Source organism: Mus musculus, chromosome 4 (genome assembly GCF_000001635.26).
Source record: "Mus musculus strain C57BL/6J chromosome 4, GRCm38.p6 C57BL/6J".
Lineage (NCBI taxonomy): Eukaryota > Metazoa > Chordata > Mammalia > Rodentia > Muridae > Mus > Mus musculus.
The window spans coordinates 146,049,976-146,293,475 of NC_000070.6; the positions used below are offsets into that span (position 1 = coordinate 146,049,976).

General features: G+C 40.3%; 2 protein-coding genes, 1 long non-coding RNA gene and 7 pseudogenes across 10 annotated transcripts; 7 read left to right on the forward strand and 3 right to left on the reverse strand.

The window, feature by feature from the left end:
* On the forward strand, positions 8,799–9,742 carry Gm13036 (predicted gene 13036; annotated as a pseudogene).
* A 7,806-nt stretch (positions 9,743–17,548) lies between these two features.
* Gm13034 (predicted gene 13034) lies at positions 17,549–18,743 on the forward strand (annotated as a pseudogene). Its single transcript, NR_030771.1, has one exon. The product of NR_030771.1 is annotated as a predicted gene 13034 (transcript).
* On the reverse strand, positions 23,219–23,623 carry Gm13035 (predicted gene 13035; annotated as a pseudogene).
* On the forward strand, positions 47,337–76,649 carry Zfp987 (zinc finger protein 987). Its single transcript, NM_001037926.2, has 4 exons — positions 47,337–47,471; positions 67,831–67,934; positions 71,909–72,035; positions 74,182–76,649. The coding sequence occupies exons 2-4, from the start codon at positions 67,905–67,907 to the stop codon at positions 75,924–75,926; spliced, it is 1,902 nt and encodes a 633-aa protein (NP_001033015.1). The 5' UTR covers positions 47,337–47,471; positions 67,831–67,904; the 3' UTR covers positions 75,927–76,649.
* Positions 74,712–214,851, forward strand: Vmn2r-ps17 (vomeronasal 2, receptor, pseudogene 17; annotated as a pseudogene).
* Zfp600 (zinc finger protein 600) lies at positions 106,852–148,781 on the forward strand. Of its 2 annotated transcripts, none has more exons than NM_001177546.2 (5): positions 106,852–107,002; positions 108,383–108,476; positions 140,237–140,321; positions 143,332–143,458; positions 144,991–148,781. In NM_001177546.2, exons 3-5 carry the CDS (start codon positions 140,247–140,249, stop codon positions 147,000–147,002), a joined length of 2,214 nt encoding a protein of 737 aa, NP_001171017.1. In that variant the 5' UTR covers positions 106,852–107,002; positions 108,383–108,476; positions 140,237–140,246; the 3' UTR covers positions 147,003–148,781. The 2 variants fall into 2 exon arrangements, with proteins under 2 accessions (NP_001171017.1, NP_001171016.1); NM_001177545.2 differs by lacking the exon at positions 106,852–107,002 and adding an exon at positions 107,715–107,772.
* Gm13165 lies at positions 117,558–190,028 on the reverse strand. Of its 6 annotated transcripts, none has more exons than XR_003955308.1 (3): positions 189,424–190,028; positions 155,692–155,757; positions 117,558–117,718 (listed from the first exon to the last, which is right to left on the reverse strand). It is a non-coding gene; the product is annotated as a predicted gene 13165 (long non-coding RNA). The 6 variants fall into 6 exon arrangements; XR_003955306.1 differs by having other exon boundaries at positions 155,673–155,757; XR_003955305.1 differs by lacking the exon at positions 117,558–117,718 and adding an exon at positions 151,548–152,901.
* Positions 128,151–128,777, forward strand: Gm13170 (predicted gene 13170; annotated as a pseudogene).
* Positions 173,915–174,832, reverse strand: Gm13167 (annotated as a pseudogene).
* Gm13169 (predicted gene 13169) lies at positions 189,779–191,855 on the forward strand (annotated as a pseudogene).

Below are 243,500 nucleotides of genomic sequence, written 5' to 3' on the forward strand. Positions count from 1 at the left end.
GAATTCATCAGAGAATTCATACAGTAGAGAAAGAAACCTTACAAATAGTATGTGACAAATACAATACAATGAAGGCTGAGAAATCATCAGTTATTTCATACAGTAGAGGATCTTTATAAAGTGAATGAAGAAACTTTTCAAATATATTGAAGGTATGAATCCTTTACTCTTGGCCTATTTCCTAGAATGTAACAGTTAATACTTACAGGCTAGAAACTTAAAGCATGCATTATATGAAGAAATATTCTTGACTTCATTTCAGGTCAGAGAAAACATCTAGGAACTTTTTAAGGGAAAGTATTTCTGTTGGGAAAAATGTGGCATATGTTTTATTCACAGTGTCCTGGCAACACTTGAGGCTCCACACTAGAGAATTAGTGTGATTATGAAAATCTTGTGAAAACTTTCATGTAATGTTCAAATCTTAGATAATGTCAACTATTTATGCTGTGAGAAACTCTGAACATGTGGAAATGTAGAAAGCTTTTCATGACACCTTTTTACTTGTTCATCCTCAAATGTTACAAGATGAAGACAAGTTGGGAAGTCAGAAGATAGTATTGTGTAACACTTTCATTGAGACAGAAGTAATCCATTTCAAAAGGGAACTATTTAAGGTCTTTAATAAAACCCTCAAAATATCTAATAAAACTGGTAACACTCTGTATATTTAATTCAAATGAGCCAATTCAGAAAAATTATACTTAAAAGAGTATCTGGCTAACTGAGCCACCCAGTCAGCATATTCTTTATCCTATAAGTATGCTTACAGATGTGAAGTATGCTTCGAGTATCCATTAATCATAATTCTTCTCAAATGCTTGTTTCACATTATAGGATAACAAGTGACTCTGAGTCTCTTGTGATCTGGTCAACAAGTCCTTTCCTATTGTCCTGTAACTAACTCCAATAAAGCTGAAATTTCTACATGTTTGCTTTGGTTGTTTTCAACTTGCACTTGGGATACTCAGATGAATATATGTTGCATATTCCCAGGAAATGCCTCACAGAAAACATACGTTGAAGTCAGGAATATTTTTGCAAGGCTGTATCATAAAGTTAATAGTAGTTATTTTTCAACTGATTGATAACAATCCCTTTGGGGTGTAAAGACCCTTTCACAGTGGTTGCTTAAAAGCGTAGGAAAGCACATATTTCCTATTGTTTTAGAACTGAGAAATCATTCATTGAACTGTTGGGTAGTCTGCCCACCAAAGAATAATTTGAATTCTATGTCAGTGTTTAGCATTAAAAAATTAGAAACACTGTATTAGATATGGTGATTTGTGTTAACTAAAATAGGGAAGATTCAGTTCAGTGTTCCAGGCTAGTATTACTAGGTTAAGATAAAAAGGCTCAAAAAAGGAAATATGTAGATGCCTTCAGAGCCTCAGAAATAACTCTTGAATTCAAGGAAGTATGAGAGAAAAATATAGAAAAATACATGAAAGTATGGCTTCATAGATTTCAGGGATAGCTATCTAGACTTTGCTGTGTCTCTGCATGGTTCTGAAGTCATTAATACCCATGTATTGAACAAAAGTCCTATAAGTCTCAGAAAAATGCTGCCCATTGACACATATTACAATACATTGTGGTGACTGGTCCTGTTGTGCCTTAATACTACACTCTACCGTAAGGAATGAATTGGATTTCCATTCTTTTCTTCACTTAATCTTAGCCAAAATGCTGAGGAGCAGAATTTAGGAATTTATCTTAAATTCAGGAAGTTTCAGTAAATTAGGATCTAAGAAAAAAAATTGAATGGTACAATGAACAAATCCATATCACTCCATATATTTTCCTTGAGTTTCAAAAAAAAAAACAAGGAAATTGTTCAACTTGTGTGAAATTAATGAATGATAACATTTCACTGGTCTCAATATTGGAATTTGATGAAACAGGACCTCCTCATTGGTAGAATCTAAGTAGGAGTGGAAGCAATAGTGGCCCTTGATTTCAAATGATCATAGGTATTTTCTGCCGATTGCTTCAACAGGGATGTTGAAATTCACACATCAGGCAAATGAGAATTAGGTGGCTTGAGTAGCTCTTACCAGTCTGGAAATTGCAATCAGCTGGACAGTTTCTTGATTCTAATTGCACATGATCAGTGGATTTAGACCTCAGTGCTTAATGACTTAGAGGTCATTACCCAGATCTGAAGTGACTTCCAGGTTCATGGAAAAATTTCTAGAAGTTCACAATGAAGAAACATCTTACCTTGTACCCCTCACACAATGATTGTCTTCATTCTATAACTATTTATACACACACTTCTTGTCTATGGTACAACAAGCATATGGTGATGGTTGACAAAATATGTCTAGGTAAAGTCACTGTTTGAGTTATGTGGAAGACAGCATGTGTATATTGATAAAGATGCAAGTCCTTGGCTCAGGATAATTAACCATACCATGTTTGAAGAACATGGAGACTGAAGCTCACTGGATTTGGAACATTAACTATTTGTGGAAGAGCATCGTAAGATAAATAATAACAGCCACACTATAGGAGCCTGATGGGCATTTCTAGAAGAACTTCAAGTGGCTAGATTTTAAGGAACCCACTAGGTCTATGTCAGTACCTTTCAGGGAAAGGACACTTCTCAGGTGCAGGGCAACTGATGGGACAGCATGGGGATTGGATACACATGGAGTAGGTGGAAAGTGTTATTCCTTGGTTGTAATTGGTTTTGTTACAGGAGAACTCTGAAGAGGGACTGAGGGCCTGAAGGAAGAGAGTGGGATCAACAGCCCATCCTTGCCAGTAGGAGTCTGGAGCTGCATGGTGTGGAACTAGGACTAGAGAACACTGCCTGGGGACTCACAGTATTGTCCCCAAGTTAAGCCTTGTGGAAATTTTCAGTCACCAGAGCAGTGGCAGGAACTGCAAACAAGAAGACTTGGAAACTCCAAGGTCACAGTAACTACGATGCTAGTGGATGGACAGACAATGGACCATGATTGAAACTCCTTACTCTGCTGCTCATAAGAACACTGATCTTCAGATTCTACTGTGCATTTCATAACTGTGTAATTAAATTGCTGACTATGTAAATGTGACTTATCCTGATTTTTTTATTCATCTTATTGTTGCCAGAATACTTACATAATAATTTCTGAGAGAATGGGATTGTTTGTTGGAAACATGGTTATATTTCTCTGGTGGCAGGTTCAAAGCTCATACAATTCACATTCATCCATGTTTTTTAACGCTGCTATTTAATCACTGTGCTAGTCAAGATCTTTGCCGTTGGAGATTATGCATCCACTGGGAGGTTTAAAAATTAGTCCCATAAGGATCACTGGAGTTTTCATTGACTTTTAAGCAATATTTATCAATTAAAAAAAATTAGCTGTCTTTAGATTTATCATTATATAAACATTTATTTTTAATTTTTTTATTTTTCCAATTTTTTATTAGGTATGTTCTTCATTTACATTTCAAATGCTATCCCAAAAGTTCCATATACCCTCCCCCCTTGCTCCCCTACCCACACACTCCCACTTCTTGGCCCTGGAGTTCCCCTGTACTGGGGCATAGAGACATGAGTTCTGGGGGTACTGGTTAGTTCAAATTTTTGTTCCACCTATACGGTTGCAGACCCCTTCAGCTCCTTGGGTACTTTCTCTAGCTCCTCCATTGGGAGCCCTGTGTTCCATCCAATAGCTGACTGTGAGCATCCACTTCTGTGCTTGCCAGGCACAAATTATTGCTGGTGTATGCAATAGTGTCTGAGTTTGGTGGCTGATTATGTGATGGATCCCCAGGAGCAGCAGTCTCTGGATGGTCCATCCTTTCGTCTCACCTCCAAACTTTGTCTCTGTAATTCCTTCCATGATTGTTTTGTTCCAAATTCTAAGAAGGGGCGAAGTGTCTACACTTTGGTCTTCATTCTTCTTGAGTATCATATGTTTTGCAAGTTGTATCTTGGGTATTCTAAGTTTCTGTGCTAATATCCATTTATCAGTGAGTACATATTATGTGAGCTCTTTTGTGATTGATTGGGTTACCTCACTTAAGATGATGCCCTCCAGATCCATCCATTTGCCTAAGAATTTCATAAATTCATTGTTTTTAACTGCTGAGTAGTACTCCATTGTGCAAATGTTCCAAATTTTCTGTATCCATTCCTCTGTTGAGGGACATCTGGGTTTTTTCCAGCTTCTGGCTATTATAAATAAGGCTGCTATGAACATAGTGGACCATGTGTTCTTATTACCAGTTAGAACATCTTCTGGATATATGCCCAGGAGAGGTATTGCTGGATCCTCCGGTAGTACTATGTCCAATTTTCTGAGAAACCGCCAGACTGATTTCCAGAGTGTTTGTATAAGCTTGCAATCCTACCAACAATGGAACAGTGTTCCTCTTTCTCCACATCCTCTCCAGCATCTGCTGTCACCTGAACTTTTGATCTTAGCCATTCTGAGTGGTGTGAGTGGAATCTCAGGGTTGTTTTGATTTGCATTTCCCCAATGATTAAGGATGTTGAACATTTTTCTAGGTGCTTCTCAGCCATTCCATATTCCTCTGTTGAGAATTCTTTGTTTAGTTCTGAGCCCCATTTTTAAATTTTTTTTTAAAATTTTCTGGAGTCCATTTTCTTGAGTTCTTTATATATATTGGATAATCCTCCCCTATCTGATTTAGGATTGGTAAAGATTTTTTCCCAGTTTGTTGGTGGCCTTTTTGTCTTATTGGCAGTGTCAAGGCTGCCCACTTTCTCCCAACCTATTCAATATAGTACTTGAAGTCCTAGCCAGAGCAATTTGACAACAAAAGGAGATCAAGGGAATACAAATTGGAAAGGAAGAAGTCAACATATCACTATTTACAAATGATATGATAGTATATATAAGTGACCCTAAACATTCCACCAGAGAACCCCTACACCTGATAAACAGCTTCAGTGAAGTAGCTGGAAATAAAATTAACTCAAACAAATCAATGGCTTTTCTCTACACAAAGAATAAACAGGCTGAGAAAGAAATTAGGGAAACAACACCCTTCACAATAGTCACAAATAATATAAAGTACCTTGGTGTGACTCTAACTAAGGTAGTGAAAGATCTGTATGATAAGAATTTCAAGTCTTTGAAGAAAGAAATCAAAGAAGAAATCAGAAGATGGAAAGATCTCCCATCCTTATGGATTGGCAGGGTCAATATAGTAAAAATGGCTATTTTGCTGAAAGCAATCAGATTCAATGTAATCCCCATCAAAATTCCAACTCAATTCTGCAAAGAATTAGAAAGGACAATCTGCAAATTCATCTTGAATAACAAAAACCTAGGATAGGAAAAACTCTTCTCAATGATAAAAGAATCTCTGGTGGAATCACCATGCCTGACCTAAAGCGGTACTACAGAGCAATTGTGATTTAAAACTGCATGGTACTGGTATAGCGACAGATAGGTAGACCAAAGGAATAGAATTGAAGACCCAGAAATGAACCCACACACCTATGGTCACTTGATCTTTGACAAGGGAGCTAACACCATCTTTTAAATAGAAAACTTGTTCAATGCCTGACCCCCATGGTGCCTGTCAACCACCCTAAATGTCAGTTTGGGACATCTGATGCCTTTTTCTGAGTCCAGTTAGCAACAGCACAGAGCATATTACACATATGCTCTGTAAAGAGGTAAAACTCTGCTAAAATTAAAAAAAAAAGAAATCATTGAAAATGTATGGAAAAATATGGTATGAATTTTCTTCTTCATATTCTGTCTGTATAATCAATTTTGTATGAAACTATTTTAAATATTATTTTCCTATTTCAAGATTTATCTTCAAGATTTTCCTAATGACCATGTAATTGACTTTCTATATAAGAATAAATATTAGGGATTTTATAATTTATTGAACTGTGCATATGAATGATGAGATCACCACTCTATTCATACCTCTGTGTATGTTAATAAACATAGAAATGATAATTGTAATGCATTGTAAAATTAGGACAATTCAAATTTCTATACTTTTTTGGTCTGAAATATTTGGAGAATTCTTTAGACAATCATCATTTCACCTTGCAAGCAGTACATGCATATTCACATGTCATGCTTCTATTTTCTATTTTCCATGTAAATGAAGGTCTTCCTATTCTTCATGTGTATCTTTTAGATTGAAGTTATTTGCTCACACTAGATCACAATATCAGCCCTTCCTCTTCTCCCTATAACCCCTCACACAAGTCTCCCCTCATTCTACTTAGAAGCAGGAATCCTTGACGATTGTATGTAGAACAAGTGAAGATATTTGCCTAATCTATAGGTATCCTGATCATGCTGTCTTTTGACTTACAGAAGGGTTTCACATTTATGATGTTCCATTTATTAATTCTTGACCTTAGTATCAGGGCTATGGGTGTTCTATTAAGGAAGTTGTTTTCTATTCCAATGAGTTCAAGGCTATTCCCCACTTTTTGTTCTATTAATTTAGATGTGTATAGATTCATAATGAGGTCTTTGATTCATTTGGACTTGAGTGATATGCAGGGTGATAAATATGGATCTATATGCATTTTACTGCATGAAGACATCCAGTTAGACCACATCATTCATAGAAGATGCTCTCCACTTTCAATGTATGGTTTTAGCTTCTTTGCCAATAATTGTGTCCGTAGGTGAGTGGGTTTATTATTGTGTGTTCTATTGAATTCCAATGATCCACCTATCTAGTTCTATACCAGTACCGTGCAAAATTTTATTACTAATTTTTGTGCTGTAAAGCTTAAAATTACAGATATTGATGCCTCCAGAAGTTCTTTTTGTTGTTGTTCAGAAATATTTTATCTATCCTGTGTTTTTTTGCTTTTCCATATGAAGTTGCGATTTTTTCTTTCAAAATCTGTGAAGAATTGTGCTGGAATTTTGAAGGGAATTGCACTGAATCTCTAAGTTTCTTTTTGGTAAGATGGACATATTCATTATGTTTATCCTATTGATATATGAGCAAGGGAGGTATTTCCAACTTCTGATATTTTCCTGTTTCTTTCTTCAGATACTTGAATTTCTTGCCATGTAGCTTTTCACTTGCTTACTTAGAGAAATGTGAATGCATTTTATTTATTTATTTATTTATTTATTTATTTATTCATTTATTCATTTATTTATTTATTTCTGTATGGCTAATGTGAAGTGTTCTGTTTCCCTAACTTCTTTTTCAGGCTGTTTATCAGCCTGTTTATTTGTGTGGAGCAGAACTAATGATTTCTTCAAGTCAATTGTGTATGCAGACACTTTGCTACATTTATCAATGTAACATTTTGGTAGAATTTTTTTGGATCACATATATATACTATCATATCATCTGAAAATAGAAAAATCACTATTTTTTTCTTTCCAAATGGTATTCCCTTAGATTCTCTTAGTTGCCTTATTGCTTGAGCTAGAACTTCTAATATTATATCAAAGAGACATGGGGACAACTGACAGACTTTTCTTGTGATAGAGAATTCTTTCTTTAAACCTTTGCTATTAACATGGAATTTTTTAATGTAATTCCAAAGCCTTTAGTACACTTCCTATCAATTAACGGTCAATTTCATTATTACTCTGTGCCAGAGAGCCTGGCAAATCTGTATGGGATCTTATATGTGTTATATGTAGTCATTTACTCTTATTTGTTGTAGTTGAATAAATAGTGAAGTCAATTCAGAATCATCCTAAATAAGATCAACAGTCTCTATGTGTAAAACAAACGTTTCTGTATATTGAGAGTCAGTTACTATGTTAAGACACTTGAAAATCTGAGAACACCATGAGTATTGCACGTAATTAAGATTTGGAACTGATTTCCTGGGACTCTCAGCCACCTTACTCAAATCTTCTGCCTTTCCTGACTTATTAGCCTCAGTGTAAAATGCAGCGGCTCCAGATATTGGAATTCCCTTTAGTGTATGAGGGAAAATCCAAGTAGTCCATTTTATGAACTGAAGCCACTTGTTTTTAGGGTATCTGTTGTTAATAACTCCAAGAAATTACTGCATGCTTTTTACCAACGTTCATGTTGTGTCCATAGTGAGGCAATCTCTGCATTAATAAATAGTACCACGATTTCAGCTGGATCCTTTCCAACTAATTTTTGAAGTCTCTCCTTTTTTTTTAATAACAATTCAGAGACCATCTCCATGTAAGCGTTTAATTTCTTACCCTGTTTATGTGCTAAAAATATCCATTCTAATATATAATCTTCCATCTGCATGAGCATTCCTGTATGGGAATGAGTACAAGGTAAGATAACTAAGATGCAGGCCATTTTGGAACAATATGAACTAGTTGTGTATCCTGCATTTACCTTTCTTCCAGAGCTAAGTCCTTCTCAGTCTTGGCTGGTAATTTCCTCGGGCTATTTATATCTTTTATCACCTTGTAAGGTTTGAAATAAATTGCTCAGCACTTGATTGGCCAAGCCAATTGTAGGCCACAGCCAGGTAGTATCTCCCAATAATTTCTGAAAATCATTGAGAGTCCTCAAATGGTCTTTCCTGATTTGCACCTTTTGTGACCTATCCTGTTGCAGACTTATTTTAGGTAATAAACAATCAATAGAAGCCACTCGTTATAGTTTTTTCAGGGGTGATTTGCAATCTTCAGCAAGGCAAATAGTTTTGTTGTTGTTGTTGTTGTTGTTGTTTTTTGGTTTTTGTTTTTTTGTTTTTTTTTAATCAAACATTCTTTCCATGATATTTAAATCTGAATTAGCAAATAGAATGTCATCTATATAATGACAGATAATGGATTGGGGAAATTGTGAATCATCTCTAATGTTGTTGTACTAAATATTGACCATGGCTGAGACCGAGGATCGGAGCCTGGACAACTTCTTCGCCAAGAGGGACAAGAAGAAGAAGGAACAGAGCAGTCGGGCAGCCAATGCGGTGAGCAGCATGGATGGGAGCAGCACGTCGGCGGGCTCCAAGCCAGGCAATGGCGGGAGCTCGGGCTCTGGTGCTAGGTTAGGAGACAGTAGGAGAATGGGCCCTGCCGGCAAGGCTATGAAAAAAGATGAAAATGAGTGAAAAGAATTTGAGCAAAGAGAGGTTAATTACAGCGGATTAAGAGTTCAGGCAATGCAAATAAGTGAAAAGGAAGAAGATGATAATGAGAAGAGAGAAGATCCAGGAGATAATTGGGAAGAAGTTGGAGGTGGCAATGGAGCAGAAAAATCTTCAGGTCCCTGGAATAAAACCCTTCCAGTACAGGAGCTTTCTTGCTCCAGTAACAGTTACAGAAATCCCGGAGCCAGCAATGCCCAGTGGTGTATTTAGGCCTCCTGGGGCAAGGCTAACCACAACAAGGAAAGCACAACAAGGACCACCGGAAATATACAGTGACACACAGTTCCCATCCCTGCAGTCCACGGCCAACCATGTAGAGAGCCGGAAGGATAAAGAAATGGAGAAGAGCTTTGAAGTAGTAAGACACAAAAATAGAGATAGGGAGGACATTTCAAAAAACCTGGCCCTTAAACTTCAGCTAGACAACCAGTATGCTGTGCTTGAAAATCAGAAGTACAGCCACACACAGTACAGATAAGGAATGTTCTTTGCTAAGCCTTCCAAGGTAACTAGACCACAGCTAACCACCAAGAACAGCCATTCATCGTTTTGATTTGTGGATCTACAGTGACTGACTGAACACCTCAAGTCCAGTGACTGTCCCTGTTGCACTATGGAAGTTCAAGAGTCACGACTGATCTTGATGTGTGTTGGATTTAGGGGTGTTTCATTGTCTTAAGTATTTGTGAATTAGATTCAACAGTGTTTCCATAGTTGCTCTGCGTATAAAGCCAAACCTGCAGCCAGTGGTCATTCAAACATCTTTACGTTCAGATACTGAGCCTTCACAAGGTTGACAACCTCAGACTTGCTGTCCTTAGTTGTGAATTTCACGTGGATCACATCTTCTATATAAGGTTACAGCTACTAGTGTCTGTGTGAACCTTGAAACCAACTCTACAGGATTCCTGTCAGAAAGCCTTCAGATGTCAGCCATCTGGGTTCTGATCCGCTGTAAAAGATGAAGAGGTAAGTGAACTTAATTAACCTGTTCTGTGCCCCATCCTAAGGCATACTCTGTAGGGTGTGGCTATGTTAGACTCCCTGGATCAAGCTGCTGTCTGAAATGATGTGTTTGTGTGCAGAGCCGTGCAGCGAGCAATCGAGTGCGTGCTGTGAGCAATCGCCATTATAAGATGGCGCTGGCTTCCACTGAGCCTAACTAGTAAATAAGCCTTATGCACAAGTGCTAGAGTAAACTCACGCCTAGTCACTGCCCATCTCGTGGCATAGCAATGGGATGATGGGCGAGCAATGAATCAGGAGCTTTCAAGCCACATCAGGTGCTGAAACATCACGCTGCAGGCTATATAAGCAGCGCCATTTTCCCGGTTCGGGGTCTTCCCTCCTGATAAGTAAGCAATAAAAGCTTTGCCTCAGAAGATTCCGGTTGTCCTGAGTGTGTTCTTGCCGGCAGGGACAAAAGCTCGAAATGAGTGGCGCCGAGAAACCCAGGAACTACCATCACACCTGCGTAAGGGAGATCCCTCGTTCGTGAGGCGGAACCAGAACTGCGGGACAAATTACAGCTTTACGAGGTATGTCTGGCCTTGAACTTTCTCCAGTGTTAGAAGCCTTTTTGTTCCTTTTCACATGTCAACAAGTGGTTAAGGCAGGGCAGAGAATTCTGGACGAAATTCAAGACAGTCTATCAGAGGTAAAGCGGGGAGAGAGAGTAGGAGCAAAGAGGAAACATGGTGCACCAATTAAGCATACAGGCCTTTCCACAGGTCTTGAACCCGAGGAAAAGTTAATGTCAGGAAAGAATACCTAGGGAGAGATTGGAAGGAAGGAGAAGGAAAAAGAAAAGAAAAAAGATCAATCAGCGGAGGTTTCTAGGAGAAGGAATTTATACCCGCCACTAGATGAGTTCAAGCAGCTAGCTCTTAGTAGCTCAGAATCAGATGAAGGACTTAGCTCCTCTGAAGAAACGGACTTGGAGGAGGAAGCAGTCCGTTATAAGGGAGAAAGGTACCAGCAAGATAAAAAGCGAGCTACTCAGTCCAGAAAAAGGCAAAAAGCAGCTGGTGAAAGCCAGCTTGCTGCTCGGCCTCCATACTGTCGGCTTCAGGGTCCTAGTGCACCTCAGCCCTATGTGCAGAGGTACCATTCAGAATCTTATGTGCACAGGTACCATTCAGAGCCTTATGTGCAGAGATATCATTCAGATTCATTCATTCCAAAAGAGGAACAGAGAAAAGTGCAGCAAGTGTTCCCAGTTTTTGAAGGAGCTGAGGGAGGGCGTGTTCACGCTCCAGTAGAGTATATACAGATTCAGGAGCTCGCAGAAGCAGTTCGCAATTATCGAGTCAGCGCTAATTTAACTATAGCACAAGTCGAAAGGCTTGCGAATCACGCTATGACTCCTGGTGATTGGCAGACTGTAGTAAAAGCTGCAGCCCCCAGTATGGGAATGTATCTTGAGTGGAAAGCCTTGTGGCAGGACTCCTGCCAGGCGCAGGCAAGGGCCAATGCCACCATGGAAGGGGACCAAAGAACGTGGATGTTTGAATTGCTTACAGGTCAGGGACAGCATGCTGCTAACCAAACAGATTATCATTGGGGAGCGTACGCCCAGATCTCAGCTGCCGCTGTTAAGGCATGGAAGGCACTCTCTAAGAAGGGAGAGACAAGTGGGCATTTGACCAAGATTACTCAAGGTGTACAGGAGTCCTTCTCAGACTTTGTTGCCAGAATGACGGAGGCAGCAGGGAGGATATTTGGTGATCCAGAAGCAGCTATGCCTGTAATTGAACAATTGATTTATGAATAAGCTACGCAGGAATGCAGATCAGCAATTACACCTAGAAAGAGCAAGGGGTTACAGGACTGGTTAAAGGTTTGCCGTGTCTTACACGCGTTCGCAACTGGCCAGGAAAGACGCAACAAACCGGAATCTTCTGCGGCAAAAGCTTTATTGCTTACATCTTCAGGAGCCAGAGAGCAAGAGTGCAAGAAAGGATGGCGAAACCCCGTCCCTTTTAAGGAGAATTATCCTCTGCCTAGGACCTGTCACTCCCTGATTGGCTGCAGCCCATCGGCCGAGTTGTCGTCACGGGGAAGGCAGAGCACATGGAGTGGAGAACTACCCTTGGCACATGCGCAGATTATTTGTTTACCACTTAGAACACAGGATGTCAGCGCCATCTTGCAACGGCGAATGTGAGGGTGGCTTCCTACAGCCGTGAGCTTGGAGGGCCGCTTACTAATGCTGGATTGGCAGCAGCCATTCTGCAGGGGAAGAGGCGCTCGGATTCAACTGAGCTCAAACTTAGCTTTAATTGTGGCAAACCAGGACATTTAAAAAAGGACTGCAGAGCCCCTATAAAAAGGCAAGCACCAGGACTGTGTACTAAATGTGGAAAAGGATATCATTGGGCTAAGGACTGTCATTCAATTAGAGATATACAAGGCAGGCTCTTGCAGCCTACAAGGTTTTATTGTCCACCCTGGAGTTATAGATCAGGATTATAAAGGGGAACTTCAGGTTCTCTGTTCTTGTCCTCAAGGTGTCTTTTCTATATCACAAGGGGACAGAATAGCTCAACTAATAATTTTGCCAAGCCTACATGGCTGTTTTCCTTGCTCTGGTATTCCTCGAGCTGCCAGAGGGATTGGTTCTACTGGAAATGATTCTGCTTACTTAATAATGCCTTTAGATTCCAGGCCATCCTTGGAGTTAGTTATAGAAGGGAAACAATTTAAGGGAATTTTAGATACAGGAGCAGACAAAAGTATTATTTCTTCTCACTAGTGGCCCAAAACCTGGCCCGTAACTCAGTCAGCACACTCTTTACAAGAGCTAGGTTATCAGTCCTGCTCCACTATTAGATCCCGTTCTTGAGCTGGCAAATGGATGTCACGCATATTTCCTCCTTTGGGAAAAATCAATATTTACATGTTTGCTAATCTGTCTAGGCAGATTTCTATGTATCTTGCAGGAAATTGGTCTGAAAGATTCGATGAGACCCTTGAGGCCCTGAGAGTGGCTGTTCTCAGGATCAACTCAACAGGAGTGGACCTGTCATTGACAGAGGGTCTCTCCTCCTGGATTTCATCTGCTTTTTCTTATTTTAAGGAATGGGTGGGGGTGGTTTTATTTGCTGCTGCCATCTGCTGTGGACTTGTGCTTATGCTCTGGTTGGTTTGTAAGCTCAGAACACAACAAAACCGTGACAAGGTCGTTATCGCTCAAACACTTGCAGCCATTGAACAAGGGGCCCCCCCTGAAATTTGGCTGTCCATGCTTCAGACCTAAATGGCATCTGAATTCTCTGCTATTGCATCCCACGGATTTGTGGATACATTGCACTGGGATGTAAGAGACTCAACGCTCATTGATCAGCACTTACACCTCGCTGAGGTTTACTAATTTGTTTTTTGGCTGGCCTCTTTTATAGAGTTCGCCCTAGGTAATTTAGCAGTTACTGTCACACAGTACTGCAGTATCTAGAGACGGGCAACTTTCCTCATGCACAGACCAACCTAAGACACGGGACCCAGTGGTGATAGGGTTACCCTATGACAGGAAAGGCTGTGACATTGGAGGAATGACCTAAGACAGGAGCCACAGCAGATGGACATGACTGCAGAGGCCTAGACCAGCCTCAAATTTTAATAAAATAAAAAGGGGGAGATGTGGAGAGCCATGCTGCAAGCAATCAAGTGCGTGCCGTGAGCAATCGCCATTATAAGATGGCGCTGGCTTCCACTGAGCCTAACTAGTAAATAAGCCTTATGCGCAAGTGCAAGAGTAAACTCACGCCTAGTCACTGCCCATCTCGCGGCATAGTAATGGGATGATGGGCGAGCAATGAATCAGGAGCTGTCAAGCCACATCAGGTGCTGAAACATCACGCTGCAGGCTATATAAGCAGCGCCATTTTCCCGGTTCGGGGTCTTCCCTCCTGATAAGTAAGCAATAAAAGCTTTGCCTCAGAAGATTCCGGTTGTCCTGAGTGTGTTCTTGCCAGCGGGGACAAAAGTTCGGGATATGTTTGAATCATCTGTGTGGGGATTATGATTTATAATTTAAGTTTTTAGTTGTATGAGGTAACTGTGGATTTAATTCAGCCAAACTCGGTTCCACCAAATGGGGGATAGTCTTATTTCATTGAATAATTTTTCATTCAGATAGTGCTTGTTTGATTCCACTTTAAGGCCTTGCTTTGACTTGGAGTAAGTTCTTTAAGGGCATATTGTGTAGAGAAATAGTCTGAAAGAAGCATTGGAATGAATGCCCTATGAATTTGCCAATCCTTAGGTGGAACCAGATAGCTTTTGATACATATAAAGGACAGCAAATCTGCTGCACTCCAGTTGCTGCTCAAGCCTCCTAATCAGGTCTAATTGAACTGCTGTGGAGAGAGTATGGTGTCTGCTCACTGCTGTGGACTGAGTGTGGCCACTGCTCACTGCTGTGGACAGAGTGTTGCATCTGCTCAGGAGGAGAGGGTTTCACTGACCTGGCTTTTAACAGTTCAAAGCAACAGGAGCAAAACACCCAAGTTGCGCATGAATATGGCATGGTGTCTGATAAATCCTGTGTGTGCCCCAAATGTGAAGGTTATGGGGTATTCTGTAGGTTCATTCATTGTTTAGCCAGCTCTTGACATTCACCTTTGGAATATTTTTGGTAATAACTTGGAGACGCAGGGGAATAGCCAGTAGTGTAGCATTTCTGTTGTTTGTAATTTCAATGTAACTATCTAGTAGTACTTGGCTCTTAGAAGATGTTACTGCTAAATTTCTTTCTACCTAATGAACGAGCCTGTCGGTTACCTACTCTGTCACTACATATAGTTCAGTACACATACCCTATGTTGGCATATGACTATGTGATACGATAGTAGTGCCTGGGTTTCTCTATGTAAACGAATCCCTTTGCCAAACACAGTTCAGACTTGCTCACTACTGACAGGAGTGGAACAGGAAATGAATGTTTTCCCAGCTTGGGAGCCTGCTTATTGGATTTAGGGCAGCAGTGTGGGAAGCAGGAGGTGGAGGCCAGTATCTCCTACCAGACTGTATGTCACTTCTGGGCAATAATGTTGGCATGATCTGAACTAGCCAGGAGGAGGTGGGGTGACTAGAGACTTGAGATTCTTAGTTAAACTGAAGACTTCGTTTGGGCACCAGAAACCTTAACAAATAATCTCACACCTTGAGCCACAAACGTCCCTTAAAGTATGCTTTACCCAAGCATGACACACAAACACACATTCTGTTTGGGGTTATGGTTTAAGATGTGAACAGAAACATGATGAGGTTTGTTTAATGGCATACTGTACTGGAACACTGAAGACCTGCAGCAGATGTAAATTCCAAGTCTTGTTTTTTTTTTTTTTTTTTTTTTTTCGGTTTTTCGAGACAGGGTTTCTCTGTTTAGCCCCGGCTGTCCTGGAACTCACTTTGTAGACCAGGCTGGCCTCGAACTCAGAAATCCCCTTGCCTCTGCCTCCCGAGTGCTAGGATTAAAGGAGTGCACCACAACACCCAGCTTTTGTTATTTTTTAAGATTGTGAAATTATAAAAATGCAAATGAATCAAGTTTTAATACACTGGGTGGATGAGGCTGCCATTGCACAATTTCTATCTTTGGGTTCTCAGGCATGGTTCCGACAGTGTAAGAACTCTGTAACATTTAACTTTAAATAAACAGTAAACCTATGAAAAAAAGAAATGAAATAAAAAGGAAAGGATATGGCTTCTCCTAAATATGGTGAAGTAGAATGTTTCTTATCATCAAAAGAAAGAGAATAGCCGGACACAGGAACAGTCTACAATGGACAGAACCATGAGCTTCATGAGGAGAGGGAGCAGGAAAGCAAGACCATGAGGCCAGGAGGGTAAATGATCAGTAAAAAAGACCAGGTAGCCAAATGGATGCATTCCATGAAGAAGAGCAGCTGGGAGGACATTTGCCCAACCTCTGTGCTAGGGGTCTGGAAAGGACGGCATTGCACTGTAGCAGGTAGGGATAGAGGACTGTTTGGAGAACCTGGAACCAAGGACTGATTTGATTTGTTAAATAGGCACGTTGGCCTTTTGTTCCAGGGTTTAATATTCAACATTAGGGAGGACTGAAGAGATTGAAATGATTTAATTGTAATCTCAAAAGTTATTTTAAAAAAATGAACTAGTTCTTTTATTTCTTCTCTGCTTAAGTTATCAATGGAGGTAGAGGGAGGGAGGGACTTAGGTGAGAGAAGTGAGAGGGAGGGAAAAAGGGGAGCAGGATGAGTTATGGGTGGGAGACAAAGAGAGAGCCCAGAGGGCCAGAATTATGAATGGAAATATGGAGCAGTAGAATTTGGAGATTGGAGAGAAACCTCTAGAAAGTCTTATAGACCTGGGGTGTGAGAGGCTTCCTAGATCCTGCCATGTCCCCATATTGATGATAATGGACTGAACCTCTGAACTTGTTAGCCATCCCCATTGAAATGTTCTTTTGTCCTTATAAGAGTTGCCTTGGTTACCTTTCTGTTCACAACAGTAAAACCTATGACAGCAATTCTTAAATATAGAGCTTGATGAAAGGCTGAGCTACAGGAGATGTTGCTCTAAACAGACACATGTATGAAAGTAGCTGATCAAAGGAATGAAATTTCTCATGACTGGGAAACATTAGGGATAGAAACAATTAAGAGGTCAGATCAGAGATGGATAAAGGTAACAAAATTGAAAGATCAATACCAAGACAATATAATTGAAAAATCCCCAAGGTACAACAACTTTGTTTTGGTAGGACCTTTTCCCTCAAGAATTTGAGAAGTTGCTGTTTCATGCGAAAACTTGCCATCATTTATCTGCCTTCATCTGCTGCCATTCTAACAGGGCAGCGCGTCTTCTGCCTTAACTTGAACTTGACAAACGCTGAACTCTCTAAACGAAGCCGACTGAAGGAGCGAACACGCAGACTTTTTAATTCTGAGGTGATTTTTCCTCTCAGAAATCCAAAGTCACTTAATGTCAAGCCCGTGAGCTAAGGTGGCAGGACGATGAAGGCCAACCCAGGCCTTTGCTCCTTGCCTAACAGTCGCGAGAGGGAGCCCTAGCCCGGCGGGAGACAGCGAGCCCAGCCATTAAGGGAGCGCTGAAGACTCAGCTTGCTTTACTCGGAGGAGAGGAGGCACAAAGCACCGCTGACATGCTTCTTCGAGGCCCTGCCCACTCAGCTCCACAGCCCGCTAGAGGCCTGGAGGAGGCGGGGCCAAGGAGGAGCATGCGCACGCGCCCTCGCGAGCCGGCCTTCTAAGGGGGAACGAGCGATCTCGCGAGGGTTGAGAGCGGGTGGCGTAGGTATCTGTCCTGGTTGGCTGGAGAAGAGAATCCACTCCCGGAGAGGAGAAGGCCCCGGAAGGCCTCTGAGAACCTTCCCTTTTCCTTTCCCTTTCCCTAGGCCCTCCGCCTCCTCAGAGTCAGCCCGCCTTCCCTGACCTCCGTGACCCCACTGGCCCCGCCCACTCCCGTCGACGTGATTCCCGCCGTGAGGTAAACGCCAGTGGAGCAGAGTCCCGCGGAAGAGGACGGCGAGGCGAGCGGCGCGGCTGGGCCGGCTCGGGTCGGTGGCGGAGCCCTCGCGCGTGAGAGCTTCCGGGCGCGTCTCGCTCCTCCAGCGGCCCGGACGCCAGTGTCGCGCAGGCCCAAGCCGCTTCCCTCGGCGCCGCGCCTGCCCTTGGCCGCGGCGGGTGACGCAGCCGGAACATGTCGTCCGCGGTGGAGCCTCCGCCGCTCCCGCCTCCCGAAAGCGCGCCTTCCAAGCCCTCGGCGGTGGGCGCCGGCTGGAGCAGCAGCGGCAACAAAGGCGGCCCCGAGGGCTGCGCGGCGTCCGCGGCTCCGTGTGCTGCGGGTTCGGGCCCCGGCCCCGCGGACACCGCGATGGAGGAAGTATTTGATGATGGATCACCTGGAAAGAAAAAAAAGATCCAAGAACCAGATCCTACATATGAAGAAAAAATGCAAACTGACCGAGCAAATAGATTTTTTATTTATTAAAAATAATATTTATTAAAGCCGACAGAGCTGTTCGCACATTTCATTCAGCCTGCTGCTCAGAAGACTCCAACCTCACCCTTGAAGATGAAACCAGGGCGCCCACGGGTAAAAAAGGATGAAAAACAGAATTTGCTTTCAGTTGGAGATTACCGACACTGTAGAACAGAGCAAGAGGAGGATGAAGAGCTATTAACAGAACGTTCCAAAGCAACTAATGTTTGTACTCGATTTGAAGATTCTCCATCATATGTAAAATGGGGTAAACTGAGAGATTATCAGGTGCGAGGATTGAATTGGCTCATCTCTCTGTATGAGAATGGCATCAATGGGATCCTTGCAGATGAAATGGGTTTGGGAAAGACACTTCAAACAATTTCTCTTCTTGGATACATGAAACACTATAGAAATATTCCTGGTCCTCATATGGTTTTGGTTCCCAAGTATACATTGCACAACTGGATTAGTGAATTCAAGAGATGGATACCAACACTTAGGTCTGTTTGCTTGATAGGAGATGAAGAGCAAAGAGCTGTATTTGTCAGGGATGTTTTATTACCAGGAGAGTGGGATGTGTGTGTCACATCTTATGAAATGCTTATTAAAGAGAAAGTCTGTGTTCAAAAAAATTCAGCTGGAGATACTTAGTTATAGATGAAGCTCACAGGATAAAAAAATGAAAAAATCTAAGTTGTCAGAAATAGTGAGAGAATTCAAGACTACAAATCGGCTGTTGCTAACAGGGACGCCTCTTCAGAACAACCTGCATGAGCTCTGGTCACTTCTAAACTTTTTGTTACCAGATGTGTTTAATTCAGCTGATGACTTTGATTCCTGGTTTGATACAAATAATTGCCTTGGGGATCAAAAGCTAGTTGAGAGGCTTCATATGGTTTTGTGTCCATTCCTCCTTCGTCGAATTAAAGCTGATGTTGAAAAGAGTTTGCCTCCAAAAAAAGAAGTAAAAATCTATGTGGGTCTTAGCAAAATGCAAAGAGAATGGTATACTCGGATATTAATAAAGATATAGACATGTTAAACTCAGCAGGGAAGATGGACAAAATGAGGCTATTGAACATTTTGATGCAGTTGAGGAAATGCTGCAATCATCCGTATCTCTTCGATGGAGCTGAACCTGGTCCACTGTACACAACAGATATGCATCTAGTTACCAACAGTGGCAAGATGGTGGTGTTAGACAAGCTACTCCCTAAACTGAAAGAACAAGGTTCAAGAGTACTAATCTTTAGTCAGATGACAAGAGTATTAGACATTTTGGAAGATTATTGCATGTGGAGAAATTATGAGTACTGCAGGTTGGATGAACAGAAACCCCATGATGAGAGACAAGACTCCATCAATGCATACAATGAACCAAATAGCACAAAGTTTGTATTTATGCTAAGCACACGTGCTGGTGGTCTGGGCATCAATCTTGCAACTGCTGATGTAGTAATTTTATATGATTCAGATTGGAATCCTGAAGTTGATCTTCAGCCTATGGATCATGCCCATAGAATTGGACAAAGGAAGACTGTCCGAGTGTTTCGCTTTATAACTGATAACACTGTGGAAGAAAGAATAGTGGAATGTGCTGAGATGAAACTTAGACTGGATTCGATAGTAATTCAACAAGGGAGGCTTGTAGATCAGAACCTGAACAAAATTGGGAAAGATGAAATGCTTCAAATGATTCGACGTGGTGCCACACATGTGTTTGCTTCAAAAGAAAGTGAAATCACTGATGAGGATATTGATGGTATTTTAGAAAGAGGTGCAAAGAAGACTGCAGAAATGAATGAAAAGCTCTCCAAGATGGGTGAAAGTTCACTTAGAAACTTTACGATGGATACAGAGTCCAGTGTTTATAACTTTGAAGGAGAAGACTATAGAGAAAAACAAAAGAGTGCATTCACAGAGTGGATTGAACCACCAAAAAGAGAAAGAAAAGCCAACTATGCTGTTGATGCATATTTCAGGGAAGCTCTCCGTGTTAGTGAGCCTAAAGCACCCAAGGCACCTCGACCTCCAAAACAACTAAATGTTCAGGATTTCCAGTTCTTTCCTCCAGGTTTATGTGAATTACTGGAAAAAGAAATTCTGTATTACAGGAAAACTATTGGGTATAAGGTACCTTGGAGTCCTGATCTACCTAATGCAGCACAGGCATAGAAAGAACAGCTAAAAATTGATGAAGCAGAGCCCCTCAATGACGAGGAGTTAGAGGAAAAAGAGAAGCTTCTGACACAGGGGTTTACAAATTGGAATAAGAGAGATTTTAACCAGTTTATCAAGGCTAATGAGAAGTGGGGTTGTGATGATATTGAAAATATAGCCAGAGAATTAGAAGGAAAAACTCCAGAAGAAGTCATTGAATACTCAGCTGTGTTCTGGGAAAGATGCAATGAGCTTCAGGACATAGAGAAGATTATGGCTCAGATTGAAAGGGGAGAGGCAAGAATTCAAAGAAGAATAAGTATCAAGAGAGCACTAGATACAAAGATTGGATGGTACAAAGCACCCTTTCATCAGCTAAGAATATCATATGGTACTAACAAATGAAAAAACTATAGTGAAGAAGAGGATCGTTTTCTCATTTGTATGCTGCCCAAGCTTGGCTTCGACAAGGAAAATGTGTATGATGAATTATGACAATGCATCCGAAACTCCCCTCAGTTTAGATTTGATTGGTTTCTCAAGTCCAGAACTGCGATGGAGCTCCAGAGGAGGTGTAATACCTTAATTACTTTGATTGAAAGAGAAAGTATGGAACTAGAAGAAAAGGAGAAGGCAGAGAAAAAGAAAAGAGGACCAAAACCTTCCACACAGAAACGTAAGATGGACGGTGCCCTTGATGGCCGTGGAAGAAAAAAGAAGCTGAAACTATGAATGCATTTTTGTCTTATAATCACTAACTAGTAGTTCTTTAATTTACAGGTCTTCATAAGATGTGCTGGACAGTGCTCAACTGTTATGTCATTCAGACATCAGGTCCATCTGCTTACTGAGATAGAAACATAGTATGTAGTTTCACTTTTTTTAAAAGCAACAGCTGTGCTGAAATTTTTTTATCATTAACAATTGAAGTAATAAAACAGGCTTCATTTATTAAAAAAAAGAATTTGAGAAGTTTAATCATGAGAAAAAGCAATGTCATTGTAACAGGGGGCACAGACTGGGATCAAGGTGACCTGAGCCACCACAGCTTATCTCAGAAACATTATTGTAAATATTTCTTTTTGTAAAAAGACTGCAGATAAAGCTGATGGAAATAATATACATTGTTAGAGTGAAATCACTCCATACACAAGCAGAAGATGAATTAAGAAAAGTTGCTTTAGTGACTGTGTGCATTCATGACAGGCTAATTATCAGACTAATCAGCCTAGCATAAATCTGAATTCAACATATGCTGTCAGTCTTAAGTTTCTTTTAGGTTGAGTTCCCAGAATATGCTTTGAACCAGTTAAATATGGACTGGATACTGCATATCTAGGCTCTTAGGTAGATGGAAGGTTTACATAGTACAGATATTGTAAGACTCATTTCTTACATAGCCATTTTCCTAAAAAAAAAAATCCACAAAGATAGCAGTATATAATTTTCATTTGTACCTAAGATTTATTATTCAAATTGTTTTGTTTTCCTCCATGTTGGGATGACCATATGTTTGTAAAAAAAGACTATATTTTGATGTAATTCCTAACCATTTTTGAACATCTGTTAGAAGACTCAGAGTGAAATGTCTATAGGGTGCAAATCGAACAACCTGACCTTGATCACTATATAAAAAAATGTCCATATTTCCTCCCTTGAATATTTTGTTCCCCAATCTAGGTAGGACTAAAGCATCCACACTTTGATCTTCCTTACTCTTGAGCTTCATGTGTACTGTAAATTATATCTTAGTTACTCTGAGCTGTGGAGCAGAGAATGACAGAAAAGCCATCCAGACACTGACCCACCTGGGAATCCATCCCATATACAGACATCAAACCCAGATACTAATGTGGATGCCAAGAAGTGCTTGCTGAGAGGAGCCTGATATATCTCTCTCCTGAGAGGCTCTGCCAAAGCCTGACAAATACAGAGGTGGATGCTTGAAGCCACCCATTAGACTGAGCATGGGTTCCTGATGGAGAAGCTAGAGACAAGACTCAAGAAGCTGAAGGAGTTTGCAACCCATAGGAAGAACAACAATATCAACCAACCAGACCCCCCAGAGCTTACAGGGGCTAAACCACCATCCAAAGAGTACACATGGAAGGATCCAAGGCTCCATCTGCCTATGTAGCAGAGGATGGCCTTATCAGGCATCAATGAGAGGAGAGGCCCTTGGTCCTGTGAAGGCTCCATACCCCAGTGTAGGGGAATGTCAGGGTGGGGAGGCAGGAGTAGGTGTGTGTGGGAGCACCTGTACAGAAGCACAGGGAGGGAGGATGGGATGGGGGCTTCCAGAAGGGAAAACCAGGAAAGGGGATTACATGAAATATAAATAAATAAAATATCAGCATCAACCAACATTAGCCACTGTGAAAATTCTCTGGCAATCATTTGCTGTTCTGAGAATGAAACATCTATTTAGAATTAAGTATGAACTAATACACTTGAAAAAATATATTTGAAACATAAAAGTATAATTGAAGCATAAAAAATGTCCAAAGTAGATTCCACAAACTTGTGTTCCAATTTGCACATATCTCTCCTGGCCTAAATCCTTGTAAAAATACACACACACACACACACACACACACACACACACACACACACACACACACACACACACACTTACTCATGAATGCATTCATTTCTGTTAAGGTTTCTTAAAGCCTATCTGCAGAATTTCTCTTCAGCATGAACTTGTTCAAGTAACAGATACCAAGCAACAAGGCTTCAAGTCAGAAAAGTCAATCCTTCCTCAAGTGTGGCATCATAATATTTGAATAGATTGTTTACCCTTATCAGACTCCTTTCTTCAGAATCAATAATCTTGTGTGACTGGATATAAGTGTGTTACCTAAGAATATGAGCAAATTCTTTATAGACATATATTCCCCTCAGTATGCATATTTTCAGATGCTCAAAACTACAGTAATATGCAAAATATCTAAGAGGTTCATTATGCACTAAAGTTTGTACTCTTGTGTAAAGGTATCAGGAGGTACAATTCAGGTACAGGTTCAGCTCTTTATTGGACAAGTTAACAAAAGCAGTGTAGTCAAAAAGACCAAAGCCCCTGTCATCTTCGGATTCCTCGGGCTCTTCCTTCTTTGCTTCCACTTTCTTCTCCTCAGCTGGGGCGGCAGCAGTGGATGGAGCAGGACCACCAGAAGGTGCAGCTCCAGCAGGTGGAGTGGGCCCAGCAGCCCCAACATTGCAGATGAGGCTACCAGTGTTGACATTGGCCAGAGCCTTTGCAAACGAGCCAGGCCAGAAAGGTTCAATGCTGACACCAGCTGCTTTAATGAGGGCATTGATCTTAACTTCCGTGACCATCACCTCTTTGTCTTGCAGGATGAGGGCAGAGTAGATGCAGGTGAGCTTGGAGACAGACACCATGTTGTGGACTGCTGACATGGTGCTAGTCGTTGGATGAAGTGAGGGCCTCACCCCAACGTGGCATTAGCAAACTGACCACATTAACAGGGTTTGTCTGTAGACATCCCAATGGCTATCTTAGGAAGCTGACAGTGACCTATGGGAACCTGTGCTGCCCCATGCCTATGTATGCTTCACCTGTGCAGTGCCTTCCTGGCTGTGTTAAATCACCAGTGCTGTGGACTGGACTCAGCCCCTCAACTCGCAGGGGCCCCTTAAGTGTCGGGAGACTCAGGGTCCTGGTACACAGGCGTGAAGGAGTCAGTGGGGTGACAAACAGATGCAAACATAAAAGAGTGTTGATCTGAATGTAATTTCTCAAAGGAAGCATCAGACTTATGATACAGAAGAAAATAAGGAAGTTAGGTGACACATCACCCAAGGTACATTGAGGTTACCCGATGCTTAATGACTCTTTACACAAAACAGAAGAATGCATACATAAAGACTGACAGGAACTAAGTAACATAACAACTGAGACACAGTCATCTCTATCTAAGGTCAGCTATATTCCTAAAAGCCAGATGTGAGGTCATTATGCTCCCAGGGCAAGTCCTTTCTTGCCCAAGCCATAGTTCTAATTCTGATTTATTGTTTAGCCCACCACCAGCCAGCTCTTAGTAAATATCTAACTATGCTATGCTTCTGGGCTAGTGAAAGTATGTGCTAGGGAGTTCTGCTCTAGGTAACCTTCTCATGAATAATGCAATACTCTAGCTCCTCCTTAAACCACATCCCTACCTACTTCCTAAACTATTGTAAATTCTTGTATATGTAAGTGACTGGGCTATTATTCTAAGTGATTTTGTCGGGGACTTTCTTCTATTAAGTAATGTAGTCTGCCATATATAACTATAATAAGAACTCTAATCTTACTTTGCTAAGCTTGCCCTGAGATTTCTAACTCTATTTAGTAGATGATAATGCCTGCTTTCTTTCACTATCTCTTTTTCAATACTGGAGGCAATCTGTCTTAATCTGTAGCATTCTTATGAAATCCCAAGTCCAGGGCTGGCTCAAGTGCTGTCTAGGACATTGGTGAAGGCCAGGAAGCAAAGTTCAACCTAATTTAGGTATTTGACAAATCATTCCTTGGAGGCACTGATAATAAAACAATACTGAAAGAAAGCACACAGACCCATTCACCTATTAACCAAGTTTATAGGAACATTATGGTATGGGATGCCAAGGCTCCAGGAGACTAAGTTTCCATGAAAGTTTTTGACTCAGGACTTTTCCCAAGCTTTTGGGCTTGCTTCACAGATTTCACTGAAGTGGCTATGATGCACCAGCACCTGGATATGTAAGGTTCTGCAAAGAAGGGCTTTCCACGTTCAGTCTTCTGCCTCACCAGTCTTGATTTCTGAACTTATAAATTTGACCATAAGCTACTTGTGAAGTAAAAGATGTTTAATGGAACAGAAGAATGAGGGCTGGTGATGACTTAAAAGTTAATAGCAGGGGTGGGTGTGGGGGGTGGGTGTGCAAGGGACATATCTCAGCGGTTAAGAGTGCTGACTGCTCTTCCAAAAATCCTGAGTTCAATCCCAGCAACCACATGGTGGCTCACCACCATCTGTAATGGGATCCAATGCCCTCTTCAGGTGTGTCTGAAGAGAGCTACAGTGTAGTCAAATACATAAATACAAAATAAAAAAAAGTTAAGAGCACTGGCCTGCTCTTGCAGAAGACTCAAAATTGATTCCAAGCATCAACATGGTGGCTCCCAAACATCTGCAGGGACCTGATTCTCTCTCCTAACTTCTGAGTGTACCAGACACTAAGTGGTGTACATATATGCAGGTTGGCAAAATGTTCATACTTGACAATAGACCAGAGAAATAAATTTGAAAATGGCCAGAAACATAATAAAAACAATAATATAATAAATCTTGAAAAATAATAAAGGCTGAGAGGGGAGTCATCCCTTCAGGCTCATTTATGAAGGGGGATACCTGCAGCAGATACCCTCAACAAACTCCCTGGCACATTTTCTTACATCACACCAAGAAAACAATCCAGACTTGGCCATGTGTCCCCTAAGAGTTTGACATTGGGCATCAGGGACAGAATGCTCAATACCACGAATGTGTCTGCTTCAGAGCTCTGTGAAGTGAGCTCAGTCAGTGCTTACCTACACACACACCCCATGAGGGATGGGAACACAAAGCAGACTGTTCTCAACTTTGAAATGTCATGTCTTGGAGAGCTGCAGCCGGAGAGCCTGGTTCAAAGGGAACATACTTAGTAAAGCTTGTGGTCTTAGACAAACTCATCTGTCCTTCCACATACATGTATGGAGTACTGGTGTGTCCCAAGCACTGAACTAGCCAGGGCACTTGGGAGAGAAATGGACAAGATCACCATTCCTGATGACATGCAGCTGACATGCTCTCTGAAATATTTTCCCCACCAGGGATGGTATGGTGAGACCAGAAGCCAAGGACAGGTGGCTATTAGGAGCCCAGGAGCAGTTGGGGCACTGTCAGTTCACTGAGAGTGAGCTACTGCCACCTCACAAGACATCTCCAATCTTGTCATCACAGCAGACTCAGTACCATTGCAAAAACAACCTCAGCATAAGTCTCCAGAATTAGCCTTGCTCAATCCCAAAATAATCTGAAGTGTGAGGGAATTGAATAACAACTTATGTAAGTAGACACATATTTCCCACAGAATATTAAACTTAAGAACATACATTAACATTTTTAAAAATTACATTTATTGTTGGGTATAGTGGCTCATGTTTTTAATGCCAGCATGCAAGAGGCAGAGGCAGGTGGATTTCTGAGTTCCAGGCCAGCCTGGTCCATAGAGTTCTAGGACAGCCAGAGCTAAGTAATAAGATCCTGTCTTGAAAAAAAATAATCAAAACAAAACAAAACAAAAATAACTGAATTTTTAAAAATCTATTTGTGGAGGGGGAACACAGCTTACAGGAGGCCATTCTTTCCTTCCTCCTGGGATCAGGGATCCAGCTGGGGAGTAGGTGCCTTTACCCAGCGAACCATCTTGCTGGGTCAGGAAAACATATTTTTAAACATGCTACATATGATTCCACAGTTTACATGGAAACAGCAGACATTCCATACAAGACTCTGAGTCAAGCACTGGTTTAATCCTTTGGATGATGTTTTTATTTTGTTTTTATTTTAATTATCATACTGAGGGTGGGGCTTGGGGTGTAGCTTGCAACCCACAGCCTTATGCATGGTAGACAGGTGCTCTACCACTGAGCAACATCCCCAGTCTTCAAGAGTGAATTTAAGCTCTTCAACTCATATAGACAAACAAATATGCCCAAGCCTTAGGAAGGGCATTGGAATTCTTCTGTTTACAGATGATGAAACTGAGGGGTAAAGCTGACCTTGGTGGTGCACGTCTTTAATCCCAGTGCTCAGGTGGAGGGTGCATCTTTGAGTTCAAGGCCAGCCTGGTATACAGGGTGAATTTCTGGACAGTCAGGACTACACAGAGAAATCATGTCTCAAAAAACAAAACAAAAATACTTCGTTTTTATTTATGTGTGATGTTTCTTTGCATATAAGTCAGTGTACCATATGCGTGCCTGGGACTCACAGAGGCTGAAAGAGAGCATCAGTTCCCTAGGAACTGCAGTAATAGTTGGTGGTCATGAGCCACTATGTGGGTACCTGAGAACAACCTTTGGTTCCCTGAAGAGCAGCCAGTGCTCTTAACCACCAAGCTGCCATCTATCCAGATCCTAGTTCTTCTCTTTAAAATGTGGCTGGCAAAAAGCATCCTTGCTTCAAGTGGTGGAGAATTAAATACAACTTTTTATTTCTAAAGCATTTGGAAAAGTGCCTGGCCTTTCTTCTTGATGCCAAGGAGCAAAAGCATTATTAGCTGTGAGGTGGGTTCTGATCACTGCATACTGTACACAGCTGGTGGTTTGTAAATCAAAGCTGGGGGCAGTGACCCCAGAATCCTGGACCACAGTCATTCTTTGCCTCCTTTGTGTTTCAAGAGAGGGTCTCATGTAGCTCAGGCTGGTCTTCCTCAAACTGACTATGTCACAGAGGATGTGCCTGACTCTTTAATCCTTCGGCTTCCACCTCACAAATTCTGAGGGGACTAAAAGCGTGTACCATCTCAACATGTGACATGGGTCTGAGCTCTGAATGCAAGGTTTGTGGTACCAGGCTAGCACATTCCCAGCCTGAGTTACTACTTTCCTTTTAAACATTTTTCTTATTTTATTGAAAACATATTATTTTTTGGTATAAGGGTGTTTTCGCCTACATGTGTATCTGTGCCCCATCACATACATGCCTGGTGCCCACAGAGGTCAGAAGAGGACATTGTACTTCCTGGAATTGGAGTTTCAGTTCTGATCCACCATGTGAGTCCTGGGAATTCAACCCTGCTCCACAAGTGCAGCAGAGTGCTTTTAATTACTGAGCTGCCTCCCCAAGCCTCTAAATCACTTCTTAATATGCAGGAATGTATATAAACTGACAACATATCCTTGGCAACCTCACTAAAACTGTGATATAGCTCTAAATGTCACACAGGATGAGCAATGATAAATACTTACAAAGTTTAAAAAAAAAAAAAAAGAAAAAGACTGGAGCTGGACACTTAGAGCTAGCTTCAAAGCACAAGGCCCTCTCCTGTCCTCTGCAGCTACCTGCACTTGTGTGTGTGTGTGGCCTGCGTACTGTCCGTAGGTGTGTGGGTCTATTTTTGGGTCTCCTATTGAATTCCATTAATCCACCTACTTATTTCTTTCTATACCAGTACCATACAAATTTTTATTACTATTTCTCTGCCATACATCTTTAAGTTACAGAAATTGATAGCTCCAGATTTTTTTTTTGTTGTTCAAGAATATTTTATCTATCCTGTGGTTTTTGTTTTGTTTACTGTTCCATACAACGTTGAGAATATTTCTTTCAAGATCTGTGAAGATTTGTGCTAAATTTTTGATAAGAATTGTACTGAGTGTCTAGATTGCTTTTTGGTAAGATGGACATATTCATTATGTTAATCCTATTGATACATGAACAAGGGAGATCTTTTCATGTTCTGATATCTTCCTGTTTCTTTCTTAAGATACTTTAAGTTCTTCTCCTACAGGTTTTCACTTGCTTGTTTAGAGGTAACTGAAGGTATTTTATTTTGTTTGTGGCTAAAGTGGAGGGTTCTGTTTCCATAACTTCTTTTTCAACCCTTTTAATCAATTGTGTGTAGCAGGGCTAAGGCTTTCTTTAAGTCAATTGTGTATGCAGACACTTTGCTAAAATGTTTATCAACTGTAATTTTTTGGTAGAATTTTTTGTCTCACTTATATACATTATCATAATATCTGAATTTCTTCTTTTCCAAATTGTATTCCCTTGATCTCTTAAGCTGCTTTATTGCTTGAGCTAATACTTCCAGTACTATATCAAAGAGATGAGGGGATAGTGGACAGCTTTTTCTTGTTCCTGATTTTAATGGAAATGCTTAAAATTTCTCTCTATTTAATTTGATTTTGGGTGATAGATTGCTGAACATTGCCTATATTTTGTTTAGGTATACCCCTTGCATTCTGTCCCTCCAAACGTATCCTAAAGGGGGGTTGAATTTTCCAAATACCTTTTTGGCATTTGGTGAGATATTTATGTGGGCTTATCTTTCACTTTTTTTTCCTATGGTGCATTATTGTGATTGCTTATCCTGGTTGTCAACTTGACTAAACCTGGAATGCTCTACCATCCATAAATACAGGAAATACCTGTGATCAAGATCTGCGGCTTTAAGAAACAGGCCTTACATTGTGACATAGGATGAGAACACTTTTATTCAGATCTTGAGGCCATAGAGGCCATGAGATGGTTAGGCCTAGTTAAGGTTGTATATGGCTTTAATTTCAGGAGACTAAGGCAAGCAGAACTCTGAGATCAAGGCCAGCCTGGCACAGATCAAATTCCAAAGCAAGTCATGGTTGTATACACCATTAATGTAGAGCATCCCTTCTGCTGGAGGCCTGCATAAAGCTGATGAAAGAAGGACGTCTCACTCTTCTTCACCTGCTTGCACTTACTTGCCAGCACATCTGTTGGAACTTACTTCTTCAGGAATCCTGGTTATTCAGAAGACCAGGCAAGACATGTAGCATCATGGGACTGTACTAGATTCTTGGACTTCTTGTTCACTGATTTCCATTGTAGGGCTTGTTGGACTGTAGACTGCAAGTTATTAGTATAAAGTCTCTTAATATAGAGAGATATACCATAACTTCTGTGACTCCAGAAAACCATGAGTAATACAATTATGTTGGTATATTTTTTAAAAAGATTAACTTATTTATTGTGTATGGTTTTCTGCCTGCATATATGCCTGAGTACCACAAGAGGGTGCCAGATCACATTATAGATGGCTCTGAGCCACCATGTGTTTCCTGGGAATTGAACTAATGATCTCTAGAAGAGCAGTCAGTTCTCTTACCTCTCTGAGCCATCTCTTGAGCCGTGTGGATTGTTATATATTGAATCACCCCTGCATTCCTGGAAATATTGGCATTAGTTCTTCTTTGACAGTCGATTAGAATTGTGCACTAAAATCATCTAGCCCAGGACATTTCTCTTTTGGTTCAGAGAGACTTTTTTTTTTTTTTGAGACAAGGTTTCTCTTTATAGCCCTGGCTGCCCTGGAACTCACTTTGTAGACCAGGCTGGCCTCAAACTCAGAAGTCCGCCTTCCTCTACCTCCTGAGTGCTGAGATTAAAGGTGTGTGCCACCACGCCCGGCTGGTTCAGAGACTATTAATGACTACTATTCTGTTAGGGGTTATAAGATAATTCAGATATTTTACCTTTTCTTGATTAAGCTTTGGTAATTGTTATATGTCTAGAAAGTCATCCATTTCCTTCCCAATTTTGTGCAGTATGGGTTTTTCAAGAAAGACATAATTATTTTTTAAACATCCTCACTGTCCTTAGTTATGACTCTTTTGCAATTTCCAATATCCTTAAATTGGATACTGTCTCTCTGACTTTTAGTTAGTTTGGCTAAGGGTTTGTGTAAGTTGTTGATTTTTTTTCCCAAAGAATCAGCTCATGGTTTTCTTGATTCTTTCTGTTTTTTGTTGTTTCTTTCTCACTACTTTTTTTTTTGCCTTCATTCATTTTATCAATTACTTCATGTATTTACATTCCAAATATTGGCCGCTCTTCTTAGTCCCATGAATTCTTCACTACATAAGCCCTAGCCTTTGCATCTGAGAGTGCTCACCCACCAATCCACCCACTCCTACCTCATACTACTTGCATGATACATCACTGGGGCATCAAGTATGGGACCCTCTTTTTTATTTCTTAATGTCATTTGTCTTATACATTCTGCTTTATTTTCATTCCTCCTGACATCTTCACATTAGGACTGACCATTCAGGAGATGGTACTAAGGACTTGTTTCAGTAAAACTCCAACACCAATAGCTAAGCAAAGAACACGCCACTCAGTTACAATATATATAAGCTGCATGTCTTGGGCAGATATTCCACTACACTATTCTATTCTCCAGCTTTTAGAACCCTTGCTATCTGTGGCTTTTCAGGCAATGTGTTCTTCTCCATCTTTCCTCCACCTTTTCTTCCTCTAACTTCCTCTGCCTCCTTCATCTCCTCGTCTCCCTCTTCTTTTTCTGTCTTTGCCCTCTCTAAAATCTCCAGCCCCACCTTTCCCTTCTATTGCCCAATCACAAGCTCTGGCCTTTATTCGACCAGTTAAAATGGAGAGAAGGTTCACATGAAATTACATGAGTATATAGTCCACTGTTCATTGGGGCAGCCCCTCTTGAGGAAGCAGAATAAGCATTAAAGTACAAACAGCACCAGGGAAATCCACATTTTGTTCAATCCCTTTTGTTCAACTAAAAGGATCTTTTCTCTCACATATAAATTGAGCACAACACTTGGATTATGAAATTTTAAAAGTAAAAGTACCCTAAACACCCAGGCCACCCATCATCTCCATTTAGATAAAGCACTACCATCTATCCTAACTTAAAAGGCTTACAATTCTATACCTGAATTATCTCCTGGTTTTAACTTGTATCTGAAAACCATCCTCTCAAATATATATCATGTCAGTCAATGCTAAACATCTTGAGTTAGCTATGAGAGTACAACAAGACTTCAGCAGCTGTAAGATAGAAATCCAAGCATGTCCTAAATGTTACCTGAAAATATAGGAAGCATAAAACATAGCTTCCAAAACCCAACCAAACTGTAGACACAGTTGACAACCTGGACAGTCCCTCATTCCTTCAAAATGGTGGAGCATCAGTCTTCAGCCTTCTGGCCAGGATCATCTATCAGAACTTTGTAAAGCAGAATTTTGAAGGAGTGCTTAGCCTGTCTTGGCAGATCTATTAGTTGCTCTTCCACATAGTATGTCCTTTTCCTGGACAGGACTTTTGTCTGTAGATGAAGTGAGGCAATTCTTCTCTGGTGGCTATTTCGCCACAACTGGAGCAACTCCACTGATGCGCACTTCATGTTTATACAAAGAATGGATGCTGTCAGGAGCAGATATGTCTCTAGTCGAGTGATCTTTAATAATGAAATTGCCTTAACTGTAGTATTCTGTGGACTTCTGTCTATCTATGCAAAGTATATCTGAACTGTTAAGCCTTGACTACTCTCAACCATTTCTGATTGAAATATCTCAAAAACAAAAACTTTATAATTAACTCAGGACTATGATTCTGTTATCTGACTTGTATTTTCAATCATCTAAAAATATTTAGTAATAGCAGACATAGAGGGACCCAGTCTAAGCTTTGTATTTGTAAATGTGTTGACTGGGTACAAATCCTATCTAATAACAATAATATTACTCCAAATTTTTACATCAATCTATGAATTTCATACCATTGAAAACCTTAACTCTATTGAAATAAATTCTGTAGAAATGTAAGAAATTATAAGTTCAATGCTACATAAATTATAAAGATTTCTATCACTGTAAGATATGGCCATGTAATGTTTTAAGAGTAAAGTTGACAACCTATTCTTATTTGTCTAATATTCTAATTTCTATATTACTATATCCCATCTTTATCTTCCCTGTGACTTTTATTTACCTAAGAAGGAAGGATAGAGAAGAGGAAAGGAAAGGTAGAGGTCCCTGAGTCTAAGCTCTCTAGCTCCCTCCCTGTCTAAATCTACAATATTTGTAAAATATTCCTTAAAATGATAACATATCTATGATTCATAAAATAACCAGAACCATCCACCACAACATAAGATACTGATACGATGATCTTCTTTTGTCTGCTTATAGCTGAATTGAGGTGAAAAAATCCCTTCTGTGGGCTGAAGGGAAAAAACAGGAAAATTGGTTTGGTCAAAGGAGGACTAGTTAGTGTCATTTGCCTTCCAGGCATTATGTGCTGAGAAAGTTCATCAATTAGATGAAATCTTGACTATGGCAGTCTGAAAGGCTGAATAGGTGATCTAGATATTCTTGAAAAGTTTTGGAAACAACTATTTAGAAGAAACAGCTTCAATGTACTTGAGGTAGAATCAAACAAGGAGACAGAAGGGAAGGTCGCATAATCTCAACATCCTGGAGTGTGGATCTTATCAGTGCTGTCTTTCTCTTCTTTCATCCTGCACTATACAAAACTTACAAGCAACATATAATTCTGGAAAGACATTCATATGGAGCATGCAGGGTGCACAGACTGGTTAGTTAAGATCAATAAAGGAAGACAACTGCCTTTCTTCAGAGATTAGTTTGATCACATAGTCAAACTACAATATACATTACCATTCATGCCATCTTAAAGGATGGTATGTAAAAAGTCATGAGAATTTTGTACCCAGTAGGGGTTATTGGGTGTGTATAGACATTTTAGTCAAAGCCAGTTCCAGAGCTGTCTCTATATACAGAGACATAAACATCACCACGTATATAGCACCTAGCTTGTTGATTGTTAGTCTCCCTTTCCTTCTCCATAGCCAAGGTATTCAGGAGGTCTTCCTTTGACATGTCTCATTTTTATCAACTTGAAAGGAACCCATAGCTTTTCTTTTCCTGTGGAAATATAAGGATAACCCCTCCACTTGTATAACACATTTGTTATTTTCCATTCTGATTTCATAATATCCTTAATATAAACAGGCTGGTTTAGTTTAGTAGTTCTTTCCACAATCGAATGACTTTTAGCATCTGCAATGTTTTCTTCATTAGCATTTAAAAACTTAGGTTAATAAAGCATTATATAATCAATTTTGGAGACTTTTGTTGTCCCCTTTTGCTTGTCAAGTATCCCCTTTAGAGTGTTCTTAGACATCTCCACAATCAATTGTCATGTAGGGTTATATGATATTCCTTTAGTGTATTTTATGTAATAACATTTTAAAAAGATGCTTCATCATACTAGAGACGTATGCTGGACCATTGTGTGTTTTGATTTGTATGGGTATTCCCAGAATGGCCATAACCTCTAACAAATGGGTAGTTACAGATTCAGCCTTTTCTGATGCTGAGGACGAGGACGTTTCCCATTGAAATCCTTAATAAGTGTCGATAGTATGATGCACACATTTCAGTTTACCAAACTTTGTAAAATGGAATACATCCATTTGCCAAATGACATTTCTTTTTGTACCCTTATGCTTAGTTCCTGAAGGTAATGGAATTTGATTGTATAATGAGCAAGTATGACATTGCCTCACATTTCCCTTGGCTCTTTCTTTAAGACTTGCTGTTAACATGATTTGTTTATGGAATTCTAAAGTCTCTTTTATTCTTTCTATCAGTAGCTGGTCAATTTCATTATCACCTTGTGCCAGAGGGCCTGGCAAACCTGTATGCGATCTTATGAGTGATTTATATAGTGAATGACTCCTATTTCTTATCAATTGTGGTAGCTGAAAAAATAGTGAAGTCAATTCAGATTCATCCTGAATAAGATCAACAGTCTGTATTGGAAAAACAACCCTTTCTGCATATTGAGAGTCAGTTACTATATTAAGAGGCTCTAGAGAATCTGACAACACTGTGAGTATTGCACATAATTCAGATATTTGAGCTGATTTATAAGGACATTCAGTGACCTACATCTTCTGATTTATATCCTGCCTTTCCTGATTTATTAGTCTCAGCATAACATGTAGGGGCTCCAGATAATGGAGTTTCCTTTATTTTATGAGGGAGAATCCAAGTAGTTCTTTTTATGAAATGAAATCATTTGCTTTTATGGTATCTGTCGCTAATCTCTCCAAGAAGTTACTGCATGTTCTTTACCAAGATTCACCTTGTACCCCTAAGGAGGCAATCTCTGCATTAGTAAAAGGTACCACTATTTCAGGTGGGTCCATTCCAACTAATTGTCAAAGTCTCATTTTTTTCTTTTTAGTATAAATTCAAAGACCTTTTCCATGTAGGGATTTCTTACTCTGTTTACGTGCTAAAATCATCCATTCTTTTTTTTTTAAATTCATATATTTGTTTGTTTGTTTGTTTTGTTTTGTTTTGTTTTGTTTTTGAGCCTGTTTCCCTGTATAGTTAGTGCTGGCTTTCCAGGAACTCACTGTGTAGATCAGGCTGGCCTCTAACTCAGAAATCTGCCTGTTTCTGTGTCCCAAGTGCTGGGATCAAAGGCATGTGCCACCACTGCCCAGCAAATATTCATTCTAATTTATCTTCCCTCTGCATGGGAATTCCTTGAGGGAAATGAGTAGAAGTTAAGATAACTAAGATGCAGGTCATCTTTGGATAAATACTGGTTAGTTGTGTAGATCCCTTGCTTCTTGTGTCTTCTCTAGGCCACGTGGTTTTGCTCCATCTTCCTTCCACCTCCTTTTCTTCCATCTTCCACTATCTCCTTTGTTTACTTGTCTGCCTCTCCTCCTTCCCCTCTTCTTCCTTTCTAAAACCTCCAGTCCCACGTTTTCCTTCCACTGCCCAATCACAGGCTTCAGTCTTTATTTGACCAATTTGAGCAATTTAAATGGGGAGAAGTTTCACATTAAATCACCAGAGTATGTGATCCACTCCTCCTTGGGGCAGCTCCATTTGAGGAAGCAGAATTAGCATCAAAATACAAACAACACCAGGGCAATCCACAACAAGGACTACCCTACACACCACCCATGATATTCGTCCATTGGGCCAACCATGTGGACACAGAGCCATGGCCTAACTACCATGGAAGTCCCTCACTAAGCACAAAACAACTGAGTCCAACATCCACTTTCCTCCTTCCACAATTTTTCCCTTTCTTATGAATTTACACCTGTGTCTCATCTGGCCATTGGTAGACTTCCTTCCCACTTAAGGGAACCCCAAATTAAATCCCTTAGGTTCTTCCTTTTCATCAGTGGCATGAATGTAAGTTTCTCTGTTCTGGAAACATGGACTGAGGCAGGAGGTCTATCCCCATGAATTTTGCTCTGAGAACATTTGAGACCCTGATACGTCAAGCCAAGAAATTCATGGTGAATTCGGGTGACACATACTGAACTCAGGCGGTCCCTCAACCCGTGGGAGAATCAAGATTTCAGTATTCAGGTGGGCAAGGAGTCAGTGTCGAGTGTCAATCAGACAAGAACACAAGGGAGTGTGTATCTGAATGTAAGTTCTCAAAGTGAGCATCAGCCTTATAATACAGAAGAAAAAAAGGAAGTGAGGTGACACATCACTCAAGGTACATTGAGGTTACTCGATTCTTAATGACTCTTTACACAAAACAGAAGAATGTATACATAAAGACTGGCGGGATCTAGGCAATGAAACAACTGAGACAAAGTCAGCTCTATCTAAGGTCAGCTATATTCTTAGAAGCCAGGTGTGAAGTCGTTACGCTCCTGGGACAAGGGCTTTCATGTGCAAGCCATAGTTCTATTTCTGATTTATTGTTTATCTCACCACCACCCAGCTCTTAGTAAATACCTAGCTATGTTATTCCTCTGGGCTAGTGAAAGTATGTGCTAGGGAATTCTGGTCTAGCTAATGTTCTCATGAATAATGCAATGCTCTAGTTCCTCCTTAAACCACAGTAGGATCTTCTTCCTAAACCATTGTAAATTCCTGAATATGGGAGTGACTTGGCTGTTATTCTAAGTGATTTTATGGCGGACTTTCTTCTATTAAGTAATGAAATCTGCCATACATAACTATAATAAGAATTCTAAACTTACTTTGTTAAGCTTGCTCTGAAATTTCTAACTCTGTATATCGTAAATAGTAATGCTTTATTTCTTTCAATATCTCTCTTTCAATACTGGAGTCAATTCGTCTGTATAGGTCATAGTTACTAAATTCCAAGCCCAGTGTAGGCTCAAGGACTGCCTAGGACATTGATGAAGGCCAGGAAGCAAAGTTCAACCTAATTAAGTATTTGAGAAATCATTCTTTGGAGGCACCTATAATAAAACAAAAGCACACAGAACCATTCACCAACTATTACAAGGACAAATCTGAAACAAATTTGTTTATGGGACGCCAGAATCGTTCCAGGAGACAAGTTTCCTTGAAATAATATGTGTCAGGACTGAGGCCAAGGTTTTGGGCCTGTCATGCAATTTTTACTGTAGTGGGTGTGGCATTATTGTATAGTTCCCCACCACCTCTTTAGTTCTGATTCTTTTTGACATCATTACTAATTTAAATTTTTTCCAAAGAGGAAGTTGTTGCTACTCACAATACATATTGTTAGAAATAGGCAAGTGTATATGTGTCCATAACTGCCTCTTCTCCAGCCATCTTAGCCTTGGCAGACTCATTGGATGGTGATGAGAAGGAGTGAAATCATTTGAAGGCATTTGAATGCTTGGTGTTAACTGCAAGCCTCCCACCTCCACCGGATGCATGGCATGAACTTTGTGCCAGGGATAATTCTGCCTTCCCACACTTAAGAATCCTTCATCAAATTCGCAGCCTACTCTGGTTGGACTCCAACAATCTCCTGCCTTGCAGCTGCCTCTTTAGGCCCACAGGACCTGACTTGAGGCTCAAAAAGGGGAACACCCACAATTGTACGGACTGCTGTCTATGCAGGGCCTCATTCCCCTGAGTCCAAATGTGATCCTTATCTTACCCAGGTAGAGGCTTTGTTTCACCTAAACTTCCTCAGCTTTGATGACCAGGGACTAAACCCTGTCTATAAACATTGGGCTTTCCTACCCAGGAAAACCCACTTCCATTAGTATAGTGGAGTGGTGCCCTAACATCATAACGTCAGTCACCTGCTCCCTTGCTGACACAGGGCTGAGGATATGTTTGTGTTTTTCCCCAGGAATCCACAACACCAGGATGAATGGCAGTATGGGACACCCAACCATCCAGGGAAAAGTAGAAAAGGGACAAACCCTGCTCCTCCTCAGAACTTTTTCGTGAGGAGTCTGCACTTGTAGGAGATAAGTCTCTACTTGTCTGTGATCCCTGTATTCATACCATTTGCTTTATATGCTATTAAGTACAAAATATTTCCCAGGCCTATGAACAAACTGTCCCATTTCAGCAAGGAAACTTGAGCTAACATAGTCTTAAATGATTCAGTACTCTCAGAAAAAGTATATCCTTGCTCAATGAGAGCAGGGTGTCCATTCTTGCTTTTGATATGGGGTTTATTGGAAAAGTTTGGGACAACTTAAAAAGGTCTTTTGACACATCCTGGATAGTATCTTATGCTATAATTGTAATAATAATAATAATAATAATAATAATAATAAGTATTGCTTAATTGTCTTGTACAACACATCTCTTGGCAATGCTCTATTTGCATAGGTATGCTTCAACTACTGATGGTTCTTGAGCATCTAGAATAAGGCCTACCCAGAATAATAGAATAAGGCTATTATAGCTTAGCTCATAGAAATTCCCCAGGGTTCTGTTTAGGTTCCCTCCTTACACCCTGATATGCCCTCCGGGATGGCTGTCCTTTCAGGGCTGGTAGTCAATGAAGGGTAAGAAACTGTTTGGCAGCTCAACATAAGACACACATAGTCAACCATATGGAAGGACATCTGAGATGGGGCCAAAAAACTCTGACTCCTACTGTGCTATCAAAAATTAAAATAAGCCAGGCAATGGTGACACATGCCTTTAATCTCAGCACTTGGGAGGCAGAGGCAGTGGATTTCTGAGTTTGGGGACAGCCTGTTCCACAGAGTGAGTTCTAGGACAGCCAGTGCTATACAGAGAAACAATCTTATTTTCAAATAAGATTTATTATTCAAATTGTTCTTTTAGTACATCTTGAAATGATAATATCTTTAAAAGAAGAAAGAAGACAATATTTATTGTTTTAAAGACTAAGCTTTTTTTGAGCATCTGTGAGAAGGCTCAGTGTAAAATGTCTGTAGGATGGAAAGGTAGAAACCTGACCTTAATCAATATATAAAAAATGTGCAGGGGCTAGAATTATGGCTCTGTGGGTAAGAACACTGAATACTCTTCCTGAGGTTATGAGTTCAATTTCCAGCCACCACATGGTGGTTCACAACCATCTGTAATGGGATTTGGTGCCCTGTTCTGGTGTGTCTAAAGAGAGCTATAGTGTTCTCATATACATAAAATAAATAAATCTTTAACGAAATGTTCAATGTAGACTGTACAAAGTTGTCTTCCAATCTGCATATATCAGTTATGCCGAAAATCACTGTAAAAATATGAGTGTGTGTCTCTCTCTCTCTCCCTTATATTACTAATGGCCAAAATCACTGTATTAATACCATACAAACGCGCATGCACACACACATACCATAAAAGTTTCTATTTAATTTTTGCTGTTACAGTATCTACCATTTCTAGATAATTCCCTTAGAAGTCACTATTTAAAGATGCAGTTCCAAAACACAACTAATGGGAACATGAAGAAACATGAAGTATCAAATAATATTCACATAGCCATAGCAAGTGAGATATATTGTGAGATATGCAGTTGATTGCTGATTATTCTACTTGGTTCCATCTCTGATTGATGAGCTATTTAATGTTTTTGATATTCTCTTCTATTAAACATCTGAACATGAAAATTGTTAAATATGTTGACAAAACGGTAAATGTTAGGGTTACATCTTCTACCATTGGACATGTACTCAGGAGGCTGACACATAAAAATAAAGAGTTCAAATGTAGCCTTGCCTAATGATTGACATCCAAATCAGGCTGGATAGCAAGCATCATCTCTAGGGATTTTGTGAAAATCTGAAAAACAAAACCAGGAACCACCACACAACACTCTTCACAAGCACCTTACTTGGAAAGTATGAGTATACACAGTCTGATATTTAAATAAACAGTGGATGACAGAGATGATCAGCATGCATGCTATACATTGGGGGCGGGTATCACCAAGTGAAAATGCAAAAGAAGATGACCAGGATCCACAGAAGGAATATGACAATGGCCTAATAAAGTTTTGTGAATGGATTTGCCTCACATACATTAAAATTTAAAATCGGCTTCAAATAATTCAAAATACAAGCTCCCACAACTATTAATGATCACGAGAGACAACTATGATGTTTAGTCTTCATCAAAAGGTCACATGAATAGTGTGTTTCTCTTGTGTGAGTTCTTTCCTACATTTACTTGTGAATGCATTCATTCCTGTCAAGGCATCTAGAAGCTTACTTACAGAAATTTTCTTTATCGTGAATTTGTTTATGTAACAGAAACAATACTGCATGAGTCACAAGGGTAACAGAAATCATTTCTTCATATTTGTTAGAAGAGGCAGGCAAAATCCTGGACATATCACACCAAGCTTCAGGTGCCATGTGAGAGGATTTATTGGCAGAAGCAGCCCCTGAGAATGGTGAGAGGTCAGAAGAAGAGAAGGGTCTGTGGGAAGAGGGAACACTCTTTTATTCAGTGCACAAGAATGGGAAGCATGTGAAAGGGAAGTGGTGCCATGTTGGGTGCCATGGCAACAGATGCAGCGGAAGTGCTGTTGCCTACAGATGAGGAGTGTCCTCACAGGGTCCAGAAGATGGCTGTAAAGACACTTCTCGCTGTCCACAGATGCACCTGATGCACATTGCTTGTATTTGTAGGATTTCTCTTCAATATAAATTCTTTTATGACATTTTTGTGATAGTGACATGAAAAGGCTTTACTGGATTGATTACTTTTATAGGGTTGGGCTTCAGTGTGAATTCTTTTTTTTTTGTAGACTCTAGAGACCAGGTTTTTTTCCATATTGTGTCGCAGTCTAATCTTGTAGGACATTTGTCTGGGGGAAATGCAAAGGCAGATACAGATTAACACATTCTCTTTTCCTTGGGAATGTCGGCATAAAGGAAGCACAAATGTTTTATGTAAACTTCCATTAATATGCAGCATTGATAAAATGAGTTTCAACAACAACAACAATAAACAGATTCCTTAACAGAGGTGGAATGCTCCTCATGTGCAAAATTTAATATTTGTAACCCTTGTGACTCACGCAGTAGTGTTGCAAAATTATGTTTTGCACATTAGTAACACTCACGACCCTAGTTTGGGAGGCTGAAGTATGCTCATGTCATTGTGGACACTTTCAGAACAATTACCCTTATGTACATTGATGCAAAATACTCAATAAAATACTCAAATACTGAATCCAGAAAACATCACTAAGAATCTATCCAAAATGATGAAGATTGTTTTCTCATCCAATATATCTTGAAGAGTTTCCATTCCCTCTACTCTTCTCAGTTCCTGTCCACTTTTCATTTGTTCTGGATCAAACCCCTTTTATGTCTCTCAATAGGAAAACAAACAAACAAACAAACAATGAAACAAAAAAAATCCATAGACTCACTAATTGACAAATCTGCCCCCAAAAAGCCAAGGTAAAAGTTATAATATATTTCAAAAGAACTGGTGCAGGCATTAGTATTTGTACATTAGAAATTCTAGTCTCAAATTTCTGGTATATATTTGGACAATTTTGTGTGAAGCATTTTGCTGCGTGTTGATAAAGTATATGATAAAGTATATTTTCTATGGGTCGTTATAAGTTAAGATATCAAAAAGCTAAAATTTCAAAGGGGTAAGAAATTTTTTGGCTCAGCTCTGAGTTCATTAGTCAGAATGAAAGACTATGATTGATGTTTACTGGTTAGGTGACATAAATGTGGGTGTCTCTGCAAACACTAGTTCTGGTAGAGTAACAATCCATGAGACAAAAAAGAAATCTAGTTCTATACCGCTCTGTAATTATTTCCGCACTGGTTGTGGGTGTGTTGTGGGTTATAGCCAATGAAATTCCTACAGCACTCAGAGAAAATCTTTCCCAGTGCCTGCGTTAACATCTGAAGTAAAAAGTCTCCTGGTAGTCAGAAGTCAAGATAAATGACAAAGCCCCATGGGACAATTAACCACACACAAGATAATGACTGGGAAGAACACTGGAGGGAGCCTGCCTCTGCTCAGATGAGAAGCAGAAGAGAAATGAGTGGAAGGCAGGCTTTGTATAGGGTTTAGTTGTAGGGGATGGATTTTCAGGATTGGAAATATCTGCGGTTGGAGATTGCTGGTATTTTATGTTCTGAGCTTGAGCAAACTCAGGGATTTGTGAGTTTTTAAAACCAGTAAGTATGCTATCCATTCTCCCTGTAGACAATGTTGAGTGTAACTTTAGATTCTGACCCCAGGGTGGCTAATTTTAGGAATAATTAAGCACAGTATAATTTTGGAGAGAAATTTCTTGGTAATAATTGTCTCAATCCTCTGTGCACAGTGAAGATGAAAGTGTGACTACCTCAAAAGTCTTTTGCAAAGTACATGCGAGTCTTTCTTAAAGTTGGATTCTAAAACTAAAGGGCCTAGAGGAGGATCAAGCATACGGTGTAGAGGACACCAAGCTACAAGATACATGTCACATCTCTTGCAAGGCTGGTTTGTATTGCCTGAGAAACAATGATCAAGGGAAGATTGACTGGGACAATGTCATAGTTTGGGACCTTCAGGTGTTTTGTGGCACCACATCTAGCACAGCTCACCATGCCACTTACTCCATCCATTCCCTCACTTCTGGTCAGAAAAAAGTGTACTTCTTTTCCACTGAAGAGAGAGAACTCTGTGGTTTTATATTCCTGGCTACCTTAGAGCTTATTTTTGACCACAAGTTCCTTTTGCTCTCTACAGAAAAAAATATGTTTTATGGATGTTTATAGTTTTAGGATGTTAATGTTGTGTTAGTGTAAATAGAAAAACAGTCAAATATTTTTTTTAAGATTTATTTATTTATTATATGTAAGTACACTGTAGCTGTCTTCAGACACTCCAGAAGAGAGCGTCAGATCTTGTTACAGATGGTTGTGAGCCACCATGTGGTTGCTGGGATTTGAACTCTGGACCTTCGAAAGAACAGTCAGGTGCTCTTACCCACTGAGCCATCTCACCAGCCCAGTCAAATATTTTTAAAGAATATAAATTATGTTGTTCTGACCCATCCAGCAGGTCCAGTTATTCGAGGGTCTCCAGGGAACCTTCTCCTAAGAATCAAATGGGGGGAGAGAAAAGAAGGACACCCAGTGCGAGGAACCCTTCTGAATAACATCAAGGTGTCACTGTATTAGCAAGGTTCAAGGCTTAAATGCACAAGCAAAAAGTGGAAGCACTTCTCAGCAGGAGGAATGGGGCAGCAGAAATTTTTCTTTTGGCGACTAAACGGGGGAAGCAGGAACTTGGTGATATCAGGGTACATCTTGAGGTCAGGACATCCTGCACTGACTTGAGGCTGGAACAATCTGTGGTTGTTCTCTGAGCGGTGCGTTGGTGGCCCGCTTTTGACCCCCTTTTCTTCTGGGGGAAGAGGCCCAATTCAGAGATCAGGACAATTGTGTTGTCTTAATAGCTCCCAACATTGTTCAGATATACAAGGTGTGATTACATTGCTTGACTCTATAGACATCAAACATGCAAGTGCTGCTGGCATAATCCCAGCAATCAGAACACTGGGGCAGATGTATTATTCTTCATTTGGGGTCAGACTATTCTAAATCAAAGTGACTTTCCATCCTGTGGTCTCCAATTTCCTCTTTTGGCCTTTCTGAACTCTCTACATGGGTTGAAGTTAATTTTCTAAACTTTTATGTAGGTGTGTCTGTGTATTTTTAAATGTTTACTGTTATATTGGTAGAGAACTAAGCAGGATCTTGATATTGTCATTTCTATGGCCCATTACCAGGCTTACGTTTGTAAATACTTGTCTCCACACCTGCTGAGATATTTGAATGGCAGGCAGCTTTCTATGCCCATTGGTAATCCACAGAATTCTGGAGATGTCTCACACCTGATCGCTTGTAAGAAAAAACGCTAACATCCAATTCCTGGGACAAGAATTGGAGGGTAGAATTTCTTGATGGAAAAAGTGATGTAGGGAATAGAAAGCAGGTGGAAGTGATTTATGAGAGACAGAGAAGAGAACAGATAAATGGGAGCAGGGGCAGAGAGGTAAAGAGCAAGTTACACATAAAGTCATAGGCTTGAATAGTCTGAAATTTGAATGATCATTGGTAGACTGCTCCAATGAAAGGCCTATGCTTTAAATTATATAGAAACCTCCTTCTCATAATTTATAACACTGGTGTATCCACCAGTACTCACACTACACTCATGTACATATGCAATGTGCATATATATATATATGTATATATATATACATATGTATATATATGTGTGTGTATATGTATATATATAAATGCATATGTATACATATATATATAAAACTTTTCACAAGGGTGCTTTGGGTATTTAAGTCAAATTAGATATTGATTGGTTATTCACAATAAATTCATGACATCATTGACCTAGCATATTTTGGAGGAAGGACAAATTTTAGATCAATGTCTTTTTGGTTGGTTCTATACATACATTTCACTTTTTGTAGATAGCAAAGCCCTTCCCATAACCAGTACTCTGGAACATAAAAGCCAATGTGCTTGGAGGCACATGCTTGACCTCTTCACACATAGTGAGTTGTGTAAGTCTGCTCCTTAGCAATGAAGACTTATTGTCAGTTTGTAAAAAGCAACACCTTTGTTGTCAATGCCATGCAGTGTTTGCTTATTTTTATGAAACCACTTTGTAGAACAACTCAGTTGATAAAACCCAATGGAAAAGACAAGATCAACTGGAACTCCATCTCTGTCAGAATTCAGAGACTTCATTAGAATCACTTTCATACACTTATAAGCTGGTTCTCTAAAAAAAAAAATTCCAAATATCGTACTAAGAATACAGCCAGTCGAAGTCCATGGAGTCTTGTACCATGGTGCTTTTACGCATTGGCAGGACCACAAGTGTGGCAATGCAGTGTACAAAAGTTCTTACCTTCTAATAGATGGTGATTTTTCTTGGACCTTACAACCATAGTTAGTGCAACTTGAAGAAATTTAAGATTTAAAACTGCAGTTCTACTGTGTATTCAACTTTATGGTTTAGCTTTTTTTTTCAAAGAACAATGTAAAAATAAACATTATTTTCCTTGTATTTCAATCAACTTTTATAACCTAATGTGATGCCTTGGTGCAATGATAATTTATTGATACAATGGTAATTTATGTACTTTTTCCAGGCATGTCCAGAAACTGCCTGAGTGTCATTTGCTGAAAGCATGAAATGCAGAGGCTTAGCATAACTTTCCAAAATGAATATACCATTATGTGTACTGATTGATAAACGGTAATGTCTATAATCACTTGGATCCAGTTACCTCATCCTTTTTAAAACTCTGTTAAAGATTTCTGTATACTATACCATTCCTTCTCCATGTAATGGGGTTTTCTTGATGTTCCTGAAAATATTGCAAAGGTCTTTCTTAAGACCGGCAATGGTGATACAAAAGCCAACAGACATACATACAGAGTACACAGATAGACAGAAACATGGAGACAGAAGGCAGACACACAGGAAGAAAGAGATACACAAGGCAGTATTCAGCAAGTTACAGATTTAAATTAACTGAATAGACACACAGGTTGGAAGGCTCAGATAAGAGAAAGTAGCGAATTCAACTTTGGACTCACAGTTAGTTAAATTACCTCTGAGGGAAAGACTATTGATTCTTTCCTTAACTCAGATGCATTATTAATCACCAGTGTGTTTAATGTATTCACATATGCAGAATCAATTAACTTTTGAGGTAATTTTTTTTTTGCATAAGCACAATATGAGAAAATATAAAACTCACCACAATGTGTAACAAGTAGCCCTGCATTGTGAAAGGTGTCCATGGGCTCAGAACCCTGTTCTCTAAAGAAAGACCATCAGGTCTGGGCTTGTGCTTCTGAGCTCTCACTTCCATGCTGGCCTAGAATCCATTTTAACCTCTCACAGTCATTACTACAGGTTTTGAACCTCAGAGGTCACAAGAGAATCCTAGAACTCATTACTTTTGTGAAAAGAGTTGACTTCCAGCCATATTCTCTAAGGCGACTTGGGTAATTCTCGAGTCTCCTTTCCCCAGCCTATGAAGATATGTATGGGTGTACATAGAGTATTATAGAGCACAATCAGGGAATCTTCTATGAACAAATGGCTAAACAGTGCAGTATGTATTGTAGGACTCTTTCTATTTTTTCCTTCCTTTCTTCCTTTCTTCCTTCCTTCCTTCCTCCCTCCCTTCCTTCCTTCCTTCCTTCTTTCCTTTCCTTATTCTTTCTTTCTTTTGCCAAAAATCTAGACACTTATTTAAAGGAATTTTTCTTTATTGCCTCACCCTTCAAGCAGTAAATAATATTGTGCCTAAACCTAACATCATTTTAATTCATCATTTTCTTTGACTAAGGTATCCAGCTCCTCTACCTTTTGTCCAAGTCTAATAATCTGTCTCTAACACGTTCTCTATGAGTTATTATTATTTGCCTTACTGCATTTTCTTTTAGGTTCTTTTCCTTGTTTATTTCTAAGCACATATTGAACAAAATTTTCATATCCTATGTTGTCCTCCTTTCATTCAGGCATTTGCTATTATTCTCTTGCCCACAAATCATTTTGTTCCTGTCCTCTTTCAGTTGATATATGTGGCTTACACACTTTGATCTCTTTGATCATGACCCTGGGTTTTCAATTCTTTACCTAGGATATCATGTAAATTGCTCTCTTTACAAGATACATACACAGTTGATAGTTTGAGCCAAAGACATTTTATGTTAGTTTTACTTTGTTTTGGGTATTGAGCATCAGAATTCAGAGGGTCTGCTTAATTGTGTGCATTTTTAGCCCAGGAGTCTAGACTCCCAATGTGAGAAGTTAAGCAGGATCTATTGTATCTGAAGGATTCAGAACCCAGGTGCAGTGTCCTACTACATTCAGTTCTGGTCTAGTCTGGCAGCAACCTTGTGGAAAGCTGAGCAGAGTAGGTCCTGAGAAGTTGTGTTTCCACAACAGAGTTGGAGGAGTGGTTCCTGATGGGGAGGGTGGGCCTCCTGCATGATTAGATAAGTTTAAGAAAAAGACAAAATAAAAACAAAGAATCAACCAATCAATAAATCAATCAATGAATTGAGTAAGTAAGTAAGCAAGCAAGCAAGCAAAAATCCAAACCAACAAAATTGCCCTGAAGAACTGGGAAGCTAATTAATTAAAAAGTCCTGAAGGAGATATGCTTAGAAGAATGGCAGGAAGCTACTGAGTATTGGGCGTGTCCAGAAGGAGTGGCTCTGAGGAACCAGGAGGAAGTGACAGGAAGTTCCACCATTCCAGCATTCTCGATGTATCTCGGCTGCCTCATGGTCAGGAAGTCATGGAGGGAGACTAGTGCCTAGTGTTTGCAGAACCTGAAAACTTCCTTAAACTAGAGTTGCTGTGCTGGCCTCCTAGGATATTCAGCAGCTGGTCCTGTCACCTTCCAGGTCAGAAAAGCTGTTGGGCTGGGAAACGGGTAGGAGTGGGACAGGCGTGTGAAGCAGGGGTGCATTTTCTTCTTTTTTTTTTTTTTTTTTTTTTTTAAGATTTATTTTATTTATTTATTTATTTATTATATGTAAGTACACTGTAGCTGTCTTCAGACACACCAGAAGAGGGCATCAGATCTCATTACGGGTGGTTGTGAGCCACCATGTGGTTGCTGGGATTTGAACTTCAGACCTTCGGAAGAGCAGTCGGGTGCTCTTACCCACTGAGCCATCTCACCAGCCCAGGGGTGCATTTTCTGTTGCCACTCTTAGAATTCTGTTGTGGATATCTTACCATTATCAGGAAGTTTGAGTTCTTGTGAATTGAGTTTTGGTGATGTTTTAATTGATTTTATGGTTGCCAGAATATTTTTCTAAAGCAACCCTGTAGATCCTTGGCCCTCTCTGGACTTTGTATACCAGGAGGGTTGTCTTTGCAAAGGCCTTAATAAAGCTCCTCGAATTCAAATTCATTCATGCTTTCTTTTTTTTTTTTCTTTTTCTTTTTCTTTTTTAGATCAGATTTATTTATTATATATAAGTCCACTGTAGCTGTCTTCAGACACACCAAAAGAGGGCATCAGATCTCATTATGGGTGGTTGTGAGCCACCATGTGGTTGCTGGGATTTGAACTTCACACCTTCTGCTGAGCAATCAGGTGCTCTTACCCACTGAGGATCTCACCAGCCCTCATTCATGCTTTCTTAACTCCCCTGTTCCTCCATTTGCCATTTAATTTCCCTTTCTCCAGGGAACTGAATAGGCATCCTGAGAGAACTTTGTAGGTTTTTGTCATATAGGGACCAGTGCAGATTTGATCGAATTAGAAAATATTCCTTATAAAGCACCATCATATGGCTGTAAATATTAACATTAACAAGCAAAGTTATAGTCTCCGTTAGCTAAATACAGAGGTATATGCATACTTTGATGTAAATACATCATTGAGAAATGTGTCTATATATGCTTTGTTATTAATGTCACACCTTAGGTTTGAATAAAACATGAAGACAGGATTGCAGCAAGTTACTTGTGAGGAGAAATTTCCTTAAGGAAATGAGGACAACATAGGACATGAAAATTGAATTCAATAGGTGGTTATAAATACAAAAAAAGAAAAAAGAAAGAAAGAAAGAAGACCCTGAAAAGAAAATGCAGTCAGGTGAATAATAATCATTCATAGAGAATGTGTGTGAGACAGATTATCAGACTTGAAGATATATAGTAGGCTCTGTTAACCCTGAGTGTCGCCAGAGAAAAACCAATTTCTCTATGTGGGCCAGCTTTATCAAATAATACATCCTGACCAAGAGATAGACTTTGGTCACATGCTACAGGCATTTTATAGGCCATTATAGTTTCCTATGAGGCTTTATCATTTTCCTAAGACATGCAACCCGCAGCACTTCAAGAAGATACCTGGTTCTTGTGCTGGTGGTGAGGTTAATTTTTGGCATTTTAGTCTGAGGGAGAAAGCATTCAGAGATAACTGGTTGGGTCCAGACTGAGGCAGGCAGGTGGGGGAGGGGAATTGAGGATGTGTTGGAGGATAGAGGGGCAGGTCAAGAGATAACCAGCAGCCAAGAAAGCAACTATCCAACTATGACTTCATTGATATGTTAACAGATACCCCAGGTAGCCATTCTTCCTGACTTTCTTTGAATTTTTCCAAGGTTCAGCCCAGCATGCTGTGTGGTGATGATTTCAGGAGTAGATATTTTAATAAGTGGAAAATTGAGTATGGATTTTTTGTTTTGTTTTGTTTTTGGTTTTTTCGGTACAGGGTTTTTCTGTGTAGCTCTGGCTGTCCTGGAACTCACTTTGTAGACCAGGCTGGCCTCGAACTCAGAAATCCATCTGCCTCTGCCTTCCAAATGCTGGGATTAAAGGCGTGTGCCACCACCGCCCTGCTTTTACTTTGGATTAAGACAAAATTAGTCAGCATCTTTTGAATAATTTTCATTGCTTACTTACTGGATTACTGTCTGGATTCTGGATCAGAATAATTTTCTTAGTCTTCCTCCTCCTCTTCTGTGTTGCTTGGAAAAAAACTCTGTATGTGTGTTAACTGTGTGGCTGACTCTCACATCTTTAGGGTAAACTGAAATACTCGGAGAAAAATAGGCATTCTCATGATATCTTCTCTTTACTACATGTTTATCCTTTTCTCGGGTATTGACATCTTTCATTTTTGTTCCATGAACAGTTCCATGTTCATTCTAAACAATATTTTCCCATTTTCGGGTCTCCATATGCTCAGTCAAATCTCCATAACTGTAAATCAACACTAAGAACTCTGGATGGTTAAAGTCAAGGAGACTCTCACAAAGGATCCAGGTATGTTAGAGGTATTTAACAATGGGTGGAGTTGGGCTCACCTGTTAGTAGAAAGAGAACATATATTTGATTTTGGCAGATTCTATTTCCTTAATGATTCTGGAAAAGAATAATATTAGATGTGATGATATGGATTTACCATGGAAGGCAGTGCTGTCAGCTGTCACTTGATGTCAGTATTTAATTAATTTTGATCCTGGGAAATTGCTGTTGCCCATTGAAATAAAAGTTTCTTTTATCCGGATTGAAAGCAGCATTAGGCTATGGGTGTGACAAGGGCAATTTATACATAAAGCAAATGTCCCCAGTAGATTCCCTCCTAGGGCCTGTGTCCTTGCTTACTGGATTTTTAGGCAGGTTTTCACTGTAATCTATGGATTTTTTTTTTCCCGTGGAGTTGAAATAGAAAACCTGTTACCCACAGTCTTGCTAGTATCATAAAAATATCCATGCCTTGTCTGACTGATTCAGATTGCAGCAAGTAGGTTGAAACCTGAGTATAGACACTGATGACTCTGATTTCTGCCCCAATTTCCCTAGCAGTTTTTGTCACTATGGAAGTTACCGCCAGGGTGACCAAGATGTCTGCTGAGAGTGAATGGTCTGATATGAGGTGGTTTTCTCCAGAAGGTCTACTTGCTTTCTGAATCACCTATTCTGTCCACTCTAAATGTTTTCCTGTCCTTGACCTGTGTTCTTATTGATGTTCTGTGTTGCATTACTCCCCATTAGAGTGGAATAATTATTTTTGACCTTCTGTGTACTGGTTGGTTTAGTTTTGAGTCTGTTTGCCTTATTTCTGAGGTATGTTTCTTCTCTTCTATCCTTGAGAGCTTTTATACTGAGCAGTGTCTACTTTTAACCACAGGGCTGTATAAGTAAGTTTCATTCTCCTATTGTCAATGTATTTTGGAAGGATTCCTGCCTACATCTATTAACCTAGGCCTAGTCATAAAATCTTCTACTCTCCATACAACATTATGTAGGCCTAGTGTGTTTTCAGCCCCTGAAATTTGCTGCTTTTTGAGACAGGATTTCTCAGTGTAGCCCTGACTGTCCTGGAACTCACTCTGTAGACCAGGCTGGCCTCGAACTCAGAAATCCATCTGCCTCTGCCTCCCAAGTGCTGGGATTAAAGGCATGTGACACCATGCCTGGCAAGCTCCCCCTTTCTTATTCCTTCTCAATGCTTAACTAGCTGATTCGATTTGGTTTTTCCAGCTCAAACTCCTCTCCAAGCTGAGTTCTTCTCTCAGACACTGAATTGTTCCACTTGGCCTTAAATTAACTGTAGAAATCTTTTCTCATCTTCTGGCTCCTTCTCTTTCTCCTGCTCATTCTGTCTTTACCTGTTCCTAGCATGTTCTCTCTTCAGTCTGATTCTGTAAAACTCTCAGAACCCAGGTGCAGTGTCCTAGTACATCCAGCTCTGGTCTAGTCTGGCAGCAACATTGTGGGGAAGCTGTGCAGAGTAGGTCCAGAGAAGTTGTGTGAAAGGCAGCCTGCGACAGAGTTGGAGGAGTGGTTCCTGCTGGGGAGGGTGGGCTTCATGCATGATTAGATAAGTTTAAGAAAAAGACAAAATAAAAACAAAGAATCAACCAACCAATCAATGAATTAAGTAAGCAAGCAATTAAAAATCCAAAACAATAAAAATTGCTGTGAAGAACTGGGAAGCTAATTAATTAAAAGGTCCTGAAGTAGGTGGGCTTAGAAGAATTGCAGGAAGCTGCTGAATATTGGGCGGGTTCAGAAGGAGGGGCTTTGAGGAGCCAGGTAGAAGTGACAGGAAGTTCTGCCTTTTCAGCATTCTCCCTGTATCTTGGCTGCCTCGTGGTCAGGAAGTCCTGGAGGGAGACTAGTGCCTAGTATTTGCAGAACCTGAAAACTTCCTTAAGCTGCAGTTGCTTTGCTGGCCTCCTAGGACATTCAGCAGCTGGTCCTGTCGCCTTCCAGGTCAGAGGAGCTGTTGGGCTGGGAAATGGGCAGGAGCAGGGCAGGCTTGTGGAGCAGGGGTGCATTTTCTGTTGCCACTCTTAAAATTCTGTTGTGGATATCTTAACATTGTCAGGAAGTTTGAGATCCTGTGAATTGGGTTCATGGTGATGTTTTAATCAATTTTCTGGTTGCCAGAATATTTTTCTAAAGTATCCTCATAGAACCTTGGCTGCATCTGGAGTTTGCATACCAAGAGGTTTGTCTTTGCAAAAGCATTTATAAAGCTCCTGTAATTCAAATTCCTTCATGCTTTCTTAACTCCCCTGTTCCTCCATTTGCCATTTCATTTCCCTTTCTCCAGGGAACTGAGTAGGCATCCTGAGAGAGCTTTGTAGATATTTGTCATATGGGGAATTGGTGAAGATTTGATTGAATTAGAAAATTATGTTATAAAGCACTATCATATGGCTGTAAATATTAACATTAAGCTAACAACGTTATAGTCTCCGTTAGTTTCACACTGAGGTATATGTAGTCTTTGATGTAAATACAGCATTCAGAGATGCGTCTTCATAGTCTTAGTTATTAATGTTACACCTTAGCTTTCATTGAAGCATGAAGACAGGATTGCAGCAATGTACAACTGAGGAGAAGATATATAGTAGGTTCTGTTAACCCTGAGTGTCGTCAGAGAAAAAGCAATTCTATGATGTTGGAAAGCTTTTTAAAATATTACATCTTGACCAAGAGATGGACTTTGGTCACTTCCTACTGCCAGTTTTATATGCCCTGTTTTCTGTGAGGCTTTATTATTTTCCTAAGACATGCAACCTGCAGAGCTGCAAGAAGATACCTGGTTCTTGGGCTGGTGGTGAGGTTAATTTTTGGCATTTCAGCATTAGGGAGAAAACATTCAGAGTTATCTCTTTGGGTCCAGACTGAACCAGTTCATCTGGTGGGGGGAAGGGAATTGAAAATGAGAAGAAGAATAGAGGTCAGGCCAAGAGTTAACCAGGAGCCTAGAAAGTACCATCCCAATCCCTATCTTCATTGATATGTTAATAGTTACCCCAGTTAGCCTTTCCTCCTGAATTCTTTGAATACTTCCAAGGTTCAGCCCTGCATGCTGTGAGAGGAAGAATCTAGGCCAAGCTATTTTTATAAATAGAAAACTTACTATGGATTAGGACATAAATAGACAGTACCTTTGAAATAATTATGATTGCTCACTTTCTTAAGAAAAATGACTCCTTGTTTCATGAAAAGCACTTTGCCCATACACATTCATGGTTTGTTGAGTGCGGCACTCTGGACTTCTTGCAGGTGTGGTAATGCTTAGACCCTGCGTTCACGGCTTTTTTTTCAGCGATCTCTTGTTGAAGAAGTTCAATGGTTTGGATCCTGCGTGTCACAATAGTTTTCTTACATTCTTCCTTCCTCAGTGTTTCTGGGAAAAGGACTCTGTGTAAAATGTGTGACTGACTCTAGGGTAAACTGAAATCCTCAGGGAAAAAGAGACATTCTCATGATATCTTCTCTTTCCTTCATGTTTATCCTTTTGCCTGGTGTTGGTGTCTTTCATTTTTGTCACATGAAAAGTTCCAGGTTCTGTTTGAATGATATTTTCCCATTTTCGGGTCTCCATTTTCTCAGCCAAATCTGCATAAATATAAATCAAATCTAAGAGCCCTAATATGGTAAAGGCCAAAGAGACTCTATTGAAGCATCCAAGTGTGTTAGAGGCTTTGAACGAGGGGTGGGGTGGGGCTCACCTGCCAGTACAAAGAGGACATGAATTGGTTTTGCCAGCTTCTATTTCATTAATGATTCTGAAAGATTTCACTAAGAATATTAGACATGATGATATGGATTTCCCATGTTAGGCAGTGCTGTCAGCTGTCACTTCATGTCAATATTTAATTAATTTTGATGCTGGGAAATTGCTGTTGCCCATTGAAATCAAAGTTTCTTTTACCCAGACTGAAATCAGCATCAGTTAATGTGTTTGAAAAGGGACATTTACACATGAAGCAGATGTCAGTCCTGGATTCCCTCCCAGGGCCTGTGACCTTCCTTATTGGATTTTAGCCAGATTCTCTGTTTAGTCTATGTATGTTTCTCCTGAGGACCTGGCTTCAGCTTGAACAGGAAAGCCTTTTGTTACCCACAGATAGCCTTGCCACTATGATACTGGCGGCCATGCCTTGCCTGGCAGATTGAGATTGTAGCACACAGGATACAAATCTGGGTATGGCCATTGATAACTCTGCCTCCTGCTCCAGTCTGCATAGCAGTTTCTGGACACTGAATGCTACCACCAGAGAGTCCATCCACAATATTTGTTGACAGAGTGGATGGTCTGATCTGAGTTGTTCTTCTCCAGAAGATGCACTTGCTCTCTGAATCACATCTTCGGTCCAGTCTACACGAGTTTAAGTCCTTGAATTGTGTTCACACTGATGCAGTTGGTTGAATTTGGCCTTATTTTATTGTGGATACCAACAAGAGCTTGCTGACAGGAGGCTGATATAGCTGTCTCCTGAGAGGCTCTATTAGTGCCTGACAAATACAGAAGTGGGTGCGCACAGTCATCCATTGGACAGTGCACATATTCCCCAATGAAATCGCTAGAGAAATTACCCAAAGAGCTGAAGGGGATTACAGCCCCATAGTAGGAACAAAAATATGAACTAACCAGTATACCTAGAGCTCCTTGAGACTAAACCACCAACCAAAGAAAACATGTGGTGCGACTCGTGGCTGTAGCTACATATGTAGCTGATGATGGCCTACTCAGTTATCAATGGGAGGAGAGGTCCTTGGTCCTGTGAAAATTCTATGCCAGAGTAAAGGGGAACACCAGGGCTAGGAAGCCATAGAGGGTAGGTTGGTTGGGGGGGGGGGCAATTGCGTAGGGGATTTTTGGACAGGAAATTAGGAAAGTGGTTAACATTTGAAATACAAATGAAGAAAATATCAAATAAAAAATGAAAAAAAAAGGATGGAATAATCACTTTTCTGGACTGTTTGGTTTAGTTTCAAGTCTCTTTCCATTTGTTTTCTGAGGTGTGTTTCTTCTCTTCTTACATTCTAGAAAGCTTTTATAGTGAGTGGTATTAGATTTTCCACAGGATAGTAAAACTAACCTTTATTCTCCTATTATAATTATTGTCTGGGAGGCTTACTGCCTCTGCTAATTACCATGGCCTAGTCCTGAAAGCCTCTAGCCTCTAAATAATGTTATGTAGTCCTAGAGTGTTTTCAGCCTCTGAGATTTCCTGCTGATTAAGTTCCCCCTTTCTTGTTTGTCCCTTTCAACTCCTTTTTAAAAAAATTTTTTATTTTTTTGGTTTTTCTGACAGGGTTTCTCTGTGTAGAGTCCTGGCTGCCCTGGAACTCACTCTGCAGACCAGGTTGGCCTCGAACTCAGAAAAGTGCTGGGATTAAAGGCATGCACCACCACTGCCCAGCCTCATTTCAACTCTTAACTGGATGGTTCAACTCAGCTGTTCAGGCTCAAACTACTCTCCCAGCTGACTCATTCAGCCTGGTTCTCACACTGAATTGCTCTGCTTGGCCTTAAATTAACTGTAACAATCTTTTTTAAATCTTCTGGCTCCTGCTCATTCTGTCTTTTCCTGTGCCTAGCATGTTCCCTCTTCAATCTGACTCTGTAAAACTCTCCCAGTAAAACTGTTTCCTTCTCCCTCTCTGTGGCTCTACTCTCTCAAGTGTACTGTACTGCTGCCCATGCACTCTACTGTATTCCTTTACCATTCTCTTCTTCCTGTACTGTCTTTCTCTCCCTTAAGTAACTTCCCCTTCCTCTCTCATCTCAGGAGTGTTGGGCATATCCTGTTCTCTAAGATCTTTCTCTGATATTTCACATTTTCTGCCATTCAATTAGACAACAGTTTCAAACATGTGCACCTCCTTCTACTTAGTAAATGTACTTTCGTTGTTTGGGATTAGAGCAAATCCTAAAGGCTTGCTTGTATTCCAACCACAGTGAGGAAAGCTGTGTGCCTTGTGCTGAACCACACCCTAAGTCAGAACAGGCTTGAATATCCCTACACAATAGTTTAGTTTGGCAGAATTCCTTCCTGAACTGAAAACCAAGATTCACAAATAATAGTCTTCATTATGTAGATAGCTGTGCTATCTATTCTGACTTCTACCAAGAGTTTCATTGTGAACTTCTTTGATGATTGGTCAATGAAAATCTTTTTTTGCGAGACTGTATTCCTTAGACTTTGCAATCTAGAAGGTTTGCGGGCATTATGAGTGGCAGAAATATGGTTCCTATTGTCTCCATTCCTTGTATGGGAAAGAGCTTTACTATGTAGTACATGAGGAATATTTCCTAGTTTTCTTATATTCATTCATTCTTCACAAAAAAATGTCTTATTTCCAAAGTTCTCATGAAAATTTTATGTCTTATTATTTTTGTGCGTATTTTCATTAGACTATTTTCTATGTAGGTTTTTGAGTAAAAAGGTGTCTAAACTTATATCACACACTATGTTCAAATATATGTTTTAAACTGTCAATACTTGTAGCCACTTTTCTGAATTTAACATTACAGTTGCTAGTTATTTTCTCTCAGGGCTTGAAAAATATGATTCCATGCTCTCCTGATTTTAAGCTATGGATAAATATTTAGTACTACTGTATGCTAATATAATATCACCTCTTTTGATGGTAAGGGCTAGGACAAGACAGCTGGAAAGAGATAAACATTGTTACAGCACTTAGATGTGACAATAGACAGATACAGATGGGAGTTCAGGAATCCAATATCTGAGAGACTTTCCTCGGGAATGTGAGGCTAGAATGCTATGGTCTTCTAGTACTCAAGAGTGCCAATGTTTGAACACTGCATGTTGCTATTTGAGTTTATCTGCTTTAAAACAGATGTGATGAAACAAGTGATAGTAAACTTTGACTGGAAGGCTCAAGCCTGTGGAATTGTGTCTATTCAGAATCAGGTGTGTATTTGAGGAAATGTCAGTTGCAAGATTTAAAGTCGAAGCCCTAGTGTTCATATTGACTTCATGGTGGAAGTAGGTAAACCCATGGGTTATTCTTCCCATTCTAGAATGAGCTCTTGTTCAGTCTCCATGAAATGGAAGATGTGCTTTTCCTGTTATACAATTAGACAAAACAATTGCAGGACACACATTTATTTTATGTATTTCTTACTTTTGAATTTAAAGTACAACATCTGTCACTTGAGCAGGAATTTATGGTCTGTTGCTGGTAGAAATGACAACAATATTCAGCCTGCATGTTTCCGGTAAGAATCATAAAGTGACATACTTTGAAAAATGTCCTCATTATTCCCTAAAAATTTATGTATTCCTATGCCCATTTTTTATTACACACTTGATGCTGTCTAAAAATGCCCAGGGCATCAAGTTTTACATAGTGTAAATTTATGACAGTAATGTATTTTTCCCTGCATCTCTAATTTCTGTTTTATAGAAATTCCTGTTGTCAGTAAATTTTCCATCACATGAATTAGGGATTATATTCATTTCATGCATATTACTATTGTTAGAATATTCACAGAGAAACATTCTGGTAGAGAATTTGCATTATCTGATTTCTTTGGTATTGAGACTGCTGGCATATTGATGGGGCCACCCTCCTCCTCAGCTGCTTCTGGCTTTTCCCCAATTCAACCACAGGGGTCCTTGGCTTCCATCCCTTGGTTGCGTGCTAGAATCTGCATCTGACTCAGTTACTTGCTAGACTTCTTAGAGGGCAGCCATGCCAGGCTCCTGTCATACCACAGTATCAGTATCAGTGTCATGGCCCTGTGCCTCCCCTTCCTTGATCTGAATCCTAATTTGGGCCTGTCCATGGACCTCCTTTCTCTCATGTTCTTCTCAAGTTTTGTCCCTGCAGTTCCTTCAAATAGGAACAATTCTGGATCAAAGATTATGCGTATAGGACAGCAACTCCACTTGATACCTGTCCTTCCACTGGAGGTGGACTCTACAAGTTCCACCTCACCACTGTAGAGCACTTTATCCAAGGTCTCTCCCTCTGAGTCCTGGGAGTCTCTCACCTCCTAGGTCTTTGGAACCTGTGAGATGAAACTCTATATAGCCTACCTCCTGAGGCTGTCTATTTCCATTTTTTCTACTGGTCCTCAGGGTCTCCCCTGAGGTCCTCCCCCCAATCCCTCACAATACCTGATCATGTTTCCCCTTCCCCTATCTGTCCCTGCTCCCACTCAGGTCCCTCCTTCCTTTTTTCCCAATGACTGCTTTCTTCTCTCTCCCAAGTGGGATTGAGACATCTTTACTTGGAACCTTGAGCTTTTTAACCTTCTTTAGTCATTTAGGTTGTATTATATACTTTTTTTTTGGCTGATATCTATTTATTAGTGAGTACACATTATGCATGTCCTTTCGGGTCTGAGTTACCTCACTCAGGATGCAATTTGCTAGTTCAATCCATTTGCCTGCAAAGCTCATGATGTCATTGTTCTCAATAGATGAATAATATTCCATTGTGAAAATGAACCATATTTCTGTATCAGTTCGCCCATTGTGGGGTATCTGGTTTGTTTCTAGCTTGTGGCTATCACAAACAAGGCCACTCTGAACATAGTAGAACACAAGATGCCTCTGTGTCATGGTGGGGCATCTTTTGTGTATATGCCCAAGAGTGGTATAGCTGGGTTTTCAGGTATATCTATTTCCAATTTTCTGAGGAAGTTCCAGATTGATTTCCAGAATGGTTTTACCAGTTTCCAATTCCACAAGCAATGGAGGAGTGGTCCTCTTTCTCCACATTTTGGCCAGCATGTGCTGTCACCTGAGTTTTTATCTTAGCCATTCTGATTGGCGTAAGGTGGAATCTCAGTGTTGTTTTGATTTATATTTCCTGATCTCTAAGGACTTTGAACATTTCTTTTGAAGTTTCTCAGCCTTCCACATTTGCTCCATTGTGAATTCTCTGTTTAGGTATCTACCCCAGTTTTTGATTGGGTTGTTTGGTTTCTTGGTGGTTACCTTCTTGTATCTTTTATATATAGTGGATATTAGCCCTCTATCAAGTGTGGGGATAGAGAAGATTTTTTTGCCAATCTGTAGGTTGCCACTTTGTCCTATTTACTATGTCCTTTGCCTTACAAAAGTTTTCTAGTTTCATGAGGTCCCATTTGTCAATTCCTGACCTTAGAGCCTGAGCCATTGGAGTTTTTTTAGGAAATTCCCCCTGTGACAGTAAGTTTGAGGCTCTTTCCCACTTTATCTTCTATTTCCTGGATTGTGTCTTGTTTTATGTTGATGTCCTTGATCCACTTGAACTTGAGCTTTGTGCAAGGTGACAAATATGGATCTATTTTCATTTTCCTACATGCAGACTGCCAGTTAGACCAGCACTGGTTATTGAAGATGTTTTCTTTTTTCCTATTTTCGAGTGACTCATTTTCATGCTTGTAAGCCCTCATGTACATAATTATGTGAAAATGTCTTTCACAACCAGTGTCCTACTTCCAAATTTCTCAAAATATCTTTCTCACCTCACTTATCTTTCCTGACAGTGCTGGCACTTACCCTGGCACTCTAAGAAGGTAGCCTTTATGCTCCATGAATCCTGTCCCAATATTTATTGATTTATGTCTCCACAGCAGCTAATTGAGAATCAAAGATGTGGCTCTCCAGTTAAGGGCACGTCTTCTTGCACTATGCAGGTTCAGGTTCCTGTAACTGCCTGGGGACTTTTCTTCCTTCCAGAATATCTTTTACCATTGTCTGGGTGCTATAGTTTCTGCATTTCTGAAGTCTACAGAGCTACATGCAGTCAAAGATCATTGTGATGGTTTGTATATCCTTGGACCAGGGAGTGGCACCATCTGAAGGTGTGGCCTTGTTGGAATAGGTGTGACCTGGTTGGAATGGGTGTGTCACTGTAGGTGTGAGTATAAGATCCTCACCCTAGTTGCCTGGAAGTCAGTCTTCCACTAGCAGCCTTTGGATGAAGACATAGAACTCTCAGCTCCTCCTGCGCCATGCCTGCCTAGATGCTGCCATGTTCCCACCTTGATGATAATGGACTGAACCTCTGAACCTGTAAGCCAGCCCCAATTGAATGTTTTTTATAGGACTTGCCTTGGTCATGGTGTCTGTTCACAGCAGTAAAACCCTAACTAAGACAACCATGTTCCCTAAAAAATTGAAATAAATAAACTTTATTTAAAAATTAAAAATCATCTGGAAGTGTTGCATAGGACACAAGAAACAGTACAGGAAAGAGAGTGAGAGGAATGTGAAGCCTGGATATGTTAAAGGACAGCTGACCCTTCATATCAATATTTTAACAATTAGGAATGATCCCTATGTATGATAAAAATATTTTGTATCCATGGAGCCCAGAGCTGGAGACTATTATGTGTTCATTGTAATGTGAGAAAAGAAGATTTATCCTATCAATGAAGTATCTAGATATAACTTTTATGAGGAGGCACCCTAATTGTGAAGGAATTTATAATACATGAAAATGCTGTTGTCCAGCATCCCATCAACCAAGAAATCTGCCCCAGAAGGAAAATGAATTGTATCAGATTCCACCATTTTCTTAATGTAAGGAATAAGCATGAGACTCAGATCTTAATCCTCACCACTGATTAGTCATGTTCCCGCACTATAGAATAGTTCATGGTTATTAAACAAGAATCAATCATGACTAACATAAATTGGGTTATATGTTACATGTTTAGAGATGGATGAAATTTGAAGAGAAGTTGTTGCTCCTGCAAAGGAACAGGATTAGACTGTTAGCACCACATCACATTCCATAACCACCTAGACTTCCAGTTTGTGGGAATCTGACCTCCTCTTCTGATGTCCACTGAGAGAAAGCATGCAAGCGTGGCACACTCATACACATACAGGACGAACATTCATAAATAAGGCTAAACAAAATAAAATAAAATGAACAATTTAATATTAAAATTGTCTAAAAGCAGTCTAGAAGAATAGTATGACATGCTTCTGCATGTGTATGGGAAGGTCTTTCCACAAGGCATAGGGAATTGAAGAATTGTTTAGCCTAATCAGTTAAGAGTCCATGTGTTAGCTCATAATGGATCTGCTTGTTGGAAGCTTGTAGAGAAAGCAGGAAGCAGATCTAAGAGAGGATATAGTCACAGGGACAAGCTTAAAAGCATGTTCTTTGGTGCTATAAGGTCCTGAACACTAATTTCTCTCTGGCACTCAGTAGCTGGATTGACCTATATGTCCAACAATGATTTAGCATTCACATGAAGTTTTAAGCAGATTTTTATGAGATAAATTGTAACATTCTACCTTTTAAATAGCCCAGGTAAGTTTCAATTGATAAATCACCTCACACCAAGTTTTGCATGCAAGTAAAGCAGAAACAAGTCCATCTTGAAGGAGGAGTAAGTTAGAAAGCTACACTTTTCTTCTCAACAGTGTGCATTAGACACTGATATGAATGGTTATAAGTAAATATGATGACAAGTTTATCATATTGAAGAAATCCATGATATTTGCCATTTAGATTGACTCATTGCATGATGTGGTTTTCTGTAGAAAAGTACAACACACTTAATAAATACATGTACTGTTTCTGCAGGTCAAATGAAATAAGGTGAATTCTAAGCATGTTCTGAGTTATAAATGCTCCCAGCAATTTTCAGATAGGCTTTAAGCATTCTGATTGCTATGTCTATGTTGCATCATGTGGTTTATATCAGTAAGAATTTTCTATAGATGTTGATGGGATACTGTGCTGAAGACTCCTATTCAAAAGCATAAAGGAATATCCCATTTAATGACTTTGCTCTTTTATTTGGAGTTATAAGGCTCTCCTACTCCATGTTTTTCCCCTTCCTGTAGCTATGGTTCATGTAGGTTGAGATTCTGAAGAGCAATCATGGTGGACAGATGCAGAGAACCTACCTTAGGTGGGAAAGGGTCCTAAGGAGCTAATGGGAGTGGTGAGAGAATGACTTGTTATTAATGATGGATGCAAGCTGACAGCTCTGTACTCTGTGGAGACAATTCTCTAAATAGCTCTTTGCAGATGAAACCTACTTTGCATGAGCTACTTCCTTAGGAATTACGAATGATTACAAACATTTACTCCAGGTTCTCTCTTGATTATTATGAGTCAGCATTTTAAAACCTTAGAACCTTTACTCCTAGTTAAAAAAGAAAACAAAACAAAATGAAAAAAAAAAAAACAGAAGTACATTTGTTTTGTTTGTTTGCTTTGTTTTGTTCTTAAGTGTAGCAGCTCCTATGTATGTTGCTTGCATGCACTTTCTGGACATAGAGATTATTTTATTATTACTCTTTTCTTTTCTCTTTCTTCCTTTCTTCCTTCCTTCCTTCCCTCCTTTCATTTTTTCCACACTCTAGATTTATTGCCCTCCCTGTCCATCCTCTAACTATTCCACATCCCACACTTCCTGCCCACCTCTCTGTCTCCATATCCCTTCCTCCTCCCCACCTTCTAAACACCCTGGAACCTCCAATCTCTCCAGGGGTGAGATGCATGCTCCCTGATTGAACCCAGATCCAGCATTCTTCCACTGCATATGTGATAGGGGCCTCTTATTAGCAGGTGCATGCTTCCTGGTTGATGATCGAGTGTCTGAGAGGTCTTGGGGGTTCAGGTTATTTGAGACTGCTGGTCCTCCTACAGGGGGCTCTTCTTCCTCAGCTTCTTCCAGCTTCCCCCTATCTCAACCATAGGGGTCAGGAGCTTCTGTCCATTTGTTGGGTGCAAACATCTGTATCCAACTGCTCTTGGGTGTTTCAGAAAACAGTCATGATAGTCTTTGTGATTGCTCCATAGCCTCAGGTATAATGTTAGGCCTAGGGTCCTCACCTTGAAAGGTGACAGGGTTGGGGGGAATCATAATCTGATATTGGGTGGGGGAAGAGGACTGAAGCCCTAAGGCCCACAGAAAGAATGGAAACAGGCAACTTTGGGCCTCTTTAGCAACTTTGGGATCCTACTTTGGGCCTGTTATTGGACCTTCTTTTCCTCAGGCTCTTCTCCATTTCCATCACTGTAATTCTTTCAGACAGGAACAATTATGGGTCAGAATTTTGACTGTGGGATGGCAACCCCATCCCTCACTCAATGCCCTGTTTCTCTGTTGGAGGTGGGCTCCAAAAGTTCTTTCTCACTACTGTAGGGCATTTAATCTAGGGTCCCTCCTTTTGGGTTCCTTGAGTATCTCACCTCCCAGGTCTCTAGTACATTCTGGAGGGTCCCCCATCTCCCATTTCCCAAGGTTGCCTGTTTCCATTTATTATTCTCACCCTCAGGGCTTCAGTTCTCTTCCCCCACCCAATATCAGATTATGATTCTCCCCAACCCTGTCACCTTTTTCTCCCATGTCAGTCCCTCCCTCCCTCCTCACTTTGGCCCTTTATCTTGTTGACCTGTTTGAGTTCTGTGGGCTGTATCTTGGGTTTTCTGGACTTTTTTATGACTAATATCCACTTATTAGTGAATATATGCCATGCATGTCCTTTTGGGTCTGAGTTACCTCTCTCAGGATGATAATGTCTAGTTCCATCCATTTGCGTAAAAAACTTAGGATGTCCTCATTCTTAATAGCTGAGTAATATTCCATTGTGTAAATGAACCACAGTTTCTGTATCCATTTTTTGTCATGGGACATATGGGTTGTTTCCAGCTTCTGGCTATCACAGATAAGGCCATTATCAATATAGTGGAACACATGCCCCTGTGACAATAGTTGCAATTTATTGAACATTTACATTATGTATGTATGTATGTATGTATGTATGTATGTATGTATGCATGCATGCATGTATGAGCCCACAACTTTGCTGTAGGTTCTTAGGAACATTCGGTATTCTTGCAGAAGACCTAAATTTGTTTATAAGCACCTGTGTCAGGTGACTCACAACTACCTGTAACTCTTAACTCCAAGAGATCCCATATACACACACACACACACACATATTTAGGGAAGTCCTAGTTTTACAGAACTGAAGACTGAAACTGCTAAAAGCCTGCTAAAGAGGGGTAAGATCAAAGTTTACTAATATCTATTTAGTTTCATGAGCCTGGGGTTTAGTTAGTTTTACATCCCTGAAGATTTTATAGTATAATGTCTTTCTTAAGAGATTGCCTTTTTTTTTTTTTTTTTTTTTTAGAGAAACACCCTTGTTTTTGTTTTGTTTTGTTTTTTATTATACTTATTTATTTGTATGTGTCTTTGGAGATATTGGGTATATTCCCAAGAATGGTATTGCGGGGACTTCAGATCTATTTATTTCCAATTTTCTGAGGAAACTCCACATTGATTTCCAGAGTGGTTGTAGAGGTTTGCAATTCCACCAGCAATGGAGGAGTGTTCCTCTTTCTCCGCATCCTCTCCAACATGTGTTGTCACCTGAGGTTTTGATCTTAGCTATTCTGTTTGCTGTAAGGTGTCATTGTGATTTGCATTTGTCTTATCACTAAGGACTTTGAACATTTCTTTAAGTTGGTTTTCAGCCATTGGGGTGTCTTTAGTTGTGAATTCTCAGTTTAGTCATACACACCATTTTTTGATTGGGTTGTTTGGTTTTTTGGTGGTTATCTTCTTAAGTTCTTAAGGCATACACCACCACCGCCCCGCTCAATTCTTGATCTTAGAGCATGAGACTTCGAGTTCTGTTTAGGAAATGTCCCCTGGTGCCTAATGAGTTCAAGGCTTTTTCCCACTTTCTCTTCTTTTAGGTTGTGTGTATTTGATTTTATGTTCAAGTCCTTGATTAACTTGGACTTGGGCATTGTGCAAGGTGACAAATATGGGTCTATTTCCATTTTTCTACATACAGACAGCCAAATTAGACTAGCACCATTTATTGAAGATGCTTCCTTTTTTCCATTGTATATTTTTGGCTTCTTTGTCAAAAATCACGTGTGTGTAAGTATGTGGTTTTATTTCTGGTTCTTCAATTCCATTTCATTGATCAACTTGTCTGCCTGTGTACCAATGCTGTTTTTATCACTATAGCTGTGAAGACAGAATTAGACTGTGTTTCCTTTCAGGAATAGCAAATGCCATTTACCCCTGAGTCATCTCTTCTTTCCAGGGATTTACACTTCTGGTACACTTTTATGATAGAGCCTGAATATAATCCTGAGTTCTGTTTTATAAAAATTGAGTGAAGAATCCTAAATGATACTTATATGTCCAACCGCTAACCATGTTAGATGGATGAGCTCAAATAATTAAGAAAAGAACAGGAGGGCCCCCAGTGGAGGAGCTAGAGAAAGTACCCAAGGAGCTAAAGGGGTCTGCAAACCTATAGGTGGAACAACAATATGAACTAACCAGTACTTCTGGAGCTCGTGTCTAGAGCTGCATATGTATCAGAAGATGGCCTAGTTGGCCATCATTGGGAAGAGAGGCCCCTTGGTCTTGCAAACTTTATATGCCGCAGTATGGGGGAATGCCAGGGCCAAGAAGTGGGAGTGGATGGGTAGGGGAGTGGGGGGCTCTCAGGGACTTTTGGCATAGCATTTGAAATTTAAATTAAGAAAATTTGAAATGTAAATTAAGAAAATACCTAATTTAAAACAATAAAATAAAATAAAAAAAGAAAAGAATAGGAATGAAGTAAAAGAACCTTAGATGATTCCTTTTTTGTGGCAGTAATAGACACATGAGTAATAATGTATCCATAAAAAATGAAGTGTTAGTATGATTCTTATACATCTTAATATGGTTATTTCCATTATAAAAATCATTTTACTTTATCACTTTTTTCACATATGTCATTTAGTTATACATGTATGTCTAACCATTCTGCAGGGAAACCACTGTGTAAGTTATGAAATTATTATCTGTATTGATTTTGTCATATAGTCAAAAACATTATATTATATTAATGATACCTATTGCTAACTTTTTATTTATATCATTATTCTCAAATTAATTCTTCATTAAATAATCATTTAACTCTTCTTCATGTAAAATTCTTATAAAATCATATCACAAAGTATTTGATTCTATGTCTTGTTTGTAATTTTGTTTGTATACACTGACTTTATACTTCCCAACTCTCCAATAGAAAGAAACGTATTTTTTTAAGTCATTCTTGTATTTGGTGTTCTAACTCTCTTTCTTTCTTCTAGAAAGGATGCTCCATTGTATATAGGTCTTAGAATCCAAACTGAGCATCTTAGACTACCTGTTGACACCCAACTTCAGACAAGAGAGATACAGGGTTCCTATCTGAGCAAAACTGACAGTTGTAGAATTTGGAAGCAGTTTTACTCACCATCACTTTACTATCTGTAAACTAGATGTAACACTGGAATTGTTCTTTTTATCAAAAAAGTGTTCATAAACTTATATTCCTGGATGTAGTCCTCAAATATATACATTACAGTGTCTAAATTATGCTGTGAGTCTGAGTCCATTAACTCATCTACCTTTTACTGAGAGAACACAATATAGACTATGATGATTTTAGATGATATCATTTCTTAAAATGGCCTCATAGTTCCCATGACCTAACATACATCCTGTTCTTGATTAGGTTTCAGAATATGACAGGAATTCTCTCTCTGAAAGGCAACCTTAAATCCAACCAGAATATGTTTTACTGTAATTTATTTTTGTCTGTTGCTTTCATAAAGCACCATGTTCAAGGAAATTAATAGAAGAAAAAGACTACTTTGGGTAATGCTTCCAGAGGATAGCCATCAACCATGACAGGGAGGACTGATAGAACATAGCCATGTTGTTGAAGTAGAAAGGTGAAAGATCTGAAAGATCACATCCTCAACCCCAGTCACTAAAAAGGAACAGAGAATTAAGATGACTTGGATCTATCTATTCTTTTTTCTCATAGCCAACCCCCAGTGTCATACTTTATTCAGTAATGTTCCAACAACTAAATTCCTCAAAACATTGTGACCCACTGAGGATCCAACTTTAAACGATAAAAGTACTATCCAATGGGAGATTTATTCTTTCATACCTATATAATCAGCCTTCTAATATCCTTGTGCTTTTTAAATTGATTTTGATATCAATGTAGAAAACAAAGCCCTAATTTCTTGTATGGGTTTCCTGCTCTTTTGTTTGTTTTTAAAACAGGGTCCCACACTCTAGTCCTGACTTTCACATGTCCTGATATAGAGACCAGAATGGCTTTTAGGTCACATCCCTGAGAGCTAGGATGAAAGACCTTTCATTGACGAGCTGATTTTTATTTATTTATTTATTTATTTATTTATTTATTTATTTATTTATTTATCTATCTATTTATTTTTTTTGGCTGAATGCAGCGTCTTCATATATTGGCCACTGAGTTACCACCAGGCTTAACAGAGTTCATTTCTTGTTTCATTTCAGAGTGAGCTTTCCTTAGATTTTTATATCTTTGGATAAGGTGTTCACGTCTTGCATATGTATAATTATTCTCTTACCCACTTGTAGGAATTCTCTGGAATTTCATTAAGTTTGTTTCTGCCTTCTTGAATTCCTGTGCTTGTTCCCTCTTTATGACATTTGTCCACATTGAATGGTGTTCAGATTATATTTTGACTTTTGTCTCTTGAGTTTGTTTCATAATTCATTTTGTCATGAGAATTGGTATTGGTTTAGTGATTTAGGTTAGGGAAATTTTATTAACATTGTCAAATTGCTTTAGCTACAGCCTCTCAATTTTCTTTAGCTGTGTGTCATTTAGGTCAGGTGACAGGGATTTCCATATGAGGTGTTGTGAATAAACTTTGAGAATCTAGGGTGGTGGGAGGAACTAGGTTACAGTTACAGTCTAAATATATCATTACTTACTTTCATGACTGTACATTTTCAAGATTCCTGGTATCATTTTGCTTTTAATGTTTATATATATATGTGTGTGTGTGTGTGTGTGTGTGTGTGTGTGTGTGTGTGTGTCTGTGTGTGTGTGTGTCTGTGTGTGTCTGTGTGTGTCTGTGTGAGCGTGTGTGTGTGGTTTAGCATTGCCTGTAATGGTGTTGTATTTATTTCATCTTTGAATCATTCAGACCTTGATGTGAAATTTCAAGAAGAATTCAAACTTTGTTCTTCACTGGACCCTGGGAGAAGGACAACAACAAGAATGAGTGTGTGTCTGGTAAATACACCACAGGTCAGTGTCCTTTCCACATTTCTTTTTTTAAAAAAATCTCTTTTTATTCAAGTCATCCAGAAGTTTTAATCTCTATATGTTGAATGTTATCTAAAGGGATTTTTTTCTATGCTCTATATTTTCTCTTGTAATAATGAGAATTTAATTTTTTTCCCTTTCATGCATATAATGGCTTTATATTTTAACTTGATTTTTATATTGTGAGAATATATAATTCCCTTGGACTAGAGATCTGCATGTCTCAAATAGGATCTATTACAATGATGCTCAGAGAACAGATTGATGGATATTTTCTATGTTGAATAAGTTCTGTCCTTTTGTATTAGTGTGAGGTGAGGTCTCTTGTGCCACATGAATTGCATTTCAGGGATGGTCAGGTTTCTGAACAGAAGCTTGTGAATGAGGGTATAGAAATAAGTATAAATTCACATCACTAAAGAAGATATGAAAGAGTAGAATTTCTAGAATGTAAAATTATGAGAGATCCACTGTCTTGAATCCTAATAGTAAATGTATTATTAGCTCCCTAGGGTCACAGATAATGAAAGGAAAATGTCTTTCTTTTACCATTAGTGTGATTGTGAGCTGATACAGATTTCAATATTCTGACAACACTTTTTTCACACCTCATGTCACACAGTAATCACAGTTGACTCCTGAAATCTATTTGTCTCAAGAGAGATACTGTCCCTGTGGAAAATTCACAATATATAGTTATTTACCTCTCTTTTTGGTTTCAGAAATAATTTTAAGTCCTGTTTTCTTCACCTTTGTATTTCATCACATGAACTATATTAGTAAGATTTTTCTAGAGAGGATAGCTATGGTGCTGTGCATAAACCATTAATTTTCAAAAAGAAATGAATTTCCTTTATTATTTTTTGTCTTTTTCTTTAGAAGGGAAAGGCTTGAATCAGTCTATGCTAATCCTCTTCAGCCAAGCTGTGCATTACATAGTGAAAACTGAAGGGTTGTGGCAATGTTTCTATTTTTCATTACAATACTATTTTCTTTAAGTCCATAAGTGTTTATCTGAAGGTTTTTACGTACACTGAATGATACATTATGCCCCTAAAACCATGAGAACAGCACCAAACCCTGGGGACTGAATTCAGACATCATAGTGAGCTGCAATATATTTAGAGACAATTAGATTAGTTTTTAAAGTAGAAACAGCAAGTACCTTTCCCCTTTAGTCATTTGTTCATGGCACAGGTTTTGCATTTTTGAGGCATATTTGCAATAAAGACAGTATATTGTCTGTATATTATAATTTTTGATAAACAAAAGAAGAATGATAGATCACACTTCTCTATGAAAAGTGTAATTATGATATACATATGGTCAAATTCTGAAGAAAAAAGTTATAATTAGAAGACTGAAATTTTCAGTTAGGTTAATACAATGAGGAATAATTTATTAAATTTTAATGAATATTTAGTATAATTCTCCCTCAATTTAAAAACACAGTTTGTTCAAAAATTATTTTACTTCATTGGAATGCATTGCCACATATGATATTTGCTTAAACATACATAGCTAATCATTTTATAGTGAAAGACCATATGGTATTAGAGAAATTGTTATTAAGCATATTTATTTATGTCTCCACAGGAGCTAATTAAGAGTCAAAGATGTGGCTCTGCAGTTAAGGTCTCTTCTTCTTGCAGTATTCAGATTCAGTTTTCTGTACCTGCCTGGGGACTTCTTTTCCTTCCAGAACTCTTTTTTTTGAGAATATGTTTTACCATAGCCTGCATTTCTCATGTGAACAGAGCTACGTGCCAGCAAAAATAACATTTCATATGAAATTAAAGTCAATAAACATTATTTTAAAATTATAAATGATCTGGAAATATTACATAGGACACAAGAAACCATCCAGGAAAGAGAATGAGAGGAAATGTGAAGCCTGAATGAGTTTCAGTACCGCTGACCCCTCATATCAACATTTTAACAGTTAGGAATGATCCCTATGTATGATAAAAATGTTTTGTATCTGTGGAACCCAGAGCTGGAGACTCTTATGTGTTCATTGTAATGTGGGAAAAGATTTATCCTATCAATGCTGTATTTAGGTATTAACTTTTCTGAGGAGGCACCGTAATTGTGAAGGAATTTATAATACATGAAAACGCTGTTATCCAGCATCCCATCAAACAAGAAATCTGCTCCAGAAGGAAAATGAATTATATCAGATTCCACCATTTTTTAAAATACTTTATTTATTTATTATATGTAAGTGCACTGTAGATGTCTTCAGACACTCCAGAAGAGGGCATCAGATTTCGTATGGATGGTTGTGAGCCTCCATGTGGTTAAATAATTTTAAAGCTCTCTAAAACTGTTTATTTCTATTTTATGGTTTTGAATACATTGTCGTAAAATAATTTCCAAAAGCATTTGATTTTCTGTGTCATATGGAACGTTCAGTGGATGCCCTGATGTTGCAGTTTTATTGTGTTTAAAGAAAAAAACTTAGTCGTTTTGTCAATCCATTATTTCTGCATTTTGTTTTCTACCTGTTTCTTCTAGAACATGTGCAGCATTGAACTTAGGCCTCAGATTGTCAAATGGACATGTTGTAATACAAATGTGAGACACAGCTGCACATAAGACTAAGCTAGTGTCCATATTTGAACAAAGTGGACATTGTAAAATTTGAAAGCATATTTTTTTATCATAACTTGACTATCTCTCATGGGACACTGGGATTCAGTTTGATATCAACCCATATTTCATAAAGGTACATTACTGCATTTAGACATCAAAAGTACATGTTATATTCTATAAATGTTTACTGCTTTTGAAATTATATCATGCATTCTCAGTGAAAAAGAAATATAAGGAAGTCTATTAGTAGTTTAGAAAATTTCTTTGAATAAAGTTAATGTTTATTTTTCTTCAATATATGTTGCTTAAATTTGCCTGAATGTATGCATGTGTGCTATGTATTCCTCCTGTCAGTAGTGTTCAGAAGAGATCATTGGATTTTAAAGAACTGGGTTTAACAATCTACTGTTTAGTGCCATGTGGGTGCTGGGAATCAAATTTGGTAATAAATGACATTAAAAGACAGTATACAGGGCTGGAGAGATGGCTCAGCGGTTAAGAGCACTGACTGCTCTTCCGAAGGTCCTGAGTTCAAATTCTGGCAACCACATAGTGGGTCACAACTATCTGTAATGAAATCTAATGCCCTCTTCTGGCATGTCCAAAGACAATTACAGTGTACTTAGATATAATAATAAATAAATCTTAAAAAAAAAGACAGTATACAATCCAAACTGCACACCAAAATTTTTGAAAAGAATGATGATAGCAAATCTTTCATTTGCTGTGAACGTCTATGTAAATCACAGAAAATTCTTGAAGATGAGAGCCTTTCTCTTCTCTTCTCTTCTCTTCTCTTCTCTTCTCTTCTCTTCTCTTCTCTTCTCTTCTTTCTCTTCTCTTCTCTTCTCTTCTCTTCTCTTCTCTTCTCTTCTCTTCTCTTCTCTCTTCTCTTCTCTTCTCTTTTCTTTTTTTTCTTTTCTTTGTATTTATTTAGAGAGCCTTTCTAAATGCGAGCATTATAATAAGTCATTCTGTAGATTGTCAGTGGAAGAGCAGCCATTCGTATCTTCAGACACATCTCAATAACACTTTCAGAAAACATTTATCCTTCAATATTTTCCTTCCTCATCTGCATCAAAAAAGGATATCTTTTTGTTGTTGTTGTTTTGGGTTTTTTTGTTTTGTTTTGTTTTTCTGAGACAGGGTTTCTCTGTGCAGCCCTGGCTATCCTATCCTGGAACTCACTCTGTAGACCAGGCTGGCCTTGCACTCAGAAATCTGCCTGCCTCTGCCTCCCAAGTGCTGAGATTAAAGGCGTTTGCCACCACACACAGCAAAAAAAGGATATCTTAATTACTTCTTTTTTTAAGTAGAAAAACATTTTTGTCCAGTATCAAGTAGGTAGTTTTCCATTACAGGGTCTGTTAACTTTCAAGGACGTGGCCTTGGACTTCTCACTGGAGGAATGGGAATGTCTCAGTTTTGCTCAGAGGTCATTGTACATGGATGTGATGTTGGAGAATTACAACAATCTGTTGTTTGTGGGTAAGAATGAACTTCTTGTTTAATTCCTTTTACTTTCTTTGAGTGTTCCTACTATGTGCTTATGTAAATGCTCTGAGATATCCAGAGACTCCTGAATGAGGGAAATTCTAGTTAAAATCATAACTTTTTCATTGTGTTTCCTTTACATTTCTCTGCTTTCTTTGGAAAAGTAACCACTGCTATATTCTCTGAGGTCACTCCTTATCTCTTATCTAGCTTCAGTGAACTTAAAAAAGTTCAAGAAAAAATTTAAATATCCAGAACAAGAAATTATATTTCTGTACATATAATAGTTGCAATTATAAAAATCTTACTATTGCATTAAAATGTATCCTTATTTATGAATGTAAAAATATACAAGGTTTCAAGTGGATATAGAGCTGTTGGTTTGGGCAATTTTTTTTCTTTATTTAACTTTTTGACATTTGATCTCTGTGTTTAGATCTGGGACAACATAATCTTTACCCTAGCATTTTGGATGTTGAAACAAACCTATTTAGTGATTTCCCTGACACTATGGGCTATATCATAAATTTATACCTGAGCAAAATTATATCAGATTCAGTGTCACTCTGAATCAAATTGTAATCATAAAATTAGAGATATATTGTTTAGAGTTCTACTTTCGGGAAATTCACTACAGATGGATCATTTATTTGTCCAGCTTATGCAAAGTACAATTTTCTTTTTTATTGGTCATTTTATTTATTTACATATCAAATGTTATGCCCCTTCTCCATTCCCTGTCTGTAAGCTCTATATCCCACCCCTCCCCCTGTTTTTTTTGATGATGCTCCCACCACCAATCCATCTACTCCCACCTCATGCCCCTAGGATTCTCCTATGTGGGGATACTGAACCTTCACAGTACCAAGGGACTCCCCTCCTGTTGATGCCACATAAGGCAATCCTCTGGTATATATAAAGCTAGAGCCATTTGTACTTCCATGTGTACTCTTTATTTTGTGATTTGACCCTTGAGAGCTTTGTGGGTCTTGATATTGTTGTTCCTCCTACACAGTTGCAAAGCCCTTCAGCTTCTTCAGGCCTTCCCTTAACTCCTTCATTGTGGTCCCCTTGCTCAGTTCAATGGTTGGCTGCAAGGATCTGCATCTCTTTGGGCCAGTCTCTGGATAGCCTTCCCTTCAGCCTGTTTTTCATTCTTTTTTGTTTTCTTTTTTTTATTAGGTAATTTCTTCATTTACATTTGCAATGTTATCCCGAAAGTCCCCCATATCCTCCCCACCTCACTCCCCTACCCACCCACTCCCACTTCTTGGTCCTGGTGTTCCCCTGTACTGAGGCATATAAAGTTTGCATGACCAAGGGGCCTCTCTTCCCAATGATGGCCAACTAGGCCATCTTCTGCTACAGATATAGCTAGAGACACGAGACACGAGTGGTACTGGCTAGTTCATATTGTTGTTCCACCTATAGGGTTGCAGATCCCTTTAGCTCCTTGGGTACTTTCTCTAGCTCCTCCATTGGGTGCCCTGTGATCCATCCAATAGCTGACTGTGAGCATCCACTTCTGTGTTTGCTAGGCCTCAACATAGTCTCACAAGAGACAGCTATATCAGGGTCCTTTCAGCAAAATCTTGCTAGTATATGCAATGGTGTCAGTGTTTGGAGACTGATTATGGGATGGATCCCCAGATATGACAGTCTCAGCTCCAAACTTTGTCTCTGTAACTCCTTCCATGGGAGTTTTTTTTCCCAATTCTAAGAAGGGGCAAAGTGTCCATACTTTGGTCTTCATTCTTCTTGAGTGTCATGTGTTTCACAAATTGTATGATATATCTTGGGTATTCTAAGTTTCTGGGCTAATATCCACTTATCAGTGAGTACATATCATGTCACTTCTTTTGGAGCAATTCTGGGTTATTATATTTGAGGTGGTATGATGTCTAATTTGAAAATAACATTTAGCAGGGTATTATCATTTCCAGTCATTTGATATAGATCATATTTGAGGTTCTTCTGAGGATACATGTAATGATTCACAGAGAGAGAGAGAGAGAGAGAGAGAGAGAGAGAGAGAGACCTTTCTTGAGAGTACGAATCCATAAGCTCACTGATTATTGAGTCCCTTACTCCTTATATAAGTAATTCATGTCACCTCTAATTGCCCCCCCTTTTTTTTCAGAAAATCATTGCATACGTGGAAAGAATGGGAAGGTATTGGATCAAGACAGCCAGTACATTGTCCATGAACACATGAATATTCAAGAGAAGTCTTCTAAATGGGACAAGCTTAGCAATGTCATTCTTGAATCCCTCCAGTGTACACCTTACAAAACTAATCACAGCTCTGATGCTCTTCAATTCTCGAACCAAAAAAGACTTAAGCCCAGGAACACTAAAGAAGTTTGCAAATACAATGACTCTGTAAACAGTTTAAGTTTGTTTTCTACCATTAGTCTCAATCAAGGAATTAACATGCAGAAGAAAAAACACAACCGAAATGCAGAATTAGACAAGATTTTTGTTTCTAAACATAAAGTCATGGTGAAAAAAGACAATATTGCAGGGAACCCTTACAAATGTAGTGAATTTCACAAATATCTTACCCAGAGAGAAAACCTACAAAGTCAGCAGAGAATTTATCATGGAAAGAAACCTTACAAAAGTAGTAAAAGTGACAAATGCTTTACCCATCAGATCCATCTTAGTATTCATCAGGAAATTCATACAGAAGAGAAAATTTACAAATGTAGTGAATGTGACAAATGTTTTAAAAACAAATTCAATCTTACTATGCATCAGAGAATTCATACAGGAGAGAAACCTTACAAATGCAGTGAATGTGACAAATGCTTTACCAAACAATCCAATCTTAGTATTCATCAGAGAATTCATACAGGAGAGAAACCTTACAAATGCAGTGAATGTGACAAATGCTTTACCCAAGAATCCTATCTTAGTATTCATCAGAGAATTCATACAGGAGAGAAACCTTACAAATGCAGTGAATGTGGCAAATGCTTTACTGAAAAAAGCAGTCTGAGAATTCATCAGAGAATTCATACAGGAGAGAAACCTTACAAATGCAGTGAATGTGACAAATGCTTTACCCAACAATCCCATCTTAGTATTCATCAGAGAATTCATACAGGAGAGAAACCTTACAAATGCAGTGAATGTGACAAATGCTTTACCCAACAATCCAATCTTAGTATTCATCAGAGAATTCATACAGGAGAGAAACCTTACAAATGCAGTGAATGTGGCAAATGCTTTACTGAAAAAAGCAGTCTGAGAATTCATCAGAGAATTCATACAGGAGAGAAACCTTACAAATGCAGTGAATGTGGCAAATGCTTTACTGAAAAAAGCAGTCTGAGAATTCATCAGAGAATTCATACAGGAGAGAAACCTTACAAATGCAATGAATGTGGCAAATGCTTTACTGAAAAAAGCAGTCTGAGAATTCATCAGAGAATTCATACAGGAGAGAAACCTTACAAATGCAGTGAATGTGGCAAATGCTTTACTGTAAAAAGCAGTCTGAGAATTCATCAGAAAATTCATACAGGAGAGAAACCTTACAAATGCAGTGAATGTGACAAATGCTTTACCAAACCATCCCATCTTAGTATTCATCAGAGAATTCATACAGGAGAGAAACCTTACAAATGCAGTGAATGTGAAAAATGCTTTAATGAAAAAAACATTCTGAAAATTCATCAGAGAATTCATACAGGAGAGAGACCTTACAAATGTAGTGAATGTGACAAATGCTTTTCCCGAAAATTCCATCTTGGTATTCATCAGAGAATTCATACAGGAAAGAAACCTTACAAATGTAGTGAATGTGACAAATGCTTTACCCAGAAATCCCATCTTAGTATTCATCAGAAAATTCATACAGGAGAGAAACCTTACAAATAGAATGTATGTGACAAATACAATACTCACAATGTCAGTCTTAGAAATCATCAGTTATTTCATACAGTAGAGAATCTTTATAAATGAAGTGAACGAGACAATCCTTTACCAAGATATATCATCTCAAAATTCATTAGAGAATACTTAGAGAAGACAAACTTTTCAAATATATTGTAGGTATGAATCCTTTCCTTTTGGCCTATTTCCTAGACTGTAACAGTGAATACTTACAGGCTATAAACTTAACTCATGCATTGTATGAAGAAATATCTTTGACTTCATTTCAGGTCAGAGAGAACATCTAAGAACTTTTTAGGGTAAAGTATTTCTGTTGGGGAAAATGTTGTATTCTTGACAACACTTGAGGCTCCACACTAGAGAATTAGTATGATTATGAAAATCTTGTGAAAATATTCATGCAATGTTCAAATCTTAGATAATGTCAACTATTTATGTTGGGAGAAACTCTAAAAATGTGAAAATGTAGAAAGCTTTTCATGACACCTTTTTACTTGTTCACCCTCAAACGTTATAAGATGAAGATAAGTTAGGAAGTCAGAAGATAGTATTGTATAACACTTTCATTGAGACAGAAATAATCCATTTCAAAAGGAAACTATTTAAGGTCTTTAATACAACCCTCAAAATAGGTAATAAAACTGGTAGCATTTTGTATATTTTTATTGTCCTGTAACTAACTCCAATAAAACTGAAAGATTCAACAAATTTGCTTTGGTTGTTTTCAATTTGCAGTTGGGATACTCAGATGAATATATGTTGCACCTTCCCAGGAAATGCCTCAAATAAAACATAGACTGAAGTCATGAACATTTTTGCAAACCTGTATCATAAAGTTAATAGTGGTGATTTTTAACTGGTGGATAACAATACCTTTGGGATGTAACGACCCTGTCACAGTGGTTGCTTAACAGCATAGGAAAACACATATTTCCAAGTGTCTTAAAACTAAGAAATCATTCATTGAAGTGTAGGGTAGTCTGCCCACCCTAAAATAATTTGAATTCAATGTCAGTATTTAGCATTAAAAAGTTAGAAATACTGTTTTACATATGGTGCTTTGTGTTAACTAAAATACGTAAGATTCAGTTCAATGTTCCAGGCAAGTATTACTAGGCTAAGATAAAAAGAAACAGAAAATACGTAGAAGCTTTCAGAGCCTCAGCAACAAGTCTGCTCTCTCTTGAGTTCAAGGAAGTATGAAAGAAAAATCTACAAAAATAAATGAAAACCTGGATACATAGATTTCAAGGATAGCTATCCAGACTTTGCTGTGTCTGCATGGTTCTGAAGTTATTAATTCCCATTTATTGAACAAAAGTCCTATAAGTCTCAGAAAAATGCTGACCGTTGGGCTGGTGAGATGGCTCAGTGGTTAAGAGCACTGACTGCTCTTCTGAAAGTCCTAAGTTCAAATCTCAGCAACCACATGGTGGCTCACAACTGCCTGTAATGAGATCTGATGCCCTCTTCTGGTGTGTCAGAAGACAACTACAGTATACTTATGTATAGTAAATAAATCTTTGAAAAAAACCTTTTTAAAAAAAATGCTGACCGTTGACACATATTACAAGACATTGTGGTGTCTGGTCCTGTTGTGCCTTAATACTCCACTCTACCGTAAGGAATGAAATAGATTTCCATTCTTTTCTTAAATCATCTGCAGAATGCTAATATTTTGCACATCTCAGAATATACATTCTGAACAAAAACTCAACAACTCACTACTAAGGTAGTATCTTCATCTTAATTTCATGTATGAGTTCATTCATACAAATATCATGAATCTGTAAATCTTAGATGAGGTGCATACTCATGTACTGTTTAGAAATCCAACCATCCTGGAAATACATTGGGAAGTACTGAAAGAAGTACTTTTACTCCGAGTTCAATATGATATTAGAATATTTATCCTAAATTCAAGAAGTTTCAGTAAATTAGGATCTAAGAAAAAAATCAAATGGTAGAAGGAACAAATCCATATTACTCCATATATTTTTCCTTGACTTTAAAAATTTAAAACCCCAGAATCCTGGACCACAGTCATTTTTGACCTCCTCGTGTTTTAAGAGAGGGTCTCATGTAGCTCAGGCTGGTTTTCCTCAAACTGACTATGTTACAGAGGATGAGCCTGACGGTTTCATCCTTCTGCTTCCACCTCACAAATGCTGAGGGGACTAAAAGCGTGTGCCTCCTCAACGTGTGACATGGGTCTGAGCTCTGAATGCAAGGTTTGTGGTACCAGGCTAGCACATTCTCAGCCTGAGTCACTACTCTCCTTTTGGAGGTTTATTCTTAATTTATTCAAAACATTTTATTTTTATGTATAAGGGTGCACTTACATGTGTGTTTGTGCCCTACCGCATGCATGCCTGGTGCCCACAGAGGTTAGAAGAGGACATTGTACTTCCTGGAACTAGAGTTTCAGTTCTGATCCACCATGTTTTTAATTACTGAGCTGCCTCCCCAAGCCTCTAAATCACTTCTTAAAATGCAGGAATGTATATAAACTCACTGGCAGCATATCCTTGGCAACCTCACTAAAACTGTGATGTAGCTCTAAATGTCACACAGAAGGAGCAATGAAAAGTATGTACCAAAAAAAAAAAAAAAAAAAAGACTGGAGCGGGACACTTAGAGCTAGCTTCAAAGCACAAGGCCCTCTCCTGGCCTCTGCAGGTACCTGTACTTGTGTGTGTGTGTGTGTGTGTGTGTGTGTGTGTGTGTGTGTGTGTGTGTGTGTGTGTGTGTGTATTTGTGGCATGTACACATTTGTATGCATATACATATGTGTGTGGTATGTTTGTGTGCATTTACATGTGTATGTGCAGTGTGTACAGTGTATGTTTGCATGTGTATTAGCAGTGTGGTGTGCATGTGTGCATGTATGTTTCTGTGTGTAGGTATATTATGTGCAGCATGTGTGTGTGTATGCGTACATGCGTGTATGTGTCCCTGTGTATATAACAAAGGTAACCAAAAAATCTTTTTTAAAAATTAGTTAGGCTGGAGATATGGCTCAGTGGGTGGGAGCACTGACAGTTCTGCAAGAGGTTCTGAGTTCAAGTCTCAGCAACCGAATGGTGGCTCACAACCATTTGTATTGGGATCTGATATCCTCTTATGTTTTATCTGAAGAGAGTGACAGTGCACACAGATACATAAAATAAATAAATCTTTAAAAAGCTGAGTCAAAATAAATACTATCTCAAAAATAAAAAGTTGTTTTGGCTCTATTGGTAAAGAACCTGACAAAGCCTGACTGCCTGAGGTTTGGATCCTCAGAACCTACATAAAAGGCTGGACCCAGGCTGGAGGGTTGGCCCACTGGCTAAGAGCACCTGTTTCTCCTGCAGAGAACCTGGGTCAACTCTCTGCACTCCCATGACTGTTCACAACGGGGGATATGATGGCCTTTTCTGACCTCCTAACAAACCTGCACACGTACAGGTAAAACACATTCATAAACTTTTAAAAACAAAACAAAAAGGAAAAAGAAAAAAAAGAAAAATTGGAAACCTGGACACAGCCACATGCATGTGTGTGTGTGTGTGATCTGAGTGTTTACTCTCACTCTGGGACTGAGAAAGCACAGCCCTCCAGCAGTCAGGGCAGATCTGATTGGCAAACACCACTAAATGTCAGCAATGTAAGAAAATCACCACATGATCAAAATCTATGACACTCTCCTAAAGGGATTTTCTCTGCAAAGACATAGGGTGCAAGTTTATAAAATAACTCATGTCAAACATTTAATAACTTTATTAAGAAGGCTGAGGCAAGAGGATGACAAGTTTGATGCCAGCTACCATTAACATAGCAAAAACTTTCTCTTAAAAAACAAGGGTCTGAGGATATGACTCAGTGGTTAGAGAACTGGCTGATTTACCAGAGGACCTGGGTTTGGTTCCTAGCACCCACAAGGTCATGCACATTTCCACGGAATCTGGTGCCCTCTTCTGGTCTCTGTGAGTACGGCATGCACATGGTGCACAGGCACATGCAGGCAAAACACCCATACACACAAAAAGGAAAATAGAAAGTAAATTCGTTAAATTGGGCATGGTGATACATGTCTGTAAAAATAAATACAGATTGACAATGTGTTCAGCATGCAATGTATACTTCTTAAATAACACAACACCATACATGATTTTAAACCACAGAATGAGAGACTGGAGAGACAGCTCAATGTTTAAGAACACTTGCTGCTTTGCAAAGGACCTTGGTTCGACTTCCAGTATCCACACAGCTCCGGCTCCAAGAGATGTGATGCTCTTCTGACCTCTGTGGACACCAGACATTCACATGGTGCACATATGCAAAATAAAACTATAAAAAAATATTTAGCTAAGTAAAATGTAAAGATTGGGGAAAAAAGTAAATCTAGGCAAAAAGTTATTACCCCACAAAGACTGCTCAATGTTTCTTAAGCCTCTTCAGGGGAATGGAAGGAACTAAGATTTGCCGGAGTGATGTGAAACAGGCATTTGAATAAACGGACATAAGTGAACATGCAGAGCCTTGGTTCCCAAGCCCACCACACTACTCTGTCCTGAGCAGTGTTCACTTAGTCCATGTGTGCTCAGTCTGTGCTGCGTGTGTCTAGACAGTATCTGCCTATCCACACAAGGCACAGCACATAATGATGCAATTAGGTTAAGCATTTCTCACTTTGACCAGAAACATGGCTGTACTGGTTAGTTTTGTGTCAACTTGACACAGCTGGAGTTATCACAGAGAAAGGACCTTCAGTTGAAGAAATGCCTCCATGAGATCCAACTGTAAGGCATTTTCTCAATTAGTGATCAAGGGGGAAAGGCCCCTTGTGGGTGGGACCATCTCTGGACTGGCAGTCTTGGTTCTATAAGAGAGCAGGCTGAGCAAGCCAGAAGAAGCAAGCTAGTAAGGAACATCCCTCCATGGCCTCTGCATCAGCCCCTGCTTCCTGACCTGCTTGAGTTCAAGACCTGACTTCCTTTGGTGATGAACAGCAGCATGGAAGTGTAAGCCGAATAAACCCTTTCCTCCCCAACTTGCTTCTTGGTCATGATGTTTGTGCAGGAATAGAGACTCTGACTAAGACAAATTGGTACCAGCAGAGTGGGGTATTCCTGTGACAACCTGACCATGTTTTGGGGAGGACTGTGGAAGGACTTTGGAACTTTGGGCTTGAAGATCCATCCGTTGTTAAGAGCTCTGTTGGATGTTGTGTAGGAGCTTGGAAGATAATGTTGAGAACACTGCAGAAGATGGAGGTCTGGTTTGTGAAATTTCAGAGGGAAAAATTAAAGACTCTTTCAGGGCCATTGCTGTTTTGATTGTGAAGATTCTGTAGTTCTGGTTAGCTGGGGCTGAAGAATCAGCTGTGATTAACAAGATACCAGAACTACTGAGGCAAAAACTTTGCATTACTGGGACTATTGATGCTGGTTGCCTGGAGCTAAGAAATTAGCAGTGATTAAAAAGAGACCAGCATCATTGAGGTGACATCTTCTGGGAAGTGTTTTCTGAAAGCACAGAGAGGCTGTGTTCCAGAGATGGCCAAGGTTGTACTCCTGCTGCAGTGGGACTTGGTAATATGTAAGGGTCACCCAGGTGGTACTGGTTTTGAAGGCATGAAGGGGTCACGCAAAGCAGCTGAGGCTCGGCACTGTGAGAGGCCATGGAAGGCCATTGGTGAAGGTGTAGCCTCAGTTGCAATTGAAGGCCCAGGACTGAAGGGGTCACGCAGTGTTTTGGAGATGCCAGTACCATGAGATGACCACCAAGAGCAGCAGCAGCAGTGGAGTACAGGCATCTGGAGCCTAGAGGACGACGCCTGTGCTACAAAGGGCATGGCTGGAGAAGTGACCCAAGCCCTTGGAGGAGCCCAGAAGATCGTGAGTTGGATCCCAGACATTGGACGGTTGGAGATCGATTTTTTTGCTTTTGATTGTGACTGTGAAAGATCCTGGCAGAATGTAAAAGGTCATAGAAGCCCTGAAATTGGTAAAATAGATTTTATTGTTAGTAGAACTGGCTTCATTGATTTAGAAAAATAGAGGTGCACAATGCTTTGGCCACTCCTCGAACCTGTGTGTCTGCCAATGTTCTGACCAGGTGTGTGCCCATTGCTGTACCTTCATTAGATTCTTTCCTTGTTTCCCTCCCATACTCATTTCTTGAGGAATCAATCATTTTAGAATAGATATTGTTTAAATCTGGAAATCCCCTAATCTCCCCCTTCTCCTTTCCCCCCGAGGGCCTATAAAAACTGGAAACTCTTTTCCCTCGAGGACGACTCCTCTACCCCTGCGTGGGATATGAGTCGTCCCCAGAGCTCTGGCTTTCCCCGAATAAAGCCTCATGTGGTTTGCAACAAGCTCGGTCTGTCGTGAGTTCTTGGGTGTCCGCTATTGTCCTGAGGCCTGAGCGAGGGGCTCCTCTCGGAGTCTTTCATTTGGGGGCTCGTCCGGGATTGGCGTGACCACCCACGTCTCCGAAGACCCACTTGGAGGTGAGATTTTTTTTGTCCAAAAATATTTCTGTAAGCCGGCTAGGTTCTGTGCTGAAATTTGCAGCCGCGAAGTTTCGTGAGAAACAGAGACCTTTGCCTCGGGATGAGGCACTGAGTGTGAACAGCAGACGTGCTGGAATCACCGGCTGCTGCTCGCTCTGGGAACGCCCTGAGCGAGGGGAAGGACTCTAGGAGTCCGTCTGGGCGGGGAGTGTACTCCCTCGACCATCTGTATTTCTGAAGCCCTGAGCGAGGGGAAGGACTCTAGGAGTCCGTCTGGGGCGGGGAGTGTACTCCCTCGACCATCTGTCAGTGTGTGTTTGCTTTTTGTGTCTGTTTTCAGGTACTTGTCAGTGTATGTATGTGTGTTTTTTGTGTTTGTTTTGTGTTTTACGTAGTGTCAACAATGGGACAGACTATAACGACCCCCCTAAGTTTGACTTTAGACCACTGGACTGAAGTTAGATCAAGGGCCCATAATATTTCAGTAGAAATTAAGAAAGGACCTTGGCAGACTTTTTGCATCTCCAAGTGGCCAGCTTTTGATGTAGGATGGCCACCGGAGGGGACTTTTGATTTGACTCTTATTTTTGAAGTTAAAGCCATTGTCTTTCAGAATGGACCTGGGTCCCACCCAGCTCAACAGCCTTACATTACTGTTTGGCAGGACCTCGTCCAGAATCCTCTGCCTTGGATAAAACCATGGATTCCCCAGCATAGGTCAGGTTCCCGAGCCCTGACTCTACGAGAAGCAAAAATGAAACCACAGGCTCCACCCGAAACGGAGCCTCCTTTTCAACCCACAGCTCCCCCCAAGAACTATCCTGAAATTGAAGGGCCTCCCGAGTGGCCAGAGTCCCCTTCCCCTCCTCCCTATCCTCTGCCTCCGCAGGTCCCTGCGCCAGGCTCTGGGATTGCTGCCAGTGCAGTCGGAGGGCCAGCAGCTGGGACCCGGAGCCGACGAGCCCAGAGTCCCCCAGCAAATAGAGTTCCTGACACTACTTCTGCTTTTCCTTTACGGGCTGTGGGTGACCCGCCCACAGACCTGCAGTCTCTGCAGACCCTCCAATATTGGCCTTTTTCATCGGCTGATCTGTATAATTGGAAAGCTAACCATGCCTCCTTTTCTGAGAATCCGACCAGCCTTGTGGGGCTGGTAGAGTCTCTTATGTTTTCTCATCAACCCACTTGGGATGATTGTCAGCAGCTCCTCCAGGTTCTGTTTACTACTGAAGAAAAAGAGCGCATTCTCCTGGAGGCTCAGAAAAATGTTCCTGGAGTGAATGGAGCCCCAACCAACCTACCTAATGAGATTAATGCTGGGTTCCCTCTGGATCGACCAGATTGGAACTACAACACGGCTCAAGGTAGGGAGAGGCTGGCAGTTTACCGCCGGGCTCTGGTCGCAGGTCTAAAGGGAGCGGCGAGACGCCCCACCAATTTGGCTAAGGTAAGGGAAGTGATGCAGGGCCCTACCGAGCCCCCATCTGTTTTTCTGGAAAGATTGATGGAAGCTTATAGACGCTATACTCCTTTTGACCCGACCTCTGAGAGCCAACAAGCTACAGTTGCAATGGCTTTTATAGGACAATCAGCATTAGATATTAAGAGAAAGTTACAGAGACTAGAAGAATTACATGCCATGGCTTTACAGGATTTAGTTAAGGAGGCAGAAAAGGTGTATCATAAGAGAGAAACAGAGGAAGAGAAGAGAGAGAGGGAAAAGCGAGAAGAAGAAGAGAGAGAGAAACAGAAGGAAAGAAGACAGGAGAGGAATCTAAGCAGGATTTTGGCCACAGTAGTAGGGGAACGTGAAGGAAGGAATAGGCCAGAGAATAGACAGATAGGGTACCTGGGCAACAAGGAATCCAGATCTGAAGGAAGAAGATCTGTCCAGAAGATTTTAGAGAAGGACCAATGTGCCTATTGCAAAGAAAGAGGACATTGGGCACAGGAATGCCCAAAGAAGGGAAGGGCCCCTAAGGCCCTGACTCTGAAAGATGATGAATAGGGGAGACGGGGCTCGGTCCCCCTCCCCGAGCCTAGGGTAACCCTGATGGTGGAGGGGACCCCCCACGGACTTTTTAATTGACACAGGGGCAGAGCATTCTGTGCTGAAACATCCACTGGGAAAAATAAAAAATAAAAGAACCATAGTGATTGGAGCCACTGGTCAGAAACAATACCCCTGGACCACTGCACGCACTGTAGATCTGGGAAAAGGCCAAGTGAGTCATTCCTTCTTGGTCATTCCTGAGTGTCCCACACCGCTTCTAGGAAGAGATCTTCTGACTAAATTAAAGGCCCAGATCAGATTTACCCAAGAGGGGCCGAGAGTAACTTGGGAATCTCCCACCTCCGTAGTCTTAGCCCTGCAGCTTGAGGAAGAATACCGATTGCATGAAGGCATAAAGCAAACAGAGGTGCCAGACCTAAAAGACTGGTTGACTGCTTTCCCTAGAGCATGGGCAGAGACTGGAGGCATGGGAATGGCTGTCAGAGTTCCCCCTGTGGTTGTGGGACTGAAGACAGATGCAACCCCTATAGGAGTGCGCCAATATCCAATGAGCCGTGAAGCAAGAGATGGAATCAGGCCACATATTCAGAGACTATTACAATTAGGTATTTTGGTACCGTGCCAGTCACCCTGGAATACTCCTTTACTGCCGGTAAAGAAACCTGGCACGAGTGACTACCGACCAGTCCAAGACCTGAGAGAGGTCAATAAGAGGGTCCAAGATATTCACCCAACTGTTCCTAATCCCTATAACCTCCTCAGCTCACTCCCTCCAGAGCGAAAATGGTACACAGTACTTGATTTAAAAGATGCTTTCTTTTGCCTGAAGTTACATCCCTCCAGCCAGCCCATATTCGCCTTTGAGTGGAGAGATCCTGACACTGGACAAATGGGACAATTGACCTGGACACGGTTACCCTAGGAGTTCAAAAACTCCCCCACCCTTTTTGATGAGGCTCTACATCGAGATTTAGCCTCCTTCCGAGCTGAAAACTCCCAGGTAACCCTGCTCCAATATGTTGATGACTTGCTCCTTGCTGCAACCATAGAGAGAGAATGTTGGCAGGGGACCAAGAGATTGCTAGTAGAACTGGGTGAGTTGGGTTACCGGGCCTCTGCTAAAAAAGCCCAGCTATGTCAGATGGAGGTAGTCTATTTGGGATATATCCTCTGGGATGGAAAAACGGTGGCTGACAGAGGCTAGAAAAAGGACTGTGACTCAAATACCAACACTGGCTACTCCAAGACAGGTGAGAGAATTCTTGGGCACCGCTGGGTTCTGCAGACTTTGGATACCTGGGTTTGCAACACTGGCTGCCCCCCTCTACCCCCTGACCAAGGAAAGTGGAGAATTTAGATGGACATCAGAACATCAGAAAGCCTTTTAAAAATATTAAGAAGGCCCTGCTGACTGCGCCAGCTTTGGCACTGCCAGATCTAACCAAGCCCTTCATCCTCTATGTTGATGAGAGGGCGGGGGTGGCCAGAGGAGTTCTTACTCAGGCTCTAGGGCCGTGGAAGAGGCCGGTGGCATATTTGTCTAAAAAGCTGGACCCAGTGGGCAGCGGATGGCCCACATGTTTAAAGGCCGTTGCTGCAGTAGCCCTACTCGTTAAGGATGCTGACAAATTAACTCTGGGACAGCAAATAACTGTGGTAGCCCCCCACTCTCTTGAAAGCATTATCCGTCAGCCCCCAGACCGATGGATGACAAATGCCCGGATGACTCACTATCAGAGTCTGCTGCTGACTGAACGGGTCGTGTTTGCTCCCCCCGCTATTCTCAACCCTGCCACCTTCCTCCCTGAAACGGATGATTCCTCACCCGTTCACTGCTGTGCAGACATCCTTGCGGAGGAAATTGGGATCCGAAGTGATCTACGTGACCAGCCGTGGCCAGGTGTTCCAAACTGGTACACAGATGGAAGCAGTTTCCTAGTAGAAGGTAAGAGGATGGCAGGGGCAGCGGTGGTAGATGGTAAGCGAGTCGTGTGGGCTGGCAGCCTGCCAGAAGGTACGTCAGCTCAAAAAGCTGAATTAATTGCCCTGACCCAGGCCCTTCGGATGGCTGAGGGGCAGTCCATCAACATTTACACTGATAGCAGGTATGCTTTTGCTACAGCCCACGTCCACGGTGCCATCTATAGACAAAGAGGGTTGCTGACGTCAGCAGGCAAGGACATAAAAAACAAAGAGGAGATTTTGAGCCTCCTTGAGGCTATTCATCTGCCTGCCAAAGTGGCCATTATACATTGTCCTGGACATCAAAAAGGACACGATGCTGTGACAAGGGGAAATAATATGGCTGATGTTAAAGCTAAACAGGCTGCACTCGGCCCTAAGATTCTGCCCTTCAGGACTCAACAGATAGAACCTTTCCAGAAAGTTGCTCTGCCAGAACTGGAACTGTGTAGCCAGAGTTTTGAGTATACACCTGAAGATATAAAACTAACGGACAATTTAGGGTTTACTGCAAAAAATTCACAGGGCCAACGAGCAGCCAGTAATGGTAAAATAATATTACCACAAAAAGAAGGGAAGAGATTTATTGAAAATATACATCGGATGTCCCACCTGGGAGTCAAACACCTGCAAACACTGGTAAAAGCATCTGCTTTTTATGTTTTAAGACTCTCTGATGTTGCAGAAGCAGTAGTTAAGAGCTGTGTACCGTGTGCCATGACAAATGCAGGACATTCCAGATATCCCCCAGGGAGAAGACTACGAGGTGATCGCCCTGGAGCCTATTGGGAAGTAGATTTTACTGAAGTAAAGCCAGCTAAGTATGGTAATAAATATCTTTTAGTTTTTATAGATACTTTTTCAGGATGGGTGGAGGCCTACCCAACAAAAAAGGAAACAGCCAATGTTGTGGTTAAGAAAATCCTAGAAGAAATTTTTCCACGATTTGGAATACCTAAGGTAATAGGGTCTGACAATGGACCCGCCTTTGTTGCCCAGGTAAGTCAGGGACTGGCCATCCAACTGGGGATTGATTGGAAATTACATTGTGCTTATAGACCCCAGAGTTCAGGACAGGTAGAAAGGATGAATAGAACTCTAAAAGAGACCTTGACTAAATTGACAATAGAGACCGGCGGGAATGACTGGACAGCCCTCCTTCCCTTTGCTTTGTTCCGTGTTAGAAACACACCAGGAAAATTTAAGCTTACTCCATATGAAATTCTGTACGGGGGGCCTCCCCCGCTCACTGAAGTAGGGAGAGTGATGGATTTTCTAGAATTTAACCCTGGTTCTTCATTGTTTACACGCATGAAAGCCCTAGAAGTGGTCAGAAACACTGCCTGGGAGCAGCTCAAGGAGGCCTACGAACCAGGAGATTTGATGGTACCTCACCAGTTCCAGGTGGGAGATACAGTTCTCGTCAGATGACATCGAGCTGGCAATCTAGAACCTCGTTGGAAAGGCCCTTACATCGTGCTACTGACCACCCCCACTGCTGTCAAAGTAGAAGGCATCTCTGCTTGGATTCACGCCTCTCACGTAAAGCGAGCTCCTGGAGAACTTCAAGATGAATGGGAATTGGAAAGGACTGATAACCCTCTTAAGTTACGCCTACATCGTCGGCGCCATCCTGAAAGAGAAGAATGACAACCCACACCAGCCTATGACTCTCACTTGGCAAGTGTTATCCCAATCAGGGGAAATACTATTTGCCACCTCAAAATTAGAGCCTCCGGGGGCATGGTGGCCAACCCTGTATTTTTGCCTCCGCCAAATCATTCCTACAGCCAGGATTACTCCTCCTAATGTGGTTCGAAGCTATGGGTTCTATAGCTGCCCCGAGCACCTTAAGAGCTCCTGGTGTGGGGGGCCTAGGTGGTACTTTTGCAGTCAATGGAGTTGTGTTACCTCAAACGATGGAGATTGGAAATGGGCCGTTGAGCCATCTGGGGATGGATTAGAATTTTCTTTTCAAAATAAGGGGCCAGGCAAGCGTGCAGTAATGAGGCTATACAGAAATCAGGAATGTAATCCTACAGATTTAGACCGTGTGAAACTGCAGTTCACAAACATGGGAAAGAAATATGCTCTTGCCCAGTGGATTGGAGGCATGACCTGGGGAGTTGTGTTCTACAATTATGGTAGTAGACCTGGTTCATTGCTCCATGTCTGTCTAAACATTGAAAGTCCTCCAGCCCTGCCAGTAGGCCCTAATAAGGTGCTCCCTGAGCCAAATCGACCTTTTCTCCCAAGACCAGCCCCGACCTTACCCCACACTCAAAAGACTCACCAAATGTCTTCCCCACAGAAAAACGTTTCGAGTCCTGTTCTGGACTCTATAGCCCCAGAGCAAGTTGAACTATCACCCACCCGACAAAGACTGTTAGGCCTCCTCCAAGGAGCTTTCTCTGTGTTAAATGGTACCAATCCGAATGCCACCAAGTCTTGCTGGCTGTGTCTAACATCTGGACCTCCCTATTACGAGGGGATGGCAGTAATGGGAACTTATAATAATACCACCAGTCATGATCACTGCAGTTGGGGACGTAGCCTCACACTCACCCTCACTGAAGTATCTGGCAGAGGCACATGCATAGGAAAAGTGCCTCTGAGTCATCGACACTTGTGTAATGTTACCTATGAGAGCCCCCGGACCAAATTGACTTATTATTTGTCACCTGGTCCCAATAAGTGGTGGGCTTGCAGCACTGGATTGACCCCCTGTGTATCGACGTCAGTGTTTAATGACATTAGAGACTATTGCATCCTGGTGCAGTTAGTGCTCAGAGTCATCTACCATCCCTCAGAAACTTCTGTTGATGAGTTTGATAGATGGCTGACTCGCCTTCGCAGGGAGCCTGGGACTATGACTTTGACCCCAGTATATTTTATATGAACCACACTAAGAAGGAAGCTGTGACAACTCAGGGGATTAGCCCGAGGCAAACTGCTCACAAACAATGAAGACTCAGACACATCTCACCATGCTCTAGTTTTAGGGTTCTCTCTGTCTCTGTCTGTTTGTCTCTATCCCTTTCTCTGTGTGTGTCTCTGTCTTTCTGTCTCCCTCTCCCTCTCCCTCTCCCTCTCCCTCTCCCTCTCCCCGCCCCTCTCTCTCTCTTTCTCTAAGGTAAAAACCCTAGTCTGGCTTCAAATTTAAACTTCCTGCTTCTGCCTCCCAAACTGCTGGGATCACAGCTGCACACCACTGAATCCTACTACAATCACTCATTTTACAAGGCAAACTATTAATTTGGTTTGAAACTAATAGCAACATTTGATACAACCTTGTATCAATGCTTTGTTTTACTAATAAAATTACAAGCATAATAAAATAAAATTGAATTTTATTCCAACATTTGAGTCCATGAGACTCTTAGTTTAACATGATGTCACTTTGATTTTTCCAGAACCACAGGGATATAAAAATAGTAAGCATAGTGAAGTGTGGGGCACCTGCACTGTCCTAACACAGAATGGGAAGGCCCACTGTAACAGAAAGGCTACAGCTGAAAATGGTTAAGAAATTTCAGAGGAGAAAATAACTTTATGGTGATTCATTTCACCACCACTCTGGGATTCCAATTTTGTAATTCACAGTTTCTCAATTGTGCCTTTAAGCTGGCAGTATAAGGAGAGAGATCACCATTTCCAGAGGCTGAACTTTTCAATAATTAATGAATGATATTTTTAATATTTCATCACATTCAGTTTACATTATTGTCTTAGTCAGGGTTTCTATTCCTGTACAAACATCATGACCAAGAAGCAGTTGGGGAGGAAAGGGTTTATTCAGCTTAAATTCCCACATTGATGTTCATCACTGAAAGAAGTCAGGACTGGAACTCAAGCAGGTCAGGGAGCAGGAGCCGATGCAGAAGCCATGGAGGGATGTTCTTTGCTGGCTTGCTCAGCCTGCTCTCTTATAGAACCAAGACTACCAGCCCAGAGATGATCCCACCCACAAGGGGCCTGAAACCCTTGATCACTAATTGAGAAAATGCCCCACAACTGGATCTCATGGAGACATTTTCTCAACTGAAGCTCCTTTCTCTGTGATAACTCCAGCTGTGTCAAGTTGACACCAAACTAGCCAGTACAATTATGAAACATTTATAGAAACAAGTGACTGATATTTCTGTAACCATCCTCTCTCCAACCACCAGAAGATTATGGGCTGAAAGTCAAGGACCCCATTGGCCATCTCAAAGCCCTAGGGCCTCACTCCACTGCATGCCAGAACATCAAAGCCAGCTACATTCCTAACAGCAAACCTATTGATCACACCTGTTAGAGTGTGGGTTTTCTGGGGTTACTCTCTGTTGTGTCCGGCCAGCAGACCTCAACCTGGGTTCTAGCCTGGAAAGGTATTTTGGAAACCTGGAAGAGAAGAGGGGCTAGGTGGCGAGAGAAAAGAATGTAGCCAAGACAGTTACTCTGATCAAGGCTCAAACTTTATTGTTGCGACACTAGTTATGAAGGAAGGGGGAGGGGACCCGATTCCCGCCGAATAATCTCTGGTCCAGTAGAAAGGTGCACGTGTGTGGCTCCGCAGGTTCCAGCAGTGGGCGTGGCAGAACGAATGAGCAGGAAGCTCCACCCCGAGTAACCAGGTTTCAGGCTAGGGGAGGGGAGACTACAACTCTCAGGCAAAAATGATCTTTGTGACTACAGTTCTTAATGACTAGAAACTTGAATTTAGAATCTATGAATGCCAGGCATGCCTTAATCCCAATAGTTGTAGCCTGGTCTACAGAGCAAGTTCACTCAAGAAAACCTTGTCTCAGAAAAAAACAAACAAACAAACAAACAAACAAAACAATCAGTAAGAACAGTGAACCTCAGGGTTAACTTCAAATAAGAAAGTTTATCCCAGCCCATCCTAATTTTGTGAGCTAAAGAAGGCTGTTCTTCTGCCCAAGTCACATGACCAAGAGATTCTGCCAGGTTATTTTCAGATCCACTATGTGCCACAGAGTCCCTGACACCAATCACTCACGACATGTCTTCCTTCTTCTGCTGCTTTATACCTTTTATGTGTAGAAATCCATTGGCTGAAATAAAGAAATTGACATATGCTTCCTATATCAGAACACCTATGCTGGCCATACTGTAAGTTTTGACCAGTTGTAATGCATTTCAACTATAAGTGAACCTATAAAATGCAAGACTGAATCTTGGTCCATCAAAAGGCTCTGAAGTCCTGGGAAAGCGCCACCAGGTGGCAGCAGGTGCTTGTGTGTGCATGCTTGAAATTATGCTTTGATTAAAAAATAACCTCTAGCCCACCCCCTGGCTACTAAAGGAGTATCAGCAGCCCGAGTTGAGATGCTAAGGGTAGAAAAGTACCAGCGAATATGTTCTAAATTCCTATTTAGGCATAGTGTCACATGCACACAGTCTTCTGGAAACTCAGGAGGCAAGAGGATCACAAGTTCCAGGGTAGCAAGGGCTTGGAAGTGAGACTAGTCAAAAATAAGTGAGTACATGTAAAGTCTCTAGCTGACTCTTTCTTTCCCCAAATACACTGGAACAGGGCAGGGGCTGGAGAGTCAGCTCAGCGGTTAGGAGCATTTGCTGTTCTTGCAGAGGACCTAGGTTTAGTTCTCAGCACCCACATGGTGGCTCATCCTCTGCGTGGGCACCAGGCATACACATGGTGTGCAGAATGCATGCAGGCAACACACACACACACACACACACACACACACACACAGAGACACAAACACAAATATATATATCCAAAAAAATCACAGCTGAACACTAAAACAGGTTGGTATAATTTGGAGAGCGAGTGTCCCCTTAAGGCCTGGACGCTCTAACTTGCTCAACAGCCTGTGGTACCATTGTGAGGTGGCAGAACCTTCAGGAGTTGGGACTAGATGGTAATTTGGGCATGTGGTCTGGAACAGAATGGTTGCCCCACTCCTTCTGTGTCCTCAGGGTTTCCTCTCTGCTTCCCAACCCCTGTGTGTGAGGGGTCACTTCAGATATCCTGCTGATGTATCAGTTATTTACAGTACGATTCATAACAAACAGTAAAATTACAGTTATGAGGGAGCAACTAAAGTTTTAGGGCTGTAAGGCACCAAACCATGAGGAACTGTATTAAAGGGTGACAGTATTAAGATTGAAAACCACAGCCCTAGAAGGTCAACAGCCTCCAGGACATGCCCCAGGCAGTGATATACTTAGCAAGACCCAGAAACAAGTGCCAATGGACTGCAGACCACAACTCTGAACCTATATGCCAGTGCTCTTTTCCTTATTTAGGGTGATTTTCTCACACACTTTTCTCAGCAACAGAAACCTGACAGAAGTGGGGCTGGAGAGAAGACTTAGCGGTTAAGAGCACTGACTGTTCTTCCAAATGTACTGAGTTCAAATCCCAGCAACCACATGATGGCTCACAACCGTCCATAACGAGATCTAACTCTCTCTTCTCGAGTGTCTGAAGACAGCTACAGTGTACTTACATATAATGAATAAATAAATCTTTTTAAAAATTAAAAAAATAAAGAGAGCTGACAGAAGGATGTCTGCAGAGATCCAAACTGGAAAGGCCCACTCTTGGGGCTGGAGATGGCTCAGCCATAAGGTTCAAGTATTGCTTTTGCAGAGAACCCAAGTTTGGTTTGAAGCATTTTCTGTCCCAAGACATCCCCACATAAAAAAACACACAGAGACACAGTTTAAAATAATAATAAAAAAAAAACTTTATAAAGAAGAGACATTCTCAGGCCAACACAGTTTAGCAGATAGAAGCACTTGCTGCCAAGCCTGACAGCCTGAGTCTCAGCTCAGGAACCCACAGTGAAAGAGGGGACCAACCCCAGCAAGCTATCCTTTGACCTCCACATGCACACTGGGTTGCGTACTCCCATGCACTTGCACACACGCACACCAATAATAACCTTAAGTATAAAATGTAAAAATAAAAAAGACACTGGGCAGGAGAGATAGCTCAGCAGTTAAGAGCACTGACTGCTCTTCCAGAGGTCCTGATGTCAATTCCATTATCTGTAATGGGATATGATGCCCTCTTCTCGAGTGTCTGAAGACAGCAAGAGTGTACTCATATATATATATAAATAAATAATTTGGGTAGAACCCAAACATCAACTCCAAATGCACTCCAAACCACATGAGCTCTGCTCATCAGTGCCTCTGTCACCAGTGTGGTAGTGAGCCTGCAGCCCAGTGGGGACCAACACACACAGGCAGCTGCCAACACAAATGTGCCTGCTCCAATGCCAAGGTAAAGCAGAACAAAGCATGATCTCTCCCTCCAGAGAAGCACTGGCTGTGGGTTTGTGGCTAGCCTGATCTGACCGTGAGCTCCAGGCCAGCCAGAATGGCACAGTGAATTCTGCCATTAAAGGCAAATACTGCCACACCAGAACTAAAACATTAGAAAAAGCAGGAGGTCAGAAGAAACATGATCCCTGGAGTAGGAATGGATGGGGTAGTGGCAGCATTCTGCTCAGCCTGGTGGAACTGCATGGAGTAGGGTGTGCAGGGAAGGGTGCCAGCTCTTTTCCTTCTTTTTCTTTCTGCAGAGGTGGTTTGGTACCCGGGGTTTCATGGATGGTAGGCAGTGCTGGGAGTGAGTGATGAGGTGGTTACTGAGGTAGCCACCACAGACCTGAGGGCTGGCAGCCCTAAGACACATATAAATAAAAAATAATAAACATTAAGAAGACTTAAGCCAGGTGTTACTCATGATGATATTTTAAATCCATGTATTTATGCATGGCTCATGTAATACTTTTTGAATAAACAAATGTAGAGATGGTTGGTAATGTCACCTGAGATCTCTAATACTGGAAGGAGGGAGATAGCTCAGTAGGTAATGCCATTGCTGTACAAGTGAAAGACCCACAACATCAGGACTCCCCCACGTTCTGACTCAGGATAGGTGACACCCCAAATCACTCATGAGAAACGTTCTTGATGCAAACTGCAAGAGGTATATTAGAAAGGCAAAAACCGCAAACACCTGGCAAAAACTGCAAACACTTGGCAGCCTGGAACAATGGGGCAAGTTCTACTCCCTGCCATTAGTGAGGCCTATTTTGGACACAGTTCTAGGGGCTTAAATAATTTTTCACTGTCTCTCAGGATCTTGCAATCCCCACTCTTTCTAGTAAATAGTTCTAATCTTAGAACTAGACACAGTTTTCTAACACACATGGAAAAGCAGAAGCATAATATGAGGGCCTTTCCACTGAATCTCAAGGTTTTCTGTGCGGTGGTGTCTAATGTAGAGCGAATCTCTATCTTGGAAGCAGTGTGGGGCTTTCAGGTCTCCTTTCAGAGCAGCATTTACAATTAGCTCCTAGCAGGGCTTCTCAAGCCACACTAGACTTCTAACTACAGGTGCAGAGCTCCAAAGACCAATTGATCCTGTCTGTTTTTTCTCTTTCACCAAATTATCCCCAGATAGTCGGAGAGTACTGCTTTTTCAAACCCGTTCCCTCATGTGTAAATCATCTCTAGTCAGGGTACAAAGCACCTATGAGAATTACCTTCGCTTCTCTAGATTTTCACATAGGTCTAAACACATACACAAAAACACACAAAACAGCCAGTCGTGGTGGCGCATGCCTTTAATCCCAGCACTTGGGAGGCAGAGGCAGGCGGATTTCTGAGTTCGAGGCCAGCCTGGTCTACAAAGTGAGTTCCAGGACAGCCAGGGCTATATAGAGAAACCCTGTCTCGAAAAACCAAAAAAAAAAAAAAAAAAAAAAAAAGAGAGAAACCCCGTCTCAAAAAAACCCCCACACACACACATACAAAAAAAAAACCCACAAAAAAGAAACCAACAGATCTAGATACACGCGACTCTTTTGTGTCCTCCACAAGCAGGCCAGCTTCAACAACAGAACTCGGTCCCTCTGACCGATCTCCGGAAACTACCAGACAGCCCTGGCTCTTCCCACTTCCCAGGGCATCCCCCAGGGTGGCAGCCTGTGGTCCTCCTAGCAAGTCTGCAGACCACAGTCCTCCGGTCCTTAAGGCCCGAGAGGACAGCTGCAAACAGAAAGCAGGCATTTCAGAAAACACCATCATCTACAAACACAAAGACATCTTTGTCCACTTCCACTGGGACAACCAAAACCAGAGAAATGACCCAGAGTGTCTCTGAATCAGATGGGTGGTTCATGACAAGAGGGTAACTCTTACACGCGTTCTCGCGACCGGCCAGGAAGAACACAACAAACCGGCATCTTCTGCGGCAAAGCTTTATTGCTTACATCTTCAGGAGTCAGAGAGCAAGAGAGCAAGAGCTCTATTGCTTACATCTTTAGGAGCCAGAGCGCAAGAGAGCAAGAGAGCAAGAGCTTTATTGCTTACATCTTCAGGAGCAAGAGTACAAGAGAGCAAGAGCTCTATTGCTTACATCTTTAGGAGCCAGAGCGCAAGAGCAAGAGCAAGAGAGCAAGAGAGAGAATGGCGAAACCCCGTCCCTTTTTAAGGAGAATTATCCTCCGCCTAGGACGTGTCACTCCCTGATTGGCTGCAGCCCATCGGCCAAGTTGTCGTCACAGGGAAGGCAGAGCACATGGAGTGGAGAACTACCCTTGGCACATGCGCAGATTATTTGTTTACCACTTAGAACACAGGATGTCAGCGCCATCTTGCAATGGCGAATGTGAGGGCGGCTCCCCACAGAGGTAACAATTTCACTACCGACCAACAGATGGGACGAAGGTCCCTACAGATGGGACAAAGGTCTTTACATATGGGGCATCCCCCAGGGCAATTTTAAAAACCAAACTCAGGTGGATCCAAAATCAGGCTGATTAGTATAAAGTCAGGCAGTGCCGTGATTCAGAAACAAAGGACGATACACAAACAAACCAACACAAAAAGCACAGAAAACAGAAAACAAACACTCAGAACAGAGACACCGACCAGCACGAACACATTCCAGAGGGGATCCCCATATCTCCAAGTCGATTCTCTGGTGTGAGGGATGGTCATGTTTCCCAGCCCATGCACCAAATGAAAGACCCACAACGTGAGGACCCCCCCCCCACGTTCTTACTCAGGATAGGCGACACCCCAAATCATTCACGAGAAATGGTCTTGATGCAAACTGCAAGAGGTTTATTAGAAAGGCAAACCTGCAAACGCCTGGAATCCTGGAACAATGGGGCAAGTTCTACTCCCTGCCATTAGTGAGGCTTATTTTGAACACAGGTCTAGGGGCTTAAATAATATTTCACTCTCTATCAGGATCTTTCACAAGCACAAGGATCTGAGGAAAATAGCTGTGTATGGTGGGGTGCACCTGCCCCCCCCCAGTACACTGGGAATCCATGGAGCTTATTGACCAACTAACTGAATTGTTTCCAGATTCAGAGAAGGACCCTGTCACATAAGGAGGAGAGTGATAGGGAAAGGCATCTGACATCAGCATCTGGCCTCCCTCAGCCACACATAGCTGCAGGTGTGCACATGCTACACACAGAGGTGGGAAATCTCAAGTGCTCAAGTGAGTGTATTTCAGATAATGGCCATGGGGTTGGTCACCCCGTGTATTGGGAGTAATGCCAGACATGGGCATTATTCATTATCTCTAGGCCCAGGCCTAAATGATCTAAGTATTAACATGAGAAGCTCATAGAAGTCTAAGGCTCACCTAAAGAGCCTGCATAGGGGCTGGTGAGATGGCTCAGCGGTTAAGAGCACTGACTGCTCTTCCGAAGGTCCTGAGTTCAAATCCCAGCAACTACATGGTGACTCACAACTATCCATAACGAAATCTGACACCCTCTTCTGGAGTGTTTGAAGACAGCTACAGTGTACTTACATGTAATAAATAAATAAATCTTTTTAAAAAAAAAGCCTGCATAGATCATGAGAGGATTTGGAGACTTTATAGGGACTAAGCTTAGCATAAGCCCAGTCTGGAGTCCAGACACATGGGGCATGGTCTGTGCCAGACAAACACATCACCAGTCTTGGACAGGTTGATGTAACTTTTCATGACCCACCTTTACAATGATCTTGCTCTCCTTTAAAAATAAGGTTAATTTCAACAAGATGTTTACATTATGATGGAATCCATTCATAGGCAGAGGAGGCAAGTTCATGGCAGGAAGTGGTGGGAAGGAGACTTGCCTCTCAGGGAAGCTTCCAGACTCCCAACTTTCACTACTCTGCTTGGTAAAAAAAAAAAAAAAAAAAAAAAAAAAAAAATCCCCCCCCCCAAATTTATCCAAATTTGCCTGGATCTGAGTTTTAACACACAGATAAGTTTGTCTAAACACAATTGAAGGCCGCTCAAAGGAAATGAATGGCTTATTTCCTTCTCCAGTGCCATAAAGTCATCTCTGCTACTGGGTGACTCCTGGGGAGAGGTGAACAATGTCTAGACAGCCCAGAGAGAGTACCACCAACAGAACAAAGACACCCTCCCACCCAGGTCTGACTCAGTGGACCAAGGAGTCTGGGGGGTTACTTGGCAGAGCACAATGACTCAAAAGAAGCTTCAGCATAGAAAACCCCACCCCAGGGCAAAGTGTAGGCTATCAGGCGCCTAAAAGATGGCACTGGCCTCCGGTACAACGTCGCGGTAAACAAGGCTATTGCTACTGAGCAGGTGCTAGCCCGAATCTGGCGCCAACCCCTCCCGAGCGGGTGCATACAAATCAAAGTGCCGGCAGACTGACCAATCCCAGGAGGACTCGTAGCTCTCCCCAGTGCTGGGGTGTATATAAGCAGTCCTCCCTGGGTTTCCAGAGTTCCCGTAGCATCGAGGTGTTCCTGAAATAAAAAAGGCTGTTGAGAAGAATCCGACCGTGTTGCGTTTTTTCTTGCTGGACGAGGTGAGCACAACAGGCAAGTGAGGATTCCTAAAGGCTACATGCCTGGGGCTCTCTTCTGGACTTGCAGGGGCAACTTGAAGGCTAGTTGGTTGGATCTGGAATTAACTCTGAAACAAGCCTCTGTGTGGGTCTATAGAGGTGTTTCTACGGTGGATGAAGATTCCCAGAGGAGACAGAAGTTCAAGGAAAATACCCTGCTATTTGTTTGCCTACCTTCATTCCTTGCTGGTAATTGTGCCTGTCTCATTTCTTTGAGAAGCCCAGTTTTTCAGCCTTTCAATATGGGCTGAAGCCCAGAGACTCTCCAGGAATGCCCAAGGCCTTCAACACCAGATTGGAACTGCTAAGGCATCCAGCATCATGGATAGAGGAACCACTGGGTCCATATCATGGAAGTCAATTCAACATGTCTTCCTTATCATATGTATTCTGTCTCAGATCCTCTCCTAAAGAACCCTGACTAACACATGTGTTATTGTGTGAACTCCTGGAGGGCGGGTGTTCTTGTCTCTGTCTCCCATGTAGGGAGCTGGTATGACTGACTGGAACCTCCATCTCTGAACTTCTCTGATGCTCCCTTCTGGAGCAACAAATGCCACTATCCTTGAATCAGACAAGACAGTATGACATGACAGAGTAGACAGCTGCCCTTTAAGATGCAATTTTAGCTACTGCAGAAGTCACTTCCCACAGCTCCCATACCTACACCTCCCACACCAAAACCTCCCACAACTTCCACTCCTATATCTCCCATGTCTTTACCACCCACACCTCCACCTCCCACACCTTGATGACCGCCTACAGTCACTTTGGTCCCAGAGCAAGAGGTCTGGTTCCATTTGCAAATCTGACCTGCTTGCAGAGGTGCTCTCCACCTTAGTGTCCCCAGACTGGAAATGCTGGTGACAGCTACTCTAACTCCCTCTCTGAAAAATGAGAAGGTGGTACTCAGAGTCCCTGCTCCTGGGTTACAGCCTCCTCCTCCACCTCTTGCTCCTCCCCCTTCTCTACCTCCTCCTCTTCCTCATGTTTCTCTGTCCTCCTTTTAAATCAATAGAGATGGATGACTGACAAGAAGCAAATGAGTCAGACATAAGGAAGTAGAAAAAGAGAATGATGTTGCCAACTTATCATTCAGAGGTGCTCTCTGAGACGGAGAATAAGAGCAACCCCATCAATCACACAGTGGATGCCCTTGCAGGCGATCTGTGGTGTCAGCCATTGCATGAGCAATTGGACCAGGAGCCTATGGCTACCTGCTAGCTACCACAGAGGAAGGAGGCTGTGTAGACACAATAAAAGGCGACAATTAGCCCAGAGGTTAGAGAGGACACTGAATCTGCTTTCTTGCACAGGTTGGACTCCCTGTGAGACCTACTTGGGCCAGACTCAAAACAGGAAAGAGATGAGGCCAGGAGGTGCTCAGTGTGGAACCTGTACCCCTTTGCCACACTGAGGGTGGGAAGGAAACATGAGCTCATCTGACTGGATGGAGTCCCAGGAAGCTGTATCTCAGCCATGGCTCTGCAAGGAGAGTGCATCCTACATGGATGGATATAAGATTGGGAGAGCATGTGAGACATTTTTCCCCTCATATTTTTATTTCTTTTTTTCTTTTTTTTTTTCCTTTTTTTCTTTTTTTGGTTTTTGGTTTTTCAAGACAAGGTTTCTCTGTATAGGCCTGGCTGTCCTGGAACTCACTCTGTAGACCAGGCTGGCCTCAAACTCAGAAATCCGCCTGCCTCTGCCTCCGGAGTGCTGGGATTAAAGGCGTGTCCACTACACCCGGTTCTCCCATCTTTCTTAACTCCCCTGGTTCTCTTTTTGCTATTTCATTTCCCTTTCTCCAGGGGACTGAATAGGCATCCCAAGAGAGCATTTTAGATATTAGTCATATGAGGAACCATTGCAGATTTGATTGAATTAGAACATGTAGGTTATAAAGCACCATCATATGACTGTAAATATTAACATTTACTGAATAAAGTTACACTCTCCATTAATTTTACACTGAGATATATGCAGGCTTTGATGTAAATACACCATTCAGAATATGTCTGGTAGGTGCCACGGCAACAGATGCAGGGGCAGTGCTGTTGCCTACAAATGAACAGTGTCCTCACTGGGTCTAGAAGATGGCTGTAAAGACACTTCTAGCTGTCCACAGATGCACCTGATGCACATTGCTTGTATTTGTAGGATTTCTCTTCCATATAAACTCTTTTATGACATTTTTGTGATAGTGACATGAAAAGGCTTTACTGGATTGATTACTTTTATAGGGTTGGGCTTCGGGGTGAATTCTTTTCTTTTTGTAGACTCTAGAGACCTGTTTTTTTTTTTTTTCCATATTGTGTCACAGTCTAATCTTGTAGGACATTTGTCTGAGGGAAATGCAAAGGCAGATACAGATTAACACATTCTCTTTTCCTTGGAAATATCGACCTAAAGGAAGCACAGATGTGTTGTGCAAACTTCCATTAATATGCAGCATTGATAAAATGAGTTTCAATAACAAAAACGACAATAAACAGACTCCTTAACAGAGGTGGAATGCTCCTCATGTGCAAAATATAATATTTGTAACCCTTGTGACTCACAAAGTACTGTTGCAAAATCATGTTTTGCACATTAGTAATACTCATGATCCTAGTTTGAGAGTCTAAAGTATGCTCATGTCATTGTGGACACTTTCAGAACCTTTATGTACATTGATGCAAAATACTCAATAAAATACTCAAATACTGAATCCAAAAAACATCACAAAGAATCTATCCAAAATGATGAAGATTTTTTTTCTCATCCAATATATCTTGAGGAGTTTCCATTCCCTCTATTCTTCTCAGTTCCTGTCCACTTTTTCTCCCTTCTGGATCTAACCCCTTTCTGTCTCTCAGTAGGAAAACAAACAAGCAAACAAAAAACAAAATCCATAGACTCACTAATTGACAAATCTGCCCCCAAAAAGCTAAAGTAAACGTTATAATATATTTCAAAAGAACTGGTGCAGGCATTAGTATTTGTACATCACAAATTCTAGTCTCAAATTTCTGGTCTATATTTGGGCAATTTTGTGTGAAGCATTTTGCTGGATGTTGATAAAGCATATCTTCTATGGGTCATTATAAGTGAAGATATCAAAAAGCTAAAATTTCAAAGGGGAAGAAATTTTTTGGCTCAGCTCTGAGTTCATTAATCAGAATGAAAGACTATGATTGATGTTTACTGGTTAGATGATATAAATGTGGGCGTCTCTGCAAACACTAGTTCTGGTAGCGTAACCATCTATGAGACAAAAAAGAAATCTAGTTCAATACCTCTCTGTAATTATTTCAGCACTGGTTGTGGGTGTGTTGTGGGTTATAGCCAATGAAATTCCTACAGCACTCAGAGAAAATCTTTCCCAGTGCCTGTGTTAACATCTGAAGTAAAAAGTCTCCTGGTACTCAGAAGTCAAGATAAACTACAAAGCCCCATGGGACAATTAACCATACACAAGATAATGACTGGGAAGAACACTGGATGGAGCCTGCCCCTGCTCAGGTGATAAGCAGAAGAGAAATGAGTGGGAGGCAGGCTTTGTATAGGGTTTAGTTGTAGGTGATGGATTTTCAGGATTGGAAATATCTGCGGTTGGAGATTGCTGGTATTTTATGTTCTGAGCTTGAGCAAACTCAGGGATTTCTGAGTAGTTAAAACCTGTAAGTATGCTAACCATTCTCCCTGTAGACAATGTTGAGTGTAACTTTAGATTCTGACCCCAGGGTGGTTTATTTTAGATATAATTAAGCACAGTATAATTTTGGAAAGTTAGTTCTTGGTAATAATTGTCTCAATCCTCTGTGCACAGTGAAGATGAAAGTGTGACTACCTCAAAAGGCTTTTGCAAAGTCTATGTGAGTCTTTCTTAAAGTTGGATTCTAAAACTAAAGGGCCTAGAGGAGGATCAAGCATACAGTGTAGAGGACACCAAGCTATAAGATACATGTCACATCTCTTGCAAGGCTGGTTTGTATTGCCTGAGAAACAATTTTCAAGGGAAGATTGGGAATTTTTTTTTTGTTTTGTTTGTTTGTTTTTCGAGACAGGGTTTCTCTGTGTAGCCTGGCCGTCCAGGAACTCACTTTGTAGACCAGGCCAGCCTCAAACTCAGAAATCTGCCTGCCTCTGCCTCCCAAGTGCTAGGATTAAAGGCGAACTTCACCACTGCCCAGCACTGGAAAATTTTATAGTCTGGGACTTTCAGGTGTTTTGTGGCACTACATCTAGCACAGCTCACCATACCACTTACTACATCCATCCCCTCACTTCTGGTCAGAAAAAAGTATACTTCTCTTCCACTGAACAGAAACTCTGTGGTTTTATATTCCTGGTTACCTTAGAGGTTATTTTTGACCACAAGGTCCTTTTGCTCTCTACAGAAAAAAATATATTTTATGGATGTTTCTAGTTCTTAACATTTTAATGTTGTGTTAGTGTAAATAGAAAGACAGTCAAATATTTTTAAAGAATATAAATTATGTTGTTCAGATATACAAAGTGTGATTACGTTGCTTGACTCTATAGACATCAAACATGCAAGTGCTGCTGACATAATCCCAGCAATCAGAACATTGGGACAGGTGTATTATTCTTCATTTGAGGTCAGACTATTCTAAGTCAAAGTGACTTTCCACCCTGTGGGCCCCAATTTCCTCTTTTGGCCTTTCTGAACTCTCCACGTGGGCTGAAGTTAATTTTCTAAACTTTTATGCAGGTGTGTCTGTGTATTTTTAACTTTTTATTGCTATATTAGTAGAGAACTAAGTTCTAGCAGGATCTTGATATTGTCATTTCTATGGCATATCACCAGCCTTACATTTATAAATACTTGTCTCCACACCTGCTGAGATATTTGAATGGCAGGCAGCTCTCTATGCCTAGAGGTAATCCACAGAATTCTGGAGATGTCTCACACCTGATTGCTTGAAAGAAAAAAACCTAACATCCAATTCCTGGGATAAGAATTGGAGGGTGGAATTTCTGGATGGAAAAAGTGATGTAGGGAAGAGAAAGCAGGTGGAAGAGATTAAGTGGGAGAAAGAGAAGAGAACAGATAAATGGGAACAGGGGCAGAGAGGTAAAGAGCAAGCTACACATGAGGTCATAGGCTTGAATAGTCTGAAATTTAAATGATCGGTGGTAGACTGCTTCAGTGAAAGGCTTATGGTTTAAACTATATAAAAACCTCCTTCTCATTATTTATAACACTGGTGTGTCCACAAGTACTCCCACTACACTCACATCCATATGCAATATGCATATATATATACATATATATATATATGTATATATATATATGCACACACATATATATGCACAAACACACATACACACACATATATATGTAAAACTTTTCACAAGGGTGCTTTGGGTATTTAAGTCAAATTAGATATTGATTGGTTATTCACAATAAATTCATGACATCATTGACCTAGCATATTTTGGAGGAAGGACAAATTTTAGATCAATGTCTTTTTGGTTGGTTCTGTGTATGTATTTCACTTTTTGTAGCTTGCAAAGCCCTTCCCATAACGAGGACTGTGGAACGTAAGAGCCAATGTTCTTGGAGGCACCAGCTTGACCTCTTTATACACAGTGAGTTGTGCAAGTCTGCTCGTTAGCAATGAAGACTTATTGTCAGTTTGTAAAAAGCAACACCTTTTGTTGTCGGTGCCCTGCAGTGTTCGTTTATTTTTATGAAACCACTTTGTAGAACAACTCAGTTGATAAAACACAGTGGAAAAGACAAGATCAACTGGAACTCCATCTCTTTCAGAATTCAGAGACTTAATTATAATCACCTTCATACACTTATAAGCTGGTTCTTTAAAAAAAAAAAATCCAAACATCTTACTAAGAATACAGCCAGCCGAACTCCATGGAGTTTTGTACCATGGGGCTTTCCTATGCATTGGCAGAACCACAAGTGTGGCAATGCAGTATACAAAAGTTCTTACCTTCTAATAGATGGTGACTTTTCTTGGACCTTACAACCAGAGTTAATGCAACTTGAAGAAATTTAAAATTTAAAACTGCAGTCCTACTGTGTATTCAAATTTATGGTTTAGCTTTCTTTTTCAAAGAACAATGTAAAAACAAACATTATTTTTTCCTTGTATTTCTCTTGTGATCAACTTTTAAAACCTAACGTGATGCATTGGTACAATAATAATTTATTGATACAATGGTAATTTATGTACTTTTTCAAGTCATGTCCAGAACTGCCTGAGTGTCATTTGTTGAAAGCATGAAATGCAGAGGCTCAGTGCAACCTTCTAAAATGAATATACTATTATGTGTACTGACTGATAAACAGTGATGTCTGTAAATGCTTGTTGTCTTGATCACTTGGAGCCAGTTACCTCATCCTTTTTAAAACTCTGTTAAAGATTTCTGTATACTATACCATTCCTTCTCCATGTAATGGGGTTTTCTTGGTGTTCCCAAAAATATTGCAAAGGTCTTTCTTAAGACCAGCAATGGAGATACAAAAGCCAACAGACATACATACAGAGTACACAGATAGACACAAACAGGGAGACAGAAGGCAGACACACATGTAGAGAGAGATGCACAAGGCAGTATTCAGCATGTTACAGATTTAAATTAACTGAATAGACACGCAGGATGGAAGGCTCAGATAAGAGAAAGTAGAGAATTCAACTTTGGACTCACACTTAGTTAAATTAACTAAGTTTAATATGTTCACATATGCACAATCAATTAACTTGTGACCTAATTTTCCTATCTTTTTTTTTTGCATAAACACAATATGGGAAAATATAAAACTCACCACAATGGGTAACAAGTAGCCCTGCATTCTTAAAGGTGTCCGTGGGCTCAGAACCCTGTTCTGTAAAGAAAGACCATCAGGTCTGGGCTTGTGCTTCTGAGCTCTCACTTCCATGCTGGCCTAGAATCCATTTTAACTCTCACCGTCATCACAACAGGATTTGAACCTCAGAGGTCACAAGAGAATCCTGGAACTCATTACTTTCATTAAAAGAGTTGACTTCATGCCATATTCTCTAAGGTGACTTGGGTAATTCTCGAGTCTCCTTTCCCCAGCTTATGAAGATATGCATGGATGTACATAGAGTATTATAGAGCACAATCAGGGAATCTTCTATGAACAAATGGCTAAACAGTGCAGTATGTATTGTAGGTCTCTGTTTTCTTCCTTCCTTCCTTCCTTCCTTCCTTCCTTCCTTCCTTCCTTCCTTCCTTCCTTCCTTCTTTCCTTCCTTCCTTCCTTCTTTCCTTTCTTTATTCTTTCTTTCTTTTGCCAAAAATCTAGACACTTTTTCAAAGGAATTTTTCTTAATTGCCTCACCCTCCAAGCAGTAAATAATATTGTGCCTAAACCTAACATCACTTTAATTCATCATTTTCTTTGACTAAGGTATCCAGCTCCTCTACCTTTTGTCCAAGTCTAATAATCTGTGTCTCACACGTTCTCTATGAGTTATTATTATTCGCCTTACTGCATTTTCTTTTCAGGCTCTTTTCCTTGTTTATTTCTAAGCACATATTGAACAAAATTTTTATATCCTATGTTGTCCTCCTTTCCTTCAGGCTTTTGCTATTATTCTCTTGCCCACGAATCATTTTGTTCCTGTCCTCTATCAATTGACATATGTGGCTTACACACTTTGATCTCTTTTATCATGACTCTGGATTTTCTATTCTTTACCTAGGATATCATGTAAATTGCTCTCTTTATAAGATACATACATAGTTGATAGTTTGAGCCAAAGACATTTTATCTTAGTTTTACTTTGTTTTGGGTATTGAGCACCAGAATTCAGAGGGATTGCTTAATTGTGTGCATTTTTAGCCCAGGAGTCTAGACTCCCAATGTGAGAAGTTAGGCAGGATCCATTGTATCTAAAGGATTCAGAACCTAGGTGCAGTGTCCTACTACATTCAGTTCTGGTCTAGTCTGGCAGCAACCTTGTAGGAAGCTGAGCAGAGTAGGTCCTGAGAAGTTGTGTTTCCACAACAGAGTTGGAGGAGTGGTTCCTGATGGGGAGGGTGGGCCTCCTGCTTCATTAGATAAGTTTAAGAAAAAGACAAAATAAAAACAAAGAATCAGGGCTGGTGAGATGGCTCAGTGGGTAAGAGCACCCGACTGCTCTTCCGAAGGTCTGGAGTTCAAATCCCAGCAACCACATGGTGGCTCACAACCATCTGTAACAAGATCTGACTCCCTCTTCTGGAGTGTCTGAAGACAGCTACAGTGTACTTACATATAATAAATAAATAAATAAATAAATAAATAAATAAATAAATAAATAAACAAACAAAAAAAAAACCAAAGAATCAATCAGTCAATCAAAAAATCAATCAATAAATTAAATATGCAAGCAAGCAAGGAAGCAAAAATCCAAACCAACAAAAATTGCTCTGAAGAACTGGGAAGCTAATTAAGTAAAAAGTCCTGAAGTAGGGGGGCTTAGATGAATGGCAGGAAGCTGGTGAGTATTGGGCGGGTCCAGAAGGAGTGGCTCTGAGGAACCAAGAGGAAGTGACTGGAAGTTCCGCCATCCCATCATTTTCGATGTATCTCGGCTGCCTCGTGGTCAGGAAGCCATGGAAGGAGACTAGTGCCTAGTATTTGCGGAACCTGAAAACTTCCTTAAGCTGCAGTTGCTGTGCTGGCCTCCTAGGACATTCAGCAGCTGGTCCTGTCGCCTTCCAGGTCAGAGGAGTTGTTGGGCTGAGAAACGGGTAGGAGCAGGGCAGGCATGTGGAGCAGGGGTGCGTTTTCTGTTGCTACTCTTACAATTCTGTTATGGATATCTTACCATTATCAGGAAGTTTGAGTTCCTGTGAATTGAGTTTATGTTTTAATTGATTTTATGGTTGCCAGAATATTTTTCTAAAACAACCCAGTAGATCCTTGGCCCTCTCTGGACCCTTGGCCCTTTCTGGAATACCGGAAGGGAAAGGAGAAGGGGAAGGGGAAGGGGAAGGGGACCCTGAAAAGAAAATGCAGTCAGGTGAATAATAATCATTCATAGAGAATGTGTGTGAGACAGATGATCAGACTTGAAGATATATAGTAGGTTCTGTTAACCCTGAGTGTCCCCAGAGAAAAACCAATTTCTCCATGTGGACCAGCTTTATCAAATAATACATCCTGACCAAGAGATAGACTTTGGTCACATGCTACAGGCATTTTATAGGCCATTGTAGTTTCCTATGAGGCTTTATTATTTTCCTAAGACATGCAACCTGCAGCACTTCAAGAAGATACCTGGTTCTTGTGCTGGTGGTGAGGTTAATTTTTGGCATTTTACTCTGAGGTTGAAGGAATGAAGAGATATCTGGTTGGGTCCAGACTGAACCGGGCCATCATGTGGTGGGAGGGGAATTGAGGATGTGATGGAGGATAGAGGGGCAGGTCAAGAGATCACCAGCAGCCAAGAAAGTACCTATCCAACCATGACTTCATTGATATGTTAACAGGTACCACTGGTAGCCATTCTTCCTGAATTTCTTTGAATTTTTCCAAGGTTCAGCCCACCATGCTGTGCTGTGATGATTTCAGGAGTAGATATTTTAATAAGTGGAAATTTTTCTATGGATTTTTTTTTGTTTGTTTGTGTTTGGTTTTTGTTTTTTTTTTTTTTGAGACAGGGTTTCTCTGTTTAGCCCTGGTTGTCCTGGAACTCACCAGGCTGGCCTCGAATTCAGAAATCCGCCTACCTCTGCCTCCCAAGTGCTGGGATTAAAGGAGTGCACTACCAGCTTTTACTATGGATTAAGACAAAATTAGACAGCATCTTTTGAATAATTTTGAACACTTACTTACTGAATTACTGTCTGGATTCTGGATCAGAATAATTTTCTTCCAGTCTTCTGTCCTCCTCTTCTGTATTGCTTGGAAAAAGACTCTATGTGTGTTAACTGTGTGACTGACTCTCACATCTTTAGGGTAAACTGAAATACTCAGAAAAATAGGCATTCTCTTGATAACTTCTCTTCATGTTTATCCTTTTCTCGGGTATTGACATCTTTCATTTTTGTTCCATGAACGGTTTCATGTTCATTCTAAACAATATTTACCCATTTTCAGGTCTCCCTATGCTCAGTCAACTCTCCATAACTGTAAATCAACACTAAGAGCACTAGAAGGTTAAAGGTCAAGGAGACTCTCACAAAGGATCCAGGTATGTTAGAGGTATTGAACAATGGGTGGAGTTGGGCTCACCTGTGAGTAGAAAGAGGACATGAATTTGATTTTCCCAGATTCTATTTCCTTAATGATTCTGGAAAAGAATAATATTAGAAGTGATGATATGGATTTACCATGGAAGGAAGTGCTGTCAGCTGTCACTTGATGTCAATATTTAATTAATTTTGATCCTGGGAAATTGCTGTTGCTCATTGAAATCAAAGTTTCTTTTATCCAGATTGAAAGCAACATCAGGCTATGGTTGTTATAAGGGCAATTTATACATAAAGCAAATGTCAGCAGTAGATTCCCTCCTAGGGCCTGTGACCTTACTTATCGTATTTTTTAGGCAGATTTTCACTGTAATCTATGGATTTTTGTTTCCTGTGGAGCTTGAAAGAGAAAACCTGTTACCCACAGATATTCTTGCCAGTATCATAAAAATTTCCATTTTGGCAGATTCAGATTGGAGCAAGCAGGTTGCAAACCTGAGTATAGACATTGATAACTCTGCTTCCTGCCCCAATTTGCCTAGCAATTTTTTTCACTATGGAAGTTCCCACCGGGGTGTCTAAGATGTCTGTTGAGAGTGAATGGTCTGATATGAGGTGGCTTTCTCCAGAAGGTCTATTTGCTTTCTGAATCACCTATTCTATCCACTCTAAATGTTTTCCTGTCCTTGACCTGTGTTCTTAATTGATGTTCTGTGTTGCATTAATCCCCATTAGAGTAGAATAATTATTTTTGACCTTCTCTGTACTGGTTGCTTTAGTTTTGAATCTGTTTGCCTTATTTCTGAGGTATGTTTCTTCTCTTCTATCCTTGAGAGCTTTCATACTGAGCAGTGTCTACTTTTTGCCACAGGGCTGTATAAGTAAGTTTCATTCTCCTATTGTCAGCATAATTTGGGAGGATTCCTGCCTACATCTATTAACCTAGGCCTAGTCATGTAAGCTTCTACTCTCCATACAGTATTATCTAGGCCTGTTGTGTTTTCAGCCTCTGAAATTTGCTGCTGAATAAGCCCCCCCTCCCCCCACCTTCTTATTCCTTCTCAATGCTTACCTGGCTGATTCAATTCAGTTTTTCCAGCTCAAACTCCTCTCTGAGCTGAGTTCTTCTCTCAGACACTGAATTTTTCCACTTGGCCTTAAATTAACTGTAGAAATCTTTTCTCATCTTCTGGCTCCTTCTCTTTCTCCTGCTCATTCTGTCTTTACCTGTTCCTAGCATGTTCTCTCTTCAGTCTGATTCTGTAAAACTCTCAGAACCCACGTGCAGTGTCCTAGTACATCCAGCTCTGGTCTAGTCTGGCAGCAACATTGTGGGGAAGCTGTGCAGAGAAATTCCAGAGAAGTTGTGTGAAACTGCAACAGAGTTGGAGGAGTGGTTCCCCAACAGAGTTGGGGAGGGTGGGCTTCATGCATGATTAAATAAGTTTAAGAAAAAGACAAAATTAAAACGAAGAATCAACCAATGAATCAATGAATTAAGTAAGCAAGCAATTAAAAATCCAAAACAATAAAAATTGCTGTGAAGAGCTGGGAAGCTAATTAATTAAAAGGTCCTGAAGTAGGTGGGCTTAGAAGAATTGCAGGAAGCTGCTGAATATTGGGCGGGTCCAGAAGGAGGGGCTCTGAGGACCCAGGCAGAAATGACAGGAAGTTCTGCCTTTTCAGCATTCTCCTTGTACCTTGGCTGCCTTGTGGTCAGGATGTCCTGGAGGAAGACTAGTGCCTAGTATTTGCAGAACCTGAAAGTTTCCTTGCTGGCCTCCTAGGACATTCAGCAGCTGGTCCTGTTGCCTTCCAGGTCAGAGGAGCTGTTGTACTAGGAAATGGGCAGGAGCAGGGCAGGCACGTGGAGCAGGGGTGCATTTTCTGTCGCTACTCTCACAATCTGTTGTGGATATCTTACCATTGTCAGGAAGTTTGAGATCCTGTGATTTTGGTTCATGATGATGTTTTAATCAATTTTATGGTTGCCAGAATATTTTTCTAAAGTATCCTTGTAGATCCTTGGCTGCATCTGGAGTTTGTATACCAGGAGGTTTGTCTTTGCAAAAGCCTTTATAAAGCAACTGTAATTAAAATTCGTTCCTGCTTTCTTAACTCCCCTGTTCCTTCATTTGCCATTTCATTTCCCTTTCTCCAGGGAACTGAGTAGGCATCCTGAGAGAGCCTTGTAGATATTTGTCATATGGGGAATTGGTGAAGATTTGATTGAATTAGAAAATTTACGTTATAAAGCACCATCATATGGCTGTATATATTCACATTAACCTAACAAAGTTATAGTCTCCGTTAGTTTCACACTGAGTTATATGTAGTCATTGATGTAAATACAGCATCCAGAGATGTGGCTTCATAGTCTTAGTTATTAATGTTACACCTTAGGTTTCATTGAAGCATGAAAACAGGTTTGCAGCAATGAACAACTAAGGAGAAGATATATAGTAGGTTCTGTTAACCCTTAATGTCGTCAGAGAAAAAAAAATTCTACAATGTTGGAAAGCTTTTTAAAATATTACATCTTGACCAAGAGATAGACTTTGGTCACTTCCTACAGCTGGTTTTATATGCCCTTGTCATTTTCTGTGAGGCCTTATTATTTTCCTAAGACATGCAACCTGCAGAGCTGCAAGAAGATACCTGGTTCTTGGGCTTGTGGTGGGGTTAACTTTTGGTATTTCAGCATGAGGGAGAAAGCATTCAGAGTTATCTCTTTGGGTCCAGACTGAACCAGTTCATTAGATGGGGGGAAGGGAATTGAAGATGAGAAGGAGAATAGAGGTCAAGCCAAGAGTTAACCAGGAGCCAAGAAAGCACCATCCCAATCCCTGTCTTCATTGATATGTTAATAGTTACCCCAGTTAGCCTTTCCTCCTGAATTCTTCTAATCCTCCAAGGTTCTGCCCAGCATGCTGTGAAAGGATGACTCTAGGCTAAGATATTTTTATAAATAGAAAACTTACTATGGATTAGGACAAAATTAAACAGCACCTTTGAAATAATTATGATTGCTCACTTTCTTAAGAAAAATGACTCCTTGTTTCATGAAAAGCACTTTGCCCATACACATTCATGGTTTGTTGAGTGCTGCACTGTGGAGTTCTTGCAGGTGTGGTAATGCTTAGACCCTGCATTCAGGGTTTTTTTCAGCAATCTCTTGTTGGAGAAGTTCAACAGTTTGGATCCTGCGTGTCACAATAGTTTTCTTACATTCTTCCTTGTTTCTCAGTGATTCTGGGAAAAGGACTCTCTGTGTGTTAACTGTGTGACTGACTCAAGAGTAAACTGAAATCCTCAGGGAAAAAGAGACATTCTCATGACATCTTCTCTTTCCTTCATGTTTATCCTTTCACCTGGTGTTGGCATCTTTCATTTTTGTCACATGAAAAGGTCCAGGTTTTTTTGAATGATTTTCCCATTTTCAGGTCTTCATTTTCTCAGCCAAATCTGCATAAATATAAATCAAATCTAAGAGCCCTAGATGGTAAAGGCCAAGGAGACTCTATTGAAGGATCCAGGTGTGTTAGCAGCTTTGAAAAGGGGTGGGGTGGGGCTCACCTGCCAGTACAGAGAGGACATGAATTTGGTTTTGCCAGCTTCTGTTTCATTAATGATTCTGAAAGATTTCACTAAGAATATTAGATGTGATGATATGGATTTCCCATGGTAGGTAGTGCTGTCAGCTGTCACTTCATGTCAATATTTAATTAATTTTGATGCTGGGAAATTGCTGTTGCCCATTGAAATCAAAGTTTCTTTTACCCAGACTGAAAACAGCATCAGTTAATGTGTTTGAAAAGGGCCATTTACACAGGAAGCAAATGTCAGTCTTGGATTCGCTCCCAGGGCCTGTGACCTTCTTTATTGGATTTTAGCCAGAATCTCTGTTTAGTCTATGTATGCTTTTCCTGAGGAGCCGGCCTCAGCTTGAACAGGAAAGCCTTTTGTTACCCACAGATAGCCTTGCCACTATGATACTGGCGGCCATGCCTTGCCTGGCAGATTGAAATTGTAGCACACAGGATACAAATCTGGGTATGGCCATTGATAGCTCTGCCTCCTGCCCCAGTTTGCATAGCAGTTTCTGGACTCTGAATGCTACCATCAGAGAGTCCATCTACAATATTTGTTGACAGAGTGGATGGTCTGATCTGAGTTGTTCTTCTCCAGAAGATGCACTTGCTCTCTGAATCACATCTTCGGTCCAGTCTACACGAGTTTAAGTCCTTGAATTGTGTTCACACTGATGCAGTTTGTTGAATTTGGCCTTATTTTATTGTGGATACAAACAAGAGCTTGCTGACAGGAGGCTGATATAACTGTCTCCTGAGAGGCTCTATAAGTGCCTGACAAATACAGAAGTGGGTGCTCACAGTCATCCATTGGACAGTGCACAGGGTCCCCAGTGAAAGAGCTAGAGAAATTACCCAAAGAGCTGAAGGGGATTACAGCCCCATAGTAGGAACAAAAATATGAACTAACCAGTATACCTAGAGCTCCTTGAGACTAAACGAACAACCAACGAAAACACATGGTGGGACTCATGGCTCTAGCTACATATGTAGGTGATGATGGCCTAGTCTGTCATCAATGAGAGGAGAGGCCCTTCGTCCTGTGAAAGTTCTATGCCAGAATAAAACACCAGGGCCAGGAAGCCAGAGAGGGTGGGTTGGTTAGCAGGGGTGGGGCAATAGGATAGGGGATTTTTGGAGAGGAAAGTAGGAAAGTGCTTAACATTTGAAATGCAAATGAAGAAATTATCAAATAAAAATTGAAAAAAAAAAGGATGGAATAATCTCTTTCCTGCCTTGTCTGGACCGTTTGGTTTAGTTTCAAGTCTCTTTCCATTTGTTTTCTGAGGTGTGTTTCTTCTCTTTTTACATTCTAGAAAGCTTTTATAGTGAGTGGTATTAGATTTTCCACAGGACTGTAAAACTAACCTTTATTCTCCTATTATAATTATTGTCTGGGAGGCTGACTGCCTCTGTCTAATTATCATGGCCTAGTCCTGTAAGCCTCTAGCCTCTAAATAATCTTATTTAGTCCTAGAGTGTTTTCAGCCTCTGAGATTTCCTGCTGATTAAACTCCCCCTTTCTTGTTTGTTTATTTCAACTCCTTTTTTAAAAATATTTTATTTTTTTGGTTTTCCTGACATGGTTTCTCTGTGTAGAGTTCTGGCTGCCCTGGAACTCACTCTGCAGACCAGGTTGGCCTGGAACTGAGAAAAGTGCTGGGATTAAAGGCATGCACCACCACTGCCCAGCCTCATTTCAACTCTTACCTGGATGGTTCATTTCAGCTGTTCAGGCTCAAACTACTTTCCAAGCTGACTCATTCAGCCTGGTTCTCAGACACTGAATTGCTCTGCTTGGCCTTAAATTAACTGTAGCAATCTTTTTTTAAATCTTCTGGCTCCTTCTCTTTCTCCTGCTCATTCTGTCTTTGCCTGTGCCTAGCATGTTCCCTCTTCAATCTGACTCTGTAAAACTCTCCCAGTAAAACTGTGTCCTTCTCCCTCTCTGTGGCTCTACTCTCTCAACTGTACTGTACTGCTGCCCATGCACTCTACTGTATTCCTTTACCATTCTCTTCTTCCTGTACTGTCTTTCTCTTTCTTAAGTAGCTTCCCCCTTCCTCTCTCACCTCAGGAGTGTTGGGCATATCCTGTTCTCTAAGATCTTTCTCTGATATTTCACATTTTCTGCTATTCAATTAGACAACACTTTCAAACATGTGCACCTCCTTCTACTTAGTAAATGTACTTTCGTTGTTTGGGATTAAAGCAAATCCTAAAGGCTTGCTTGTATTCAACCACAGTGAGGAAAGCTGTGTGCCTTGTGCTGAACCACACCCTAAGTCAGAACAGGCTTGAATATCCCTACACAATAATTTAGTTTGGCAGAATTTCTTCCTGAACTGTAAACCAAGATTCACAAATAATAGTCTTCATTATGTAGATAGCTGTGCTTTCTATTCTGCCTTCTACCAACATTTTCATTGTGAACTTCTTTGATGATTGGTCAATGAAAATCTGTTGTAAATGAGGAAAATACCTAATAAAAAATGAAAAAAAAAAAGAAAATCTGTTCTTTGCGAGACTGTATTCCTTAGCATTTGCAATCTAGGTTTGCGGGCATTGTAAGTGGCAAAAATATGGTTCCTATTGTCTCCATTCTTTGTATGAGAGAGAGCTTTACTATGTAGGACATGAGGAATATTTCCTACTTTTCTTATATTCATTCATTCTTCACAAAAAAGATGTGTTATTCCCGACGTTCTCATGAAAATTTTATGTCTTATTCTTTTGTGCATATTTTTATTAGATTATTTTCTATGTAGGTTTTTGAGTAAAAAGGTGTCTAAACTTATATATACTAAGTTCAAATATATGTTTTACACTGTCAATACTTATAGCCACTTTTCTGAATTTAACATTACAGTTGCCAGTTATTTTCTCTCAGGACTTGAAAAATATGATTCCATGCTCTCCTGATTTTAAGCTATGGATAAATATTTAGTACTACTGTATGCTAATATAATATCACCTCTTTTGATGGTAAGGGCTAGGACAAGACATCTGGAAAGAGATAAACATTGTTACAGCACTTAGATGTGACAATAGGCAGATACACCAGAGAGTACAGGAATCCAATATCTGAGAGACTTTCCTAGGGAATGCTAGGCTAGAATGCTATGGCCTTCTAGTACTCAAGAGTCCCAATGTTTGCACACTGCATGTTGCTATTTGAGTTTATCTACTGTAAAACAGATGTGATGAAACAAGTGATAGTAAACTTTGACTGGAAGGCTCAAGCGTTTGGAATTGTGTCTATTCTGGATCAGGTGTGTATTTGAGGAAATGTCAGTTGCAAGATTTAAAGTCGAAGCCCTAGTGTTCATATTGACTTCATGGTGGAAGTAGGTAAACCCAAGGGTTATTCTTCCCATTCTAGAATGAGCTCTTGTTCAGTCTCCATGAAATGGAAGATGTGCTTTTCCTATTATACAATTAGACAAAACAATCCCAGGACACACATTTATTTTATGTATTACTTACTTTTGAATTTAAAGTACAACATCTGTCACTGGAGCAGGAATTTATGATCTGTTGCTGGTAGAAATGACGATACTCACCCTGTATGTCAAGGTAAGAATCATAAAGTGACATACTTTGAAAAATGTCTTCAGTACTCCCTGAAAATTCATGTATTCCTATGCCCATTTTTTATTACACTCTTGATGCTGTCTACAAATGCCCAGGGTTTCAAGTTTTGAGTATTGTAAATTTATGACAGCATTGTATTTTTCCCTGCATCTTCGATTTCTGTTTTACAGAAATTCCTGTTGTCAGTAAATTTTCTATCTCATGAATTAGGGATTATATTCATTTCTTTCATGCATATTACAATTATTAGAATATTCACAGAGAAACATTCTGTTAGAGGATCTTCATTATCTGGTTTCTTTGGTGTTGCAGATATTACAAAGCTCCTAGAGTTCACTTTAATCTGTGATCTCTAAATCCCCTAGTGCTTGTGTTTTCAGGTGAATGGCCTTCGCACATGACCGTGCCCCAGAGTGCTTGCCAAGTTAACATCTCTTCTTTCCCTGTCCCATCCCTTGTTATTCATGTTTTCATCCTATCCTTGTGTTTCATGTATGTTCTTAGGAAGGTTTTGAATGGGTATCCATGCTGTTGTATATTCATAATTCCATGTTCCATGGTATATGACAGCATGGATTTCCATAACTCCACTTCCTCCTTCTTTTACAGTGTTGCCTTTTCCCCACTGCTGGCTTTTTATTCAGCTCTCTCTGAATTGGCAGTTTCCCTCTACAATTCATGTTTGTTTGACTTAGGCTGAAAGCACCAACAATTTAAATGTATTTCTGTATTTCTACATATAACAGTGTGTCAGTTAAAATTCACTTTTGGGCCTGTGATATTTAGAGTGACTTTTGACCAGCTTCCAGTGCTATGTCTGTATTTCCTTTGTAGGCTGACCTCAATTCAAAGCAGTAAAGTTTCTTTACCCACTTGTCACTACTACACTGGTCGACATACATTGTCAGACAGGATGGTATTACAGCACAAGGGTCAGCATCTAGGGAGAACCATTAATGACACCTTACACCCATCAGCCTACAGAGCCCCTTTTAGCAGTTTGTATGCAAAACCAGTATATCCAAGATCCTTTAGACACTGAATGGTCTTCTGACTTCTCAGATTATTCTTTAGGAATGTATAAAACCAAGTCATATTTTTCTTGTATTTTTCTGTAGCTTATTAAATATATTATTAGATTGAATTATTCTCTGGGGATATTGCCAGCTCTTGAGTTGAAGTATTATGTTTCTTGTAATGTGAGAATATGTGCCTTCCTTGTATCCTTATTTGAACATTAAAATATTCTAAGTCTTACTTGCTCTTTGCAAGCATTGCTGCACTGAGATAAGTTAGTGTGGAGGCTTTGCACATCCTTGTCTGCCTTCTGAGTAGAGTAGAATGATGACAGCTGTCTTCAGTGTGTGTAGTGATAGGTTTACGATGTTGGCTATTATCCTCATTAGACTCAGTAATGTTCCTTCTGTTCCACATTCTTCAGAGCTTTCATAGTGATCCACTGTGATATTTTGCCCTAGGCCTTTCATAGATATATTGATATATATCTATCAGTGAGCTTTCTCCCACTGATGATACATAGTTTATGTCTTGAGTTGTTTGGTTTGTACTTGCTAAAACAGTTTTGAATCTCTGTCATGAAATCAAGTTGAGTTTACTTTCTGCATCTATTAGAGAGAAACTTTTTAAAAGTTGCCCTGTAGCACCCATACTTTTATTATTTTCTGTGTGCATGTTTTTGTGGTCATTTGCTTTTGGACCCAGGTAAGGTCAGCTTTGTGTGATGGCTGTACCATATTCCCTTACTTTCTGTGTTCTGCACTGTTTTCTGGGCATTTTTTTTGTGGGATTTTTCAGAAGAAATTTGTGAATTTGGTGCAGCATTTGATTATTCCTGAGAAAGTGTTAGAAGGAACACTGAGGGTCTGGGTTTCTGCACTTGATTATTCCCTGGCCTAGTGTTTATTGTTCCTAGGAAATCAATATTTCCCTCGTCAATTCTCATTCATTTTCTGACATTCCATGGTACTTGATAATCTGCTTTTTCTCATTGTCAATCCATACTTCTGAGGCCAGGGCGTTGAAAGAGATCATTCATATACCTGTTAAATGCCAAGAGAAATATCTGACATGAGAGAAATATAAGGTCAAAGAAATACATAAAAAGCACTGAATATTTGCTGATATCATGTGTCCCTGTGTCTCTGAATCTTGCCGGCAAGAACACACACACAGGACAAACTCGGATCCTTCTGCAGCAAAGCTTTAATGCATCTCGAGAGATAGATGATCAGCTTCTGGGGAGGAGGAGACCCAGAGCACCGGAAAATCGGTCCTTTTATAGACCACGAAGAGCGGTTGGAGACGTGCCTTGCCCTGATTGGCTGCTCACCATCAGCCCAGATGACGCCATGGGACAGGCAGGGCACAAGGAATGGAAAAATACCCCAGCACATGCGCAGACTACTTGTTTACCAGTTAGAACACCGAATGTCAGCACTATCTTGTAATGGTGACTGCAAGGGCGGCTCCTCACAATCATGGTCATGACAACTTTCTTCAGCAATAGTATCACCATGTTCAGAATGAATTCTTATGTTTTTATTTATGCATAAACATATGTATGTATGTGTGCATATATGTGTATGTATGTGTATTGGTATGTATGCCAGGAGACCATTATCACACATTCTTTCTTTCATGTTAACCTTTAAGAGTGGTGGCTAGAGATGAAATCTGTAACAGCTAGGCTCCGAAGAGTGTCATTACATTCATATTTATTACTGATTGGGAACCTGAGAACTGCCTGGAACAATGCCACAATTCAGATACATGCTTGTTGAGGATGATGTTCCAATGGTGATATTATTTAACAGATTTGATATAAGGAGGGAATCCTTCCAAGGGCATACCCTCAAATGATTCATTTTATCTCTGTGCATATATATTCTCCCTGGCAGCCATCAGTGAGTTTCTACCATGTCTTCTCCTTGATTTTGTATGTCAATATATTTTATGAAATATGCTCTCAACATGAAATATAATCATAGTAACACTATTCATAAAATTGCATATGAAGTTATATACAAGTCAAATGTCATTTTTACACTAAAGACACTTAACTTGATTATTTTTAATTAAATTTATAAAATTTTTTCCACACCCCATCCCATCCCTTCTCCCCTCCCTCCAAGAGGATGTCTGCATGCCCCACCATCCCACCAGGCCTCCCCAATACTAGGTGCATCTTCTTTCACTGAGGTCAGACCAGGTAGTCATCCACTGTTTATTTGTCATGGTCTTCATGTCAGCTGCTGTATGCTGCCTGGTTGTTGGCCCTTTTTCTGAGAGATCTTGGGGGCGGGGGTCCCGTTCAGTTGAGACTGCTGGTATATGGATGGGGCCACCCTCCTCCTCAGCTCCTTCTGGCTTTCCCCCAAATCAACCATAGGGGTCATTGGCTTCCATCCATTGGCTAAGTGCTAGAATCTGCATCTGACTCAGCTGTTTGTTGGACCTCTTAGAGGGCAGCCATGCTAGCCTCCTGTCTACAAGCACAACACAGTATGAGTAACAGTGTCACTGCTCTTTGCCTCCCCTGGATATGGATCCTAATTTGGGTTTGTCCATGGACCTCCTTTCTCTCATGTGCTTCTCCAGTTTTGTCCCTGGAGATCCTTCAAACAGGAACAATTGCAACTCCATCACTCCACTTGAAGCTAGACAGCACTTTATCCAAGGTCTCTCCCTTTGAGTCCTGGGAGTCTCTCACCTCCTAGGTCTTTGGAACATGTGAGATGGACCTCCATAGCCTACTTGCTGAGGCTGTCTATTTCCATTTTTTCTACTGGTCCTCAGGGCTTCAGTCCTCCCCCTATCCCTCATAATGTCTGATCATGTTTCCCCTTCCCTTCTCTGTCCCTACTCCCACTCAGGTCCCTCCCTCCTTCTCCACCCATGACTGCTTTCTTCTCTCTCCCAAGTGGGATTGAGACATCCTCACTTGGAACCTTGAACTTATTAACCCTCTTTTGTCATTTACATTTTATTATATACTTTTTTTGGCTGATATCCGTTTATTAGTGTGTACATACTATGCATGTCCTTTCTGAGTTTGAGTTACCTCACTCAGGATGGAATTTCCTAGTTCAATCCATTTTCCTCCAAACCTCTTGATGTCATTGTTCTTAATAGATGAATAATATTCCATTGTGTAAACGAACCATATTTCAGTATCGATTCTTCCATTGTGGGGCATATGGATTGTTTCCAGCTCCTGGCTATCACAAATAAGGCCACTCTGAACATAGTGGAACACAAGCCCCTGTGTCATGGTGGGGCATCTTTTGTGTATATGCCCAAGAGTGGTGTAGCTGGGTTTTAAGGTATATCTATTTCCAATTTTCTTAGGAATCTCCAGATTGATTTCCAGAATGGTTGACCAGTTTGCAATTCCACAAGCAATGGAGGAGTGGTCCTCTTTCTCCACATCCTGGCCAGCAAGTGCTGTCACCTGAGTTTTTGATCTTAGCCATTCTGATTGGTGGAAGGTGGAATCTCAGTGTTGCTTTGATTTATATTTTTCTGATCACTAAAGACTTTGAACATTTCTTTTGAAGTTTCTCAGCCTTCCACAGTTGCTTCATTGTGAATTCTCTGTTTAGGTATTGTACTGGCTAGTTTTGTGTCAATTTGACACAACTGGAGTTATCACAGAGAAAGGAGCTTCAGTTGAGGAAATGCCTCCATGAGATCCAACTGTAAGGCATTTTCTCAATTAGTGATCAAGGGGGAAAGGCCCTTGTGGGTGGGACCATCTCAGGGCTGGTAGTCTTGGTTCTATAAGAAAGCAGGCTGAGCAAGCCAGGGGAGGCAAGCCAGTACAGAACATCCCTCCATGGCCTCTGCATCAGCTCCTGCTCCCTGACCTGCTTGAGTTCCAGTCCTGACTTCCTTTGGTGATGAACAGCAGTATGGAAGTGTAAGCCAAATAAACCCTTTCCTCCCCAACTTGCTTCTTGGTCATGATGTTTGTGCAGGAATAGAAACCCTGACTAAGACAAATTGGTACCAGCAGAGTGGGGTATTCCTGTGACAACCTGACCATGTTTTGGGGAGGACTGTGGAAGGACTTTGGAACTTTGGGCTTGAAGATCCATCCGTTGTTAAGAGCTCTGTCAGATGTTGTGTAGGAGCTTGGAAGATAATGTTGAGAACACTGCAGAAGATGGAGGTCTGGTTTGTGAAATTTCAGAGGGAAAAATTAAAGACTCTTTTCAGGGCCATTGCTGTTTTGAATGTGAAGATTCTGTAGTTCTGGTTAGCTGGGGCTGAAGAATCAGTTGTGATTAACAAGATACCAGAACTACTAAAGCAAAAACTTTGCATACTGGGACTATTGATGCTGGTTAGCTGGAGCTAAGAAATTAGTGGTGATTAAGAAGAGACCAGCATCATTGAGGTGACATCTTCTGGGAAGTGTTTTCTGAAAGCACAAAGAGGCTGTGTTCCAGAGATGGCCAAGGTTGTACTCCTGCTGCAGCGGGACTTAGTAATATGTAAGGGTCACCCAGGTGGTACTGGTTTTGAAGGCATTAAGGGGTCAGGCAAAGCAGCTGAGGCTCGGCACTGTGAGAGGCCATGGAAGGCCATTGGTGAAGGTGCAGCCTCAGTTGCAATTGAAGGCCCAGGATTGAAGGGGTCATGCAGTGTTTTGGAGATGCCAGTACCATGAGATGACCACCAAGAGCAGCAGCAGCAGTGGAGTACAGGCATCTGGAGCCTAGAGGATGACGTGTGTGCTACAAAGGGCCTGGCTGGAGAAGTGACCCAAGCCCTTGGAGGAGCCCAGAAGATCGTGAGTTGGATCCCAGACATTGGACGGTTGGAGATTGACTTTTGCTTTTGATTGTGACTGTGTCCTGATATTTTCCCTCTTGAAGGAAGAAACTGTTTTAGTGGAGCCCACAGTTAAGAGACTTTTAATTGTAAAAAGACTTTGGATTTTAAAAGAGATGGATATTTTAAAGAGATTGAAAATTTAAGAATATGTAAAGACTGTGGGACTTTTAAAGTTATTTAGAATGGGGATGAATAAGATTGTAAGGGTTGAGGCTTACTAGTGATGTTTTTGTGTGTCAAGTTGACAAGGGGTCAATTGTACTGGCTAGTTTTGTGTCAACTTGACACAACTGGAGTTATCACAGAGAAAGGAGCTTCAGTTGAGGAAATGCCTCCATGAGATCCAACTGTAAGGCATTTTCTCAATTAGTGATCAAGGGGGAAAGGCCCTTGTGGTTGGGGCCATCTCAGGGCTGGTAGTCTTGGTTCTATAAGAAAGCAGGCTGAGCAAGCCAGGGGAGGCAAGCCAGTACAGAACATCCCTCCATGGCCTCTGCATCAGCTCCTGCTCCCTGACCTGCTTGAGTTCCAGTCCTGACTTCCTTGGTGATGAACAGCAGTATGGAAGTGTAAGCCAAATAAACCCTTTCCTCCCCAACTTGCTTCTTGGTCATGATGTTTGTGCAGGAATAGAAACCCTGACTAAGACAGGTATCTACCCCATTTTTTGATTGGGTTGTTTGGTTTCTTGGTGTTTAGGTTCTTGAGTCCTGTACATATTTTGGATATTAGCCTTCTATCAAGTGTGGGGATACAGAAGATTTTTTTTCCCAATTTGTAGGTTGCCACTTTGTCCTATTTACTATGTCCTTTGCCTTACAAAACTATCTAGTTTCATGAGGTCCCATTTTTCCATTCCTGATCATAAACCTGAGGCATTAGAATTCTTTCTAGGAAATTTTTTCACTGTGGCATTAAGTTTGAGACTCTTTTTCTACTTTATCTTCTATTTTATTGATTCTATCTTGTTTTATGTTAAGGTCCTTGATCCACCTGGACTTGTGCTTTGTGCACGTTTATACAAATGTATCTATTTTCAGTTTTCCACATACAGACTGCCAGTTAGACCAACATCAGGTATTGAAGATTTTTTCTTTTATCCATTATATATTTTTGGCTTCTTTGTCAAAGATCAATTGTCTGTAAGTTTGTGGTTTAATTACTAGGCCTTCAATTGTATTCCATTGATCAATCTGTCTGTCTCTGTATCAGTACATGCAGTTTTTATCACTATTGCTCTGAAGTAACCTGTAACGTTTACAAAAAGAAATGAAGTCCACTGTTTTGTAAACATAGCAGCTCCTATGTAGTTTGCTTGGGTGTGCTTTCTGGTTGCTAAATCTAGATATAGAGGCTAGTTTTAAGTGAGAAATTACCTTTCTGTTTTTCAGTTCCTTCACAGACTAAGTTTGGCTGTCCTGGAAATATCTCTCTGGATAGATCTTGTACACTTAGTTGTGTCTTGCTCTGTCTCCTGAATCCTGGTGTTAAAGATGTGTCCCATGATACCTGGACCTAACATTTTCCTCATTAGAATTTGATCTGTTCCAGGCTTTTCTTGGACTTTGAAAACTGCCTTCATTTTCAAACTCAAACCAGAATCTTAAGTGGGTCAAATTTTGTCTGAGATCATCACTCTCTCACTTCCTGGTACTCCTTTATTCCTCACACCATGAGCCTTGTTTTTAAACCATGCCTTTCCCTTTACTGACTCATTAGTGTAGCTACCTCTGTAATTTTAGGTACTTCGAGCCCCTTATACAAATCATATTGCATGTTTATATTTTGGATAGTTGAGAAATGTTGGGCAGTGAATGCAGGGAATTTAAAGGGAATCCCATGTCCCACCAGAGCACCAGTGCTCTGGGCAAGTGGACAGCACTCTCTATGAGGCCCAGGTGGGTGTCTGGCCGTGGGAAGCTATGGATCTCCAGTCATTAGGAGTAGAGAGGGAGCAGTTTGTGGTCTCTGGGCCTCACAGAGGCCACAGACAACAGGTACTCTGTCATGGACATCCCAGATGTCACTCTATGTTGTGAAAGAGCTGAGAACAAAGTGAGGGCCCTGGGGGTAACTGGGTCATCCCAGGGGCTGAAGGGAGAAGGGAGCAGGGGTATAAGGCACTCAAGTGTTTCCCAGGATGTGAGAGTCTTTAGTCTGGTCTGGTGACTGGAAACACTGAGAGGCTTTGCTGCTGGAGGTGATACGTGGCTCTTTAGAGTCAGCCCTATTCCAATCATTGAAGAACAGCTGGTCTTAATGAGTGGAGAGATGGTCCCTGGTTTTAAGGTGTTTATTGTAGAAAGAGGAAGAGGAAGGAGTAGGGAAGTAGAAGCCAGCCATGGCCATGTGGAGAGAGGGAGGAGAGGATAGGGAGGAGGAGAGCTAGAGATGAGAATAAGAGATTTAAGAGCTTAAGAGAGAGAGGAGGGGCCAAACAGCCCCTTTTATACTGGGCTGGGTTACCTATCTAGTTGTTGCAACATAACTGTGGGGAGGAGCATACCTGGCTATTGTCAGGTAACTATGAGGGTGGAGTTTAGCCAGAATGCCAGGAGCTTGGGACATAGTCAATGGGACAGATAGTCACAGGATTATTGAGTTGTGGGGCTCCGTGATGTCAGACACCTGTGTCTGGGAACGTAGCTCACTGTTCTATCCCTTGTAGAGTTTTCTACTGGGTCTCCAAAGTAAGTTTTGCTCAATTAGAACACAGGCTGCCTTTCACAGTCCCACAGAGAAAAGCTCTAAAGAATAGCTTTTATATTAAATTATATATTCTTCAACTCATGTTTTCATAGTTCTTTCCCAAGGCCATAGCATTACCATTTTCCTGAGAAATAACAGACACATTGTTGCTTCATGGAATCTTACTGTTTCTGGTTATGGAGACATAAACCTTGGCTGGGAGAACATTCCCTAATAACATAGGCAGGGAGGACAAGCCTTATGCCTACAGGAGCCATCTGAACCTGAGAAATCACACATACTGTTGAACCTACTCCATTCGATTTCTATGACAGACCTGGCAGACAGACTTTTATTTATTTATTTAAACTTTTATTTAACTATAGGTGTGTTCTTCTGTATATTTTTCTATGTCCTGCATGCCTATATGAGACCAGTGGAGCCCAGAAGTCATCACAAAATGCATCACACAGGAGTCAGACAAAAATTATACCTTGTTTTGTGTGTAGAAAGAATTAGTCTGTGTGTCTTTTCATGAACAGCAAGTGCCCTTTACCCCTGAGTCATCTCTCCAGCCCAGAGGTTTACATTTCTGCTACAGTTTTTTTTTTTTTTAAGATTTATTTATTCATTATATGTTCGTACACTTTAGCTGTCTTCAGACACTCCAGAAGAGGGAGTCAGATCTCGTTACGGATGGTTGTGAGCCACCATGTGGTTGCTGGGATTTGAACTCTAGACCTTTGGAAGAGCAGTCGGGTGCTCTTACCCACTGAGCCATCTCACCAGCCCTTCTGCTACAATTTTATGATAGAACCTGAATATAACCCTGAGTTCTATTTTTTGTTAAAAAATGAAGGAAGAGTCAGAAATGATAGTAATCTGTGCCACCCATAATCATGTTAGATGAATGAGCTCAAATAAAAAGATAAGTATAGTGATCAAGTCAAAGAATCATAAATGGTTCTGATCCTTGCAGTCTATAATCATGTTAGATGAGTGAGCTCAAATAATAAATCAAAGAATATTTCTGGAGTCAAAAGATTCAGACTTTAAGTTGGACAGTCATAGATTTATGAACAATAATGTATCCATAATTAATGACAAATTAGTATAATTCTTATACAACTTAAAACGTTCCTTTCCATTATAAAAAAACACTCTACATTATCATTGTGTTGTCACATAACCCATTTATTTACAAATATACTTCTAACTATTCTGAAGGTAAACCTGTGTGGAATTTATGAAATTATTATCTGTTTTGATTTTGTCATGTATTAGAAAATGGCACATGATATTAATGCTATGAAATGTTTTTTTTTTTTCTGAGACAGGGTTTTCTGTGTAGCCCTGGCTGTCCTGTAACTCACTCTGTAGAACAGGCTGGCCTCCAACTCAGAAATCCGCATGCCTCTGCCTCCTGAGTATTGGGATTAAAGGTGCGAGCCACCACAACCGGCTTAATTTTTCTATTTATTTTACTAAATATCCTCAAATTAATTGTTCAATACATATTTCAATTCTTCATGAAAATATGCTTATGGAATTGGATCACAAGGTATTTTATTCTATGTCTTGCTTCTAATGGTGGTTTTATACTCTGATTTTACAGTTTTTATCTGCTTAGATACAAAGAAAATTATTTCTTTTAAGTAATCCTTGAATTTTTACTCCCTACTCTATTTCATTGGTCTAGAAAGGATACAGCATTGTATATAGGCCTTAGGATCTCAACTGAGCATTTTAGACTAGAGTCTAGCTGTTGACACCCAACTGCATACAGGATAGATACAGGGTCCACATTTGATCAAAGCTGACAGTTGTAGATTTTTTTAGCCACCATCATTTATAATCTGAGATGTGATACTGTGATCAATATTGTTATTAAAAACTGTTCTTAAAGATATCTATAAAGTGTTCTTAAAGATATTCCTGCATCCAGACCTCACATGTATACTTTATTATGTCTCAGTATTTGCTGACTGTGAGGCCATTATGTCACCTACTCCTTCCTAAAACAAGAAGACACAATATACACTATGATGATTTTAGATGATATCATTTCTTAAAATGGCCTCATAATTCTTATGACCTAACGTATATTCTGTTCTTGATTAGCTTCCAGAATATGACATGATTTGTTTTCCTCTGAAAGGGAACCTTAAATCCAATCATAATATGTTTTTCTATATTTTCGTCTGATGCTTTCCTAAAGCACTATGATCAAGGAAAGTAATAGAAGAAAAAGACCACTTTGGGTAATGCTTCCAGAGGATAACTATCCACCATGGTAAGGAGGCCTGACAGCAAATAACCATGTTTTTGAAATAGACAGCTGAGAGATCACATCCTCACCTCCAGTCACTAAGGAGGAAAAGAGAGTCACTAAGGTGGCTTTGGTCTACTGTTTTTCTTAGAGCCTACCACCAGTTTCATTCTTTATTCAGTAAGGTTCCATAGCTAAATTTTTAAAAACATTGTGACCAACTGGGGTTCCAACTTCAAAAGTGAGACATACTCATTCAGAACTATATCGGCAGTCTTCTAACATTCTTTCACATTTTAGCCAGTTTTGATATCAACATAGTAAATATAACTTTAATTTCTCGTTTGGGTTTCCTGTTTGGTTTGTTTTTTTGTTTGTTTGTTTGTGAGACAGAATCTCACTCTGCAGACCTAACTCTCATGTATCCTGATATAGATACAGGAATGGCTTCTAGTTCACATAAATTTGCCTGCCTGAGCACCCACAGTGCTAAGATGAAAGACCTTCCCCCACTGTATTATGCTTGAATCAAACATTTATCTTTTAATATTTCTGCTAACATGCAACAAGAATTTTGTTCATTTGTGTCATCTAGGACTTACTTGATTGAGCTAGCTCCTTCAGCTTCCATTGGAACATTGATGTTTGTCTTCTGCATGCTCTATCTTTGTGAATTGGCCCTCCATTGAGTTACCATCCGGCTTAGAGTTCATTTCTCATTTCATTCAGATTGAGGATTCCTTAGATGTTTATATGTCTGGATGCAATGTCAACATCCTGCATTATCAAAATTATTTCCTTAGCCACTTGCAGGGGTTCTCTTGTATTTCATTCAGTTAGTTCCTGTCCTCTTTGAGTTCCTGTGCTTGTTTCCTCTTTATGTCCGTTGACCTCATTGAATGGTGTTCAAATTGTACTTTTTGTTCTGTCTCGAATTTGTTTCATCATTCTTCTTGTCATGAGCAATGGTATTGCATTTTTGATTTGGGGTAGGTAAATTCTATCACCATTGTCAAATTGTTTTAGTTCCAGCCTCTCAGTTTCCCTTTGCTGTGTGGCATTAGGTCAGTTGGCAGGGATATCCATATGAGATGTTATGTTTAATCATTGAAAATCTGAGATGGTGGACAGGAACTTGGTTACAGCTTCTTACTAAGTCCAGTTCTGTTCTATGCAGGTAGCAAACATGCATTGTTGTAGAGCAGGCCTCGAACATCCTGGCAGCTATTTGGAAGTCTGCTTGAGCCTGAGTGGGAAGAATAGTTCTGGGTGTGCTGTGTAAAATTGGTTTGGTGAATTTCCTAGTCTGCACAGAGTTAGAGATGAAACATAACCTCAAGCACAGACATTTTGGGTTGTGCTTGTAGAGTCTCTTTGCCCTCAAAGTCTTGAGGGACTTAAAAAAGAATCTCTCCTGAGGAACGTCGAGGATCCTCAAGCTCTGCCTCTGTCTCCAGAGTGTAGCGAATCAAATCCTGAGTCTCTATGCCCAGTTTTGTATTCATTACCAGGATTCCTTATCAAACTTTGTTCATATGTGCATGCTGTGTATGAATTAATTTTGTGTTAGATGGCGTACAGTGAAATTCTGAAAATATAAAAAACACTTCATGGGAAAGCGAGAGCCAGAAGGACACTGGGCAACTCTGTTCTTTGCAGAGGAAAATCAACTAAATGTGGGCAAAAAAGATCCTAAGAAGCTGAGAGGCAAAATGTCCTCATATGCATTCTTTTTGCAAACCTTTTGGGTGTAGCACAAGAAGAAGCACCTGGATGCTTCTTCAACTTTTCAGAGTTCTCTAAGAAGTGCTCAGAGAGGTGGGAGACCATGACTGCTAAAGAAAAGGGGAAATTTGAAGATATGGGGAAGGCTGACAAGGCTCGTTATGAAAGAGAAATGAAAACCTACATCTCCCCCAAGGGGAGACCAAAAAGAAGTTCAAGGACCCCAATGCACCCAACAGGCCTCCTTCAGCCTTCTTCTTGTTCCATTCTGAGTACTGCCTCAAAATCAAAGGTGAGTATCCTGGCTTATCCATTTGTGATGTTGCAAAGAGACTAAGAGAGATGTGGAACAACACTGCAGTGTGTGACAAGCAGCCATACAAGAAGAAGGCTGCCAAACTGAAGGAGAAATGTGAGAAGGATATTGCTGCCTACAGAGCTAAAGGAAAACCTGATGCAGTGAAAATGGGGGTGGTCAAGGCTGAAAAGAGCAAGAAAAAGAAGAGGAAGATGAGGAGGATGAAGAGGAAGATGAGGTGGAGGAGGAGGAGGAAGAGGAAGAAGAGTTAGATGAAGAAGAAGATGATGATGAATAAGTTGGTTTTAGCAGTTTTATTTTCTTGTCTATAAAGCATTTAACCCCCTGTACACAACTCACTCCTTTTAAGGAAAAAAATTGAAATGTAAGGCTGTGTAAGATTTGTTTTTAAACGGTACAGTGTCTTTTTTTGTGTAGTTAACACACTACCGAATGTGTCTTTAGATAGCCCTGTCCTGGTGGTATTTTCAATAGCCACTAACCTTGCCTGGTACAGTCTGGGGGTTGTAAATTGACATGGAAATTTAAAGCATTTTATGGTTGGTGCACAGCACGTATTAGTTATATATGGGTTCAGTAGTTTGGGTTTTTTTTTCTTTTGGTTTTATTTTTGTGTTTAATATTTTTTTTTTGATTCATCTGGTTGTAATTGTATATTTATTCATTTGTATATACATTCTTGACAATTTAAAAACCGGTGAATTTGAGAGGAAGCAGAGAAAGTGTGACTGGTCAGAGATAAGAAAGAAGGGAAAGTATATACTAATAAGTTTAAATTAACCATAAAGAAAAAATTAATTAAAAATTTTAAACTATTATAAAAATGATTAATTTTTTTTTTATCTTCAGTTGTGTCTGATGCAGTTTATACAAAGATAACTGTTGTTCTGTTAACTGATTACCACTCTGTAATTAAAAAAACTTGCGGCTGTTTTGTTGACATTCTGAATGCTTTTAAGTAAATACATTTTTTTTTATTAGTATTGTTGTCCTTTTCATAGGTCTGATAGTTTTCTTCCCGAGGGGCAGTTTTTTGCTTTTGCCCATTTTGGGTCACATGGATTATTACAGTGTGTATCTTTTCATCTAGTTAGCTGGAAGAAAGCTTTGGTCCACAGACCCTGCTATTGTGGTAGGGGTAACATTTTCATCCATAGTTGAAGAATCTCCTAAATCGTCACCAGTTGGATAAGAGATATTATATAACCTACTTGGCAAAGCAAGGAGTGGTCAATTCTGTCACACTGTGGGATTATTAGAATCAAGCAATCTGAAAGTTTGTCCTTGAACACTAGTAGAAAAGTATGTTCTAATCCTTACAGGAGCACTCTCCTTTAACTGCCATTACTATGTATATTTTGCAGTTTCCCCTACTAAAGAAGACCTGAGAATTTATCCTCAAAAAATACAAGCTTAAAATACGAGAATTTAAATACAAGAATGTCGTACTATTTGTTGACCTTAGTCCCAGCGAAGGCTATCACAAGAATGCTGGCTGTAATGCCTTTGCCCATCTATCTAAATACAGATTGCTCAGGAAACTTGACTGTTTAAAGGTGTTTTTAATTAGTTGAGTCAGCTTTTAAAATTATGCCACATTTAATATGAAGGGTACATTTTCCTATATTGTGGTTTGTCCCTTTATAAATCAGATATAAGGGAAGAGGATAAACTTTGCATAATAGTAGCAGTGGCCCAATCCAATTGCTTTTTCTTTATAAAATCCAAACTCATTAATTAATCATGTTTAATCTGCAACATTTTGGCAGTTTGTGGGTTGTTTTTTGAGATTATCATTCTCTTAAAGTGTCAGTGTTTTAAAATAGCATTCTTGTAATTTTATGTGCTTTTGTGATGGAGTGCTTTTATATAATTCTGACTTGGGTTGTTTACATTTGCATTTGTTAATGTAATTTGAGGAGGAATACTGAACATGAGTCCTGGATGATACTAATAAACTAATAATTACAGAGGTTTAAAAAAAGGAACATTTCAAGGAAGCTATGGTGTTTTTCTTAATGTGTGTCCTTTTAGAAGTTGTTAGACTCCTTTCATTGTTGTTCCATGATTAATTCAGAAACTGAGCAGGGTAAAATATTATCACCATTAACTTAAAGATTCTCTATGCCTCTGAGATTTGAGTGATCTCTGATTAGAAGTGGGTCTCATGATATCCAACCTAAAATGCTACCTAAATATCAGTCTTAATTGTATCACTCTTAGGAAAGTGTTTCTAGTATTCTCAATCTTTTCTTTTTATCTACTGAGAACAGTACTATGTTAGAAATTCAGGTCCTTTCTGAAGATTGTCAATCATATGTGTGTGTGTGTGTGTGTGTGTGTGTGTGTGTGTGTGTGTGTGTGTATATATATATATATATATATATATATATATATATACATTTACAGTGATTCAGGATTTTAAATCATAAATTCTTCAATGTCAAAGAATTTGACAAGAACAAAGATTCTGCTTGTTTATTAATGCAATCATACATCATTGAAAAGGTTAAATGAAATATCTTCCTTTTCTATTGTATCTGTTTTCTTTGTGTTTTTCAAATGTTTGTAGCTAGTTGTTTTCTTTCATGTTTTTTTGTTGTTGTTTTCTTGTTCTTTTATGAATATGAGTGTTAGTCTGCATTCCTGTCTGTGAATCACACATGTGCAGGGTATGCAGAGTATGGAAGAAGGCATTGAATACTCTGGCATGAGAGCTGCCATTTGTGTGTTGTTATGGGACTCCAGTCACCTGGAAGAAAACACAGTGCTCCTAAACAGTAATCCTCACTCCATCCCCTGTAGGTAGATTAGAAATATATTAAGTTCAATTGAGAAGACTGTGAACCTTTGTCTTGTTATGCTATCTGTTTGTTTTTGGACATTTTCTTCTTCCTGAACTGAAAACCAGGATTCACAAATAGTGCAGTTCATTACATACATATATGTTTCATTGAATCTGATTTGTAGTAGGGATTTTATAGTGAAGTTTTTAGAGGATGCTGAATGAAGTAATGATATTTCTGAGATTTTATTCCTTGGGATTTGTAATCTATAAGATGTTTCTTGCATTGTGGGTTTTATATTATATTTCACATTGTTCTCTCTATTCTTTATATATATAGCTTTCCTGTGTTGTACTTGAGTTCTATTACATTCATTTATTCCACATAAGAATTTTCTTATTTCCTGTGCGCTCATAGAAAATTTATATCTACTTCTTTTGTGCATATTTTCATATATTTATTATCTAAGTTGGTTCTTGACTTAAAAACTTGTCTTAATTTACTACATTCACGTGTTCCTTAAACACAGTCAATATGAGTAGCCACTTTTTCAGAAAGTAACACTAGAGTTTGCAGGCATTTTCATTCAGGGCTTGAAAAATGTCATTCCCTACTCTACTCTTGCGCGCGCTCGACTGGCCAGGAAGAACGACGCTGCAACAGGATCCTTCTGCACACGTTTATTGGGAGAGCTTGATTGTAGAGGCGAAAAGACTTCGAGCCCAGAACTGGTGCTGCTTTTATAGGCCTAGGAGGGGCGTGTCTCACACCCGGATTGGTTATGCACTAAGCCTCATTTGCATGTTCCTCATCTGATTGGCTACCCTCTCTCAGTACCTTACAGAACCTCATTATCATACCTCATTTGCATGTCTCACATCTGATTGGTTATACTCTCAGTACCTTACAGAACCTCATTATCATGCCTGGGCCAGGCAGTGTCTTTGCAAAAAACTTTACTGCATATGTACACATTGGTTGTTTGTCCAATCTTATGCGTGGTGGCCAGCAGTAGTCAGTGCCACTCTGCAACGGCACATGTGGCTTCCCACATCTTCCCCTGTTTGTTTTAATAAAATGAGGCTGGACTAGGCCTGTGCAATTATGCCCATCCGCCGTGGCTCCTGTTTTAGGTCGTTCCTCTAATGTCACAGCCTTACCCGTCATAGGATAACCCTATCGCCACCGGGCCCCATGTCTTAGGTTGGACTGTGCACGAGGAAAGTTGCCCGTCTCTGGATACCGCAGTGCTGTGTGACAATAACTGCTAAATGACCTAGGGCGAACTCTGCAAAAGAGGCCAGCCAAAAAATGAATTAGTGGGGAAATCATGATCACCCTATTGATGAGCAAGGGCTGATCAATGATCGTTGAGTCTCTCTCATCTAATCTCATGCTGACTAATTCTTGAGCATAGATAACCAAATTTCAGGGGAGGAGCCGTTTTCAATAGCTAAAAGTGCCTGAGTTATAATCACCTTGTCACGTTTTTTGTTGAGTTCTGAATTTGCATACCAATCAGAGCATGAACACCAGTCCACAGCATATGGCAGCACCAAACAAAATCACTCCCACCCATTCCTTAAAGTAAGAAAAAGCAGAGGTAAGCCAAGAGGTAAAGTCTCCGAGGGTCACTGGTTCCACTCTGGTCCCATTAAGGTTCAGGATCTGCATCTGCAGCCTCATCTGCAACCTTTCCAGCTCCTGCGACCAGTTCCCCTTCAGGTAATTTGATAGGTCTGTACTTTTAATAAAAGAATTATTAATGTACCTATTGGGAATAATGCACACATGCAAAGTGGATGCCACACAACTCATTTGTATGACATCCATCATCTGTTCCATGTCATGTTGTAAAATATCCACTCTCTGATTCACTAACATTAACCCTGAGGTGATATGAGAATCCACCCTTTGCAGGGTAAGCAATGCCTCAGACGTTTTTTCTGCTATCTGACTTATAGTGTCAGCAGTATTAATTTGATCTGCCCAATTAGAGATAATCTTTTTCTTAAAAAATATACAGGGTGTAAAAGGTTTATCCACATTATGCACAAAGCATAATGTATAATTTAAATGAAAACTAGTACTCTTATACACCCGTGGCTCTTGAGGAGTTTGTCATGCATAAGGCACATCCAAAAAACATTCCTTTGCAAAAAACAAAGGCTAGGTAGAAGAATTGGAATGTACCGGTAAAGGTACTAGCCATGATCTTACTATGGCCCATAAAGGTATACTTATCCTGGTTTCAATCATCAGGAGCAGGAGAATCATCTTGGGGTTCATCTTGCTCTTTCAGGGTCCTTGTCAGTCGCGTCGGGACCCAAAGTGGATTTTCTTCACCCTGTGGAAAAACACAAATAGCTCCCCGGGACCTGATTAAGATAGGATCCGGGCCATACCATTTATTATCAAGGACATTTTTCCATTTGACCATTTCATTGGGCGATTGAGGCCATTGTCCATGCCTTTCAGCTGGTGATCTTCTAGCATCATCTAATTTTAGAAAATTAAGAGTAAATATTGCAAGGGATAGAGCCATCTTTGGCGTCATAGCCTCTATTTCCCCTTTCTGTTTTTGCAAATATTGTTTCAGAGTGCGGTGGGCTCTCTCAATGATGCCTTGGCCCTGTGGATTATAGGGCAATCCAGTAATATGTTTTACTTGCATTTGTTTGCAAAATTGGCTAAATTTAGAAGAAGTATATGCAGGACCATTATCTGTCTTTAACACTAGGGGCTTGCCCCATGCAGCCCAAGCCTCTAAGCAGTGAGATATGACATGAACTGCTTTTTCCCCTGTCAAGGGAGAGGCATGTAGGACACCAGAACTGGTATCGATGGATACATGTACATAATATCTACTACTATAATTCTCCAATCCTTAGGTAGAGCTGAGAGTAGGGGGAGTCCTCTTTGTACAGGACCCATAACTTGCATTTGTGCATTAATGGCTCTTAGGTCATGTAACAATCTCCATTTACCTGACTTCTTCTTTACAACGAAAATAGGGGTGTTCCAGGGTGATTGAGTGGGTTCCACATGTCCCAGGTCTAATTGTTTTTGTCCTAATTCTTTAGCTGCTTTTAACTTCTCAGAGGGTAAAGGCCACTGAGGCACCCACACCGTGTCCTCCGTATGCCATGGAATGGGCAAAGGCTCCTCAGTGGCCCCTAGAAAAAACTCAGCCCTTTCTTATCTACTTTTTCTGTGGCTTTAACTGGTGAAATTCTACCTTGTAAGTTTTTTCCAAGACCTAGTCCAGGTATATATCCCATTCCTTTCATCATTTCCTTGCTTTTCGGAGAGTAATCATTAGTCAATATAAAGTTCATGGCTGACAACACATCTCTTCCCCATAAGTTTACAGGTAAAGGGAGTACATAAGGTTGAAAAAGCCCTGTTCTTCCTTCTTTATCTTTCCATTGTAAGGATTTTGCACTTATAGTTGGGGTAGCCTCATATCCTAATCCTTGTAAGCTATGTGACGATTGATTAACAGGCCAAGAAGCGGGCCACCAATTACTGGATATAATGCTTTTATCTGCTCCTGTATCCATTATACCTTGAAAGGTTTTTCCTTCTATTTGTAATTGTAAAGTGGGACGATTATCCAAATCTAAAGATATGTAGGCCACATTAGTTCCTGTAGAACCGAGTCCCTTATCTCCTTGGGAATCCTGGCTACTAGGAAGAATCAGTAATTGAGCAATGCGATCTCCAGGAGAAATGGCTACAATACCTCGGGGTGCAGAACACATAATCTTAACTTGTCCCTCATAATCTGAGTCTATAACTCCAGGATGTATCATCAATCCTTTCAAAGCAGAAGAGGACCTACCCAACAGTAGGCCCACTGTATCCTTTGGTAAGGGACCTCTAAAGTCTGATGAAATAGGTTGGCACCCCATTTGAGGTGTAAGAATTACTCTGGAGGTGGCACAGATGTCCAATCCTGCTGAACCCGGAGTGGCTCTCCTCAGTCTCTGGGTGGCCTCATGGACACTGTGGTCTGAAATGCCCCATACATTTGGGGGCCTGGGGACGGGGGCCCCTCACCCCGTTTTTTGGCTGTTGCACTTTAAACTGAGGTATTGGCCTTCCTTTGATATCTCTGACTGATCTACATTCATTTGCCCAATGTCTTCCTTTCCCACATTTTGGGCAAGTACCTGGTTCTGTTTTTTCAAATCTATTCTTTCTACCCTTTGTACACTGCTTTTGCATATGACCTGTTTGTCCACAATTATAGCAGCTTATTTCTTTTGCTTGTGCCATCAAAACTGCGGCAGCCAGCCCTGCATTTGAAAGAGGTCCTCCTATTTCTCTACAGGCTTTCATCCATGCTTGTAGCCCTTTCCCTTTCCATGGTGTGATAGCATTTCTGCATTCTTTGGTACATTGCTCATAACTAATTGTTCAATTAATGGCATTGCGGCCTCAGCATCACCAAATATACGTCCTGCCGCTTCCATCATGTGAGCCACAAATTCAGAGAACGGCTCATTAGTTCCCTGAATAATTTTTGTCAAGTTACCAGATACCTCTCCTCGATTAGGCAATGCTTTCCAAGCTTTCACCGCTGCCTGATTAATTTGATCATAGACCTGCACTGGGTATCCTAATTGATTGTTTGTCCATATACCCTGACCTGTAAGCATTTCAAAGCTCCATGCTTGTTGCCCTGCAGTAGCATTAGCACGGGCCTGACTCAAACACAGATCATGCCATATAGACTTCCAATCTAGATACTGTCCCATCGTAAGACATGCCTTTACCACACTCATCCAATCAAAAGGAGTCATGGCATTGTGAGCCAATCTATCAATTTGGGACTGAGTAAATGAGGCATTAACTCCATAGGTCCTTACTGACTCTGCTAGCTCTTTTACTTGTTTATGCGATATTGGCTCATAATATCGCTGTTGAGCATGATCCTGAAAAACAGGAAAAGCCTGACATATTTTTTGCAACCCTTTAGGAGTGCAAAAAGAGTGACCATTGCCAATTGCTTTCTTATCTGCATAAGGCGGAGTAGGTGGGGGAGCACTGAAACTCCTCCCTATTGGACCAGATCTTTCTGCCTCATACTCCGCAGCAGCCTCCTTCAAATCTTCCTCCTCTCCTGTTGATAATTCGGAATCCTCTGAGCTAGACAATTCTAATGACTCAGAGTCCTCGAGAGGAGGGTAAATTGACTTAATTTTCTGCTTTTTACTATTTTTTATACTATTTTTTGTATCTTTACATTTTGGGAGTTGACAATTAAAGCCATGATATAAGATCAAGGCAAGAAAGATAGCAACCCCAGCAACAATTATCAGATCTATTTCGTAGGAGAGCATGCCTCTCACATTAATTTCTTTCTACTTACCGGTACCGCCGTTCCTCAGCTGAAGAGTTCTGAATCCACTCCGGATCCTTCTCAGCAGTCTGTTTTGCAGGAACACTTCATTACCACCGTTCCCCAGCTGAAGAGTTCTGAATCCACGCTGGATCCTTCTCAGCAGTCTGTTTTGCGGGAACCTTTATTAACTGCTCCTTCCCCGTGATGCAGTTCTGAATCCTCCCTGTAGCAGGGGGTCTTCGCTCGTGCCTGAAGATGTTTCTTGTCCCGGGTTTTCGGCACCACTTCTTGCGCGCGCTCGACTGGCCAGGAAGAACGATGCTGCAACAGGATCCTTCTGCACACGTTTATTGGGAGAGCTTGATTGTAGAGGCGAAAAGACTTCGAGACCAGAACTGGTGCTGCTTTTATAGGCCTAGGAGGGGCGTGTCTCACACCCGGATTGGTTATGCACTAAGCCTCATTTGCATGTTCCTCATCTGATTGGCTACCCTCTCTCAGTACCTTACAGAACCTCATTATCATACCTCATTTGCATGTCTCACATCTGATTGGTTATACTCTCAGTACCTTACAGAACCTCATTATCATGCCTGGGCCAGGCAGTGTCTTTGCAAAAAACTTTACTGCATATGTACACATTGGTTGTTTGTCCAATCTTATGCGTGGTGGCCAGCAGTAGTCAGTGCCACTCTGCAACGGCACATGTGGCTTCCCACACTCTACTGATTTTAATCAATGAATAAGCATTTATTAGTACTGTATGGCATCACAATGTAGCCCATTTTGGTGATAAGGAATAGGACAAGACAACTGGAATAAGATGCACATTGTTTCAGCACTTAGATGTGACACTATCTGCGTACATCTGGGAGTTGCAGAACCAAATTTATAGAGACATTCCTCAGGAACACTAGATGAGTGTTGGGAACAAAATAAAAAGGGGGGGCCCTGCGGAAGAATGGAAGGAAAAAGATGCCCACACCCCACCAGAGTTTCCCTATTCTCTGGTCAGTCAGGTGTAGGAGGACTGCTATCTACCCTATTCACTCATCCCTGGGTGGGTATTCCTCTATCACACTCTTCAGGGGGTGGTCAAGGGGAAGGCCTACCTGGGGATGCCCCCCCAGCTACTTTGCTAAAGCCAGCAGGGTTGTGGGAGAGAGGGAAAAGGGAAGAATTTCTCAACACTGTCCACAGTGCCCAGCGGAACTTTAAAAAGCAGAGACTCTATGGTTTAAGAGCTTTATTAGAGAAATGCAGGGGGAAAAAGAGAAGGGAGAGGGAGAGAGAGAGAGAGAGAGAGAGAGAGAGAGAGAGAGAGAGAGAGAGAGAGAGAGAGAGAGAAAGGAGGTGAGGGGAGGGGAGGGGAGGGGAGGGGAGGGGAGGGAGGAGAAGGATAGTAGAGGAGAGGAGAGAACTAAGATAAAGGAGAGAGAAGACAAAGAGAAAGGGAAAAGAAGAGAGAAGTGAGAGGTTAGAGGACAAAGGAGTGAGAGAGAGCAAGGTGGGGGCTGAGCACACCTTTTTATGGTCTTCACTGTTGCTAGGTAACTGGGGAGGAGTTTAGCCTAAAGGTCAGAAGCTTGGGCCATTGCTTACTTGACTACTGACCATGCTTCTCTTGTAGGGGCTGTGGGAGGTTGTGCCTTATGCAGGGGCCTGAGCTCCAGGAGCATGAGGGAACGCCTACCGTGTCATGTAGGTGAATTATGACCACCTGGGTTTAGACCTCAGCTCGACTGGAGACCAGCCTGCAATTCCCCACAGATGAGAAGGTTATGGCCTTGTCTGACTACTACATATAGCTATTTGACCTTTGTCTACTTTAAAAATATTTGATATAGCAAGTGATAGTAAGCCAGGCGGTGGTGGTGCATGCCTTTAATCCCAGCACTTGGGAGGCAGAGGCAGGCGGATTTCTGAGTTCAAGGCCAGCCAGGTCTACAGAGTGAATTCCAGGATAGCCAGGGCTATACAGAGAAACCTTGTCTCCAAAACAACAACAACAACAACAACAACAACAACAAAAACAAAAAGCAAGTGATAGTAAATTAACTGGAAGGCTAAAAAGTGCAGACTTATGCCTATTCAGAAAAAGGTGTGTATTGGAGGAAATGTCAGTTTCAAGTTTTAAAGTAGAAGCTGTATTTTTTCTGGTGACTTCATGGAGGAAGCATGTAAAACCATGGGTGCACTGGTAGACATACACTGTCAGACAGACAGTTTGGTATTTCAGAACACAGGATAAGCATGTAGGGAGAGCGATCGACTCCTTACGTCTAGTAGACAAGAGAGGTCTTTTATTAGTTTTTATGTTACAGCAGCATATCCAAGACCTTTTTAGACACTAAGGGGTCTTCTGATATCTCAGATTATTCTTTAGGAATGTATAAAACCAAGTGATATTTTCTTGTATTTTCAGTAGCTTATTAAGTGTATTATCAGATTGGAGTGTTCTCTTTAAATATTTGTAGATCTTGAGTTGAAGAATTATATTCCTTGTAATTTGAGAAAATGTACCTTCTCTGTATCCTTATTTGACACATTGAAAATATTCCAGGTCTTATTTGCTCTTTGTAAGCACTACTGTACTGTGAAAAGGTATTGTGGTGGCTTTGCACATCCTTGTCTCTCTTTAGAAAAAAGGAGTAGAATGATGACAGCTGTCTTTATCTTTTGTAGTGAGAGGTGTAGGATGTTGGCTATTATCTTCCTTAGACTGAGGAATATTCCTTTTGTTCTCAAAATACCCAGAGCTTTCACAGTGATCCCCTGTGATATTTTTCCCTAGGCTTTTTGTAACTATATCATGGTTATGAGCCCTCTCTCACTGTACATACATTGTGCTGTGACTTGTTTTGTTTGTGCCTGTTGAAATAGTCTTGCATCTCTGGCATGAAATTAAGTAGAGTTTCCTTTCTGCATCCACAGAAAAAGTCTTTGTTTAATGTACTTTGGTGCACTTTGTTACTTTTTTCATTGTACATATTTTATGGTCATTTTTTTGGGAATACAAATAAAGTCATTTTTTTGTGAGGAGTCTACAACATACCCCTTTTTCTGTTTTCTGCAATATACTTTATGCAATATTATTTTGGTGTTTTCTAAAGCAACTTGCGAATTCAGTGGTACATCTATTTAGTTCTTACGCAGTCTTTGAAGAAACACTTGGGACCCGAGTAGGCTTTTTCTTATTACATAGCCTAGTGTTATGACCTAGAAAGTTTACTTGTTTCTAAGAAATCATTATTTTCCTCATCAATTCTCATTAATTGGCATCCACTAGCCCTTTGTCTTTGACTCTAGTCCAGAAATATTAGTTTTCAGTAATAACCCTGAGTATCAGTACTTTACAGCAGGTATCCATGTGCTCTGTGTTTGTGCCTGATGACTCCTGAAATTAGAAATCATCCTCAGATTGTACTCATACTCTTTATCAGTCAAAATGTATCATGTCGGTAGAAACATTGGCAAGAGCCCTGGTATTACTTTGCTTTATTTGTTTTTTAATGTGGTTTAGCATTGTCTCTAATGGCATTTCATTTATTTCATTGTTCAATCCTTGATGTGAAATTTAAGAAGAACTTGAATGTTTGCTCCTCACCAAGAATCTGGGAGAAGAACAACTAAAAGAATGAGTGCTTCTCTGGAAAACACTGCACAGGTCAGTATCCTGTCTTCATTTCTTTTTAAAATCCCTTTTATATTCAAAACATTCAAAAGTTCTATCATATGTATGTGTAATATTACCTAGGAGGATTATTTTCTGTGCTCTTCATTTTCCTTTGTGATGATGAAAATATAACAATTTGGTTTCTCATGTATACAATAGCTTTATATTTTCACTGGTATGTATACTATGAAGACATGTAATTCCCATAGAACTGTAGGTGTCAAAGAGCATCTATTGGAAGTGATGCCTCAAAAATATATTGATGACTATTTCCTATGTTTGATAAGGTTATATATATCCTTTTATATTAGTATGGAGGAAGTAAGGTTTCTTGTCACACATAAATTGCACTTCAGGGATATTCAGGTTTCCAGACACAAGGCTATGAATGTGGATATGGAAATATATAGAAACTCATATCAGTAAGCAACACACATATCAGAGTAGAATTTGTAATAGAGTAAAATTATATGAGGCCCACTGTCTTGAATCCTAATAATAAGTGTATCAGCTCCCTAGAAGCACAGATGATGGAAGGGGATTATCTCTCATTTTGTCTTTGATGTGATTATTAGCTGATGCAGATTTCAGTATTCTGACAATTCTTTTTAACATTTTAAGTCACACAGTACTCATTGAAGTGTTGACACCTGAAATATGACTTGAGAGATACTATTCCCAAGATACATACTCAATGTAGACATGCTTATTTTCCTTTCATTTTTGTTTCAGTCTTTAGAAGTAGTGTAGGCCCTGTGGTTTTCACCTTTGTATTTTATCACATGAAATATATTTGTAACATTTATCTAAAGAGGATAGCCTTGGTACTGTGCATAATACATCAATTTTCAAGCATAAATTAATATCCTTCCTATTTTCTGTCTCCTTTTTTTTAGAAGGAAGACAGTTTGATATAGCCTATGTTATTCCTCTTCAGCCAAGCAATGCATTACATAGGGAAAGCTGAAGGGTTGTGGCAATGTTTCTATTTTTTTATTGCAATACTATTTTCTTTAGGTATATATGTGCTCATCTGAATGTTTTTATGTGTATAGAATTACACATTATGCCCCTAAAACATTGAGTTCAGCGCCAAACCTTGGAGACTGAAGTCAGGCACAATAGTGAGCTGCAATATACTTTGAGAGAATTAAATTCGGTTTCTATGCAGAAACAGCAAGCACCTTTACATGTTAGTAATTTTTTTTTCATGCCCCAGGTTTACAATTTTAGGCTCATTTGTAAAATAGACAGTATATAACCTGTGTATTTTAGTTTTTGATAAACAAAGGAAGAAATAGAAATCATGCTTTTCTATGCAAGCTACAACTCTGATACACAAATGGTTAAATTCTGATGAAAAGAAAGTTAAGATTAGAAGATTAAAAATTTCAATTAAGATGATACCATGAGGAATAAATTATTAAATATTCATGGAGAGTTAGAATAATTCTTCATCAATTTGAAAACACAGTTTGAGCAAAGAAAATGATTGTAGTTCATTGGAATGCATTGCCACCTATGACATTTGCTTACACACCCATAACTAATCATTCTTCAGTGAAAGGCCATATGGCAGTTATGAAATTGTTATGTTGTGTATTGCTCATGCCAACTTACATAAAATGTTCAGGAATTTTAATGCTCACAAATACTGGTTTTCTTACTTTATGGTTTTGGAAATGTTTTCCTAAAATATCTTCCCAAAGCATTGGTTCTGTGTTATACAGAATGTTCAATGCTCCGATGTTGCAGTTTTATGTTTTTTAACACCAAAACTATGACATTCAATCCATCCATTAATTCTGCATTTCATATTCTACTTGTTTGCTCTAGAGAGGATGTAGCATTTTGCATAGGCATCAGATTGTCAAATAAATATATTATAATACCGTCATGGAAGACACAGCTGCACACAGGACTCAGCTCGTGTCCATATTTGAGAAAGATGGACACTGTAAAATTTTAAAGCATATTTTTTCTCATTATAATTGATGATTTATGATTCTTTTTTATATCAGTCCATATTTCATAAATATTCATTATTGCATCTTGACATCAAATGTACATCTTATATGTGTTTACTGTTTTTGAGATGGTTATATCATGCATTCTCAGAGAAATAGAAATCTAAACAAGTCTGAGTATTTTAGAGTGTATCTGTTAATAAAGTTAAACTTTATTTTTCTTCAGTATATGTTGGTTACATGTGCCTGAATGTATGCATTTGTGGTATGTATTTCTCCTGCCTGTAGTGTTAAGTAGAGATCATTGGATTTTAAAGAACTGGATTTAACAATCCATTGTGTAGTGCCATGTTGGTGCTGGGAAACAAATTTCATAATAGAGGCCTTGAAAAGATATTATACAAACCAAACTGCACACAAAACTTTTGTAAATGGTGATGGTGGCAAATCTTTTTTTTTTTAAAGATTTACTTATTTATTTTATGTATTTGAGTACACTGTAGCTGTACAGGTGGTTGTTAACCATCATGTGGTTGCTGGGAATTAAAATCAGGACCTCTGCTTGCTCCAGCTCTGCTCCCTCTGGCCCAAGAATTTCTTTATTCTTATACATAAGTACACTGTAGCTGTCTTCAGACACCAGAAGAGGGTGTCAGATATCATTACAGATGGTTGTGAGCCACCATGTGGTTGCTGGTATTTACACTCAGGACCTTCTGAAGAGCTCTTAACTGTTGAGCCATCACTCTAGCCCAATGGTGGCAAATCTTTCATTTGCTGCTTAAGGTCTCAGTAAATCAAAGAAAATTGGTTAAGACAAGAGCCTTTCTGAATGTAAGCATTATAGTAAATCATTGTATAGGTTGTCTATGGAAGAGCAGCAATTCATGTCTTGAAACACAACTCCATAAACTTTAAGAAAATATCATTCAATATTCTTGCCTCATTTATATCACGAGGTGTATCTTAATTAGTTCTCTTTAACATAATAAATCATTTTTGTCTAGTAACACCTAGGTAGTTTTTCATTACAGTGTCTATTAACCTTCAAGGACGTGTTTTTGGACTTCTCATCGGAGGAATGGGAATGTCTCAATTTTGCTCAGAGGACATTGTACATGGATGTGATGTTGGAGAATTACAACAATCTGTTGTTTGTGGGTAAGAACGTACTTTTTGTTGAATTACGGATACTTTTTTTAAATTTTCCTAATTTGTATAAACTCTCTGAAATACTTAGAGACCTCAAATGAGGGAAATAATGCTTAAATTCATAACTTTTCCTTTACATTTCTCTGATTACTTTGGAAAGGTAACCAGTGCTATATTCTCTGAGATCTCTCTTCCCCACTTATCTAGCTTCAGTCAAGACTTTTAATTTCAAAAAAATTTAAACATTCAGAATAAGGAATTGTATTTCTGTACATATAATAATTGGAGTATTTCTTCTTACCATTGCCTTAAAAGTCTCTTATTTATGATTTTAGAAAGTGGACAAGATTCAAGTGGACACAGTGCCGTTGGTTTGGAGGGTTTTTTATTAAGTGTTTGACATTTGGTCTCTGTTTTTTTCTGGGGCAACCTGATCTTTATCCTATATTTTGGATGTTGAAACAAAACTATTTAATGATTTCTCATGACAGTTTCAGTTACATCATAAATTTATACCTGACCAAAGCTATACAATGTCACTCTAAATCCAATTGTAATTTTAAAATTAGAGCTATATTGTTCAGAGATCTACTTTCTGACATTTCACTACAGATCAATCACTTAGAAGTTCTAGATTCTGCAAAGTAGAATATTCTTTTTTTCTTTTCTAAATTGGTTATTTTAATTATTATATTTCAAATGATATAGCACTTTCCAGTTCCCCCTCCACAAACCCCTTATTCTATCCCCCCTACCCCATGCTTCTATGAGGGTACTTCCCCACCCACCCACATCTGCTTCACTGCTCTAGGTTTCTTCTCTGCTGGGGCATTGAGGCTTCATAGGTCTAAGTGCCTCTCTTCCAATTGATGAAAGTTAAGACAGTGCTCTTTTACCTAAACAGCTGGAGTCATTGGTCCCTCCATGTGTGTACTCTGGTTGGTGATTTAGTCCTTGGGAGCTCTGGGGTATCTGGTTTGTTGATGTTTTTCTTTTTATGAGGTTGTAAACACCTTTAGCTCCTTCAGTCCTTCCCATAACTTTACTTTGGGGTCTCTGTGCATAGTCAGATCGTTGCCTGCAAGCATCTGCATCTGTATTGGTCAGGCTCTGCAGAAACTCTCAGGAGAAACTATATCAGGTTCCTGAAAACAAGCACTTTATGGCATCAGCAATAATATCAGTGTTTGGTGTGTGCAGATGGAATGGATGCCCAGGTTTGGCAGTCTCTGGATGGACTTTCCTTCAGTTTCTGTTCCACTCTTTGTCCCTGTAGATAAAGGGACACTCTTTATTTCCTTTAGATAGGAGCAATTCCGGGTTAACCTTTTTTATATGGGTTGGTGGTACAATCTTAGAAGGCTATTATCACTTTTGCCATTTGATATAGATCAGATTTGAGGTACTTCTGAGGATCCATGCAATGATTAAAAAAAGGAAAACCTCTCTTGAGAATATGAATACATAGAACAGTGATTATTGGATCATACTTACTCCTCATATAAGTAATCCCTGTTATCCCTAATTCCCCCTTTTTTCAGAAAATCACTGCATATGTGGAAACTATGAGAAGGAGAAGGTCTTGGAACAAGAAACACAGCACATTGTCAATGAGCATGGGCATAACCGAAAGAAGTCTTCTAAATGTAATGAGGTTAGAAATGTGATCCATGAATCCTCCGAAAGTACACCTTATAACACTAACCACAGAGATGCCACTCTCCAATCCTCAAACCTAAAAAGACATAAAACTGGGACCACTAAAGGAGTTTGCACATATAAAGACTGTGTAAACTGTTTAAAGGGGTCTTCTATCATTAGTCTCAATCAAGGAACCCACATAGAGAAGAAAGAACACAACAGAAATAAAAATCTTGATGAGGTTTTGGTTTCTAGACAAAACAATAGTGAAATGAACACTTACACTTGTGGTGAATTTGACAAATGCTTTACTCAGAGTGACAATCTTCAAAGTCAGCAGAGAATTTATCCAGGAAAGAAATCTTACATATATAGTGAAAGTGACAAATGCTTTACCCAACCTTCCCATCTTAGTATTCATCATACAATTCATTCAGGAGAGAAACCTTACAAATGTAGTGAATGCGACAAATGCTTTACTGACAAATGCACTCTGAGAAAGCATCAGAGAATTCATACAGGAGAGAAACCTTACAAATGTAGTGAATGCGACAAATGCTTTACTGACAAATGCACTCTGAGAAAGCATCAGAGAATTCATACAGGAGAGAAACCTTACAAATGTAATGAATGTGACAAATGCTTTACTGACAAAGGCAGTCTGAGAGTTCATCAGAGAATTCATACAGGAGAGAAACCTTACAAATGCAGTGAGTGTGACAAATGCTTTACCCAACCATCCCATCTTAGTATTCATCGTAGAATTCATTCAGGGGAGAAACCTTACAAATGTAGTGAATGCGACAAATGCTTTACTGACAAATGCACTCTGAGAAAGCATCAGAGAATTCATACAGGAGAGAAACCTTACAAATGTAGTGAATGCGACAAATGCTTTACTGAGAAATTCACTCTGAGAAAGCATCAGAGAATTCATACAGGAGAGAAACCTTACAAATGTAATGAATGTGACAAATGCTTTACTGACAAAGGCAGTCTGAGAGTTCATCAGAGAATTCATACAGGAGAGAAACCTTACAAATGCAGTGAGTGTGACAAATGCTTTACCAAACCATCCCATCTTAGTATTCATCGTAGAATTCATTCAGGAGAGAAACCTTACAAATGTAGTGAATGCGACAAATGCTTTACCCAACCATCCCCTCTCAGTATTCATCGTAGAATTCATTCAGGAGAGAAACCTTACAAATGTAGTGAATGCGACAAATGCTTTACTGACAAAGGCAGTCTCAGAGTTCATCAGAGAATTCATATAGGAGAGAAACCGTACAAATGCAGTGAGTGTGACAAATGCTTTACCCAACCATCCCATCTTAGTATTCATTGTAGAATTCATTCAGGAGAGAAACCTTACAAATGTAGTGAATGCGACAAATGCTTTACTGACAAAAGCAGTCTGAGAGTTCATCAGAGAATCCATACAGGAGAGAAACCGTACCAATGCAGTGAGTGTGACAAATGCTTTACTGACAAAGGCAGTCTTAGAGTTCATCATAGAATTCATGCAGGAGAGAAACCTTACAAATGTAGTGAATGCGGCAAATGCTTTACTGACAAAGGCTATCTGAGAGTTCATTATAGAATTCATGCAGGAGAGAAACCTTACAAATGTAGTGAATGTGACAAATGCTTTACTCACAAAGGCTCTCTGAGAGTTCATCATAGAATTCATACAGGAGAGAAACCTTATAAATGCAGTGAATGTGACAAATGCTTTACCCGAAAATCACATCTTAGTATTCATCAGAGAATTCATACAGGAGAGAAACTGTACAAATGCAATGAATGCGACAAATGCTTTAGTGACAAACACAGTCTGAGAAGGCATCAGAGAATTCATACAGGAGAGACACCTTACAAATGTAATGAATGTGACAAATGCTTTACCTGAAAATCACATCTTAGTATTCATCAGATAATTCATACAGGAGAGAAACCTTACAAATGTAATGAATGTGACAAATCCTTTACTGAAAATGGCTGTCTGAGAATTCATCAGAGAATTCATACAGGAGAGAAACCTTACAAATGTAATGAATGTGACAAATGCTTTACCTGAAAATCACATCTTAGTATTCATCAGATAATTCATACAGAAGAGAAACCTTACAAATGTAGTGAATGTGACAAATCCTTTACTGAAAATGGCTGTCTGAGAATTCATCAGAGAATTCATACAGGAGAGAAACCTTACAAATGTAATGAATGTGACAAATGCTTTACTGACAAAGGCAGTCTGAGAGTTCATCAGAGATTTCATACAGGAGAGAAACCTTACAAATGTAGTGAATGTGACAAATGTTTTATTCAAAAATGCAGTCTGATAATTCATCAGAGAATTCATACAGGAGAGAAACCTTACAAATGTAGTGAATGTGACAAAGCTTTACTGAGAAAGTCAATCTGAGAAGGCATCAGAGAACTCATACAGGGGAGAATTCTTACAAATGTATTGAATGTGACAAATGTTTTGCCCAGAAATCCTATCTTGTTTTTAATCACAGAAATCATACATTAAAGAAGCCTTACAAATGCAGTCAATGTGACAAATGATTTTCCCACAAACTTAGTCTGAGAATGCATCAGAGAATTCATACAGTAGAGAAAACTTACAAAAATGCAGTGAATGTGATAAATGCTTTACTAATAAAGGCAGACTGAGAATTAATCAGATAATTTATACATTTAAAAAAACCCTTACAAGTATTTTGTATGTGATAAATGCAGTACCCACAACATCAGTCTGACAAATCAACAGATATTTCAAACAGTAGAGCAACATTATAAATGAAATGAATGAGATAGTCCTTTAACAAGAAATATCATCTTAAAATTCACTGGAGAATTCTTCCAAAAGGGAAACTTTTCAAATACATTGACGGTTTGAATCCTTTATTTTGGCCTATCTCTTAGAATGTAATAGATAATTTATACAGGCAAGAATCTTAACAAATATAATATATGCTGAAATATCTTTGACTTCATTTCAGTGCAGAAAAAATATGTAAAAAAATATTTTTATGGGAAAAATAGTTCTCCTGGGGAAATGTGGCATATGTTTTACACGGGTAATATTCTTTTCAACAGTCAGTGCTCTAAACTAGAGAATTATTATGAATCTGAAAACTTTTGAAAACCTTCATGCAATGTTCAAATCTTAGATAATGTCAACTATTATGCTGGCAGTAACTCTGAATATATGATAGTGAAGAAACATTTTCATTAAACTTTTACTTGTTCACCCTCAAATATTATATGATGAAGTCAGGTGTGAAAGCCAGAAGAATATGATGTTGTGCAACAATTCATGGAGATAGAAATGATCCATTCCAAAAGGAAACTAAATAAAGTGTACTATCGCCTTCAAAATGTCTAATAAAACTGGCAGCATTTTGTATATTTAATTCAAATGAAGAAATTGACACAGATTGTAGTTGATAGTGTATTTGACAAACTGAGCCACCAAGACTGCATGTTCTTAATCCTATAATATGCCTACAGATGTGAAGTGTGCTTTGAGTATCCAGTATTCATTATTCTTATCACGTCAATGTGACAAATGATTTATTGGTTTCACGTTTCAGGATAGTGACTGACTATGAGTCCCTTATGCTCTGTCAACATCTCCTTCCTCATTGCCCTGTAAATAAAGCTGAATATTTTAACAAGGTTGACTTGGCTGTTTTCAGTTTGCACTTATAATTAGATGAATAAATGTTGCATCATCGCTGGAACTATTTCTCATAAAGTATTTGCTGAAGTCATGAATATTTTCTGTAAACCTGTAACTTAAACTTAATATTTGTGATTTTCAGCTGGTCAATAACAACCTTGACCCACATACGAATAATATGAACTGTATATAAGTGTTTAGCATTAGAAAATTTAGCAACAGTGTATTAGAGATGATGATTTGTGTTAACTAAAACAGGGATGATTCTATGCAATATTCCAGGCTTACTGCTCGATTAGTACTAGTTTATTAAAACAAACACACAATCAAACAAAGACAACAACAAAAAACAAAACCAAACAACAACAAAACAGGAAACAGAAAACATGTAAAGGCATTTAGAACCTCAACAGTAAGTCTGGTCTCTCTCTCTCTCTCTCTCTCTCTCTCTCTCTCTCTCTCTCTCTCTCTCTCTCTCTTTCTCTCTCTTTCTTTTGACTCAAGGGAATATGAGATAAAATACTACCAAAAATAAATGAAAATATAGCTTCATAGTTTTCAGGGACATCCATCCTAACTGTGCTATGTCCCTGCACAACTCCAAAGCTCTCTCCAGGGACACGTATAACAAGTCCTTATGGTGTCCTGTCCTATTGTTCCTCATACTCCACTCTGAACCTTCATACTCCACTCTACCTCAAGGACTGACTAAGATTTCCATTCTTGTCATAAATCATTTAGGGAATGCTCACATTTTACACACCTTAGAATGTACATTTTGGAGAAAAATACAACAACTCACTATTAAGGTATTAATCTCCTTTTTATTTCATATCTGAGTTTATCCATACAAATAGCATGAATCTGTAAATCTTAAAAGAAGTACCGTTTGTATGGTAGATGAGGTAAAATCTCATGCACAGTTTAGAAATCCAAACATCCAGGAAATACATTTGGAAATACTGAAAAAAGATGAAAAATATTTATGCCAAGCAAAAGCATTTTATTAGAATATTTATAGTAAATTCAGGAAGACTCAGAAAATTAGGATCTAAGAAAATGTCATATGTTAAAATGAACAAATCTATTTACACATTTTCCTTGATATAAAAAAATAAGGACAAATTTCAACTTGTGAGAAACTTAGTGATAACATTATGTTATTCTCAGAAGTGGAAATTGTTGAACAAATCTATATCACTATACATTTTTCCTTGATTTAAAAAAATAAGGAAAATTCTCAACTTTTGAGAAACTTAGTGATAACTAATATGTTATTCTTAGTATTGGAAATTGTTGACCTCTTCCTTAGTAGGATCAAACTACTAATAGACACTTTAGAGGCCCTTGTTTTCAAATGATCATTAGTATTTTCTATCAAGTGCTGCATCATGGATGCTGATGCTCACACACCAGGCAATTTAAATTTAGGCTTCTGAAATAGCCCTTAACAGTCAGGAAATTACAACCACCTGGACAGTCTCTGGATATTCCAGTTTCTTATGTTGCATGATTCTAGGCCCCACTGCCTGATGACTTAGAGATCATTATCCCAAATCTTCAGATATTTCCAGTGTCAGTGAAAAGTTCCAAATTGTGCACAGCAAATACACAACTTACCTTTTGCCCCTCACACAATATGATTGTCTTCATTCTATAAACATTTATACACCTGCTTCTTGTCTATGGTACAACAAGAATATGGTGAGGGTGTACAACATAGGTTCAGGTAGACTCACTGTTGGAATTATGTGGAAGGCATCATGTGCAGATTGAAAAAGATGAAAGTCATTGGCTTAGGGAAATTAATAATATCATGTTTGAAGACCAAGAAAACAGGCTCACCAAATTTGGAAACATTCACTATTTGTGGATGAGCATTGTACGATACACAATTAGAGCCACACTACAGAAGACTAATGAACATTCCCAGAAGATCTTCCAGTGGCTACAATTTTAGTAACCCAGCAGGACTAGGGCAGTACCTTGCATGGAAATAAAATATCTCTTTAGCAGCAAGACAACTGGTGGGAGAACATGGGGATGGGAAACATTAGGAGTAGGTAGGAAGACTCATTTCTTGATTGAAACTGCTTTTTTAGCAGGAGGATTCCTAAGAGAAACTGAGGGCCTGAAGGAAGTGGAGTGGGATCAGAATCCCCTCCTTGTCAGGAGTCTGCAAGCTGCAAGGTGTGGAACTAGGAGTAGAGCACGCTGCCATGGGTCTCACAACAATGGAAAAATTCCCTTCATCTGCACTGTTGCCAGTTTAGGCCTTAGGAATCTTTTTCAGTCACTAGAGCAGTGGCAGGAACTGCAACCAAGAAGTCATGGAAACTCCCAGGTCAAAGGAATTGCTAGGCTAGTGGGCAGAAAGGAATTGTACCACGATTGAGACGACTTTCTCTGCTGCTCATAAGAACTCTGACCCTCAATTTCTACTGGGCATTTCTTTACTGTGTTGGTAAATTACTGACTATGTATGTTTGACTTGTCCTGATATTTTTTATTGTAAGGATATTTCCAGAGTAATTTCTAAGAGGATGAACTTGTCTTTTTTTTTTCATTTTTTTTATCATGGTTATATTTCCCTGGTAGTTGGAACAAAGCTTGTATTATTCACATCTATCCATGGTTTCTAACTCTTCTATTGTATCACTTTCCTAGTCAAGATTATTGGAGATTATGGAGATTATGCATCCCCATGATGTCTTTAAATATTATTCTCTTAAAGACTGTTTGAATTTTGATTGAATCTCAAGCAATATTTTAGCATTTTTAAAAAATTTTACGTGTCTTTAAGTTGTGGTTGTATAAATATGGCTTAAACAGCAAAACACTCCTGGACTTCAGCTCAATGGTTGACTCTACGTATCTGCAACAGTGTCAATAAGCTCCTGATAGAGTCTGTCAGAGGACAGTCATGTCAGGTTCTTTCTGAGCACAACATGGCTTCAGTAATAGTGTCAAGGTTTTGTTTTGTTTTGTTTTGTTTTGTTTTGTTTTGTTTTGTTTTGTTTTGTTTTTCTGCCCATAGGATGGATTGATCAAGGCAGTGGATGGCATTTTCTTTAGTCTCTGCTCCACTTTTGTCACTACATATCATTAGATATGAACAATTCTGGGTCCAAGTTTTGAAGATGGTCAGATGCCCCCATGACTCAAATGGGGGCCATGCACTCTGCTGAAGATATTCTATTTAGGTTCTGTCTACCCACTCTTGGACATTTCGGCTAAGGTCATCCCCGATGAGGTTTGGGAGACTTCCACATCCATCTTGTCTGGGACTTTCTAGATATTTACCCTGCTCTTCATTCCCACACGGTTGTATGTTTCTATTAATACTCCTGGCCCTCTGGCCTTCTCTCCTGTCTCCCCATATACCTGATCCTGCCACTGATTGTCCCTGATTCTCCCTCTTTTATCCACATCCCTCCCTTCTTCTGCCTCCTGGGATTATTTTGTTTCTCCTTCTATGTGGAGTTGAAGAATCCACAATTTGGCATTCCTTCTAATTAAATTTTATGTGATCTGTGAGTTGTGTATAATGGTATTCTGATCTTTTTGCCAAATAACTACTTATCAATGAGGACATAACATGTATGTCCTTTCGAGCCTGGGTTCCTCACTCAGGATGACATTTTCTAGTTCTCTCCATTTGCCTGCAAATTTCATGATGTCCTCAGTTTTAATAGATGAGCAGTATTCCATTGTGTTATTGAACCACATTTTTTCTACATCCATTCCTTGGTTGAAGAACATCTGGATTGTTTCCGGCTTCTAGCTAATACAAATATGGCAGCTATGGACATAGTGGAGCATGTGTCCTTATGTTATTGTGTATCTTCTTTTGTGTATATGCCCAGTAGTGGAATATCTGGGTCTTCATGTAGAATTATTTCCAATTTTCTGAGGTACTGCCAGATTGATTTTCAGAGTGGTTGTACCAGTTTGCAATCCCACCAGCAAGAGTGGAGTGTAACTCTTTCTCCACACCCTTGTCACCATGTGTTGTCACTTGAGTTCTTGATCTTTGCAATTCTAATTGGTGTATGGTAGAATCTCAGGGTCATCTGATCTTACTAGAAAAGCATATATGCAACAACACTGCAGCAATCTAGAAGAGACAGATGACATTCTAGATAGATATATTGTGTCCAGTTAATCAAGTTGAGGTAAACTAAACAGTCCAGAAACCCCTAAGGCATTGGACTCTGCTGCCCTCAGAACTAGGACACACCCATAACCATGACAGTGACCCCTTCTGTGAGGTCACAGAGGCCAAGCCTCACTCTGTTTAGGAAAGCTCAAAGGGTGTCCACACACACAGGTGCCTTTTGGACTGGTATTAAATTGATTGAAATTTTGGCCTCTAACCTGTCTCTTCACCACCATTAAACACAGCTTGTAATAGGATTTCCCAGAAAGCAGCATTTCAGGAAGTTTCCCTCCCGGGCCTCATCATGATAGTCGATGACTTCTGAGAATGTCACTAACGAAACAACTGATATGATCCTACATACACACACACACACACACACACACACACACACACACACACACACACAGATTCACAAATACATTAACAGCCATAAATACAAATATGTTAAGTAGATGAAGAAGGGATGTGATATCAATGTCTGTGGCCATGCAGGAAAGGGCCTGTAAGTTGAAAATAAAGATTTCTAGGAAGGTTCACATGTTTAAAAGAAAACACAGAGAAGGTCCTGGGAAAGCACTTCCTTATGAACCTGTGTAACATATGTTCCCTGAAATAATGGCATAGAGGACAATGTAAGTATTTGATCACTTATGAGCGTGAGTTTTGAGTCTTAAAAGCAGGTACTGACTTGACAGTTTCTTCCAGAGGCCTCCCTTCCTGGCACATGTATGGTGTCTTCTCCCTGAGTCTATATATAGCATGCCATTTGACAGGCACCCTTGTATTTACTGCTGTTCTGGCTTAACAGAACTCCTGTTGTGTTAAACAAGGAACACCTCAAGAACTTCACAGAGCCCTTGTCACTGCCATTCAGGTCCTTGATCCTGCTCTTTCCTGCATGCCTTTATACCTGAAGGCACATGTACTCCCGTATATACACTCTCAGACCATGCACACTAACATACAATTTAAATATAATTATGTATAGTGTGCAGGGTTAGGTAGAGTGCTGGAATAATATGTCCTGTTTGTGGGGCAATGGGCTATACACAGACAGTCTGGTCTCCAGTCAAGCTGAGGTCTGAACTCTAGGACCTGGTGGTGATAATTCACCTACATGGGACAGAAGGAGTTCTCTCATGTCTCCTGGAACTCTGGCTCCTGTCAAAGTTACCGTTCCCTCAGCCCTCACAGGAGAAGCATGGTTAGTAGTCATATAGGCAATGTCCCAAGCTTCTGACCTTCAAGCTAGACTCCTCCCCAGTTACCTAGCAACAGTAAAGATAACAGCATACCATAAAAAGTGCTGTTTGACCCCTCCTCACTCTCTCACTCCTCTTGCTCTTAATCCCCTTACTCTCCTCCCTCCTTTCCTCTCTCTTTGTCTCTCTCCCTCTTACTCTCTAGACTTTCTTCTCTATCTCCCTTTCCCCTTTGTCTCCTCTTGGCCATGGCCAGTCTCTCTCTCTTTTACCTTCTATCCTTTCTCCCTGCCTTTCTATAATAAAGCTCTTAAACCATAGAGTGTCTCTGCTCATCAAGGCCCACTGCACAGACTCTCACCTGTGTGGGAACCTCTCTCCCTCAGCCCTCACTCCCATAACCCCAGGGCTACAGGGTGTCACTCCGGGACCCCGTTGGGGGCTGTCCCTTGTTCACCCCCCATTTAGTGGGGTCAGTGGCTTAGATGCCCACCTGGGGCTGAGTGGAAAGTGTCTGGCAACCCTCCCATGTCTGCCTGCCCAGAGCATAGGTGGAACTCTGGCTGGGTGTGGGCTATCTTCTCTCCCTCCTCTTCCCCAGACTCCCTTTTAGTTCCCACACCTGTTGAGTACCTGCTTTCAGTCATGCTGGAGACAACCCCTGGACATACAAGACAAGATTATTACTGTGAAGAAGCAAAGTCCCTTCAGAAGCCCAGACAGTAGGATTCTGCACCATCTCCTATCTGCCCTGGACACAATGGGCTGCCATAGCTGATAGTTGTCCATGGCTTAGGGCACAACACCAGAGCTTCATCCTGCACTAGTCTGGAGGCTGGAGTCTTTTCATGTGGTACAAGCTGGGTGTGACCATTCCCTAGGATTATTCTCTGGTGAGTTGTAGGTGTTGTCTCCTTGAGTACCTGTTTGGCAAGTTCTTTAGCATGTGCATATGCACACACACACACACACACACACACACACACACACACACACACATACACACACCCTGCTGATACTTACTGAAACAGTTTCTACTGCTTTAGCAGAGGCCCTGCTAAAGGTCACTTCAAGGACCACATTAGGCTTCATACACTTCCTCACTCCTATCTCCCAGTATAGCACAATGAGGTTTAGTCAGGACTTCATCCCAGGGATCTGTATATATTTCTGCCAACATACAGCCCAACAAACCTGCAGTTCCTTCCAGATCCCAGCCCATCCCTGAGCTCCCTCACACCAACACCACAGCCTTTAACCATGGCAACAAGCTATATGAGGTAACAGAGGCTGACCACACCTCTCTCCAGCTTCTTCCCATGTGCCTAGATGTAACATGAGGAACGACCTGGCTTTCTCTCTTAACATAAAGTACCCTGACTTGTGTAACTACAACTGGTGAGTTGTAGGTGTTGTCTCCCTGAGTAATTGTTTGGCAAGTTCTTTAGCATATGCACACACACACACACACACACACACACACACACACACACACACACACACACACACCTTTCTGATACTTACAGCAACTGTTTATACATACTTGTAGCAAGATATGTGGCATCATTCCATGTCCTCCTCATGCACTTTCACACATATGGATGTGGACCTGCAGACATGAGCACAAACATAAGAACATATACAACACACCTACAAAATGAAAACATGTATTTGAGTATAGAATGCGAAGGAAGGTGCTGTCATGGCATTTCCCATGATACTGGCATTGCTGTTTGACTCATATTGTGGCAGCTCTCTGAGTACACATGCAAAGATTGCTACTGCCAGGGACTGAAGTCACCAGGGAAGATCAGACACCAGTGTCAGGGATGCTCTGCCTCATTCCCTGGACAAGCTATGTGTGATGGTCAAATGTGGGCGTGGCAAAAGCACTGTTCCCTCCTTCCTGGCCTAGGCTGGGGGCTCAAGTCCTGGTCCAGATAGATAGATAGATAGATTATATATATATGACTTCTTTCCAAGGCCTCTCCTCCTGGTGAGTGAGGGTTCTTCTTCCCACAGTCTTGAGTGGCCATTCCCACTGCTGTGAGACTTCTGATCTGTTTCTAGCTCTCCTTAGTCTCTTGAAGACAGTCTTAGAGCTGTCTTCAATCAGAAACACTTTAAGTCCCTCTCCCTATTTCTGCCTCCCCCGCTTAAGACCTCAGTGAAGAAGTGCCTCGCACTAAGTGAGCTACTCATGCGATGAATTTCAGGTAGTCCATCCCAGAAAACAGCCCAAGCCGAGGCAGGCACACGTGCTCAGTGTGAATCCCAGCCCTCCTTGCTGGACTCTGAGTTATCCTCAGTCTAAGCACTCTGCTATTACTAAGGCAGGGATTTACCCTGTGATGTCACAGAGGGCTCACCTCATAGCCCTCTGAGAATCACAAGGGTCATCCAGTGCTCAGTCATCTCCCAGTTTGGTCCATCCTGTTCTCTACACAACTGTTTCAAGCATCTTTGGAAACACTTAGCTTTGGGAAAGTAGCTGAAAGTGTTTCTCAGACACCTCCCTGGGAATCACCTACAAGCATCTTCTGTCAGCCCTCCATCTTCCCACATTACCTACATCCTTGAGAGGAGGAACACAGTGGATAGCACTGCTTCCTCAGCTCAAGTGTCTGTCCTCATCATCTCAGATCCTCTATTGCCATCATGGTTTATTGCTGCCCCTCAGCCCGCAGGGTGCCATCATCTGGCCCTTTTCTTTGACTCCAACTGTAACCATACATGCATAAATACATGCATAATACATTTAATTAATTTTACTCTTATTTTAAACTACCCAATCCACATTTGTTAAAGAAAATTACTTATCTTGTATACTAGAGAAATGGCTCAGTGGCTAAGGTCACTCGCTGCTCTTGCAGGGGACCTGAGTTTTAACCACAGCAACCACATGGTATGGCTCACAACCATCTGTAACAGCATCTGAACAGGATGTAACAAACATCTGAACAGGAGATTCAATGCTCTTTTTTAGCCTTCTTGGGTACTTAAGTGCACAAACCCACATTCAAATATATACATAGACATATAATTTTAAAAATAAGCAGCCAGGGAGAAGCACCTGAAAAAATGTTCAGCATCCTTAATCATCAGGGAATGCAAATCAAAACAACCCTGAGATTCCACCTCACACCAGCTAGAATGGCTAAGATCAAAAATTTAGGTGACAGCAGATGCTGGCGAGGATGTGGAGAAAGAGGAACACTCCTCTATTGTTGGTGGTATTGCAAGCTTGTACAACCACTCTGGAAATCAGTCTGGTGGTTCTCAGAAAATTGGACATAGTACTACCGGTGGATCCCGCAATACCTCTCCTGGGCATATATCCAGAAGATGTTCCAACCGTTAAGAAGGACACATGCTCAACTATGTTCATAGCAGCCTTATTTGTAATAGCCAGAAGCTAGAAAGAACCCAGATGCCCCTCAACAGAGGAATGGATACAGAAAATGTGGTACATTTACACAATGGAGTACTACTCAGCTATTAAAAAGAATGAATTTATGAAATTCCTAGGCAAATGGATGGACCTGGAGGGCATCATCCTGAGTGAGGTAACCCAATCACAAAAGAACTCACATGATATGTACTCACTGATAAGTGGATATTAGCCCAGAAACTTAGACTACCCAAGATACAAGATACAATTTGCAAAACACATGAAACTCAAGAAGAACGAAGACCAAAGTGTGAACACTTTGCTCCTTCTTAGAATTGGGAACAAAACACCCATGGAAGAAGTTACAAAGAATGGAGCTGAGACGAAAGGATGGACCATCTAGAGGCTGCCATACCCGGGGATCCATCCCATAATCAGCCCCCAAACGCTGACACCATTGCACACACTAGCAAGATTTTGCTGAAAGGACCCTGATATAGCTGTCTCTTGTGAGGCTACGCAGGGGCCTAGCAAACACAGAAGTGGATGCTCACAGTCAGCTATTGGATGGATCAGAGGGCCCCCAATGGAGGAGCTAGAGAAAGTACCCAAGGAGCTAAAGGGGTCTGCAACCCTATAGGTGGAACAACAATATGAACTAACCAGTACCCCCGCCCCCCAGAGCTTGTGTCTCCAGCCGCATATATATCAGAAGATGACGTAGTCGGCCATCAGTGGAAAGAGAGGCCCATTGGTCTTGCAAACTTTATATGCCTCAGTACAGGGGAACGCCAGGGCCAAGAAGTGGAAGTAGTGGGGGAGGGGAATGGGGTGGGAGGGTTTGGGGACTTTTGGGGTAGCATTGGAAATGTAAATGAAGTAAGTACCTAATTAAAATAACAATAAAAAATTTTTTAAATGGCTATTATCAGAAAACAAAAATATCAAATGTCAGCAAAACTGTAAAAGCAAAGTTAAAACATTGCTACATGCCTATTCTTGGTGGAAACTTAAAATGTTGTTGTCTCTGAATGAAATAAAAATACAGTCATAGCAGGGCAGTGGTGGCGCATGCCTTTAATCCCAGCACTTGGGAGGCAGAGGTAGGCAGATTTCTGAGTTCAAGGCCAACCTGTTCTACAGAGTGAATTCCAGGACAGCCAGGGCTACACAGAGAACCCCAGTCTTGAAAAACAAAAACCAAAACAAAAAACAAAAACAAAACAACAACAACAACCAAACCAAAACCAAAAAAAAAAAAAAAAGCAGCCAGGAGATGGCAGCACATACCTTTAATCCCAAAATTCGGGAGTCAGAGGCAAGCAGACCTTTTGAGTTTGAGGACAACCTGGTATATGCAGCAAATCTCAGAACAGCCAAGGCTACACAGAGAAACCCTGTTTTGAAGAAATAAATCAATAACAACAACAATAATAATTTCAAAAAGAAAGTGGTTTATCTTGCCACTTCTCTGTTATAAGATCCTAGCAATTGTAAAGAGCTAAACAACTAGCTATAAGAACAGTATGAAGACTAACTAATGCCCAAGACGTTTACAGTTAGCCTAATACTGCCACAGTGAATTAGAGATCAGCCTGAAAAGGGACAGTCTCAGGCAGCATAAGAACCTGAGGCTCCTGGGACTCTGAGAGCCAGCCATGTCTGTGCAGCTGAAAACACAGGGAAACCAGAAGACTGAAATGGTAGGCAGAGTTCAGTTCTCTTGTTCTAGGTTCTTTAGACTGTAAATGAAAAGAAAACTCAGTTCAGAATTAATCCACTGGATAGAGATTTCTAGACTATATTGTAGAATTATAGAACTTAAGAGAAAAAAACAAAACAGTATGGTAATTTGAATAGGAATGGCCCCCATAAGGCTCAAATATTTGAATGCTTGGTCATTAGGGAGTGCCACTACTTAAAGAGATTAGGAGGTATGGCCTTGCTGGAGGAAGTGTGTCACTAGGGGTGGACATTAGGGTTTCAGAAGCCCAAGCCAGGCCCAGTGACTCTCTATTTTCCCGATGCTTGTGGACCTGAATATAGAACTCTCATTTTTCCTGTACCACAATGTCTTTGCACAGGCTACCATGCTTCCTAGCCATGATGACAATGAACTAAACCTCTAAAACTGTAAGCCAGCCACAATTAAATGCTTTCCTTTTTAAGAATTGTTATGATAGTGGTGTTTCTTCACAGCAATAGAACACTGACTAAGACACTTAGGAAGATTAAAATTATAGAAACGTCATTGGGTCTCCCTAATTATTTTTTCCTCCCTCCTTTCTTTTTCTCTCTTCCCAACTTTCCTTAGCCATACCTACTCTATCCTTCCTCATCTCTCTGCTGTTGTACCTCTCAATGAGGTGAGGGGTTAATCCATGTGCCGTCTTTCATGTATTATAGGTTAGACTTGGCGGTAGAGCCCTGGACTCATGCCTTCCCAATATTTCTACCAGAAAAAATAGGGGGTCCTATTTTCTTGGTTCTTATTTTAACCCTCCAGAGAATCCATTTGAGCCTGGCTTGGATCCAGTGCTCATTGCATGGTGGGGAAAAGAACAAGAGAAGTGAGCTGTAGTCAAGTCCTACTGCTAGGGCAGGGGGTGGGGAATCTCCCCCAGAACAGAATACAATTCCAGTGAAAGTCAGGGAGGCATGATGGCTATGAGAACCCTGAAAGAGCCATGAACTTAGAAGAGGAAGGCAGATTTTAGAAGCATTTTGAACAACAAAGAAAAAAATGTACATAGGAATTGCACCCATAGATGCTAGAAAGACGTGCCTCCAGCTATCCCCTATCATAGAATATAACACAGTTGCCATCAATGATTAGAACAGCCCTGCCTTCCCTGAGGGAAGATGGAAGAAAAGCTAAAAGGTAGTATAGAAAGAAAAGACAGTATTCCTCCTCACAGAAAGTGAGTTCCAAGATTCATCACCCCAGAAGTACACATTCTCTTAGGCAGAAAGTCCTTACTGTGCCAAGAGGATCCCGGTAGAGCTCCAAAAGCCACTCACTGTCTGCCTTATAGCCATCTACTGATCCATCTTGAGAAGTTCTGTGGCCTTAGCAATGTGTGGGAAGAGATACCTTGAAACAATCTGTCTTAGTCAGGGTTTCTATTCCTGGACAAAACATCATGACCAAGAAGCAAGTTGGGGAGGAAAGGGTTTATTCAGTTTACACTTTGCATGTTGCTGTTCATCACCAAAGGATATCAGGACTGGAACTCAAGCAGGTCAGGAAGCAGGAGCTGATTCAGAGGCCATGGAGGGATGTTCTTTACTCGCTTCCCCTGGCTCGCTCAGCCTGCTCTCTTATAGAACCCAAGACATCCAGCCCAGAGATGGCACCACCCACAAGGGGCCTTTCCCCCTTGATCACTAATTGAGAAAATGCCCCATAGCTGGATCTCATGGAGGCATTTCCTTAACTGAAGCTCCTTTCTCTGTGATAACTCCAGCTTGTGTCAAGATGACAAATAAAACCAGCCAGTACAAATGGTATATCTACTAGTACCAGTTTTCATAAGCCACACCACCTGATTTTAGATTTTATTCATCTTCTGAGTTTCATTTCCCCTCATACATTTGTTTTTATTCCCAAATCATCAAAACGGGTTTGCCTTGAGCTCTTCAGGGAAAACAGGACAGAAATTAATTAATTGATGCTTATGCCAGTCATTGTCTAAAATGTTCCTTATGTATGATGACTTCAGTCAATAGCTATTTAAGTTAATTTAAATTCTAAGAAAGAAATAGTAAATATATTAGACACTGGTCAGACATCATTGCTTCAAACTCTGTAAATAGCTTCTGAGTTTTCGTTTGCAAGTCAAAGACACAAACCTAAAGACATTCATTTTTTTTCTGACTAATTTCTTTGCATTTATGTAATGTTTGGCATATTCATGCTACACATGTCTTTGAAGCTAATGCTATTAAGGAAATGCTACTAAATCAACTATAAAGTAAGAATTTATCCTCTCATTTATGGATATTTATTTTTTTAATTGTATGGATTTGTTGATGCTAGACAGTCTTCTTAGTTTTAAACTATCTGGAGTCTTAAATACTATGTAGTGTTTCTCCAGGAGGTGGAGTGTTAGACTAGAGAAAGCAAAGCCATGGGTGAAGCCTAATCTTTTCCTTTTTTTTTCTATTTTGAGAAATTTTTTATAGAAAACATAAACCACCTAATGGGCTCCCTAATTCTTTTAATTGCATCAATTCAGCAGAATCCAATTACACTAGACCTCAAGAGGCAGGTATATTTTACTGATTGCATTACCATAATAATGATGCCATAGTGACAATGGCGAGCGTTTATAATTCCTCTCATTCTAACATGGCTTATCAAGCCAAGCCGTACATGAAGCCTCCTGGCATCTCTGAAGGAGAAATCATGCACACAAACAGCAAACAAAGAGCTGCCTCTGAAAGTCTCCACCTCCCAGGAGTCTTCTGCCTCATGGAAAAGAATGTCCTTCCTGACTTTGGTAATAAGTCAAGAGCCACATGACCACTTCCAGCCTGGGAACTGGTCAGATTGCTAATGTCCTCCCAGGGACACCAACTCCTGCTTTACACATCTGTCTCTCAGGTCCCTCCCTGCTTTAAAAGCCCTGGTTGGACCTGGCCTTGAGAGAAGCATCCTCTTAAGCCCTAGTGCTGGGATCAAATTTGCTGAGATCATTTGGAGCATATGGCACAGACAACTCTTGATGCACACTCTGGATCTCAAAACTGCGAGGTACAGAACAGCAGCCTAGTTGGGTAGACTCCTCTTCCCACCCTCTATCTACTGTTGGTTGGCTGCAGTGCTAGTGTCCTGAAAGGTCACAATTTAGGTGACATCCCAGAGCTGGGTCTCAGCAGAAGTCTGCTCAAAGCCATCAAGGAGCCTAGGAGAGTACTGCTCCTGAGATGCACAGAATCATCCGTCCATCTTCCTCTTCACTCTTCAAATGAGAAAGTTAAAGCCTAGGAAGGCTTTGTGACTTGTTGACATCACACAGATGTTCAGTTGCAAAAATGAGGATATCCCTAATTACTCTCCCACCTGTCCCTTCTTCACACTGGACATCCAGAGCTAGTTTTTAGGAGACTCCTAATGATCATCATAAAGAGAAAAAGAAGACAAAGTTCTGCCCATGACTCTAGAGAACGGATGAGGTTGCTTCAGAATGGTATTGTAGCAATCAAAGCATAGCCCTCAGAGGACTGATTGACTGGCTGGCTAGCTTGCTGACTTCTTGCATTTTTATAACACTCTGAATTGGTTTTGGGGAAAGCACCTCTTTGCCACACATTTTCACCCTTAGAAATGCATGATCAAGAGATGGACATTCTACTATGACCCTGGCCACCTCTGGCCTCATTTAATTAATATAATAATTAGAATAAGCATTAATGAATTTGCAGCATGCTGGAAGCATATTTGAGAAATCATGGCGCATGTGAAGGACTAAGAGGAGCTCAGCCAAACACAGGCGAGGAGAAGGGGGAGACAGTCTCATACCTCTCCTGACTCTAGAATGCTGTCCCTCTCCTTTCTAGCCCCAAGTCTTTCGTTCTCTCCTGTCTTGTCCACCTGTGGCTAGCTGCACTGTTCAGTGAGTGTTTCCTGCATAAGACAAACACCAGGTCACATATTCAAGCAGCTGCCTTAGCAACCTCATTGCCAACCCTATCACACACAAAGGTTCTGCTGACTCTCACCTGTTCTGAAGGACATAAGGTTTTCAGCTATGTGGTTCCAGGAGCTGTTCATGTTGAGCTCAGATTTCTCAGGGCAGTGAGAAATAGACCAAGGCATGAAGATACAGAGACCTAGGAGGAGCATCTGATTTCTTTTTTGTTGTCTTCAGAGCCAGGCTTCCTCACTCCAACCTGATTGGCTTGACAGTCTACAGTGCTTCAGTCAATGGAATTATTCATCTAACACTCCCTCAAGATGGCCTGGTAGTCCACCAGTGGGAGAAGAGGCTCTTGGTCTTGCGAACATTATGTGCCCCAGTACAGGGGAATGCCAGGGCCAGGAAGTGGGAGTGGGTGGGTGGGGAGCAGGGCAGGGGGGAGGGTATAGAGGACTTTCAGGTTTGAAATGTAAATGAAGAAAATATCTATTTTAAAAAATGCTCCCTTAAAGAACAAAAGTTCTAAAGGAAGAACTGGAGTACCCATAGTTTCACACGCATGCATGCGTGCGCGCGCGCACACACACACACACACACACACACACACACACACACACATACACACATACACACATACACTAGCAGACCAACATTGTTCAGCCAAAGGTTCTTTTAATAATTCTTATATGAACACCCATTAAATTATAAGCCCATTTCCCATGGATCAGAGACAGACAGAAAAGACTGCAGAAAAAGAAGAAGACAGGAGTCTAGAGATCTGGTGGTAACTCAAGGGCTCCACCACCAGGAACTGTTTTCTTTCTGCCTGCTATGCCCAGCGACCAACACTAAACAAGCAGGAGTTATCTTCAACTACGTAGTAAATCCAAGCCCAACCTGGGGTACAAGAGACATAAGGTGCTCTCCAGTAAGCAGCACGCCTCCATGGCCTCTACATCAGCTCCTACTTCCAGGTTCCAGCCCTGCTTGAGGTCCTGCTTGAGTCCTGATGGACTATGTTGTGGACATACATCTAAGTTGAAATAAGCCCCTTCTTCCCCAAGTTGCTTATGGCATTGGGGTTTTATCACAGCACTGGAAATCTTAAGTAAAACAGTGCCCGCAGCTGCCCGGGATGCCTCTATAGTCAGACTTGGCAATACTAGACTTTTTAAATACCAGGGGAGTGAAAATCTCACTATTCCACATCTGTTATACAAAACCGTACAAGAAGAGCTTAGCACAACGCCTTGGGTACTACAGTTGCTTAACACCTGCTCTTGTTTTTCTCTGCTGATACCACAACACCCCATTCCCTGTAAAGACCTCTAGAACCAGGTTCTCTACCAGACTAGGTTTATCATACCTTACACGATAAAGGCACAGCAGTCTGAGTTCAAACGAAGGACAGAATTCACATGGCCAGGTAAACACAGGGTGTAAAAATAAAAAGGGAACTCTGGTAAAGGAGAGTAGAAGATTTAGACACCCCAAAGCTGAGAAAGCATAGCCCAGGGAGAACAGATGTGGAGGGTTTCCAAATGCTGAATGCTAGGGATAAAACTTTCTTCCTTATGCCACCTGGGCCTGGAGAGTAAGTTGCCCCAGGACAGAGTTACTACTAGACAAGATTGCTTGGGTAAGGGAACGTTTGCTCAGATTTGAGGTTGCACAGGGTCTTTTATGAACTTGAACTTGAATTCAACTTCTTACTACACTGTACAATGCATATTTATAGATTTAAAGCCACATAGTCTTGTAGTCTGTACAGAGTCTGGCATCTGAGTGACTGGCTGAAGCAAAGGGCTCAAAGGTGCCACCTCCTGGAAGGATGCTCCCCTGCATCCCTACATCTACTCTGTCTTCTGAATGACTAGTTTTCTTATCTTGTGTCTGATAAGAAAACTAGTTCCCTTTCCTTGTTCAGCTGCCTCATTCCTCAACCCTTCAGAACCACATCATTCCTGCTGATTTCTTTAATGTCAGAGTGCCTTCTCTTCACTCCGCCTCCCTCCCACAGGGGCTCCTGTGATTCCCTGAGATCTCCATAGATAGTTCAAAATAATCTCCCACCTCTTCCATACATCTTCACAGTCCCTCTTGCTGTGTTCAGGTCAGCAGAGCTAGACAGTGGGTGTCTCTGGGGTCACCATCTGTCCACCATATCTCTGTTCTGGGGTAATTCCAGCACTGTCTCTGACATCCATCCATAGCCATGAAGAAATCTGGTGTAACATTGTTCCACTGAGAAGTTCTTCATGCTTGGATAGGGACACCACGGTCTTGCGGCAAACCATCAGCAAGAGGTACTGTGAAGATGCACGTAAGAGCTGCCACTTCCCTTCTGTGCTGCCACAGCATAGCCTCTTCACCACTTCTGTGCCAGCCCATCTACCACCAGCTTCCTTCCCAGAGCAGGCCGAAGGGTGAGCGAGCAGAGAGGGAAAGAAAGCAGTGAAGTAGGGGGCATCTCACTCCTGGTGGGGAGAAGTGGGAAGAGTTCTCTTCTCTCCCAGCATGCCTTCTGCTGGTCTTCATTGAAGAATTTCCTCCTACCTCCCAGCTTAACTCCGTGCTGTTAAAGGTCACCATTTGCCACATTTTACCTGTTGTAAACCACTTCCCTAGCAGAGTAGATAATGTGGACTGGAATGATCTAGTATTGCCCCGAGATGTCTGTCCCTTTTGTTGTCGCTATTGTTGTTTGCTTTTAAGACTCTCACACTGTCATCCAGGCTGGTCTTGAACTCACCATGTATCCTAAACTGATCTCAAACTCACAGCAATCCTCTGCTTCAGATTCTAGGACTCCAGGTATAAGCCACCATGCCTGACTATTTTTAATTACTTTATTAATGAATTAAAACTAGATATAGTTGTATTATATCTTTAGATATGTGGTTTTCAACCTCCCTAATTTTGCAATACTTTAATGCAGCTCCTTATCTTGTGGTGACCCCTAACCACTAAGTTTTCTTGTTGCTACTTCCTAGCTGTAATCCTACTACTGTTATGAATCATAATGTAAATATCTGGTATGCAGAATATCTGATATGCCACACCAAAGAGGTCATGACCCACAGGCTGAGAATCACTGCCTAGCTAGGTAACCATTAGTTGACTAAACCAAAACTTTTGAGGGAGCCATTATTGTTTCAAAGCAGAGGGAATAAATTTCATTTAAAAAATGTGAATCTTAGTACCTTTATCCAAGCTACTGGCTTCATAGATATTGATGATAAATACAGGGGTTTCTTTAGCCTTGAGCTCAGTACAGGTACTATGAAATGACTCTCATGAAAGCCAAGTCCGTCTAGTCTGAACCCTTAGAAACAGCTGAGAAGAAGAGGGGGTTCCATGGTGTGCATTCAGAAGGTATCTTGAGACTAACTTCACTTCTATGACCATGGCTTTGAGAAGAGCACTGTCAAACGTCAACATGATTGTTCTGAGCACCTGTCACGTGCTGGGAATGGTATAGACCCTTTGTGAACATATTATTCTCTCTCTCTCTCTCTCTCTCTCTCTGTGTGTGTGTGTGTGTGTGTGTGTGTGTGTGTGTGTGTGTGGCCACTCTACATGCATGTGGAGGCCAAACATCAAAAATTGACATAGATCCCTCCATCACTCTCCATCTTTTTTTTTTTTAAAGGTAGGGTCTCTGTTGAAGGAAATATCTAAAAAGTAGAGCCGACACGCTCCCACGGTTGTGCCTCTGCCCTGGCAGCCTGGCTGGCCATGCACTGGTGGGCAAAGGCTGACCTATTTTATCTCCTGGAGATTCTCTGGCCTGGCGCTCCGTAATGTCTCCACCCAGCTCACAACTGTCAGGTTGCGACCATGCCAACCTCGTGCTTCACCCCCCCCCCAGCCTTTGTGGTGCACATCTGGCAAACCGATGCTTTGCCACTGTACCTCTCTCTCTTGAACCCAGCTGAGCTCCTGCCTAAAAGAAAATGCAACACAGACTTAGTTCAGAAACAATGGTAACTCAATCTCCCCAGACACTAAACACTAAAATTTGATATTTTTAAAGGATGAACTTATTTGCTCTATAGAGCATGCATATAAACATTGTTATATTGTGATCTATATATATCCAAAAATTGAATGATAATTATCCGGAAACTGACAAGTGATTCAATTATACATTTACTATAGACAGAGAAAAAGTTCACAATATACTGTGAAGTTAAAAGAGGGCAGGGCAGGACTGGAGAGATGGCTCAGTGACCAAGAGCACTGGCTGGTTGTTCAGAGGACCCAGGTTCAATTCCCAGTACCCACATGACAGCTCACAATCCTCTGACTTCATCCCTAGTGTATCTGATGCCCTCTTCCCACTTCTGTGGGCACTAAATGCACATGGCACACAGACATGCATGCAGGCAAAACACCCATACACATAAAATAAAATAAAATAAAATACTAAAAATAGTTGGTTTCTACTCATTTTTGAATAAATGAAAAAATATAATTATCATTAATTGTCATCCTATGCTATTTTTCCAGAATGTTTACATTATTATTTTTCTGTGACAGATATATATATATATATATAGAGAGAGAGAGAGAGAGAGAGACAGAGAGACAGAGAGACAGAGAGACAGAGAGACAGAGAGAGAGTTTTATCCAGTTTTAAAGCATTAGCAAAATATAAGAAAATTTGAGTGAAATCCACTCTATGTATATTAAATGAATTTTAATTTTTTTTAATCCTGACTTTTAAAAAAATGAAGCAGTTAATGGGTTTTACAAGGGAGTGCTGCAGTTACCCATGTACGCCATGAGAGGGCGTCAAAACTGGCCACTGATACTTAGCTGCAGAAATGATGTCGCTAGATCCCAAGGCATTTCTAGCTTAAAATGGGCAAAAGTTTCTCTGAATAGAGTAAGCGTTTGTTAGTGATATATTTTAGGACACTTTTTCAGTGTACAAAAATTTAACAGTACCATTTCCCTAAGGTGAGATTCTCAAAATTTCTGGAAATATGTACACTAACACTTAACCCTGACTGTTCGATGATTTAAGTTATAGGGGAAGGTTCCAGACAAACAGTAATAAGGAATGTCTGTGGTGGCCAGTTGTGAATGGAGCGTACCAGTTTCTAGTGTAGTGCACTCTTCAGACAAGTCCGAGGTTCCCATGTGCTCGAGGACGCTGAACCTGACATTTGACCCCCCTGTCCCGCGACCCTGAGCTGGAATGGAAGGTTCTTCCAAAGAAAGAGTGTGTCAGGCTCAGTATCCCCCATTACTAGGAGTCGTCTCTGGGGTCATCCTTGGTAGATTCCAGAGAGTTTCTCTGCACTTACTTTACACACACACACACACACACACACACACACACACACACACACACACACACTTCCAAGCATCTCTTTCAGTATTTTCCCAATACAGTGAGTTCCCAAGCAGAAAAGTCCAGGCATGCTGGAAATGCCACGGCACCTCAACCCCAGTATCTGAAATGGAACTTGTACCCAACTTGCTCCAAATGTCTATATACAAAAATGTCTGTGCCTCCCATTCAGACCTTCCAGGGAAACCCGGGCATTACAGAATGAGGACTACCACGCCTGCCTACTTGTTAATTTTGATCATTCATATTGCATTAGTATCTTTTCCTATTTCTATGACCAAATATCTGATAAACAACTTTTAAAGAAAAAACATTTTTCTCATATTATGATTATTGCTGTTATTCTCACTTATACCTTAAAAAATACAGTCTATCATTTCAGGGAAAGAAAGGCACGTTACATCACATTACAGCCACAGCCAGAAGATGAATGCTGCTGCTCTGCCCACTTTCTCCTTTTTGTTCGACCTGGAGCCCCAGCCCAGGGCTGCCCACACTCAAGCTAGGTCTTCTCTTCTCATTTAACCTATCCAGACAAACCTAAACATGTGGGCCTGGGTACCAGAGGTTTTCCACAGAGACCTCTGGCCAGTCCTGCTGCGAGGGTTCCTGTGAAGGGAAGTGAGTGCAGGAAGGGAGATGAAGTCTCTGCCTTTTCTTCCAGGTCGTTCAGTAACTCCAAGCTGGCCATGCACTGAGTCTTGTCTGGCTGAGCCTACGAGAAGCCAAACCAGTGAGGCCTGTGGAAGGACCTCAGGGAGATCTTCTTCGGGAGAGAAGATCTCTTCCCAAGTGTTACAGCTCTTGGAACAAAAAACTCAAGGGACAGAATAGTTCTCGCTCACCTTTAATTTCCTGGATAGAATTTATATGCTGTTTTGGGGGGTGATTCAAGCTTAGACAGCAGGTACCTCTCATTGGGTTGGACTGAGAGTTTGGGGGAAACCTTACTTGCATATGGGAAGGCTTGGTGGTGCTCCTACATGGCTGATAGCCACACACCTCTCTTGTGGGGGCTGTGGGGAGGGTAACTTCGATAGGAGCCGAGGGTCCAGAAGACATGATCGAATGCCTTCCGTCCCATATAGGTAGGAATCACCACACATCGGTTCCCCCCAGGGTTCAAGACCTATGCTCGACTGGAGACCAGGCTGTCTATGTGCAGTCCATTGCTCCACATAAACATACTTTGTTTCCATGATGATTCTAAAACCAATCAGGTAGACTATGAAGATTAACCATTGTAATAATACTGTGTGCCAATTTACAACACATTCTAGCTGTTAGGTAACTGATTATTTCTCATTTTTACATTTGATTTCGTTGGTTTGTTGGTTGTGCTAGGGATATAACTTAGAGTCCCAACATGTTAGACAAGAGTCCCAGCACTAGGTTACACCCCTATCCTTCATCTTTACTATTTTTAAATTGCTCCTTACTTTATACCACTTTCTCTGCCACAAGAGGTATACACAAACATTTAAATGCATTATTAAGTAAATATACAAAATAGTATATTCTAATTTATATCTTCAGCCCCATGAGACAGTAATCAAAATGAACATAGCATCAAGTAGTACTTGCCCTCCTGGTACACTCCATTTTCTATCATGCTGATTCTGGGCATGAATCAGAAACTACATTGTGGCCTTGATGTTTCAAAGTCCAACCACTTATAACACCAACGCTCATGTTCTGCCCTCAAGCAGCTTGTCCACCACTTCAAACACTATTAGTCTCAGAGTTAACAAGAAAAACATCCCAGGGCCTCCTGTTCAGTTCTGATGTCTGGCTATGAAAACTTCAAAGAAATCCCAAAGTTTGTGGAACATGCCAGCAATGCTAGTACTTCCAAGGGAGAGGTAGAAAGCTACTGTGTTTGAAGGCAGTCTGGGACCCATACTGAAACGTTGTACCCAAAAATAAAACAACTGCAAAGAACCCAAAATAATAAAAAATTAGAAATTTTCTATTTAAATACCTTGATGAAGACACCATGTAGATGAGAAACAGGGTTCAGAGGCCCCTGAGTTGAAACTGACCTGAAAGTCTCCTCTCTGAGGACTAGCTTTCATGATGTCAGAAGTCATCATACAAGCTTCCAAAGGATGGAGGCAACCAATTGTCCTTCCCAGCCATGACACCTATGAACCACATAAACAACCAGCATAACATGATAACTGCAATGGTGAAGTAGTGCCACACATAGCTTGGTGGTAGCCAACAGCTCTCTAATTTGATTTAGGACTTGCTCAACAAGGAGGCCATGTTGGTGCTGGAAACTTAACTAACACCTTAGTGCTAGTAAAGTCCTGGTTACCAGAGGATAATCTATACAACCAAAGATTTACTAAACCAGCATAATCTCTAATAATTTATGAACATTTATTTTTACCCTCATTAGAGAAACTTCTCTTTGCAACATACAGACACTGCCACATTAAAACACAACCTATCAAAACCCCGAGTTGTGGAGCCTTGTCTCATTGGATACACCTACAAAATGTTCCCAATCTGAAAGTTTAGGAAACACTACAGAAGAAAGGTCAGGGAGTTTGCTATGAGATTGTGTCTCCTAGTAACATCAGAATCTACACCTATAATCTCATCAACATGACTCTCCAAATTGAAACCAAACCAGGATAACACGTACAAACATGCCAAACAGGATGGAGACAAAAAAAGCCCATGAGGCTTCAACACTGAGTGCTACAGTCAACTGGATATAATTTATATACAGTTTAGGGGGTGATTCAGGATTCGATAGCAGGTGATTCAGGAGTTGGAGAGATTGTCTTTTCCAGGCAAGAGCACCCCAAATGCTAGTCTAGTTCTAAACTGAAAACATATATGCAGGTGCATGTGTGCGTGTGTACACACACAAATATATAGATAGAGAGATGATATAGAGATAGACTGGGCTATACTACACCCCACTCCTACAGGGTTTGCTGTATTTGGATTAGTTAGTTTCAGAATCAGAATGTGATGTGGCCTTGATGGTTGATCTTCAACATATAGACAAAGAAAAAAGGGTCAGCTTTGTTTGTTTTTCTTGATTGAGTCAGCTTGAAGCTGTGTGTTAAGATAAACCACTAATTTCACTGCTTTTGGCTTACTTAGCAAAAAAGACCTAGGCCTGGTAGCTCACAGACCTGCTTCAGATTCCTAAGTAGCTTGCACCACAATGCCAGGTTATATTGGAGATTGGGTTTTTTTGTTTTGTTTTGTTTTGTTTTGTTTTGTTTTGTTTTGTTTTGTTTTGTTTGTTTTTTTTAATATTGGCAATGTTTTACTTTCCTGTTTGGTGATTTTTTTTCCCTTTAGTGCAAAGTCTGAGATATCTAGCAATGAAGCATTGTGAAATTCCAGAAACTTGCACTGTGTTTACAGACCTGATTGCCCCACCGTGCCACTGCTTTTGATGTTAACAGAGTTTAAGGTACAAACCTGGGCCCTAGCAGCCTTAAAAAGCAAGGTTTGCATGCCAGTCCTCAGTATACCAACTACAGGCACATGCACTAGTGAAAATCAGAGAAAAGGGATTTATTCAGCTAGACACATTGGGAAGGGAACAAATTCAGGAGTCCACACACACCATATGAATACCTTCTAGATCTTGAGATATACATACATGCGTACATTCATGCATACGTACATACATATACATACATGCATACATTAACACATGCATACATACATACATGCATACATTCACACATGCATACATACACACATACATACATACATACATACATACATACATACATACATACATACATACATACATACATATTGCACACACACATTCAGTTCTGTGACTCCACACATCATTATTCCAGCTCCCATGTCTCCTGCAAGGTCATCTGAGATAAGCTGTCAGACCTACGTGTCACCAATGTGAAATCTCTTTCTGGTTGGCATTATTAAGTAGCTAGACTGGGATTAGGAGCCTGGGAGGTTGTTGAGGAGAGACCCCTCCCCACAGGCTTTGGACCCTTCCTCCTATTTCCCTGGTAAACTAGAAAGATAAACATCATAACCAGTCTTCCTTAGGCATCCTAGTCAAAAGTGTGGAATACCTGTGACTCTAAATGGAGATGTAACATTCTGAAGCGACCCATGATTAAAACATAATGTTCTTCCCTCCCTTAAGAGTTAATTCACTGTCAAGCATCTGGCATGGAGTCCTCTCCACAGAATATCTGATTCATGTGAAGACATGCTTGGGAAAGGGGAGGAGTAGTTACCCTCTCAATGACATAAGTAGTTACCTTCCCTTCCTACAGTCATTACACAGCTTCCCTCTGGGCAACACTGTCCAGGTTATCTAATATCTGGGTCAACATTTCTTTTTTTTTTTTCTTTTTCCTTTTCTTTTCTTTTGAGTAACTGTCTTTCAGATATTGTCCAAAAGCTTAAGTATGCTTTTCCAGAGACTCTGGGTTCTCTCTCTCTCTCTCTCTCTCTCTCTCTCTCTCTCTCTCTCTCTCTCTCTATCTATCTCTTGTATGTGTGCAAGCTCTCGCTCTCATCTCAACACCCCCTTTTATTAGAAATATACTTTGTCTATATATCCTCACCAAAGACATTAGAGCGATGGTTCTATGCAGGCACCAGCTCACCCTCTCCAAGTTTAATGAGTTGTGTAGGTGTTGTCTTCAGCAATAAGGCTTGCTGTCAGTTTGCAGAGAGCAACCTACTGTCTTGGCAACACCCAGGGTTATTTGGGAATTTCTGTAGGACCCTTTTGGCCAACAACTCAACAGGATGTATTCCCAGAACTGGAAGCTTCATTTGGTGTCAAGACATGGCTAGTTGGGACTCCTTTTCCCTCATCATTTGGGAATTTTTTTAGGATGGCCTTCATATATTTTAGAAAGTCACTGAACTGGGTTCGCATACTGTCCCTCAAATGCCTGCCAATTCTAGCTGTCTCTCACTGGATTCCTTTCCTCAACCCCATTTCCCCTCCTCAAACCCCGTATTCCTCTCTGGGTCTATGATTAGCATTTATTTGATGGCTAATATTTACATATAAGCAAATACATACCATATTTATCTTTCTGGGTCTGAGTAACTTCACTCTGAATGACTTTTTTCGAGTTCTATCCATTTGCTTACAAACTTCATGATGTCATTTTTTAATATACATTATTTTATTACAAATTTAAAAAAAAAACAAAAAAATGCAACATCCTAAAAAATTTTTTTACTGGTAATACAAATTCCTATGAAGTTTTTTTTTTTTTTTTGCTAGCATAAGAAATTAAAAAAGCCATTAAATATTTAGAAACATTCAACATCAAAAGCTTTAAATCTAACTGTAGTTGTAGCCCCTGAAAAAGCTACAAACTCTTCTTAAAAAGTATTTTCTCTACAAAGAATCTCATCAGCTATACAAAAATCTGTACAGTTTTTATACTGAAGCTAATGTTGAGCTGCACTTGAATTTCACATTCTTAGCAAAATAATTGCCTGAGCAAATATACTCCACACTTTAGGACAGCCACTTATTCTTCATCCTCCTCTTCTTCCTCTTCATCTTCCTCCTCTTCCTCCTCTTCTTCCTCCTCCTCATCTTCTGGTTCGTTCTTCTTTGAGCCTGTTGGCCTACCAGGACCCTTCTTTCCTGCTTCACTTTTGCCCTTGGCACGGTATGCAGCAATATCCTTTTCATACTTCTCCTTTAGTTTAGCTACTTTCTGCTCATACGGTTGTTTATCTTTGGCAGATTGCTCAGACCACATCTCACCCAGTTTCTTCGCAGTATCTCCAATAGACAGGCCTGGGTGTTCAATTTTGATCTTTGGGCGATTTTCAGAGCAAAACAGGAAGAAGGCAGACGGTGGTCTCTTCGGAGCATTGGGGTCTTTTTTCTTTCCTTTCTTATCCCCTTTGGGAGGAACATAGTTCTTCATCTCCCTGTCATAACGAGCTTTGTCGCTCTTGGCCAAATCTTCAAACTTGGACTTTTCCTTTGAAGACATGGTCTTCCATCTCTCGGAGCATTTCTTGGAGAACTCAGCGAAGTTCACCGACGAGTCGGGATGCTTCTTCTTGTGCTCCTCGCGGCAGGTCTGCACGAAGAAGGCGCGTACGAGGACATTTTGCCCCGCGGCTTGTTGGGGTCACCTTTATCCATGATGACGGCTCGGCGTCTGTCTACCTGCTGCGAGCGCTGCTTCCCTCAGACCTCCGCAGAGAGACTTCCTTCCCCAAGCTCCGGCGAGAACTGGTTTCTTGCTAACGCAATCCCCAGCCTCTTGTTTTGCAGAGTTCTCCGCGCCACGGCAACTTGACCATGATGTCATTTTTTAACAGCTGAATAATGCTCTATTGTATAAATGTACCACATTTTATTTATCCATTCATCTGTTGACATCTAGGTTATCTCCATTTTCTGGCTATTATGAATAAAGATACAATGAAATGGTTGAGCAAGTGTCCTTGTGGTAGGATGAAGTGTCCTTTGGGTATGTGGCTGAAAGTGGTATAGCTGGGTCTTGAGATAGATTCCCATCTTTCAGAGGAACCCACATGTTGATTTCCATAATGGCTGTGCAAGTGTGCACTCCACCAGCAATGGAGGCTCCTCCAAGTTTCTCTTGCGCCACATCTCTGCCATCATATGCTCTCACTTGTGTTATTGATCTTAACCATTCTGACAAGTCTAAGACAGAATTTTAAATTAGTTTTGTGTTTGTTCTTTAATGGCTAAGGATGATGAACATTTCTTTAGGTGTTTCTCAGACATCTGAGATCTCTCTATTGAGAATTCTGTTTAGATCTGTTCCTCATTTTTTAATTGGTTTATTTTTTTTAAAAAGTATATGGTTCCTTGAGTTCTTTATATATTTTAGATACTAGCCCTCTATTGGATGTGGAATTGGTTTAAAAAAATCTTTTCCCATTACATAGGCTGTTACATGGTCTGATTGATGGTGCCCTTTGTCTTACAGAAAGTTTTCAAATTTTTGCGGTCCTGTTTATTAATTCTTGATCTTAGAGCCTAAACTAATGGTGTTCTGGTCACATAGTCTTCTACTGTGCCATTGACTTTAAGGGTAGTCCCCATTTTCTATTTTATTATATTCAGTGTAACTAGTTTTATGTTGAAGTCTTTGAATCATTTAGAGTTGAGTTTTGTGAAAAGTACTAAGTATGGATCTATTTTCATTCTTCTACATTGAGCTTTCTAAATCTTCTGAATCCCCACCTGATCTTTGGCCATGCAGCTGCTTGCTGACATCCTTGCTTAATTTGAAAGGTATGACTTTCTCTCAATCTCCCTCTCCCTGGCAACTGCTAAGATTTGCAACTTGCTTGACTGTTATTTTCCTCTCAAGATCTAATAAAGGGCCCTTTCTTTTCCTAATAAGTCCACTTTTAATTCATTTTATTAATAAGACTAAGAACTTTGAAAAGAAACTCAGTTTCTCCAGTAACATGAACAACCATAAAGGGACATTAAAACGTTTCTCAGGGGATACAGCAGGTGATCTTGTTCCAGGACTTTAGGTGGGTAAGCACTTGCTGGTGGGTCAAACCTACAGTGAATACTCTCTGAATAAGCTTTCTCTAGGAGGGATTCAATCTCCAGGCTTTATCACTCTGTCTTGTCTCAGGCATATAAGCCTTTTGAACTGACTCTGTCTCCTGTGAAGGAGGGAAAAGGTTCCTATTTTCGCCCATCCCTGCCTCCCTTTAGTAGCGATAAGAGCAAACTATGGAGTATATATGCAATGCCTCCCTCCACCCTACCCTCTCTGCTCTGTCACCATTCCCCATGCTGCCCCAGTAGAGCAGCACAAAGTACTGGGTATATTTCCTATTCCTCCTCATTTCCTTCAGTGTTTCCATTGCCTTGGATTATCTTCATGTTCTTTATGGTATGGACCTCATTCTCGTGGATGATTCCTTGTTTCCTTCTGATTCACTGCTTAGCTATTTTAGACATATATTTCCAACCACCTGCCCCTGCTCCATGCACACATGTCTTCTGTTACATGCATGCTAACCTAACTCAGGTGTTCTTTTATTAAGAAGAAGGATGACCAAGAAAGGAGCTACAGAGACAACGTTTGGAGCTAAGATGAAAGGATGGACAATCCAGAGACTACCCGACCCGGGGATCCATCCCATAATCAGCCACCAACCCCGGACACTATTGCATATGCCAGCAAGATTTTGATGAAGGGACCCTGGTATAGCTGTCTCATATGAGGCTATGCCAGTGCCTGGCAAATACAGAAGTGGATGCTCACAGTGTGATGGAACACAGGGCCCCTAATGAAGGAGCTAGAGAAAGTTCACAAGGAGCTGAAGGGGTCTGCAACCCTATAGGAGGAACAACAATATGAACTAACAAGTACCCCCAGAGCTTGTGTCTCTAGCTGCATATGTAGCAGAAGATGGCCTAGTCGGCCATCACTGGGAAAAGAGGCCCCTTGGTATTGCAAACTTTATATGCCCGAGTACAGGGGAATGCCAGGGACAAGAAGTGGGAGTGGGTGGGTAGGGGAGCAGGGCAGGGAGAGAATATAGGGAACTTTCAGGATAGCATTTGAAATTTGAAATGTATATAAAGAAAACATCTAATTAAAAAAAAGAAGGGTGACTATATTTATGAAATGTATTCTGGATTTTCCTATAGTCATGTGATAAAGTAAATGCATATCTTTTTAAAAAATATACATCCCAATAAATGCCCCCTCCTCCTAGTCCCTCCCCCATAAAGTCACTTCCCTTCATCCCCCTTCCCCTTCTCCTTTGAGAGGGTGCCCACCATTCCCTGAGTATCCTCCCATCCTTATATCAAATCTCTGCAGAGTTAGGCTCATCCTCTCTCACTGAGGCCAGACAAAGCAGCCCTGTAGAGGAACAGGTTCCACAAACAGACAACAGCTTTAGGGACAGCCTCTGCTCTAGTTGTTCAGAAACCCACATGGAGACATCTGTTACATGTGTGTGTATGGGGTCTGGGGGACTTGGTCCTGCCCGTGGAAGCTCTTTGGTTAGTGGTTCAGTCTTTGAAAGCTCCTAAGGGTCTAAGTTAGTTTGCTGTGTTTTTCTTCCTGTGGAGTTCCTATCCCCTTCAGGACCTTCAATCCTTCCCCAACTCTTCCATAAGAGTTCCTGACCTCTGTCCAGTATTTGGCTGTTGGTATCTGCATCTATTTTAGTCCACTGCTAGGTAGAACCTCTCAGAGAACAGTTATGCCAGGTTCCTATCTGCAAGAATAGCAGACTATCATTAATAGTATCAGGAACTGGTGCTTGCCCATGGATGGGGCTCAAGTTGGGCCAGTTATTGGTTGACTATTTCCTCAATCTCTGCTCCATCTTTGTCCCTGCATTTCTTGTAAACGGTAGAAATTTGGTGGGTTGGTGCCCTTAGCCCTCCACTGGGGGTCCTGCCATATACCCATTGTTATACTTCTAAACTAAGGTCATCTGACTAACTCCTGGGAGCTTCCACTATCCCAGGTCTCTGGCACATACTTGAGATTCTGCCCACTCTCCAATCTCTACTACTGGCAGCTGCAGATTTCAAGTCATTCTCTGGGTGCTCCGGCCCTCTCTCCTGTCTCTCCCTACATTTAATCCTGACCCTCCCATTTTCCTGCAAAACCACCCCCAAGTTCCCTCCCTTCCTCTGCCTCCTATGACTATTTTATTCCCCATTCTGAGATTCAAGCATCCTCACTTGGGCCTTCCTTCTTGTTAAGCTTCTTTGGGTCTGTGGAGTGTATCCTGGGTATCCTGTACTTTATGGCTAATATCCACTTATTAGTAAGTACATACTATGTATGTTCTTTTCGGTCTGGAAAACTAGGTCACTCAGGATAATATTTTTTTTAGTTCCATTCATTAAAAATTCATGATGTCCTTGTTTTTAATAGTGGAGTAGTATTCAGTTGTGGAAATCGCCACATTTTCTTTATCCATTCTGTGTTTTAGGGACATCTGGGTTGTTTCCAGTTTCTGGATATTACGAATAAAGCTGCTATGAACATCATGGAGCATATGTCTTTGTGGTATGGTGGAGTATCTTTTGAGTATATGCCCAGGAGCAGTATAGCTGGGTCTTGAGGTAGAACTACTTCCACTGCCAGATTGATTTCCAGAGTCATTATACAAGTTTGCAATCCCACCAACAATAAATGAGTGTTCCAGTTTCTTTAAATCCTTGCTAGCATGTAATATCACTTGAGTTTTAGAACTCAGTCATTCCAATTGCTGTAAGATAGAATCTTGGTGTCATTTTGATTTGCATTTCCTTGAGGACTAAAAATGTTGAACATTTCTTTAGGTGCTTCTTGTCCATCCAAGATTTCCTTGTTTAAAATTCTGTTTAGATCTGTATTCTATTTTTAAATTGGGTTATTTGATTTGTTACAGTATAACTACTTGAGTTCCTTATATATTTTAGATATTAGCCCTCTGTCAGATGTAGGGTTAGTAAAGATCTTTTTCCAATCTGTAGGCTTTACAGAAGATTTTCAGCTTCACCAGTTCCCATTTATCAATTGTTGATCTTGGAGACTGAGCAACTAGTATTCCGTTGAGGAAGTAGTCTCCTGTCCAGTTTGTTAAATGCTATTTCCGACTTTCTCTTCTATTTGATGTAGTATATCCTGTTTTCCATTGAGATTCTTGATCCACTTGGACTTGAGTTTTGTGTAGGGTGATAAATATGGATCTATTTGCATTCTTCTACATGCAGACATTCAGGTAGACAAGCACCATTTGTTGATACTTTCTCTTATCCATTACATAGTTTTGGCTTCCTTTTCAAAAATCAGGTGTCCATAGGTGTGTGAGTTAATTTCTGGTCTTTGATTTGATTCCATTAATCAACCTGTCTGTCTCTGTACTAATACCGTTCAGTCTTTTGTTTTTTATCACAATTGCTTTGTAGTACAGCTTGAGATCAGGGATGGTGGTTATTTTATTGTTCAATATTGTTTAGCTGTCCTGGGTTTTTTTCTTTTTCCATACAAAGTTGAGAATTGCTATTTCAAGGACTGTAAAAAACATTGTGTTGAAATTGATGGGAACTGCATTGAATCTGTAGATTGCTTTTGGTAAGATGATCATTTTACTATGTTACAATCCTACCAATCCATGAAAATGGAGATTTTTCCACCGTCTGGTATGTTCAGTTTCTTTCTTCAGAAACTTTAAGTTCTTTTTCTACAGGTCTTTCACTTACTTGGTTAGAGTTACACAAAGATAGTTTATATTAGTTGTGGCCATTGTGAAAGGTGTTGTTTTCCTAATTTCTTTCTCAGACTGTTTATCATTTGTATAAGAGAACTCTACTGATTTCTTTGTATTTTGTATCTAGCCCCTTTGCTGAAGGTATTTATCAGCTGAAGAAGTTCCCTGGTACTTCAATGGGCAGGGGTTGGGTGTGCTTATGTATACTATCATATGGTCAGTGAATAATGATACTTTGGCTTCTTTCTTTCTGATTTATATTCCCTTCATCTATTTTTGTTGTCTTATGGCTCTAGCTAGAACATCAAATACTATATTGAATAGATAGTGAGTGGGCAGCCTTGTCTTGTCCCTGATTTTAGTGGGATTGCTTTAAGGTTTTCTCCATTTAATTTGATATTAGCTATTGGCTTGCTGTATCTTGCTTTTATTATGTTTCAGTATATATCTTGTATTCATGATCTCTCCAAGACTTTTAACATGAAGGGCTGTTATATTTTGTCACAGCCTTTTTCAGCATCTAATGAGATGATCACATGATTTTTTTCTTTCAGTTATTGCATCCATGTTCATAAAAGAAATTGGTCTGAAATTTTCTTTGTTGAGTCTGTGTGTTTTAGGTATCAGTGTGACTGTCACCTCATAGAATGAATTTGGCCATGTTCCTTTTGTTTCCATGTTATAGAATTGTTTGAGGAGAATTGGTATTAGCTCTTCTTTGAAATTCTGGTAAAATTCTGTGCTAAAACCCTATAACCCTGGGATTTTTTATTTTTCTTGTGGAACTTTTAATGACTGTTTATATTTCCTTGGGGCTTATAGGACTGGTTAGTTTACCTGATCTTGAATTAACTTTGGTAAATGGTATCTGTCTAGAAAATCATCCATTTCATTTAGATTTTCCAATTTTGTGGAGTACAGGCTTTTGAACCTTGTGTTTTTGTTTTTTGGTTTTTCTTTAATTTCCTCAGTTTCTGTTGTTATATCTCCCTTTTCATTTCTGATCTTGATAATTTGGATACTGTTTCTTCTTTGCCTTACAGTTGGTTTGGCTAAGAGTTTGTCTACCTTGTTGGTTTTTCTCAAAGAATCAGCTCTTAGTTATATTGATTCTTTGTATTCTCTTTGCTACTAATTGATTGATTTCAGCCCTGAGTTTGATTATTTCTTGTCTTCTACTCCTTTTTAGTGTGTTTGCTTCTTTTTGTTCTAAAGCTTTCAGCTTTCAGGTTTGCCATTGTTAGTTGAGCTTTCTCCACTTTTTAAATGAAAGCATTTAGTGCTATGAACTTTCCTCTTAGCATTGCTCTCTATAAGTTTGGATAGGCTGTTCCCTCATTTTCATTAAATTCTAGAAAGTATTTAATTTACTTCTTTATTTCTTCCTTGACCCAGTAATCATTCATTAGAGAGTTATTCAGTTTCCATGAGTTTGTAGGTTTTCTGTTGTTTCTATTGTTGTTGAAGTTAGGCTTTAATCCATGGTGATCTTAAAAGATGTAAGGGATGCAATAGCGCTCCATAGCCAAATACCTGTGGGAAAGCACTGGTCTATCAGGAGTGTGGAAACACCCGTGAGCACAAGTAAGACCACCACTTATGCTCAGAGGGACAAGCCCAGAGCCCTCATGACACGGGATCCGAGGAACGGCCTGGGACAGGATCCTTCCAGTTTCCATCTGCACTGGGAGCTGATCCTGTGCCACAGTGATGCATACCCAAATACCATCAGGAAAAAATTGAACTCCCAGGAGCACCAATGTACTTGTGAGCACAGGTAAGACCACAACTTCTGCTCAAAATCCTGGCCCAAGAGCGACCCAGCCAGAGCGATCAGGACACAGGAACCAAGGCACAGCCTGGGACGGGATCCTTCTGGCTTCCATCTGCATCCCAGAGCTGACCCTGTGCCATAGCCCTTGTTACCCAAATTTTTCCCAGAGAGAACTAGTCTCCCAGGAGTTACACAGGCTTGCAGGAGGGACAAGACACAGTCAGAGACAGAAAGACCAGCTAACACCAGAGATAACCAGATGGCAAGAGGCAAGGGCAAGAACATAAGCAACAGAAAACCAAGGCTACTTGGCATAATTAGAACCCAGTTCTCCTACCACAGTGAGCCATGAATAATACCCCAACACACAGGAAAAGCAAGACTCTGTTTAAAATCACATCTCATGATGATGATAGAGGACTGTAAGAAGGATATAAATAACTACCTTAAAGAAATACAGAAGAACACAGGTTAGCAGGTAGAAGCTCTTAAAGAGAAAACACAAAAATCCCTTAAAAAATAGCAGGAAAACACGAGCAAATATGGGAAGGAATCTAAAAATGGAAACAGAAACAATAAAGAAATCACAAAGGGAGATAACCTTGGAGTTAGAAAACCTAGGAAAGAGATCAGGCGTCATAGATACAAGCATCACCAACAGAATAGAAGAGAGAATCTCAGGTGTAGAAGACACCATAGAAAACATTGACACAACTGTAAAAGAAAGTGCAAAAAGCAAAAAGCTCCTAACACAAAACATCCAGGAAACCCAGGACACAATGAAAAGACCAAACGTAAGGATAATAGGTATAGAAGAGAGTGAAGATTCCCAACTTAAAGGGCCAGTAAACATCTTCAATAAAATTATAGAAGAAAACTTCCCTAACCTAAAGAAAGAGATGCCCATGAACATACAAGAAGCCTACAGAACTCCAAATAGATTGGACCAGAAAAGAAATTCCTCCCATCACATAATAGTCAAAACACCAAATGCACAAAACCAAGAAATAATATTAAAACCAGTAAGGGAAAAAGGTCAAGTAACATATAAAGGCAGATGTATCAGAATTACACCAGACTTCTCACCAGAGACTATAAAAGCTAAAATATTCAGGGTCAATGTCATACAGTCCCTAAGAGAACGGAAATATCAACCCAGCTACTATGCCCAGCAAAACTGTCAATTACCATAGGTGGAGAAACCAAGATATTTCATGACAAAAACAAATTTACACAATACCTTTCCACAAATTCAGCCCTACAAAGGATAAAAGATTGAAAACTCCAACACAAGAAGGGAAACTACACCCTAGAAAAAGTAAGAAAGCCATCTTTCAACAAACCCATAAAAAGATAGCCACACAAACACAAAAACAACATTAAAAAACAACAGGAAGCAACAAGCACTTTTCCTTAATATCTCTTAACATTATTGGACTCAACTTCCCAGTATAAGACATAGAATAACAGACTGGGTATGTAAACAGGACCCAATATTTTGCTGCATACAGGAAAGTCACCTCAGTGTCAAAGACAGATACTTGCTCAGAGTTAAGGGCTGGAAGACAAATTTCTAAGCAAATGGCCCCAAGAAACAAGTTGGAGTAGCCATTCTAATATCAAATAAAATCAACTTTCAACCAAAAGCTATCAAAAAAGATAAGGAAGGATACTTCCTACTTGTTGTATTAGTTAAGGTTTTACGCTGTGAACAGACACCATGACCAAGGCAAGTCTTATAAAGACAATATTTAATTGGGGCTGCCTTACAGGTTCAGAGGTTCAGTCCATTATCATCAAGGTGGGAGCATGGCAGTATCCAGGCAGGCATGGCACAGGCAGAGCTGAGAATTCTTTGTCTTCATCCAAAGGCCGCTACTGGAAGACTGACTTCCAGGCAACTAGGGTGAGGATCTTATACCCACACCCACAGTGACACACCCATTCCAACCAGGTCATGCCTATTCCAACAAGGCCACACCTTCAGATGGTGCCACTCCCTGGTCCAAGGATATACAAACCATCACACTTGTCAAGGGAAAAATCTACCAAGATGAACTCTCAATTCTGAACATCTATGCTTTAAATGCAAGGGCACTCACATTCATAAAAGAAACTTTACTAAAGCACATATTGCACCTCACACAATAATAGTGGGAGACTTCAACACCCCACTCTCAGCAATGGGCAGATCATGGAAACACAAACTAAACTGATACACAGTGAAACTAACAGAAGTTATGAACCAAATGGATTTAACAGATATCTAGAGAACATTTTATCCTAAAACAAAAGGATATACCTTCTCCTCAGCACCTCATGGTACCTTCTCCATAATTGACCATATAATTGGTCACAACACAGGCCTCAACAGATCCAAGAAGATTGAAGTAATCCCCTGCATCCTACTAGATCACCATGGACGAAGGCTGGTCTTTAGTAGCTACAAAACCAACAGAAAGCCCACATACATGTGGAAGCTGAACAACATTCTACTCAGTGATAACTTGGTCAAGGAAGAAATAAAGAAAGAAATTGAAGACTTTACAATTTAATGAAAATGAAGGTACAACATACCCAAAACTTATGGGACACAATGAAAGCAGTTGTAAGAGGAAAACTCATAGCTCTGAGTGCCTCCAAAAAGAAACTGGAGAGAGCATACACTAGTAGCTTAACAGCACACCTGAAAGTTCTAGAACAAAAAGAAGCAAATACACCCAAGAGGAGTAGAAGGCAGGAAATAATCAAATTCAGGGCTAAAATCAACCAAGTAGAAGCAAAAAGAACTATACAAAGATCAACAAAACCAGAAGCTGGTTCTTTGGGAAAATCAATGAGATAGAGGTTTTGTACATTATCATGGTGGAGATTCTGGTGGCATACAGGCAAACATGGTAGCTGAGAGTTCATTATCCAGTTCTGCAGGCAGTAGGTAGAAAGAGCCAATGGGCCTTCCTTAGGTTTTTTAAAGCATCAAAGCCTATCTCCAATAATACACTTTCTCCAACAAAGCCACCCTCCTAAGCCTTTCAGATAATGCCACTGACTGGTGATCAAATATTCAAATCTAAGAGCCTATCAAGCCTTTCTTTTTCAACCACTACATTTAGCATAGGGCTTCTGATTTTGATGGATTATTTTACTTAATATGTCTCCTGTGCTCTAAGGGAAATTTAGGGGATTATCTTTCAGCCATAGGTCAGAATAGATAGTTTTTTTCTTTTTGGAACTCCACTTGATAGCTCCAAATCCTTACAGAAAAAAAAAATTGATGCCATATCTGAAATAGACAATCATATTTTTGTTATGTCAAGGAATAAATTTTTTTTTAAAGTAAAGCTTGACTTCTCCAGATTTAGATCCTTTGAGGGACTGACCTTGCCTGTCAGGAAGTTGAGTCCTTGCCATTAAGGTATATCTGGAATAGGATGCTAGTTCCCAGGAAGCTTTCAATTGGTTCTTACAAACCAAAGTAATTCTTGAATTGAGGAGTGTATGCTACTGCTGATTCTCAGCTCTATTGATTTTCCTGGCTATTCCACATTTCTCAATATTTTTTTAAACTCAAACCTGGCATGAAGTCTAATCTTTGATGTCAATGTGACTGCATCTGAAAGCAACTAAAATCCAAGGTTCTGGACATTCCGATGAGGGATTTCCTTAATCAGACAACTTGAATTCAGAAGACCTATCATAAACCTTCTGGTGGTAGCTCATCTTAAAAAACATGGAAGTGGGAAGCTTTGCCTCTTTCCAGCTGGCCTTCACTTTCACTGGCAAGTTTATCTATCCTGTTCCTGAGCCATTCAGTCTCCCTTTTTAGAACCTACTTCTTTGGGATTCCAGAGTAGACTGAAAACTGGCAGCTCTGTAGGACCTCCCTGGGATTCCAGCCCTAGACTGAGACTGCACAGACATCTACTCTCAGGGACTGAACAAATACTGCATGTTTGACCTTTCAATTGCAGACATGGAAATATGTATTGATATTATATTATATTACATGTTTACTATAGTGTATAAACTCTTCTCAGTTAGAAAATCATGGCTTATATTGCCAGTAAATAAGAGAAGAAAATGTTTAAAAGTATTTAAGTATAAAATTGGGGGGGGGTGTTGTTGTTTGTTTGTTTGTTTGTTTGTTTGTTTTTGAGACAGGGTTTCTCTGTGTAGCCCTGGATGTCCTAGAACTCACTCTGTAGACCAGGCTGGCCTTGAACTCAGAAATTCACCTGCCTCTAGCTCCTTCAATTTCTCATATGGTAAGTGTTCGTCCAAAATCAAAAAGTTAGGAAGCCTAAAGACGTCATGGAAGGTCTTAGTAAGTTACATGAGGTATATAAATAATGAAACAGATGATATGTATAATATTTTCTGAGATCAAAACTGAACTTATTAATAGCAAAGTTCTATTTAAATCAGTATATTTCTCTTATGATCTATTTTTTGTAACATTTACAAGGATTTAAAAACTGTCTAATCAAGATAATGAAAAACTTTCTTAACAAAATCAGGATTTACTTGAAATGTTTGGTTCTACTTAAGCTTTATCCAAATGTTACACTACAGTTGAAAGTACAAGATTGATGTAACTGATGTTCTCAGTGTTGATTAGACATGCTTGGAAGCTTTAATAGTTTGAACAAGGATGACCTCTGTATAAGCGGAACAAGGATGTTCCAACACTTGGTCTCCAGTTGGTGATGCTGTTTGGGAAGGTTTGGGAATGGCGACCTTGTGGGAGAAAATGTGTTACTATAGACTGGAGAGGGATTTGAGATTTTAAAGATTCCATGCCACACGTGGCTTTGTGTTGCAGTTCAAGATGTGCATGGTCCTCTTCCTGCTGCTGCCATGCCATCCGCACCATTATGGACTCCAAACTTGAGGGCCATAAGCCAAAATAAACATTTATTTGTGTTTGGATAAGTTGCCACAGTCATGGTGTGGCGTGTGTTTGAACCAAGTGTTCAAACCTCTGATCTACAGAGGCCATCCTCATTCAAACTCTTACAGCCCCCAAATCTGTTTATTCAACATCCAGAAGGCTACATCAATCTTTTATTTTTAACTTTAGTGTTCCATTTAGGTAAAGCTTAAGTAAAACTAAACGTTTAAAGTAAATCCTGATTTTGTTAAGAAATAGTTTTTAAATGATTACAGAAATATAATATAGGAACTCAACCCAGAGAATAGATCGCTGCTGTAATGAACCTAACCATATTAGGTTCTGGAGGAATGAAGAAATTTTGGAACTCTGGAAAATAAAAGCAGTTGAATGATGTAAGCAGTGCTTATTGGGCCATCCTTATAGGAAACAGAAAGACAGTAATATTGGTAGCAATGTGGACTATGGAGGCCCAATGAGGTTTCAGAGGGAACAAGTTCAGCAGCAGAGCTAGAGACAACACCTGTGAGATTTGGCAAAGAATTTGGCTGCCTTTTGCACTTTTCCTAAAAATTGTCTGAGAGTAAATTTAAAGTAACACACTATGTTTTTTTTTATGGAAACAATTTCAAGAAAGCATAATATTTAGTCTGCAACATGGTTATTATTAGCAATAAATGAAAAAGAGCAAGTGGAATAAAAGGAAATACAAATGTAGTTTTGAAGAGAACATGATCACCACTGAACTAAGCATTACAGCCAAGAGCTGAGCATAAGTGCTATTAACAAGAGCATCTCTGGGGCTGGTGAGATGGCTCAGCAGTTAAGAGCACTGGATGTCCTTCAAAGGACTGGGGTTCAATTCTCACCAACCACATGGAAGCTCCCAAACTGTAACTCTAACACCTTCACATGGGTATATATGGAGGCAAAACACCCATACAACTAAAGTAAGAAATGAATAAACAAACAAACAAACAAATAAATAAATGAGCCCCTGCTCTGCCCTGGAACAAAGGGAAGGCTGTCCTCAGAGCAAAATCCCACTTAGCTAAGCATACAACTTGTGAAACAAAAAGTGTTGAGGAATGTTCTGCTCCTAGAAAACATTATGATATGGCCAGGAAGTGGAATACAGTAGTTTGAATAGCAGTGTCCCCCAAAGGCTCAAATGTTTGGATATTCTCAGTTACTGGTTCTGTTTGGGGAGTTCTAAGATATGACATGGGAGGCAGAATATGAGTGTTTAAAATCTCCATGTTACTTATGGTTCACTCACTGTTTTGTTGTTCAAGATGTGAGCTCTCTGCTTCCTGCTCCTGCTGCCCTGCCTGTCACCATCATATGGACATTTAACTTTCTTAGTTACTTTTCTATTGCTGTGAAAACACACCATGACCAAGGCAACTAATAAGAGAGTTTATTGGGAGCTTACAGTTTCAGAGGGTGAGTCCATTACCATCATGGTGCAGAAAACAGCAGCAGCAGGCAAACATGGCACTGGAGCAGTAGCTGAGAGTTTATATCCTTATTCATCAGCATGAAGCAGAGAGAAGGGGGGGCTAACTATGATAGTGTGGGCTTTTAACACTTGAAAGGCTAACCCTAGTGACACACCTCCAGTGACCATACCTCCTAGTCCTCCCAAATAGTTCTGCAAACTGGAGACCAAACATTCAAATAGATGAGCCTATGTGGGCCATTCTCATTTGAACCATCACATTACCCTTCTGGACCATAAAACAAAATAAACTCTTTTTCTGTATGTTGTCTTTGTCATGGTCTTTTATTACAGCAACCAAAAGTAACTAAGTGGGAGGTCTGTACCAATGTGGACAGAAGAACTAAATGGAAGTCACTGTATTCTGATCTTTGCCTTCCAAGGTCAACCAGGTCCCAGGAAATCATGAGGAATCTCTCCTAAGGTCCTGCAGCTCTGTCTCCTTGGTCAGAGAAGCTGTGGAAACCCTGATGTTTGACTCTATTCAACATTCATTCTCCAAAGGGGATAGTCAACATGGAGAAATGGCTTCAGTGCTTCTAAAGTGATATGGTCAGCGAGATCCCAACTCATCTCAACAGATAATACAACTGGTAAACAAACAAACAAAAAACAACCCAATACAAAAAGAACAGGATCCAAAACTAACTGATCCCTGAGTATCATGTCCCTAATTTTGACTACTGCATGATCTTAAAGACCCTCTACACTTTTTGACATTTGTCTTAGTTAAGGTTTTATTGCTATAAAGAGACACCTTGACCAAGACTTATCAAGGAAAACATTTAATTCGATCTTATAAATTAAAAAAAAAACATTTAATTTAAATACAGTTTCGGAGGTTTAGTCCATTATCACCATGGCAGGAAGCATGGCAGCCTGCAGGCAAACATGGTGCTGAAGAAGGAACTGAGAATTCTACATTTTGATCCAAAAAACAGCCAGAAGGAAACTCTTCTATGCAGGCAGCCAGGTCTCATCCATACTGGATAGAGCCTGAGCATAGGAGGAGACCTCAAAGCCCACCTACACAGTGACACACTTCCTCCAACAAGGCCACAACTCCTAATAGTGCCATTTCCTATGAACCACGCATATTCAAATCAACACAGCATCTATACTACAGGAAAGTCCTCTATACTCTGTCAAAAGAGACTTGTAAGCATCAACCCAGCCACAGCACCACTGTCTACAAAGGTACCCTGCTTACAAGATATGCTAGTGGAATGGTGACACAAAACTTGTAGGAATTACCAAGCAATATCTTATTTGACTGACAGTCCACTAGGAAACCCCATGAAAGAGGAGACAGAAAGAGTTTAAGAAACAGAGGGGGGCCCGCGCCCCGGCCCCCTCTGGAGACTCAGGAGGCTAGTGTGACCCCGCGGAACTTGTCAGTCAAACGCCTTCCTCAACCCCCCCCCCCCCCGCGAGGACCTCCCCCGGGCCGCGGTAGCGCGCACGCACGCGCACAGAGTCCCCCCTCACCCGAGCCAGCCACCCTCTCAAGTTGTAGCAGTTGCTTCCCGGGCGTGCTCCGTGGGCGGCCGGTAGGCGCGGGAGGCTGAGCGAGGGCAACGCTCCAAGGATCCAAGGATCCAAGGATCGGGGTGCGGGTGGCCGCCCCGGGCGATGAGGGGCCATCGCTGACAGGAGAACGAGCGCTCGGCGGCGGCTCGGGCGGACAGCGCGGGCGGCAGCTGCTGAAGACCTGTCCGGACTCCGCGCGCTAAGGGGCCGTCAGGCCTGCCCGGCGTCCGCACCCGCGCGCTCGCCCCAGCGGTCCACACTTCGGGCTCGCCTCCGTCCGCCCTCTTCCGGGCGTCAGTAACTTGTGCGGCCCGCGCGCCCCCGCCAGCCCCGGGAGGCGGCAGCGCGGCGCGGGGAGGCGGCAGTGAGGCGCTGTCGGGTGAGGAGCAGCTCGCGGAGCGCGAGGGCGGCACGGCCGGCCCGGGACGCAGGGGCGCAGGCCCGTCGTGCCTGTGCTCCGCCGATTGCCCGGGCCAGCCACCGGGGGAGGCGCCGAGCGCCCGGGTCGCCGAGATGTCGTCGCCGTCGCCGCCCGCACCAGTTGCCTGCGCCACCATCTCGGCCTCGGATAAAGTGGATGGCTTGACCCGGAAATCGGTGCGCAAGGCGCAGAGGCAGAAGCGCTCTCAGGGCTCCTCGCAGTTCCGCAGCCAGGGCAGCCAGGCGGACCTGCACCCCCTGCCCCAGCTCAAAGATGCCACTTCAAATGAACAGCAAGAGCTTTTCTGCCAGAAGCTACAACAGTGCTGTGTACTGTTTGATTTCATGGACTCTGTTTCAGACTTGAAGATCAAAGAAATTAAAAGAGCGACACTGAATGAACTGGTTGAGTATGTTTCAACTAATCGTGGTGTAATTGTTGAATCAGCGTATTCTGATATAGTAAAAATGATCAGTGCTAACATCTTCCGGACACTTCCTCCAAGTGATAATCCAGATTTTGACCCGGAAAAGGATGAGCCCACACTTGAGGCCTTTTGACCTCACTTACAGTTTGGTGTATAAATTCTTCTTAAGATTCTTGGAGAGTGGGCTGGTGAGGTGGCTCAGCGGGTAAGAGCACTGACTGATCTTCCAAAGGTCCTGAGTTCAAGTCCCAGCAACCACATGGTGGCTCAAAACCATCCGTAAAGAGATCTGACTCCCTCTTCTGGAGTGTCTGAAGACAGCTACAGTGTACTTACATATAATTAATAAATAAATAAATAAATAAATAAATAAATCTTAAAAAAAAAAAAGATTCTTGGAGAGTGCTGATTTCCAGCCCAGCATTGCAAAGCGATACATTGATCAGAAGTTGTCCAACTGCTCCTGGAGCTTTTTGATAGTGAAGATCCACGGGAGCGCGACTTCCTGAAGACCGTCCTAAATCAGATTTATGGCAAGTTCCTTGGCCTGAGAGCGTTCATCAGAAAGCAGATTAACAACATTTTCCTCAGGTTTATATATGAAACGGAACATTTCAGTGGTGTGGCTGAGCTCCTTGAAATATTGGGAAGTATCATCAATGGCTTTGCATTGCCAGTGAAAGCAGAGCATAAGCAGTTTCTAATGAAGGTTTTTATTCCTATGCATACTGCAAAAGGATTGGCCTTGTTTTATGCACAGCTGGCGTACTGTGTTGTGCAGTTCCTGGAGAAAGCCACAACGCTGACAGAGCCGGTGATCAGAGGACTGCTGAAATTTCGGCCAAAAACATGCAGTCAGAAAGAGGTGATGTTTTAGGAAAAATTGAAGATGTCTTAGATGTCATTGAACCAACACAATTCAAAAAAATTGAAGAGCTGCTTTTTAAGCAGATATCCAAGTGTGTCTCCAGCTCATTTCCAGGTTGCAGAAAGAGCACTGTAATTCTGGAATAATGAATATATTCTTAGTTTGATTGAAGAGAATATAGATAAAATCCTGCCAATCATGTTTGCCAGCTTGTATAAAATTTCCAAAGAACACTGGAATCAGCCTACTGTAGCACTGGTGTACAATGTGCTGAAAACCCTCATGGAGATGAACGGCAAGCTTTTTGACAACCTTACTAGTTCCTACAAAGCCGAAAGACAGAGAGAGAAGAAGAAAGAACTGGAACGGGAAGAGTTATGGAAAAAGCTAGAAGAGCTGCAGCTGAAGAAGGCTCTAGAGAAACAGAACAATGCTTAAAACATGCACAGTATTCAGAGCAGTACCAGTGCCAAATAAAGATCAGCTCTCCCTGCTGGGCGGTAGTTTTGTACACTTTTTCTTGGGGTGGGGGGGATATAAAAACTTCAGAGCAGACCTCATCTGTATAATATAATTAGGAGGCCAGTTTTTCCTGGCAAGCGTAAAAGCAAAAGAATTATGGACTAAAACATAGCCCTGTGCTGTATCACAGCCAAGTATATTGTAAACTCTGTCTAATCATGGATTGTGTCACTGTCTCTGTTGTGTGAGGTGATGGTGGGAGTGGCAAGCGTATGTTTCGACTTGAGCCCGGTTGTGCTGCACACACAGATGAAGTCGTCCTCTGCATACTTCCTTTATCATGTGTTTTCACCGTGCTGCACACCTTGGTGCTGCACACCTTGAGTACATCTGAGGAAAGAGCCTCATAAGATAAGCGGAGGTGTTGCCCTTCCCTCACATCTCCTAGGGAGGTGTGGGCGGGGGACAAGAGCCCAGCCTCATTAAAGACACTGCCATACTCTGGGTTTTACAACATCTGACATTTCCAGGCTTCTGAAGCACAAAGTATTAAAGTTGGGGGAAAGTAAACCAAAATTCTGATGTTCCCAAATCCCCCCTTCTGCAGCAGCACCCCGGAGCGTGTGCGGAGCAGCACAGGCCACGGGTGGTCCCGAGGCTCACCTCCTTCATTCCTCTCCTCCAAGGCTGGAGGCAGGGCCTTCCCAGTCCTCACCATGCCAGTCCCCAGGCCTGCCTGCCTGCAGGGTGGAGCTCTGGGTCCCTCCCACAGTGTGATGCAGACTGCTAGCTATCACTGCCTGGCTTTATGTAAGGGAACTGCAGCAGGTGTCCTCAGAGTTGACTATGTAGAAGCTTTGTCTGTTTTTACCTGGTCAGGTGTTTTTCACACTTTTTACCAGTAGCATCCCAGCCACTTGCCTTGCAGTTGTATGGAAAACTGTTTTATAATGAGAGATCTTCACTGGAAATTGAGCAGCATTTAATAAAGTCTATGTTTGTATTTTAAAAAAAGAAAGAAAGAAAGAAACAGAGGGGGACTACTGGAGAGATAGCACAGCAGTTAAGAGCACTGACTGCTCTTCCAAAGATCCTGAGTTCAATTCCCAGCAACTACATGGTGGCTCACAACCATCTGTAGTGGAATCCAATGCCCTCTTCTGGTGTGTCTAAAGACAGCTACAGAGTATTCACATACATTAAATAAATAAATAAATAAATAAATAAATAAATAAATAAATAAATAAATAAATAAATAAATCTTTCAAAAGAGAGAAAGAAACAGAGGAGGTAGGGGACATTGAAAAAACAAGACCCTGTAAACTAACAATGTCTGCACACATATGAACTCACAGAAACTGAGGCAGCATGCACAGGGCCTGCAGAAGTCTGTACCAGATTTGGTCCTAGAGCTGAAAAGAAAGTGAACACATGACCCCATTCCTAACCCACTACTAGCAACCTCCAGTTGATAACCACTTTAAAATGAAAGTTTGTTTTTTCCCCAAGGGAATCTCACTGGGGAAACAAACTACTCTTTAAGAGTAATCTGCATGCCCAGGAGTAAATGACCAACAGAAAACAAATTCAAAGGCATCTTTGGAGGTTCCTTGTCTCATAAAGTTGTATTGGAGCCTTTCCATGTTTCTTCTCTAGGTCCTGTTATGCATATATTATGACTTCCAGTTTAGTGTTTTTATGGGATTCCTGAGTATGTGATGTGTGTATATCTACTTCTTGTGCAATGCCTTTTCTTGGTCTCTTTTTTTTTTTTTGGCTTGTTTGTTTTGTCCTATTCTTATCCATTACTCTTGTTTTCGCATTAAAAGAATACAATACAATACAATACAATACAATACAATACAATACAATACAGTACAGTACAGTACAGTACAGTACAGTACAATACAATGCAATGCAGTACAATATTATTACCCTTTAGGCGACTGTTATCTGTTAAAAGACCAAAAGTAATATGGATGGGAAGGGAGATGCGGAGAAACTGGGAGGAGTAGAGGAAGGAGAAATTATAATCAGGATATATTATGTAATAAAGTGTATTTTTAATAAAAGGAGAAAATGATTAGTATACTGTCTAGTTTTTATCGTCAAGTTGACATAGGCTACAGTCACCTTGGATGTATGAATATAAATGAGAATTTGCCTATACAGATTGGCTTGTGGCATATGTGGGGCATTGCCTTTATTGCTGGTTGACATAGGAGGCCCAGGCCCACCATTTGAAGTACTATGACCTGGGGTTTATAAAAGGGTAGCTCAGCAGGCCTGGGAGCAAACCAGCAAGCAGCATTCCTTGGTGGCATCTGCTTCAAACTCCTACCTTAAGGTCTGGCCTTGGCTTCCCTCAGTGATAGACTGGAATCTGTCAGATGAAGTAAACCCTTTCATTTCCAAGATGCAACAGAAACTCAACGAGAGCCTCTCGCCTCTCTTTCTGTCTCTCTGCCTCTGTCTCTGTCTCTGTCTGTCTCTGTCTCTGTCCCTCTCTGTCTCTCTCTCTCTCTCTGTCTGTCTCTCTCTAATGTCTGTCTCTCTCTCTGTCTCTCTCTCTCCCTCTCTCTCATCAATCCAAGGAATCCTAGACATGACAATCAATTTCATATAAACTATTATAGGAACAACCATATCTCCATCTGATTTTTTTTTTCTGGGCAAGAAACTGCTGCTATATACAAGACACCATGATGTTTGGCTTAATTTCAACACTGCAGCTGAAAGGCAATGCCTGGGCCAGAAGACAGGGATTTAAGAAAGGATTTCTGCTTTCTTGATTGCTTTCTTTCCTCAAATGAACATATTTGCAATCTATATATGAGAACATGATTAAAAGGTAGAATAGGACAGGATCATGATTGGGACAACTGGAGTGGCCAACCCACCCCCTCCTCATTGCCCTACTTCAGTTCCTGCCATGAGTCTTACACAAAGTCCCTAGGCCAGCAGTTTGCTGGTGCCCTGCTTCTCAGGATCTCTTGCTTCATTCTCTAAAGCTCACATCTATAAACTGACAACAAACTCCTTTTTGAACTCTTCCTCCTGTGAACAAGAGCTCCTGAAAAGACTGATGGAGCCTGGATATGGTGGCAGACCCCTTTAAACTGAGTATTCGGGAAGCAAAGGCAAGAGGATCTCTGAGTTTGATGCCAGCTCTGTCTATAGAACCAGTTCTAGGAAAGCAGGGTTACACAGAAATCCTGTCTCAAAAAAACCAACACTCCAGCCCCCTCCAAAAAAGGACGATTGCTTACAGAAAGGGGTTGACATATCAGAACTCCAATACTTTGGAGAGATTGGAATGCTACAGGACTAGAGGACGAGAGGCTAACTTGTCTACCAGGGCCAGCTCTAAGACACTGCCCTAGGCAAGGTGCGGGGTCTGCTCTCCCAGATGCTGAAGCCAGCAAGGGGCAGGGCCATTAGCATAGGAAATTTATGAGCATCTGATCAGAAAGACACTGAAGATGAGAGGCATTTGTTACTTTCAACCATTAATGTGGAGGTGTCTGAGAGAATACCTCATGATGATCAATGGCCTTATAGGGAAACTGGAGAAATGTTCCTCTTTCTTGGGTCAAAAGTGTTGACTCAAAACCACATCTCTAACCTTAAAGGAATAAAAGATAGTTTTTCTGAAATTATTTTGGGTGACCATGGCCTAGGAACACAGACTTTACCTCAAATTCATGTTCAAATGTAGAAACAGTTTTATGAAGTATTATAGCTTTATAGAACAAAAAGTCATAAATCAAAGCAAGTTTAAAATACCGTGGAGTTATAGCAGAGGAGTAGGTACATAGAAATTGAGGAATCTTTTTTATAGGCCCAAGATACTATTGAATAACCTGCTTAGTTTTGAGGTTGGTAGAAGCTTGCAGTCTGGTAAATTAATAAATTTTTATCCATTAGTCACAGGGTGTTAGTTCTGACACCACGGCAAGACTAATACTTGCCCAAGATAAGGTATTTAGCTTCTGGACCTACCACATTCCAGTCTTTCCACAGTGCTGAAATTCTAGTCACTCAGTTTCTGCAAATACAGCTGCTTTTTGGAAACTCCTTTGCAGTCCTCTTTGTTAGCCAACCAAAAATTTTTTTTTTTTTTGTTTTTGTTTTTGTTTTTTTGAGACAGGGTTTCTCTGTGCAGTCCTGGCTGTCCTTGACTCACTTTGTAGACCAGGCTGGCCTCAAACTCAGAAATCCGCCTGCCTCTGCCTCCCGAGTGCTGGGATTAAAGGTGTGCGCCACCACGCCCGGCCAAATATTTTTTTTTGAGTGGGGTCACATATTATTTATTAAACATCATATGTTCCCACATAGCTAAGCAACTCATTGCTAGGATCTGATGTAGAGGCTGAGTAGAGCAAGATAGCCTCTTCTAGAAAGAATAGGTGATAAATGTAACCTTTTAAATTATCTGATATTAATACCAATAAAGACAGAAGTGCAAACTGAGGATAAAGCAGGCTCAGCAAGGTAACTTTCTTTTCTTAATTACATACAAAGTATCTATTTACAAGCCTCATCCTACAGCTAAACTGCTAGCTCTTTGGAAGTGTCTATCTGTGTCTTTCTACGGAGCTCGGAGCTCATCTACCTTTCCCTTGAGCTCCTCCAAACCCAAAAGGGCTCCTCAGTTCTCTTTGTTAGAATAGTGCTTGACCTGTGTCCTGCCAGCTGCTTTTCTGTTGCTCTTTTCTGAGAGAGAGAGAGAGAGAGAGAGAGAGAGACACTATGAAAGGTCCAATTGCATATAAAAGAAGTCTCTACCTCCTCCCCTACACCCTTGGATGGGGAGGCTCCAGCCAAGTCAGTAGTTGCTAAATCATTTCAAGTTTATGGTGGGTTAGCTCTAGAGCACCCAGCTGACTTTGTCTGGGGTCACACATCAAGAAACACAAGCCTTCTCCCAAGCAACTTGCCTTAACATGGACAGGGACTTTCCCTGCATTAGCATTCTTATCTATGGAGGCTTTTAGAGGCACGCCTAAACTGCATCTCTTCAGAACACACCTAACAGCAACTGCATAATGCTATACCTATTTAAGCTTTGACATTTTTCTAATAATTAGCATTTCTACATACAATAATCAAATATCCTGTAACAGGTAAAGGCCACTAAGAAACAAAATCCTGGATGATGTTAAACCATCTGCTCATGATGGAGATCTGAATGATTTTCTTATGCTCTTTATCTGACATAGCACATGAACTGGGATGACTATATCTACAATCAAATAATTAAAGACACAATTTGACCTAATGGAGTGAAGCTAACAAATGAAGGAAAGATGTATTTAAAATAACCAAAATGTACATATTTACCTAGATTGACTATATTTCCCTGTGTTTATAGTTATTTGTACTGTATGAGCTATCTTACTCATATTTAAGTGGCTGGAAATGACACCTCCAATCACTTTAGCATTGTCTTCCCTTTTTATTTGTAAAATACAAACATTCTTTAATGATTTTTAAAAAGGCTGGATAATTGCACTATAGAACTTTTTAGATAATAGTTAAAATTAGAAACATCAATACTTAATGTATAAATCAACATAGGTGTTGTTATTTAAGATTGCTATCTTTTGTATAATTCTAAACCTTTGGTTATCTACAGCTAGAGTAAAGAGAATTCAAGTTATATTTAAAAACTAGATTTTAAAATTTTATCCAAACTATACTGTGTAATGAGTGTATATAGGACAGTAAAAACCTTGGATCTCTTAAATGTTAGTTTTGGAATAATGTATGGGCTTAGGGTAAGCTAGCAGTCATAACTACAAGGCATGATTAAATGAAAGGACATTATATATTCACTTGTGACTTCTCTAAGACCAAGATTATTTTATCACTTAAAGATATGTTGGTGGAACAACTAAATATCATAAAAAATTAAATCTAAAAACTTAAATCTAAGAATATAAACATTGAGAGAAACATTTGGTTCTTGGGGGTACTCAATTGTCAGCTAAGAGGAGTACCATCCAGCTACTTAAAGTCCACATGCCTGTGTTCTCAGACGATGAGAGAAAGCTCACTGTCTTCTAGGAAATGGGTTAAAATTATCTGGATACACTCCAGTTCTTTTAATAAGAATGAAATCTTCTGTGTGATTTTATTTTTCTTTTAAGTAATGAAATCCTGTCCAACCTGCCTCCCTGCCCTGCCCCCCATCCCACTTCCCCCTCCCTCCCTCCCTTTGAGAAAGACTCTGTAGGTAATTTTGAATTTTAGTAACCAAAGTTAAAAGTCTTTTACAATATTAGTTTACATTATTAGTTTATTTAATAGACCAAGTCTTATAAACAACTTTAAATATTTGTCCATTAAAACAAGTTTTACAAATTTAATTCACGAGGAGTTTTCTAAGTAGTGTTGACATAAAACTACAGCTGTAAAATGGCTCAGTGGTTAAGAGCACTGGCTGCTCTTCCAAAGGTTCTGAGTTCAATTCCTAGCAACCACATGGTGGCTCACAGCCATTTGTAATAGGATCTGATGCCTTCTTCTGTGTGTCTGAAGACAGCTACAGTGTACTCATATACATAAAATAATTTAAAAAAAACCCTACAGCTCTTATCTTAAAAGGAATAAGTAATAATTTATTTGGATCCATTTGAGTGGCTATGTCTCCAGAGAACAGATCTGTGTTATTACAAACTGTTCCAATGTAAAAGTAGTTTCATGACATTTTTATAGTTTTACAAGACAAAGAAAGTCATACATTAAAGCAAGTTTAAAACACATTAGTGGGTTCAAAGAGGCAGGTACAAGGAGATGGGGGAGCTTAATCTACAGGCCAAGATGCTATCTGATATCACGCTTACTTCTGGGGTTGGTGGGAGCTAATGATATACTAAGTCAATAATTTTAAACGGTCTTATTTATTATCAAAAGATGTCAGAGTCTGAATAGGGCAACAGAAGGCTCTTCCGGAAGGCTAAAACTATCTCAGATAAATAGCCTGTAAAACTGTAAGATTCCAGTCTCTCCACAGTATTGAAATTTCAATTGGAACATCAGTCTCTCTGCAAATCCAGACTTTTTCAGGAATTTGTCATTCATAGCCAGACACAGATTTTTTTTCAGAAACTGTCATTTACGGTATGTATCATTCTCTAAACAGATCTTGTTGTTGTTGTTAAAGCAGTGACCCTCCAAAAAGGAAAAGGCTTTGTCCAATGAGCAGAAAAAAACCCTAAAACTTAATCATAGGTTTTTAAAATCCATATACGAAAACATAAAATGCAGATAACAATTTTAATAAGGTCATTTTAAAATGAAAGTTCAGGGGGCTTTTTCTAAACCACACACACACACACACACACACACACACACACACACACATATCATACCTTGAATATGTAACAATTATAAACACAGGTAAATTATATTTGTAGTTTTTGTTTTCTTAAATAAATCTAAATTAATTACTTGTTAAATGTTTCAATTATTATGACTAGTACCTTGAAATACTTTTTATTAGAAAAAGTATTTGCTTTTATTAGTGTTTATAAAGCATTCAAAGTAGGATAAAGTTTATCATTTATGACTATCATTTTCACTTTTAACCTAAAAACAGGAGAAAAAATTTAAAATATATCATTGTGGGGTTAATTAGGCTACTTAATATTAAGCTTATTTAAACTCTAAAGATGTATTAGTAAGCCTCCAAGTAGGTTTTTGAAATGACAATTAGAAAAATACTTAAGAGTTGGCACCTATATTGGCCTTGTTAAAATCAGGGTCTTAAAAAACTGTTAGGTAGGGCTGATGAGATGGCTCAGTGGGTAAGAGCACCTGACTGCTCTTCTGAAGGTCCAGAGTTCAAATCCCAGCAACCACATGGTGGCTCACAACCATCTGTAACAAGATCTGACTCCCTCTCCTGGTGTGTCTAAAGACAGCTACAGTGTACTTACACGTATAATAAATAAATAAAATTTTAAAAAACTGTTAGGTAAAAAATATTCTTAGAATAATTTAATGTTTGTATTCACATACATTTTCACACACATCTGAAACATATACAAAAGCACAGACATAAATTGTCTTCTTGACCTTTGGAGTACAGTTCAGTATTTCAAGGAAGTGCAATTGTTCATAGGAAGAACATATCCTGCAGCAGGAGCAACCACCTCTTAAAGTTCATATATGTCTCAAGCAATTTGGGCCTTGTGGTAGAACCAGAACTAAAATAAGGATCAAGGAGATAGCATCTAGACCAGAACTATGTGAGTATGTATATCTTGTCCCTAAAAGCAGATTTAAAATTCTAACTCAAAAACTCAAGTTAATTGTTCCCCAAAGAGATTTAGAGCCATTAGTTGTCTCTATTTTAGCTATGTGGTTGCATTAGTTAAATAGACTTTTTGTCATTTACCTTTATTTTGTTCCTTTAAATTTCAGTTTTTTATGAGCCAAAATAAATCTGGGTCAAGTTTACAACTTTAGTTTACATGAGCACTTACTTATAAGCCAATTTGGTACTAAGTATATTATGAAAAATAAATAAACACTGCTTTGTTTAGCAAGTATAGTAAGACAGTTTGGAGGAGTAAATGTTTCTCCAGTTTTCCCAAATACTTGCAAGTTAGTAATTATTACACATAAAACTGGCTAGAATACCAGAATGTGGTTTATCTTTAAACATTTCCTTCGTTTTGAACACCTTCTGTGATGGTTATTCTTGGTTATCAACCTGTCTTCATCTGGAATTAACTGTAACTCAGAAATGTCTAGATACAATTGAGAGGGAGTTTTGCTTTGTTTTGTTTTGTTTTGTTTTGTTTTGTTTTGCTTAATTGGATCATTTGAAGTGAGAAGGTCAAATCTTCGAGGTGGAAAGACCCACCTTTAATTTAGACCACACCTTCTGTTGACAGCCTGTATAAAGGACATAGAAGAAGGAAGCTCTCTCTCTCTCTCTCTCTCTCTCTCTCTCTCTCTCTCTCTCTCTCTCTCTCTGTATGTATGTCCCTTCCTAGCAAATCCACTCCTTCATTGGCATTAGAGCCCACTTCTTCAGGATTATGGTATATACTGAGGACCAGCTGAGATATCCAGTCTCATGGACTTGAGCAACTACTGAATTCTTAGACCTTCAGTATACAGACATACACATAGAGCCATTGTTGGGCTAGATGGACTATAGCCTGTCAGTCCTTCTAATAAATCATGTGTGTGTGTGTGTCAGAGAGAGTCATTCTATAAATTGTTACTCTAGGAAATGCAGAATAATATAACAATATTCCTTCTTAAATGCTCCCCACACATACACACACTTTTTTTTTTCTTTTCTCCTGAAAAATCGCCTGGAGATGCTAGGAAGGAAACTTGTTTAGAATCAGTTTCATGTGCTACTTTTGGGATTGACTTTCTCAGCTTTTACCCTGAGACTGTCTTCTACATGTTTGTACATATATAAGGATGCTCCAGAAACTGGGTGAGCCAATAAACTTCATCCTGTGAATGTTAACTTTAGCAGCTGCGTCTCCAGAGACTGACTGACTAGAATTTTAGTACTGAGGGAAGATTGGAATGTTCCTGTCCCAAAGGGTAATTAGCTTATGTTGAGCTAGTTCTAGCTTCCAAAACAAACACCCTTTGTCTACCTCTGTGTCTGAATTAATGCCCTGTGACTAAGAGATAAAAACATTTTAGAGTTTATTAATTCAGCAAACCACTAGCACCTATCAATCCCAAAGCTAAGGAGTGTCACCAAACAGCATCTAAGGCTAATAGACAATGTATTTTAAACATGTCCTGATTAACCTAATTCTGTGTTCCTGAGCTGTGTTTTCTTAGTTAGGGTTTCCATTGCTGTAAAGAGACACTATGACTAAAGCCACTCTTATAAGGACAAACATTTGATTGGGGGTAGCTTACAGTTTCAGAGGTTCAGTCTATTATCAACACAGCAGGTAGCACGGCAGAATCCAGGCAGACAAGGTGCTGGAGAAGGAGCAGAGAGTTCTGCATCTTGACCTGACTGCATCCAGGAGAGACTGTCGCCCAGGCAGCTAGAAGGAGGGTCTCATTGTCCACCCCCACAGTGACACACTTCCTCCAACAAAGCCATACCTCCTAATAGTGCCACTCCCTAGGACAAGCATATTCAAACCACCACAGTTGTTACGTTTCATACTGCGGTATGATTGTGGTGGCGGTGATGGGACAGTTAGTGAGCCTAGACAAGGTATCCCTCTGAGGAATCACACCATCCAACAGGCCTAGTATAAAGAAGATTTGTTAGGGGCAGGGGGAGGGCTGGAAAGGGGCAGAAAAAGGAGGGGAGAAAGATAAAAAGAGAAGGAGAGGAGGAAGAGGCCAGCCGGGAACATGTGGGGACAAGAAAGAGAGAGTGAAGGAGAGAGAGTGTGGGGTAGCAGTCTTCTTATAAGCTGAGGCACCTGGCTTGTACCCAGAAGCAGGTGATGATGTAAGCTGTTGCTAGGTCACTGTTGCTAGGCTCCCAGGAAGAGCCTATTGGAATTGTCTGTAAGTCAATAACGGTCACTCATACCTGCTCCAGAAGAAACTATCTCTTATTCCCTTTAAGATTAGAGCTGTGGTTTTTGCATTGACAATTAGGGATCCCAATCTGGGGTTCTGAGAATGATCTTTCTTTTGGAGGAATCACACGAATGGAAGCTAGGTTCCAGCAAGGACCCATTCTTGGAGTCCAGACAGCCTGATGTTACCTTCTCCGCTGATATTGGTAAGTACTTCCCGGGCCTCCAGACATCCGTTGGTTTCGTTGGCTATCCATTTTGGAGTTTCTGAGCTGGTTAAGTAGGATCCCCTTTAGATCTGCTCTCTAAGCATGGGGTTTAATGGATCTAGTTTGTTTATTTGCTTTGAAATGTTTGCTCTATAAAAACTGTTCTAGAAATTTAGTTTGGCTTGTTTGCTTGCTTGCTTGTTTTTGAATCTCCAGAGACATTTTAGATTCTGGCTGTTTAAGTCATTTTTCAGGTTTTGTTTGCTTTTGGAACTTTAAAGACGATTTGGTTTTTAAAAAGTTTGTCTTAGTTTTCTTTGTCTTTGACATTCATTGATTTATTGTTTTTGGCCTTTGTCTCCTGACTCTCCTCTTCAAATGCATAGGGATGTGTTTGGAGATGAAACTGCTGTCTGGTACTCCAGTGGCTTATGCATGATAGTTGCTGACTAACTTGCAAGTATTTGAACAAATGGAAAGATCTAAAGACAACGTAAACATTTGCTACCTCCAAACTGGTATATCTCCTGTGCTTAACAATGCCCTAGGGCATTGGTTCTCAACCTGGGGGTCACAACACCTTTGGGTCCCACATCAGGTGTTCTGCATATCCAATATTTACATTATGAATTAAAATAAAAGCAGAATTACAGCTATAAAGTAGCAATGACATAATTTTATGGCTAGGGGTCTGTCTTAGTCAAGATTTCTATTACTGTACAAACATCATGACCAAGAAGCAAGTTGGGGAGGAAAGGGTTTATTCGGCTTACACTTCCATACTGCTGTTCATCACCAAGGAAGTCAGGTCTGAAAATCAAGCAGGTTAGGAAGCAGGAGCTGATGCAGAGGCCATGGAGGGGTGTTACTTACTGGCTTACTTCCCCTGGCTTGCTCAGCCTGCTCTCTTATAGAATCCAAGACTACCAGCTCAGAGATGGTACCACCCACAAGGGGCTTTTCCCCCTTAATCACTAATTGAGAAAATGCCCCACAGCTGGATCTCATGGAGGCATTTCCCCAACTGAAACTCCTTTCTTTGTGATAACTCCAGCCTGTGTCAAGTTGACACAAAACTGGCTAGTACAGGGTCACCACATGTGGAACTGTATTAAAAGGTCACAGTATTAGGAAGGTTGAGATCCACTGCCCAAAGGATTAAAAATTTTAAAGATAAAATAAGAAACATTCTTTAATTAAAATGTGAAACTGGGTGGGCTGTCTTGTCTAGCCTCAATAGGAGAAGACACACCTAGTCCTCCTGCAATTTGATCTGCCAAGGGAGTTGATATCCACAGGAGGCCTCCCCTTCACTGAGGAGAAAGGGAGAGGGTACTGGGGAGAAGGGAGGTGAGGCAGAGGGACTGGGAGAGAAGAGGGAGAGAAAGCTATGATTGGGATGTAAAGTAAATATTAATTAATGAAAAATGTAAGTGAACCATAAAAAAACTAATAAAATTGGTAATTCATTACAATAAAGAACTCTTTTAAAACTCCATGTGGATTAAGTTATATGCTAAAATAAAAATAATATCTAAAAATGTTTAGTTTATACCAAAACTAAGGACAGAATCTACAATACATCCTCACTCTCTACACTTTCTTTCTTTCTTTTTTTTTTTTTAAAGATTTATTTATTACATGTAAGTACACTGTAGCTATCTTCTGACACACCAGAAGAGGGCGTCAGATCTCGTTACAGATGGTTGTGAGCCACCATGTGGTTGCTGGGATTTGAACTCTGGACCTTCAGAAGAGCAATCGGGTGCTCTTACCCACTGAGCCATCTCACCAGCCCCTCTTTCTTTCTTTCTTTCTTTCTTTCTTTCTTTCTTTCTTTCTTTCTTTCTTTCTTTCTTCCTTCCTTCCTTCCTTCCTTCCTTCCTTCCTTCCTTCCTTCCTTCCTTTTCCTCTCTCTCTTATCCCTTTCTATTCTGACCCCTCCATGTAACTGGTGTGGCAGATACAAGGACATTATAAAGAAACTGTCTGTCAATATGATAATTAGACTGTTGAAAGAATAAAAACTTGCTAAGGATAAGGGAGTTTCCTGTGACTCTCATCTTCAGGGAAGGAAAGAGCAGCAACCAGAGAGTAAACTTGTCTCCCAGAAAGAGACTTCACACAATTCTAATATCTTGTCAGGCCACATTGCAGGATGAGACAAAAACCTAGACAAGGAAGAGTCACAGATGGAAGTGACTAGAACTGCTTAGCTGTGGAAATCCTTAGAGATGCGGATGCTTGCAGTCAACCATCGAACTGACCACAGGGACCCCAATGGAGGAGTTAGGGGAAGGGCTGAAGGAGCTGAAGGGGCTTTATCTGACATCAATGTGAGGGGAGGCCCTTGGTCCTGTGATGGCTTGATGCCCTAGTGTAGACGAATGCTAGGGTGGTGAGGTGGGATGGGGGGCACCCTCATAGGAGAAGGGTTGGGGTGGGGATAGGGGAGTTTCAGCAGGGAAACCAGGAAAGGGGATAACATTTGAAATGTAAACAAATAAAATATCCAATAAAAAAAAAAGAAAAAAGAAAAGTCTTTTCTAAGCATGTCATAGATAAAGGTGGAACACTCCATGGGAAATTAGGGACAATTTGAAAACCTTGGAGAAATGCCCTATAACATTCATAGCAAAAGTGTCTATATATATATATATATATATATATATATATATATATATATATATATATATATATATAAATCAATAGGGAAAAATCGATATAAAGAAAACCCAGTAGAAGGTACTATGCTAAAGATAAAATAAACAATACATTTCCACTTATCATTACCAGTAACACAGGGAATAAAACTGAAATATTAAGAATAAAATATCCGTTTTCTATGTAAAAAAAATATAGAGGTTGTAAAATTTAATTTAATCCAAAACCCTAAGATAAGGTAAATGCTTGATTTTTTGCATCCATATTCTTAAATATTAATTTGTTCTTAGTAATATTTACCAAAAACAAAAGAACTTTAAAAACTGTTATTTTATCCTTTTACTAAATGGTCATTTAAAACCTGTTTCTCAAGTTAGCTTTTCTTATCCAAATTATACAAAAGTCATCAGTCTAAAAGTCTAATAGCAATATTCACAATGTTTTATAACTTAAGTAGTGATGTTCCTTGATTTAATTAGTATCTAAGCTGTCCTGTAATACAATTAGCTAAGATTAAAAAGTTAAACAATTTGTATCTTACTAATAAGAAAGGGGGAAGGATAATGCTACACTGACTTCTCCCAAAGTCCTTTTCTAACCATTTAAATATGTTAGTTCATATATTACAAATAATTATATATACAGGGGAAATACAAAGTCAATCTGGTTACAAAGTTTGGTTTTAGACATGTTTCCTTTTTGACCTTCACTCCATTTTATCAAACTGTGTTGTTGATTTCTTAATTTAGGTATAGTCATCTTAGCTCACATGTTATGTCAGGTACAGAGAGTATAAAAAATAATTCAAGTGCGGATCCTGAAAGAATGGATTGATATGATCCAGGATTTTGTTTCTTAATGGCCTTTACCAGCTATTCTCTCTCCTGAAGATGCTGTCCTGCCCACTATTCAGCCTCATCTACATCAGGTCCTATGAGTGAGCTTCCTAGTTTTGAGGGAACTTATGATATTTAATAAATAACATGTGGCATCGCTCCTGACCAAAATGTGATGCTTTGTAGACAAGGGAATTGTGAATGACAACTCCTGAGAGGAGGCTGTGTCTGAGCAGACCGATTAGATCTGCAATACCATGGAGAGAGTGGAACGGTGCAGGCTAATTACCTTGTCTTGGGCTAGTTTTAGCGAGCCCTCCTCCCAGTAGCCATACCTTACCTACCTCTGTGTCAGAACTAACATTCTGTGACTAATAGATAAAAACCTTTTGAAATTTACTGACTTAGCAGACTGCTAGCTTCTACCAACCCCAAAGCTACAAATGTCATCCAACTAAATTTGCCTTGATTTTGACTTTCTTTGTTCTGTAAAACTGTGAAATTGCTTCCACATTGGGACATAGAGTTGGGTAACTTCAATCTGTGTTCCTGGACTATGGTCACTTGAAATGGCTTCAGAATAAACTGTCCTCTTATTTCCTTTAAGATGAGAGCTGTGGTGTTTTTGCTTGACCATTTTCTCATTATCTGTGAATTTCATTTTTTGAATTGAAGAGATAAGAACTCAGGGGCCACTGACTTAGTGTAAGTTTTGTGTGACCATGGGTGTCTGAGACCTTAAATCCTGAATTAAAGTCCATCTGAGGAAAGCTTGCTTCTATCAAACTCAAAGTGTATCTATCCACTTTTCTGAATCAGCAGCAAGCCTCAGCCTTTTCCTACCTTAACATGAGATCCTGGAGGAGATTCCATTTCCTTGATAACCATTTCTTCAATAGTCTGGTATTGAAGATACCTAGAATAGGACATGTGTTTCTCTGTAGAAGATCTTTGCTTCTTCCAGGACTGCCACACTGCTGCATGCTCCCAGACAAAAAAAACTCACTCTTTCCTTCTTTCTTTCCTTCACACTAGCAATGGAGGAGGGTCTTCTTTCTTGACATCCTCTCCAACATGTGTTGTTAACTTAAGTTTTGATCTTAGTCATTCTGATTGGTATAAGGTAGAATCTTAGGGTCATTTTGATTTTCATTTCTCTGATCACTAAGGACTTTGAAAATTTCCTTAGGTGCTTCTCAGCCATTCGAGATTCCTCAGTTGTGAAAACTCTGTTTAGTTCTATACCCCAATTTTTGATTGGGTTGTTTGTTTGTTTGGTGATTAACTTCTTGAGGTATTTATATGCTTTGAATCTTAGCTCTTTATTGGATGTAGGGTTAGTGAAAAAAAAATTCCCAATCTGTAGTTGGCCTATTTGTCTTACTGACTATTCCCTTTGCCTTACAGAAGTTTTCCAGTTTTATGAGGTCCCTTTTATCAATTCTTGATATTAGAGCTTGAGCTATTGGACTTCTGTTTAGGAAATTTACCCCTGTGTCAATAAATTCAAGGATATTTCCCACATTCTTATCTATTATTTTCAATGTATCTGGTTTTATGCTGTGGTCTTGATAAACTTGGACTTGAGCTTTATGCAAGGTGAAAAATATTGGTCTATTTTTATTCTTCTACATACAGACAGCCAGTTAGACCAGCACTATTTATTGAAGATGCTTTCCTTTTTCCATTGTAATTTTTGGCATCTTTGTCAAAGATCAAGTATCCATAAGTGTGTGGTTTTATTTCTGGGTCTTCACTTCTATTCCATTGATCAACATGCCTGTCTCTGTAACAATGTCATGCAGTTTTTTTTTTGTTTTTTGTTTTCACTATTGCTCTGTAGTAAAGCTTGATGTCAGGGATGGTGATTGCTCAAGCTGTCTCACCCAAGAGAAATAGAAGGCAGGAAATAGTCAAACTCAGGGCAGAAATCAACCAAAGAGAAACAAAGAAAACAATGCAAAGAATCAGAAAACCAAAAGCTGGTACTTTGAGAGAATCAACAAGATTGATAAATCCCTAGCCAAACTATCTAAACAGGCCCATACTGCACAAGGAAATAGAAGAAGTTACTAAAATCCTCCCACCCAAGAGGCAGTATCCAAATTACCAAAATCAGAAATGAAAAGGGAAGCCGGGCGTGGTGGCACAAGCCTTTAATCCCAGCACTCGGGAGGCAGAGGCAGGTGGATCTCTGAGTTCGAGGCCAGCCTGGTCTACAAAGTGAGTTCCAGGACAGCCAGGGCTATACAGAGAAACCCTGTCTCAAAAAACCAAAAAAAAAAAAAAAAAAAAAAAAAAGAAAGAAATGAAAAGGTAGACATAACAACAGAAATGGAGGCAATTCAAAAAAAAAAAAACTTCAGATCCTATTATAAAAGCCTATACTCAACAAAACTAGAAAATCTAGATGAAATGGATGGTGTTCTAGACAGATGACACATACAAAAGTTAAATCAAGGGCAAGTAAACTATCTAAACAGGCCCATACTGCATAAGGAAATACAAATCATTAAAATCCTCGCACCCCAAAAAAGCCCAGGTTCAGATGGATTCAGCACAAAATTCTATTAGACCTTCAAAGAAGACCTGATACCAATTTTCTCAAACTATTCCATAAATCAGAAAGAGAAGGAACACTACCTAACTCATTTTATGAAGCCACAATTACTCTGACATGTAAACCACACAAGGACCTAACCAAAAAAGAGAACTTTATAACAATCTTGCTTATGATTATCAATGCAAAAATACTCAATAAACTCAATAAAATTCTTGCAACCGAATCCAAGAACATATCAAAACCATCATTCAACATGATCAAGTAGGCTTCATCCCAGGGATACAAGGTTGTTTCAATACACGAAAATCCATCAATGTGATCCACTATGTAAACAAACTCAAAGAAAAAAATCACATTATCATCTCCTTACATGCAGAAAAAGCATTTGACAAAATACAATACCCCTTCATGTTAAAAGTATGGGAGATATCAGGAATTCAAGGCCCATACCTAAACAGAGTAAAAGCAATTTACTGTAAACCAACAGCCAATATCAAATTAAATAGAGACATACTTGAAGCAAACCCACTAAAATTGGGGATAAGATATAGATGTCCACTCTCCCCATACCTATTCAATATAGTACTTGAAGTGTTAGCTAGAATAATAACACAACAAAAAGAGATCAAGAGAATACAAATTGACAAAGAAGAAATAAGGTTATCACTAATGGCATATGATATGATAGTATACATAAGCGACCCCAAAATTTATATCAGAGAACTCCCCCAGCTGATAACTCACTTCAGCAAAGTGGCTGTGTATAAAATTAACTCAAGTAAATCAGTAGCCTTCCTTTATACAAATGATAAACAGACTGAGAAAGAAATTAGGGGAACAACTCCCTTCACAATAGCTACAAATAATATAAATTATCTTGCAGAAACTCTAACCAAACAAATGAAAGACCTGTATGACAGTAACTTCAAGTCTCTCAAGAAAGAAATTGAAGGTTCTATGCCCTAGTATAGAGGGGAATACCAGAGCCAGGAATGGGAGTGGGTGGGTTGGGGAGCAGGGCGCGGGGGAAAGGGATAGGGGATTTTCGCAGGGGGAACTAGGAAAGGAGATAACATTTAAAATGTAAATAAAGAAAATATCTAATAAAAAAAGAATAAATACAAGAAAGGAGAAAGAAATTGAAGAATATCTCAGAAAATTGAAAGATCTCTGATGTTCATGGATTGGCAGAATTAACATAGTAAAAATGGCCATCCCACCAAAGGCAATCTATAGATTCAATGTAATCCCCATCAAAATCCTAACACATTTCTTCAAATATATGGAAAGAGCAGTTCTCAAAATCATTTGGAAAGGTGAAAAATCCAGAATGGCAAAAACAATTCTTAACAATAAATCATTCAAATGTAACCATTAGGATTTACTTTTGAGAATGGACACATGCCATTGATATTTGTCACTTAGTATAAATTTTCTGATAGTTCCATACATTTTCTTGCCAATTTTCTCATTTCAGTTTTCTTTGTAGATAAATACAATTCCACTTGGAAGTGCATTACTTTTTCATTAGCCATGTTTCATTTGATAGATCCCAATTCTGGCTGGTCATTGCACCTCCTTTCCCTCACTCTCTTCTCTATTTTTGTCCCTTCTGTTCTTTTACAGAAACTATTTTGGGTCAGAATCTTTGACTGTTGGATGGCAACCCCGTCTGTCCACTTGATGCTGTCTTTCTACTGGAGATGGACTCTTTGAGTTTCCTCTACCCATTGTACAGTATTTCATCTAAGGTCTCTCCCTTTGATTTTTGAGATTCTCTCACCTCCAAGGTCTTCAGAACACCCTAGAGGCTCCTTTCTGGCTACAGGAGATGGCCTCTTAAGAAATCATATCCCCAAAGAAGTGAGTCACAGCTAAAGTCACCTCCACTGATTCTTGGGAGCCTTCCTTATACTTCCTTATAGTCTCTGTCTCATCCTGAACATGCCCCACACCTCCTCACCATAGTCAGTTGCAGATTTCCATTCATTTTCATGGACATCTGGCCATCTCTTCTGTCTTTCTGAACACCTGATTATGAATTGCCCTCCCCAACCCCTCTCCATCCCAGCACCCTTCCTCCATCTTCCTCTTATGACTATTTTATTCCTCCTTCTAAGTGAGATTCAAACTTCTTCCCTTGGTCCTTCCTTCTTGTTTAGTTTCTTTGGTTCTATGGAATGTAACATCTTACCTGTATTTTTTGGCTAATATCCACTTTTAAGTGAGTACATGTCATCCATGTTGTTTTTGGACTAAGTTACCTCACTCAGGATGATATTCTCAAGTTACATCCATTTACCTGCAAAATTGGTGATGTCTTGGTATTAGTAGCTGAATAGAATTCCATTGTGTAGATGTACCACATTCTCCTTATCTACTCTTCAGTGAGAGATATCTTTCCAGTTTCTGCCTATTATGAATAAAGCTTCTATGCACATAGTGTAGCAAGTGTTTTGTGGGATATTGGAGCATCATTTGGGTATATGCTAAATAGTGGTATAGCTGGATCTTTAGGTACAACTCCTGTTTTTCTGCAAACACACATACACAATTGATTTTTCAAGTGCTTGAATAAGTTTTCACTGCCACCAGCAATGAAAGAGTTGTTCCCCTTGCTCCACATCCTCAGCAGCATATTCTAACTTTTTTTATCTTAGCCATTCTGATGGGTGTAAAATGAAGGCCGAAAAGGACTTGCTTTTGACAAAAATGTCAAACCCAAACAATGGAAAAAGAAAGTATCTTCAAAAAATGGTGCTGACTTAATTGAATGTCAGCATGTAGAAGAATGTAAATAGATACATATCTGCTACCATGCACAAAATCAAATCCAAGGGGATCAAAGACCTTAACATAAAGCTGGATACACTAAGTCTAACAGAAAAGAATGTGGGGAATAATCTTGAACTCTTGGGTATAGGAGACAAGTTTCTGAACAGAACACCAATGGCTCAGGTTGTAAGACAAACTATTTATAAGTGGGAACCTTTGAAGCTGAAAGGCTTCTGTAAGGCAAATATATTGTAAATAAGACAAAACAACAGATAACAGAATGGGAAAAGACCTTCACCAACCCTACATATGACAGTGGGCTACTATCCAAAATATATAAAGTACTCGAGAAGTCAGCCACCAACAAACCAAATAACCCAATTGTTGCGGCCGCCAGCAGCTCGCAACATGAATGGTTCGACTGAGAAGGCTACTCTAGCTGTAAGAGAGGAATCTAGACGGGGCTAAAGAAGAAACAGAGCTAAGACAAATTCATTCTGATCAAAGCTCAAATTTTATTGTTGTGACACTAGTTATGAAGGAAGGGGAAGGGGACCCGATTCCTGCCAAATAATCTCGGGTCCAGTAGTAGGGTGAGCACGTGGTGGCACCAACAGCAAAACAGCAAGGTCCAGCAGTGGGCATGGCAGAACGAATGAGCAGGAAGCTCCACCCCTGAGCAAGCAGGTTTCAGGCTGGGGGAGGGGAGACTACACCCAATTTTAAAAATGTGATACAGAGCTAAACAGAATTCTCAACAGAGGTACAACAGTGCACCCATGAGGAAGACCCAGCTCTGCTGTGCTCATGCCATTGGGATTACCTCACTTGCAAGCCCCATATGCAGGGACAGCTCTACTGTGCTGTGAGATGCAGGGCCTGCTGTCTCAGCTGCTAGGAAGGTGAGGATCACAATCAGCTCTGCTGCTCTCATGACTCCCTTGAAGCCAACTCATCTGCCCCCAGCTAGTATCAAGGGACAGTCTCCTGCCACCTTCTGACCCACCTTCCCTTTATCTGCCCAGTTATCAGCTCTCCTTTATTTTACAAATTTAGGTGGGAAGCTGGTTTACAAGAAATCACCTGAGTCAGACTCATTCCTTGTTCACAACCACTCACAGGAGAATGGAATTAACATCAAATATAATTAGCTCCAGGGCTATTCATAACATTTCCTCCTTTCTGTCCAATTAAAAGACTATTTTATCTCAGATATAATTGAACATAACTATTATTATTTTGTAATTTATAAAGTACTAGAGACCTAACACCCAGTCCACCATCTTTGTTAATTAAACAGAACCTCTGTCATGGATCTTTTCTTAAAAGACTTATAATTCTACATCTGGATATATCTTGGCTTTATATTGAATGCCATCTTAAAACCATCCTCTCAGATCTGTTCCTCTCAAAGTAAAAAACCTGGGTTGGCTAGGAGACTACGCAGTTTTTCAACCCCATCAGAAATCCATGAATGACTGATATTAACTGAAAATATAAAGAAAGCCTAACACAGCTTCCAAAACTTAGCCAATTTACCGTGATCACGGATCACTTGGACAGTCCCTTACTTCAACATGTTGGAGCATTAGTAATCAGCTTATTGCCCAGAGTCATCTGACAGACTTAGAGAAACAGAGATTTTTTTTTTTTTTTTTTTTTTTTTTTTGGTTTTTCGAGACAGGGTTTCTCTGTATAGCCCTGGCTGTCCTGGAACTCACTCTGTAGACCAGGCTGGCCTCGAACTCAGAAATCCGCCTGCCTCTGCCTCCCAAGTGCTGGGATTAAAGGCGTGTGCCACCACGCCCAGCTCAGAAATTTTTTAAAAATATTTTTTATTAGATATTTTCCCCATTTACATTTCCAATGCTATCCCCAAAGTCCCCCATACCCTCCCCCCGAGAAACAGAAATATTAAGGAGTAGCTTACTAAGGGGACCCACTTAGCCAACTCAGGTAGCTTACTAGAAAGCTTACTTGAGGAACCGATCCGGATTAAGGGCCCGGAGGCGGGTCCTGGGCACTAGCGGTTCCGACCCCGCACCCCGCCCTCCGCGCCACACCAGAGTGGCCCCCAGCCGAGCGGGCCCCCACTTCTAGGCCCGACCCAGACCCTTCTGCGCCTCCCTTGGCCTTTGTCCGGCGCCAGGAGGCCGGCCCCGCGCCCCCCGGCGGCCGCCGGTGCCCGGGACGCGTCAGCCTCCTGGCTCCGTACGCGAGCTCGGGGATCTGTGGCCTCCGTGGCCCCCCTCCCCAGCCCGCCCTGTTGTGGAGCCCGACGGGGCGGCGGCTACCAGGGCGGGTTTTGCGGCGCTCAGGAGAGGCCCCGGCTCCGCCCCGGGCCTGCCCAGGGGGAGAGCAGAGCGGTCAGCAGCCGGGTCGGGTCGGGGCCCCTCCTGAGAGGAGAGTGGAGCGGCAGCGGCGGCAGAAATGATGGAAGAACTGCATAGCCTGGACCCACGAAGGCAGGAATTACTAGAGGCCAGGTTCACTGGAGTTGGTGTAAGGGACCACTCAACAGTGAGTCTTCCAACCAGAGTTTGTGCAGCGTGGGGTCCTTGAGTGATAAAGAAGTAGAGACTCCTGAGGAAAAAGCAGAATGACCTGCGAAATCGGAAAAGGAAAGCTGAACCATATGACACTAGCCAAGGGAAAGGCACTTCTAGGGGGACATAAACTTAGTGATTCCTTTGAGTTTGCTGGGGGAAGCTGGCCAGGAACCAGCCCTGGCAGAAGTGTTCCACCAGATGCATGATCCTCACCACAACATTCCTTATCCAATCCCTTACCGCGTGGAGTAGAACAGCCTCTGTATGGTTTAGATGGCAGTGCAGCAAAGGAGGCCTCAGAAGAGCAGTCTGCTCTGCCCACCCTCATGTCAGTGATGTTAGCAAAACTGCGACTTGACACAGAGCAGTTGGCACCACAGGGAGCTGGCCTCTGCTTCACTTTCATCTCTGCTCAACAAAACAGTCCTTCTTCTATGGGTTCCAGTGTTTGAAAGTGACCTGTGATTGTGGAAGCTGCAATGATGATACTTTCTTTTTGTTGTTTTGTTGTTGTTCTTTGTTTGTTTTTTGAGACAGGTTTTTTTGTTTGTTTGTTTCTTTGTTTTTGTTTTTTGTTTTTGTTTTTGTTTTTTTGAGACAGGGTTTCTCTGTATAGCCCTGGCTATCCTGGAATTCACTTTGTAGACCAGGCTGGCCTCGGACTCAGAAAATCCCCTGCCTCTGCCTCCCAAGTGCTGGGATTGAAGGCGTGGGCCACTACTCCCAGCGGTGATAATGTCTTTTCTCCATCACATGTTTATTAGTGCGTGAAGTGTTCAGAGGATTGGCACACCATCACAGAGCATAGATTACTATTGCATCCATACACCTTTGACATCTCTGGCCTATGGAGACCCTTTGAGAATGGATCTTGCCTATATGCATCTATGTTTCCCTGCCTTCAGAGGTCTGATACTTGGGATTTTTGTGAATCACCCAGCACCTTCCATCTGGAAAGCCAGTAGGCACCCTCTCATCTACATTCTGCCCATTTCTCTCATCTTCTCTTTCCTTGGCTTCATGATATTCACAGGCCATTCACACTCAGACATTTTTATCGTGAGGCAAACCATGTTCATAGGTGCATAGACTGATTTTTTTTCCCTAAACTTTTGGCCAAGTAGATCTTGGTTCTGGATTTCAGAGTGGTTTCGGTTATTTTGTTGTTGTTTTGTTTGTTTTGAGACAGGGTTTCTCTTTATAGCCTTGGCTGTCTTGGACCTTACTTTGTAGACCAGGCTGGCCTCAAACTCAGAAATCCACCTGCCTCTGCCTCCTGAGTGCTGGGATTAAAAGGCATAAACCAGCATCCCTGGCTCAGAGTGTTCTTTTACTGAAATTTATTCACAGCATGAACATCATCATTAATAGTTCATGTGTAGGCATTAATAGTTGTATCTCACAAATTATAGTCTCAAATTTCTGGTCTTTTCTGCATTTTTCTGCGAAACATTTTGCTGCCTTCTGGTAAAGTATATTCTCTATAGGTCATTATAAATGAAAAGCATCAAAAAGCTAAAATTTCAAAAAGAAGAAATTTTGTGCTCAAAACTGAGTTTATTAGTCAGAATGAAAGACTATGATTGATGTTTACTGGTTAGGTAATATAAGTATGGGGGTCTCTGCAAATACTAGGTCTGGTAGATTAACAATCCATGAGACCAAAAGAAATCTAGTTCAATACCACTCTATAAATATTTCTACACTGGTTGTGGGTGTTTTGTGGGTTATTGCCAATGAAATTCTAGCAACACTCAGGGAAAATCTTTCCCAGTGAATATGTGAACAGTTCTGAAGCAAAAGGTCTCCTGACAGTCAGAAGCCATGATATACCACAATGACCCATGGAACAATTAACCACACACAAGAAATTTATTGGGAAAACACTACAGGGAGGCTGCCTCTGTTCAGGTGAGAAGCCCAAGAGAAATGAGTGGGAGGCAGGCTTTGCATAGTTTAATTTTTTGGGGTGGGAGTGGGGGAAGGATTTTCAGAATTGGAAATAGCTCTGGTTGGAGATTGCCTGGATTTTATGTTCTAATTTGAGTAAATTAAGGAGTTTCTGTGTTATTAAAACTGGGAAGTAAACTATAAGTTTTCCCGGTAGACTCAGTTGCCAATGCTGAGTGAAACTTCAAGATTCTGATTTCAGGGTTGTTTATTTTAGGAACAAGTAAGCACAGTAAAATTTTGGAAAGAAATTTTTTGGTAATAATTGTCTCAATTGTCTGTATACAATGAAGATGAATGTGTGGCTACTTCAAAGGTCTTTTGCAAAGTACATGTGAGTCTTTCTTTAAAGTTGGATTCTAAAACTAAAGAGCCTAGAGGAGGATCAAGCATACAGTGTAGAGGACACCAAGCTGTAAGGTACATGTCCTATATCCCCCAAGGATGGTTTGTACTGATGGAGAAACAATGATCTAGGATGATTGTCTGGGACAATTTAATAGTCTGGGACTTCCAGGTGTGGTCTGCCACTACAATCTACCACAGGTCACCAAGCTGCTTACTACATCCATTCTTTTACTTCTGGTTTAAAAAAAAAGTGTACTTCTCTTGCACTGAAGAGAAAACGCTGTGGTTTTACATTCCTGGTTAACTTAGAGCTTATTCTTGACCATAATTTCCTTTTGCCCTCTACAGAAAAAATATATTTTATGGTTGTTTCTGGTTCATAGGATGTTAATGTTGTGTTAGTGTAAATGGAAAGACAGTCAAAAGATGTTTTCTAGAATATAAAATATGTTGTTGAGATATACAAAGTGTGATTACATTGCTTGACTCTATAGACATGAAACTTGCAAGTGCTGCTGGCAGAATCCCAGCAATCAGAACACTAGGGCAGGTGTATTATTCTTCATTTAAGGTCAGACTAGTCTACATCAAAGTGACATTCCAACCTGTGGGCCCCAATTTCCTCTTCTGGCCTACTTGGATTCTCCACATGTATGGAGGTGAATTTCCTAACCTTTTCAGTGGGTGTGTCTGTATTTTCAAATTTTTATTGGCAGAGAACTAGCAGGATCTTGATATTGTCATTTCTATGGCCCATCACCAGCTTTACATTTGTAAATACTCCTCCCACCCCTGCTGAGATACTTGAATGGCAAGCAGCTCTCTATACCTAAAGGCAATCCAGAGAAGTTCTGGTGATGTTTCACACCTGATTGCTTCTAAGAAAAAAACCTGACATCCAATTCCTGGGACAAGAATTGGAGGGCCGAATTTCTGGATATTAAAAGAGATGTAGAGAGGAGAATGCAGATGTAGGAGATTTAGTGGGAGACAGAGAAGATAACAGATAGATGAGAACGGAGCGGGAGAGAGGTTAAGAGGTATCTATGTATGAGGTCATAGGCTTGAATTGTCTTAAATCTAAATGATAGCTGGGAGACTGCTCCAATGAAAGTTTTATGCTTTATAGTATATAGAAACCTTTTCATTACTTATAACACTGGTGTGTCCACAAACACTCCCAGTACACTCATGACCAAGCACCCTTGTGTGTATAGATATATTACATTTAACCAGAGTGCTTTTGGTATTTAAGTCAAATTAGACATTGATTGGTTATTCCCAGTAAATTCATGACATCATTGCCCTAAGCATATTTTGCTGAAAGGAAAAATTATAGATCAACGTCTTTTTGGTTGGTTCTGTGTATATATTTCACTTTGTGTACCTTTCAAAGCACCTTCCATAAGGAGGACACTGGAACATAAGAGTCAATGTTCTTGCAGGCACCAGTTTGCCCTTTTCATATACAGTGTTTTGTGTCAGCCCTGTCTTTAGCAATGAAGACTTATTGTCAGTTTGTTAAAAGCAACCCCTTTTGTTGTCAGTGGCCAGCAGTCTTTGGATATTTTTATGAAACCACTTTGGCTAGCAACTTTCTTGATGTAACACAGTGGAAAAGACAAGATCAACTGGAACTCCATCTCTTTCAGAATTCAGAGATTTCATTTGAAACACCTTCATACACTTATAAGCTGGTACTTAAAAAAATTTTATTTTTTGTTTTGTTTTGTGAACATCTTACTAAGACTACATCCAGCAGGACTCCATGGAGTCTTGCTCCATGGTGCTTTCCTATGCATTGGCAGAACCATACGTGTGACAATGTATTATATAAAACATCTTACCTTGTAATAGATGGGGAATTTTCCTGGACCTCACAACCAGAATTAAGGCAACTTGACGAAATTTATGATTTAAAGCTGTGATCCTACTGTTTACTCAACTTGAGGGTTTAGCACACTTTTCAAAGAACAACGTAAAAACTAACATTATTCTCCTTGGACTTCTCTTGATATCAACTTTTAAAACCTAACTTGATGCATAGATACAATGGTAATTTATGTACTTTTTCAAGTCCTGCTCAGAAACTGCATGAGTGTCACTTGATGAAAGCATGAAATGCAGAGGCTTAAAGCATAGTTCAAAAATGAATATACAGTTATGGGTATTGGTTGATAAAAGTCATGTTTATAAATGTTTGTTGTCTTGTCCACTTGACCACTTGGAGCCAGTTACCTAATCCTTTATAAAAGATTACTGTTCACTATCCCATTCTTTCCCCAAGTGATGGTTCCCTTGATGTTCTAGAAGTACTCCAAAACTCTCTCTCAAGGCCAGTCAGAGAGACACAAACAGACAACAGATTACACAGACACCAACATGGAGACAAAAGGCAGACAGAAAGGGAGAGCTATACAAGCAGCCTTCAGGAAGTTACAGATTTAAACTAACTGAACAGACACACATAGGATGGAAGCACAGGGAACATGAAGTAGAGAATTCAACTTTGTACTCACACTCAGCTAAATGCCTCTGAGGAAAAGGCTTTCATTTCTTTCCTTAACTCAACACAGATGCATTATTAACCACCAGTATGTTTAATCTACTCACATATGAGGAATCAATTAGCTTGTGACTTTCTTTTGCATAAGTACAATATGGGAAAAACTAAAAATCACCCCAATGCGAAACTAGTAGCCCTGCCATCTGAAAGGTGTCCATGGGCACAGAACCCTGTTCTTTAAAGTCAGACCCCCAGGTTTGGGCTTGTGCTTCTGAGCTCTCACCTCCATGCTGAGCTAGAATCCATTTTAACCTCTCATAATCATCACAACAGGTTTTGAACCTAAGAGGTCACATGAGAATTCTGGAACTCATTATAATCATGAAGAGAGTTGACTTCCTAGCAACAGTCTAATGAGACTTGGGTAAATCTCGAGTCTCCTTTCCCCCACTTATGCTGACATGCATGGGTGTACATAGAGTGTTACAGGGAACAATCAGGAAACCATTTATCAACAAACAGTGCAGTATGTATTGTAATTTTGTTCTAGTTTTCTTTCTCTCTTTCTGTCTGTCTTTCTTTTCTGTCTGTCTTCCTTCCTTTCTTTCTTCCTTTCTTTCTTTCTTTCTTTCTTTCTTTCTTTCTTTCTTTCTTTCTTTCTTTCTTTCTTTCTTTCTTTCTTTCTTTCTGTCTCTCTCTCTTTCTTTCTTTCTTTCTTCCTTTCCTTACTTTTTTTTGACAAAGATCAGGACAGTTTTCCAAAGGAGTTTCTCTTTATTGCCTCATCCTTCAAGCAGTAAATAATATTGTCCCTTGACCTAACATCATTTTAATTCACCATTTTCTTTGATTGAGGCATCCACCTCCTCTACTTTTTCTTTAAGTCTGATAATCTGTCTCCCACAGGTTCTCTATGTATCATTTTTATTTGCCTCACTGCATTTTCTCTTCAGGATTTTTTTTTTGTGTGGCATTTCTAAGCACCTATTGAACATAATTTTAATATTTTATATTGTCCTTATTTCCTTCAGGCATCTGGTGTTATTTTCTTGACCAAGATTCATTTTGTTCCTGTCTGAGTGGATTCACAGGTTTACAAACTTTAATGTCCTTGATCATGACTGTGGGTTTTCCATTCTTTGTCTTGGATATCACATAAATTGTGCTCCTTATAAGATACCTCTATGGTTTGTGGTTTGAGCCAAGGACATTTTATCTACGTTTTTGTTTGTTTTGGGTATCTGTTCTGAGCATCAGAATTCAAAGGGACTGCTTAATTTTGTGCATTTATAGCCCAGAGGGCTACACGCATAATATGAGAAGTTAGACAGGATCCATTGAATCTGAAGGGTTCAGAACCCAGGTGCAGTGTCCTACTACATCTAGCTCTGGTCTAGTCTGGCAGCAACTTTGTGAAGAAGCTTTGCAGAGTAGGTCCTGGGAAGTTGTGTGGAAGGCAGCCTGCAACAGAGTTGGAGGAGTGGTTCCTGATGGGGAGTGTGGGATTCCTGCACGATTAGATGAGTTTAAGAAAAAGACAAATTAAAAGCAAAGAAACGAATAAGCAAGCAAGCAAGCAAGCAAGCAAGCAAGCAAGCAAGCAAGCAAGCAAGCAAGCAAAAATTCAAAACACCAAACATTGCTGTGAAGAAGTGGGAAGCTAATTAATTAAAAGGCCCATAAGTAGGTGGGCTTAGAAGAATTCCAGGAAGCTGTTGAATTTTGGGCGGGTCCAGAAGGCGGCGCTAGGCAGAAAGAAGGGAAGTTCCGCGGTTTCATCTTTCTTCTTGCATCTCGGCTGCCTCGTGATCAGGAAGTCATGGAGGGAGACTAGTGCCTAGTATTTGCGGTGCCTGAAAACTTTCTTAAGAAGCAGTTGTTTTGCTGGCCTCCTAGGACATCCAGGAGCTGGTCCTGTCATCTTCCAGGTTAGAGGAGCTGTTGGACTAGGAACCCGGCAGGAGCTGGGCAGCGGTGTGGAGCAGGGGTGCCTTTTCTGCCGCCATTCTCACAATTCAGTATTTGCGGAACCTGAAAACTTCCTTAAGCTGCCGTTGCTCCTCCTAGGACATTCAGCAGCTGATCCTGTCACCTTCTAGGTCAGAGGAGCTGTTGGACTGGGAAATGGGCAGGAGCTGGGCAGGTGTGTGGAGCAGGGGTACATTTTCTGCCGCCACTCTCACAATTCTGTTGTGGATATCTTACCATTATCAGGAAGTTTGAGATCCTGTGAATTGGGTTCATGGTGATGCTTTAATCAATTTTATGGTTGCCAGAATATTTTTCTAAAATATCCTCGGAGATCCTTGGCTGCATCTGGAGTTTGTATACCGGGAGGTTTGCCTTTGCAAAAGCCTTCATAAAGCTCCTTTAATTCAAATTCGTTCATTCTTTCTTAACTCCCCTGTTCCTCCATTTGCCATTTCATTTCCCTTTCTCCAGGGAACTGAGTAGGCATTCTGAGAGAGCTTTGTAAGCATTTGTCATATAGGGACCAGTGCAGATTTGATTGAATTCGAAAATATTCGTTATAAAGTATCTTTGAAAGACCCAAAACGTGAGGACTCTCCCAGGTTCTGACTCAGGAGAGGCGACATTCCAGATCACTTGCAAGAAAGGGTCTTGATGCAAATTGTAAGAGGACTTTTATTTCAAGAGAGCTCTCAGGTCCACATTCATACACCATGCAGGGCTAGAGGACTGTGGTGTGCAGAGTAGCTGGGTAAGGGGGTATTTAAAGGAAGAAACCATAAGTCAAGGGGATGGGGAGGGCATTGTTGGAAAATACCAAAAGTACAAGTTAAGTGGAAAGTCAAGACAGATGTCTATGAGTCTCAGTAACAATAGCAAGCACATTTGCACAGTGAGTTCCTGGAGTGGTCAGGGTGGGTCAAGGTGACTTTCTTTGCCAGAATATTTTTCTAAAATATCCTCGGAGATCCTTGGCTGCATCTGGAGTTTTTATACCGGGAGGTTTGCCTTTGCAAAAGCCTTTATAAAGCTTCTGTAATTCAATTTTTGTTTTATGGTTAGCATACCTTGGGGGCATTGAGTCACAAAGATCTTATTCTTACACCTGGCCCTAAAGGCCTACTTTTTGTTTTTATGTTTCACTTTTTAATGGTCATGTCGCTGTACATATTAATATTAACCTAGCAAAGTTATAGTCTCTGTTAGTTTAACACTGAGGTATATGCAGTCAAAATACAGCATTGAGAAATGTGTCTTCATAGGCTTAGTTATTAATGTCACACCTTAGGTTTGAATAAAACATGAAGACAGGATTGCAGCAAGGTACAGCTGAGGAGAAGATATATAGTAGGTTCTGTCAACCCTGAGTGTCACCAGAGAAAAACTAATTGTACCATGTGGGGAAGTTTTATAAAATAATACATCGTGACCAGGAGATGGGTTTGGTCACATGCTACAGGCAGTTTAATAGGCCACTGTAGTTTCCTATGAGGCTTTATTATTTTCCTAAGACATGCAACTTGCAGCAACGCACAAAGATACCTGGTTCTTGTGCTGGTGGTGCAGTTAATTTTTGGCATTTCAGTCTGAGGGAGAAAGCATTCAGAGATATCTGTCTGGTTCCAAACTGCACCTGGATGGGGGTGCAGTTTGGAACCAGACAGATGGGGGGAGGGGAATTGAGGATGAGATGGAGGACAGAGGGGCAGGCCAAGAGATAAACAGGAGCCAAGAAAACACCTACCCAACTATGACTATTGATATGTTAACAGACATCCCAGTTAGCCATTCCTGCTGAATTTCTATGAATCCTTCCAAGGTTCTGCCCAGCATGCTGTGAGAGAATGATTTCAGGCAAAGATATTTTAATAAGTGGAAAACTTACTATGGATTAAGACAAAATTAGACAGCACCTTTGGAATGATTATGGTTGCTCACTTACATAAGAAAAATGACTCCTTGCTTCATGAAAAGCCCATGCACATTCATGGTTTGTTGAGTTCTGCACTGTGGACTTCTTGCAGGTGTGGGAATGCTTAGACCCTGCACTCAGTGCTTTTTTTCACAGACCTCTTGTTGGTGAAGTCCAACTGTCTGGATTGTGTGGATCAGAATAATTTTCTTCCAGTCTTCCCTGCTCCTCTTCCTTGTTGCTTGGAAAAGGACTCTGTATGTGTGTTAACTGTGTGACTGACTTGCACATCTCTAGGGTAAACTGAAATACTCAGAGAAAAAGAGATATTTTCATAATTTCTTCCTTTTCCCTCATGTTTATCCTTTTATCATGTATTGACATCTCTCATTTGTGTTCCATGAAAAGTTCCAGGTTCATTCTGAATAATATTTTCCCATTTTCAGGTATTCATATGCTCAGCTAAATGTACATAACTGTAAATCAACACTAAGAGCACCGGATGGTTAAGGTCAAGGAGATTCTCACAAAGGATCCAGGTATGTTAGAGGTATTGAACAAGGGGTGGAGTGGGGCTCACCTGTTAGGAGAAAGAGGACATGAATTTGATTTTGCCAGATTCTATTTCCTTAATGATTCTGGAAAAGAATAATATTAGATGTGATGATTTGGATTTCCCATGGTAGGCAGTGCTGTCAGTCGTCACTTGATGTTAATAGTAAATTAATTTTGATTATGGGAAATTGCTGTTGCCCATTGTAATCAAAGTTTCTTTTACTCAGATTGAAAGCATCATCAGGCTATGGTTGTGACAAGGGCAATTTATACATAAAGCAAATGTCAGCAGTAGATTCCCTCCTAGGGCCTGTGACCTTCCTTAAGAATTTTCAGGCTGATTTTCACTGTAACCTATGTATTTTTTTTCGTATGGAGCTTGAACCAGAAAACCTTCTGTTACCCACAGATAGTCTTGCCACTGTCATAAAAATTTACATGTCTTGTCTGGCAGATTCAGATTGTAGCAAGCAGGTTGCAAACCTGAGTATGATATGGATAACTCTGCTTCCTGCCCCAATTTTCCTAGCAGTTTTTGTCACTATGCAAGTTCCCACCAGGGTGTCTAAGATGTCTGCTGAGAGTGAATCGTCTGATATGAGGTTTTTTTCTCCAGAAGCTCTACTTGCTTTCTGAATCACCTATTCTGTCCAGTCTAAATGTTTTTTTGTCCTTGACCTGTGTTCTTATTGATGCTCTGTGTTGCATTAGTCCTGATTAGAGTGGAATAATTATTGTTGATCTACTCTGTACTGTTTGCTTTAGTTTTGGGTCTGTTTGCCTTATTTCTGATGTATGTTTCTTCTCTTATATTCTTGAGAGCTTTTATACTGAGCAGTGTCTACTTTTTTTTTTTTCTTTTTGGTTTTTCGAGACAGGGTTTCTCTTTATAGTTCTGGCTGTCCTGGAGCTCACTTTGTAGACCAGGCTGGCCTCGAACTCAGAAATCCGCCCGCCTCTGCCTCCCGAGTGCTGGGATTATAGGCGTACGCCACCACGCCTGGCAGTGTCTACTTTTTACCCCAGGGCTCTATAAGTAAGTTTCATTCTCCTACTGTCACTGTAATTTGGGAGGATTTCTGCCTACATCTATTAACCTAGGCCTAGTCATGTAAGCTTCTACTCTCCATACAGTATTATCTAGGCCTGGTGTGTTTTCAGCCTCTGAAATTTGCTGCTGAATAAGCCCCCACCCTTTCTTACTCCTTCTCAATGCTTACCTGGGTGATTCAATTTAGTTTTTCCAGCTCTAACTCCTCTCCCAGCGGAGTTCTTCTCTCAGACACTGAATTGTTCCACTAGACCTTAAATTAACTGTAGAAATCTTTTGTGATCCTCTGGCTCCTTCTCATTCTCCTGCTCATTCTGTCTTTGCCCAGGCCTAGCATGTTCTCTCTTCAATCTGACTCTGTAAAACTCTCCCAGTAAAACTGTGTCCTTCTCCCTCTCTGTGGATCTACTCTCTCAACTGTACTGTACTGCAGCCCATGCACTCTACTGTATTCCTTTATTATTCTCTTCTTTTTGTAATGTCTTTCTCTGTCTCAAGTAGCTTCTCTTTCCTCTCTCATTACAGCAAAGTTGGGCAGATCCTATTCTGTCAGATCTTTCTCTGATATTCCATATTTTCTGTCATTCAATTAGACATTGCTTTCGAACATGGATGTGTTCTTCTACATATAAACTGTAGTTTTGATATTTTGGATTAAAGTCAATACTAAGGCCTTGCCTGTACTAAAACCAGAGCGATTGATGTTGTGTGTCTTGGGCTGAACCACACCCTAAGTCACAACAGGTTCAAGTATCCCTACCCAGTGTGATGTCAGTTTACTTCTGTACAATTTCTTCTTTCTGAAATGAAAACCAAGATCCACATATACTACTCTTCAGTATGTTGATATCTGTTTCATTTTTTCTGACTTCTACTTGGGACTTTATTATAATGTTCTTTGAAGATCGGTCGATGACATTCTGTTCCTTGTGAGATTATATTCCTTAGGATTTTTAATCTGGAAGATTTTGCTGGTAGTGTAGGTGGCAAAGTATGTTTACTTTGTTCTCAATTCCTTGTGTGGGATAGAGCTTTACTGTGTTGTATATGAGAAATACTTACTAGTTCTTGTGTTTATTCATTCTTAGCAAGAAATTTCTTATTTCCTATTTCATGAAAAATGTATGCGTTATTTTGTGCATACTTTCATCAATTCATTTTTAAAGTAGTTTTTTTGTTTGTTTAGTTGGTTTCTTTTTGTGGTTGTTGTTTGGTTTTACGAGACAGGGTTTCTTTGTGCAGTCCTGGCTATCCTGGAACTCAGTTCATAGACCAGGCTGGCCTCAAACTCAGAAATCCACTTGACTCTGCCTCCCAAGTGCTGGGGTTAAAGGCATGCTCCACCACTGCCCAGCTCTAAGCAGGTTTCTGACTAAAAAACATGTCCTAATGAATTACTACATTCAAATTTATTTTATATACTGTCAATACTGTTAGCCACTTACTTTGGATTGCCAATTATTTTCTCTGAGGACTTGAAAAATATTATTCCATTCACTCCTGCTTTTAACCTATTTATAACTATTTATTACTAATGTATGCTACTGTAGTGTCACCACACTGATGGTAAGGGACAGGACAAGACAATAGGAAAAGAGATCTACATTGTTATAGCACTTAGATGTGACAAAAGCCAGATATATCTAGGAGTAGAGCAAGCCAATCTGTAATAGCGTTCCCTAGGGAATGCTAAGCTAGTATGCTATGTTCTTCTTCTACTTAAGAATCCCAGTGTCTGAACACACTACCCATTACTATTATAGTTTGTCCACTTTCAAAATATTGGGATGAAACAAGTGATAGTAAAAATTGACCGCAAGGCTGATAAGGACAGAATTAAGTCTCTTTAGAGTCAGATATGTACTTGAAGAAATGCCAGTGTCAAGTTTTAAAGTCAAAGTCCTACTGTTCTTATTGACTTCTTGGTGAATGTAATACCATGGGTTATTCTTCCCATGTTAGAATGAGCTCTTGTTCAGTCTCCATAAGATGAAAGATGTACTTTTCCTGTTATACACACAGACAAAAATAATTCCATGATATACATTCATTCCATGTATTTACTGTTATTGAAACTAAAGCCTAACATATATCAGTCATGCAGGAATTTAGGATCTGTTTCTGAAATGTTGACAACAATACTCACCCTTTATGTCACAGGCAAGATTCATAAAGTGACATGCTTTGTAAAAATGTCCTGATTATTCCCTGAATATTCATGCATTCCTATGCCCAGTTTTTCTAGCCCATTTGATGTTGTCTTGAAATGCCTGGGTCATAGAGATTTACATATTATAAATTTATGACAGCATTATATTTTTCCCTATATCTACATTTCCGTTCTACAGAAAGTCCTCTTACCACTCAATTTCCCATCACATGAGTTAGGGATTATCCTCATTTCTTTCATGCATGTTACAGCTGTTAGAATATTTACAGAGAAACATTCTGGCAGAGTATTTGTACTATCCATTTTCTTTGCTATTGGAGGTATTTCAAAGCTCCTAAAGTTTTCTTTAATTTGTGCTATTTAAATCTCCTGGTGCTAGCATTTTCAGGTGAATGGCCTTTGTAGGAAATTAGTGTGGAGGCTTTGCACATCCTTGTCTCTCTCTGCTTAGTAGAATAGAAGGATGACAGATGTCTTCAGTTTTTGTAGTGATAGGTTTAGGATGATGGCTACTATGTTTATTAGACTCAGTCATGTTCTTTCTTTCTTTCTTTTTTTTTTTTTAAAGATTTGTTTTTTTTTATGTAAGTACACTGTCTCTGTCTTCAAACACACCAGAAGAGGACATCAGATCCCATTAAGAATGGTTTGCTGGGAATTGAACTCAGGACCTGAGTGATGTTCTTTCTCTTCCACATTCTTCAGAGCTTTCATAGTGATCCACTGTGATATTTTGCCCTAGGCCTTTCATAGATATACTGACATGGTTGAGAGCCTTCTCTCACTGATTGTATGTACTTTGTGCCTTGAGTTATTTGGTTTGTGCTTTTTGAAACAGTCTTGCATCTATGGCATGAAATCAAGTTGAGTTCATTTTCTATATCCATTAGAGAGAATTTCTTTATTATTTTATTCATGCATATTTTTATGGTCATTTGCTTTTGCATCCCGGTACAGACAGCTTTGTGTGATGACTGCACCACATTCCCTACTTTCTGTATTCTGCAATGTTCTCTGTGCAAGATGATTGAGGGATTTTCTAAAGAAATTTGTGAATTAGGTGCTACATCTATTTAGTCTCAGATAGTGTTAAAAGATACCCTGCAGGCCTTGATTTCCATACTTGCTTATTGCTGGGCCTAGTGTTAAGACATAGAAAGCTTTCTTGTTCACTTGTTCCTAGGATATCATTTTTTTCCCTGTTAGTTCTCATTAATTGTGTATGACTTTCTATGGTACTCCATCATCTGCTATTTCCCAGTTTCAATATAAACTAATGAGGCAGGGGCATCAAAAGAGACCACCTGTATACCCGTTAAAAGCTAAGAGAAATATTTGACATGAGAGAACTATAAGGTCAATGTAATACAAAAATTTGCTGAATATTTGCTTATACCAACTTTGTGTAGTAATAGTATCTTGATGTTTAGAATGAGTTCTTATGTTTTTATTCATGCATAAATATGTTTGTGTGTATGTATGTATGTATGTATGTATATATGTATATATGTGTATATATATATGCATTAGTATTTATTTCAGGAGACCCTGTCATACATTCTTACTTTCTTTTTTTTTTTTTTTTTTTTTTCCTTTTCTTGGCTTTTTGAGATAGACATTCTTACTTTCATTTGGAACTACAACATCGTTACCAGGTAGAATCTTTGTCTGTATTCCAAGACAACAGGGCACATATAGTACATAGATACACTGTATCTGCCTGTGAGAATGAAATGGAATCTCATCATAGGGTTAGGTGTGGTATTCTAGTATGATATCTAATGAAATACTATTCAACTGTGGGCATCATTCATGGTGGGCACTAGCCATTTGTCTTTGACTCTAGACCCAGGAAGATAAGTTCTCAATAACAACCCTGATAATAGTGTTTTACAGCCTGGATGCATATACTCTGTGTTTATGTCAGGTGTCCATTGAAGTCAGAAAGAGTCCTAGGATTATATTCATATTCCTTACTACACTAAATATGTCACTCCATGCTCTCATGTCTGTAGAAATGTTGGCAAGATTCCTTGTATCATGTTGCTTTTAATGTCATTTCATGTGGTTTATCATTGTCCATTACATTGTTGTAGTAATTTCATTTTTTTATTTGCAAACCCTGTTGTGAAACTTCAAGAAGAGTTCCAATATTTGAAAATGGGAAAAAAAAGAAAAAAAAGAAAAAAAAAAGAATGAGTTCTTCTCTGGTAAAATTCCAGGTCAGTGTGCTGTTCACATTTCTTTGAAAATTCCTTTTTCACTCAAATCATTCCATATTTCTGTTATTGATATGTGGTCATGGTATGTAAAGGATTTATTTTCTATGATATTCATTTTCTTCTGGGATGTGGAGAATTTAACGGTTGGGTCTTATCACATATATAATACCATTATATTCCCTGAATCTTTAACTGTGAGGACATACAATTTCCATGGACTGAAGACCTGCAAGTCTCAAAGATAATCTATTGTAAATAATGCTCAAATTTTATCAATTGCTAATTTCTACTTTGGATGGAGTTGTGTCCTTTTATATTAGTATGGAAGGAAGTTCTCATGTGTCACTTAATTTGCATTGGGGTCCCTGTGCTCAGTCTTATTGTTATCTGCAAGCACCACAAATGCATTTGTATTGGTCAGACTCTGGCATAGCCTCAGGGGATAGCTATACCAGGCTCCTGTCAGCAAGTGCTTCTTGGCATCTGCAATAGTGTCTGGGGTTGGTGTCTGAAGATGGGATGGATCCCTAGGTGGGGCAGTCTCTGGATGGCCATTTCTTCAGTTTCTGATCCATTCTTTGTCCCTGCATTTCCTTTAGAAAGGAACCATTCTGGGTTAAAAATCTTGAGATGGGTGGGTGGCCCCTTTCTTCAACTGTGGTCCTTGCCTATGCACTGTATATGGTCTCTACAGGTTCAGTCCCCAATTTGTTGGGTATTTCAGCTAATGTCATCACAGTTGGGTCCTGGGGAACTCTTGCTTTCTTGGCATCTGGGACTTTCTAGTGGATACAGCCAGTTTCTGGCTACACCCCGCAGTGCTACACACCTCCATTCAATTTTCTGACTCTCAATACTTCTCCCCTGTCTCCTCCCACTCCTAATTCGCCTCTCCCCACCCATCTCCCCCCCCCCCTCTCAGGTCCCTCCCTCCCTTTACTTCCCTTCATAATTTTTCTCCTAAGTAAGACTGAAGCTTCCACAGTCCTTCTTGTTAGGCTTCATGTGGTCTGTGAGTTGTATCTTGGGTATTCCAAGCTTTGGGGCTAATATCCACTTATCAGTGACTGTATACAATGTGTATCCTTCTTAGGATGATATTTTTTAGTTCCATCCACTTGCCTGCAAATTTTATGAAGTCATTGTTTTTAATAGCTGTGTGTTACCCCTTTGTGTAAATGTACCACATTATCTTTATCAATTCCATTGTTAAAGGACATCTGGGTTGTTTCCAGCTCCTGGCTATTATAAATAAGTCTTGAATGAACATAATAGAGCATGCGTACTTGTTATATGTTGGAGCATCTTTTGGATATATGCTCATGAATGGTATAGCTGGGTCCTCAAGTAGACTATTTCCAGTTTTCTGAGGAACTACTAGACTGTTTTCCAGAGTGGTCATACCAGCTTGCAATCAATCCCACCAGCAATGGGTTATCTTCCCCTTTCTCCACATCCTAACCAGCATCTGCTGTTACAGGAGGTTTGATCTATTTGCATTTCCTTATGACTAAGAATGTCATTTCTTTAGGTGCTTCTCAGCCATTCAAGATTCCTCAGTTGAGAAAACTTTGTTTATCTATATACCCTATTCTTTCTTTACATTTTTAAATATATTTTTTATTAGATATTTTCTTCACTTACATTTCAAATGCTATCCCCTTTCCTAGTTTCTTCTCCGAAAATCCCGTATTCCCTTCCCCCTCCGCCTGCTCCCCAAGCCACCCACTCCCTCTTCCTGGACCTGGCATTCCTCTATCCTGGGACATAGACCCTTTGCAAGACCAAGGGCCTCTCCTCCCATTGATGGCCGACTAGGCCATCACTGTAACATATACAGGTAGAGACACAAGTACAACCTTGTTTTCTTTGACTGGTGGTTTAGTCCCAGGGAGCTCTGGGGTTACTGGTTAGTTCATATTGTTCCTCCTATAGGGCTGCAGACCCCTTCAGCTCCTTGGGTGCTTTCTCTAGCTCCTTCATTGGGGACTCTGTGCTCCATCCAATTGATGACTGTGAACATCCACTTCTGTATTTGCTAGGCACTGGCATATCCTCACAGAGGACAGCTGTATTAGGGTCCTGCCAGCAAACTCTTGTTGACATCTGCAATAGTCTCTGGGTGTGGTGGTTGTTTTGGGGATGGATCCCCGGGTGGGGCAGTCTCTGGATGGTCCTTCCTTCAGTCTCAGCTCCAAACTTTGTCTCTGTAACTCCTTCCATGGATATTTTGTACCTCCTTCTAAGAACGATCTAAGTATCCACACTTGGGTCTTCCTTCTTTTTGTGTTTTGCATGCTTTGCAAATTATATCTTGGATATTCTAAGTTTCTGGGCTAATATCTGCTTTTCAGTGAGTGCATATCATGTATGGTTTTTTGTGATTGGATTATCTCACTCAGGATGATATCCTCCAGATGCATCCATGTACCTAAGAATTCCATGAATTCATTCTTTTTTTTGTTTTGTTTTTGGTGGTTTTGTTTGTTTGTTGTTTCGAGACAGGGTTTCTCTGTGTAGTCCTGGCTTGTCCTGGAACTCACTCAGAAGGTCAGGCTGGCCTCAAACTCAGAAATCCACCTGCCTCTGCCTCCCAAGTGCTGGGATTAAAGGCATATGCCACCATGCCAGGAAATTCATTCTTTTTAATTGCTGAGTAGTCCATCTGATTTAGGATTGGTAAAGATCTTTTCCCAATCTGTTGCTGGTCTTTTTGACTTATGGACAGTGTCTTTTGCCTTACAGAAGCTTTGCAATTTTTTTAAAAATATTTATTTTATTTTATTTTATCTTATTACATGTGAGTACACTGTAGCTGTCTTCAGACACTCTGGAAGAGGGCGTCAGATCTTGTTACGGATGGTTGTGAGCCACCATGTGGTTGCTGGGATTTGAACTCAGGACCTTCAGAAGAGCAGTCAGTGCTCTTAACCACTGAGCCATCTCACCAGCCCAGCTTTGCAATTTTATGAGGTCCCATTTGTTAATTCTTGATCTTACAGCACAAGCCATTGCTGATCTGTGTAGGAATTTTCCCCCTGTGCCCATATCTTCGAGGCTTTTCCCTACTTTCTCCTCTTAATTTCAGTGTCTCTGGTCTTTTGTGGAGGTCTTTGATCCACTTAGACTTGAGCTTTGTACAAGGAGATAAGAATGGATTAATTTGTATTCTTCTACATGATAACCACCAGTTGTGCCGGCACCATTTGTTCAAAATGCTGTCTTTTTTCCACTGGATGGTTTTAGCTCCCTTGTCAAAGATCAAGTGACCGTTGGTGTGTGGGTTCATTTCTGGGTCTTCAATTCTATTTCATTGATTTCCCTGTCTGTCGCTGTACCTGGACCATCCAGTGTTTATCACAATTGCTCTGTAGTAACGCTTTAGGTCAGGCATTGTGATTCCACTAGAGGTTCTTTTACCATTGAGAAGAATTTCTGCTATCCTTGTTTTTTTGTTATTCCAGATGAATTTGCAAATTGCCCTTTCTAATTCGTTGAAGAACTGAGTTGGAATTTTGATGGGGATTGCATTGAATCTGTAGATTGCTTTTGGTAAGATAGCCATTTTTACTATATTGATCCTGCCAATCCATGAACATGGGAGATCTTTCCATCTTCTGAGATCTTCTTTGATTTCTTTCCTCAGAGATTTGAAGTTCTTATACAGATCTTTCGCTTCCTTAGTTAGAGTCACACCAAGGTATTTTATATTATTTGTGACTATTGTGAAGCGTGTTGTTTTCCTAATTTCTTTCTCAGCCTGTTTAGCCTTTGTGTAGAGAAAGGCCATTGACTTGTTTGAGTTAATTTTATATTCAGCTACTGCACTGAAGCTGTTTATCAGGTTTAGGAGTTCTCTGGTGGAATTTTTAGGATCACTTATATATACACCATCATATCATCTGCAAAAAGTGATATTTTGACTACTTCCTTTCCAATTTGTATCCCCTTGACCTCCTTTTGTTGTCTAATTGCTCTGGCTAGAACTTCGGGTAATACATTGAATGGGTAGGGAGAAAGTGCCTTGTCTATAGTCTCTAATTTTAGTGGGATTGGTTCCAGCTTCTCTCCATTTACTTTGATGTTGGCTACTGGTTTGCTGTATATTGCTTTTATTATGTTTAGGTATGGGCCTTGAATTCCTGATCTTCCCAAGCCTTTTACCATGAATGGGTGTTGGATTTTGTCAAATGCTTTCTCAGCATCTAACAAGATGATCATGTGTTTTTTTGTCTTTGTGTTTGTTTATGAAGTGGATTATATTGATAAATTTCTGTATATTAAACCATCCCTGCATCCCTGGAATCAAGCCTACTTGATCATGATGGATGATTGTTTTGATGAGTTCTTGGATTCTTTTAGTGAGAATTTTATTGAGTATTTTTGAGTTGATATTCTTAAGGGAAATTGGTTTGAAGTTCTCTATCTTTGTTGGGTCTTTATGTGGTTTAGGTATCAGAGTAATTGTGGCCTCATAGAATGAATTGGGTAAAGTACCTTCTGTTTCTCTTTAGTTGAATAGTTTGAGGAGAACTGGAATTAGGTCTTCTTTGAAGGTCTGTTAGAAATTCTGCACTAAGTACATCTGGACCTGGGCTTTTTTTGGTTGAGAGACTTTTAATGACTGCTTTTATTTCTTTAGGGGTTATGGGATTGCTTATGTGATCCGATTTAACTTTGGTACCTGGTAAGTGTCAAGAAAATTGTCCATTTCATCCAGGTTTTCCAGTTTTGTTGACTATAGGATTTTATAGTAGAATGATTTTTTTGGATTTCTTTGGTTTCTGTTGTTATGTCTCCCTTTTCGTTTCTGATTTTGTTAATTTGGTTACTGTCTCTGTGGTGTCTTGTTAGTCTCACTAAGGGTTTATCTATCTTGTTGATTTTTTCAAAGAATCAGCTGTTCTGAGTTTGAGTAAACTAAGGAATTTCTGAGTTATTAAAACTGGCAAGTAAACTCTAAATTTTCCCTGTAGACTCAGTGGTTGAGGCTGAGTGAAACTTCAAGATTCTGATCCCAGGGTTCTTTATTAAGTATAATTTTGGAAAGAAATTTCTTGGTAATAATTGTCTTAGTCCTCTGTGCACAATGAAGGTGAAGGTGTGACTACCTCAAAAGTCTTTTGCAAAGTACATGTGTTTCTTTTTTAAAGTTGGATTCTAAAAATAAGGGCCTAGAGGAGGATCAAGCATACAGTGTAGAGGACACCAAGCTGTAAGGTACATGTCCTATGTCCCCCAAGGATGGTTTGTTCTCATGGAGAAACAATAACCTAGGATTGTTGTCTGGGACAATTTAATAGTCTGGGACTTTCAGGTGTGGTGTGGCACAACAACTACCACAGGTCACCAAGCTGCTTACTACATCCATTCCTTCACTTCTGGTAAAAAACAAACAAACAAACAAACAAATAAACAACTGTACTTCTCTTGCACTGAAGAACAAACTCTGGTTTTATACCCTAGAGCTTATTTTTATTTATTTATTTATTTATTTATTTATTCATTCATTTATTTTAGTTTTTCAAGATAGGGTTCCTCTGTATCCTGTTCCTCCCTGGCTGTCCTGGAACTCACTTTGTAGACCAGGCTGGCCTCTAAATCAGAAATCCGCCTGCCTCTGCCTCCCAAGTGCTGGGATTAAAGGTGTATGCCACCACGCCTGGCCTAGAGCTTATTTTTGATCATAATATCCTTTTGTTCTCTACAGAAAAAAAAATTATGGATGTATCTAGTTCTTAGGATGTTAATGTTGTGTTAGTGTAAATGGAAAGACAATCAAAAGATGTTTTCTAGAATATAAATTATGTTGTTGAGATATACAAAGTGTGATTACATTGCTTGACTTTATAGACATAAAACATGGAAGTGCTGCTGGCATAATTCCAGCAATCAAACACTGTGGCAGGTGTAACCCTAACTCATGTCCACACACACTTGTGTATATAGATATATAACATTTAACCAAAGTGCTTTTGGTATTCAAGTCAAATTAGACATTGATTGGTTATTCCCAGTAAATTCATGACATCATTGCCCTAAGCATATTTTCTGAAAAGGAAAAATTATAGATCAACGTCTTTTTGGTTGGTTCTGTGTATATATTTTACTTTGTGTACCTTTCAAAGCATCTTCCCTAATGAGGACACTGGAATATAAGAGTCAATGTTCTTACTGGCACCAGTTTGCCCTTTTCATATACAGTGTTTTGTGTCAGCCCTGTCTTTAGCAATGAAGACTTATTGTCAGTTTGTGAAAAGCAACCCCTTTTGTTGTCAGTGGCCTGCATTCTCTGGGTATTTTTATGAGATCACTTTGGCTAGCAACTTTCTTGATGTAACACAGTTGAAAAGACAAGATCAACTGGAACTCCATCTCTTTCAGTATTCAAAGACTTCATTTAAACCATCTTCATACACTTATAAAGTGGTACTTTTCAAAAAAAATTTTTTTTTGCAGATATCTTACTAAGAATGTATCCAACAGAACTCCATGGAGTCTTGCTCCGTGGTCCTTTCCTATGCATTGGCAGAACCATGAGTGTGACAATATATTATATAAAAGATCTTACCTTCTAATAGATGGAGAATTTTCCTGGACCTCACAGCCAGTTACCTAATCCTTTATAAAACTCTGTTAAAGATTACTGTTCACTGTCCCATTCTTTCCCCACGTGATGGTTCCCTTAATGTTCTAGAAACACTCCAAAGCTCTCTCTTATGCCCAGCCAGAGAGATACAAACAAACAACAGATTACTCAGATAGACACAAACATGGAGACAAAAGGCAGACAGAAAGGGAGATATACACAAGGTAGCCTTCAGGAAGTTACAGATTTAAACTAACTGAACAGACACACAGAGGATGGAAGGCACAGGGAACATGAAGTAGAGAATTCAACTTTGGACTCACACTTAATTAAATGCTCTGAGGAAAAGGCTTTTATTTCTTTCCTTAACTCAACTCAGATGCATTATTAACCACCAGTATGTTTAATCTACTCACATATGAAGAATCAATTAACTTGTGACCTTTTTTTTTTTTTTTTTTTGCATAAGTACAATATGGGAAAAACTAAAAGTCACCACAATGGGAAACTAGTAGCCCTGCCATCTGAAAGGTGTTCATGGGCTTTGAACCCTGTTCTTTAAAGTCAGACCCCCAGGTTTGGGCTTGTGCTTCTGAGCTCTCGCCTCCATGCTGAGCTAGAATCCATTTTAACCTCTCATAATCATCACAACAGGTTTTGAACCTAAGAGGTCACATGAGAATCCTGGAACTCATTACAATCATGAAAAGAGTTGACTTCCTAGCAATAGTCTAATGAGACTTGGGTAAATCTCGAGTCTTCTTTCCCCAGCTTATACTGATATGCATGGGTGTCATAGAGTGTTTCAGTGAACAATCAGGAAACTATTTATCAACAAACAGTGCAGTGTGTATTGTAATTTTGTTCTAGTTTTTCTTTCTTTCCTTCTTACTTTTTTTTCTTCTTCTTCTTTTTTTTTTTTTTCACTTTTTTGACAAAAATCTAGACAGTTTTCCAAAGGAGTTTCTCTTAATTGCCTCACCCTTCAAGCAGTAAATAATATTGTGCCTTGACTTAATATCATTTTAATTCACCATTTTCTTTGACTGAGGTACCCACCTCCTCTACCTTTTCTTTAAGTCTGATAATCTGTCTCCCACAGTTTCTCTATGTTTTTGTTTTTGTTTTTTTTAACCTCACTACATTTTCTTTTCAGGTGGTTTTTTTTTTGTTTTTTTGTTTTTTGGTTTTGTTTTGTTTTTTGGCATTCCTGAGCACCTATTGAACTCAATTTTAATATTTTATAGTGTCCTCAGGCATCTGGTATTATTTTCTTGTTCATGGTTCATTTTGTTCCTGTCTGAGTGGATTCACATGGTTTACAAACTTTAATGTCCCTGATGTGTGTTTTCTATTCTTTATCTTGGATATCACATAAATTGTGCTCCTTATAGGATACCTCTATGGTTTGCAGTTTGAGCCAAGGACATTTTATCATAGTTTCTGTTTGTTTTGGGTATTTGTTCTTAGCATCAGAATTCAGAGGGATTGCTTAATTGTGTGCATTTTTAGCCTACATTGCTAGACTCACAATATGAGAAGTTAGACAGGATTAGTTGTATCTGAAGGGTTCAGAACCCAGGTTCAGTGTCCTACTACATCCAGCTCTGGTCTAGTCTGGCAGCAACCTTGTGGGGAAGCTGTGCAGAGTAGGTCATGGGAAGTTTTGTGAGAGGCAGCCTGCAACAGATTTGGGGGAGGGGTTCCTGATGGAGAGTGTGAGATTCCTGCATAAATTGATGAGTTTAAGGAAAAGACACCTTAAAAGCCAAGGAAAATGCAAGCAAGCAAGCAAGCAAACAAACAAACAAAAAATCCAAAACAACAAAAATTAGTGTGAAGAAGTGGGTAGCTAATGACTTAAAAGTTCCTGAAGTAGGTGGTCTTAGAAGAATTCCAGGAACCTGTTGAATATTGGGCGGGTCCAGAAGGCGGGGCTAGGCAGAAGTGAAGGGAAGTTCCTAGGTTTCATCATTCTCTTTGTATCTTGGTTGCCTGGTGGTCAGGAAGTCCTGGAGGGAAACTTGTGCCTAGTATTAGTGGAACATGAAAACTTCCTTAAGCAACAGTTGCTGTGCTGGCCTCCTAGGACATTGAGCAGCTGGTCCTGTCACCTTCCAGGTCAGAGGAGCTGTTGTACTGGTTAATGGGCAGGAGCAGGGCAGGTGTGTGGAGCATGGTTGCATTTTCTGCCTCCACTATCTCAATTCTGTTGTGGATATCTTACCATTATCAGGAAGTTTGAGATCCTGTGAATTGGGTTCATGGTGATGTTTTAATTAATTTTATGGTTGCCAGAATATATATACATAATATATTATTATTATTCATTTAAATAACCCCGTAGATCCTTGGCCTTCTCTGGAGTTTGTGTACCGGGATGGTTGTCTTTTCAAAAGCCTTAATAGAGCTCCTCGAATTCAAATTCATTCATGCTTTCTTAACTCGCCTGTTCCTCCATTTGCCATTTCATTTCCCTTTCTCCAGGGAACTGAATAGGCACCCAGAGAGAGCTTTGTAGATATTTGTCATATGGGGGACCAGTGCAGATTTGATTGAATTAGAAAATATTCTTTTTAAAGTACCGTCATGTTGCTGTACATATTAATATTAACCTAGCAAAGTTATAGTCTCCGTTAGTTTAACACTGAGGTATATGCAGTCTTTGATGTAAATACAGCATTGAGAAATGTGTCTTCATAGGCTTAGTTATTAATGTCACACCTTAGGTTTGAATAAAACATGAAGACAGGATTGCAGCAAGGTACAGCTGAGGAGAAGATATATAGTAGGTTCTGTCAACCCTGAGTGTTTCCAGAGAAAAACTAATTGTACCATGTGGGCAAGTTTTATAAAATAATACATCGTGACCAAGAGATGGATTTGGTCACATGCTACAGGCAGTTTAATAGGCCATTGTAGTTTCCTGTGAGGCTTTATCATTTTCCCAAGACATAAACCTGCAGCAATGCACGAAGATACCTGGTTCTTATGCTGGCGGTGCAGTTAATTTTTGGCTTTTCAGTCTGAGGGAGAAAGCATTCAGAGATATCTGATTGGGTCCAGACTGAACCAGGCCATCAGGTGGGGGGAGGGGAATTGAGGATGTGTTGGAGGATAGAGGGGCAGGTCAAGAGATAACCAGCAGCCAAGAAAGTACCTACCCAACTATGACTTTATTGATATATTAACAGACACCCCAGTTAGCCATTCCTCCTGAATTTCTTTGAATCCTTCCAAGGTTCAGCCCAGCATGTGTGAGAGGATAATTTCAAGCCAAGATACTTTAATAAGTGGGAAGCTTACTATGGATTAAGACAAAATTGGACAGTACCTTTGGAATAATTATGAATGCTCACTTTCCTAAGAAAAATGACTCCTTGCTTCATGAAAAGCAGTCTGCCCATGCACATTCATGGTTTGTTGAGTTCTGCGCTGTGGACTTCTTACGGGTGTGGTAATGCTTAGACGCTGCACTCAGGAGTTTTTTCAGAGATCTCTTGTTGGAGAAGGTCAAAAGTTTGGATCCTGCATTTCACAATGTTTTTCTTACATTCTTCCTTGTTCTGCAGTGTTTCTGGGAAATGGAATCTGTATGTGTGCTAACTGTGTGACTGACTCTCACATCTCTAGGGTAAACTGAAATCCTCAGGGAAAAAGAGACATTCTCATGATATCTTCTCTTTCCTTCATGTTTATCCTTCCACCTGGTGTTGGCATCTTTCATTTTTGTCACATGAAAAGGTCCAGGTTCTTTTTGAACGATATTTTCCCATTTTCAGGTCTCCATTACTCAGCCAAATCTGCATAACTATAAATCAAATCTAAGAGCCCTAAGATGGTAAAGGCCAAGGAGACTCTATTGAAGGATCCAGGTGTGTTAGAGGCTTTGAACAAGGAGTGGGGTGTGGGTTCACCTGAAAATGTATGTGTTCCTATGCCCATTTTTTATTACACACTTGATGCTGTCTGCAAATGCCCAGGGCATCAAGTTTTACATGTTGTAAATTTATGGCAGTATTGTATTTTTCCCTGCATCTCCAATTTCTGTTTTACAGAAAATCCTGTTGTCAGTAAATTTTCCATCACATGAATTAGGGATTATACTCAGTTCATACATACTACAATTGTTAGAATATTCACAGAGAAACATTCTGGTATTATCTGGTTTCTTTGGTATTGCAGATATTACAGAGCTCCTAGAGTTTAATCTAATCTCTGCTATCTAAATCTCCTAGTGCTTGCATTTTCAGGTGAATGGCCTTTGCACATGAAGTGTCCCAGAGTGCTTGCACAGTTAGCATCTCTTCTTTCCCTGTACCGTCCCTTGTTATTCATGTTTTCATCCAATCCTTGTGTTTCATATATGTTTTAAGGAAGGTTTTGGATGGGTATCCATGCTGTCATATATTCATAATTCCATGTTCCATGGTAAATGACAGCAGGGGTTTCCATAACTCCACTTTCTCCTTCTTTTACAGTCTTTGCCTTTTTCCCACTGCTGGCTTTTTATTCAGCACTCTCTGAATTGGCAGTTTCCCTTTACAAACCATGTTTGGCTGAGTTATCCAGAAAGCACCAACAATTTAAATGTATTTCCAGTATTTCTACATATAGCAGTATGTCAGTTATAAATTCATTTTTGGGCCTGTGGTCATTTTGTTTTTTTTTTTTTTTTTGTTTTGTTTTGTTTTGTTTTGTTGTTTGTTTATTTGTTTGGTTTGTTTTTTGAGACAGGGTTTGTCTGTATAGCCCTGGCTGCCCTGGAACTCACTTTGTAGACCAGGCTGGCCTCGAACTCAGAAATCTGCCTGCCTCTGCCTCCCAAGTACTGGGATTAAAGGCGTGCACCACCATACCCGGCTTGGGCCTGTGATCTTTAGAGTGACTTTTGACCAGCTTCTAGTGAATGTCTATTTCCTTTGTAGGCTGACCTCAGTTCAAACCAGTAAAGTTTCTGTTACCTACTTGTCACTACTACACCTGTCAACATACCTTGTTAGACAGGTTGGTATTACAGCACAAGGGTCAGTCAGTATCTAGGGAGAACCATTAATGACACCTTACACCCATCAGCCTGCAGAGATCCTTTTAGCAGTATGTATGCTAAACCAGCATATCCAAGATCCTTTTAGACACTGAGTGCTCTTCTCACTTATCAGATTGTTCTTTAGGAATGTATAAAACCAAATGATACATTTTTTATATTTTTTCTTGTATTCTATAGCGTGTTAAGTATTTTATCAGATTGGATTATTTCTTGGGATACTTGCAAGTCTTGACTTAAAGAATTATCTTTTTTGTAATTCGAGAAAACTTACCTTCCTCATATCCTTATTTGAACATTGAAAATATTCTAAGTCTTACTTGCTCCTTGTAAGCACTGCTGTACTGTGATAACTTAGTTTGGAAGCTTGTTTGTCTTCTGAGTAGAGTAGAATGATGACAGCTGTCTTCAGTTTGTGCAGTGATAGGCTTAGGATGTTGGCTAACATTAGACTCAGTAATGTTCTTTCTGTTCCACATTCTTCACAGCTTTCATAGTGATGCACTGTGGTATTTTGCTGTAGGCCTTTCATAGATATATTGACATGGTTGTGAGCTTTCTCCCACTGATTATAGTTTATGCCTTGAGTTGTTTGGTTTGTGCTTTTTGAAACAGTTTTGAGTCTCTGGCATGAAATCAAGTTGAGTTTACTTTCTGCATCATTAGAGAGAAACTTTTTAAATGTTGCACTGGTGCACCCATACTATTATTATTTTTTGTGTGCATGTTTTCGTGGTTATTTGCTTTTGGACCCAGGTAAGGTCAGCTTTGTGTGATAACTGTACCATATTCCCCTTCTTTCTGTGTTCTGCACTGTTTTATCTGTAAATTTTTTGTGGGATTTTTCAGAAGAAATTTGTGAATTTGGTGCAGCATTTGATTATTCCTGAGAAAGTGCTAGAAGGAACACTGAGAGCCTGGGTTTCTGCTCTTGATTATTCCCTGGCCTAGTGTTTATTGTTCCTAGGAAATCAATATTTCCCTTGTCAATTCTGTTTCATTTTCTATCACTTTCTATGGTACTCGATCATTTGCTTTTTTTCCCATTGTCAATCTATACTTCTCAGGCTGGGGCATTGGAAGATATCATTCATATACCTGTCAAATGCCAAGAGAAATATTTGACATGAGATTAATATAAGGTCAATGAAATACATAAAAAGCACTGAATATTTGCTGATATCATGGTCATGACAACTTTCTTCAGTAATAGTATCTACATGTTCAGAATGAATTCTTATGTTTTCATTTATGCATACACATATGTATGTATGTGTGCATATATGTGTTTGTATGTGTATTGGAATGTATGCTAGGAGACCATTATCACACTTTCTTTCTTTCTTTCTTTCATGTGAACCTATAAGAGTGGTGGCCAGAGATGAAATCTTTAACAGCTAGACTCCAAAGAGTGTCATTGCAGTCATATTTATTACTGATTGGGAACATGAGAACTTCCTGCAACAATGCCTCAATGCAGATACACGGTTGTTCAGACAGATGTTCCAACTTTGATAGTATTTTAACAGATTTGATATAATGAGGGAATTATTCCAAGGGCATTACCCTCAAATGACTCATTTTGTGCATGTGTGTATATATATATATATATATATATATATATATATATATATATATTGTCCCTTGCAGCCAACAGTGAGGTTCTACCATTTCTCCTTCTTGATTTTGTATGTCAATATATTTTATGCAATATGCTCTCAGCATAAAATATATTCATAGTAATACTATTCATAAAATTGCATATAGAAGTTGTATACAACTCAAGTGTCACTTTACACTAAAGACACTTACCTTGAGTTTTTAAATAAAATTTCTAAAATTTTCTCTGCACCCCATCCCATCCCTCCTCTCCACCCCTCCAAGAGGATATCCCTACACCTCACCATTCCACCAGGCCTCCCCAATTCCTGGCACTTCTAGTCTCTGGAGGGTTAGGTGCATCTTCTTTCACTGAGGTCAGACCAGGCAGTCATCCACTGTTTATTTGTCATGGTCATCATGTCAGCTGTTGTTTGCTGCCTGGTTGTTGGCCCATTTTCTGAGAGATCTTGGGGGGTCCAGTTCAGTTGAGACTGCTGGCATATGGATGGGGCCACCTTCCTCCTCAGCTCCTTCTGACTTTTCCTAAATTCAACCACAGGGGTCATTGGCTTCCATCCATTGGTTGGGTGCTAGAATCTGCATCGGACTCAGGTGCTTGTTGGACCTCTTAGAGGGCAGCCATGCCAGGCTCCTGTCTATAAGCACACCACAGTATGAGTAACAGTGTCACTGCCCTTTGCCTTCCCTTGATATGGATCCTAATTTGGGCCTGTCCATGGGCTTCCTTTCTCTCATGTTCTTCTCCAGTTTTGTCCCTGGAGATCCTTCAAACAGGAACATTTCTGGATCAGAGGTTTTGTGTATAGGATTTCAACTCCATTACTCCACTTGATACCTGTCCCTCCACTGGACAGCACTTTATCCAAGGTCTCTCCCTTTGAGTCCTGGGAGTCTCTCACCTCCTAGGTCTTTGGAACATGGGAGATGGACCTCCATAGCCTACCTCCTGAGGCTGTCTATTTCCATTTTTTCTACTGGTTCTCAGGGCTTCAGTCCTCCCCCATCCCTCACAATGACTGATCATGTTTCCCCTTCCCCTCTCTGTCCCTGCTTCCACTCAGTTCTCTCCCCACTTCTTCCCCCAAAAATGCTTTCCTCTGTCTCCCAAGTGGGATTGAGACATCCTCACTTGGAAACTTGAGCTTTTTAACCCTCTGTAGTCATTTATGTTTTATTATATACTTTTTTTGGCTGATATCCATTTGTTAGTGTGTACATACTATGCATGTCCTTTTTTGGGTCTGAGTTGCCTCACTCAGGATGGAATTTTCTAGTTCAATCTATTTTCCTCCAAAGCTCCTGATGTCGTTGTTCTTAATAGATGAATAATACTCCGTTGTGTAAATGAACCATATTTCAGTATCGATTCTTCCATTGTGGGGCATCTGGGTTGTTTCCAGATCCTGGCTATCACAAGTAAGGCCACTCTGAACATAATGCAACACAAGCCCCTGTGTCATGGTTGGTCATCTTTTGTGTATATGCCCAAGAGTGGTATAGCTGGGTTTTAAGGTATATCTATTTCCAATATTCTGAGGAATCTCCAGATTGATTTCCAGAATAGTTGACCAGTTTTCAATTCCGCAAGCAATGGAGGAGTGGTCCTCTTTCTCCACATCCTGGCCAGCATGTGCTGTCACCTGAGCTTTTTATATTAGCCATTCTGATTGGTGGAAGGTGGAATCTCAGTGTTGCTTTGATGTATATGTTTCTGATCACTAAAGACTTTGAACATTTCTTTTGAAGTTTCTCAACCTTCCACAGTTGCTTCATTGTGAATTC

What these genes read in the sequence shown, in the direction of transcription:
- Zfp987 (NM_001037926.2), top strand. Translation starts at nt 67,905, where the DNA reads ATGAGTGTGTGTCTGGTAAATACACCACAG. An exon ending in GTCTGGTAAATACACCACAG is followed by an intron (nt 67,935 to 71,908) that starts GTCAGTGTCCTT and finishes TTTCCATTACAG; the next exon opens with GGTCTGTTAACTTTCAAGGA. An exon ending in CAACAATCTGTTGTTTGTGG is followed by an intron (nt 72,036 to 74,181) that starts GTAAGAATGAAC and finishes CTTTTTTTTCAG; the next exon opens with AAAATCATTGCATACGTGGA.
- Zfp600 (NM_001177546.2), top strand. Translation starts at nt 140,247, where the DNA reads ATGTTTGCTCCTCACCAAGAATCTGGGAGAAGAACAACTAAAAGAATG. An exon ending in CTCTGGAAAACACTGCACAG is followed by an intron (nt 140,322 to 143,331) that starts GTCAGTATCCTG and finishes TTTTCATTACAG; the next exon opens with TGTCTATTAACCTTCAAGGA. An exon ending in CAACAATCTGTTGTTTGTGG is followed by an intron (nt 143,459 to 144,990) that starts GTAAGAACGTAC and finishes CCCTTTTTTCAG; the next exon opens with AAAATCACTGCATATGTGGA.